The sequence below is a fragment of the Eubalaena glacialis genome, chromosome 11, assembly GCF_028564815.1.
Source record: "Eubalaena glacialis isolate mEubGla1 chromosome 11, mEubGla1.1.hap2.+ XY, whole genome shotgun sequence".
In the NCBI taxonomy this organism is placed as follows: Eukaryota; Metazoa; Chordata; class Mammalia; order Artiodactyla; family Balaenidae; genus Eubalaena; species Eubalaena glacialis.
In genome coordinates, this window is record NC_083726.1 from 43,181,230 (window position 1) to 43,469,587 (window position 288,358).

The window sequence follows — 288,358 nt, forward strand, 5'->3', positions numbered from 1 at the left end:
CACTCATAACCTTCAGATAAGTGGAAGTTACATTTTATAGATGAAGATTCTGAAGCTCAGAGAAGTTAAATGATTCTAAAAGCTACATAGTAAGAGTGACAGCGAGCCCAAGTTTGAATCCATGTCTGACTTCAATGTCCATTATCTTTCCACTGTACACTTAAATAGAACTCTGACTTTACTTCTAAATGTTTGTAATAATCCACTGCTCGAATCGAGTAGCCCTTTGTGATGGGTAAGAACAAAATAACCTTGGGAATTCCCTGGCGTCCAGTGGTTAGGACTCGGTGCTTTCACTGCTGGGGCCCGGGTTCAATCCCTGGTCGGGGAACTAAGATCCCACAAGCCGCGTGGTGCTGCCTAAAAAAAGAAAAAGAAACTTGCCATTACACAAGCATACATACAAAACCCACATGAAAAAGTTTTTCCCCCCGCAAATCACCTGTTAGTCCATACTGAGTCAACATCACATTCTGTTCCAAGAAATCATTCCTCTTTAGTCTTCCTCTTTTCCTCCATCATCCTCCCCTCCCATATTTGCACCCCTCAGGATCCAGTTCCTTCTGGTTAATAGTGAGTTGGTTCTGTCTTACTGGGCGGAAGGGGAGGGCTGACAGGCTTCTCCTGTCCTATGCATAGGAATAAGGGGTAGGGAAAACAGGCCCTCACTGTTCAACCTCAATGAAACATCTACAAGGTAAATAATTTTCTTACTAATGTTGACCACACTCTAATAGGTGTCCTGTATTGTGTTATAACTCTTTTGCACCTTACAAAATATCCCTTTCTTGTGGAGATAGTGGGCCCCTATAGTGGTGACACGTCACAGTAATTTGTTGAGTTATGTTGTACTTGTTGAGTGCTTAGTACCTACGAGGCACCATGCCAAAACAAAAAAAAGCCTTGTAAACATTCTCGCCCTCCTTAAAACCTTGATTTTTTTTTTTTTACATATCTATTATCACCATTTTTTTTTAAGATGAGAAAAGTGGAGACAAAAGAATGTCACAGATAAGTACATGGCACAGCAAAGCCAGGTCTAAATATTAAGCCTATGCTCTTAACCATTTCATCCTTAAGAGAGAGGGTATGTGTGTGTCAATATACGAAACAGTATGTTGTTTCTGCTTAACAGTATGTTTTTTTCTGCCGTCGGATTGTGTCCAATAATCTTGGGTCACTGTGTTTTTAAAGCATCCTATTGATTACCAATGTGGCTAAGTGTTCACATCTATCACCTCTGCTAAAGAAAAATTAAACTGTGGTGGGTTTCATAGTGATACCTAAGCCCAGGAAATGTGGCAAAGCCCCCAGCAGAAAGCACGAAGCCTGCAGCTCGTGACCGTGGCCAGGGCCTCCTCATCTGTCCTACATCCCGAAAGAGAACCGCTGATGCAGAGTGTGGACAGGACATGCACGAGTCCAAGGCAGAGGTTTTTGTTACCAGTGAACTTTTGACGGCGGTCGGGAACAAACCGAGCTCTAGCCGCGGTGCCCAGTCCCTCCGCTCTCGTGCCGAGTTCCTGGGAGACGGAGGGATCTGGTGGCAGCTGAAGCCTCCAAGAGAGAGGAATGAATTCACCTAGGAGGGGGAGAAGGGCTTTCGGTTTCCTGTCCGGGGACAGCTCCCGAGAAGCCCCGACCTCTTTCCCATCTCCGCGGGCTTTTGGACCGCTAGCTCCTACTGGCAGAACAGCGCGGCTCTCCCGCTGAGCGGGCGGGAAGGCGGACCCTCGCCCAACCAAGAAACCGAGCAGCAGCGGCTTCCGGCCTCCTCCCCGCCTCTTCCGCTTCCGCCTGCGCCCCGCTCCTGCTCGTCCTGGGATTCTACAGGCGGCGACCCGAAGCCGTCGGAAGCTAAAGGGCTATGGCCGCTGCGGGATCTGTGAGGGCGGCGTTGCAGGTGGCGGAAGTGCTAGAAACCGTCGTGAGCTGCTGCTTGGGGCCCGAAGGGCGGCAGGTTCTGTGTACCAAGCCCACTGGCGAGGTGCTGCTCAGCCGGGATGGAGGCCGCCTCCTGAAGTCGCTACACTTAGAGCATCCCATAGCCAGGTACTTGCGTGTCACGCTCCAGACCGTTAGAGCATCCTATAACCAGGTACTCAGGTCCCGCACTCCAGCCCTCAGGCCATCTCCCTGAACTTCTTGACCCTGAGGTTACGCTCCTGGAAGAACTGACCTTGGACGAGACCCGTGTACGCTCAGAGTTAGAGCGCTGCCCGCTGCCCGAGGGAACATTCCCAGACATCGAATCATTAACTGCCGAGAGCATTTCTCACTCCTTTCCTTCCTGCTCGACCCAACCCCTAGAATCTTGAAGTAGAACAAAGTAACTTAAAAAAGGAAAAAAACTAAAACTAAGGATATCACAGAGACAGTATTCTCGTTTTATGCCTGTAGCTGTAAAAACATGGTTTCAACTTGATTTAGGCAGCCCTCTGAGAATCTGAGTTGCTTTATTTCTTTCTTGTACAGGATGATGGTGGCATGTGTTTCCAGTCATCTAAGAAAAACAGGAGATGGTGCTAAAACATTTATTATCTTTCTTTGCCATTTACTCAGAGAACTTTATGCAATCACAGACAAGGAAAAGGATTCTTTCTTTTCTGAAAATATTCAAACCCATGGAAGGCACTGGAAAAATTGTTGTCAGTGGAAATTTATTTCCCAAGCTCTTCTAACATTTCAGACACAAATATTAGACTACGTTATGGACCATTACTTAAGTAGACACTTTTTGTCCATCTTTTCTTCATCCACCAAAGAGAGACCATTGTGTAGGAGCTCTTTAGAGATGCTCTTAGGAGCATACTTTTGTGGAAGAGTGGGAAGAAATAATCACAACTTTGTATCACAGTTGATGTGTGACTACTTTTTCAAGTGTACAGCTTGTCAAAGTGGGTTTGAAGAAGTACTTGAGTTAGTGGATGACTGTTTTGTCGAGTTGAAAGTTGGTGTCACCGGCCTTCCTGTTTCCGATTCCAGGATCATAGCTGGGCTTGTGCTTCCCAGAGACTTTTCTGTGTACTGTCCAGCAGACGGTGACATAAGAATAGTGATAGTAATAGAAACCATTCAGCCTCTTTTTTCAACTTTTGGATCAGAGTTTATTCTAAATTCAGAAGCACAGTTTCGGACATCTCAATTTTGGATTACAGAAAGGACAAAAGCAATAATGAAATATTTACAGAAGCAGAATGTAAAATTGCTCCTATCTACTGTGAAACAACCAGACTTAGTAATTTATTGTGCAGGACTGAATGGCATATCCGTGGTGGAGTGTTTATCATCTGAAGAACTTTCTCTTATCCAGAGAGTCATTGGTCTCGCTCCCTTTGTACTACCACAGGCCTCTTCTCAGTATGAACTCTCTAACACTGCTGTGGTGAAATTTTGTAAGCCCTTTATTCTTAGATCCAAAAGGTATGTTCATCTTGGCTTGATTAGCACATGTTCGTTTACACCACACTGTATAGTTCTTTGTGGTCCAGTGCAGGGTCTTGTTGAACAACACCAGGATGCTTTACATGGAGCATTTAAAATGCTTCGGCAGTTATTTAAAGACCTTGATCTAAATTATGTGACACAAGCCAGTGACCAAAATTGTACTTCAAGTCCTCTTATTTATAAGAATAGTAGAGAAAGTAATGACTTACCAGAAATTGTTAATGGCTCAATACAAAGGCCATATCAGGACACAGTTGTAAAGAACAAAGATGAACTGGCAAAAACTCAAACATATTTAAAAGCATATTCAAATTTGGTAGTTCCAAGTGTAGAATTAGAAACAAATATATTGTGTTCAACACCAACAGTGACACTAACAGATACATACCAGACAGATGCAACACTGAGATGTTTCTCTCCAAACAAAGCCAGGATAACGGATGACCATGAACCATTTATTGAGAGTAATTCTGCTAACTCAACAACAGAAAATAGTAGAAGAGAAATTTCTTATGAAAATTTACAGGTCACAAAAAATGCTAGAAAGGGGAGTATATTAGCAGTGAGATATAAGTCACTAGAGATGTGTACTTCCCAGAGTTACTGTTTCTCATCTGTACCAGCTGGTTGTGTTTTGCCAGTGGGTGGTAATTTTGAGATCTTGTTGCATTACTATCTTCTCAACTATGCCAAAAAATGCCGGCAGTCAGAAGAAACCATGGTTAGTATGATAATAGCTAATGCACTTTTAGGCATTCCCAAAATCTTGTATAAGTCTAAGAAAGGAAATTACAGCTTTCCACAAATATATATAAGAGCTCTCCATGCACTGCAAACCAATCAACCCATGATAAGCGACCAGACAGGTTTGGAATCAGTTGCTGGTAAATACCAGTTACTAACTTCAGTTCTTCAGTGTTTGACAAACATTTTAACCATTGACTTGGTAATCAATATTAAGAGACAACCTCAGGAAATTTATGATCAAGATTCAGAAGAGGAACTATAAAATTGGAAGCTTTTTATTAACCAAAATTTTAATCCAGCTCAAGCCGTAAAGCAAGGCAGGCATGTGACCACTGATTTTCAAGTTAAGTCAGTCTAGTTAGGAAAACAGCATAACTTGAAAAGTCTTTAGAAGTACACATGCCAGCACACATTCAGACACAAATATTAGAGACTACATTATGGCACAATTCTGAGGAGGAATCCTTCTGGATGGGTGAAGCCAAGATCTGAGTAAGTGTATCTTTTTTCCCCCTCAGTATCCCTGTGTCTCTGCTGTGTGTTAGTCTGTGCGTTTGGGGGAAGATATTTCCTTATAGCTCCTTTTTACTTTTCTGTATCTGTTTTCACTCTTCATCCCTTCTCCCTTGCCTTTCTGTATCTAGTTAATAGAGTAATTTAATCTCAGATTTGGATGTGGTCTTCAAATGCCATCCTACTTTAATTGTTTATAATATAAAACATTATTTGCTTTATTTAAAATGATTTATTTTCCCTACTCATAATTTCTATAGCAATGAGTAAAAGGCTCATTTTCTTTTTCTCAAACAGTGTGTGAGTAAAATTAGTTTTTATTTTTTTGTGGCCCCTTGTTTAGAGCGTGGATAGATTTTTTTCCCCATTCATACACCAATGAGTATGTCACCATAAATACGGCTTTGTGCATTGTAAACTTATTTTCATTTCTTTAGTTGAAACTTAATTCCAGAAAGGATATGAAATTCATACTATCATTTTCTCCTGTCCTCTAAGAGCTTGCAAAAGTAATTCATGTATTTGCTGAGTATTCTTGTATTTGGTGCATAGCCAGAGTTCAGTAGTAATGCAAGAGGGAGGGGATATGGGGATATACATATGCATATAGCTGATTCACTTTGTTATACAGCAGAAACTAACACAACACTGTAAAGCAGTTATACTCCAATAAAGATGTTAAAAATAATAATAATAATAATAATAATAATTTGAGAATTACAGTTGGCTCTCCAATCCTTGGGTTCTCCATCTGTGGATTCAACCAACTGTGGATTGAATATATTCAGGAAAAAAAATTCCAGAAAGTTCCAAAAAGCAAAACTTTAATTTGCCAGGTGCACTGGCAACTATTTATATAGCATTTACATTGTATTAGGTATTATAAGTAATCTAGAGATGATTTAAAGTACACAAGACAATGTGCACAGGTTACATGCAAACACTGTGCCATTTTATATAAGGGACTTGAGCACCCACAGATTTTGGTATCCTCGGGAAGGGGGGAATGTTCTGGAACCAATCCCCCTTGGATCCCGAGAGACGACTGTATTTATTTCTAATATGAATTTTTTAATGTTTATATTTTATCTTAAAGGTTTATAAATGCAAATAATACTGTGCATCTAGCTGTGAATAAGGACAGTGTCTTCTACTTTTAGTAGTTCTCTATAACACCCCAGGCAGTGCTATGTTCATACCAAGTATTCGGAAGTGCTTGTTGAATAAAACTGTTATCTTTAATCTGATCTAATTATGTGTTTCCAGTTTACTAATTCAGCAGATTCTTATTGAGTGCCTACTATGTGCCAGATGCTGAATATACCATGGTAAACAAATAGATATGGTTCCTACCTTCATGCACCTTTCCTCAAAGGTTAATGAGTAGTAGATAGTGACACCACTTGGATCGAGATTAAATTTAGGAAAACTGATTAAAATTTCATTACAGTTAAACTTGAAAAAGCGATGACTAATAATGTATTTAAGAACTGTAATATTCCATCATGCAGATCTCATGATCTTTTATATTAAATATAATTTCATTTTTGTAAGGTTTATGTCATATGTGATAACATTATTTCACTTCTGTGACTATGGAGAGAATGCATTAGCTCTATTTCTTATGCGGAATTCATAGATACATAAACGTACTGTAAAATTGTTGTATAATTTTTTCCATTCACTTTTTTAAATTGCCTGTCAGGTCACTTGATAGCTTTGCTTTATTTTGTTGTTGTTGTTTTAAATACTTCATCATTGAAGGCATTCAAAGACTTTTCCATGTATGCCTGTGCCTTGCATATAGTAGACATTTTATAACTATAAATAATCACTAGCCCAGGAGCCACTTTGTAATCTGGGAGTGGGTCTTTTTGTGTTTGGCACCTCATCTAATATCTGGCACACGGTAGTAGCCAGTAAATGTCTGTTGAGAAACTCTGGTCCTCATGGATGAGGTCCTAATTATTTCTATCAAACTTTCATGGGAAAGGATCTGTTTGCGGGGGAAAGAATCAAAAAATGTAGAACAAATCTGCACAAAGCAATCGTTTTTCTTTTAATTAAAAAAATCCTCAAAAATGGTGATAAAGCTTTCATGGGTCATCCTTGTCATTTACAGAATAACACTAGGGAGTTTATATTACTGGGTTAGATAAAAGAGCACTTCAAAAATGTAATTACGTTATACTTAAACCCACTTACACAAAGGGTTTGAGGTGACCTGCAACAAAAAATAGATGAAATTAAAGTAAAATATAAATAAAAATTAAAGAATCAAGACCAAAGAAAATGTAAAAATGATTAAAAGTCAAGACCATTTTCCTGTTTTTATTCTGCATAATGAATAACCTCAAAATTTACTTGATTGGAATCACTGTATTATTACCTCTCATGGTTCTGAGAGTTGCCTGGATTTAGCTGGACAACCTTCCCTGTATTCTGTTGGGTGAGGCAGTCATGCAGGTCAGCTGAAGTTCAAGGGGAGGGAACATAGGCCCCACCACTCAATGGAAAGTGTCAATGACACATTATAAGAAGAGCATGTGGGATGAGATATATTGAGGCAGCTATCTTTGGAAAACAATCTGCAACACCATGGGAGAGAAAAGAGGACAACTTCTCAGCTGAGGTTTTTATTATTGTTTTCTGAAGTTACATGTCAGTCCACCTCCCACAAACACATTTTCCCCAATAACTTTTATGAACTCCTTATTTTTTTCTCACTGGGCCAGCACAAGCCATTTTTATTCCCAAAACAATAGGCATTGAATAGTTGAAAATCTCTGAACTGCTTTAGCCAGGGAGCTGTTTGACCATGTTACACTGGAAATGTTAGGGTATGCACGTTTTAGACTAAAAGGGACGGGGAAGAGGAATGCAATTTGAGCCTGAACTTTTTTTTAAAATAAATTTACTTATTTATTTATTTATTTTTGGCTGCATTGGGTCTTCGTTGCTGTGCGCGGGCTTTCTCTAGTTGCGGTGAGCAGGAACTACTCTTTGTTGCGGTGCGCTGGCTTCTCATTGCGGTGGCTTCTCTTGTTGCGGAGCACGGGCTCTAGGCACACGGGCTTCAGTAGTTGTGGCACGCAGGCTCAGTAGTTGTGGCTCGCGGGCTCTAGAGCGCAGGCTCAGTAGTTGTGGCGCACGGGCTTAGTTGCTCTGCCCGTGGGATGCATGTGGGATCTTCCCGGACCAGGGCTCGAACCCATGTCTCCTGAATTGGCAGGTGATTCTTAACCACTGTGTCATCAGGGAAGTCCCGAGCCTGAACTTTTATCAGAAATTACTCATCTCCTCCCAAAAGGAATAGAATATGTTTTTCTTATCATCACAGCACAGCAGAGAAAACAAAAACTACAGTTGGAGGGGGATATATATATATATATATATATATATATATATATATATATATATATACTTTGCAGTTTTGTAAACAGCAAGAGATTGGTAACAACCTAAACTCTAGATGGATCCACAAACTAAATGGGATAGGGGCAGTGACTGGGGGGGAAACATGCATAGGGAAGAGGTGAAAAGGTGATTTCTCAGTGTATACCTTATGGCATTTTGATTTTTGAACCATTTGAATACTACTTATTCAAATGAGATAAAATTTTAAAAAATAGATTTAGAGCAAACACATAGAATGCACCCCCAAATAGTAATAAAGTAATAAGGATCCTGGCCTAAGGAAACACAAGATCAGAATGGAAGAAAAATGATGTGAGATACACAGTGATGGATCAGTACTTTTACAATGGAAGGATACAGTCAAAAGAGGGAATATTCTCTTAACTATAATTGGCTAGGGGTTTTCTCAACAATTCTGGAAACATTCTCCCTTAGCAGGCTACTATGAGCCAAGGAAGTGCCAGCAAGCAGTGTGGCATTCATTTCCTCATGGAATTTTCAGTCCTGGGTCTGGCTTCCTCTTATGCAGACTCACCATCAGATTTTGTCAGCACGTTGAGAATGGCTCTGTCTCAGGGTCTGAGTCAAACCAAACTTGTGAGTGTGATCAATTTATTTACAATAAGAACTGTCCCAGGAACTAGAATATTCCAAGTCCATCTGACCAGTCTTTCCTCTATGTATGGACCTGTATTATTACTTCCTGTGGGAAGTAGTAATCAGGTGGTTGCTCAGTAAGCATGGAATCAGAACAAGAGAAATCAAATTAACTCCTTCCAGCCAGTTACGCTCCAGTTCCCCAGTGCTCGGTCCTGGCCTTCTACACCTACACTTGCTTCCTGTGGGATTCTATCCACGTCTGTAACTTGGGTGCCACTACCTGCTGATGATTCCAAATTTTGTATTTCCAGCCGACCTCTTCTCTCAACTCCCAACTCATTTATCCAACTCCCAACCCAGTCTCCATGTGGATGCTTACCCTTAACATGTCCAAAACAGGATCTCTATTTCCTATCCCCTAAACCTGGCCTTTCCCTTGCTGTCCCATCTTAGTTAATGGTATCACCAATCTCCCACTCATTCAAGACAAAAACCTGAGAGACATCTTGTCTCCAGTCTTTCCTTCACATCCCACAGCCAATCAGCAAATCCTGCTGGCCCCACAAATAAAGTGGATTTCAAATCCACCCACTTCTCACAATTGCCTTTCCAGCCCAAGTCACTTCATCTCTTACCTGCAGCAGCCTCCTAATGGTCCTCTTCGCCTCTGTCTCACCTTGTACTTTATCCTAGAGTGATTTCCCCCCAACTTCGTATTTCAAATGTTTTAACTCCACAAAAAAGTTGAAAAAAAAGCACAACAAACGCCCACAAATCCTTCATCTAGACTCATCAATTACCATTTTACCCTTTGTGCATGCGTGTATGTGCGCACGTGCGCGCGCACACGCGCGCACACACACACACACACACACACACTTTACTGAACCATTTGAAAGCAAGTTGTATCCCTAAATACCTCAGTAAGTATTTACCATGAACAAGGACTTCCCCTACATGATTGAATGATTCTTTTAAAAATGCAAATCCTGTCATGTCATTCCTCTGCTCAAAGTCTTCCAAAGGTTTTTCCTTCACACAATGAAATCCAAATTTATCATAGTCTACAGGGCTGTACATGATCTGTTCCCCTGCTTATCCCTAAAATCTCATCTGATACTCTCCCTCTAGCTTTCTCCCCACCAGTTACACTATCAGTCAGGACAAGTTATGCCATACTGAGGTAACAAATAACTCCAGATCTCAAGAGCCTTGACACAGTACAAATTGATTTCTTGCTAACATTCATGCCTATTAAGTGTCAGGCTTTTCGGGCTTCTGATCCCACACTGTTTTCTTCCTCACTCCTAATTCAAGGCTGGTGGAGCAGTCACTGTCTTGAGTGTTACCAATCATCAAGCCAGAGAGAGAGAAAAAAGAGATCTAGAGGGTCTTGCATTGGCTCTGTTCAGAACTGGCACGTGTCATTTCTGCTCATGACTCACTGTCCAGAATTTGTCACATGGTCCTACCCATCCACAGAAGAACCAGGTAGTGCAATTCTACCTTGTGCCTGGAATGAGAGAGAACCAGAACATTTGGCAAACAGCACTAATGAGTACCCAAACTGGCCTTCTTTCTGTCCCTTGAACGCACAAGTTCATTCCAGCCTCTGAGTTTTCCATTTGCTGTCCTGTCTGCATAAAAGTCTTCCCCTCTGATCTTCATATGGCTCACTTCCTCACTTTATTCAGGTATTTCTGCTTTAATGTCACCTCCTTAGAGATAACTTCCTTGACCTTTCAATCTAAAATAATACCATATTCCTTCCCCATGACCTCCCTTGTTCTCTATCTTCCTACCTTGTTAAGCTCTTTTTGAATCACATATCTGATGTTATTAGTATGTGTGTTTATTTTTTGTATTGACTGCTTTCCCCGCAAGAATGTAAACTCCATGAGGACTTTGACTTTTTCACTTCCATATTTCCAGCATGTGGGATAGTGCCTGGCCAAGTAGGCACTTGGTGAATGAATGAATGAGTGAATGAATGAATAGGAATGGACCAATGGAAAGACTGACTAAGGCTCCCTTCTCCTGAGCGGTGATCACATAGATCCAACCAACATTTGCCTCAGTGACTCCATTTTTGTTTGTTTCCAACACCACCTAAGCGCCAATGAACCCAGTTTTTTCTTAAAATACTAAATCACTGCAGAGTCCTACCAGCCTGGAAGCCATTCTGTTTCCTTCAGGTGACTTAGCATGTCCCTGTTCTAAACAATCATTTGTTCATTTTAAAGAGTAGCTCTCAGTAGAAATTTCATTCCCAAGTCTGTGCCAAAAGCCTCCCTGTAGCCTTATGTAGACATGCTGTATTATGGTTGAATCGCATTTATGCTTAGGTTAACAATATGGTAAATATGCATAGTTCTTGCAGTCTCTGTCATTTACAACAACTCCTTTGGATGTTTGTATTGATATTTAGCCCCAAGTAAAATCACCAGTCACCAATGCCAGGTCTTATTATAAATAAGATCTGGGTGAAAACCTCCCTGATTATAGCAACCAAGGTTCTTGTGCCCAGATTAAACACACCTAGTTAGTAATTGGCTGTGCTCCTTGAACTACTCAGGGAGGTTTCCATTATCTGTCCCCCACTATGGGGAAATCCCTGCTGTGGCAACAGAAATGTCCATCTTCTTTAAAAAAGGGACCCCATGGTATATTTAGCCTTAATACATATTTCAAAAGTACATTTGTGCAAAACTTCCTGGGGCTTCACTTGTGTTTCTGTCACAATTTACACATCATTTTGTACTTAATAAACTCCCATAATGAACTCTTCTAATTTGTACTGTATGTCTTAAAATTTACATTAACTCGCAATATAATTAGTCTTAATAATTAGTTAGGGTTTTGTATACAATCCCCCAGATGGTAATGCCTACAAGATTATTATCAAGTGATAAACTTGGGCATAACTTGATAAGGAAGTTATCTAATGTGCTCTTTGAGAAGACTTTGTTGGTTATTTAGGGGGGAAAAAAGTCCATTTATATATTTCTCTTATTTGCAATATTTTACTCTAACCCTTTTGAGAAGTGAAAAAGGAGATCTCTTATATATGTATCAGAAGAAACGAAATTAACTATGTAGTGAAGACAAAATTGGGACAGTTTGAAGATTGTATTTCTGTTCTAAACTGAGGCACAGTATAGTAGAAAGAACGTAGTATTTGAAGTCAAGCAGACCAGTATTGCCATCCTGGCTGTACCAGTTACTATTTGTGTAACTTTGGACAAGTTGCTAAATACCTGTTCTACCTTAATGTCCTCATCTATGAAGTAGTAATAACAGAACCTACCTCATATAACTGTGGTGAAGATGAGTAAAGATATCTGATGAGAAGTGCCTCGCACAATGTCTGCCACATTATTAAGTAGGAGCTTAATAAATAAGCTTTATTTCTTCCTTTGGTTGCCATAAATTTTTTAAAAATATTTATTTATTTATTTGGCTGCACTGGGTCTTAGTTACGGCACACAGGATCTTCGTTGACACGTGCAGGATCTTTAGTTGCGGTATGCAGGATCTTTTAATTGCAGCAGGCGGAAATCTTTTATTTGCGGCGTGCAGCCTCTTAGTTGCAGCAAGTGGGATCTAGTTCCCTGACCAGGGATCGAACCCAGGCCCCCTGCATTGGGAGCGTGGAGCCTTAACCACTGGACTACCAGGGACGTCCCACCCATAAATTTTAAACTTTTCCCTCCTTCCTCCAGTTCTTCAGTTATACTTGATAACCTGTTCCCTACATGGAAAAACAGCAGAAACCTTTGGGACTCATGCCAGCATGGACCACAGATATCACAGATATAGTAGAAATTCACTGTGGCAGATTGTATTTTCTCCCATATGTCCCTTGCCATATTCTCTAAGTATGACCTTGACACTCCTCTGATGGAATGGTGGAATCTAAGTCTCCTCTTCTTAAACCTGGATGAGGCCTTGTGACTGCCCTGCTCAGGAGACTATAATGAGTGACACTGTGTATGACTTCTTAGATTATAAAAGGCAACTTCCTGGTTCTCTTGAAACTCTTGCTCTTAGAACCCAACCACCAATGCTGTAAGGAAGCTCAAGCAGCCTGAGAAGAGCCAAGGCCCTAATCCACAGCTTTGGTGAAGTTTCCAGCCAACAGCCAAGCATCAGCTTTCATCATTTGAGTGAGCCTTTTTTTTTTTTTTAATATTTATTATTTTGGCTGCTCCAGGTCTTAGTTGCAGCACATGGGATCTTCATTACAGCATTCAGGATCTTTAGTTGTGGCATGTGGACTTCTTAGTTGTGGCATGCAGACTCCTTAGTTGCGGCATGCAGACTCTTAGTTGCGGCATGCATGCAGAATCTAGTTCCCTGACCAGGGATCAAACCCAGGCCCCCTGCATTGGGAGCGCGGAGTCTTAACCACTGGACCACCAGGGTAGTCCCCTGAGTGAGCCTTTGAAGTGGATCCTTCAGTACCCAGGGTTTGTTTACAGGTTTGCTTCATGTGAATTGTGCCTATTGCCAGCTGAATTAGATAACATACCACAGGAAGAAAACTTTCCTGTTATATTTTAAGAATTTGATCTTAACTTACAAGTAAGTATATTATCAACTGGAAAGCACTGATAGAGCTACACATGTTGTCAAAACTGACATTCTTCTGAATTGGTTTGGTAAATAGCTACTGTCTTCAGCCTCCCAAGTCTACTACCCTCTCCCCCGAATCCCATCCTACCACCCTGGTCTCCTAATCCCTATCCTAGGCGCCCTTGGATTCAGGTTAATATCTGGTTCAGCAGGGGAGTTTGGTGGGATCTTGCCCCAGTTCTATGGTGTCCACTTTAATTGGTGAAGTATTAACCATGCCACAGAGGTTGAAGTATTTTGAATATCACTCCTTAATGTAATAATATATATTAATGTGATCACACCGTACATACTATTTTTTTATTGGAGTATAGTTGATTTACAATGTTATGTTAATTTCTGCTGTACAGCCAAGTGATTCAGTTATACATATATATACATTCTTTTTTTATATTCTTTTCCATTATGGTTTATCACAGGATATTGAATATAGTTCCCTGTGCTATACAGTATGACCTTGTTGTTTATCCATTCTATTTATAATAGTCTGCTAACCCCGAACTCCCACTCTGTCCCTCCCCCACCTGCCTCCCCCTTGGCAACCATGGGTCTGGTCTTTATGTCTGTGAGTCTGTTTCTATTTTATAGATAAGTTCATTTGTGTCATATTTTAGATTCCACATATAAGTGATATCATATGGTGTTTGTCTTTCTCTTTCTGACTGACTTCACTCAGTATGATAGTCTCTAGTTGCATTCCATATTTCTGCAAGTAGAATTATTTCATTCTTTTTCATGGCTGCATAGTATTCCATTGTATACATGTACCACATCTTCTTTATCCATTCATCTGTCGATGGACATTTGGGTTGTTTCCATGTCTTGGCTATTGTGAATTGTGCTGCTATGAACACAAGGGTCTATATCTTTTTGAATTATAGTTTTGTCCAGATATATGCTGAGTTGTGGGATTGCTGGATCATATGGCAGCTCTATTTTTAGTTTTCTGAGGACCCTCCATACTGTTTTCCATAGTGGCTGTACCAACTTACATTCCCACCAACAGTGTAGGAGGGTTCCCTTTTCTCCACACCCTCTCTAGCATTTCTTATTTGTAGACTTTTTAATGATGGCCATTCTGACCAGTGTGAGGCAGTAGTTTTGATTTTCATTTCTCTAATAATTAGCCATGTTGAGCATCTTTTCATGTGCTTGTTGACCATCTACATACATACTATATTTAGTGATTAGTTTTCTTTTCCTGTTTTGCTTATCTCCCTACTCTCTTCCCCACTTCTTTCACATTGTCCCCCAGATGCTTCCCCCCAAACCAGGTAATCCTCATAATCTATGAGGTGACTCATAATCCTATGAGTCACCTACCAGATATCCTTCCATATTTTTCATTATGCTGCTTATAAAATCAAATAAAAATATATTCCTATTCATATCTGTACATTTGGATTGTTTTTGACCTTGGTTGAGATTTCTCTTGGCTTCTTGTCTCACTCACTACCCCTCCAGGGAGGCAAAGGGACTTACCTGATTGGTGAGTTTGGGTGGAGGAACTGCGTGTGCCTGGCTCAGCACTCCCTTTCTTTCTCTTGGTTAAGAGAAAGGAAGCAGGGTCAGCATCTCCCCACAGGCCCGGAACAGGAATCAGCACTGTTAACCATGCTTGGGTCCATCTGTCTGATTCAAAGGTGGAGCATTCACCTGCCTGTTCCATTTAGCACTCTAGGCCCTAGGGTCCAGTATAGGCATCCTAGGGAGTTACTGTGGTGTTTCTGCCTCCTTCAGCCTGACTCCCATATATGCCTCCCAATGAGAGGGGAGTTATTTATTGGATCTCCTAAAACTTGTTCCCTACTACAGACATTGCCAGCTTTTTATTGCCAGTGTCAGGTAAAGTAACAACAAAGACCAATTGAAGCTGCCTGGTATCCTTATCGTTACCACCAGTGTGCCAGTGCTTGCATGCTCACATGGCTGAACTCTCTCCCCAGGATCCACTCATCCCATGAACAAAGAAGCAGGCCCACAAAGAGAAATGGAAAGGCCAATGGCTCCACATCACAAACAGCTAAACTGTCCTTGGAAAGAAGGTATGTGAACTGGACAGGAGATTGAGATTTTAGTAATCAGCTCTAAAAGCAGTCACTGGAATGGGTTAATTTATCCAGAGAGACCCAAGTGCTCTTACTTGACATTATTAGATTTTTTCTACTTCCGGGGTAAACTGAGACTCTAAAAAAGCAAAGTTATTTGGAGAACCAAAGTGTTCCATGTTCTTTGCCACTGAATAGAGATTCTTGCATTAAACCTACTCCACAGACATGAAGTTGGAATCATAGCCAAGAGATGGAGAGGGAGCTCTCCAGTTAGAGCTTGCCAAGGCCCAGCAATATTCCTGCTTTTGGGTGCCAGGATACTCCCCTACTTAAATTAGCTCAAGGAGTCTAATATTCCTGAGGAGGGAACTAATGATAATGCTTAGTTGAGTGACTAGATGAAAGGACTGTTTTATTAATTTGATTAGGAAAATGGAAGGAACAGAAGGAGAAAGGGAATTGAGTCATTCCAGGGTGATGGGATGAAGATATTAGGTCTTATCAGCATAGACTGGAAGACTTCTGGGCACCAGGCATGTAAATAGCTTACAATAGCTAATTAAGGTTGTGTTTTTAAGATTGGTTCATTTTGTGTCCTGTTGAAGAAATCTTTGCCTACTCCAAGATTTTGGCCTTTGGAATAGTAACTAAGAAATCTCAGAGAAATAATGTTTCAGTAATTCCTTCATAAATATTAAATATAAATATTTGAATATATACATATATTAAAGATGTATAATACATAATATTGAACACAAAAATATACTGAATATATTTTAAATTGCAATCTAGTATAATCTATTCACACTCTGAAAACTCTTTTATAATACTATAATAATGAGCTAAAGAAAAAAGTTTTTTATCTCTAAAAAGTTACTTTTTTATCTCTTTTCTGCTTTATAACAAACTTGCTTCAATCTACTCTTCCAACAAAATGTCTTCACAGAAATTCTTTAAATAGTACAGTACACTTCTTCATTAGAATTGCCTTTTTACCCAGCATTCTCTCAGAAATTCTTCCAGTCAGCAGCTTCTTTGGAAATCCAGAAAGCAACCTCCTGAAACTGTAACATGAACCAATCTGCAAAGATTTTATAACAGCACAGTCAAACGATTTTGCATTTGCCACACTAAGCATCTTTAGGAGGCAGCATGGTGTTGTACAGACATCAGGGGCTTTAGAGCCCCACCACCTGTGTTTGGATCCTGGATCTGCCACTTAATAGTTACATCACCTTAAACAAATTACTTAAAGTTGCTGTACTTTACTTCCCTCTTTGGTTCTTTCAGTTATCTATTGTTGTGTGACAACAATATTATCCTCAAACTTAGTAACTTGAAACAGCAAACATTTACTCTCTCATATAGTTTCTGTGGGTCAGGAAGCTGGGAGTAGGTTAGGTGGGTGGCTGTGGCTCAGGGTCTTTCATACGGTTGTAGTGAAGATGTTGGCCAGGGCTGCAGTCATCTGAAGACTCACTGACTGGGGCTGAAGGATCCATTTCACTCACTGACGTGGCTGTTGGCAGGAGGCCTCAGTTCCTCACTATGTGGGCCTCTCCATAGCGCTGCTCATGTGTCTGAATGACATGGCAGCTGGCTTCCCCCAGAGGGAGTGACTCCAGAGAGAGCATGGAGAAAGTGCAATGCCTTTTATGACACTGTCACTTTTGCGGTATTCTATTCATTAGAAGTGAGTCACTGAGTCAGCTTATGTTTAGTGGGAGGGGAATTAGGCTCCACCCTTTCGAGGGAAGAAAGTCAAAGAATTTTTGATTTAAGGTCATCACATCAGTAAAACAAATAATAATATTGATCTTATTGTACCTTTGAAAGAATCAAAAGTGAACATCTAGAACAGTGCTGGCTTCAAAGTGTATACTCATTTACTTAGTCTTTATTGAGTATTTACTAAGGTGCTGTATGCTCAGCATACGGTCATGAGCAAAACTCAGTCCCTGCCCTCATGAACTCACAGTTCAATGGGAAGATAGACATTAATCAAATAATACATAAACAAATGTAAAATCACTGCTTCACATGTGCACAATGCAATGCAGAGGGATTGAAACTAGATAGGAAAGACTTCTCCGAAGAAATGATGTTGAAGCTGAGATCTCAAGGATGAGTAGGAGTTGACTAGGTGCAGAAGAAAGAGAAGAGGGTTCTAGGTAAAAGGAACGACGGGGTAAGATGAGTGGGTGTAAGCATGGAGAGGACAAGGCACTGGATGAGGCGGTGTGGCTGGGGCAGGGGAAGGGCTGTGTGCCAAGACGGGGGAGGTGACAGGGAGCCAGCCTCTACTCTGCTTATCTGTGTCTGACAAAAGAGGGGAAGATAAGCGTTTTATATATTTTTATGAGATCAGTGAGTGCCAGGGAGTAGAGCTAGGTGTAGGAGTTGAGTACAAAGGGGCATGAAAGAACTTTTGGGGATGATGGGCTGCTCTGTATCTTGATTGTGGTGCTGGTTGGAACTTATACAGCTGTAGACTAATGTAAATTATACCTCAGTATCCCTGAGTTTTTAAAAATGTACTTTTTATGCATGCACTGTTATGAAGGGGTACCGTAACATCGTGAATTTTCCTATAATATGGGTTTTGGATTTCTTCCAAAAGTATTAATTCCTGCAGTATCAACAGAAGACTGCCACAATGAAGTTTAACCTACCTAGTGGTGCTGTAGCTAAAACCCTGCAGTCAGTGAGAGTGAGGGGTGTGTGTGTTTTGGTGGAGGGGGACTGAACACATATCAAAGTAAACTAAATGTAGTACACTTTTTGGCATTAAAAGTAACATGTTATCACAGCTGTGTAAAGCATGAAGAGAAGAAAAATTTCAGAGGTAATAAATCAAGTTACTTTAATGTAAATGCTGACGTTTTTGTTTGCTCTGTTTTTATTTTGAAAAAATGTTGCCATATGAATACAGTTCTAAGATCAGCAATGATGCTTAACAATGGAATTTAAGAGACTATTATTTTGTCACAAAGCTAATAACAGATAGGAAGCAAAGCAAGTTTTCCTGGCTCAGAAGCTGATCTAGTGCCTATAATATTATCCTTATGCAAGACACTGAGGCCATTAAGCTTTTGTGAATTTTAAGATTCAAGAGTCTTGACACACACAATAACACTGTGTTCATTGCAGCTCTGGACTTCACTTTCAACAGCTGAGCTCTTGAGATTTCCAGTGTAAAATATTGTTAATGATAATGAAATGGGTAGAATTCCATTGTATAAATATACCCCAATTGATTTATTCATTGCAAAGCAACGGGAAGGAACAGCCTACCACATGCACACAACACTATGGATGAATCACAGACAAAAGAAGCCAGCTACCAAAGTGCATCCAGTATGATTCCATTTATATAAAGTACAAAACCTGGCAAAAGCAGTCAAGGCTGTTACAAGTCAGTACAGCAGTCCCCTTGCAGAGGAGTTGGGGGAACAACTGAAAGAGAGCATGCTGTAGATTTCTTGGGAAGGATCATGTTCTTTTTTTTTCTTTCTTTCTTTTTTTGAAGTGTAGTTGATTACAATGCTGTGTTAATTTCTGCTCTACAGCAAAGTGATTCAGTTATACATACATATATATATATATACACACACATTCTTTTTTTAATATTCTTTTCCATTATGGTTTATCATAGGAAACTGAATATAGTTCTCTGTGCTCTACAGTGTAACCTTGTGTATCCATTCCATATATAAAAGCTCACATCTGCTGACCCCAACCGCCCACTCCATCCCTCCCCTAACCTCCCCACCCTTGGCAACCACCAGTCTGTTCTCTGTGTCTGTGATTCTGTTTCTATTTTGTAGATAGGTTCATTTGTGTCATATTTTAGATTCCACATATAAGTGATATCGTATGGTATTTGTCTTTCTCTGACTTCACTCAGTATGATAATCTCTAGTTGCATCCATGTTTCTGCAAGTAGAATTATTTCATTCTTTTTTATGGCTGAGTAGTATTCCATTGTATATATGTACCACATCTTTTGTATCCATTCATCTCTCGATGGACATTTAGGTTGTTTCCATGTTTTGGCTATTGTAAATAGTGCTGCTATGAACATAGCGGTGCATGTATCTTTTTGAATTATAGTTTTGTCCAGATATATGCTGAGGTGTGGGATTGCTGGATCATATGGCAACTCTATTTTTAATTTTCTGAGGAACCTCCATACTGTTTTCCACCGTGGCTGCACCAACTTACATTTCCACCAACAGTGTAGGAGGGTTTGCTTTTCTCCACACCCTCTCCAGCATTTATTTGTAGACTTTTAAATGATAGCCATTCTGACTGGTGTGAAGTGGTACCTCATTGTAGTTTTGATTTGCATTTCTCTAATAATTAGGGATGTTGAGCATCTTTTCATGTGCCTGTTGGCCATCTGTATGCCTTCTGTGGAGAAATGTCTGTTTTAGGTCTTCTGCCCATTTCTTGATTGGGTTGTTTGTTTTTTTGTTGTTGAGTTGTATGGGCTGTTTGTATATTTTGGAAATTAAGCCCTTGTCGGTCGCATTGTTTGCAAATATTTTCTCCCATTCTGTAGGTTGTCTTTTTGTTCTGTTTATGATTTCCTTTGCTGTGCAAAAGCTTGTAAGTTTGATTAGGTCCCATCTGTTTATTTTCATTTTTATTTCTATTGCCTTGGGAGACCTAAGAAAACTTCGGTACGATTTATATCAGAGAATGTTTTGCCTCTTCTCTTCTAGGAGATTTATGGTGTCCTGCCTTATGTTTAAGTCTTTAAGCCATTTTGAGTTTATTTTTGTGTATGCTGAGAGGGTGTGTTCTAACTTCATTGATTCACATGCAGCTGTCCAACTTTCCCAACACCACTTGCTGAAGAGACTGTCTTTTTGGGATGGATAATGTTCTATTTCTTGATCTGGGAGCTGGTTACACAGGGTGTTCAGTGTGATAGTCACTGAGCTGTACATTTATGATATGTGCATTTTTATACATTATGTTTTACTTCAATAAGAAAGGTTTTTAAATTTAAAAAATATATGGAACAACTATAGGAGATGTGTGCCCTAACACAGAAAATTAGAACATTAGACCACACTCACCATGATAATAGATTGTTGTAATAGAAGGCTGCTACACATGTGACCATGGAACCGTCCTCCTGTCTGAGAAAACCCCCCTCGTTGAGCAGGTGGCTTCAGGAGGCGATGCTTAGGTAGGGGTTAAGAAGCAAAGGAACACCAGATCAAGCCTAGGAATCAGTGAGGTGACGCTCGTAGCCCAGTCACCCTCACATTCTCTTTACAAGGTTTGGGATTTTACATAATAAATCCAGTTAAAACTTTTAAAATGACCCAGACATTAATGTGTGAAAATATTTGCGCACAGCATTTCTGTAGGACTTGGAAGTTGGAAAATCTGTTTTCTGGTATTTCTCATGATTTCACTATTTATAAGCAAATTTATCAAACAACTTTATTCAAGTCCCTTTTCCAGAAGTTGTGAGGGATAGAATGATATATGAGACACAGTCCTTGACTTCAATAAGCTATTGATTTAATATGGAGATAGCCCAACCATGAAAAGATTAACCAAAAATACACAGACGTATACTGTAAGGGTTGAATTGGGGGGAGCATTAACCAAAGGCAGCTATTGGCATGTGAGGTAAATTTACTGTGTTCAGTGAAGGACAGAGAAAGCTTATCAAAGGAGACAGAACTTGAGTTGGAATTTGAAGGAAGGAATTTAAAGGAATAAAGAAGACCTGGAAATGTGGGGAGAAATTTCAGGAGAGAGGTTAACAGTGTAAACAAAGATTCCAAGTAATCAGTACACAAAGGGGATTTAATTGGGATTGTCTTGTGGCTCAGTCTCTGAGAAGACATTCAAAGAGAAAATCCAGTGTTAAAAGTCATTCAAATTTTTACTGGAATCTTTTAAAGACTGTCCACAGAGATTCATCCAATTGGTAATCCTTAGCATCACTTCTTAAAATATCCCTTTCTACATTCCTTGAGGTCTAAAACCTCTCACATATTGCAGCTGTAACTAGACTAGGGGTTGGCAAACTTTTTCTATAAAAGGCCAGATAGTCTTTGTCACAACTACTCAACTCTGCAGTTGTTGCACAAAAGCAGCCATAGACAATGTGTAAATGATGGATGTGGCTGTGTTCTAATAAAATTTTATTATAATAACAGGTGGCAGGCTGGATTTGGCCCACAGGTCATACCTCACTTACCCCTGAACAAGACATCCAATACCCCACAAAGATGATTTCTCCTCACCTGTGTCCTTTTCATTTTTTTCCCTCCATCCTTTTGCTTCTTCTCTCTACAATTAAATTTTATTCCTTATGACACCAATTCCTGTTCCTGTGATGAGTATCCCAGAACAATGGGTAGAGAAAACAGGAATCTCAGACATCCTGGGGAACTATGGATGGTTTCTAACCAGTGAGAGTGAGTCAATCCAAGTGATATTTTAAGAAAATTAATCTGGCAGCACTGTGTAGGATGGATTGTCGTGGGTATAACAGAAAGCGTAGAGACCAATTAGGAGGTTATTGCAAAGAATGTGTGCAGTAGATGTGGAGTCTAAACTAGAACGTCAGCTAGGAATGGGAAAAAAATGGATGGGTGTGGGACAAAGTGTGATTCAAAGGTTAACTGGAATTGGGACTTCCCTGGCCATCCAGTGGTTAAGACTCTGTGCTTCCACTGCAGGGGGCACGGGTTTGATCCCTGGTCGGGGAACTAAGATCCCACATGCCACACAGCACGGCCAGAAAAAAAAAAAAAAAAAAAAAAACTAACTGAAATTGACAACGGAGTAGATGCAGAAGAATGCAGAGGAAGGAGTCAAAGATAAGTAAACATTTACTAAGATACAGAGGCTGAGTAAGTAGGAAGATATTTGCATCATTTTTGTCTACTTTTTAAATTTTCCTTCTCCTTGTCCCATAAACGTCAGTGTTCTTCAGGTTTCTTTCCTTTCCTTCTGTTCTCATCCCTTCACCTCTTACCTCATACAATTTTCCTGGGTGGCATGATTCAAATTTATAGCTTTGGCCAAGACTTCTCAGCTAATGATTTCCAAATCTGTTATCTGTAGCGCAAGTGTCTTTGGTGAGATGCAGACCCCAATTGATGTTTCCAGGAAGACTCACAGACCCTCAACTCGGGCTCCGGTTGAGGTTGGTTTTACCCTACTTTCAAGCCAGTAAATTAGTCTATTACTGTTTCATGGATGCAGGCAAAAGAAGTAAGGCTCTTGGTTCAGAGACAGAAGTTCTTATTCCTCACAGCACAGCAAGCAGCATAATCATCAGCAAGTTGACGTCAGTTGCCCCGGGCGCCCCAAGTCCCACAGGGTGAAACGGAGGGCCAGATGGAGGCTTGCACACACAGCGGATTGCGCTACAGGAAGGGGACACTGAGCTTGAGGAACCTGCTGTTTTATTGCAAGCGGTGAGCAAGCCTGCTCCTTGTCCTGGAAAAGAGTCCCTCAAGGTTACTCAGGGCAAAAACAAGCCTGAAAAATGACTCAGGTAAAGACCAGTCAGGGCCTTGCATTCTTAGAATACTCTGCAAAACGTGTAGGAGTGGAAGAGACCCTATTGAAGATTGTTCTAGCAGTCTGAATGTCCAAAACTGAATTCACCAACTTCCTTAAGACCTGCTTTTCTGTTTCCAGTCTAGGTGAAGGATACCATCTTCTACCCCAGTCACCCAAAGCAAAACCTGACAGCTATCTCAGGCTTTACCCTATTATTTGCTCCCCTCATCTGAATTAACCACTGAATCAGTTTCCTGTAGCTGCTGTAACAAATTACCATAAACTGGGTGGCTTAGAACAACAGAAATGTGTCCTCTCACAGCTTTGGAGATCAGAAAGAAGTCTGAAATCCAGGTATTGGCAGGGCTGTGCTCCCTCTGAAAACTCTAGGGGAGAATCTGTCCTTTGCCTCTTCCGGCTGCTGGTGGCTCCAGGAGTTCCCTGGTTTGTGGCCACATTACTCCAGTCTCTGCCTCCAGGCTCACATTGCTGCCTCCTTCTCTTCTATCTGCCAGATATCCATCTGCCTCACTCATAGGGCACTTGTCAATGGATGTAGAACCCATCTGGATAACCCAGGATAAATGCCTCCTTGCAAAATCTTTAACTTAATTACAGTGTTTGCCATGATAAGATAATACTCACAGGTTCCAGGGATTAGAATATGGACATATTTTTCTGGCTCAGTCCCTACAGTCACCATGTTCTCGAAAGGTTCTAGCTTAGTCATTTTTACATAATAATACAAGTTGGATTTAGGAGTTATTTGCTTAGAAGTAATGGCTGAGCCATGAACATGCAGCTAGTGAATAGTTATTCCAGGTTCAAAGCCAGGCTGTATGACTCCGAAGTTCATGCTTTTAATCAGTAACAGGCGCTGTCACCTTCTTGCCCTTTTTAAATGTTAATTTTGTCAAGTTACAGAAGTCAACAGCTATGAAAGGAAGCATGGGCTCAAGTCGTACCATTATCCCCTCCGTCCTTGGGTTGGCAAGGGTTCTATGGACATAAGAAGCCTTTTGCACCACCACTGGCCCCCAAAGATTCCCCTACTGAAAAATCAATGTGGCACATGGATGCCCTGCAACTGAGTAACCAAGAAGCCGAGTTCCCTTTCTTGCCAGTTCCCTTTGATTTGCACTTCAGTGCTCAGAGTTTCAGTCTGCGAAGTAAAAATGACCCTGACAGTCATCTGCCTACCCGATGAGTTCTCTGATGGGGGTTGGTGCAATTTAGTGAGAATCAGCCCTGATGAGGGGCATTCATAATCAGCTTCTCATTTTGCAGAGACTTTCTGCCCTACAGGCCTAATGAGAACATGGGAGCATAAATCCTTAAGACTTATGAAGCACTTTATATTTCATAAGCACTTCGCTAAAATTAATTATCTAGTTAATCTCCAAGGATGATAACCAAATGATTTCTTTTAAAAATTATCGTTACTTATTAACAGATTAGAAAGCTGGAAGCTGATGGAGATATTTTGCCTAAATTTCCACAGGGGAAATTGGAGTCACTGAGGGACCAAATTCCAGTCCCTTCAAGGTCTTTCAATAAAGCAACAGAATCCAAATGTACGGAGGTGGGACACTGGAATCTGCCCCGTCCCACTGTATGGAAATCACGAAGTCACTAAATCCCTGGAGGCTTCTATTTCTGTGTCAACCACAACACTAGAATTCTGCCCTTGCTTCTCTTGCTGAACTGAGAAAATGTTGACGTCTTCATGGAAATTAAAACATTTTATTCTGGGAATGTTGATTGACTTGCATATTAAGCGAATTTAAAATAAATTTTAATTAAACAAGAATGCTTTTAAGTCAGGGATCCCTTAACTATGATTTATTATGTAACTGGCTTTGCTGGTGTTATGTTGTGGTTGAGAACAAAGGATCTGGAGCCAGATGGCAGGATTTGAGTCTCACTCACTACCTGGGTGACTCTGGGCAAGTTACATGCCTCAGCTTCCTTTTCCATAATATGGCATCACGATGGTGTCATTTTGAGGACTGAATGAGTCAATACAGGTAAAAGCTCTTAGCCAGGTTCCAGTTACATGGTAGGTGCCCAGTTAATGATTATATCTGCACAGCTCATTAAGGACTTGAGAATTTTATCACAACAAAGAGAGGACATGAGTGTGTCCCCTATGTTTCTCTGTCTCCACAGCCTTTGACCAGATGAGCACTGACCAACTGTCCAACAGACTTACAACCCCTCACATCCCTCTTCCCCTTCTCCCACTCCTCTATGTCTGTCTTTCCCCATCTCTCTGTTACTTTATCTCCCTCTCTTCTCTCTGCATCCCCTTTTCTTTTCATCCCCCTCTTCCTGCATCTTCACCATCCAGGGCAATGAAGGGTCCCACAATTGGCTGGGTCTGCTTGTGGGAACTATTTTTTTCTCATGAAGTATCAGAGAAAAACAACCTGCCCTGTGAAGGTCTCTGAATCGACTCTCCTCACTGAACACACTGTGTTTGTACCTCTGCCCCACTTTTTATATCTGCCTCTCTCTGACTCTCTTCTTGTCTTGGTCTGCATGTCTTTGTTTCTCTCTGTATCCGTCGTCTCTTGCCGTGTGTGTGCGCGTGTGTGTGTGTGTGTCTCCGTCAGTTGTGTGGGTCCCCTCAGCTGTGAGAGGTGAGCTCCCTGGGCCCTCTGAAGACCTGCTGGTGGGGAAGAAGAGGGGAAAAGATCTCGTGCCTCCTCCTGCACTGGGACATGATTGGGAGAACTGTTTTCTCCAACGAGAGTAACCATCAGTATGACCTGGCAGGAGGTTCTGGAGCTCCAGGGAGTCGGGTCGCTCTAGATAGCCCCTGAAGTAGCAAGACTTTGAACAGTGTATCTCCGAACAGATGTCTAAGTAGAGCAGAGATGATGATTCTAATCAAGACAACTTACATGAAAGTTAACTGGGCACATATTTAATGATGCACATAATTATGATTGTGTTGCATGATAATTCGCATAAATGGTAAGGGGCTCATGTAAATGACTGTAATTAGCATTACTTTTTCCCAGCTAAGCCAAATTTTATTTCCCCTTTCTACATTGCTAATTCGCCAGCATCTCTAATCAGTGTCAATGTTGATAATTTCTTGATGTCACATACTGTTTACTCATCACATCCCATGAACATACTTAGATCCAGACACACAGATGCACATGGAAACACACACACACACGCACACACAGAGACAAAGAGCGAGCCTGGACCCAACTCTCTAAAATGAGGATTCCCTTATCCCTAGTTCACTTACCCTCCTCTGCAGGGCAGAGGTTCGCTCTGTTCCACCCATGAATCCCCACCCCATTCCCCTCCTTCTGGGATCCTTGCGATCTCTTTGGAGAGGCTTGACCACTGGCTGAGGTGACCTGTGAGTTCCCTTCTAATCCTAAAATTCTATTTTAAAAATAGTAATGTGGGGGGGGGGGGGCGTTTAAAACATATGAGTAGGTTTTGGTACCTTCATAATATCACCATCATCTTCATCACAAAAAATTATAATTATTGAACATATTATGGATACAATGATGTGCTCTTCATATGCACACTCCGTTTAAATTTTGAAGTAGATATTCTTCATTTCCTAAATGAGAAAACTGGGGCTTATTGAGGTTAAGTATTCTCCCAAGGTCATGGAGCAAGTCAGTGGGAAGTCAGGGTTCAAATTCTGGGGATTTTGACTTTAAAGCTCATGGTGTGTAACCAACTTGTTCTTCTAGCAAAATATAAATGATAAGGACAGATATTTCCTTCCCCTAAATCTTTATTTTTTTCATCAGTAACTTTGTTCATAGGACAGATCTGTCTTATTTTTATAGGAAAAAAGGAGCTCTGAAGAACTGAAAAGTTCCCTCCGTGGCCCTCAATGTCCTTGTCAACTGTAGCTTGTACCCCTGCTTGCACATGACCTCAGCCCCTCACTGTTCTCCCACTCCTCTTGGTAAAATCCAAATTGTCCAAACAATGGCTGCTAATTAGTCAGAATAATTCCTCCCTTTCCTGAGAACCATCTTTGAACAAATATTCTTGAAAATAGCTGAACTTCAGCTGACCCTGCCTGCTGAAGCCCTGTAAAAAATTCCACCCTCCTTCCCAAGTTAGAATGCTCCTTCTCCTGCCGACAGTTTTGAAAAAAGACTTATGCTAATGGCAGTCTTGTTTTTTTCCACAAAGGGTATGAATAAGAGGTGCTGAGATGCTAGCAGGCGGTCCACAACTTGTGGAGAAGCCAGCCTAAGAGTGAAATTAACATAGGAACAGGTAAAGACATAAGTTCTGGGAGAAGAGAGAAAGAGAGTGGTGGAGGCAGAGACAGATATCCAGTGGTGTTCAGTTTTCCATCCTATTTCTCTGAGGCCAGCACAACATCTGTTATTACCATTGTTTTTCTTATATAAGTGAATTAAACATGTAGGGTCAAAAAACAAAACCAAAAAAAAAAAAAAAAAGGATAATCACAGCAGTCCTCAAATTTAGCTGTGCAAACATGATTTTTATAACTCTATACTGAAATAAACTCAAATCTCGAGCCTCTATGTCCAGGAATGAGGGTAAACATTATTTTTCCCTTTTTATTAGCTCATTCACCTAGTCTCTTCTGGGTAAATGCTCAGTCAGAAACTCAGGGTTCTCCCCTCACCCCTTGCCAGCCCCACTTTTGGAGATGAACTCAGTTGCTAGAGAATCAGGGTGCTAAAAGATAATTTTCAAAAATTATGACTCTCATACAAATATAAAATATGTGTCAAAGATTTTATTTCACTCATTATTTTAATGAGGAAACCAGTGAGAAGCAAAAACTGGTTCAAAGGAAAATCCAAAGGAAAAGCATGTATATAGGCAATCAGGAATACTGAATTGAATTTGCTGATAGATACAAAACTGACATCTTCCATAGAGTGGAAATTGATGCACCTTCATTGGATAAAGTTCACTGGTATTTCTAAAAATTGAATTATTTGCATCACCATCAGCCTTTCACAATTTAACTTCAATTTCTACAGACTTGCAAAATAGGGTCAATAAAAGACACAGATCCCTGTAGAATCAGATAATCCTGAAACGGTCCTTTCTGCAGAGGTTTTTACCGAGAATTCTGTGTGTATAGTCTGATCTGCCACACAGGATCTACAGACTGGTTTAAATAGAAGTGAGATTTGAATAACTGAACTTGAGAAACTTCCTGCCAAATATGACCTATAAATTGCTGCCAAACTAAAAATATTCTATTTTCATACAGTCCCCCAACCCAATTCATGGACATTGTGACAACACAATATCCATCTAAATTTTTAGTTTTTACCATTAATTTTAATTAGGGCAGTTTATCTCACACATTAGGAAACCCTATCACAAGCCTTTGGCATCCCCACCTTGAGATGCATATGCAGATGGAGTGCTATCTCAGAAACTAGGGTTTCTGTAAGAGGAGGAAATAGGTTTAAGATTTCAAAATCAGATAAAACAGACCATCTGAGTATGGACTTGTAGCCCCAATTAGGAAAGCTTGAAAATCATGATGAAAAAACTTAAAAACCAGCACCTTTGTTATCTGGTCTCCACTTGCCTTTTAGACACATTGTACTTCATTTGGATATTTCATCCTGGCTTTTTGCATCAGGAAACAAGATGCACACTTTTGGTTTGGTAAGTGATCAAGAAATAAAAACATTCATGGTCTGGTGGGACTGCTTCTCAGAGCTAATAGTAGATTTATTTACTCCTCATTGGGAAAAAAATATGGTCAAATAAGGCAAATTGAACACCTCACAAGCAAGTGGAATATCAGCCTCCTGGATATCTTCCCCCCTTTTTAATTGTGAGAGGGGCGGAGACAAGAGCTGAGAGTCAGTGATTGCAAAGGCAAAGACAAAGGAAGGTTCATTTCAGGCCCAGATAATGGAGCACCAGATAAAATTCTGATCAAGGGTCTGAAGACTGAGAGAAGTCATACAGATCTGCCCCATGTTTTTCTTTCATCTTGGTCTGAAATGGCCCTCTACAGTTTAAATACCAAAGTTGGTATTGTACCCACTAGTACACTCTCTAGTTCATATGCTAGGTTCATTCTCTCATTCATCTCTTCATTCATGTATATACTAAGCATATGCCAGTTGTCATCTTGGTGTCCCTAAGTCCTCTAGTCTATGTATTTAGTTGCTTTCGTATTTACTGTTTAAACAAAAATGGCTTGAGTACCTATCCAACATACTATGGAGAGTTCAGTGCCTTTCCCAAGATTTCTGCAAACCCCAAGGGGCTTGACTGCTGTGCTTGCTCCTTGCTCAGATTTCCTAGTCCTGCTAAACTCTCAATCCACCTCACATTCCACTTCCTATGGTTCTTGACCTTTCTCCATCCATTGGCACCTTACAAGGGAAAAAGTCACACATTTTTCTTTGATTTCCTCACTGATACAACAAGTTCTTGTGTAGCAAACATTTACAAAAGTTTGAAATAACTTTTGAAATAGTTTTACAATGCTGGACAGTACAGCAAAAGATTTAAAACGAACCATGACTCTTCTTAAAACCCTTTGGACAAAAATAGATGAAGTAAATGTGGCAAAAAGTTGATAAAGTCTAAAACTAGATGGATCCATAGGGTTAATTTTTCCATTTTTGCTATTTTTTATCTGTTATAAAGGTTTCATAACAAGAGTTTAAAAAAATACACTGGTCGTGGGGCCATGGAAGATATTTTGCTGTCTGTGTCGCTTAGGGTAAAGGCAGAGCTGCCATATCAGTCTCCAAAGTGCAGAGGCTAACGATGTAGACGTTTATTTCACTCTCATATAGCAGATGACTCCTCACAGTCACACAGGGTTCCAAGCTCTTGTTTCATCTTGTTTCCCTGCCTTCCCCTAGGGCCTTGTCCTTGACTGCACAGTCAAAGCTGGGCTGTAGACAAGTCTGTGTTACCATTCACAGATAAGACAGAGTAGAAATGCAGGGCAGTCACATTCTTTCTAAACAAGTGAACAAAAGCTGCATATGTCACTACTCTCATTCCATAGTCAGAGGACCACACCTAGCCACAAGGGTGACTAGGAAACACAGCTTCTAGCCAAGCAGTCATGTGCACAACTGAACTCTGTTCCTCCGGAAGAAGGGAAGATGGCTTTTGGCAGACACCTAGCAGACTCCCCAACACCATCTGCCTCCTTCTGCAGGATCCCTGGCCTCCCTCCATGGGATGCGGCTTCTGTGTTCCCTCATCCCTCTCTCATTCCCAGCTTTCCAACCTCTATGTTCTACCTGTTTGTTGTGGCTGAATTGTGTCCCCCACCAAAATTAATATGTTGAAGTCCTAACCCTGAGTAATCAATATATATTTTAAAAATCTGCACATATTTAATGTGTATAATTCGATGGGTTTGAACATAAGCAAATATGCATGAAAGCATCACCACAATCCAGGTAATAAACATATCCATCACCTCCCAAAGTTTCCTCCTGTCTCTTTCCTTTTGTATGTGTGTGTGGAACACTTAATCTGAGATCTACCCTCTCAACAAATTTTTCAGTGTGCATTACAGTATTGTTAACTACAGGCACTGTGTTGTACAGCAGATCTCTAGAATTTATTCATCTTGCATGACTGAAACTTTATACCCATTGAGCAACAACTCCCCATTTCCTCCTCCCCCCAACCCCTGGTACCATTCTACTCTCTGCTTCTATGAGCTTGGGATCATAATGAGATATCACTTCACACCTATTGGATGGATATTATCAGAAACACAAAAGACAAGTGTTGATGAGGATGTGGAGAAGTTGAAACCCTTGTATATTGTTGGTGGGAATGTAAAATGGTGCAGCTGTTATGGAAAACAGTATGGAGCCTCCTCAAAAAAATTAAAAATAGAACTACCATATGATCCAGCAATCTCACTTCTGAGTATATATCCAAAAGAATTGGCATCTGAATCTCAAAGAGGTATCTGCACTCCCATGTTTATTGCAACATTATTCACAATATCCGAAATATAGAAACAATCTAAATGTCTATTGATGGATGAATAGATAAAGAAAATGTAGTGTATACGTACAATGGAATATTATTCAGCCTTTAAAAAGAAGAAAATTCTGGGAATTCCCTGGTGATCCAATGGTTAGGACTCTGTGCTTTCACTGCCGAGGGCCTGGGTTCAATCCCTGGTCGGGGAACTAAGATCCCACAAGCCGTGAGGTGCAGCCAAAAAATTTTTTTAAATAAATAAATAAGTAAATAAAAAGAAGGAAATTCTACCACATGCAACAACCAAATCCAGGTTCATATGGATGAAACTGGAGGACCTCATGCAATTGAAATAAGCCAGTCACAGAAGGAGATAGGGTCTTTAAAGAGGTAATTAAGTTAAAATGAGGTCATTAAAGTGGGCCCTAACCCAATATGACTAGTGTCCTTATAAGAAGAGGAGATTAGGACACAAACACAAAGGAAAGACCACGTGATGACAGAGGGAGAAAATGGCCATCTACAAGCCAAAGAGAGGCTTCAGAAGAAATCAACGCTGCTAACATCTTGATCTTGAACTCCTAGCCTTCAGAACTCTGAGAAATTTAATTTCTGTTGTTTAAGGCACCAGGTCTCTTTTACTTTGTTATGACAGCCCTAGGAAACTAATACTCTGCTCCTTTTAACATAAACAGTTTTATTCTCCACTTCACTGCTCTGAACCCAGGCAAGCCTCCCTTGGTAAATCCTTAACCTCATTAAGGCTCTCTGCTAAACAAAAGGCCATTCTCTCAGGATATCTGCCCGTTAGTAGCACAGAATACCCATAGAAGCTGCGGAATTAGCCTTTCCTTGAACAAGATCAAACTCTTTGGCATATCAGTCTCCTTAAGTTGGAAGGGAGCAATATACAAGTCTATTCTTCCCTCATAAGAAATATGCTACCTCATAAGAAGCTGGAGGCATCTACAGCCAGATTTTCTTTTGTTTGCTTGAAGCAGCCGGTCTCCCCTTCCCACTTCATTCACATGCATTCATTCACCTAGTCTTAAGAGCCTCTGGGGTGCAGGCCACTCTGTGCAGACCAGCTCCAGCCCTCGTGGGGCTTATTTCCTAGCGGAGAGACAGACATTAAAAGAGTAAACAGACCAACAAAATATAAATTGCTCAGAGATGCATGTTGGATGTGAGAGGGAAAGAGGGATTCATGATGATTTCAAGGTTTGACCTGAGCAACTAAAAGGATGGAGTTGCCATTTATGGAGCTGAATAGGGGTGTGGGTCTCCATGCATTCTTTTGTGTGGAATTCAGTGCTCCCTATGGGGAGGTCCTCATCTCTATTAGGAATTACTACTGACAGGTGCAGGGCAGAAGAGACGGGAACTAACATTTGTTGAGGCTTTAATATTTACCAGTCACTCTATCTGGTGCTTTATTATACATTATCTCATTTCTTCTCTACCAAAAAACCTACTAATTTGTATTTTTCCATTAAAAAAAATTGGGGGTGGGAGGTAAAGCAAATTGAGACCAAGTGGGATGGGGAAATGCTCCCCAGGTCCACCAAGTTGAAAGTAGCAGAGCCTCTCCAAACTTAGGAAGTCTGTTTGGCTCTCAGGTATATGTATATTTATCCTATTTTTGAGAAAAGTCCATGGGACAGAAAGCTTGAAAGGTGCTGGGAAAGACAAAGGGGCCCAGGGGTAAAAAGATCATTGGGGAAAATGGGAGAAAGTCTCAAGTAAACCAAAAAATTCTTTAAAACCAGTTCTTCTCAGTATCTGGACTGAGCCACATTCTTTGCCCAGCTCTGCATTTCAGTTCTCTGTGCCTTCATTGCCACAGCCCACCCCCTCCCCCTCCCCCTCCCTCCCGCAAATCATTCTGAGACATCCACGAAGGGAAGTCCCAGCTATGGAGATAGGCAACTTTGCTACGAAGGCACCATTAACTCTTCATCTCTAAACCCGTCTACACTCCTAACATCTCTACCTAATTGTAAATTCAGTTTTCAGGTTAAACTCAAGTTCAGAACTTGTCAATTGTAAATTACCTCTCTTCTACTATTTCCCAGTTCTACCATGGCATTATGATTTTTCCTATCAGCTGGGCTTGACGCTTAGAAGTCTTTTGTCTCACACCCATGCAGGTCTAAGATCTACCTCCTCAATATCTTACACAGCCCTTCCTATAATTGAAGGTTACTACCATCTGCTGTGCCACGGGCCTTCATGACCTCCTGCTTGGATTTCAGCAATAACCTCCTGTTTCCCATCCCATCTCGATCACTTTCTCCTTCTATCCACCCCATATCTCTCTGCCAGATTGATTTTTTTCTAAAGCTCAGCTCTGAAACTGTCAGTGTTTCCCTGTTGCTGCCAAAATAAATATAAATCCTCAGATTCCCATTCAAGCCCCACCCAATTCCATTTCTCATCCCTGATCTCCCTATGTAGCATCTTCTATGGATAACTGCAGTAAAGTGCTTCTATACATTATTTCCCTCTGACTTCTCCATCTTCATCCCTTTGCCTCTACTGTCATTTGAATCCTACATATCATCCAAGGCTTATTTCAAATCTTATCTGCTCCATAAAGTAACTTGCTGGTGACCCCTTCCTTGAGGGATCTTTTCTCAGCCTCTTATCATATACCTCTCTTGTGGCATTTATCTAGATACTTACAGGTTGGTTATTTTTTTTTTCTCATGTAGTGGATATGAATTTACAACTCCAAATACTGATGATCAATAAATGGCAATTCAAAGATCATATTATATCTGACTCCAAGTCCCAATACCTCCAGATTAGCAGAGAATTCAGTTTTCCCTAGGTATGAATGAGAATTTATGAAGCTCACAGATATCCCACTGAGCTCATCATTTGGTTTCATTATCCAAGTCTTCACTATTCCTTGAATGGAACCTGCTGGCTGGAACATACCCTCTCTCCATGGTCTACTCTTCCCCTCTAAGCTCTGTCCTCCCATTTATGGTGCTGTTGGAAGGAGCGGCAGTCTCCTGCTACCTATGGATCCAGCTGAATTCTATTTCCTTTCCACTTGAGGGATATTTTTCCCCTCTCTTGACCCTCAAAGACACTCCTTTTGTTCTGCCTCTCCTTAATGGATACCGAATATTTTCACAAGTCATACCACCTTTCACAAAAGACAGAAGGACAGATTGCCTTCCTGTATTTCTGCTTTCTGCCCTGAAACATAAACCTCCCTGAGGCAAAGGAGCACTCCTCTTAGCCTGGGGGAGGCTGCAAAGTCACGGAGAGCAAACACGAGTTCTTAATCAGGAATCCAGCCGCACTTGTCCAAGTTTTCTGGTGACAGCAGTGGTCTTACTCATGTTTCTATCCTTTATAGCCTGTGCACATTGCAAAAGTATCTGGCTTAATAAATAGGCAGGACTCAAGAAAATTCAATCAGGAGATGTCCATTTTTTGTTTGTCTTGTTTTTTCTCTCTTAGTACCATCAAACATCCTATTGGTTCTCCTTTCTCTGCCTTTGGACAATATCTCAGGCAGATCCCTTAGCTTTACCTGTCACTTCCAAGTATTAGGACACTATTATTTCAGTAATTAGGAAATCCAGATCAGTCTAATGTCAAACTTCTGCTCTCTGGGACTTCCCTGGTGGCGCAGTGGTTAAGAATCCCCCTGCCAATGCAGGGGACACGGGTTCGAGCCCTGGTCCGGGAGGATCCCACATGCCACGGAGCAACTAAGCCCGTGCACCACAATTACTGAGCCTGTGCTCTAGAGCCCGTGCTCTGCAATGAGAGGCCACCGCAATGAGAAGTCTGTGCACCGCGATGAAGAGTAGCCCCTTCTCGCAGCAACTAGAGAAAGCCCATGCACAACAATGAAGACCCAACACAGCCAAAAATAAATAAATAATTTTTTTAAAAAACACAAACTTCTGCTCTCTTCATCTAGTTCAAAGCTTCTTCCCTTTCCCCTGCCCGTGCCCAGCCTATGCTCACAACCCTGGATTTAGGGAGGGGACTGTGGTCTGTCCTTGCTTCATGTCCTCCCCAGGATGCTATTGACTCATCCACATTTGGAGCAAAGGGTGGAGGGGAAGAAGGATGATAGGAAAAGGGGCAAAATATTATTTCTCCAGTGCTGTTTGAGTATCTCTCTTGGCCGTTGAATGCCTTTTCTCTCGTGGAAAAAAGCCCAATGCTGGCTCAGTTTTCTTGTGAGGAACGTTCGTCAGTTCTTTGAAGGACACTCCATGCCCACTTCCATAATTCCACTCTGCTCTATTCCCTGCTGCGTGTAATGCACTCTTTGGGTAGTTCCTACTCAGCTCTTCCGCTCAGCTGCTTTTCCTAGTATCCACTTGGCCCTCTAGAAAACATCATTCAGTCTTTCCTCACTTGTCCCCCGCCCCCTTGCTCCCGCTGAAACCTAGAAGATCAGGCCACTCTCCTTGCCCTGCCATCAGAGGCCAACAGGGGCCACCTCTGTCTTCATCAGGCACACACCCAAATTCCTATAGTCACATATAGGTTCTCGGCTCTGGTAGGAGAACTGGGGCACCTCATTGAGCATCTAGCTGGGGACTAGGTGAGCTGTCCCTTTCCCTTTGTGGCAGACGCCACACTCTTGGCTCTGAGAGGTTCTCTGACTGCTTCCTTCACCTGACTGGAGGTAGAGGAATATTCCAGAGCCCATTCTCCTGACAAATCTATTCAAAGAAAGCCTCTTTCCTCCAACAAATCCCTAGCCTTCTCTTAGACAAGCCGGAGGTGAGTGTTAGGCTAAGGGCCACAAAATCACATTTGGTCACTCTTAACAAATCCTGAATAGCTGTGTCCAGCGTCGCTCTTTTTAGAACTTGTAGTACTCCTGAGCTATCAGTCTCAGCTTTGGATTTCAGCTGCAATTCTGAGGCAACAGAAATACCTGTTGAATTAAATAACCTTCAGACCCATTCATTTCTTTGGGTATTTAAATGCAAAATAGTAAGTAAAGAAAATGACTTGACAAAACAAGGAAATGGCTTCATCCTTGTAAACACATTCTGAGCACCAGTTGGAATAGGCAGGTTGTCTGTCTCCCATCCCCTTAGTGTTGGAAAGGGGCCAGTTGGGTGTCCTGCAGCCTCTTGAATAGCCTTTCTTTATCAATTATGGTAGACCTTTTCTCGATCATTTTAATTTACTACATGGAAAATGTTGGTATAAGTAATTACATTTCAACTGCTTGGGGAACTTTTTCTTTTAATGTTTTTTAAAAGTTGCAGTTCTTGCCCCAAAATTAAGCTGCTGCTTATATTCAAGTACTGGTCCACTGGTTTCTGCCTTTCTGAGCCTAGAAAAATGACCATCACATTCACTGATTTCCTACCCCTCCATGGAAAAAAATAGTAACACACTATTCTAGAAAAACTGTTTGCATGACAGAAAATAGTCTTCAGATTCAGGCAGAGCCTTCCTTACCATCCAAGCAGCTTGTAGGCTTGGGGAGCCCATAAAAGGAGAGGTCACAGGGATGGGTGGACAGCTGGGGTAGGACCCAGAGACAGGCCCTGAAGGGGCCTGGAATTTCACCTTGTGACCTGGAGGAAGTGCTTGTGTTTGCATTTGTAACTTGTTTTTCTTTTAATCATTAAAAAAGAATCTTAACTTTGTCTGTGTTTCCTGGAACGTGACCTATGGACCATCTATATCAGAATCAGCTTGGAGAGCATGTGTAAATGCAGATGCCTGGATCCCACATAAGACTACAAATCAGGACCACAGCCTTGGGACCCTAGAATTTACACTTTCAATAAAAGCCACCTACCTCTCAAGTTTGAGACTCCCTGTAGGCTCTGCTGTCCTCGTTGGCACAGACACTCTGAAGAGGTGTCAGGCTCAGGGCTATTCATCGTCTTGAAGCAGAACCACCAAAGCCCCCAGTTTCAACTCCCTCTCCTTCCTGACAACCTGTCTTCCCAAAATACAGGTGTGCTTTGTCCCCTACTAGTCCCTGATTCTTTTTCTCTTTTTTCTTCATTTTCTTTTGTCTTCTACTTTGCCATTCTTATTCATTGAGATCATAGTTTTATTCAGTTAACCAGAGCCTTTAAGTTTCCATTTTTAGGGAAATTTTGCAGTTTGTCTCTCATGTCTCTCATGTCTCTCTCTGAATGAGTTACACTCTGACCAAGGTTAACCTAAGATGTACTACACATCTGCAAAATTTAAGAATACTTTTGGCCCCAAACTTGAGATACAATTTCCAAGTCCTACAACATCTTCTGGGAAATATGATCCCTTTATTTCAATGATTCCTTCCCCACTAGTTAGATAGACTTTGCTCTGCCTGCCTTCTCTCTTGGGAATAACATGATCATGGAAGAGCAGAACTAATGGGTAAGCTACCCCAAGTGTGTGTGTGTGTGGGGGGCCCTGTCCATATAAAAAATTGGAGCCTTGCCAAATCAGCTTGTTGGCATCATTCTGATGGACCAATCTCTTGTGATCCCGTGAAAGAAGCATTTGCTCAGCAAGCTGCCCTTCTGGCATTGAAGACTAGTGAGAGCATTCCAGGACGTCCCCACAGACCTGAGTCCAGGCTTACTGCCCAGATGGCATTGTACTTCAGCCTCCACCAGCTGAAACCCTGCAGGGCAAAGGAACCCAGAGCCCCAAGACTGGGTGTGGTCCTCACTCTAATGTTATGGCCTGCTGCTTCTATTCTAATGCTAGATACTATAGAAATTATGTCTCTCCCCTTCCCTTCTTCCTTCTTTCCTTTCTTTCTGTTCTGTCTTCATCTCTCACACACAGTCAGTTTCTGTTGTTCTCATGCAAGGTGCCTCACGCATTTGCAAGCTCACTCACTCTTCTCTTTCTCACACACCCTCACATTTGCTTTTATTCTAGGTTTCATGAAGACAGGAGAGTGGTGGAAAAATGTGACAGAATAAAAAAGGTATGAGCTAATAAATGTAGTAAACTTGGGGAAACAGCAAGGCCTGTTCATTCAGATTCCACTTAGTCTTAGAGAAGGATGTTCCTTTCCTCTGGGTTTAGGGAGAGCACCTCTCATGTAGAGTTTTATGTCCTGCTTCAAGGGAAGGTCAAAAATCTTTCTTGCACATGCCATATCTCAAATTCCTTCAGCTTAAAAATAGATGATATGTCAAGGTGTTATACGTTGAACCCTGTCGCAAGGGAGGAGGGAGTTTGTCTAGGGTCCTTACTTAGGCTGTGAAAGGTAATTAGAGCTTCCTGGATATGGAACTATATAGAATTTATTTGGAGGCAATTATATAAGAAACAGGGCACCTAAATGGAGGCAGTTGTTCCATCAGGAAATGTAGATGCTGATGCAGGAATGCTGCCGGCAGCAGTGCATGGGAGTCGCGGCAGTGGGGACATTGCCAAACGTACTGAGTGTGCTGGAGGACAAGATCATTCCAGTTTTCTATAGAAGCCCCCAGATTGGGGTATGCAAATTACAAAGCTATGGAAAGAAGGATTTGAGTTCTCTTTTTCCCGGCTGAAAATTTCTTGTTTCAATGCTGATGACATAGTTCATCAGCTAGATCATTCCATAGAATAGCTAAAACCATCTGGACACAATCAGGGTATTCCCAAACCTGCACTCTTGGAGCACGGACAGTATTCATGAGTCTTCTAATTGGCCGACCCTGCCTAAGGTGCAAATGCATATGAAATTATTAACAATGGAAAAGCATAGGTTACAGAAAATGTTTCCTTCTGAAGGGAATCGCTGATGGCACATCAATTTCTGATACCAGAGGCATGGAAATATGTCTGCCATAGAGTCGCAGAATTTTTGAGTTAGTAGATTGAGGTCATTAGTTTACACCTCTCAGTCAGTGAAGTATTTTCTAGAGCATGTCAATAATAATAATAACCACTAAATAATAAGGAGGTAATGGTACCTCATCTTTATGGAGCCCTTACTCTTAATTTACACTCTCTTATTTAATCCTCATATCATATCAGCAAGCTAGGTGGTATTTTCATCCCTCATTTCACCGGGAAGGAAACTGAAGCTGTTAAGTAAAGCAGCTTATCTCCAAGTCAATACCGTGAGTGAGCGGGAGAGCCAGGGTTGATATTAAAATATTTAACCACAGGTGTGGCCAAGGCATGAGCCAATGAGAACAGACAGTGGTCCCTGGAGGTCCCCTACTAGGCCAGGAATTAACTCTTTAAGTAATTGGACCTGGGGGAGTGGGGCTGGGGGAAGGTTTCTGGGACACCCAGGTTTGCTGGGAGTGAGGATGGAGCGCACTTGGGTACTCAGGGAAAGAGTTATTCACCAGCCTTTTCACTTACTCTAAATGTCTTGGGAGATTACCTAGGATGGAGGAACAATGCTGGCAAGAAATCTCATTCCATTCTTCGTTTATATCTGCTAGAGTAATGATTCTTTTTTTTTTTTTAACATCTTTATTGGAGTATAATTGCTTTACAATGGTGTGTTAATTTCTGCTTGATAACAAAGTGAATCAATTATGCATATACATATGTTCCCATATGTCTTCCCTCTTGCATCTCCCTCCCTCCCACCCTCCCTATCCCACCCCTCTAGGTGGTCCCAAAGCACCGAGCTGATCTCCCTGTGCTATGCGGCTGCTTCCCACTAGCTATCTATTTTACATTTGGTAGTGTATATATGTCCATGCCACTCTCTCACTTTGTCACAGCTTACCCTTCCCCCCCTCCCCATATCCTCAAGTCCATTCTCTAGTAGGTCTGTGTCTTTATTCCCGTCTTACCACTAGGTTCTTCATGACCTTTTTTTTTTTTTTTCCTTAGATTCCATATATATGTGTTAGCATACTGTATTTGTTTTTCTCTTTCTGACTTACTTCACTCTGTATGACAGATTGTGACTCCATCCACCTCACTACAAATAACTCAATTTTGTTTCTTTTTATGGCTGAGTAATATTCCATTGTATAAATGTGCCACGTCTTCTTTATCCATTCATCTGATAATGGGCACTTAGGTTGCTTCCATGTCCTGGCTATTGTAAATAGATCTGCAAAGAACATTTTGGTACATGACTCTTTTTGAATTATGGTTTTCTAAGGGTATATGACCAGTAGTAGGATTGCTGGGTCGTATGGTAGTTCTATTTTTAGTTTTTTAAGGAACCTCCATACTGTTCTCCATAGTGGCTGTATCAATTTACATTCCCACCAACAGTGCAAGAGGGTTCCCTTTTCTCCACACCCTCTCCAGCATTTATTGTTTCTAGATTTTTTGATGATGGCCATTCTGACCGGTGTGAGGTGATACCTCATTGTAGTTTTGATTTGCATTTCTCTAATGATTAATGATGTTGAGCATTCTTTCATGTGTTTGTTGGCAATCTGTATATCTTCTTTGGAGAAATGTCTATTTAGGTCTTCTGCCCATTTTTGGATTGGGTTGTTTGTTTGTTTGTTATTGAGCTGCATGAGCTGCTTGTAAACTTTGGAGATTAATCCTTTGTCAGTTGCTTCATTTGCTAATATTTTCTCCCATTCTGAGGGTTGTCTTTTGGTCTTGTTTATGGTTTCCTTTGCTGTGCAAAAGCTTTTAAGTTTCATTAGGTCCCATTTGTTTATTTTTGTTTTTATTTCCATTTCTCTAGGACCTGGGTCAAAAAGGATCTTGCTGTGATTTATGTCATAGAGTGTTCTGCCTATGTTTTCCTCTAAGAGTTTGATAGTGTCTGGCCTTACATTTAGGTCTTTAATCCATTTTGAGTTTATTTTTGTGTATGGTGTTAGGGAGTGTTCTAATTTCATTCTATTACATGTAGCTGTCCAGTTTTCCCAGCACCACTTATTGAAGAGGCTGTCTTTTCTCCACTGTATATGCTTGCCTCCTTTATCAAAGATAAGGTGACCATATGTGTGTGGTTTTATCTCTGGGCTTTCTATCCTGTTCCATTGATCTGTATTTCTGTTTTTGTGCCAGTACCATACTGTCTTGATTACTGTAGCTTTGCAGTATAGTCTGAAGTCAGGGAGCCTGATTCCTCCAGCTCCATTTTTCGTTCTCAAGATTGCTTTGGCTATTCAGGGTCTTTTGTGTTTCCATACAAATTGTGAAATTTTTTGTTCTAGTTCTGTGAAAAATGCCAGTGGTAGTTTGATAGGGATTGCATTGAATCTGTAGATTGCTTTGGGTAGTAGAGTCATTTTCACAATGTTGATTCTTCCAATTCAAGAATATGGTATATCTCTCCATCTATTTGTATCATCTTTAATTTCTTTCATCAGTGTCTTATAATTTTCTGCATACAGGTCTTTTGTCTCCTTAGGTAGGTTTATTCCTAGATATTTTATTCTTTTTGTTGCAATGGTAAATGGGAGTGTTTTCTTAATTTCACTTTCAGATTTTTCATCATCTGTATATAGGAATGCATATATGTATATAGGAATATAGTGTATAGGAATGCAAGAGATTTCTGTGCATTAATTTTGTATCCTGCTACTTTACCAAATTCATTGATTAGCTCTAGTAGTTTTCTGGTAGCATCTTTAGGATTCTCTATGTATAGTATCATGTCATCTGCAAACAATGACAGCTTTGCTTCTTCTTTTCCGACTTGGATTCCTTTTATTTCTTTTTCTTCTCTGATTGCTGTGGCTATAACTTCCAAAACTAGGTTGAATAACAGTGATGAGAGTGGGCAAGAGTAGTGATTCTTAATTTTTTTTTTTTTTTGAGTCTGATGGTCTGATATCCTTCTAAGAATCTAACAAAAGGAACAGACTATCTTTCTAGAAAACACACATTGGTACGTGCACACATGCATGAAACACACATGAAACATAATTTTGAGTTCAAAGAGCCCTAGAATTAAGAATCAGTCCTCCACATGGGTGCACCCATATATACTGACCCTCTTTTTGCCATTTTGCCACTCTTCCCAGCCCCAGCCTGGGTGGAACAGCCTCAGGTCTATGTGACATAACAGCTAAGGAAGGCAGGAACAAAGGAGGAATGACAGGAAATCTGTTCTTCCTATCCCAGGTTGAATAACTGAACACAGTTTTCCATAGAAATATGTTTCTATCTGTTTATCACTTTCTAGATTATCGTTAGGTCCATATTGCTGGTATCTTGAGTTAACAGGTTGTGAGCTTGCATGGGGACAGAACCACTCATCTTCTTTCTCTGGGAAAATGTGTTTAATCTGTTCCAACCAAACAACCTCTGAATGAAGCTTTGGAACTTCTAAGTTGGGTTCTTAGTAAGTTGGGGACAGACTGTGCTCCATTTGTGAAAGAGGAGAAAATATCGTATTAGCCGTGTAATTGGGCTGCAAGCCCAAAGACTTAAAAGGATGCACGTTATGGAAAGTACTATTTTTAATTTAAAAAATTGAAATATATACCGCATGACGTTAGGACTCTGTGCTTTTAAACCCCCTCATGTCCTCTGTGACCTAATGCATCACCATGGTGTTGGTAAGTGTAGGGAAGGCTGTGCTTTTTCCAGCTGGTAAGAATTTTTACGTAGACATAGATTTTTTCTTAAAAAATCTTTTTGCAAGGCTGAATAACCAGCTATTTTAATGATCTAAACCACCTAAAATTTCAGTACTTTGGATTCGATTTTGATGCATAGTGTTCTATAGAAAGCACAAGCAAAAATGTATAATTCATGAATGATGTGGTACATTCATGATTTATTTACAGCCCAGAACTCCTGGTAACTCAGAGAACATCAAACACCCTACACCCTGGCCTGCCATTTAAAGCAGCATCTAGGAAAAAAAAGGACAAGACAGAACACAGGAGATGTACTGTTAACTTTATATAAGGCAATGAGTAAAACACCTAAATATTTGCCAAGAAATAAATTGAACAATGATAGAAATAAAACATGGCTTTGAGAAAACTAGAAGTATCAGGAGATTGACTATTGGTGCCATGAGAGAAGTTGTATATGCTATTATTTGTCACGGCCTTCTCTGTCTGCTTTTTCCTAATTAATTCTTCATCATATCTTGTGATTTTTTTCAGTCTTCCTGAGTATTCCTATTTCCTAATAAAATTTTAACTACGAAAAAACCCTAAAATCCCTAGGACGGTTAGGAGAGGGACATAATTCTGTCAGTTTTCCAACACAGTTACTAGTTCGTTGTTTCACAAAACATTCTGTTACATATCACAGGTCCCTGTCACTCCTTACCAGCACTGGCATCATCCTTAGCCCGCACATTCTCAGCTGGGAGGCTATTTCAGGCGTGACTCCTCACTGGGTGGTGCGTTACATTAATCTGGAGTCACTCCGTTGATGATCGAACAAAGAGTTGTGGGGGTGGCTAGGTGGGAGTAAGGATAACAAAGTGTCCTCTTTTGGTAAAATTATATTTTCCTCTCCACAAAAAAGCGACTGTCTCTATTAAACTGGTAAAATGGTTAATAAAAAATAAAAAATTATTTTTAAATCCTCCATGAGTTTTCATAAAATGCAACTCCATGTGCATTGGAGACCTCAAGGCTGAAGGACACTCTCCACCTGGCCCCAGGCCCAGGGGACAGTGTATGTCCCCTGAGCTGGGGCAGGGATCAGATGGGAGGCCTAGCTACCCAGGCCTGGACTGACCCTTTTGTCACAGTTGAGGCGAATTATCAGTGGTGGACAAGCTTTTGGTGAAACGTGAGTGGTTCATTTTCCTAGGGGTCATCAAGTTCTGCCTTCTCCAGAAACCCCCACCCCACCCTGTTACAGCGCCTTTGTCTTTATTAACGATAAAACCCCAACTTTGACAAATCCCTGTTCCAGGGGGCGTTGTGGGGTTGGAATCCTCACCATGGATCGCCTCCTTCCACCTTTTGTACAGGTGGGATAGATGGAAATAATCACGGTCCCTGGGAGAGATACTTTGGCAGGTGGTCCTTAGCATGGATTTTACCTCTTTTCCTTCTCTTCAAATATAACTAATTCTTGTGGGAGTTTGTCTTAGTCAGCTCAGGCTGCTATAAAAGTTGCCATAGATTGAGTGGCTTATAAACAACAGACATTTATTTCTCACAGTTCTGAAGGCTGGGAGGTCCAAGATGAAGGTGCCTGCAGATTCAGTGTCTCATGAGGGCAACTCCTCCTGCCTTGCAGTTGGTTGTCTTCGTACTGTGTCCTCACATGGCAGAAAGAGGGATCATCTCTCTCGTGTCTCTTCTTGTAAGGGCACTAATCCCATTCCTGAGGGCTCCACCCACATGACCTAATACCTCCCAAAGGCCCCACCTCCAATTACTACCGCATTGAGGATCAGGGCATCAACATATGGACAGGGAAGGGGGCGGGGGGATGCAAACATTCAATCCATATCGGAGTTTATTCCTAAGTAAAAAACAAACAAAAGAAAAGAATAAAACAAGAACTTTGAAGAGCAAAAGACACTCAGTGGGTTAAAGCCATGAGGAGAATGGGGGTCCTGGCTCCCTTTTGCAATTTGACCACCCTACACATTCACCCTCAAACCTGCTGCATTGTTAGCTGTGGTTGCCCCAGGGACCTAATAATTTTAAGGCTTTGCAGGAGGCATATTAGCCCATATGGGCAAGCAGAGTAGCATTTAGGGTGACATGTGAGGCAGGACTCCTTTTTCATGTCCAATTTTGCTATTTCCAAGCCTGTCGTTAGAGCACAATATGTGTGATGTCCACTACAGCAGGTACCAGGCTGAAGGCCTCTCAAGAGGATCATAAATGAAGACAGACTAGCTCCATTAAGTATGTTGTAAAATAAATTATTCTTCTACTACTTTTCCTCCCTTGGGTTTTTGAGTTAGTCTGTGTGATATTATTAGCATCTGTCTTACTTTCTCCTTTAGGACAAAGAATAAAGTCAGTTGCTTTAGAAGAAAGTATAAACATCTTGTCAAACAAAGAGGAAAATTGGGCTCTTTGGAATGTGCAGGCCCCGATTAAATAGGAAAAGGGGAAGCAGACCCCAAGTCATAGAAGCAAGGGTTACAGAATAGAATAAACTTTTCAGTGGGGAAATCTTGGACTCTGTATGGACGCTGTCCCATAAATATCTCCCACAAGCCACACATACCACTGATCTAAGTCCACCAGGCAGCCTAGATTATGATGCTTCTAGGGAGACTGAATCTATAGACACAACATTAACAAATGACCTATGAACAGACCAAATCCTGTGAACCAGCTTTGCTGTGAGTAAGACCATCTGAAACAGCAGTATCAGCAGGGATGGGGTCTCTGAGATCAACGGCCACTGCAAGGCTAGAAGTGGGGCATGGGGATGGGAGACTTTCTAAGAAATCTGCTTTTGCTAAAATGGGGTCCTCATCTAAAACTCTCTCTAGAGCAGACTACCAGGATCAGAACCGGTCTCCTGCCATGACCTGTAGTGACCAGTGGGCAGCTCACCTAAAATGGGATTGAGCCTAGAGCATGTCAGCCTCTGAGGTAACCCAGAGTGTGGGCCAGAGAAAAACAGCTAAACAGGCTGTTTATTTCAAAATTCTCAAATTCTCTAGTCTGCATGATAAGTACGGTACAGTGAACAAGGGGATTCAGCCGGAGCTGGAATTGATCAGACATGAGTTGCACACAATGGCATATAGGTTTTAACTGGCACACTAAGCCCTCCTGGCTCATAGTTGCTCTCTGGAGTGTTGTGTTAAGGAGGATCCTGAGCCTGAATCTGAGCCCAACAGGAAAGAGGACCATGATCAGTGGCAATATCTACCATGGGCCAGGATTGGAAGAATAGCGGCCATGTGACATATACGTACCATCTCTGAACACACACTGACAGTAATGCTCTGGGCCTGGAAAAGTAGGCTGGAATCTAGTCATGGAAAGCTTCAAATATCAGACTCAAGAGTCTGCCCTTCACTTTGTGGAATTTTGTGGTTCGTTTGGTCAGAGCAGTACTAAAAATATGGAATGTAAATGTCTTTAGCAGGATCCATTCTCTCCACCTGGCAGCAAGCCTCCACAGCTCCCTGTCATCCTAAACATTCAGTCACATCTTACACCTAAATCACCTGAAGGTATTTGAGTTTGCAGCCCTGTTGCAGGAATTAGAGAATCATTGATGGATTGCGAGCTGGATTGTGAGCTGAAAAATGACATGCTCAGAACAGATTTTAGGAAGATTATTCTTGCAAAGATATAAAAGATGGATTGGAGGGAAGGAAAAAGTAGAAGTTGCAATACCAGTTAAGAAGTTCTTGGAACCCTTCACTTAAGTTACATAGACCTAAACTAGGACTATGGGAATAAAAAGAGTGAGCTAAGAGTAGTGCAGAAGTGATACCAAGGTGTAGATTGGGTGTAGTAGGTGGAAAGAAGAGAGACTTCAAAATAATGTCAAAGTTTAAACCTGAGGGCCTGGGTGAAGACTGGTGATACCATTAATAGATATAGGGAATTCAGATAGAGGAACAGCTTTAGGCTGGGATGTAGGAAGGAAGGAGATGAGTGGATGAATTGTAGAACCCAGTTATTTTTCTGATGATGCTACTGTTATATGGACTCACAACACAGCATTTTCCTGAGAAAACCTGTGAGTTAAACATGGTGTCTTGGGCTCCCCTGGTGGCGCAGTGGTTGAGAATCCACCTGCCAATGCAGGGGACACGGGTTCGAGCCCTGGTCCAGGAAGATCCCACATGCCGTGGAGCCACTAAGCCCGTGCGCCACAACTACTGAGCCTGCGCTCTAGAGCCCGCGAGCCACAACTACTGAGCCCGCGTGCCACAACTACTGAAGCCCACGTGCCTAGAGCCCGAGCTCTGCAACAAGAGAAGCCACCACAATGAGAAGCCCGCGCACCGCAACGAAGAGTAGCCCCCGCTCGCCTCAACTAGAGAAAGCTGCGCGCAGCAACGAAGACCCAGTGCAGCCAAAAATAAATAAATAAATTTATAAAAAACAAAACAAAAAAATATGGTGTCTTGTCCTATCTTTTCCAAGACTAATGGAGGGAGTCCAATTTGGACAGCTGGCTGGGATTAAAGGTTTAGCCAGTGGCCATGGAATAGAGCCAAATTAGCTGGGATAGAATCTGTGCCCTTGACCAGAAGAGCAAAGGACTAACTGGTAATCAGCTTCAGCCATTTAATCAGGTATTGGTTTCCTGTCCTCAGCTTCTTGCCAGCTGGATGGTCGCCTTGCCTTACCGCCTGGCACAGCTTTGGGTAGATGTCACGCTGAACTTGTTTGATGCCTCACCTCTCTCGGTCAAGTGTGGGATTGATGGGGTGAGCACGATAGGGAATGGGAAAGTATGGCTAGGCCAACAACAAGTGTGGGTACAGTCTTGCTGGATGCCTAGGATTGCACCTTGCCTGCCCATTGGGTCCAGGAGTCCTGCTTCATGATGCCAGATGTGGGGCTTGCTAGTGACCCTTGCCACACACCCCCCACCCAACATCTTGTCATCAATACTTCATGCCAAGACCCGTTCTCACCTGTTGAGTCCCAGTTCAGTTATCAATTAATTTAGTGGCTTGGTATAACCTTTTTGTTGTTTTTTCATGCTTGTATAGATTGACTGGGGCTCAAGTGAATGTCTCACGGGACCTTCACACGTCTGTGGATGGGGCTAGAATATCCAAGATGCTTCATTCACATGTCTGGTTCCTTGGCAGGGACAGCTGGAAGCTAGACTCAGCTGGGCTACTGATGGCTGGGTCTCTTCCTCTCACCATACAGTCTCCGGCCTCTCCATTTTTCATATGGCCTGCTCACATGGTCTCTCCAGCAGGTAGCTGAACGTCTTATACGGTGCCCAGGGATTTCCAAAGCACAAAAGCAAAAGCTTCCATGCTTTCTGGTGACTTAAGCTCAGAACTGGCACAGTGTCACTTCTGCCTTGTTGTGTTAAACTGAATCATACAGCCAGCTTACGTTCAGAATGGGAAGGGACTTCTTAAGGATGTGAATATTGGGAGGTGCAATTCACTGGGGGGGCGGGCATCTGATGGCTTCACATCTGTCTCTGAATAAAATCCTCTAAGGAGCTCTGGGAACTGTACCCCACACCCTCTGACCTCAACTCATCCTCTCTCCCTCCCTCCCCCAATTCTCTCTAGCTACACTGGCCCCTTGCTTTCCTTCAGCCTGGGAGAGGTGGGGGGAAAGGAGACATCAGGGAGGTGGTGGTGAGAGCCTGAGTGGGTCTTGCCAGACATGTAGGAATCATTTAGGAAGACAGTTAATGGTAAGGGAATCCCAAGAAAGGGTAGAACATTTAAGAGCACTGAGGATTTTGAAAATTGCCAATTGTGTGATTAGAACATAGAGTAGCTCTTGGGGTATTACAGAAGATGAGGCTAAGAGACAAATTATGAAGGAAATTATGTGCCAAGCCAAAAAATTTCATTTTGGTTCCCTAGATATTGAAGGGTTGTAAGCAGGAAAAACTTGATTAGATTTGCATTTTAGAAAGAGCACTCTTTGGCAGTTTGGAAGATGCAAAGTTCGTGGGCCCATGAAAGATGAGGTGGAGTAGAGATGATCATAATTGTCTTCTATCCAATCAGTGAATGAAAGATTCTTTGTAATATCCAGTCCCCATCTGTTCCTGTTGAGGCCCAGGAACTATCTCTTCATGCTCTTTCTCGTTAAATATGCTGTTCCCAGCTAATTTATATCTTCCACTGCAAGAAAAAGGTAGCAACACAGTTATTACTCAAATGTCGTGGCTTTCGCAAGCTATTTCTGTAGAAACAATATAGATCTTTTTGCTCCTGCAGTTCCCTAAAATCAGTTATTTCGCACTGGTTGTATCATTACTCCTGATGTGGCAACATCCATCATGCTGCCTGTCACACTGGCTTCCAGTGATCCTCTCGGAGATTGTTATTCTCTCAGAGATCATTATCATTGATCATGATCACCATGCAAGTCTTGTCCAGGGGATGCAGGAAAATGTGAACCATAATTCATTTTCTGCTCATGTTAAATTTATTGTTCAGGATTTTATACCTTAAATGTAAAATAGCTCATATTCCAACCATGACTTCTTTTGAACTCTTTAGACCATAATCGCTGCATTCCTAGAATGTTATCTCTTTTAACATTGAACACACTCTGAACTTCCACACCACCACCTTCAGTGAGGATGGGAGAGGAGCCTGTGGATCTAATGGGAAGAGCACAGATCCATTTACTCAAGGAATGTCCATCCCTCATCTGGCAGGCCTTAAGACCTACCTGGGAGAACACGATGTCACCATATCAATCAGAGGAAAGAAAGGACATTGATCAGAAGGCCTGCTGCTGCTGCACAGCAATGATCTCAAAGGCCTTGGAGGAGACAGGTGTGGTCACTCCTGAGGACTCCCTGATATGTGGTACGTCGCCTGCAAAAGGAGTGGGGTGACTGCCCTGGGTGCCAGCAACAAAGATTAGAGGTAAAGGATTCCTGCTACCACTGTCAATACCCTTGGGTGCGCGAGACCAGAGATGGCACTGTAGTTGGAGCATGGACACTCAAGAGCCAATGCACAGGCCCGCAGATGCAGCTCAAGTCCGAAGATGGGCAGTGGACTATCAGTTGTCCAAAGCCCTGATTTTTTTCTTACGTCTTTTGTGAGTGTCAGTAACCCCAAATCAGAATGTCAGCACTACTCTGGCAACCCAGTCTTAAACTATCTTGTGAAATAAATACTGCATTGGCCAGTAGGAACAATCTGCTTGTCAGTCTGCACTCCTGGAACTGGGGCTTGGCCATGTGATCCCAGAAAAACCCCATAGGGGCAAGCTCCAGAGTTCCTTGGGACAACTGGTTGACCATCCATACCAGGTAGAGTTTCAGAGAGCACTCTGAAGAGGAGAAACAGGGACAGGAACCATGCGGGCTACGAAGTAACTTGCCTGGATGGCACTGCTGTACCCAGCCAGTCCCAGGCACTGAAGGGAACTTAGAAATGTTTTTTAAAATTTTATTTATTTTATTTATTTATTTTTTGCTGTGTTGGGTCTTCATTGCTGCGCGTGGGCTCTCTCCAGCTGCGGGGAGCAGGGGCCACTCTTTGCTGCAGCGCGCAGGCCTCTCATTGCGGCGGCCTCTCTTGTTGCGGAGCATGGGTTCTAGGCGTGTGGGCTTCAGTAGTTGTGGCACGCGGGCTCTAGAGCACAGGCTCAGTAGTTGTGGCGCACGGACTTAGTTGCTCCACAGCATGTGGGATCCTCCCAGACCAGGGCTCGAACCCGTGTCCCCTGCATTGGCAGGCGGACTCTCAACCACTGCGCCACCAGGGAAGCCCTGGGACTTAGAAATTTTTGAGGAAAGCCCTCTAAAACATGAAGCCCACTTTGTGGCAAGGTGCCCTGCTTGCCCATGTCTAAGTGTGGTGCTCACAGTTTAAGGGGCACTGGATTGAATTGCTAGTGATTCATTTGAGAGACTCTTAGAAGAAGCTAAGGGAAATGATCCATAATAATGATTTCCAAACTCTTCTCCCCCCTCCCCTTCTCTTGAACATATATACACACACACACACATATATATATTTATTTATTTATTTTTTTTTTTTTTTTTTTCAAACGGCTCTTACAAGGAACACCAGTATGTAAACAGATACAAGCCCACATCATGGTGGTTGAAGTGGGTCATAAGGGCTAGAATCAGGGGTACTGAACTCAGGGCTGATGGCTGAGTTCAGTACCCCTACCCCGAGACACCTCTGTCTCTATGGAACACTAGGAAAACGATAGGCCTCCATGGAACACAGTTTGAAAACCACACATCTAAAGACTGTGCACACAGCCTGGTGGTTGAAGTCTGAATTGCTGCTCACTCTACTGTTAGTATTGTAGCCATCCACTAATATTTCCCACGTGGTGTTTTCTAATTGGCTTTGGAAGTTTGTTGAACTTAAAGCCACTTTAACTTTTTCAGTTTTCCTTTTTCCTCAGGAATCCAGTTCAAATCTTTGTTAAGTCTTATCGTTCTCCCCTGCTTCCAACTGCCCTACATAAGACTATAAGGAAATTTTAGATAAGGGAGTTGTTGTTATTTATAGACAATTTATAATAACTCCCCCCAAAAGGAAATACCAAAAGAGTAAAATAATCTACCCAAATCCTTACAACCAAATGAATTGGAGTGAAACATGTCAGTGAGTATCCATACTTGTGCTTGGTTCTGTGTGAAGGACGGTGTCCCTGCAATTTCATTTAAGGCCCACTTGGAAATGATTTATTTTCACTGGAAAGTCATCCAATTTTTTCTTCCAAAATCCCTTTATCAAATGGCTCCAGGAGGGTTTCACTGTTTTCTCGAGAAGAACAGTAAAGCTATTGTGCCTTAAACTGGAATGACTGACAGCAAAGGAGGCCGAACTTAGTGCCTTTGCACCACAGATAAAAGGGCTGCTTTGAAATTCTTGCCGACCAGTTGACAGTATTTTCATTATTTCTGGAAGCCTAACACTGGAAACCTTTTAAAGGAGCAGGACTTTGTGTCCCACACCCAGGGTAAATTAGCTGAAATAGTGCACATTCTACCTCTCCTGAAGCTTCCAGAGGCTAAAGGCTGACGACCTACAAAAGTGACTTCACTAAAGATGTAGAAATGAAACCCAAACGGGTTGTAGGGATATCAGATCAAACCTGACCACTGAAGAAAATGTGGAACAACCGAGAGGAATCTCTATTTCAGTGGCCTGCAAGCTGAAGCCTGGCTAGAAACTGGGCAGAGGGTTGCAGAGAGTAGGAGCCAGAACAGGGGCAGGGTCTCTTCCACTGGTGGATGGAGTAAGTTAATGAAAGAGGAACTGCCTTTTCAACACTTTTCTCTTTGAGTGCTTGCAAAGTGAGCTCTGTTGTTTTAGCCCCACGTCTTACCGATCCTTGAAATGGTGCCGCTGTGGGAGAATTGCTCAGACTTGCTCCTACTGTCCTCCTTCTCCCTCTACTGTCAACAGTGCCACCTGCAAGGTGCCTTCAAGTGGGGAAGGACACTTTATCAACCCACACATTTGAGCATCAATCAGGGCACAGTTCAGTGTCACCTCCTCTGAAGCCTCCTTGTTCCTTTTATTCAGAATTAAGCTATGCTACCACCATGAGCTTTAAATCTTAGCTTTACGCAGGATGCCTTGCACTTTATTATGTTGTGTATTTTAATGAGGTGATCCCTGTAGACACGAATCCTGTCTTATTTACACTCTGTTCTCTGTCAGCATCCACACCACACTTGTCTTTTCTGGATTTTCAGATCCTTGGATGTTAATTGAGAATGCCACATGCTTGGTAGATTTAAAAACAAATAAACATCGGTTTATTGGCCATTGTGATGACACTTTTTGTGGAGTACCTCTCTATGTCTATTCCTCACTTTTCTATTGAGTCAGTCACCTGGCTTTTTCATATTGGTTTGTAGGGTTACATATTCTGGATAACAATCCTTTGTCAGTTGTGAGTATTGCAAATATCTTCTCCCACTCTGTGGCTTCTCTTTTCATTCTCTCAATGGTGTCTTTTGGTGAAAAGAAATTCCTAGTTTTATATAGTCCAATTCATCATTTTATTTACAGCTAGTGTGTCTCAAGAAATCTTTGCCTAGTCCCAAATCATAAGGGTAGTCTCCTAAATTTTCTTCTAGAAGCATTATTTTCCTTTTCATGTTAACTAGTCAATCAATCGTGATCAACTTTTTCTAGACAGGTGTGTAAATATCTACAGCTCTCAAGGTCACCATCACTCAGCCTAGTTCTGTCAATACTTACAAACGCATAGTAATGCCCTGTGTAAGTTCTCAAACATTTACCTCTAATACCTTAAAAGAGAATGTTAGTCAAGTTCATAAAGTTTTCTACACTTCACTTACTTCACTGGGGCCCTTCGAACACAGAGCTAGACTAAGAGAGGCAGAAAAGATGGTTTGTCAAAAAAAAGAATCTTTGCTGTTAAACAGAGCCAGGTTTAAATCCCAGTGCAACTTCTTAGCTGTTTGTGACCTTGGGCAAATTACTTAATTGCTTTCAGCCTTGGTTTCCTGATCTGGAAGATGGGGATAGTAATAGCTAAGATGTTGGAATGTTTGCTACGTGCCAGAATCTATGCCAAGTGCTTCATCTGCGTGATCTCACGTAAGCCTCAAGGCAACCCTAATAGTTATGTACAGTTAATATTGTATTATGTCCTCTTACTGATGATAAAAAAGCCAAACAGCAAGTCAGTGGTGGATCCATGATTTAAATCTGGGTAGGCTGACCCCAGAGCTCACATATGTAAACACTGTGCATACTTCAATACTAAAAATCAAAAGCCCTGTTGTGACAATAAAATGAAATAAGCCATGTAGAGTGCTTAATTCAGTGTCTGGACCCTATTAAGTGCTTAATAAATATTAGAGTTTGTGAATACAATGATAATCAAGGAACTAATTTAATTTGTATTATCCCCATTGCCAGGCACTTTGAAAGTTAGAGCTAGAATCCTCATTTGCTTTGGGAAATGACACGAAGAAATCTTTTGAGTTACAGGTGAGAATATCATGAACATCATATGTTGGTATGATTGAGGTTAGAAATACTTACTGATTACACAACCAGCATCATAATCAATGAATTGCTTAGTTTTCCTCCGTTCTGTCTTTCCTTCCTTTATTCTTTCACTCAGCAAATATTTATTGAGCATTTAGTATGTGCCAGGCCCATTCTAGGAGCCAGTAACACAGCAGTGAACACAACAATCAAATTCTCTGCCCCGTGAGCTTACATTCTGACTGGGGAAGATAGACAATAAATAAACAGGTAACTATGTAATATTTAGTAAGTGCTCTGAAGGTACGTAATGCAGATTAACATAATAGAAGGTGAAGAGGCAGGGGGCAAAGGGGATTCATTTATGAAAAGGGAGTCCAGGGAAGGCTGCTTTGTTGAGGTAACATTTGAATCGACACCAAATGAAGTGAGGAGGAGAGCCACGAGGCTACTTGGGGACAGAGGATTGCAAGTGGAGGAAAGCAGTAGTTTCAAAGGCCCTGAGGTGGGAGTGTATTAGAAATATTCAAGGAACTGCAAGGAGGCCAGTGTGACTGGAGTAGAGTGAGCATGGGAGTAAATGAGACCAGAGAGGTATATTAGGCCAGATCATGGAAGGCCTTAGGGCCTTGGTAAGGGAGGGTATTAGTGAGAGGTAGTTTTACATAATAGTTGAGAACGTAGTTTCTGTCAGCAAATTCTCTAAGTTCAAATGCTAGCTTTACTGTTTATGTGACCTTGAGCATTTTATGGTACCTCTTTGTGTCTCATCTGTACAGTTTCCTCATCTGTAAAACGGGTTTAACAATATTGAATTAAGCTTAAGCAAATTCTGGCAATTTTTTTTTTGCATCTAGGTAAAGAGCTGAAATTAAAGCATTTCTTTTTTGAACTTGTAATTTGTGGAAGGTGTTAAGCCTTTGCTTGCATAAATACCAAAAATGGATTTTGTATTAACTATATAGAGGGTGGTGTTTCAGACTATTACCATGAGATAATTGACAAAAGAGTATCAGTGGTAGTATTTCACTAATTGGTGATAGTACTAATCATTAATTACAGTGGCTAATCAGTGATAGTATTTCAATCAACAAATGACTTTGCATGTTACCAGTGAGTTTCCAATGAGACTTGAGAATAGGTCTGAGTCTGAACGCCTGTGAGACTACATATCAGAATGAACTTTCTCCCAGACTTATTCAGAGCCTTTCATTAAGATGGCTCAAGTAATGGATATGAAGATGAATCTAGGCCATAAGGATATAGCCTATAAAGGAAGATAGGTTTTGTTAGTGTTCTAATATGCAATATAATTAGATTTCCAGTCTAGACTCTTCTGAAAACAACACAAGCAGCCAAGTACATCAGGTCAAGATTTTAATTCAGAAAGGAGGATGAGAATAAGTATTTTGTAGGGTTGTTCTTCCTTATTAAAGGGTGACCTCTATTACAGAGTACATGTTGAGATCTGATATATATTTGGCAGTGCCGATGTCATCAGTGTCTTTGATTCACTTCCCAAAGTGAAGAGAGAAACACAAGTGGAGAGGAAGTTGGGATTTATTTGGATTCCTTGCTTCCAAATGCAATATCTACTGCATTTACATCTCTTACTGCCTCAGTTAGCCATTAGCCCAAGATTATTTTTTCCCTCCAGGGTGGTAAGTAAGCAAATGGCTTGAGCAGCAACCTCTATGCTAATTCTGAGGTAGAGGCTGACTGTGATTATGAGAAATCTTGTTCCATTTTCATTCATTCAACCATCACTTTGTAAAACATCCACCATGCTGTCCCTGAGAATCTCAGAGTTCCACCATCACTGCTACCTTTGCTCTTTCCTCAAGAACAGGATCAAGGGCAAGAAGAGTGACTGAGACAGGTTTCTAGAAAGTATAGTCTTTTTGAAAGGGTTTAAATTGGTCTGTTTTGGGGAAAATGTTCTGCTGACACTGATTCTTTGGATAATTTTCATCCCATAAGGCCGGATAAGATGGATCTAGAAGTTATGTCTACGGGATAACAGGTCAAAGAATAAAAATCAGGGATGCTGTTGACCAGGAGATATTCACAGCTCCTCTCACTCCCCCCACATTCTCTTATTTCACCCCTAATAGTAAAGAGTCTGTCCATGCTGTTGGCTCTGGATATCTTTTCCTTGATAGGGCCAGAGGCTAAGACAAAAGGCCTAAGGACTCAGACTAGTCTGGGCAAAAATACATTCAACCAAGTTATATGTGGTCTATGCTAGGTCACAAGTCTGTGCACTTGGGCTTGGGCTTCATTGACCAGCATCATTTTCTGTGCATATATTTCACTCTAGAGCAGAATGCAGGTATGCAGATTTCCTTGGCCATCAATTCCTCCATCTCCCGGTGTTCCCAACAAGTGGCATAGATTTGATGAACCAAGAAAGCATATTCCCTGGGGACCAGCAGCTGGGGAGTAGAAGCCCACAGAGAGTGAGGGAAGCTTTTGTAGGATTTGATATTAGCAGAAAAAAGGATTCCTTTGGGGTGCCAGCTTGACCAGGATTTAGAATGCTGGGCCAGCAAAGAACTGTGAGAGCCAAGGCCAAGTCATCAGTCAGCTCTGCCTGATGGATCTGAAGGCTCTCACTTCCACTGCTCTGGAAGCTCAGCCAAGGAAGTCAAGCCAGGAGGATGAGATCACCGTCGCCTTATTACTGTCCCTTATGTAACAAAATGGGGTGGCAGGGAGAGTTCTCTTTCCAGAGAATACTCTGTCTTGTCGCTTAGTCAAACAAGGACAAGAACGTTTCAAAACGTGTGACATTTCAGCAGGAGGCAGGTACAGGTCCACCGTCCTTCCTCTGCAATTACAAAATCCAAAAAGCTCTGAAAAACAGAACCCTTTTTTATAAGGGCAGAGGCAAAACTCATTTGGTGGCAAAGACAGTTCTGATCATTATATGTGTCTCAGAGCTCCCACTCATCACTACCATATCTGCTGTGTGCATTTTTGTTATTTTGAAATTTGGTTTTAATTTCACTCTTTGAAAAGAGTAGAAGCTGTCCCTGTAAGTAACAGGGAAAAGAAGAAAAGGAAGTACCCGTTGTAATCAATAACGTAGTAAGAAAAGTTATTACAGAAGAAAACGTGGTGTCTGTCTTAATGAAAAATAGAATATTGGAATCAAAACAATGTATGACTGAAAACTGAATGGCAAGTTGTGGAAGATTTCCTATGCAGTGGTGATCAAGAACTAATTGCAAAGGGCAAATGATGTAGATCATGACTGTGTGTTTATCAAATGGATTTGACAATGCAGAAGTGAACATATACTTCTAGTTTGTTGGTCATGAAGCAAGCTACTTTAATATACTATAAAAATTGAGCATGATATCAGTGTGAATACTCAGAAGGCTGCTGTATTAGTCAGGGTTCTCCAGAGAAACAGAAACAATAGGGTATTATTTTTTGTATATTTTTAAACATATGTAAAAAAGATTTATTTTAAGGATTTGGCTCACATGATTATGGGGTCTGGCAATTCCAAAATCTCAGATTTTGCACTGAGGCCTTCAACTGCATGAATGAGGCCCACTGACATTACTGAGGGTAATCTTCTTAAAGTCAACTAGTTGTAGTTGTTAATCACATCTACATAATACCTTCACAACAGCATCTAGACTGGTGTTTGACCAAATAACTGGCCTCCATAGTCAAGCCAAGTTGACACATAAAATTTGACCATCATAGTTGCCTAGAGAATTTAAGAACATCATAATGTAAAATATCTAAAACATCTGTAATGAAAACACTCCTACTGATGTTGAAGAAACTAAAATCTTGATAAATTTGTTAAAATAATGTCTGATGTAAACTTTAGCCTTGAAAATATTTATAATTTTGATAATAAAGCTTTTTACCGGTACTAAAGTTCCCCCCTCACACCACCTATAAAAGAAAAATCATTAACAATGGCTGAGGAGAGAGTACCTATAGATTCTGACAACACTAAACACAGGTGGACTGTTCTTGCATGTTCAGAGCTGCAGGAACACATGAGATACACTTGGTAGTACCTGGAAAAAGCCTACATCCAAGAAATTTGACAGGTGCCTGCAACTTATCTGTACAATAGTATGCAAACAAGAAAGTATGTGTAATACTTTACTGGAGAAAAATATTTCTAGAGAAGAGAAATATTTTATGATGATTTAATAGCTACCTTGTACCATGAACGTAGGCTCCTTTCAGGCAAGCTGGACTGGAAGAAAGCCGTAAAGTTGTGTTGCTCCTGGACCGTGGCTTTGCACACTTTCCTCCTAAACTTTCCGCCTAATGGAAAAGGTTTTCTTTTCCTCTGAAGATGACATCAGTACTACAACCTTGGGACCAAAGAATTTTGTACACTACGAAGAGCAAGTATAAACACTCTTTCCAAGCTGTATGCTTACTTCAGTGAACAGAAGCCCAGGAATATAAGACTTCCTGAAAGAGTTTAGTCTTAAGGATAACATTTATGGTGCTGCCAACGCTCAGAATGATATAGTTAAGTCAGCATTGACAAAAGATGAGCACAGAATTTTGGCTACTCTGATAGTGGAAAATAAAGTTGCCAACAAAGACTTAGAAAAATTTGGGGTCGTAAATGAAAAAGTAATGATATCAACCTCTGTTATTTATAACAAATATTTATTGCCTGAATATGTTAGAAGAAGCTGATAGCAAACAAATATTGGTCATTGACAGCAATGTAATTGTGTTTCTTAAGTGAAGGGAAAATTGCTAAAATGTTGCAAAATATGGCTAAACATGAGGATAATAGGGATGATAATGATGGTGACATCATGAATATAGGTGAAAAAAACATAAATGGTCTGGTGATGGTTAGTTAATGTGAGGTTAATTAATCGCTAGCCTTGAATATCATGCTTTCATCAATGATGAAGGGATCCTTGGCATTCACTCAATTAAAGGGAAATTGCTTAGACAGAAGTCCATATTAATGAAATAAATCAAATTGGAGGAATTTTTAGCTTTGCTTAACTTTATTAAAATTTTTAAAAAATTTACATCATTTCTTATGATTCTGTGGTTGCCTGGGAAGTTCTGATGATCTTACTTGGGCTCACTTATGTCATTGCAGTCAGAAGAGAGCTTAAGTGGGACAGAAATGTCCAAGATGGTATCATTCACATGTCAGGGCAGTTGGGCTGCCTCTAAGCTGGAGTGTCTCAGTTTTCAACCATGTAGCCTCTCATTCTCTTGTAGGCAAGGTTGAGCTTCCCACATGATGGTGGTCTCAGGATTCCAAGATGCTGAAGGTGAAAGACCTGTTAAGACATAGCCTCAGAATACATCATCCATTCTACCACATTCTATTGGTCAAAGCAAGTCATAAGACCAGCCAAAATTCAAGGGGGTGGAGAAAGAGATTCTACCATGTGATAGGAGGAGAAGCAATGTTACATTGTAAAGGGCCATGAGAGGAATTATGAGAGGATTGCCTTTATTTGCAGGCAATCTACCACAATGTCCTTATTTCCAGGATTCCTCATTCCTTTATGTAGATTCAAGTTTATTTCTGGTACCATTTTTCTTCTTTCTGAAGAACTTTAAATTTTTTGTGGTTCAGCTCCTCTGGTGATAAATTCTCTCAGCCTTTCTTTAAAAGGGTCTTTATTTTGTCTTCTTTTTTAAAAATAATTTATTTATTTATTTATTTATTTATTTGGCTTCACGGGGTCTTAGTTGCGGCATGCGGGATCTTCGTTGTGGCAACGGGATCCTCGTCGTGGCATGTGGGATCTTAGTTCCCCAACCAGGGATCAAACCTGTGTCCCCTGCATTGGAAGGTGGATTCTTAACCACTGGACCACCAGGGAAGTGCCCTTGCCTTCTTTATTTGAAGGATATTTTTACTGCATATGAAATTCTAGGATGACATTTGTTTTTCTTTAAAAATATCATTTCATTATCTTTTGCCTAGCACAGTTTCTGACAGGAAGTCTATAGTAATTCTTATCTTGTTCCTCTGTTTTTGATGTGTACTTTTTTTTTTTTGACTCACTTTAAGATTTTCCCTTTATTACTTGTTTTCAGCAATTTGATTATGACATGTTTTGGTGAGGCGTGTGTATGTATTCTGCCTGGGATTCATTGAGCTTCTTGGATTCTCATAGTATGGTAGAAAGAATTCTCAGATGGCTCCCATGATTCCTACCCCCTGGTGTAGACATCCTGTATAATCTCCTCCCCTTGAGGTATGAATTGTGAATATGATGGGATAGTCACTCCCATGATTAGATTATGTTCAGTGGCACAGTTGTCTTTAAGAAGCGAAGATCCTCCTTAGTGGGCCTAACCTAATCAGATAAGCCCTTAAAGGGCGAGGCTCTTTCTGATGAGAGAGATTTGAAGCGTGAGAGGGATTTAATGCAAGGGAGATTTTCTGTTCCTGGCTTTGAAGATGGAGGGGGCTACGTGGCGAGGACCTTTGAGCAGTCTCTAGAAGCTGAAAGCAGTCCCTAGCCAACAGAAAGAAAATGGTGACTTCAGTCCTATAATCTCAATGAACTGAATCCTTCTAACCTAAATGAGCTCAGAAGATCATTCCCCAAGAGCCCCCAGCTAAGAATATACCCCAGTCAGCATCTTGAATGAGAGATGCTAATCCATGCCTGGATTTCTGGCCTACAGAAGTTGTGAGATAATAAATGGGTACTGTTTTAAGCTTCTAAGTTTGTGGAAAATTATAACATTGTGATAGAAAATTAATACACATAGATTTACAGGGTTTTTTGGTTTGTTCTTTTTTTTTTTTTTAAACGTCTTTATTGGAGTATAATTGCTTTACAATGTTGTGTTAGTTGCTGCTGTATAACAAAGACAGGTTTTTTGTAGTTTGGAAATTTTTCAAGTATTAATTTCTCAAATATTTTTCTGTTCTTCCCCTCTTCCTTCTGGAAATCAGCTACACGTATAATGGCTTGATTTTGTCCCACAGGCACTGAGGCTCTGTTCATTTCTTTTTTCAGTCTTTTTTCTCTCTGCTTCACGTTGGTTGGTTTTTATTACTATGTCTTTAAGCTCAATGATTTTCTCTTCTGTAGTGTCTGATCTTCTATCAAACCCATCCAGTGAATTTTTCATATCTTTCATTGCTCTCCTCATTATGCAGATGATTTCTTTTAAATTCTTGAACATATTGAAAATAACTACTTTAAAATGCCATATGCCAATTCCCTCATCTCTGTCATTTCTAGATCTGTTTCTATTGATCAATTTTTTTTTTTAGGCGTGAATCACATTTCCCTGCTTCTTCAAATGTCTAGTAACTTTTAGTGGCTCTTGGAATGTAAAATTGCATATTTTATTTTGTTGGACTTATTCTTTGGAGAGGGGGGTGAAGTAGAAAAGAATAGCTTTATTGCTTTGCCAGGGAAAGGGAGCCACAGCGGGCTAATGCCCTCAAAACTGTGTGTCCCCTGTTGGACTTATTCGTAAAAGAGTGTTGGATGTCATTGCTGTAGGCTTGATCATTTCAAGGCTTGAATGTTTCAAGGCCTCTTTTTTTAAGCCTTGTTAGTGTGGGTTTAAGAGTAACCTTTACTTCAGGGCTAGTTTAGTGTTTCTGCTAATGTGTGGTCCTTTTAGGGTATCTACTGAATGCCCTAGATGTTCAACAAGGACTCTTCACTCTGAATGATCAGAACTTGAAAGTCTCCCAGTTCTGTGTGCGCTCTGGGAATTGTTTAGCTTACAGCTTGCTGGTCATTCAACATATGAGTTTTAGGGGGACACATTTGGTCCATAGTATCTGCAGACAACTCTGGGATATTATGTAAAATATAGTATATGAATGCATAACCTTTCTAAAAATCTTTAAAATCCTAAATTATGTAATACCCAGCCACAAAGGTTTCTGACAAGAGATTGTTGACCTATACGAAAATATCCTATAACTTCTTTTTTCTTTAAATTAATTAATTAATTTATTTATTTTTGGCTGCGCTGGGTCTTCATTGCTGCACACGGGCTTTCTCTAGTTGCAGCAAGCAGGGGCTACTCTTCATTGTGGTGCGTGGGCTTCTCATTGCAGTGGCTTCTCTTGTTGCAGAGCACGGGCTCTAGGGCGTGTGGGCTTCAGTAGTTGTGGTGCACGGGTCAGTAGTTGTGGCTCGTGGGCTCTAGAGCGCAGGCTCAGTAGCTGTGGCGCACGGGCTTAGTTGCTCCACAGCATGTGGGATCTTCCCAGACCAGGGCTCGAACCCATGTCCCCTGCATTAGCAGGTGGATTCTTTTTTTTTTTTTTTACATCTTTATTGGGGTATAAATGCTTTACAGTGCTGTGTTAGTTTCTGCTGTACAACAAAGTGAATCAGCTGTATGTATACATATATCCCCATATCTCCTCCCTCTTGAGCCTCCCTCCCACCCTCTCTATCCCATCCCTCTAAATTGTCACAAAGCACTGAGCTGATCTCCCTGTGCTATGCAGCAGCTTCTGACTAGCCATCCATTTTACATTTGGTAGTGAATATACGTCAATCCTACTCTATCACTTCATCCCAGCTTTCCCTTCCCACCCCGTGCCCTCAAGTCCTTTCTGTACGTCTGCATCTTTATTTCTGCCCTGCCACTAGGTTTATCAGTACCGCTTTTTAAAATTACATATATATGCATTAGCATACGGTATTTGTTTTTCTCCTTCTGACTTACTTCACTTTGTATGACAGATTCTAGGTCCATCCACCTCACTACAAATAACTCAGTTTCGTTCTGCTTTATGGCTGAGTAATATTCCATTGTATATATGTGCCACATCTTCTTTATCCATTCATCTGTTGATGGACATTTAGGTTGCTTCCATGTCCTGGCTATTGTAAATAGTGCTGCAATGAACATTGTGGTACATGTATCTTTTTGAATTATGGTTTTCTCAGGGTATATGGGCAGGCGGATTCTTAACCACTGCGCCACCAGGGAAGGCCTATCCTATAACTTCTTTCCTTAAAAGAGTTGGGATTATAGAACTATTAATCCAGAAAATAATATTACAGAAATAAAAGGATATTACAGGGTTTGTTTCTCCCTCTGAGCTTCCTTCTTTCTAAAGAGGATTGGGGCTATTAGGAACCCGATGAACAGGGTCTAGAAATCTCAGCTATGTTTATATTTCAGCCTCAGTCTACTCTGACTTTCGTGTAAAGCGATGCAGGTCCTCAGAGTCTCTGCTTACTAGTCAGGAACAAGGCAGGATCATGGGCTCCTATCACGAGCACGCACTCTCCCGGGTACAGCACTCCTCTACTCTAGCTCTGCCACTTCCTGGCGAGTGTCCTTGGGTGAGCCTCATCTCCAAAATGACAGTGATGACCGTGCTTACCTCACAGGCTGTTGTGAGGATTTGATGTAATGATCCTCAGAAAGTGCTTAGCTTAGCGCCTGCCGTGGAGTGGGCTCTCAGTGGATGTCTAGCTTTTGCTACCACTGCTTTTTTTATTCCTGTTAAAGGTGGAAAAGAGGAGAAATTACTTTGGTGGTTTCCATTAAGGTGTAGGTGGCTCTGAGAAGAAGGAAACTCTCTCAACAAAAGTCCCCCTCCCTGTCCCCCCTTCACAGCTACTTCGCTTGGTCTATGGACCTCTGCTTGTGCCTCTCAGAGGGGAATGGGCCCTTTCTCCTTCCAGCTTCTGCTGCATCTGTAGAGCTTAAGGGACTTCACATTCACCAGCTCCAGGAAGGAAAGCCGGGGAATAAAGAGCAATGCTTCTCAGAGACAACTTTTTAAAACATTGCTCTTCTGATGATGACGATCCTTCTCTCTTTTCCGAGAGATGATGCCTAGAGAACCTTCAGAATATTCACCATCTACCCCATCACTTTGCCCAGCACCACACTGCTTCCCTGTGCCTCTTCATTGTTTTCCTAAAGCTAAACAAATCATGTAGGCCCCTGAAGTTAGTGTTTACCTAATGGGATTTTAAGCTGGATTAAATAGAAGGAACTGTACTATGGAAATACAATATTAAAATTAATTTCACTGGTTTCTTTTTACTTGTTTTAATGTGATTACTAGAAGAACTTATTTTTGTTGTTGTTTTGTTTTTTTTTCTTTTTTTTGTTTTGTTTGTTTTATTTTTTTAGGTAAGCAACAAGGATTTACTGTATAGCACGGGGAACAATATTCAATATCTTGTAATAGCCTATAACGGAAAAGAATCTGAAAAAAAAAATATATATATATATATCTGAGTGATTACTAGAACTTTAAAATTATACATGTGGTTCGTATTATATTTCTATTGGACAGAGCTGCCTTAGAGAATTCTAGTTTTGTTTTGTTTTTTTTTCCAATGAAACTTACATGCACAATTAAAAAATACTTAATTTGGGACAGGGTGTGGGGAGGTTACTAACAACCTACTTGCTTTCCCCTAAGCATCAAGTTCTCTTTGCAAGCAGCTTAAATCACCTCTGCATTTACTGAAGACCAAAATTCAAATGTTTTGAGGATTAAAGAGAAGAAAAGAGGGCCAGAGAAAGGGAGATGGTCCCTGCTGGCAGTGTCCTTGTCATATTCTGGGAAGTGAGTTGGCCAAATGGTACTTACAGTTTGACATGTGAAAGGGAAGAAAAGAAGCCACTTCTCAACCCTAAAGTTCTAAGATCTCTCTTCAGATCTCTCTCCAACTTCTAGAAGAGCAGGTGACTTTGGGCTGGGAAGTTAAGTGGCCTTCAGGAGGAACTGCGATGGGATCTGGGGAAGCTGACTCCTCAGAATAAACAGGTAAAGATAAAAACAGGTAGATGGAGAGTAAGCATTTGCTTATATTCGGTGGCCTGCAGTAGTAGGAGCCAGTGATCTTAGTCTGAGTCAGTAAGATCCAGAGAATGTCAAGGTAGCGACAAGGAACCTCCAGATATAGAGATTAAAGAGCACCCAGATGACCACAGCAGTCTTCTGATGGATGACGTATAGGCTATGCACTAAGACTTGTCCCCGGTGGCAAAGTTATTGTATCAAAGTTATTTTCCTTGAAGCAGTGAGTCTTCAGTTTTCTCTCTTGCTGTTCACATGTTGTCATTTTGCCATTAAGAAGTAAATGATGTGCAAAGTACAGGGAGATCAGCTCGGTACTTTGTGACCACCTAGAAGGGTGAGATAGGGAGGGTGGGAGGGAGACGCAAGAGGGAGGGGATATGGGGATAAATGTATACGTATAGCTGATTCACTTTGTTATACAGCAGCAACTAACACAACAATGTAAAGCAATTATATTCCAATAAAGATGTTGAAAAAAAAATGATGTGCAAAGTAGAGAGTACAGAGACTCTCCTTGTCCTCCCACAGATAATATGCAGATAGCAACATCTAAGAATGTGTCACTCATTCATTTCTGCAGGAGCAATATTCTTAGTATTGTACTAGTAACATCTCTTGAGAGTTATTATTACTAATTGTTTGTATTAATAATTCTTCCTAGTTAAACTATAGATTCTGAGTTAATAAACATCTTATATAATATCTTGGAACATTTTGGGGGTGGTGGAAAGTTTTTAAATATCTTGCTTTGAGTATAGATTCTGTACTTTACAATTGATTAATCTAAGCACGATATAAATGTGGAATCAGAAATCAAGAGAAAATTTCTGGAATATTTTAACTTCATAGATTATTGAAAAGTTATCGTATTAAGATTTTAAGACTATATTATTTTCCTGGCATACGATTTACTCTCTCTTTCTGTGGTTTCTATTACTTTAGGGTAAGAAAATTGTGGGTTTTTTTCTGACACCAAATACATCATTCCAACACCAACCAATTCTCCAATTCTCTAATTCTCTGACACCAACTGGTTGTCCAACAATTCAGTTCAATTCTGACACTACCCAGAGTTGGCACAAACCCGACAAGTTAAGGGCTCAGTCCCATAAACTGCCCCACCTTCAGACACAGCTGCAAATGGGGTCCCCAGGCCAGCCACACTTCTGCCTGGCAGGGTAGTAGCAATTTAGAAGTTCCCATGAAGTCTGCCCTCAGATTCAATAATTCACTAGTGTGACTTACAGAACTCAGGAAAGTGCTTTGCTTAGTATTACTGGTTTATAATAAAGGATATAACTCAGGAACAGCGAAATGGAAGAGATGCATAGGGCAAGATATGGGGAGGGGCTGTATGGTGGTTCCATGCCCTCTCCTGGCATACCACCCTCCCAGCACCTTGATGTGTTCACCAACCAGGAAGCTCTCCAAACCTCATCATTTAGGGGTTTTATGGAGGTTTCATTATGGAGCCATAGTTGATTAAATCAATAGTCAATCATGATTAACCTCAATTTCCATCTCCTTTCCCCTCCCGGAGGTAGGGGTGGAGGTGGGGCTAAATATTCTAACCCTCTAATTGCACAGATGTTTTCTTTGTGGCAACCAGCCCCCATCCTGAAGCTACCTAGGGTCCCTCCATGAGTCATCTCATTAACATACAAAAGACAGCAGATTCCAAGAGTTTTAGGAGCTCTGTGCCAGGAATCAGGGATGAAGACCTGATTTATTATACCCCCAAATGATCATGACAAATAATATCAATCATTCACACGCATTGGATGTTAGTGTTCTGAGAGCTACGTAGCTGTTTGCTCGTTGCTGTGTGGTGGGGGAGGACAGGGGTGAAGGCGGGGACATAATGCTCAGAGATTCTGGCTAGCAGACAAGAGGGGGCACAGGAAACAGCATTTTTAATAGGAGCTCTAGATGATTCTAGTTCAGGTGGCCCACAGATTACTACGTCAAGAGACAAAACATACCCTTTAATCAAGCAGTTTTGACATTGTTCTACCTTGTTTAGTCCAAAATGAAGGCCAAAATGAATTGTTTTTATTCAGATTCAGAAACATCTAGTTTATATTCTCTGGTATATCTAACGTTTGCCAAAGATTTTATTCTAATTCAATTTGGTGTCATAAACTCAATAGATACTCAGGCCAATTTGGTTTCTGAAACGGAGAGGAGAGCAAAGAAGTACGACATACAGATGGCTAAGAGGCACATGAAAAGCTGCTCAGCATCACTAATCATTAGAGAAATGCAAATCAAAACTACAATGAGGTATCACCTCACACCGGTCAGAATGGCCATCATCAAAAAATCTACAAACAATAAATGCTGGAGAGGATGCGGAGAAAAGGGAGCCCTCTTGCACTGTTGGTGGGAATGTAAATTGATACAGCCACTAAGGAAAACAGTATGGAGGTTCCTTAAAAAACTAAAAATAGAACTACCATATGACCCAGCAATCTCACTACTGGCCATATACCCTGAGAAAACTATACTTCAAAAAGAGTCATGTACCACAATGTTCATTGCAGCTCTATTTACAATAGCCAGGACATGGAAACAACCTAAGTGTCCATCAACAGATGAATGGATAAAGAAGATGTGGCACGTATATACAATGAACTATTACTCAGCCATAAAAAGGAACGAAATTGAGTTATTTGTAGTGAGGTGGATGGACCTAGAATCTGTCATACAGAGTGAAGTATGTCAGAAAGATAAAAACAAATACCGTATGCTAACACATATATATGGAATCTAAAAAAAAAAAAAAGGTTCTGAAGAACCTAGGGGCAGGACAGGAATAAAGACGCAGACATAGAGAATGGACTTGAGGACACGGTGAAGGGTAAGCTGGGACGAACTGAGAGAGTAGCATTGACATATATACACTACCAAATGTAAAATAGATAGCTAGTGGGAAGCAGCCACATAGCACAGGGAGATCAGCTCCATGCTTTGTGACCACCTAGAGGGGTGGGATAGAGAGGGTGGGAGGGAGTCGCAAGAGGGAGGAGATATGGGGATATATGTATACGTATAGCTGACTCACTTTGTTATACAGCAGAAACTAACACAACATTGTAAAGCAATTATACTCCAATAAAGATGTTAAAAAAAAAAAAAGGAACAAAAATGGGTCATTTGTAGAGATGTGGATGGATCAAGAGTCTGTCATACAGAGTGAAGTAAGCCAGAAAGAGAAAAACAAATATCGTATATTAACGCATATATGTGGAATCTAGAAAAATGGTACAGATGAACCTATTTGCAGGGCAGGAATAGAGACGTAGACATAGACGTAGGGAATGGACATGTGGACACAGGGGGAAGGGGAGGGTGGGACGAATTGGGAGATTAGGTTTAACATAAATACACTACCATGTATAAAATAGATAGCTAGTGGGAACGTGCTGTATATTACGGAGCTCAGCTCGGTGCTCCGCGACGACCTAGATGGGTGGGATGGGGGCAGGGGTGGGAAGGAAATCCAAGAGGGAGGGGATATATGTGTACATATAGCTGATTCACTTCATTGTACAGCAGAAACTAACACAACATTGTAAAGCACTTATACTCCAAAAAAAAAAAAGAAAAAGAAAAGTTCCCCCATAGACTTCATCAAGAGTTACACACTAGCAATAGATCAAGTACTGAAAGCAGTGCTTCTCAGCTTCATTACTATTGACGTTTGGGATTGGACAATTCTTAGTAGGGAGTTATCTGTGCATTGCAGGGTGTGAAGCAGAATCTCTGGCCTCTACTCACTAGATGCCAGTAGCATTCACCCCTTCCCCACCTCCAGTTGTGACAACCAAAAATGTCTCCAGACGTTGCCAGATATTCTCTAGGGGGGGGCAAAATCCACTCTAGTTGAGAATCACTGCTCTAGAGGAAACCAGTTAAGTGTCCTGAGGTAACCTCTCTTTTTGTTCCTCTCCCTTTAATTAAATGGTTTTATATTGTGGGGAGATGTGCAAAGCAGCGGAGAGCTAGTTAAAGGCAACTTTGAGCTCAAAGTAAATGAGAACAAACACTGGACCCTCCTCTGGCCCGCCAGGCACCTTTTGGACCTCAAGTGAGAGTCCCAGTGGAATGGGTGGGGTGAGAGAGCTTTGCTGGCTGCACTGTTCTCCCAGCATTTAAAGAGATCGTGAAATGTAGACTGACTCATTCTCACCCACTTTCACCACAACTAAAATCCCCCAAATTGGACCGTTGAAAACATCATCTTGTCAACAGGAACACTTCCAGGAGGAGTTCTTAGGTGTTGTGAATGCACATGTGCTTCTACACACGCCTGGAACCCTTGTTACCATCAGAAGCAGGACCCGGGATTTCAGGGGCCTCAGGGGGCCCCACCGTGAGAGGAATGACAGCCTCGGAGACCCTGCCAATGTTATTAATAGTTTGCCTCAGGTTATTGAGATTGGTCTGAGCAATTCTGTCCTTGCAGGAAAAATCCAGGTGGCCAGTCCGCTTGGAGAAAAATAAATAACGGATCATCGATTTCTCTGTAGATTCAGGAACTTTATGTGTAGCAAGAAGGAAGAAAACAGAAATAAAATCCTCTCCTCACCTCTGCTGTCCAGAAAATGAAATATGTCTTCTTAGAATCTGTTTGGATGATTCAGTTTCCACAGGATGCTGTAACTGTGGAAACTTTTTTCAGTTTTTCAGTATAAAAGGACAAGGGCCTTCCTGAAACTGTAATCTTAAGGAGCTGCACAAGGATGCTGTCCCCTAACTGAGCCTGGGCACATATAGTTGGAATAAGTGGTCTGTGGTGAGTCCAGAAGTGAGGGCCACCAGAAAGACTTCTTTGCCAAAAGCCCGCAGTCATCCCACTCTTGTCTGAAACTGAGAGGAATAAAAGCACCGAGAGGAATGAAGTTACAGCTTACAGCCCATCCACAGCCCTTTAAAAAATTCAAACATCCCTGGGAAGAGTAACAGTTAAGATGACAATCATTCACACTTTAGTGTGAATTAGGTTATTATCTGGCACAAAAATGAGGAATTAGCATAGACACTGAGACTTTGAGGGACATTTCTGAGGGAGATGGGAAAGGGGGGATTGTTTGGGAGATAGCAGATCATCAAAAAAAAGAGTCTAAAACAAATATCAAGTGCTAACAATTTCTTTTTTGTTGTTGTTCGTTTTAGTGCTTTATTATTGTTGCTGTCTTAAACTCTAAAAGTAACATGCTAAATCAAACAATACAGAACCATATAAAATAAAAATATATAGTCTCTTCCTCCCCCACCCATCTGGTTCCACTACCATGTAAATCAGTCAGTGTTAACATTTTGTTTATTGGGTATCTTTTCATTGGGTTTATAGGGTATGTTTTTCCATGTTTATATAAACTCACATATGCATATATAGTATACATATAGAGTTTTTTAAGTTTTTTAAACAAAAACAAGATTATTCTTTATGCTTGGTAATTTATCATGGACATCTTTCCAAATTAATGCCTTTTTCTCATTCTTTATAATGGCTGCGTATATTCTATGATACAGGTATATCATTATTTATTCAACGATTTTCGTTTGCAGATGTACATTTTATTTCTAGCTTTTTATTATTAAAGATAATGCTCTGTAATATGGGAATCAATAAATAAACTGATGTAGTTATATCATAGAATATCATAGTTAAAATAAATGGACTAGATGTATATGTAACAACATGTTTAGATTTTAAAAACAATCTTGAGTGGAAAAAAATATGCGGAACTATATACTGATTATGGATATGTATAGATGTAATAAAAAAATTTAATAGAAGAAAAAATAATGCTTCAAAAAATATTCTGGTACATATATCTGCAAGTGCTGATGCATTTGTTTCTCTAAGAAAGATTTATAGGATATCTCACCTAGGACAAAGTCAGAAATTTTCTGTTCCCTTTTCACATGACATGGCTTGGAGTGAATTCACTATTCTGTTTACCAGCTTTTAAATATGTTTACTAAGTCCTATTTGGAAAAAAGAGAAATATAAGAAAAATAATAATTTAAAATTCTTCTTCAACTGGACACAAAATTCCTGGGGAGTTTGAACAGAACATACCTAACCTGACTATTCACTTTCCTTGTTCTAGAGCCTGTCCTTTTATTTAGGGGTGGCAAAAAATTGTGTTCACTTTGAGGGCATCAATCTTATTAATAATTTGATCCTGACTCTTAAAATAATAAATATTCCAAAAAGGATCTGAGAGAAATGTTTTTTAATGGTCCAAATATCAATACAAAGCTTTATCCACCCCAGTTTATCCACCCCAAAGGGATACAGAATAAAAACAATCAAGACTAGCAAGTCTCTGACCTTGAATTTTAAGTTGAAGGGCTGACCCAATTTTTATATGGTATAAATATCAAGGATGGAAATGTGGCATGCAAGAGACATGAGTGAGTATGCAGACACACGATACAGCCCTGCTCCCATGTCTGACACTGTCCCTTTGAAGGTGTTCTACCTGTTCATGAATGGGCTTCAACAGCCTAGCAGGTCCAGGACTGGTGGCCTTGCAGGTGGCCACTCTAGGAAACTGCCTTGGGTGCAGTTAATTCCTTCCCTCCTCCCTTCTTTCCTTCCTTCCTTTCTGTTGAAATATAGTTGACACATAACATTGTGTAAGTTTAAGGTGTACAACTGCATTGATTTACTACATTCATATATTTCAAATTGATTACCCCCTTAGCTTAGCTAACACCTCCATAGTCACATGATTAACATAGTGAGAACATTTAAGATCTAGTCTCTTAGCAACTTTGAAGTATGTAATGTAGTACTGCTGACTGTAATTACAATACTGTGCATTAAATCTCCAGAACTTATTCATCTTCTAGTTGCAAGTTTGTCCCCTTAAACAACATCTCGCCATTTCCCCCACCCTCAGCCCCTGGTAACATCCCTTCTACTCTCTGTTTGTATGATTTTGGCTTCTTTGGATTCCACATATTAGTGATATACAGTATTTATCTTTCTCTGTCTGACTTAGCTCACTTAGCATAATGCCCCCAAGGTCCATCCATGTTGCTGAAAAATGACAGAATTTCCTTCTTTCTCATAGCTGGATAATATTTCATTGTACGTATACCACATTTTTGTTTGTTTGTTTTGGCTGCGCACATGGCTTATGGGATTTTGTTCCCTGACCAGGGATTGAACCCAGGCCCTCGGCAGTGAGAGCACGGAGTCCTAACCACTGGACCAGGGAATTCCCCACATCTTCTTTATCCATTCATCCATTGACAGACTCTTAGTTTGTTTCCATATCTTGCCTATTGTGAATAATGCTGCAATAAACATGGGAGTGCAGATATCTTTTCAATATCCTGTTTTCATTTCCTTTGAATATGTACCCAAAAGGGGGGCTGCTGGTCCATATGGTGGTTCTGTTTAATTTTTTGAGGAACCTCCATACTGCTTTCTGTAGTGGCTAAACCAGTTTACATTTCCACCAACAGTGCCCATTTTCTCCATATCCTTCTTATCTCTTGTCTTGTTGACAGTAGCCGTTCTAACAGACGTGAGATGATATCTCATTGTAGTTTTCATCGGCATTTCTATGATGATCAGTAATGTTGAGCATTTTTCTATGTACTTGTTGGCCATTTGGATGTTCTTTGGAAGAAATGTCTATTAAATTTCTCTGCCCATTTTTTCATCAAATTGTTTACTTGTTATAAGTTGTGTGAGTTCTTTCTATATTTTGGATATTAATCCCTTATAAGAAATATGGTTTGCAAATCTTTTCCCTTATTACTTAGGTTGCCTTTCCATTTTGTTGATTTTTTTTTTCATTTGCTGTGCAGAAACATTTTAGTTTAATGTAGTCCCACTTGTTGATTTTTGCTTTTGTTGCTTGTGCTTTTGGTGTCAGAGTTTCTTCAATATATATTTAGAAAACTTCTAATCCCATCTACTTGTCAGAATTCCCCCCTTAAGGCATGTTATCTTAAACATTATCTAGTTGCAGAATTCACAAATTGAAGCCACTCTCTAGACACCTACTGAGAGGAAGTAGGGTTTGGGTGGGGGGCACAAGGGGACAATGAGGAGACCACTAACCTGAGTATTACCTACAGACCCCAAGTTCTGGGGAGGATGTCTTCACATCTCCCTGCCCTATTGCCTCAACACCCTTAAAATTTTCTACGATGTTATTTGTAAATAACCAAAAATGGGTCAGATGTCCACTCTCTTTGATCCTATAGCTCACTGTGCTTACTATCTCAGATTTATCATATTCTAAGATTTTTAAATGAAAGTATTAGTGAAGGCATGTTCCAACTGATACTAAGACTCCTTAGGTCTTTAATCCTCCTATACAAAGCCAAATTTACTATATATTGTCACTGAGGCAGGGGCAATGTGATTTTGCTCCCAAAGTACATGCCAGCCTTTAGGTACTAGACAAATAATTTTCAAACTACACACCTGGACAACCCTACTTCCCCACAAAAATCAAGTAGAATGTCCTACTCTAATTTGGGAGTCCTTTACATACTTCTAACCCAGCTTTGTAAAAGAATGCACACAGATCAATCTCAGCCTACTAGGTTGTTAGTTTCTAGGATTCAGGGACTGTGTTTTATTGATCTTTTTTTTTTTTTTTTTAAGATTTATTGATTGATTGATTGCTATGTTGGGTCTTCGTTTCTGTGCTAGGGCTTTCTCTAGTTGCGGTAAGCGGGGGCCACTCTTCATCGTGGTGCGCGGGCCTCTCACTATCGTGGCCTCTCTTGTTGTGGAGCACAGGCTCCAGACGCGCAGGCTCAGTAGTTGTGGCTCACGGGCCTAGTTGCTCCGCAGCATGTACGATCTTCCCAGACCAGGGCTCGAACCCGTGTCCCCTGCATTAGCAGGCAGATTCTCAACCACTGCGCCACCAGGGAAGCCCTATTCATCTTTTTATTGTTGGCTCCCAGTAGAGTGCCTGACACATAGTAGGCACTCAACAAATGTTTGTCAAATAGTTGTTAAATTTAAAAATGGAGCAGAGAGGGACTTCCCTAGTGGTCCAGTGGTTAAGAATACACCTTCCAATGCAGGGGACTTGGGTTCAATCCCTGGTTGGGGAACTAAGATCCCACATGCCGGAGGGTGGGGCTGTGGGCAACTAAGCCCACGCGCCGCAACTACTGAGCCCATGCACCACAACTAGAGAGAAGCCCTGCGCCACAACAAAGAGCCTGCGTGCTGCAACTGAGACCCGACGCAGCCAAAAAATGAAATAAAATAAATAAATATTATTAAAAAATTAAATAAAAAATAAAAATGGAGCAGAGAAGGAAACCAACACTTACTGAGCACCTACTACATGCCAGGCTCTGGGCTAAGTGCTTTGCAAAATTCATTGCATTATTTGGTATTTGTTAGTGTTCTGCATGGTGTGTGGCTCCAGGAATTGCACTAGGACTAGTGAAGACTATAGGAAGATACATTTCTGTTCAATATTAAGAGCTTTCTGATGTTCAGAGCTGACTAAAGATGGAGCTGGCTGCCTCAGGGAGGGTGAATTCCCTATGACTATACGTAGATTGAAGAGGTTATGTGAGGACCCAAGCATCAAGTAGGGAGGAGGCTGTCAGCCAGATCAGGCTCCCACATTCAGATGCCTGCAGAGGCTAGGCCAAAAGAAGAGGCCAAGTGGAAGAAGTACTTCACTTCTCCCTTACCTCCAGGTGAAATAGTTACAGCATTGTGATAAACAGTAGCAGGCTTCTGGCCCGTAAGTCGGAGATATAATAGGGAGTAATGGGGTCTGTGAATATTCTGTCTGAAGAGCACGATCAGTTGTTGTTCAGCACCAAGAGTTTCCATGCAGGAATTTGGGTCCTGTGTTGAGAAATTTTCCTGTTTTTCAAGAGAAGCTGGGAATTCTCATTTGTATGACCTCCTGATTTTTAAATGTGCTATCCTGTTCCATGGGGACAGGGGGGGAAACACTGTGGGACACACAACATGTCTGCACGTTTGGCCCATGGTCAGTTTATTATCTCTGCAACTAATGACGTTTAAGATAACTTTAAACCTGAGATTCTTGAAATATTTGCCTTATAGAATGGCTATAATCCAGTGTTTGGGTATAAATGATAAATCCTGATATTTAATGACAATGTCCTAAGTTTACAATTTCTCTAGCTTTAACTTTTACACAGGGGGATTAATTTGTTCTGGCCCTATTTTATTTCACTGCTTTTTTGTCATCATCATCATTGCATCAGAGGCTTATGTGATTATTTTATGTAACTTCATCAACCACAGGATTGATTGATAACACAGGGATTGAGAAAGGCAGGTAATCTTATTATGACTTCGAGCACAAAGCTCAGCTCCCAGGGGCACAGGCCGACTACAGTGAATTAAAACCCTGTCCAAAATGATGCACACTTTGGCAGTGATATTTTGACAGTCTCAGTTTTGAATTATCTTTCCAGATGTTCTCTCAGAAAAATTAGAGAAACCCCATTTCCAGTGAAAGTCCTTTGAGCATAAGGTGAAAAATGACTTAGAATAGAAACTTATACCCTTCTACAAAGTGCATTTCTTCCCTTCTTGATTTGGTCTGATGGAAGCTATTATTTGGAATTCAGGAAAAGTAGTGCAGAAACCACAAATGTCTTCTCCTGGGATGATAGATTACTGATGGCCATGTCCTAGAAGAATGTAGTTGTTGATTTCTAGGGAATGACCTCGAGTGGCTTAGATCAGCTCTGCTCTGGGCTATAGAAAAAAGTCCAAGTCCATTCCTTTCCTTTCTTTTCTTTCTTGATGTGTTAGTCCATTCAGGCAGCTATAAGAAAATACCATAAATCGGGTGGCTTATAAACAACAAACATTTATTTCTCACAGTTCTGGAGGCTGTGAAGTCTTAAGATCAAGGCACCAGCAGATTCAGTGTCTGCTGAGGGCGCATGGTAACCTCACATGAAAGGGACAGTATTGCTTCCAGTTGCAAAGTGGTGTCTACTGAGTGTCCATGTATAGGCTAGAGTGGAAGTTTCTGCATAGTAAATGTGAGGTAAAGGTTCTCCCCTGGGGAGAACTAGCCCAGGGTTAGGACCTTGGGGGTCCACAAGGAACTGAGGGTTGGAGTGGGTAAGACAAAAAATTTTCAAGATCTACAAAAAGGTGGCTAGAAAGAGAAAGTAGATCCAAGATTCAAGTCCAAGAGTATTAGGCACAGAGTAAATCTGGACTCCTGAATAAATTTCTGGCAACAGAAGACATATGAAGAAGGTAAAGCCAGCAGTATTCAGAGGTGAAGCTATATGCCAGGGTGGTGCTGAAAAAAAAGTGGGAATGGAGGTAGTTATTAAGGGCACCAGGACTTTTCAGGGTATGAGAGTAAATAGATTGGTTCAGTCACAATATTTCTCTAAAAAGTAGAACTATAAAAAATGGAAGAAACCTGTACATGGAGGTTCATAGCAGCTTTATTTGTAATAGCTAAAAACTGTAGTCAGTCCAGATGTCCTTCAAAAGGTGAGTAAACAAACTGGTATATACATACCATAACGTACTACTCAGCAATAAAAAAGGGAACAAATTATTAATATACTCAAAAACTTGTATGAATCGCCAGGGAATTACCCTGAGGGAAAAAAATTAAAACCCCAAAAGGTTACATACTATATGATTCTATTTATATAACATTTTTGAAAGATAAAATTTTATAAATGGAGGACAGATTGGTGGTTGCTAGGGGTTAAGGACCCAGGATGAGGAGAATAGATTGGTGGATTGCATTCAACTCAGTGTCCTTCCTGGCTGTGATTTACACTATAGTTTTGCAAAATGTTACCATTGGGAAAAACTAGGAAGAGTGCACTCTCTGTATTATTGCTCACACCTGCATGTGAATCTATAATTATTGCAATAAAAATTTCAATTAAAAAGGTAGAGAGTCACATAATAAAATGACTTGTCAAACCTGAAAGCAATTCAATCTAGTTTGATCTAACATACATAATATTGGATGCCTGTTAAGTGATGGTTGCTGAGGTGATGATGAGGGAATGCAAAGGGCTTACCCAAAGGTTTTCCTAGCCAGAGAGGACGCTCTGAAATCCACCTGATTTCACTAAGGCTTTCCTTAGGAAGACGATAATGGACTCCTCCATCATGTTTTGGAATTAATGAAGAATTGAGTGAATAGGTGACAGTCCTGGAGACATATACAGTGATTCCCACCAAACTGGCTAAAACACTAGGTCTAACAGAACTGATGTCATGAAGTACATTTGGAAGGGTTGGGTAGCAGTACAGACTCCTCAGAAGAGCTTTCCATCTCTTAGGAATGTATGGAGGTTGGAGGCTGAAGGAGACGTCTAAGAGATCCATGGCCACACTGAGCCAAGTTGAGGTTCATGGAGTTCTCCAGGACACAGAGACCCCTAGAGGCCTCATGCTTTCATCCACTGTCAAGCTGAAACCATAAATTACTTGTACAACTTCCAGGTATCTACTCTATTAGTATATGGAAGAGTTTGGATAGGTTGAGTCACATTATTTCCGTCTTTTCCTGGGCAAACTGTCAGACTGCATTTCTGAGCTCTCTTAGAAGTCAGATGTAACCACATGCCTGAGTTTTGTCAGTTGGAAATTGACACTGACACTGACACTGAGTTCAGGACATGCCACCTCAAAATATACCACTTTGGTATATTGATTATTTTGAGCTGTAGACACTGGAAAAACAGTAAATATAAGGAGGGGCTTTCTCTGAACTCCCCTTATCTGCCTGAAGATGGAACCTCCAAAGGTAACTCAACTGTCATAGATCCCCTCCCCAGGAGTTTCATCAACCAGGGAAAATTGACTGTTATCACCGAAAATACTAGAAGTCAACACCACCCCCAAACTCTGTCACCAACTATCCTACCTCCCATCTATTCTTCTAAGAATTTATCTTTTCTAAAAATCATTTATTCTCCCATAAGAGGCCTACATTCCTCCTCCCCTTTCCCCATTAGAATGGTAATTAAGCCTGAATTCTAAGCTACCTTGGAGAGTTACTCATTTTCTCCTGGGTATCTCCCATGTATACATGAGGTATACATATTAATAAACTTCTTTGGTTTTTCTCTTGTTAATCTCTCTTTTATTCCAGGGGTCTTGGCTAAAAAGTTCTCCCCTATAATTGTTAGAATGATATGTAAAAAGAACAGGATACAAAATTGTTTTTCCTGAATCATCTCAAATGTGTTCTTAGAAAAGTGGGGGAACATTTGCCACAATGTTAAAAACTGAGAGAATAAGTTCACTGAAAATACATATCCCTTCACCTAGATCCAATTCTGCCCACACTTTGGAGGCCTCTTTATTCCTCCAGCCTCACTCCTCACCAAGAGATGAGGAGTGTTCTAGGTCAAAAGGCACCCCATCTGGAGTTTATCTCCCACCCCCAGCCCCTCACTTTTATTCCATATGCTTCAGGTATCCTAGACCCTGGAATTCCTGCTACTTTCATTTATTTTGGGATCTGCTTTGCTGACGTTAGGTCACATCCACTATGCACACCCCTTGGGCCAAGAAACAGTTGTCTGTGGGAGTGGGGAGCTGTGATGTGGATATAGAGGGGAGGAAAAAATAGTTTCCCTCTACCCTTCTAAGTCCTTGGCTATGACCCCCACAACAAAAGACAGATTAATAAGAGAAAATAAAACAAATTTATTAATAAGTATACTTCATGTATACATGGGAGGTACCCAGGGAAAAATGAATAATCCAAAGATTTAGTTAGAACTTGTGTTTATATAGTATCTTAGCAAAGGAACGATAAATTTTTATAGAAGTGATGAGATAAAGGAAAAGGACCTTGAGTCTCTAGGGACAGCAAATAATGGGAAGGCAAATATATAGGAAACTAATGGCACATAAAAGCTGGTTAGTAAAGTTTGTTATGTAGATTCCTGTGGTGCCATCTCCAGGTATATAGGATCTAAAGTTATCTCTGGTGATTAACTTTTGTTCTTCCTGGTAGAGAGGAGAAGAGGGACACCTTTGAAAATTTATGTCCTGCTTTTAGGCAAATAGAGGAAGGGTAGGGAGCTTATTTTCTATCTGCTTCTTCTCAGTTGCCTTCAGCTCAAAATAATCCTTATGCCAACGTGGCATATTTTGTGGGTGGCATATTCTGCCACCTCACAGATGGTGCTTGAATGCATGAACTGAGGTGTCACACATGCATATGCATAAGGTCCCTTATGGTGCAAGATGGACCTGGGGCGTGGGGGGAAAGGAAGGGGACTGGCTGCAGGCCAGGAGCCTAGGGGTTGGCTCTCCTTACAGTGCCATGTTCTAACTTGTAGGAGTTTGTGAATTCTAAATCTGAACTTGGCTTCTAGGTCATTATGGAGACATACTGGTAAAGTAAAAGATAGAACATATTTTATTACTTGTGAGTTTGCCTTATAACTTTAAATATCTGGGCACATGGTATAGGAGTCTCCATTTGCACCCAGGCCGTGCAGGGATAGGAAGAGGTCTGCTTAAATATGTGCATTATCAACATTTTGCCACATTGGCTTGCCTGCCCTCCTCCCCCCTTCCTTCCTTCCTTCCTTCCTTCCTTCCTTCCTTCCTTCCTCTCTTTCTTTACTTTCTATCATCTATCTATTTTTCTATCTGTATCAATGCACTTTTTTTGTTTTTAATGCTGAACCGTGCCCCATAGTGTTAACAGAAGCTGGTGACTAACTGGAATTTTTTTTTTTTTTTAATATTTTTTTCCCATGCTGAGGGTTGTCTTTTTTTTTTTTAATTAATTTATTTGTTTTTGGCTGCGTTGGGTCTTCGTTGCTGCGCATGGGCTTTCTCTAGTTGCAGCAAGCGGGGACTACTCTTCGTTGTGGTGCACGGGCTTCTCATTGCGATGGCTTCTCTTGTTGTGGAGCGCAGGCTCTAGGCGCGTGGGCTTCAGTAGTTGCAGCACGTGGGCTCAGTAGTTGTGGCACGCGGGCTTAGTTGCTCCGTGGCATGTGACATCTTCCTGGACCAGGGATTGAACCTGTGTCCCCTGCATTGGCAGGCGGATTCTTAACCACTGCACCACCAGGAAGTCCCTATTGAGGCATTTTGCATGCTGTTTTTTGTTTCTTTGGTTTTTTTTGGCCACACCGTGTGGCATGAGGGATTTTAGTTCCCCGACCAGGGTTGGAACCTGTGCCCCCTGAAGTGGAAGCGTGGAGTCTTAACCACTGGACTGCCAGGGAAGTCCCATTATGCATGTCTTTTTTTCCATTGTCTAGTTATTCTGTTTTGTTGTAGTTTATAAAATGTGAGTTCATGATGGATTGAGAAAAGAAAAACTAGTTCTTCACCTCAGATAGTTTGAGAAGCACTGTCCTTAAAACAATGTTTGGCAGGAGTATGTGTATGTGTGCATTTGTAGGGTGAAGGTGTCGGGGAGGAAGACATTTTCCTTCTTCCCTTCTACGTTCTTCTGGCTGGTCTAAGAATTAAATTGACATGAGACAGATTAACAGGAGAAAATCGAACAAAGTTTAACAACATGTGTACATGGGAGAGACCCAGGAAAACTGAGTAACTCCCCCAAATGGCTGAAGGCCTCACCTTAAATACCACCTTCAGCTAAGGACAAAAGATGTTGAGGGTGGGGAGAGTCAGTTACCAGGAAGTTACCAGGAAAAGCACAGTGAACAAGAATGATTATGATGCAGCTTTAAGTCCTGCCTTTTCCCCTTTTCCACTAATAAGAGTTTCTAGAGCTTTCCTCTTCCAGGTACAAAGAGGGAGACACACTTACAAATAGAGACTTCCCTTACAAATGTAAATATTTCTTACAGAAGGGCAACTCCTACTTTGTTTTCAGAACCCTTCCCACGCCTACTATTTCTCAGAAAATAACCACCTTAAAACAATTAATATGCCAAAGAGATATATTTTAAGTGGCAAATTCTGCTCCCCTACAAAGGGAGGGATAAAGTCATTAGTTTTTTGGTTTGGGGCTTTTTTCCAATCTAAGAGTCAATCAAGAATCACCCTGTCAAAACAAACTTATGGTTACCAGGCGATGGTGGGGGAGGGATAAATTGGGAGATTGGGATTGACATATACACACTACTATATATTAAATAGATAACTAATAAGAACCTGCTGTACAGCACATGGAAATCTACTCAGTACTCTGTAATGGCCTATATGGGAAAAGAATCTAAAAAAAAAAGAGTGGATATATGTATATGTATAACTGATTCAGTTTGCTGTACACCTGAAACTAACACAACATTGTAAACCAACTATACTTCAATAAAAATTAAAAAGAATCACCCTGTCGACTGAAAGCAAACGTAGAACCTAGAAGTTGAGAATTATGTTTTATTTGGCAAAATTTCTAAGGACTGAAGCCTGGAAGGCAGCCTCTCAGGTAGTTCTGAGGGACAGCTCTGAAGAGGTGAGGGCGGAGCCAGGATATATAGGAGTTTCTGTTACAGAAACCAGGTAATCAGAACATCAAAAGATTACTGTTAGTTAAAGAAAACCAGACATCTCAAGTTAATGAATTTGGCACTTTTCTGTGTATGGGAAGATGCAAGAGTCTGGGCTCACTGAAATCATTCCTTTGATATGCACTTTAGGTATCTAGGGCCAGTATCCTGTTTTTCTCCATCCTGAATCCCCATCAGGGTGCATAGTTGGGGCAGCTGCAGTGCTGATGGCTTGGTGGCCACAACATCCTTTGTTTACTGATATGACAGGCAACATTCCACAACCCATAACATTTTTTTTCGTGTTGTATAGTAATAAAGTTATGAAAACACCAAGAAAGGATTCCTGTTACATAGAGGTCAAATTAGATTGCTTGGTGTAATTGGTGGAAATGTTAAAACACTAAACACATTTTATGGAAATAGAATGCACAGTCTCCAAAATTCTAAGGGAGTGAGGAGAATAAATGCCTACAGCCTTCGAGCTTTAATTTCACATATTTTTCCAAGACTGTTATTCCTTAATGATATGCACCTGCTTTTCCTTCTGTAGGCTTCTGCTGTGATTTTATATTTATCCTAAAATTTAGGTAGAATAAAAGCAATGTCAGATGAGGGAATTTTTAAAACAAGTAAAAGTTTGCTCGTTGTGCTCACATGTTTTTAATAAATGAATTTGCACTTTGCACATTTGCAAATCCTTGCACTCTTAAACACTGATTTCTTCACCTCTCTCGGGCATACTTTTTCCATGTCCTCACATGCAGCAGTGAAACATAGGTGTTTGTGAAATGCAGTCGTTTCCTGATAGCTCATTCTTTTTTCATTTAAGAATAAAAATGTTCTTAACAAGAAATGTAAGCAGATAGGGTTGGGGGGGTCCCTGTGTTACCGATCTCAGGTTCAGCTGCTTGCCACTCAAAAGCCAATATTTGAGAGACAAGGGTTGGTTGGAAAGGAAAGGTTGCTTTATTCAGGAGGCCAGTAACCTGGGGAGAAGGTGGACTCGCATCTAAGAACCAACTCTGAAGATTCTACTTGACCATGAGAGTTTATAAAGGGAGACAGGGGAAGCTAATCACAGTTAATCATATGGGGAGGGGGTCAGAGTCTTTGTTATCTTCCACTGAGTGCAGACTTTCTTCTGATTGGTTGGTGGTGAGGTAATGGGGCGGTGCTCCAGGACTCCTGTGCTCTGCCTGAAGTTACCATCCTCCGCCTGGGTGGGGCTTTATTTCCTGCAGAAGAACTCAAAGGTATTGTTATGTACATGCCTTGAGGAGGAGCCAGGACCCAGCTTTATCGCTGCACTATTGTTTCTTGACTGCTCCTCCTTTGTTTCTGCATCCCCTCACTTTTCTGAGAGCAACCGTTTGAATCTGCCCTTTGGGACTCAGGGAGGGACTAGGAGGCTGAAGCCTCTTTCTTACAAATAAGAAATGGGGGACATGCAAAGGATTGGTACCTGGGAGGGCCCCACAGGGTCCTGCTTGGTTTCACCCAGAGAAGGAGAACCAGGCGTTGCTTTCTTGACAGAAGAGAAGCCTTTTTTGGCCTAAGCTATTCTGTGATCTAAGCCTGGCCACAGTGCTTGCCCTTGAATCTGTCTCAGTAATTAATGACCTTAAGGGCAGTAAGGGAATGCAGGAACAAAGGAAAAGTAGTCAGCTAACAATACTTCAGCTTTAAAACAGAGTCCTAGTTCTTCCTTAAGGGATATATAATCTGATACATATCTTTTAAGTTCTGCAGGAACTAAGGTCCCCACCCAGGTGGAGGATGGTAACTACATGCTAAGACCCCAGACTGGTCAGAACCTAAGGAATGATGATGTTGACCTTTTCTGACCCTCGTGAATTCAATCAACTGAGGCTTGGACTCTGGCAACCTTTGCCCCAATTCTATACTGAATTATCTTCTGCTCAAGCCCCTTCATGAATATGCATACACCTCCCAACCCCCTTCATGAATATGCATGTGCCCTTAGTTTAAAACTTCCCCAGTTTTGCTGTTCAACGAGACACTGCTTTGGGAAAGACCCCCAGTGTTCTCTTTACTCGCTGTAAGTGATAAATCCTTCCTTTCCTGCTCTTCCGTTTGGTTGTGTCTTTTGGCTCAACACCCACCAAGAGGCGAATCGAGTTTTCAGGTAACAGAAACACATTGAAAACAGACAAACATTGAGTATTAGAGATCAGTACTCCTAGGTATTTATTTGGGGTCGCCAATATATTTTTATTTGGACCCAAGAGTCCATTGGAAGACTGGCATTTTTTTGAATATTTATGAGTGGAAAAAAATAAGCAAAAAGACCTTTTCAAACAAAAATCTTGACTCCTTAAAGATTATTAAAAATGATTTGCTTTATGTTATTTTATTTTATTTTTGGCCACACCACGCAGCATGTGGGATCTCAGTTCCCCAACGAGGGATCGAACCCGTGCCCCCTGCATTGGAAGTGGGGAGTCTTAACCACTGGACCGCCAGGGAAATCCTTGATTTGCTTTATTTTAAAGATACAAGTAATTGAGGATCAGAAGGATAATGTTGTCTGTGTAGTGTGATGTGTATATATAGAAATAATAAATAATAAATCTCTGTATATATGCAACACACTACATAGATGAATCTCTATGCATCTAAGTCAATGCTATTCGAAGTGTGGGCCATGGCCCGTTACCAAATAGCAAAGTATTTGTTACCAGTTGTTGAAATAAATTTCTAGACACAAGATGGAGCCGCCTCTGCCCTTGGTGTCACGTCAGCAAACCAAAACTTAGATAACTTTCATGTCCCTGTAAATGCTCTGCTTCATCAGAAATGCAGGATATCCAGTCAGCCAACCCCAAACGCTAAGCCAAATCTGGGTTCCATACTTATTTCCTTGCTCCTTCTTACCCCAAACAAGGTTGACTCTGTGACTTCAGCCAATCAGATATTTTCTATTTTTCTTTTTCTTGTTCTTTATTTCCTATCTGATAAAAACATCCTGCCTTCCACCCTGTTTTGCAGTTCTCCAAGTGGAGACTGTCTGCTTCATGAAGTGTTAAACAAGGGATGTTTGTAACACCTAAATTGTCTTCTTTAATCATTTTTAAACACAGTCCATAAGGAAGTAAGTATTGCATTGAGAGTGAGCATTTAGAAACTTTTAAAGCAATATGTCAGAGTAATTTTATATATTTTGAAACTAAGAATAGAAAACTTGGCTTGTATTTTGTGTGTCTTTTTATTCCATTTTACTAGTTATTCTTTTTTGTTGTGGTTTGTAAAAGTGTGAGTTCACGATGGATTGGCAAAAGAAAAACTGGTTCTTCACTCAGATGATTTGAGAAGCACTGTCCTGAAAATGGTGTTTGGCAGGAGTGTGGAGTGTGTGTGTGTGTGTGTGTGTGTGTGTGTGTGTGTGTGTGTGTATAAGATTAAAGGAAAGAGAGGTGAAGCAGAAAGTCATTCGATCAAATAAAATATCATTTGTGAAAGAGTTGGGGGTTATTTTTTTCCTCTGTATTTTACCATAGAGTTTGCAGACTCCGTCTTAACAGGGGAGCTGAATACACAGGAAACGCTTTCAGGAGCGTTAACTTGTACGTCCAGACAAGAGGTTTGAGCCCTGCAACTGGCTGAGTTTGTGGACAGAATCCTTCCTCATCTGGTGAGCAGCATTCCTGGGTTCTGAGTCCCATCTCTAATTAGGAAACTAGCCATCCCAAGCAGAGAGGCCTTGGACTCCAGGGCTGCATCCCTAGGGACTCCCGATTCATGGCTGCCCTCCAGCACTACGTTGGACTGTCAGGTGCATTTTCTTTATTCATTTTTCTTTTAAATTGAATGCAGGGATCACAGAATAACAGCTTCTGGAGGATAGACAAAATGGTTTTGCTCAACAGAATGTAAAGAGTATTTACAGGAAAATGTTGCTCTTCCATGTACAAGTGAATAAAAACATAATGAATGTTTTTATTAGTATAACTGTAAGCAGCACAGAAAGATTCTCAGAGTTGAAAGAGCATGAAAAATCATTTAACCCAAAGGTGAGGAAATGCCTGATGAGAAGTAGTCCCCAGTCTCTGCTTAGGACATACACGTACATCAGTGAGTGTCCTAGCAGGAAAGAGATGGCAGACTCCAACTGGGTCACTAGAAAGTGGTGATTTGCAAAATTGTGGGCAGGCTTCATGGAAACCATAAGGAATAGTGCAGCACTTCCAAACCAGCAATATCAGGGGGCCCCGACCTTCCCTGTGCCTGAGGCGTCCACAGAGGCCATGGTCCTTGGAACTCTGAGACGATAGCTGTCTTAGTCTGCTGGGACTGCTATAACAAAATACCACAGACTGGGTGGCTTAAACAACAGACATTTGTTTCCTACTGTTCTGGAGGCTGGGAAGTCCAAGATCAAGGTGCTGGCAGATTGGGTTGCTGGTGAGGGCTTGATTCCTGGCTTGCATACAGCTGCCTTCTCACTGTGTCCTCACATGGCAGAGAGAGAGAGCAAGCTCTGGTCTCTCTTCCTTTTCTTATAAGGAAAATAATTCCACTAAGCGCACTCCACCTTCATGACCTCATCTAAACATAATTACTCCCTCCAGGCACCACTTCCAAATACCATCACTTTGGGGGTTAGGGCTTCGATAAACGAATTTGGGGGGAACACAGATATTTAGTCCAAAACAGCAGCAAATGGGAAGGACTGCCTAATAGGGGCCTATCACCTTCAAGAGAGGGATTAAGACAATCCATGGCAATATGACATAAAGGGAACCAGGGGAATAAGGACCCCGATCTCACTTTCCACAGCTCTCCTATTGGCCAAACCCACCAAGAAGCAGGAGGATAAGGTGTCTAGTTGATCTGGTTCATGTCAGTCAGCCTCTCTTACCACAGAGCAAGGGGGGTAAGGATCTGGAGAGGCAAACAGAAAATATACAGCCATCCTCTCAGACTACTCATTTCCCTGGAATGACTAAATGCAATAATGTGTATAAGGCTCTTTGTGTACTGACGACAATGCTATAGAAACTTAATAAATGCTAATGTGCGGGGTGTAAATTTGATAGTCCCAGACTTATTACTCAGCTGTGTACATAGTCAGGTTTTCAAAAATGCTTAAAAACTGAGTTTGGATCTCAAGTCCCCAATTTCTGTTTAGCAGATTGCAAAAACAGAGTCTTACTAAATCATTATAACTCAGTCATTTTTGAAAAATTGATTTTCTTTAGATAAATTGCCACATTCAGGGTTTTCCTTTCCACTTTCTTCTCCATTTCTCTCCTTCTCCCCAGGCCTGATCTAAATTTCTGGAAGGGTCTTATGAATGATCTAGAAGTTGGTAGTGTATGGCTCGCTGTCATCCTATGTCCTCCGAGATATTATCATCTATTCTTCCCAGTTCTGTGGTTTCCGCCATGCACTTATGCTCTGAGTCTTCCGGGCTTTATCCTTAATACAGGCCTACCTCAAAGATATTGCAGGTTTGGGTCCAGACCACCACAATAAAGCTAATATTACAATAAAGTGAGTTACACAAATTTTTTGGTTTCCCACTGCATATAAAAGTTATGTTTACACTATACTGTAGCCTCTTAAGTGTGCAATAACATTAAGTCTAAATAATGTGCATACCTTAATCTTAAAATACTTTATTGCTAAAGAAAGCTAATCATCATCTGAGTCTTCAGAGAGTCATAATCTTTTTGCAATAGTAACATCAAAGATCACTGATCACAGATCACTATAATAAATATAACAATAATGAAAAAGTTTGAAATATTGTGAGAATTACCCAAATGTGACACAGAGACACGAAATGAGCAAATGCTGTTGGAAAAATTGTACCAATAAACTTGCTCATCTCGGGGTTGTCACAAGCTTTCAATCTGTAAAAATCACAATATCTGCGAAGTGCAATAAAATGAGGTATGCCTGTACTTACAATCAAGCTTTAGAATTAAAAATAAAACCAAATATCTTTCAGCCTCACTTGCCCCCTTAGCTAGATAACCACGTGCAATGAATTATCTGTGCAATCACACACAGCAGTCTTCACAACCCGGTGTTAAAGTGTGTTATTAAGAGTCAAATGTCATAGAGTTCAGTCTGAAGTAATGGAATTAAATATCAGAGGTAATATTTAAGAAAGACAGACAGAAAACTATGATCCTATTTATTACAAAACTTATTTTTTGGCTGCTTCATATTTATTAGGGAGTGAATAAGACTGACCACCCAATAGCCACACATCAGTGATGTTTGACCTACCTTGTCAGGAGAGACTTTAATTTTCATGGATGTGTAAGTTTGAGGTTTGGCTCTACATTGAGTTTCTGCTTCCAGATAATAACTCTTTTCAGCCTCACTGACAAGAAAATGGAGTAATGGAGTAAGTTTGCTGCTGGAAACTCTGGGGTTTAGTTTGGTAAGATGCCGCAAGGGAATAAAGGAATAAAACCAATTATAATTTTATTTTCTAATGTATTATGGAAGGACATTTGCACAGCTCCAGATGCTCTGAATACTGGAATTCTGACATTTTGAAACAAGATTAATATGGTCTGCAGACTGTGCCAGCATCCAAACTGGGAAAGTATGGTGCCAGTTCTAGGCTTGAAGGTCGTCACCTAAATCCGACTAATGACCAAAGAATGTGGAACCACAGCAGTCAAGAGGATTGAGTTAATCTGTGTCAGCTGTTTGTGGTTTGGTCCTTTGTGGTTAGTTCTGAACAGATGAGAGCCTAAAGTTTAATTCCTCTGTCTCTGTTACCATTTATGCATCCAAAAGAAACATAAGAATAATGAACATTCTGTCCTCCATATAAACACCTAGAGAGTCCAGTAGTAACTAATGCAAGATCCTAACTTGCTGAGGGCTCTGTTAAATTATATAAAAGACCAAGTATTTACATACATCTTCATTGGTAGGACACAATGTATCTCAATGTATTACTGTTGTCACGTCCTTTTTTTTTTTTTTAATTTTATTTATTAATTTTTATTTTTTTCTGGAACTAATTTATTTACATGTTTTATAACATCTTTATTGGAGTACAGTTGCTTTACAATGGTGTGTTAGTTTTTGCTTTATAACAAAGTGAATCAGCTATACATATACACATATCCCCATATCTCTTCCCTCTTGTGCCTCCCTCCCTCCCTCCCACCCTCCCTATCCCACCCCTCTAGGTGGTCACAAAGCACAGAGCTGATCTCCCTGTGCTATGTGGCAGCTTCCCACTAGCTATCTATTTTACGTTTGGTAGTATATATAAGTCCATGCCACTCTCTCACTTCGTCCCAGCTTACCTTTCCCCCTCCCTGTGTCCTCAAGTCCATTCTCTACGTCTGCCTCTTTATTCCTGTCCTTCCCCTACGTTCTTCAGAACCTTTCTTTTTTTTTTAAGATTCCGTATATATGTGTTAGCATACAGTATTTGTTTTTCTCTTTCTGACTTACTTCACTCTGTATGACAGTCTCTAGGTCCATCGACCTCACTACAAATAACTCAATTTCATTTCTTTTTATGGCTGAGTAATATTCCATTGTATATATGTGCCACATCTTCTTTATCCATTCATCTGTTGATGGACATTTAGGTTGCTTCCATGTCCTGGCTATTGTAAATAGAGCTGCAATGAACATTGTGGTACATGACTCTTTTTGAATTATGGTTTTCTCAGGGTATATGCCCAGTAGTGGGATTGCTGGGTCATATGGTAGTTCTATTTTTAGTTTTTTAAGGAACCTCCATACTGTTCTCCATAGTGGCTGTATCAATTTACATTCCCACCAACAGTGCAAGAGGGTTCCCTTTTCTCCACACCCTCTCCAGCATTTATTGTTTCTAGATTTTTTGAGGATGGCCATTCTGACTGGTATGAGGTGATACCTCATTGTAGTTTTGATTTGCATTTCTCTAATGATTAGTGATGTTGAGCATCCTTTCATGTGTTTGTTGGCAATCTGTATATCTTCTTTGGAGAAATGTCTATTTAGGTCTTCTACCCATTGTTGGATTGGGTTGTTTGTTTTTTTGATATTGAGCTGCTTGTAAATTTTGGAGATTAATCCTTTGGCAGTTGCTTCATTTGCAAATATTTTTTACCATTCTGAGGGCTGTCTTTTCGTCTTGTTTATGGTTTCCTTTGCTGTGCAAAAGCTTTTAAGCTTCATTAGGTCCCATTTGTTTATTTTTGTTTTTATGTCCATTTCTCTAGGAGCTGGGTCAAAAAGGATCTTGCTGTGATTTATGTCATAGAGTGTTCTGCCTATATTTTCCTCTAAGAGTTTTATAGTGTCTGGCCTTACATTTAGGTCTTTAATCCATTTTGAGTGTATTTTTGTGTATGGTGTTAGGGAGTGTTCTAATTTCATTCTTTACGTGTGGCTGTCCAGTTTTCCCAGCAACACTTATTGAAGAGGCTGTCTTTTCTCCATTGTATATTCTTGCCTCCTTTATCAAAGATAAGGTGACCATATGTGCGTGGGTTTATCTCTGGGCTTTCTATCCTGTTCCATTGATCTATATTTCTGTTTTTGTGCCAGTACCATACTGTCTTGATTACTGTAGCTTTGCAGTATAGTCTGAAGTGAGGGAGCCTGATTCCTCCAGCTCCATTTTTCTTTCTCAAGATTGCTTTGGCTATTCGGGGTCTTTTGTGTTTCATACAAATTGTGAAATTTTTTGTTCTAGTTCTGTGAAAAATGCCAGTGGTAGTTTGATAGGGATTGCACTGAATCTGTAGATTGCTTTGGGTAGTAGAGTCATTTTCACAATGTTGATTCTTCCAATCCAAGAACAAGGTATATCTCTCCATCTCTTTGTATCATCTTTAATTTCTTTCATCAGTGTCTTATAGTTTCTGCATACAGGTCTTTTGTCTCCTTAGGTAGGTTTATTTCTATGTATTTTATTCTTTTTGTTGCAATGGTGAATGGGAGTGTTTCCTTAATTTCTCTTTCAGATTTTTCATCATTAGTGTATAGGAATGCAAGAGACTTCTGTGCATTAATTTTGTATCCTGCTACTTTACCAAATTCATTGATTAGCTCTAGTAGTTTTCTGGTAGCATCTTTAGGATCTTCTATGTATAGTATCATGTCATCTGCAAACAATGACAGCTTTACTTCTTCTTTTCCTATCTGGATTCCTTTTATTTCTTTTTCTTCTCTGATTGCTGTGGCTAAAACTTCCAAAACTATGTTGAGTAATAGTGGTGAGAGTGGAAAACCTTGTTTTGTTCCTGATCTTAGAGGAAACGGTTTCAGTTTTTCACCATTGAGGATGATGCTGGCTGTGGGTTTGTCATATATGGCCTTTATTATGTTGAGATAAGTTCCCTCTATGCCTACTTTCTGGAGGGTTTTTATCATAAATGGGTGTTGAATTTTGTCGAAAGCTTTTTCTGCATCTATTGAGATGATCATATGGTTTTTCTCCTTCGATTTGTTAATATGGTGTATCACATTGATTGGTTTGCGTATATTGAAGAATCCTTGCATTCCTGGGATAAACCCCACTTGATCATGGTGTATAATCCTTTTAATGTGCTGTTGGATTCTTTTTGCTACTATTTGGTTGAGGATTTTTGCATCTATGTTCATCAGTGATATTGGCCTGTAGTTTTCTTTCTTTGTGACATCTTTGTCTGGTTTTGGTATCAGGGTGATGGTGGCCTCATAGAATGAGTTTAGAGTGTTCCTCCCTCTGCTATATTTTGGAAGAGTTTGAGAAGGATAGGTGTTAGCTGTTCTCTAAATGTTTGATAGAATTCGCCTGTGAAGCCATCTGGTCCTGGACTTTTGTTTGTTGGAAGATTTTTAATCACAGTCCCAATTTCAGTGTTTGTGATTGGTCTGTTTATATTTTCTATTTCTTCCCGGTTCAGTCTAGGAAGGTTGTGCTTTTCTAAGAATTTGTCCATTTCTTCCAGTTTGTCCATTTTATTGGCATATAGTTGTTTGTAGTAATCTCTCATGATCCTTTGTATTTCTGCAGCGTCAGTTGTTACTTCTCCTTTTTCATTTCTAATTCTATTGATTTGAGTCTTCTCCCTTTTTTTCTTGATGAGTCTGGCTAATGGTTTATCAATTTTGTTTATCTTCTCAAAGAACCAGCTTTTAGTTTTATTGATCTTTGCTCTTGTTTCCTTCATTTCGTTTTCATTTATTTCTGATCTGATCTTCATTATTTCTTTCCTTCTGCTGACTTTGGGGTTTTTTTGTTCTTCTTTCTCTAATTGCTTTAGGTGTAAGGTTAGGTTGTTTATTTGAGATGTTTCTTGTTTCTTAAGGTAAGATTGTATTGCTATAAACTTCCCTCTTAGAACTGCTTTTGCTGCATCCCATAGGTTTTGGGACGTCATGTTTTCATTGTTATTTGTTTCTAGGTATTTTTTGATTTCCTCTTCGGTTTCTTCAATGATCTCTTGGTTATTAAGTAGTGTATTGTTTAGCCTCCATGTGTTTGTATTTTTTACAGCTTTTTCCTGTAATTGATATCTAGTCTCACAGAGCTGTGGTCGGAAAAGATAGTTGATACGATTTTAATTTTCTTAAATCTACCAAGGCTTGATTTGTGACCCAAGATATGATCTGTCCTGGAGAATTTTCCATGAGCACTTGAGAAGAAAGTGTATTCTGTTGTTTTTGCATGGAATGTCCTATAAATATCAATTAACTCCATCTTGTTAAATGGATCATTTAAAGCTTGTGTTTCCTTATTTATTTTCATTTTGGATGATCTGTCCACTGGTGAAAGTGAGTTGTTAAAGCCCCCTACTATGATTGTGTTACTGTCGATTTCCCCTTTTATGGCTGTTAGCATTTACCTTATGTATTGAGGTGCTCCTATGTTGCGTGCGTAAATATTTACAGTTGTTATATCTTCTTCTTGGATTGATCCCTTGATCATTATGTAGTGTCCTTCTTTGTCTTTTGTAATAGTCTTTATTTTAAAGTCTATTTTGTCTGATATGAGAATTGCTACTCCAGCTTTCTTTTGATTTCCATTTGCATGGAATATCTTTTTCCATCCCCTGACTTTCAGTCTGTATGTGTCCCTAGGTCTGAAGTGGGTCTCTTGTAGACAGCATATATATGGGTCTTGGTTTTGAATCCATTCATCCAGTCTATGTCTTTTGGTTGTAGCATTTAATCCATTTACATTTAAGGTAATTATCGATATGTATGTTCCTATTACCATTTTCTTTATTGTTTTGGGTTTGTAATTGTAGGTCTTTTCCTTCTCTTGTGTTTCCTGCCTAAAGAAGTTCCTTTAACATTTGTTGTAAAGCTGGTTTGGTGGTGCTGAATTCTCTTAGCTTTTGCTTGTCTGTAAAGGTTTAAATTTCTCTGTTGAATCTAAATGAGATTCTTGCTGGGTAGTGTAATCTTGGTTGTAGGTTTTTCCCTTTCATCACTTTAAATATGTCCTGCCACTCCCTCCTGGCTTGTAGAGTTTCTGCTGAAAGACCAGCTGTTAACCTTATGGGGATTCCCTTGTATGTTATTTGTTGTTTTTCCCTTGCTGCTTTTAAGATTTTTTCTTTGTATTTAATTTTTGGTAGTTTGATTAATATGTGTCTTGGCAAGTTTCTCCTTGGATTTATCCTGTATGGTACTCTCTGTGCTTCCTGGACTTGATTGACTATTTCCTTTCCCGTATTAGAGAAGTTTTCAACTATAATCTCTTCATATATTTTCTCAGTCCCTTTCTTTTTCTCTTCTACTTCTGGGACCCCTATAATTCGAATGTTGGTGAGTTTAATGTTGTCCCAGAGGTCTGTAAGACTGTCCTCAATTCTTTTCATTCTTTTTTCTTTATTCTGCTCTGCAGTAGTTATTTCCACTATTTTATCTTCCAGGTTACTTATCCGTTCTTCTGCCTCAGTTATTCTGCTATTGATTCCTTCCAGAGAATTTTTAATTTCATTTATTGTGTTGTTCATCATTGTTTGTTTGCTCTTTAATTCTTCTAGGTCCTTGTTAAATGTTTCTTGTATTTTCTCCATTCTATTTCCAAGATTTTGGATTAACTTTACTATCATTACTCTGAATTCTTTTTCAGGTAGACTGCCTATTTCCTCTTCATTTGTTTTGTCTGCTGAGTTTTTACCTTGCTCCTTCATCTGCTGTGTCTTTCTCTGTCTTCTCATTTTGCTTAACTTACTGTGTTTGTGGTCTCCTTTTCGCAGGCTACAAGTTCGTAATTCCCATTGTTTTTGGTTCATTGGGTTGTGTAGACTTCCTGGTGGAGGGGACTGGTGCCCGTGTTCTGGTGGATGAGGCTGGATATTGTCTTTCTGGTGGGCAGGACCACATCCGGTGGTGTGTTCTGGGATGCCTGTGACCTTATGATTTTAGGCAGCCTCTCTACTAATGGGTGAGGTTGTGTTCTTGTCTTGCTAGTTGATTGGCATAGCGTGTCCTGCACTGTAGCTTGCTGGTCGTTGAGTGGATGCTGGGTCTTAGCGTTGAGAAGGATATCTCTGGGAGATTTTTTGCCATTTGATATTACATGGAGCCGGGAGGTTTCTGGTGGACAAATGTCCTGAACTCAGCTCTCCCACCTCAGAGGCACAGGGCTGACACGCGGCCGGAGCACCAAGACCCTCCTGTAGACATGGGAGATATCCAGGAAAACTGAGAAACTCCCTTGTTGTTACGTCTTGAGTGATAGTGTTTGGTTGCTCATTGAATAACAAAAGAAGAACCAGTATAAACTGTAGAGAGATTATAAGAGCAAACATGTATTTAGTGCTTTCTCTGTGCCAGGCTCTGGGATAAGCACTTTTCATATATTAAGTTATTTAATTCTCCTAATAACCCTATGATGTAGTTACTATTCCCATCATTTCCATTTTACTGATAAAGAAACTAAGGCAGAGTCATTTATTCAACTAATATTTATTGAGTCTCTACTATGATCTGATAGTGGCTTAAGAATTAGGAATACATCAAAGCATCCCTGACTTCATAGAATTTACCATCTAGTGGTAAGAGGAAAAAAAAAAAACTATAAATGTATAAATTATATAGTAAGTTAGAAAGTGGTAAGTGATACCAAAAAAAGTAAAGCATTAAGGAAGGAAAGGGTTCTGTGTATGTTTGTGTGCATGTGTGGATGTGCAGCTTAAAGTAAAGGATGATGGACAGTGAAAGCCTCACTGAGAAGGTGACTTTTGAGCAAAAGATTGAGGGAGATACAGAGAGACCCGGTAAACCCCTGGGAGAAGATCATGCCTCAAAGAGTGAACTGCCAAGTGCAAAAGCCTCAAGGAGGTACCTGCAGTGTAGCAGACAAAGCAGGGAGGCCCTCTTGGGTGGAGGGAAGCAAGTATTTTGGGGAGGAATAAAAGAGGTCAGAAAAATAGCCAGATTCCGTGGGCTTTGCAGACATTAAATTTTATGGAGCTGAGAAGCCTTTGGAAGGTTTTGAGCAGAGAAATTATATGATCTGACTTGTGCTGTAAAAATATCATCTGGATGTTATATTAAGAATAGACTGTGTGTGGGCAGGCAGTAGATGGGGTGCTGGTAGGTTAGGGCAGGAACCAGAGAGATGAGATAGGAGGCAATTATAATAAGCTGGGGGTTCTGGAGACTATTAACAATAACATGGAGAGTAATGAGAGGGGGTTGAACCAGTGTAGCTGCGCTGGAGGTGGTGAGAATCATCAGATTCTGAGAATATTTTGAAAGTGGAATCCCTAGGATTTGCTAATAGATTGGATATGAGATAGAAAGAAGAGTAAGAATGACTCCAAACTTTTTGGCCTGACTTACTGGAAGGGTGAGGTTGGCATTGACTGACATTGGGGGAGACTTAGAGAAGAGCAGGATTGCTACGATCAGGAGTTCAGTTTCTATATGTTAGGCTTGACATGATAACAAGACATCTGTGGCAGGCAGGACAATGGCTCCCCAAAGGGGTCATCCAGATCCTAATTCCTGGAACCCGTGACTATCTATGTTTGGTTACATGGCAAAGAGGAGTTAAGGTAGCAGATGGAATTAAAGTTGCTAATTAGCTGACCTTAAGCTAGCATTATCCAGGTGGGCTCAATGTAATCACAAGTCTTTAAATGTGGAAGAGGGAGACAGAGGAGTCAGTGTCAGAGTGGTGCAATGTGAGAAAGATTTGACTGGCTGTTGTTGGCTTTGAAGACAGAAATCGCCACGGGCAAAGGAATGCGAGCAGTCTCTAAAAGTTGGAAAAGGCAAGATAATGGATTCTCTCCTTAGAGCCTCTAGAAAGAAATGCTACCCTGCTGACACCTTGACTGTAGACCAGTGAGACCCATGTTGGACTTCTGACCTCCAGAAACGTAAGGTAATGAATTCGTGTTGTTTCAAGCCACTGGGTTTGTGATAATTTGTTGCAACAACAAAAGGATTATATAACATCCAAGTGGAGCTATCTGGTAGGCAGCTGGCTATAAATGTCTGAATTTGGGGTAGAGGTCCAGGATGGGGATATAAATTTGGAGTTATTGATGATACTTAAAACTAGGAGACCTGTTGGGATCAAGGAAGTCAGTACAGACAGAGAAGAGAAGAGGGGAGGGAAGATGAAGGGGAGGGGAAAAGGCAAGGACTGAGCTTGGAGGAGCTCTGACATTAAGAGATCAGGAAGATGAGAAGGAGCCAGCAAAGGAGACCTGGAAGGAGAAGCTAGTGAGGTAGGAGGACAACCAGGTGTGTATGCTGCCTGGAAGCCAGGTAAAGGAAGTGTTTCAAGGAGAAGGGGGTGATGATACATGTCAAATGCTGCCGATGGGTCAGGTAAGATGGGGATGGGGAATGAATGGATCGTTGGATTGAGCAATGTAAAGGTTATTGGTGACCTTGACAAGAGCAGTTTGAGCAGAGTGGCGTGGGCTAAAACTTTTTGGAGTAGATTTTAGCAAGAACAGGAAGACTGGAATTGAAGACAGTGAGTATACACTCCTTTTTGAAAGAGTTTTGTTATAAAAATGAGCTGAGAGTGGGATAGCTGGAAATGAAAGTACACTGTTTGGGAGTGAGAGAAATAACAACATATTTGTGTTTTAATGAGAATGATCCAGCAGAGAGGATCAGAGAGATTAGGTCACTAGCTCAAGGTCACGTGACTGTGTAGAGCAGAGATGAATTGTCCCAGCTGAGGGACAAGCCCATCCCCAGAAGCGGAGCCACTTACCTAACCCAGCAGCTGACCACACACTCACGAGTGAGCCCAGCCAAGACCAGCTTAATAATGTTTGCAGTTTTAATCTACTAAGTTTATGGGTGGCTGTTATGGTAAAAAAAGAAAAAAAGATAACTGGTATTGGGTCAAATTAGTTACATGTGTTTGGGGTGCACGTGACCACCTAAGTTCAAGATCATAGCTGATTAATGTATGCCAGGGGCATTATTAGTTTCATTATAATGAGATTGTAAGAGATCTTTTGTTCTCAAAGGTCTGCCCAGGTACAATAATGTATATTTTATGCTAAATTTCTTTTTTTTTTTTAATCTATTTAATTAATTTATTTACTTATGGCTGCATTGGGTCTTCGTTGCTGCGTGTGGGCTTTCTCTAGTTGCGGTGAGCGGGGGCTACTCTTCGTTGTGGTGCGCGGGCTTCTCACTGCGGTGGTTTCTCTTGTTGTGGAGCACAGGCTCTAGGTGTGTGGGCTTCAGTAGTTGCGGCATGCAGACTCAGTAGTTGTGGCTCGTGGGCTCTAGAGTACAGGCTCAGTAGCTGTGGCGCACGGGCTTAGTTGCTCCGAGGCATGTGGGATCTTCCCGGACCAGGGCTCAAACCAGTGTCCCCTGCATTGGCAGGTGGATTCTTAACCACTGTGCCACCAGGGGAGTCCTATGCTAAATTTCTAATTTCCTTTCTCACTTGAAAAAAAAATAGGAACGTAATCACCTTCAGCAACTTATTTACAACATGAAAATTGATATATCTTTCTCTCAATAGGTGGCAAAATAAGAATAAATAACACTATCACTGTTCTCTGAATGCTTGTCTAGACAACATCAAGTAAATGCTTTTTCTTGTCCTAATATGCCATAATTTAAATTTTTTACACTTTGCTTTCATTTCTTTTATAAAATCATGGGGGAATAGTTTGTAACTCAAATGTATTTTATTTGAAAAGATCATTTTCCTATGTTAGCTTGATTGTGATGATTATTTCACAATGTATACATATGTTGAAACATCAAGTTGTATGTCTTAAATATATACAATTTTTATTTGTCAGTTATACCTCAATAAAGACAGGGGAAAAAAAGAAAATAAATTTTGGTTCTTCAAAATGAATTCACCAGGAAAAAAAAGAAGGAAGAAAGAAAACGAAAGCATCATTTTCCAAAGCCTTAATTGACCTTAGCACTGACCCACAAGTAATTGTCTGCACAATTACTTTTAGGGTATTATGACTTTGGTGCAAGAAAAATTGCGATGGCTATAAACTCATCAGCTTTTAGCTTTAGCTCTTAAGATCTAGAAATAGAAGCTAGGAATAAATTTCTTCTTGATGAATCCATTCCTTTTCTAAAAAAGTCTAGATCGAGGAGACCAGAAGTATAAGTGAGTTAGGAACAAAACCTTCTTTTGCAGCACTTATGCCTTTTAGTGAGTCTCTAAGCACAGAACATCTTGCCTTGTATTCATTCCTCTTTTCCCTCTTTCCTGTGGAGTAAGGATATTGTGGTTCTCCTTAGGGTCATGATCCCCATGGCCTCCCTTCTCTATCCTCCCCCATTGCCCTCACAATCCCATATCAGAGGAATAGGAAGCGCTATGCCTTTGCTGGTGCTTTCTTTGTGTAAGTCTAGTAATTCCTAGTTTTACCAGAATTCATATTCTTCACCAGACTGCATCGCCAGTCTGTGTGTATCTTTGATGTAAGATACTATTTGAGGCCTATACTTTGCAGATTAGGTAAGATGTATACCTGGTTTCCTACAGACATGGGACAGAAATTTGCAAGTTTAAAATCTAAGAAATGCGTTTGCCCAAAGGCATAGTGATGTGTTAATAACTGTTCCTGTCCACAGAGGTTTTTGAGTCGCTTTGGCTCTATCATTATACAACGACTTTTCTCTGGCATATCAGGAAGCATTTAAGAGAGAGCAACTTTGTTCATGACTCTATATGGCAGATGATGGAGGAATCATTGCTGTGGAGGGGTCTTGATTAGAATTAAGGGAGCTATTCTGAACTTGACATCCACTGTAGAGCCTAACTGGATATCTCTTCCACATTTGGTCTCCAGGTATTAAGCACTTTCTTACATTAAGCATTTCCTTGTCTATATCATAGGGTGTCAACCAGCACTTCTATATAAATAATAGTTGTATTGAACACATATGCCAGGAAATATTCGAAGACCTTTGTATACATTACCTCCTAAGATGGGAATTTGAATGCACAAAGCAGTTGAATTTCACACATATTAATTTTTAAAATTTCTTAGACATAAAAACAGTCTTCAAAGTTCTTAAAGGTCATTTTGTCATAGAATAAAAAGCAAATATATGACTTGGAGAAGTACTGAAAGAGAAACAAGCACTCTGAAATGTGTTTCTGTTAAAGCAATCAGTTGGGTCATAGGAAGACCAAACAAGAAAGCATGACAGGGAGTAATGCAGCAATTGGACAGCCATGAAAGAAGGGAATTTTTGGCAAAGGCAAGGTGTGATCTTGAAACAGAAGAGACGGAAATCATAATGAAACCACAGCTACATGCAGTAATGTAGCTTTTTTTCTTTTTCTTTTTAAGTTGTGGCTTGAGTGTAGCTGAGTTTTAAAACCAGGTGGCTAAGAAAATGCTGGCGCTAACTTATATCTTTCTTATGAAGTGTATGACGCCAAACAAATGGCATAGTTTCCAGGAATGGTGGAATTAGCATAGTCATGTGCCCCAGGACAGGGGGAGAAGTTTGGGATGAAAAAGTGTATTAAATACCTATCGCTGCATAACAGATTACCCCAAAATTTAGCAACTTAAGACAACAGAAATATTTACATTATCTCATATAATTTCTAAGGGTTCAGAACCCAAGAACAGCTTAGCCAAATGGTTCTGGCTCTTGAAGTTGCAGTCAAGCTGCCATCTTCTGAAAGCTTGACTGAGGCTTTGAGGAGAATCCACTTCCAGATGCATTCACATTGCTGTTGGCACAAGGCTTCAATTTCTCACCCTTTATTTTTATAACCTAATCTAGAAAACGACAGTTACTTCTGCTGTATGCTAATGATCAAACAGACCAACTGTAGTAAGATCTGACTGGTGACTACACAGCGTGTGAATATCAGGAGATGGACTGTGGGAGGCCATCTTGGAGGGGATTTGTTTATGGTTTATTTTCATAAAAAGTCATTTGGCCTTTCCAGTTAATGAGCCAGCATCTGCTTATACACCTACATCCTTTTGGGTTATACAAGTCGTAATCACAGGAATTTGGAGCTGGAAGAGACTGTAGAGATGATCTTCTAACCCAATCTTTGTTTTCTTCTAAGATTTATCAGGATGGAGTAGGGAAAATAAAGCTCAGGGGACTTCTCTGGTGGTGCAGTGGTTAAGACTCCACGCTCCCACTGCAGGGGGCCCGGGTTCAATCCCTGGTCAGGGAACTAGATCCCACATGCATGCCACAACTAAGAGTTTGCATGCCGCAACTAAGAGTTCTCATGCCACAACTAAGGAGCCCACGTGCTGCAACTAAGGAGCCAGGCGAGCCACAACTAAGGAGCCCGCCTGCCACAACTAAGACCCAGTGCAACCAAATAAATAAAATAAATATTTTAAAAATAAATAAATGAAGCTTGGAATACATAAATGACTTGCCCCAAACCACCCTCCCCTCCAAGAGCTGATTCAAAATTTTATCTGTAGACCTGTCAGTACCTTTTTATAAAGTATCTGAATCCACAATTTTTTGTTTATGATTTATTTTACTGATAAATTACAAGAACCCAAATGTTTAATTTTTACGAGTCCAGATTCATTCAAGTCAATGTTCTTTTCTTTTCTTTTCTTTTAATTTCTAAAAAAAATGTATTGAATGTTATTTTTTGACCAATACATGTTAGAAACTGGGTACACTGTTTAAAATAAGAGAAAAAAAAATCCCTTTTCTAATGAAGCCTACAGTCTATTGGAGGGAGAAGATATATTTAACAAGTATTGAAATAGGTGCTATATAGGACACGAAAATGAGAAAAATATTATCCTTGTTCTAAGAGGCTTAAAATCCAGTACAATTAATATTAGAATTATGTATATAAGATGTTAATTGGCATAATTTAACTTTTCATATGACTGATCTCATGGCACTAGTGTTAAGCTAAAAGGCTTTGTGGCTCTGGTGGTGTTAGCTGGATTTGCTGGCAGTCAAGCTGGGTCTATGTTACTTTAATGTGTTTACATTTGTTTAGTGAAGTACAATGGATTTACAAGATTATACTAGCTTTGTTACCGACCAGGGTTCTTGGCTTTCTTTTTTTTTTTTTTGGCTTTCTTAATCAATAGAAATTGATGAGGCCAGACAAATACAGGCAAGGCTTTATTGTGACTGGTGCTATAGCAGGAGGGAGTGAAAACAAGTAACAGGTTCCCTTGTTCCTCTCTTGCTGAGGGGGCGGTATGGGGTGAGGGTAGGGGTGGGTCCAGGGGTCGGGTTGGAAGGGTGACTTAGGTGGTCTGCCCACCCCCTTGGTGGTGCTGTATGCAGGGTGCGTGTGCAGCACCCTGCTTTTGCTCCCGATGCCCTGCTTTTGCTGGGTTTTTGGTCTTTTTGTATCTTGTTCGTAATTTGCCCCAACTGTGCATGCAGGTAGTTGTTTTTAGTCCCTTATAGTTTCTCTGTATTTTGTTGCTGGAAGAGACGTTTGTCCAGGTGCAAGCACTGTAGCAAAGGGTCCCAGGTCCCAGCCTGTCTCAGTTTCAGGTGTATAGCATAGTGATTCAGTACTTTTACAGATTATACTTCATTAAAAGTTATTACAAGATAATGGCTGTAATTCCCTGTGCTATACAATATATCCTTGTTGCTTATCTGTTTTATACATGATAATTTGTATCTCTTAATCCCATACCCCTAATTTTCCCTCCTCCCTTCTCTCTCCCCTATGGTAATCACTAGTTTGTTTTCTATATCTGTGAATCTGTTCCTGTTTTGCATAAACACTCATTTGTAACATTTTTAAGATTCCATATATAAGTGATATTGTACAGTATTTATCTTTCTCTGTCTGACTTAGTTCACTAAGCGTAATATTCTGTAGGTGCATCTATGTTGCTGCAAATGGTATAATTTCAGTATATCACATCTTCTTTATCTTCTTTATCCATTTGTCTGTGATGGGCATTTAGGTTGCTTCCATATCTTAGCTATTGTAAATAGTGCTGCTATGATCATTGGAGTACATGTATCTTTTCAAATTAGTGTTTTCATTTTTTCCCCTGATATATACTTAGGAGTGGAATTGCTGGCTCATATGGTAATTCTATTTTTAGTTTTTTAAGGAACCTCCATACTGTTTTCCATGGTGGCTGTACCAATTTACATTCCCACCAACAGTGTAGGAGGATTCCTTTTTCTCCACATCCTCACCAACATTTGTTATTTGCAAACTTTTTGATGATAACCATTCTGACAGGTGTGAGGTGATATTTCATTGTTGTTTTGATTCGCAATTCTTGAATAATTAGTGCTATGGAACATCTTTTCATGTGCCTGTTAGCCATCTGTATGTCTTCTTTGGAAAAATGTCTATCAGATCTTCTGCCCATTTTTTGACTGGGTTGTTGGTTTGTTTTTGTTTTTTTTTAATGTTGAGTTATATGAGCTGTTTATATTTTTGAATATTAGCCCCTTATCAGTCATATCATTTGCAAATATTTTCTCCCATTCTGTAGGTTGTCTTTTTGTTTTTGTTGATGCTTTCCTTTGCTATGCAAAGGTTTTAAGTTTAATTAGATCCCATTTGTTTATTTTAAAATTTTATTTCGGGACTTCCCTGGTTGTGCAATGGTTAAGAATCCGCCTGCCAATGCAGGACACAGGTTCGAGCTCTGGTCCGGAAAGATCCCACATGCCACAGAGCAACTAAGCCCGCGTGCCACAACTACTGAAGCCCGCACGCCTAGAGCCCGTGCTCTGCAACAAGAGAAGCCACCGCAGTGAGAAGCCCGCGCACCGCAAGGAAGAGTAGCCCCTGCTCGCCACAACTAGAGAAAACCCGTGTGCAGCAACGAAGACCTAACGCAGCCAAAAATAAATAAATAAATTTATAAAATAAACAAATAAATAAAATAAAATTTTATTTCTTTTGCCTTAGGAGACAGATCCAAAAAAATATTGCTATGGATTATGTCAAAGAGTATTCTGCCTGTGTTCTTTTCTAGGAGTTTTATGGTTTCAGGTCTTACATTTAGGTCTTCAATCCATTTGAGTTTATTTTTGTATATGGTGTGTGGTAATGTTCTAATTTCATTGTTTTACATGTAGCTGTCCAGTTTTCCCAGCACCACTCGTTGAAGAGACTGTCTTTTTTCTCCACTGTATATTCTTGCCTCCGTTGTCATAGATTAATTGACCATAGGTACATGGATTTATTCCTGGGCTCTCTGTTCTGTTCCATTGATCTATGTGTCTGTTTTGTGCCAGTACCATACTGTTTTGATTACTGTTGTTTACATTTTTCATGTTTGTATAACATAGTCTTGTTATATACAGACTTGGAATATATGCATGGAAGAGAAAAGTAATAAACAGAGTAGATGCAGTTAAAAATCTCTAATTTCATGCTTCCTTGGGGTGCTTAAATAATGCTAAATGATGGCTATTTTCCCAATTACCAGCATCACGTCATTAGGAAATGAGTTTTAAAATAGAGTTGGCATCAGGCTCGAGATCTGCATGGCATCATAAAAACTGGGTTCTTCTCAAAGACGGGGGGTGACAAAAGTTCTTCTTCCAGCTTTATGGTCATTGTACTTCATCCGTCAAATGTTTGTGTCCAGGAACCAAATCATAAATTTTTAGAGGAAGCTGTGTATAAAATAAACAGTTTCTCGGTGATATGCCCTTGAGAAAGATTTTTGGATGGAAAAGTTCTCTTTGGATGATTTCTGCAAACCCCATTCTGTCTACTAATGAAACTCCTGTGGCTTTTCTTCTGACTGTCCTGCAAATACTGGCTGCTAACTACTTGTGATTCAGGTCTGTATTGTATGTGCAGCATGTCCTCCATTTGTTCCCCTGCACCAGGGCTGGCTCTCCCGGTAAGCAGCCAATTGAAGGGAGAGATGAAGCCAGATATAAACATTGAGGTTTAATTTTTTCTTCCTAGTACATAGCAGAGCATCAAACACAGGAAGATACATAATAAATGTTCTTGGATAAAAGCAAGGGCTGCTATTAGCACAGTTTCCTGGCTCAGGATAGAATGGGCTTGTTTTTGCTTTTCCTAGATGATACTGAATTTAGGCATTTCTTTTAAAAAATTCTTTAGCATTATAAAGTATCCCAGAGGCAAAAAGAAGCTATGATGGATGCAAAGGATCTGAGTACATTGTGGTGAAAGGGAATGAGATTTGGAATTAGACAGAGATTTATTCATCCATCCATTCACTCAACACATTTATCTAGACAGCGCATGTACTAGTGAATAAAACTGACAGTCCTGCCATCTTGGAACTTGCATTTTGTTAATGAAAATATGTGGTATGTTGGAAAGTGTAAGTGCTATGGAGAAAAACCAAGTGAGGAAGGGGTGAGAGACAACAGTGAGTGGGGTGTACTTATAATAGGAGGGTTAGAAGGCCTCACTGAGAAAGTGACATTTCAACATGTGAAATACATGGAGGAGGTGAGGGCGCCACATGGATAAGGGGGAAGAGTGTTCACACAGAGGGAACAGCTAGGACAGAAGTCCTGAAGTGGGTGCAGCAAGCAGGCCAGTATCACTCCAGAGGAGACTTGGGTATAAATCTAGTCCTGCTTCGTTGAGTGCCTAACCTCCCGAAGCTTCAGGTTCCTCCTCTGAAAAAGTAGAGACGAAAATGCTTAGATAACTTGCAGGACTGTAGGGAAGACCAAACGAAAGAGTAAAGGTAAAGAACCAGGGTAATGCCAGGTATCCAGATAAGAGTTTTAATTACAATATAAAGGATGTTTCATAACACTGATTACTGCTTCTGTTTCTTCTTCCTGGAAAATGAAGGAAATAAAAACACACTGTAGGTTTCTCATGAGAAGTAAAGGGTGGCAGAATATGCCACCCCAAAATATGCCTCTTTGGCATAAGGATTATCTTGAGAAACAGCAGACATAAGAGAAGCTCTGAAAACACAGAAGTTACCCTTTTGTAAGGGAAATTTACATCTGTAAGGAAATCCCCCTTTGTAAGGTTATCTCCTTCTCTGTACCAGAAGAGAAAGATGACTAAATCACAAGAAACTCATCCATGGAGAAGGCACCAATTTAAATCTGCATAGCAAACCTTACTTTTGTTTACTATACTTTTCCTGGTCACCTCCCTATAACTGGCCTCTCCCATACCCTTCTCTCATTTGTCTTTAGCTGAAGATGATATTTAAGCCTGAATTCTAAACCACCTCTGAGAGTTACTCATTTTTTCTTGGGCATCTCTCATGTATACATGAAGTATACATGTTTAAATAAACTTCTGTTTGTTTTTCTTTTGTTAATCTGTCTCTTGTTACAGGGTTCCAAGGAGAGAACTTAGAAGAGTAGAGAGAAAATTATTCTTCCTCCCCTACAGGAGTAAATGCAATAATCCATGTAAAGTACTTAGCCCAGAGGCTGACACATAGTAGATACATAATTTATGGCAATTCTCATTATCAGATGTTTCAATAAAGCATTCATTAGTATAGACATAGATAAAATTGGGAGAGCAACAGCAAGCCACCAACCAACAGGGCTGGGAGGAAAACAGGAACTAGGTCCAGGGCCCAAAGAACTAGGAAATAATAAGGGCAATGGATCTGGCAATCAGCGCAGTGAGGATGAATTCCATCAAGGTTTTACTCAAAGCCATGGCAGACTTGGTGGGTAATCTGCTTTATTTGAAGGGGCTGGAGTGGGAGAGACAGCAGAGCAGAGGCAAAAACTAGGTGAATCTGAGGCTTCAGTGTAGGAAAGGAAATATACCCAATAGGTATCATAAAGTTGAGTAGAATCATCATAAGCAGACTTGGCCATAAATGGGCATAATTTGTCAAAGGAAACAGGCTAGGATGGAGGGGAGAGAGATTAATGCAGTATGTCAAGATGATATCCACATATGTGGAAGCCCATAACTGTTAGGTGGGAGTACAGTGGAGAACATTTGGATAAGGATAAAAGTAGAGAGAAAGCAAAAATGATATAGTTGTGGGAGGATACTAAAGACAGTTCCATAAGGAGTAGGAAATAGAAGTTGTATTCTGGAATCAGACAGCAAATGCTGGCCAAGCTATCCAGAAGAATTGCTAGATCCCAGGTTCAATTAAGAACAATGCGTCAAATCCTTGAAAGTCAGAGTATCATGGTAGTTAACTTAATGGACCATAAAGGTGAACAGATTTAATTTCAGATGTATTGTGTGACATTTGATAAATTAACCTCTATTAACCTTGATTTTCTAGCAAGTAAAATAAACATGATGAAATTCTTTTGAGGGTACTATATGAGAAGTCTTTTGAAAATGGTTAAACATTTTCCTAGAATTTCATCTTCCCATTAATGTAGAAATGGCAAAGGGAGTTGCTATTTTGGATTTAATTTTGACCAACAGTGAAGAAGCCATGAGCTGAGTTAGGAACTTCAGAAGAAAGGGGAGAAAACACAAAGCAACCTACATTAGAGCCCTGGATAAAGAGAGGGGCACTCAAGGCAGGAGCCTGAGATCGCATCATTTCTTTCCGTTTCTCCAAGAGCTTCCCAAAGCACAACTTGACAAGAACTTTGGTTTTCCTCTTTCAACTGGACCACCCAGATGGCCACACATTTCCCACCTCTTTGAAATGTTCCCTTTCCCTTTGTCTTTCTGTGACATTTTTGTACAAACATTAATTATTTTTTTTTCCCCTAAGTGGTTCTGAAAGTGCAGAAGTCAGAGTCAGGAGCACTCAAGCTCTCTTTTATTTCCTTTGTCCTGTCACTTCTCTACAAAATTTATTGTTCCTTTACTAAGATACCATATAAGCCCAGGTTTTAACCACTCCTTTGAGTTACTCACCTCTGAGAGCTCTCATGTGTACGCATGATACACATGTTAATAAACTTCTGTTTGTTTTTCTCCTGTTAATCTGTCTTTTATCAGACAGGGTGTTTCCTGCTGAGGTAAAGAGAATGTAAGAGGGTAGAAGGAAAGAGATTCTTTCCCCCCTCTACAATAGGTATGTGATGACACAGAATCTAAAAAGCATAAGCTGCAGGCTTTTTAAGACTTAGGTCCGGATGGGCACAGCATCACTACCACCACATTCTCTTGGTTAAAGCAGTCACAGGGCCAGACCAAATTTGAGATTGTGGGAAATAAATGCCATTTTTCAATGTGGGGAGTGACAAAGAGTAGGTAGCCATTTTTTTTTTTTTTTTTTTTGATCACTTAAAATCTTTTTTTAAGCCAATCATCTTTTTGCACAGTTTGAAAGAAACTTTTCTTTATTTATTTAAAATTTATTTATTTATTTATTTTGGGCTGTGTTGGGTCTTCATTGCTGCACACGGGGTTTCTCTAGTTGCGGCGAGCGGGGGCCACTCATCGTTGCGGTGCGCGGGCTTCTCATTGCAGTGGCTTCTCTTGTTGTGGAGCACCGGCTCTAGGCGCGCGGGCTTCAGTAGTTGTGGCACGCGGGCTCAGTAGTGGTTCGTGGGCTCTAGAGCGCAGACTCAGTAGTTGTGGCACACGGGCTTAGCTGCTCCGCGGCATGTGGGATCTTACCGGACCAGGGCTCGAACCCGTGTCCCCTGCATTGGCAGGCGGATTCTTAACCACTGTGCCACCAGGGAAGCCCTAGGTGGCCATTTTTAATCTACCACACTCATATTTAACCTAAAAAACCTGAAGCCCTTCATATAGACTTGGAAGTACCCAGATTGGGGTTGGAAGTAGGGAAGATATCTGTCCTAGTTGTAGCCTATCGGCTCTCACCCCAAACTCCCAGATTCTTCTCAATTGCTTCTGGTCACTTTATTACCAACTCTCCATTCCTTTTGGGTCTACTTCATCCCCAAACAGGCCCATAGCTGTACCTTCTCTAAGGTAATACTATCACAAGGGTGGTAATGGGGAGCAAAAGGATGGGAAGTCAGACATCAGACACCCCTATTCCTCCAGTCTTGAGCCTCCACTCCCACAGGGAGTGCCCAGCGGGCAGCCATCCCTCTCCCCCAGGCCAGTCCTCCTGCCAACTTATTGAGGATTGTCCTAACTCTCTAGTTTCCTTTCATTTCCTCTCTTACACACGTTTTACTTTTTATCTCCCTCCAAATGAGTCCAGAAGTCATCTTCCATTAGAACAATCTCCTCACCCCAGAGAGAAGCGTGTTGACTTTATTGTGCTGAACCTTATCTCATCTTCCCCACGCCACAGTACTGACCCTGGACCTTGTCTTTCACACCTAAAGGCCCATTCATGTGTGACATGGAAATGACAAGAATTGATTTTATGCTTTTTCTTATGAATATAATAACTTCCACTTTTCTCTCTTACGATTTTTATACATGGCCTCGCCTCTGTTCTGCCAGAGCTGTCTGCTTGCCTTGGGGAGGATGAGGATTGTAGCGGTAGGAAGGCAAAGAGGAAGGGGGAATGATATTCAGCTTTTGATTTCCAGAGCTGTCAGAAATGCAGCGATAGTCTTAAAAACCAGTCTTTGTCAAGAGAGGAAATGATTTCTAAATTCCATAAGCTATCATTAACATATCAAGAGCAGAATCCAGGGGGCTAAAATGAAAGTATTATTCCAGGGAGAGAGAACTGAGGGTAAGAAAAGCACCTGCTACAAAGGGGTAGGAAGACTGGGAAGTGATGTTGTGGGAAGCCCACCTCCTGACCCTAAAGGATTATGGGAAGAGGAAAGGAGATAAAGTTTGTGGGACAGGTGGTAAAAGGAAGTTGTGAGACACTTGTGTTCTTTCCAGGCTAAAGTCCTAGAGGAGGGAGGTCATCAAATCAGTACGAGAGAGCAGATAGCAAAACGGGTTTTGTCCTTTTCTTAATTGGAACCCTTGAGGGAGACTTCCAAGCAGGGCGGTATCCAGTTCCCTGGGGGTGGATGGAATGGGATGCACAGGTGTTTTGCAGAACAGGGAGATGTGCAGAGACAGCTGAGGTAGAGATCTTGACTCCTTGGGGTCTGTGTATGGCTTGTGAGGAATCTAGAGGTTCTCAAATGCCCTCAGGGAGCTGCTGAAAGTAGATGAGGTTCAGGCTGGGGAACTTGCTACAAGATGTCACTGTGTGGAGTTGAGGCAAAGAAACCCTGAGGCTGGGAACTCAAGGTGGGATGGGGAACAACTGAGATTCGTGGCTAGACTTCCAGTGGCTCTGTAGCAACCAGCAAAGGTGTGAGGTAGGCCGAGTGCCAAGGGTGACCTTAACCAAGCTAAGCGAAAAGACAGAGATGAGTTTCTCAGTTGCAGATGTTAGCAGCCACCACCTGTAGGACGCTCAGAAGGACCCTGACTCACACCCACCTTAGTGGGTACCAACCAGCACACACCCAAGGACAGCGCCGGGTGGCCTGCAGTGGAGACAGCAGAAAGACAGACACCACTCCAGCCCCAGCCCCATCTCCCCAGTGCTGACAAGATGTGAGTTTGGTCTACACCTTAGAGCCATAATGGGGAAAGGGAAAGGAACAATCCAGCTCCGATAGGGAGTTAAACTTTAATTGATAGAATGTTTAGTCCTCACAGAATATTTTCAGTCAAATGTACCATTAATTAAAAAAAAAAAGTACCATTAATTAGAAAAGTTGATGTGCTCACCGCACCCCCAAATTGGCTGCTACCCAGCAGGATGGGAACTCGTGAGGATTACGTCTATGACAGAAAATTTTAAAGTTACATGGTCTTTGTACATTTGAGTTTTAGTTTGTGTTCATTTTGCAACTTCATTCCTCGTATATTTCTCAATAAATTGACCAAGTTTCCTACAGAGATGAATTCTTCAGTTCCCCAGTTCCCCCAGGATGCAGAAGTAGCTGTAATTAATTTTTTTTTTTTTTTTTCTTTTTTTTGGCTGCGTTGGGTCTTCGTTGCTGAGCGCGGGCTTTTCTCTAGTTGCTGAGAGCAGGGGCTACTCTTCATTGCGGTGCGCGGGCTTCTCATTGTGGTGGCTTCTCTTGTTGCAGAGCATGGGCTCTAGGCACACGGGCTTCAGTAGTTGTGGCACATGGGCTCAGTAGTTGTGGCTTGCAGGCTCTAGAGCACAGCAGACTCAGTAGTTGTGGCACGTGGGCTCAGTAGTTGTGGCTCGCGGGCTCTAGAGCGCAGGCTCAGTAATTGTGGCGCATGGGCTTAGTTGCTCCGCGGCATGTGGGATCTTCCTGGACCAGGGCTCGAACCCGTGTCCCCTGCATTGGCAAGCGGATTCTTAACTGCTGCGCCACCAGGGAAGCCCCTGTAATTAATTTTTAAAGCAAAAATATTTCTTCCCTTTTCATCAGAAACCGTTATTCCTTCTAAACTCCCCATTTCTCATGTTTTATTTAGAAAGACCCAGAACTGGGAAAACACAAAACTCAGATCATGAAGCAATTTCTGGCACCTCCCCTCTGAAAAACTTGACCCTCAGTAGCTCCTGCCACCTTTCCATGTGCTTTGCTGCTTGTCTGGAGGGAGCTGTCAGAAGCTCTGTGGGTGGAGTGGCCCAGGTGTATTGGGAGCCACATCCCAGCTGACCCAGTTCTGTGATCTTTTCTAGGTTCCCGTCTGTCTCAGCCTCAGGTAACTGTCCAGCTGAATTACAAAAATAAAATAAAATAAAATTCCTCTTTTTCTTAGTTTGAGATAAAGTTGGAATTTTTCAAAAGGTATTTTCAGTAAGAAACTGAGAGGTAATAAAAGAGAAACACAGTAAAATATAAAAACCAAGGGTTTTTTGGATTACAGATTTATTACAGTAAATGGAGGAGGGTTGGGGGGATGCCCAGGCCAATATCGTCTCAGATGCACAGCTTTTAGGGCGTTCAGCCATGGCCTCCTTTTCCTCCTCTTTATCCTGCCAGAGGACTCTTGTCCCGGATTCAGAACTACAGCTCGTGATTTTCTTCTTCCTTGAAGCAGTGGTTTTCACCTGGGGCGGGGCTGGGGGCGGTTTTAGCCCTAGGGGACATGTGGCAATGTCTGGAAACACTTTTGGTGCTCACAACTTAGGGAGGGCGGTGCTACTGGCTTCCAGTAGGGAGAGGCCAGTGAGGCTGCCAAACATCACACAGTGCACAGGACAGCCCTCACAGCAAAGAATCATCCTGCCCCAAATGTTGGTTTTGCTGAGGTTGAGAGAACCGATTTTGAGAGTCATATCCTGTATGACAATTAACTGCTATGGTCAAAGGATTGTTCTCATTGGAAAAAAGACAAAACCACACTTCTATATTAATTAACTAACTAATCAATCCATTCGTGTATCAAATATCTTTTTGGTATCGACTGTGTGCATGACCTTGCTAAGCAATGAACAAGACAGACAGCCTTTTCCCTTGCAGAGCTTATGGGCAAATGCAAAAGAGGGTCATTAAACATAAAAGTATACAAATGTTATATTTAATTGTAATTGTGATAACGCCACAAAAAATATGGGCAGATAGGAGTGTACATATTTGAAGGGAAAACTAGCTTTTTTTAAAAAAAATCAATAGAGTATTGTTATATTTTCTTTTTTAATATTTTTTTTGGTAAACTTATTTTATTTATTTTATTTTTGGCCGCATTGGGTCTTCATTGCTGTGCACAGGCTTTCTCTAGTTGCAGCGAGCGTGGGCTACTCTTCATTGCGGTGCCCGGGCTTCTCATCGTGGAGGCTTCTCTTTTTTTTGGAGCACGGGCTCTAGGCGTGCGGGCTTCAGTAGTTGTGGCACACGGGCTCAGTAGTTGTGGCACACGGGCTCAGTAGTTGTGGCACACGGGCTTAGTTGCTCAGCGGCATGTGCAATCTTCCCGGACCAGGGCTCAAACCTGTGTCCCCTGCATTGGCAGGTGGCTCCTTAACCACTGCGCCACCAGGGAAGCCCCTGTTATATTTTCTAAAAATTAAAAAATTCATTGAAAAAAATTTTAATGTTTTATTCCCTTAAACTTTCATCATAACCGTTTTCATCATAACCAAGAACATAGTCTCCTTTGTCATCCTTGGTTTTCCAAAGGAGAACTGTGACTCTCCTTGTTTTTAAAACGTTCATTTAAATCCCTTTTCCAAAATGTAATAGCCTATTGAAGATTGTTTGCTGCTGAGCACAAGCCCTACCCTCCCTGTGGATACCAAAGCAATTCTGGGAAGGGCCGGGGTTGGAGGGCAACGTTGGGTTAATCCAAGAATTAAGACCGAAGTGACAGCCACCAGTTTCCAGCTGGTGGTCAATTCCCTTTCCTGCATAAAGATACTCAGTAAGCAACAAGATCCATATTTCACAATGTGAGTCTATGGTCTTTTCCCAGGGGTGTTAATCACGGAAGCCTTCTTTGGGGAAAGGAACAGTTAAATTGAGACCTGAAGGATGAATTAGGCAAAGTTGGGAAAGATGAAAGCAAGCATTCCAAGAATGTGAAGGTCTAGTAGGTGCAGGCTGGCATATCAAAATAACCCTTAGACACAGAAAAAGTACTCACTGTGGTCTCTTCCTTACTTGTTGTTCAAAGAGGTCAAAACTTTACTTTTACACAGGATCCTGAATGTGTAGCCCTATTTAGGGGGAAGCGAGTGGTGGCAGAATTTGTTTTACAGTGACTCACTGAACAATAAGCCCCAACCAGCTCTCCTGCAAATCTGTGACAACAAAATTATGACAGATGCGTACAAAAACCAAGCGGCGGGTATTCTCTACTGAGAATGCGTAAGGCTATGCAGCAAATGTTTATGTAGACCTGGCTGAGGGTCACACCAGGGCAGACTTTCATTTCCCTTTTGAGATCAAATATTTCGTGGAGAAGGTGATGAAGACTAGGGAATCCTCTCCCAAAAAAGGCACAGATGCATATATATCCAAACATTTGCATACAGTTCATGGTGTTTCCAGTTCTGAAGCTCATCCATCTCAGGTAAACACAGCTGCTCTCAAACTATAACAATGGAACCAACACAAGATTGGAAGTCAACTATACTTCAATTAAAAAACAAAACAAAACTATGACAATGGATAAGGAAGATCATGCTGGGGGTGGGAGGCATCGTGCCCTGTCTTGGACGTAATGAGTTTGAGGTGCCTGTGACAGGATATTCAGGTGGAAATGTCCCAGGACTGGTTTTGTATGATTTTATAAGTGTGTTTAAATCGAGAGGAAGTGGGTGGGTATGTATCAGTACAATGGGCCCCATCCCAAGAGTCCAGATTCTCCTGTGTCCATATTTAGAAATATTTTTTTTCTTGGGAAAATGTTAATTGTAGAAAAATTTCCTGGGTTTCTGTCTATTTAAAATATGACCCACCCTTTGCATTTTTAAGGTCATTTTCATAATCACTGTCTCCTGCAGAGCCTGATTAAAAAAAGGTCAGCCCTGTGGATGTCTGGGGAGCCAATCTATGAGGAGAGGCTGAAATAGTAAATGTGGTTGAAAGAAATACTGCATAAATCTTCTGCTCCCCACCCCATCACCCTGCTCAAGGAGCTGCCCAAACTGCCCTCTGAGGAAGCTGAGTCTATGAGCTGCACTGCTTTTCTTTGTTGTTGGGTATAAAGTTGGGGGCTGTAGACTGCTGATATATGGCCCCCCAAAAGACATCCACATCCTAATCCCAGGAGCCTGTGAATGTTACCTTATATGGCCTTTGGCCTTGTAGGGCCAAAAAGTCTCTGCAAATGTGATTAAGGATTTTGAGATGGGGAGATTATCCTGGATTATTTGCATAGGTCCTTGTAAAATGGAGGCAGAGGGAGATTTGACACAGATAGAAGAGGGGAAGGCAGATGGAAGAGGAGGCAGTGTGACTGCAAAGGCAGAGGTTGCAGTGATGTGACCACAAGTCAAGGAACACCATTAGCCACCAGAACGGAAAGAGGCAAGGAAGAGACTCTCCCCTAGAGCCTCTGAAGGGAGGACAGCCCTGCTGACACCTTGATTTCAGCCCAGTGATATTCATTTCAGACTTCTGGCCTTCAGAGCTGGGAGAGAATAAATTCCTGTTTTAAATCACCAAGTTTGTGGTAGTTTGTTACAGCAGCCGTGGAAAACTAACTATGGGGCTAAACTAGTCAGTAGAAGAGGGGGCAAATGGTCCAGATCAGAGCCTATTTGTCTCAGGTTTTTCATGAAGTTTTCCGGTTTCCTTTCCATTTTCAACCCCAATATTTCTTTCTGAATCCAAGTAAATCTTCTCTCACCTTGACACTTGTAGCGTAAAGCTCCACTGTCCTATACAGACTAACTGATTTTGATTTACTAGTACAAAATTCTATTCTGTTTGTTTTGCCTCCTTCCCCCCTCAGCTTATGTTTCCTGCCCCCTATAAATAATCATTTATTGTTTGGGAAGAATCAGTCTGTCTTTGTCTCTCTCCCCTTCCCTATCCCCTCCTATTGTGCTTGATCTTAAAATACAAGTTACATACAGTAAACAGCCTCTTCTTTCTTTTCCTGTGATTTCCTTCATTCGGCAGTGTAGAACTGTGAGGCTGCTTGCCCCCAAGTGTTTGAAGCCACCCACAGACTTCGAAGCACTCTCTCTAGCAGCTGACAACACGCAACACAATCAAATGACAGTCACGAAGGCCGCCATCATTAGTTTCACAAATCCACTATGAAAATGGGTCTGTAGGAAGTAAGAAAAAAGGTAAAATGGTATTCCATGCCTGGAATTTTTAAAACTGAGAAATGGGAAATAAATTGGGCCAGATGATTATTTTAAACTAACCAGTGGTGAGAGTGGGAACTAAAAGCAAATCTACATCAGAGAATTTGGGGAATCAAAACAATCCACGTGAAGTCTTTTTGCCTGAAGACCTGCTAGTGCTTCTGGGAGAAATGGCATAGAGAGGACTCTAGGAGGACGGCCAAGAGATGAGGCACCAGGATCTCAGGTGAGAACATCATATAACGCAGGGGTCAGCAAACGATGGTATGGACCAAGTCTGGCCCACCATCTGCTTTTGTAAACAAAGTTTTATTGGAACACAGTCATGTCCATTCATTTACATATTGTCTATGGCTAGTTTTGAACTGCAACGGCAGAGCTGAGTAGCTGTGATAGAGACTGTATGTCACATAAAGCCTAAAATATTTACTATTTTGTTCTTTACAGAAAAATATGCCAACTCCTGTTATAATGAAATTGTAGCAGCAGTTCTGGGTGTAGAAAGTAAGCTCAAACAATGAGAAATACCAAGAATTACCGAGTGTATTAGTTTCTTAGGGCTGCCGTAACAAATTATTGCAAACTGGACAACTTAAACAACAGAAATTTGTTCTCTCATAGTTTAGGAGGCCAGAAGTCCAAAATCAAGGTGTGGGCAGGGCTGTTTCTTCTGGAGATTTGAAGGAGAGTGGATTCCATATCTCTCTCTCTCTGGCAGCTTCTGGTGGCTGCCAGTGATGTTTGGCTTGTAGGCACATGATTTCAGTCTCTGCCTCTGTCTTCACATGGTCTTCTCCCCATGCCTCTTTGTGTCTTCCCCATTTCTGTCTCTTATAAGGACACGTCATTGAATTTAGGGCCCATCCTCAATCCAGGATGATCTCATCTCGAGATCCATAACCTAATTAATTGTATCTGCAAAGACCCTTTTTCCAGATAAAGTCATATTCACAGGTACCGTGGGTCAGGACTTGTTTGGAGGGGACACAGTTCAATTCCCTGCACCACCAAGAATATGTTAGTCACATTGGGGATAAAGGAGGCAGCCTGAGGGCCTTGAAAATTGCCACGCACATCGTGCACCCACTCTTGAATGTAGCCTTAGGAGACAGTGATTACATAAATATTTTATCGATTTTGACAAAAAGTTAAAAGTTTTTACATATTCAGGAATATATTGAATCCACAGACAACCCTGAACTTTCATCTGATAATCTGGTTTTTACTTTCTTTCCTTATTCAGTTTTGTGTCACTGAACTTTATGGTCTACATGTAGAAAATCTGGGGAATTTAAGCGATTGTGGCCCTAAAAACAGCAAAGTAAACAAAAGACAGACAGTAAGAAGAGGAGAAGAGGCTCAGGACCAGGAAAATTGGCTCCTGCAACCTCCGTTGTTGAGAAGCATCAGGTTGGGAAGCCCTTGGATAGCAGCAGGGAGGGAATCCAGTGAGTCCTTTTAAGTCTGCAGGAATCTCTTTTGTCAGAGAGGTTTTTTTGTTTATCTTTCTTTTAAATCTGTGACTTGAAAACAAAGAAGTGCAGCTGCGCTCTGCGTGTCTCATCTTGTTCTTTGTTTTATTCTCTTTACCAGATTTCAGACTAACTGTTTAGCAGACAAAACTTGGGGGGAGAAGGAATGCAGCCTGTATTTCTGCTAGGATCCCTTCTTTTTACCCCCATCAAAATATGTACCATTCTGACCAGAATTCACAAGCAGGGGTGGAAAGAGGGTGGGGAGAACCCGCAGTCAGGTTGGCACTCTTTTGAGACTGTCTGAGTAGACGTGACAGTTTTCTCATAGGGATTGTCCTTGACTGGCACTAAAACCAAGCTGGAGAGAAAGAATCAGGGAAATCAGGACTCCTCTCCCAGGAATGGGAAACGACAGCACCTTGAGGATGTGTCAGGGGAGCCCCAGGGCAGGAGAAAGGAGACAGTCACAGTAGGTACCAAACTGAGAACACCCTGTGCTAATGTCTTTCTGCTTGAAATACCTCCTCCTTTCTCCTGTGTGAACCTCCAGGAGATGGGACAAATCAAGGCTCCACGACCTCTTGTAATTTTTAGATATTTTCTAAGAATTCACACCCATGGCACACTGGTTTCTTTATTCTTCACTCATTTGTGGCAAAGTTTCCTGCCTTCATTAAATGTGACTTGCATTTTCTAAGCTGCACAAGCCTAGTGAAAAGGACGTCTATAACAGTGATTAAAAACAAACAAACACTTTTCTAAATGCTGTGGAGGGGAGATACAGTTTTTCCTTTACCATCTTAGAGTTAGACAGAATTAACAGGAGAAAAGCATACAAACTTTATTAACATGTACATGGGAGCCCTCCCAAGAAAAACGAAGACCCAAAGAAGTGACTAGGCCTAGGTGTTTACATATTGGGTTGAACAAAGAGTAACACTTGTAGAAAGGTAACTAAAATATGCGAGGTTTACTATATTAGGCATTAAAACTGAGAAGTTTAAAAATCTTTATTAAATCACTTTAAAACAACGAGAAAGCTGTTACGTGTTAACAAATACATTTTTATGCAAGGTATATATTTCAAAATATTTTTTTAAAAAGAAGAGAAGAAAATCCAGCCAATAAACCATAAAAGCAGAGATATGTGCTTCTAACAAATCAACCTCAGTGCCCCCGCCAGCCAGCCCTACTCTCTTCCCCGTAAAGAGAACTAAAAGATAAATGAATATGCTAATTAATTCCATTTGTGGCCTTCCCACTCGTCAGAAACACAGGCATCTCTTCCCTAAAGCTAAAGGAATCTTCATCATGCTATATCAATTTCCAAATGAACAAATAAATAAAAATATTTGAGGAGATTAAAGGGTTATTTTAACAAGGTCTGTTTGTACAGCTTTCTCTCAGCCTCGACACCATCTCTGGTGATAAGGATGTTTCTTCCTCCTGGCACAGAGAGGGTACCTTTCACGTGGAAATTTTATCTCTTGCTTTTTAGGGGAAAAAAAGGAAGGTCAGATTCTGGCATCTGCTGTTTTTCAAGTGCCTTTAGCTCAAAATAATTAATATGTCAAAGCAGCATAATTTGGGGTGACATGGTCTGCATTCCTTCAGTACCACTTATTCCGCTGGAACTATTGCTCCTCTCAAATTTCTTTTATCAAATTCCAGGGTATTGTAATTCACAAGCTAATGTACAGGCTTGGGAATCAAAGAGACCTGGGTTTAGATTCCAATTCTACCACTTGCAAGCTAAGTAATCACAGTTGAGGTTAGGGGTGCCAACTCCCATGAAGTTGAAAATTCGAGTATACCTTTACAGACGGGTCTTCATATCCATGGTTCCGCATCCTTGGATTCAACCAACCCCTTTTCGTTTGGCCCTGTAGTACCTATTTATTGGAAAAAAAAAAAAAATCCATATGTAAGTGGACCTGTCAACTGTAGTTGACTTCTCTAAGCCTCCTTTCCCTCATATGTAAAGTGGGGATAAAAACATACCTACTGTATAGAAAGGAGTTATATAGAAAGCCTGGGGCTGCTATCATCAGAAAGCCTTGATCGCAAGGTTGGCCCTTGGCTGGTGTCTGAGAATTTGGATTTAGGGAGGGTTCCCACCATTTCCTAAATGATAAGAATGGTTCACTGAGCCTAAACTGGTTGTAAAACAATGTGGTTTGTGCTGAACACCGGCTTTCCTTTTGGGAGTCTGATTTTGGCACATGCTCGGCAGAGAGTGCCTATGTTACCAGCCCCCAATAAAAACCCTGGGCCCTGAGACTCTAATGAGCTGTTCCCCAGTGGACAGCACTTCTCCTGTGTTGTCACAACAAGTAGCTGGAAGAATTAAGCACATTCTGTGTGATTTAGGACTCTTGGAAGCTTGTGCTTGGTTTCCTCTAGACTTTGCCCCATGTGCCTTTTCTCTTTGCTGATTTTGTTTTGTATCCTTTTACAGTAATCTCAGCCTTGAGTAGGACGGTGTCCTGAGTCCTGTGTGTCCTCCTAGTGAATCATTGAAACAGGGTTGGTGTGGAGAGAGGTTGTTTTGAGAACTCTTGTCTTGGTTTGTTCCGGCTGCCATACAAAATACTACAGATTAGGTAGCTTATAAACAACAGAAATTTATTTCTCACAGCTCTGGAGTTGGGAAGTCAAAGATCAAGCTGCTAACGTATAGTGACTCTCTGAAGGCCCTCTTCCTGGTTCAAAGCTGGTACCTTCTTGGGACTTCCCCGGTGGTCTAGTGGTTAAGACTCTGTCTTCCAAGGCAGGAGGTATGGGTTCGATCCCTGGTTGGGGAACTAAGATCCCACATTCTGTGGGGTGTGGCCAAAAATCTTTAAAAAAGCTGCTACCTTCTCACTATGTCCTCACATGATGGAAGGGGCAAGGGATCTCTGTGGGTCTTTTAGGGGGCACTAATCCCATTCATGAGGGTTCCTGCATGATGGATGGAAGCACCTCCCGAAGGCCCCACCTAATCTATCACCTTTGGGGGTTAGGATTTCATTTTAGCAAACTCTCAGGAAAACTCCTCCCTGGGTTCCTATTTCTCTTCTCCTTTCTCCCCTTATCTCCCTGTTCTTCATCAGAAAGGTCCAGGACCCACCTGACAGGAGGGGCAGGCAGCCATATTGATCAAGTCAGAATTCTCTTTGGCACATGGGGAAAATGAAATGACAGGGAACCTCCACACAGGAATTTTTTTTTTTTTTTTTTTTGGCTGCGTTGGGTCTTTGTTGCTGCACAAGAGCTTTCTCTAGTTGCAGCGAGCGGGGGCTGCTCTTCGTTGCGGTGCGCGGGCTTCTCAATGCGGAGGCTTCTCTTGTTGCAGAGCACGGGCTCTAGGCATGCTGGCTTCAGTAGTTGTGGTGCATGGGCTCAGTAGTTGTGGCTCGCGGGCTCTAGAGTGCAGGCTCAGTAGTTGTGGCACACGGGCTTAGTTGCTCTGCGGCATGTAGGATCTTCCCGGACCAGGGATCGAACCGTGGCCCCTGCATTAGCAGGAGGATTCTTAACCACTGTGCCGCCAGGGAAGTCCCAGGAATTATTTTTGTTCTGACAAACATCTGAATTAGTGTTGTCTATTTCAAAGTAGTCGCCTTGAGAGGCTCCACCCTTTATTACCAATGATCCAAACATTTGGGGATATTTATTCTTGTAACTGGCTTACAAACCACTGTAAAAAAAGTCCACTGCATCCCTTTGTAGTCACACTCCGTAGAATGTAGCTCCCACCAGGCACCCCTGTGACTTTCAGGATTTACCTCTTTAATTGTCACAGCCCTCCATTGTTCTGAGCTGAGAGAGGACTAGCTTAGAGCCTCTCAGAGGGCACTGGGGCCATCTGTAGGGCTACTGGTGATGATCAACAATGCCTAGGGACCCGTGGCCTTGACATAGGTAGGTACAGGAGAAGGTGAAAGAGGAAGGAAGAAAAGTAAACATATATATAGAAGAGCCAAACAACAAGAGTAAAAAGAAGGCAAAATAGAAGAGAGGAAGGAATTAAAAAAAAAAAAAATGAAGTACTTTTGAAAGCAGAGGAACAGTTTATGACTCAGATTCTCCAACCTCTGAATGAGTGAAGTCTGATACTCTGGTTTATAGCTGGTTCCCAGCCACCAGGTGAAAGGGGGTGCAGTGGGCGTGGGAGGAGGAGGTGGGAGGGTGTGAAGAGGGGCTGCCCAGAGACACTAGTTCTGGGTTTTGTTATCTGTTAAGAAGTTTCTCTCTTGGTGATTAAACTTTGCTCAAAGAAAGTTGGGCTATGAAGCAAGCTACCCAATCTATCAATAAAAAAATCGTGTCCTTTCTTTTCAAAGTTCTGAAGCCATTATCTGTGGTGTGACAGCTGACTACAATAGAATTAATTATCATATCACAAATGGTGGATTAAGGGATGAATGAGTGAAGGAAGTAGGTGGACAGGCCTATTATAACTGAGAATACAGTTTGATTAATAGAAGGAAAAGCTGGGGAACAAAAAAGAAAAATCAAAGGGAAAAGACTACTTTAAAAAAAGAGATAGGTATATAACTGGTTCACTTTGCTGTACAGCAGAAACTAACACAACATTGTAAAGCAACTATACGTCAATAAAAATTAATTTAAATAAAGGGAGAGGGAGAAAAATTGATGTAGAGAACTTAAAACAATAGGTTATAGGTTGTAAACAGTATATCAATACATAATGATATAAAAAGGAAAAAAAATCTGCGCTCCTTTCCTACCCCACCCCACTTCTAAATTTCACTGATGACATAGGCAAAAATCACTCCTATATGTGGCTGCACTCATGTGTGTGTGTGTGTGTGTGTGTGTGTGTGTATAAAAACAATTTATTTAAATTACCTGAGTTATGTACCTGGTACTATTTTACACTGTATATTTGCCTCCAGAGTATAAAATAAGTTAGATGACTAATGATAGACCCAGAAATTACTACTGAATAATTTTAACCTTTAGCTTTAATAAAAGTCCTTAAAACAAAAACATATAGAGAACCTGTATAAAATCTTGTTGGAATTTTTTTCATCTTTTTTTCCCATAACTGACATCCAGAAGCAAGCTGCCTGAGGAATTAATCTGAATGTTTTGTCATCTTGCACATTATTTGATATTTTTAAAGACAGCTTTTGCTATTGAATCAGGGATAGTGCAGTCCCTAAGAAATTACTAATTACTAAGAGATTACTTATTCTTTATTAACAGATGTGTTTTATTATTCTACTCAACATTTTAATATAGGAAATTTGTTTTAGTAGACTAGTTTGAAACCAGGGTCACTTGACAAAAATAGATTTTATAGAAAAGTGAAAAGCAGTAGTGTACTCTAATGATAATTGAAAAAAATTTATTCTCAGGTAGACAACATATGCCAGTGTTTCTTTTATTAATCAATTGGATATCTTAGGAACACAAAAGATTGCAAAAGGCTCATGCATACATTAAAATGTTTATCATTGGCTTTCATTTCATAAAATGAAATTCTTACTAAAACTATTCATACGAATATAAAATATAAAATTTTAATACATTTGTTATCACTTTGGTGCCTTGGTACTTAGTTTTGTTATGATGCTCTAAAGTAGTTCACAACCTTGACTGCACATTAGAATTATCTTGGGAATTTAAAAAAGAATCCTGCTGCCCCAGGCAGCAGCTCAGACCAATAAATCAGAATCTCTTGGTGGAACATGGTATTTTTTTTAAAAACATCCCAGGTGATTCCAATGTTCTGTCAAAATTTTGAGCCACCAATTTAAGTAGTCCTTGATCAAGCCTAACTTTAATCATCACCTCTGTTAGAATCATTCCCTCCTCTGCACTAAAAGGAGAGCACATAGCAAATCGTATCTTTGCAAGTCAGGTCTGTGTTTCCTTGTTTTTTAATCTTCAGTACCTGATAGGTGCTCAATAATGCAATGACTGAATGAACACACATATCTCCAGCCATGTTGGGTCATGGAGGAAGGTTGCCACAATTTTCAAGATAGCAGATTCTGCCAGAGCATATAGAGAGATGACGTGACTCATTTAGTTACATTACACAGCTCTGAGTCACCTGGCACTTAACCAGTCAAAAGTTTCAGAACCTGATATTTCAGATCCTTATCCAGTGGGCATTTTTATCCTGGGAGCCGGGACTGAGGATGCAGCTGACTGAATCAGCCCAGGGCTTGTCTTCGGGAAGCATTGGGAAGCCGAAGCTGCTCCCCACTTATGTAACCATAAGCACAAGCATGACCCATGGGATGTGATCCGAACATTATTTTCATCTCCCTCCGTCACGTTAAACTCAGTTCAGTGGGGAAAATCTTAATCTTGTCCGTCGATAGTCTTGCATCACTCTGAGTGGTATTTTCTTGGAGTTATAAAAGTCTCATTTTAGAAACAATATATTCAGTCTCACATAATAATCAAAAATCAACCTGAAGTTGGGGTTAAACCATCACCCTGTCTCCACGCCCGGGCTGCTTCTCAAGCCTGTGGTGGGGAGGAGTTTGTGGTCCTTCTGTTCTCTCCTTTCTCTCAGCTCCCCTGTGCTACCTGTGATGTCTCTCTTGTTGGAGTCAACGTAGGGAGAGTGAGGAAAAAGAAGGGGAAATGATGTTACCACTTGGCTGAACGTGGAATTGGTTAAAGCTGGAAATTCCTGGATGGGGCTGGCAGGTGGTTGCAATAAATTCTCTTCTTGTGGGGGCTTTTTGGGTTCTTCAGAGCTTTCTTGTTGGGTTCCTTGCTCTTGCAGTTCCCTGGACCTGTAGTGATTGATCTCTGCTCTTGGTGGCCATCTGTGATGCCTTCTTCACCCAGAGGTTCACCTCTGAAAGAAGAGCCTCTTTTAGCTGAGGTCTCTGTGCCCCTTCAGGCAGCCCTTTTAGGCTGAGAGGACCCCACACTGCCCCTATCCTTGGCCCGCGCTGGTCCATCCTGCACTCAGGCATTCCTTCCCTCCCCTTCACCTGGGGTCAGGCTGTCTCTACGCAGCATCGCCCAGCTGGCTCCAGCGTGGGGGTAGCTGCCTTTGGAATTCCAAGGTGGGAGTCAGCCACCATACACAGGCCACTTTATCTTTCTCAGGCCTGAGGGAGGGACCCATCCTCTTTGTCCCTTAATTGTAGGGAGCACTCGAGAGGCACTCAATGCAATTGCCTTCAGGTCTCCATCTTCAAGATCAAAGAGGTGCACCTCCACTGTCTTCAGTCAGCCTCCCTGGAAGCAGAGCCCGAAATGGGGATTCTTGTTCAAGTGATTTTTTGAGGAACTGTTCTCATTAGAAGAGGAGCGAGGAGAACAGGATAAAGCTGGGGGAGAGAGGGAAGCCAAACGAGAAAGTGATCCCAGCTAGAGACTAGCTTCAATCTGATCCCAGAGGGAAAACCCTGCAGACAAAGTGCATGACGAAGGCAGTCCCACCTGGAGGCCAGGAGTTCAGTTTATATCCTCCTGCTGGTTGGGCTGAGGTTTGCTGGGCTGATCTGGGTGGAGGTGTGTAGCCTACAGGTCCTGGCTGGCCGAGGACAATTCTCCAGAGAAGCGGGCAGCTGAATGTGGTTATGGGTGGGGAAGGGGGTTGTCCAATTTTTCAACGTGATCTGGAGGGGCATTAACAATATCCACTATACCCACCCACTCCCTCCCTCCAAAGATACTTTTTCTCCTCGGTCTCATCTTGATCTCTTGGAGCAGTTCAAGGACTATGGAACAAATTCTTGGAGACGTTTCCTTTTAATTGTACTAATTGGGAGGGGGAATGTCATCTCACTTTGGTATCTGACATCTTTCATCTCGCCCCCTCAGCTGAAACAGAGGCAGGAAATGTTCCATTCTAACATCCTCTTGCTTTGGGGAGTGTTCAGGTGTTTCTTTTACACCAGTGACCACCGAGCCTAATGGCTAAACCCACAGGACAGGGTCCAGAAAGGCAAGTGAACTCAAAACCATGTCTAGTGGCTTCCCTGGCAGCTCTGATGGACCTGTACTCTTCATACTCTTTCCTCAACAGACCCCACTTGAGATACTGTCCATGAAATTGAACACGGTCAACTGGAACAAACCCATGACTTTCTCATAAAAAAGCAAGCGCATTAAGTAAACCTAATTAACAAGCCACAGAGAATGACTTTTCGAGTATCCGTGACCAAGCTGGGGCTAGAACAGCTTTTTAGAAATCTTACATTCAGGATTCAGCATTCAGGAGCTGCAGGAGAGCAGAGAGGAGAGGCAGTGACCTGGTATGGCAGTGCATCACTGATGTCCCGAAGAAGCCCGGGGGTAGGGAGCCCCCACTGCAGAGAAGCCGCAGAAGGGCTAGAGTTAATCAGGGGTGAAGAGGAACCCAGAGAGCTGACAGTCAGCTGGTTTCCCATGCCCTTTTCCTCCTTTTCCTCCCCTGTTATATAATTTCCTGATTCCTACTGAAAAGATAGGAAATAGTCCGTGACCCATTCCTGTCCAGAGTTCTCTCTTCACTGCTTCAGCAGGATGTAGGAGCTGGAAGGCACCCTAGGCTTTATCTAGAAAAGCTTCCGTCTCTCACAAATGAGGAACTGTGGCACAGAGAGGTTATTATGAAGTGTTTGTGGGCTGGTGACTCACAGGAAAAACCTGACCTCCACAGCCTTAGAATATGAATTCGTTGTAAAGATTGAAAAACCAGGAGATTTCTTTCTCTCTTTCTCTCTCTCTCTCTCTCTCTCTCTCTCTCTCTCACACACACACACACACACACACACACACACACACACACGCACGCACATCTTTTGGAAAACTGGAGACCTGGCCACAAGAGGCTTTTAGTCTAGCACGGCAGTAACCCCCCATTGGTTATTATAGTTTTCATACAATCTAGTGTGCTGTGTCCCATACCCAGCCAGTTTGATCTATCTTGCCCACCTGGTCCCTATAGGTAACTGAGTTTGTGGCTTCTCAGTGATGGTGTTTATCCAGAGTCACATAGCTAGCGACAGACTTGGGTAGGGGATCATGTCAAAACTGAAACTTAGTAGGCACTGGCAAGAAAAGCATAGAGGGGCCAGGACCTACAACCCCACCCCCTGCCGCCCCTATCCCCCACCCCTGGTCCAGAAGTGGTGTTGGATGTTGAGCCAAATTGGAAGGAGAGTTCAGCCAGGATGGCAAAACCAGCTCCGGTGAGTGTGAGGAAAGCATAGGTGGTGGTGCTCGTCCACGCCCCTCAGCAAGACCTGGGGGTTCAGGAAATTGAAGCGAGCACAATGACACAGTCTTGTGGCAAACCACTGGTTGGCATTGGGAACAATCTGGCAGTGGATTAGCAAGGCCCCAGCCACAGGGCTGGCAGTCAGGAGTAGGATCCCGGTCCCAGTTTGGAGGAATGGTCAGAACAAGGCAGAACTCAATCTTTAAAGAAGAGCTATAATATCAGGAGAGATCTAAGGGTGAGAGCATAATCCTGGGACTCAGTTATGCGGCTAGAGCTGGGATGGGAAGTCAGAGCCGACCTTGGAGGTGGCTGACTTTTTGCAGAGCCACGTGGACTCTGTGAGTTGCTCCTTGCTGTGGTCCTAGAGCCTGGGGTGGGGGCTGAAGGGGTCCGTTAGCTGAGAGCTCAGCGTGGAGACAAGAGTGTCTTAGGATCGGGCAACCAAGCCAGGGACACATTCCTGATCAGACTCCTTGACCTGGCCCCTGACCCACTATTTCTCATTCACCTGCAAACCCAACCTTCACATAATTAAAAGACTGACTTTGCCCTCAGTCTTCACCACATCTCTTCTCATATTTATAAATACCAACTGGAACAAAACAAAGAGAGAATTCTGAGAATTCTTCAGCTTGGCAGCAGGTGGAAAAATGAACCCACGATGCTGTCAGGTATCATGTGAAGCAACAATGGTGCTTGTCAGCTGTTACTTTCAGTGACCATTAAGTTTGATGAAATAACCCAGTTGTACAAAAAGGGGAAAAAATAAGTGACAGCTATGGAGACAGATGGTGAAAGGCTTTTTTCTGCACCTACAGATAAAAAGTCTACTGAAATACCTCTAAAGGTGACCTTCTTAGACAATTGTGCCTCACCGTGAAGTGACTCTAGTTTCTAGGGCATGTTTCTTTTTGTTAAATTGTGGAAAAGATAAATCATTTAATCTGGGCAAAAAATAAACACCAATAAGGTCAGCCAGGCTGAACACGTAATCATTACCAATATTTTCTGGGTCCCTGCTCAGGGCCAGGTGCCATGCTAGCTACTTTATGTCTCATCTAATTCTCACAACAATCCTAAGAGCTAAGCATCTATTATTATCTCTGTTTGCATATGCGGCTTAGAAAAGTGAAGTATTTAAGTTACTCAAGTGCACACCACAGGTGAGAAGTAGAGTCTGATTCAGGGCAGCTCAGCCTGTCCCCAGAGGCAAAGCATGGAAGTCCTCTCCAGTGGCACCAGCCCTGATGTGGCAGTGTGCTAGTTGACTGCCCAGTATCCATTCCCCTGTCCTCCTTAGCAAGAGAATCCCACATGTATTCAGGGTGGCAATACTAAAGAACTCCCATCTACCAGTATAGTTGATACCTTGCCTTGATGGCCCCAATTAATGACTTCCCATGTGCCCATGCCCTTTGCAGTGGGACTTGTAATAATAACCTTGAGGTTCCCTAACCTCTCCTCCTCTCTTGGCCCAGCCTGGTCCCCACTCCCCTCTGTTCCCTCTAGGAAGGTCCTGGCCACCCCTAACCTTTCCCCACTGGCTTCACAGCCCTCTCTCTGGGACTGTTGCAGGACCAGAAGCACAGAGTACAGTTCCTCCAGGAGCCTTAATTATCTGTCTCAGCCCCCAGGGCTTATCTGTACTTGGAGAATCTCACAAGGAAGCCCAGGAGCACCCGCTGCCTGGGCTAAGGAGGTCTTATCTCTGAGGGGTTTAAGTGCTGTTTGCAATAATTTTATATCTTATTTATTTAGTGATGTAAATATTTTATACTGTATGTGAGCAATCAGAGTACAGTGTTAATTCTATTAGCATAGCATAGCTAACATTTAGTCAGGGCTTACTCTGTGTTAGGTACTGTTCTAAACCCTTTACATGGATTCTGGCATTTATTTGGTTATTCAGTTATTTGCTTATTAGTAAATTGGTTATATAGATTTAGAATATATTGTAAACCACATTTCATATATATGCACATATATAAAAGTATATATTATATAAAGCTGAAGTTCCCAGCTTATCCATTAAAGTACTATTTAATCTATAAATGAAACCAATGTGCTAGTTTCAGTTTGAGTTCCTGCGAGCAGAGAATCATTTGATAATGCAAGAGTAAGGGCCAGAGGATACTTTCACTCCAGGCACTTTTGAGATAGATGAACTGGGGGTCTTTGCCAGCCTCGCTGTCCCTCTCTGTGTCTCAACGTTCTCCTCTGGTACCCGCCTCCCTACCACGCCCAGTGTCTTCCTGTGGCCCTCGCTGGGCACTCCTCCCGTGTGCCTCACGATTCAAACCCCACCTTCAATCAAAATTTGCCTTGCTCGCTGTAGAAAGTTCAGATATCTCTTCAGAGGAGTCTGACCTCAAATTAGGAACTTGTCAAGAGAAGCTGAAAAGTCTAAGCAGTTGGGAGTGAGGGGGCACGTGATTCTGAGATGGGCATAGCATCCTACAGAGAGAGCCACCACAGGAGTCAGCTTCTCCCGCCTCCCCCTCAGTCTCCCTGAGACCACAGCTCTTCCCTGTCTACTTCTGAGTCCAGGGAGTCTCTAAATCCCACACTTTTTGAAGGAACGTTGCCTATGGTAGCATCAGTGGAAACTTTGGAGGTAGGAAGCTGTGATGCTTCTTCATATTTACTCGTCTGATATGTAGTGAAGCAGCATGAAAAGCCTTACACATTTGTAAGGTTTGACCCAGCAGTTCGACATTTAGGAGTTTGTCTTTAAGCAATAAGTGAATAAGCACATAAGAATTTTTGCCAAAGCGCTTTTTAAAATATGGAAAATAGGCAACAACCTAATTTAAACAAGTAGATTTGAAATAAACAATCATAACATAGTGACTTTAAAAACAAAGAAACCGAATTTGCCTGCTTCAATTCTGACATTCTCTGTGACCACTCTGAGGTTTTTATTTGTATTTAAATTTTAAATAGTGGTAAAGAGTGCAAAATGCAATATGTGATATTTTTGTTTAGCAAGTGCAAATTTTAATTCATGTGTGAAATAGTTCACTGATTTTTTTTTTTAGCACTCTCCTTAATTTTTTTTCAAAGCAAACTTTTTATTGAAGTATAGTTGATTTACAATGTTGTGTAATAGTTTACTGATTTTGAAGTAGTATTTTTAAAACTGGTATTTATTCTTTAAAAAAAAAACTATTGTTTATTTTAAACCTAAAAAAAGAAAATAAGAACTCACATTCCTGATTATTACATGACTATTACTAAAACTAATGTTGTCTTCTACACCAGGAGGGTGTTAAAAACTGATCTGCTCCAGGTATCAAGTACCCTCGGTGTGTCATTGCCTGGGGGGAAAACTTACTAAGAAGCTAAGTGTTGCTAAGATTTCTCTGAGACTTGTGAAAATTGTTGGTGGGAAAGCAATTTGTCATTGCATGTTTTAGTTCTTCGAGAAAAGAATGCCAGGGCACATGGACATGCAGTGATAATCTCCTTCCCCCACTTGGACAGTTTGTCACCAGTAGCCAGCCATGGCAACCATCTACCATCATGGAAGGTAGCAGAATTCAATAGCAATTCTCAAAACTTTCAGAAGTAACCAGTACTTCAGAAGCTGAGCTGTTAATTTAAGGATAGCAAAAGCATTGAGGGAGACATCTAACATCTACCTTATTGATGAGCAGATAGGACTCCAAGCAAACTATTGAGGTGACAATATGACTTCCTGGAAGAAGCACAGATTTTGCAGAAGACCTGGACTTTAGTTGTGGCCCTACCAAAATGATTCCTATTAATTCATTCAAAATATTTATTGATTGTCCACTGCATAGGTGCTGGGAATATAATGATACACAAGACAGGTATAGTCCCTGCCCCAAAGGAAGGGAACTCCTACCCACCAAAAAAAACAGTAAACAGACAAATGGATGAAACACTTTTTTGTTGTTTTAAGGAAACAAACAAATGGCTTCCCATTGCTCCTAGATAAACACCAAAATTCTTAATAAGGTCCCCACCATTCTCTCCTACCGCATCTAACACTTCTCCCTTGCTAGATCTATCTGTTCCAGCCACAGCTTTCTTTTAGTTCCTCGGATGAATTAAAGCCTTCTTGTTTTAGGTCCTTGACGTATATTGGCCACCTCCACCCCTGCTTTGCTTCAGTTAATTCCTAATATATCCTTTGGATCTCAGGACAAATATGTTGGCAGAAAAGACTTTCCCGATGTCCATCTACCCCCATCTCCACTCCACATCCCCCATTCCCATTATACATACAATCAGTGGCCAGTTCATATATCCCCAGAGCACCCTGGGCTTTTTCTTCATAACTCCGTGATTATCAATTGGCCTGTGTAGTCATTTGTTTAATATATGTGTTTTCTCCCACCACCATCTCCTGTCATAGACTGTGAGCATCATGGAGGCAAAATTCTTCTCTGTTTGGCTCACACCACTGAATTTCCAGTTTGGCACAATAAATATTTGGGGAATGAATGAATGGAGGTAGGCATGGATGAATATGTAACCAAACTACAAAAACCTGCCACCAGGGATGGACCTCAAGAGAGGAAAAGCCTGGCTGTCCAAAGAACTTCCTCATTCCTACTTTCCCTTGAGTGGCCCGGCTGGTCAGGTGGTTGTTGTTTTGAGTTGTGTTGTTATGAGTTCCCTTTTTTCTTACTTTCTTCTACTTCTTAAATTACACTTACCTTAATTATTTTTTCTTTTTATCATTTGGATTTAGCTCCAGCTTAATCTTATAGCTTTTCTATTTCAAAGCTTTCATCTCTTATTTCACTAGCCCTCTGTCTTTTCAAAAATTATAAATATCTATTTTATTCTATTTTTATTAATTCCTAATCTTAATTTAGAATATTTTGCTCTATTCTTAACTCCTTTTTGTCTTTCTGCTTTCAGTTTTTCCTATATCCCATTTTAAAATAGGTGTCATTCTCTCATACTTTATCATTAATTTGTTAATTTGCTTATTTTTAATTTAATTGACAGACCATCTAATCTATCTCTTATATGGAGTTTTACTGCATTTGCCCTCAACTCTCTCCTCCTCTCCTTCCATCTTCTTTACCCCACTGCTCCCCTCATGCCCACTTTCCCACTCCTACTTTCCACTTGCTGTGACCAGAAAGCTGGAAGTCAGAGGAATATAAAGAGTGGAGAGAGTTGCTTTTTTCCACGTGAAAGGATGGAAGCTATCTTTTCCCCTCCAGTTTTCCCTGCATCAGCCTCTTAAGGCTCCTTCATCAAATTATTCCTCAGACCTGTTAAGGATGGTTCTTCAGAGAACCTCACTGCAGAAGATTTGGTGAATTCAGTCAGTTCTTCTCAGGGGAGCAAGCCCATTCTGTAATTATATTTGATTTGCTTGTTAATATCCCTTACCATCTAGTCCTGAGATGAGGAACTGGGGGAAACTGTGCCAGCTTCTTGCCCAGGAGGAGATCCTTGAAGGGATTCTCCGGTCCTGATCCCAGTAACGTGCTGACAAACCTCTCAATAAATACTTAAGGATGTTCCAGATGAATCTGTGGCCAGTGTCTTGGCACCACTTTAAACCAGCTGTGGTCTTCCAAGGATGTTTCCCTTCCCTTCTTGGCAGTTTGGAGAGGAAGATTCTTCTGGCTGTGACCAGCCTCAACCATATTCCTTGTCCTGAGGCCTAGTAGAAACTGAAGGGTGTGGGCTGATGGCAGTTTCACATGGTCTTAAAAAGAGGAACACTCATGCCCTTGCCTCAGGGTTAGTTTACATTTTAAATCCTGTACTTGATAATTGAGGCCGGTTCAGAGGAGCGGATTTCTAGGAGCTAACAGAGAACTCCCTCACTATCTGCTCACAGGACACAGGCCTCTGCAGGATTTTAAGAAAGTTCTGATGCCAGGGATTTAGACTGTGTTAGTAGGACCTTTTGCCCAAGTTTCCAGAGGATAGTTGGATGGCACGCTGGGAGACCAGGACCCCTGAAGGATGCCCAGACCAGACCATCAAATCCCACCTTCCCTCCTCTTGCGCTGAGTTCCTTTGTAGGCTTCTGTGGACGTGGGCTCTTCTTCTCAAGGAGATCTGCTCCACTCCATATTAGCTGGATAAATTTAAACCGTTCCCATCCAGTTTCAGGGAAAGAACCACTCTTACGGTGTAGACCCTCAGGCTCTCACTGTCTTGTCATTCTTAAGAACCTTCCTTTGAGCACACTCCTTTGACCAGCTCACCTGCTGGCCCCATGCCAGCACCGGTGATCAGAACTGCAGATTCACCTTAGCTTCCTCAACTGTGAAATGAGGATAATAAGATCTACCTCTTAGGGTTCTCCTGAGGACTACACGATACATTTATATAAAGCAGTGGATGTGTATATATAGCGGTGTCTGGCAGATATGAGAGGTGGTTAATAAAAGTTAGCTATTTTTATTGGATTTATCTTCATTTTTCCTGTTAGAAATAGATCTGATTCATTGGATCCATAGAACTATAATTTCTGGCACAGTAAGATGTATTCAACACACACAGATCTAGAATCTTCCCAGGAGGCCAAAGCCCTCTCTCACGCTTAAAATAATTGGGGGGGGGGGTAATCCTGAATTTTTTTTTTTTTTTTAATAATTGAATTTTATTCTCAGTTTGAACAAATGGGAATTATCCTTTACTTCCCACTGCTTAAGCCTAGGCTGGTATGGTAGTATCCTCTGGCTCTGAGACAGTCCCAAATGTTATGGTAGGACTTGGGTTATGAACATAAGGGCCCTAGAGCACTTTCCATGAGATAAATGAGTTATTCCCTGTATCTTGAGCACATTTATGTATGCAGAATAGCCCACTATCTGATTCACCCCGGTGGATACCCTCAGTTTCTTCCTCAGCCTAAAATCAGATTGATCATTACATACACACACAAAAAAGTACATATTGGGTTGTTACGTTTATGTTAATTTCCCAAACAGGCAAAAGTACGATCTAATGTTAGAAGTGTGCATAATGATTACCTTTGGGGGTAGGGTAATAACTAGAAGGGGACCCAAGAGGGGCTTCTAGGGCATTGGTAAAATACTGGTTTTTGATCCAGGTGCTGCTTACATGGGTGCCTTCATTTTATAAAAACTCATCAAGCTGTACACTTGATTTGTGTATGAACTTTTCTGTACAAATGGTATACTGTAATACTTTACTAAGAAAAGGCTATGTCCAATTAGCGTGGTCCTGGTGAGTGGTTATCCTGTGTTCTGAGGAATGGAGAGAATCAAAATACATGTAGACGTACACATTGGAAGCAAAACAAAACACAAAGATATTCACTAAATATCAACAGAGGTTCTCACTGGATAATTGGATCAAGAGTCGTTTTTTTCCCTGTTTTTTTTTTTTTTTAATTTTTATTTATTTATTTATTTTTGGCTGTGTTGGGTCTTTGTTTCTGTGCGAGGGCTTTCTCTAGTTGTGGCAAGCGGGGGCCACTCTTCATCGCAGTGCGCGGGCCTCTCACTATCGCGGCCTCTCTTGTTGTGGAGCACAGGCTCCAGACACGCAGGCTCAGTAGTTGTGGCTCACGGGCCCAGTTGCTCCGCGGCATGTGGGATCTTCCCAGACCAGGGCTCGAACCCGTGTCCCCTGCATTGGCAGGCAGATTCTCAACCACTGCGCCACCAGGGAAGCCCTTCCCTGTTTTTTTTAGCACTTTCCAAATCCTCTGCAAGGAATCTGTATTAGTCTTGCCATCTGGTCCAGTGGGATAAGCAGAATCCTAGAAGACATAGTTTTATCCTTAAGTACTGGATCAAAATGTCTAGAGTCATCTATTACTTCCTTGTTGCAAGAAGTATGGATTTCTTTCTAGGTCTCTACATGCCTTCCAGGATCCTTAGGTAGATAGTTTAGAGTTAACTATTGATAGATTTGGAGTTATATCCCTTTGGACAATTGTAGGAAATAAATAGATATTAAGCTCCGAAGACGTAGTATAGGAAAGTCAGGAAAGGCTTCCTGAGAGAAATGAAATTTGATCTGGGTGTCCAGGGAGGAGAGGAATTTGGGAGGTGCAGTGGGAGGAGGGGGATGAAGGGCAGGAGGGTCACTGTGGACCGAGGAGATAGCACGTGCAAGGCATGGAAAAGAAGGACGTGTTCAAGAGCCAGGAAGGAGCTTGGCATCACTGGGGAAGAATGGAGGGACAGGATGCTGGAAAGGAATTGACGCCCCAATGTTTGTGACTTCTGACCCGTGCCGTACATTGTGTTTGTAGATATAGTTGTAACAAATGCCAAGCATTCTTCCCATCAGACTATAAAAATGTATAATTCAAGTCCTAAAGTTTTAAATTGTCTTTTAAAAAATATGTTTTATAGCAATAGCTTAATAACAAAAATAATGGTGCCTACATTAGCATTTATATTGGAAGCCATGAAGTAATCAGCTGGAATAAAAGCAATCTTTGTAAAATATTCTGGAACTTAAGTTATTTAAGCTGATCAAAATCCAAGCATGGATATAGCAGTTGTTATGTCAACTACAGAGGACTCTCAAAACCTCTTCCCCTAGAATTATAGCATAACTTGGTACCGACATCAGCATCCTTGCATGAAATGAATTTTCAAAGAGATAATGTTACATTCAGGGATATCGATATCGTAAGGATACCTATTATGATGATAAATAGCTGCAGACACAGTGTCTGTAGCCTGTCATAGAACAGCTCTCTGGTTTGCCAAAAAACCACTTAAAAATGCAGAAATGCACTCTTCGTGCTAATGGAACAGATCTCTTTAGTGTTTTCCAAAAAGAGGAGAGAAGGGGCACAGGGAGGGCAGCTCTTGTGCCACTTCCCATGGCTTCCCCGTCAACATAACCAAATGAGAGAAGGCAGCGTGCTCCCTGGGCAGCACCAAGCTAGGAAGGGAAATTCAGACCACCGTGTACTTTTCATTCTTACTTCGAAATTACACGATGAAAGTGGAGGCGATGAGGTGTGCATCCAAACACACCAGCTTGTGATTAACTCTGGGAGTGAATTCAGCAATATAGACAGTGGTTGTGTGCAGTGGGTTACACAGTCCCCAACCTGACCATCGGCATATGTGAAAACCAACGCCACTCCCGACCCTGTGGTGGAACAGGCAGTCTGCTTTCAGATTCAGTTCCTGGCAAGAAAGTTGCAGAATGAATCACCTTGGGGCAGATTCCTGACTGCTTAAGAGCTATAAATTGAATGGTACAAGACTTTGTTGCTTTCACTGGCTCTGACCTTTGCAGAAACAGCTGAGTAATGAGACAAAAGGCAGTGAAAGGGGAAAGTGGAAGGGAATTAATATTGCACATCTGCTGTGTGCCAGGCATAGGCTAAGCGTCTTCACGTGTGTCGTGGAGACAGCATGGTGCTGGTCATGATGCTGGTCAGCATCTACCACGTGCTGGCTGTGTGAACTTGGACAAGCTTCTTAGCCTCTGTGTACCTCAGTTTCACCTTCTAAGGCTGTGTGGGAGGGAAAAGAGGATCCATGTTCATGGCACATAGTAAGTGCTCTGACAAAGTCCGTATTTTTTGTTGTCATTACTATCGTTATTATTTTTATCCCCAAATCAGCATCATTACCCATTTTACAGGTGTAGACACTAAGGTTCAAAGAGGTAAGAGGCTTATCCAGGGAATATAACCTTGGTACCGTGATACCAACCCAATCTCACACCATAATTCATACCCTCTACCCCTTTAGACCTAACAGCCTTTATCAGTCTGTTTTGAATAAACGGATTACAGAAATGAGAAGCAGTACAATGGGCTTGTTTACAAATATCCATGAGCCAAAAGTTGGTGTGGTGTATTAGTCAGGGTTCTCCAGAGAAAAAGAACCAACATGTGTCTGTCTGTCTGTCTGTCCGTCTATCTATTAAGGTTTTAAGAAATTGGTTCATGCAATTGTGGCGGCTGGCAAGCCTGAGATCTTCAGAGTAGGCTGGCAGGCTAGGGACCCCGGGCAGGGTTGATGTTGGAGTCATGAGTCTGAAGACAGTCTGGAGGCAGAATTCCTTCTTCCTCTGGAAACCACAGTCTTTATCTCTTAAGGCCTTCAACTGATTGGCTAAGGCCCACCCACGCTATGGAGGGTGATCTGTTTTACTCAGCATTTACTGATTTAAATGGTAGTCTCATGTGAAAAATGCCTTCACGTCGAAATCTAAACTGCTGTTTCAGGAATTCCCTGGTGGTCCAGTGGTTAAAACTCCACACTTCTACTGCAGGGGGCGTGGGTTCAATCCCCGGTCGGGGAACTAAGATCCTGTAAACCGCGTGGCGCAGCCAATTAAAACAATAAATAAATAAAAAATAAACTGGTGTTTAACCAAATATCTGAGTACTGTGGCCTAGCCATGTTGACACATAAAATTAACTGTCACAGATGGGGAACAGGGATCTGTGGCAAATATGAACCCAGAACCAGAATGTTTGAACTGAAGCACTGTCCCAAATTGACTTCAGCCATCAGTCTGCTTAGGTTTTGATTTCTTAAAACCCACATACCTCTTTGGCTTTTTTTTTTTTTTTTTTTTTGGTTGCACTGGGTCTTAGTTGCGGCACGCAGGCTCCTTAGTTGTGGCATGCGAACTCTTAGTTGCAGCATGCATGTGGGATCTAGTTCCCTGATTAGGGATCGAACCTGGGCCCCCTGCATTGGGAGTGCAGAGTCTTATCCACTGCACCACCAGGGAAGTCCCCCTCTTAGGCATTTTTGACTAGTCAGATGAACTAAGATTATAAAAAAACAAAACAATACCATAGTGCAAAATGTAGCCTGTGAGTTTTTAGCAGCAAAGATAAAAACAGAGCTTCAGGAAGTGAGGTCCTTTTGCCCAGGAGACTATTTTACCTAATCCAAGCTTGAGGGTGAGTTATTATTTAAAAAAAAAAAAGAAAGAAAAGAAAAAAAAGAAAAAGAAAAAGCTTTGTATGTCTCCCTTCTGTTCTCTGTTGCTAAGCTGTGGAACTTATTCATAGCAAGAACAGAGTTATTTTAAACAATTGTTGGGATATTTTTTAGGAAGGTAGAGATCAGCTTATTTCCTAGGCAAAATTGGAAAATACTTTTATTATAATAATTCAAAAATAGCAAGTTCTTCAAGTGCCACCTATACTAGAATAAATTTGCTGCCTTTCACCTGTGAAAATGATTCTTTAGATCCTCAGTCGACAAGATAGTGCCTTCCCTCTCAGGCTCCTCTCGTGGCTTCACGGTGTTGGAAAACAGAGGGCTTTGTCCAGATTGGCCCTTGTGTTTGGGAGAAAGCTGTGCAGGACTGAGGAAATGGCCAAGGAATCCAGCTGAGATAACTGGCTATGACAAAGCCTGCTGGATGGTCCTATTTCTTCTCAGTAACAGGACCCCAGTTTTATTTGGGGTAGTAACATGCCCAGATAATGAACAGCATTTCCTAGTCAAAGGATGCCCCCCCTTTTGTCAATTTCCCCTTGCTCCTGGAATGTAGATGAAAGGGTTGGCATCCTAGCAGTTATGTTGTGTTAGGAGGTACCCTTGAGGTTAGTAGCCACATGCAGTGGAATGTCTTTATCAAGCCACAATACTTGCTGTGGATTTCCTACCTCCAAATTCTTTTATGTCAGAGAAGAAAACCTTGTGTTTTTAAACTATGGGAGTCAGATCTTTGCTTCTTGCAGCACAATTTAGTCCTTACTAAATCACTAGCCCAGGCAGTGATCAAAGCACTCAGCTTCCTTAACATGCTCCATCGGAGGATAATAGACCACAGACTCAATATAATTTTTAAATCCATTGTGATTTGATATATGGGACAATTTAAATAACCTAAAGACAGAAAGTTAGTTCTTGGTCCTTACTGCCTTTAGCCATAAAATAAGAAGCTGTTAGACTGGAAAAGTACTTTAAAAATTCTTAATCTAACTTTCTGCCCCACCATCTATTTCACAGATGAGGAAACAGAGGCCCAAAGTTTAATTCAGCAAAGATACTCAATAACTGGGCCAGAATCTGAACACAAATCTCCCAACACCAGTCCTTTACCCCATGATTATTTCCAATTCTTGATCTATAAATGGAGAAGTAATCTGACATAATCTGGATGTTTTACACAGTCATGAAAGAAACTAGAAACCATTGCACATACTAGAGTCATGTTCATCTGAACATCAGTTTGCCTACCTTGTAGCATAGCTATGCCAGATCTACTGATAGAATCACCTGAGCTCATACCACAGCGCTCATTCCACATCTGAGCATCACCGAACAGTTCTTACCCAGTGATCAAAGCCTTCTGATGCTCCACTTTTGGCTTTTAGTGCCAATTCCTGTTAGCTGGAGGCAAATGATCTACAGGCCAGGAAAGAAAGGGGCCCATTTGGCAACTATTCATCCTTGTCAGATTTGAAGCTGTTCTGCTAAGGCATTTTAATTAGGCAGTGGGGGAGCTGCCACATTTAGAAGCAGCTTCTAAATGGGAAGCAGTGAATTTCAGGACCAGCTGAAGTTCTTGGTGCTTGTGTTGTTTACCACTTAAAAGACAGCCCCAGCGAATTCTTCTCCAGTACTCCTTTCGTATGTACTCCAGGCTTTATAAGATTCAGAACAGTCACATGATTTCTCAAGGCTCATTCCTTAGTTCTTATTGCACTTCTGACTGCACGGTTTGCAGACAGAATGCAGGTCCTTTGATCATGGTTTAATTAACTCAAGCTATGCACCATACAAATAGTGACTGTTTTGATTATTACCTTCACTTTTTCCAAAAGTGTTAAGAGACAATTCAGTTTAGTGGAGCCTTTACAATCCATGAATAGTAAATTTTTTTCTACAGTCAAAGCAATAAACCAGTAATCATAGCAATGTTCTATACTAGTTATCTGCTTACTTACAAAAAGCTGAGCAGTTGTTGAGCATCATTGTCTCTATTTTACAATGACGAGACTGCAACCGAGATTCAGTCACCCAGGTCGTGAAAAAAAGGATAAGAACTTGAAGCCAGAATCCAAATCACATCATAGCAATTGTTCAAATGAGAAATAACACTTTTCATCTTCTGATCTGTATCAACCATTTTGGCAACATTTGTAGTGCCGCGTGAGTGAGCATCTATTGAAAAGAAGTTGCCCAGCTTAGGTGGAGAAGTGGAAGATGGCATGTGGTAGAACAAAGAACACTGGACGAGAAATTGAGACTGGAATTCTGCCCTCAGCTCTGCACCTGACAACCACTGTGACCCTGAGCAGGTTACCCCACATCCCTGGGCCTCCAGTTCCTCACCTAAAAATGAAGTCTTAGCTTCAGAAATCTTTCATCAGAAGAAATATGTTGCAAAATCCCAATGTACAAAACAGATAACAGCAGAATGCTCTGATGGAAGAGGGGCTGAGGGGCCAGGTGCCTAAGGCCTCGGCCATGCTCCTCCCACGGGGATCAATAGCTCCCAAGGATCCCTTTCTAAGCCTACGGCATTGGTCCATGGAACAGTAAATTCCCTTCCAAGGCTCTGTTTTTACATTTTAAATTTTTTTATTTATTTATTTAATTGAAGTATAGTTGATTTACAATGTCATGTTAGTTTCAGGTATGTAGCATAGTGATTCAGTTACACATACATACATATATGTGTGTATATATATCCACACACACATATATATTCTTTTTCAGATTCTTTTCCCTTATAGGTTATTACAAAATATTCAATATAGTTCCCTGTGCTATACAGTAGGTCCTTGTTGGTTATCTATTTTATATACATGTAATAGTAGTGTGTATATGTTGATCCCAACCACCTAATTTGAAGGCTCTGATTTTACATTTATTCCCTCTCTCCCAGGCTTTTCCAAAACTGAGGTATATGGAAAATTCAGGCAACACTCTGTTATTCGCCCATCACTTAAACCTTGCTTTGCCTTAGAAGACACCAAGCAAAGCTGAACCTTATTGCATTTCAGAAAGGGAAATATTTCTTCTGTGCCCATAGGGGGCCTTTACGAAGCAGGCCATTTGAGAAAGTTGGGGATATTTTCTAGAAACCACAATCCGCGAAACTTGTTCATGGGTGAGCAGAAGGGGATGGGGAGGGAGAAAAGGTCTTAGTACGACCTGATTCTCCCCCATTATAAACAAGGAAACTAAAAAACAGGGCCAAGTTGCACTGATGTCCAGACTAATTAGAATTGCCACGCCGCTCAGACTGAAGGATTCTCAGACATTGTCACATGGAGCATAAGCTTGCTTTGTGACAGTTACCTAGAGATTTCTTCTCTTATCCAAGTATTGGGTCTCAGCTAAATGCCCTTTCAGTCACCAAGTATGCCTATTCACAAAATCATGCACATATACATGTATTTGTTTTATTGAGGTAACTGATTCATAACATTGTATCAGTTTCACGTGTACAATGTTATGTTACACTCCTGTATACCCTACAGTGTGCTTGCCACCAAAAATGTAGGTTCCATTCCTCAGCATACAGGTAATCCCTTTACTCTTTTCAGGCTCCCTTCCAGTCCTCCCTCTCTGGTAGCCACTACTCTATTCTCTGTATCTGCTTGTTTTTGTTTGATTTGGTTTGGGCACTGAGAGTATTATGCCAAGGGAAATAAGCCAGACAGAGAGACAAACACTGTATGATCTCACTCATATATGGAATTAAAAAACGGATAAACAAAAACAAAACAAAATAAATGAGCGATTTTTTTTTTTTTTTTGCCCGGGGATGCCACATCTATTTGCTCTCATGAGAAAACAGAACGTCTTTCTGTGTCTGTCGCCTTTTAGCCCACGGTGGCATCATGGAAGGTCAGAGGCTCACTTTTGACTACCTTGAGAAGCCTATGCTGACAGAGCACGGGTGGCCTTTCCTGACCGCCCACCCATTCATACTCACCACACTTCTGTCCGCCTGCAGCTGCTCTGCGTAGCAGCTAGTTCTGTGGGTAATCTAAAAACTAAAATGGTAAAAGAAAAGTAGGGATTTGTGTTGCTGAATGAGGTTTTGGGGATTTGCCTGACTCGCAGTTGTGTCATAATTGGACATGAGGACAAAAGCTAAAATAAAATATAAACTCCAGCTATTAAACCATGGCAGATGCCTTATCTATTTTTTAAATGTTAGGCTTTTCACAAACTAAGCCCTTGTGGTAGATTGCAAAAATGGCCATCATTTTTCCCCATCCCTCTAGGCATACCCTTTCGATGTGAATTTGCAGTTCCTCTCATCAAGCGGTGGTGTCTGTTTTACCACACCCTGAGTCTGGGCTGAGACATATGACTTGGACAATGAGATTGGCAAATACGAAGCAGGCAGAGACTTGCACGTTAGGCCTTGTTATCTTTTACTGTGGTTGGAACCCTGAGGTCACCATGTCAATGAGTCCAAGCTGGCCTGCTAAAAGATGAGAGGGGTACAAGGAACGGATTCGAGGTACCCTAGCAGCCAGGCCCCAGTCACTACTTGCCAATAGCCAGACATATGAGTGAGGCCGTCCTAGACCAGCCAGCCTCCAATCCCACCAGCAGCTGATCACAGACAATATAAGCCCAGCAAAGAAAAGCAAAGGCAGCCTAGAGAAGAACTGCCTGTTCAGTCCACAGAATTATGAGCTAAATAAGTGCTTGTTTTTTCAAGCAGGTAGGTTATGGGTATTTTGTTATTCAGCAAGAGCTAAGTGATATAGCATTTAAGAAATAATTGCTAATTCAGATGTCTAATAACAGTATGAGAATGCAAAGATAATGTATGTTTAGAACAAGGCAAAGAGAAAATTGCTAAGTAGAATAGGAACTGGCAGACGTAAGACATGGATAGGCTGATTTTTCTCCCTGAATTTTTTAAAAAAAAATGTTTTTTAAATAAAAAAGCAGCAGAAACAAATTTGTATTCCCAACTTTTGATTCCCCTTCCACTCTTATCTACTCTGCGAATCTGCTGAGTTCATGCTGAGCCTCTTTCAAAAAAATACTGACCCATCACTCCCACCTCCCCTTCCCGCCCTGCCCCACGCCAGTGTGGAGAAGACTAACACATTCTTGTTCAGAAAGAATCCAGGGCTCCTTGGATGACACAGGAAGGACAGAGCATTATTGCTGACACAGAAAATAGCGGCAGTGGCCTCTGCATTGATGTGTAGCTGGAGAGAAGCCTCTTTAAGAAAGGGAGGTGGTGGTTCTACAGCCACCGATAGAAGCTGGAGAAAGCTGTGTGCGACTGCAGGAAGTACTCAGAGCGGTAGGAGTGTGCGCATTTCAGACACGCTCCTAATGTTGGCTAAGCGATATCTATATTTTAGTCTGTTCAAATAGTACACCTCAGGAAATGGTGATGATATAAACATAGGTATAGCATTTGCCTCCCAAACTGCAAGCTTCCTAAAGATTTAACTTTTCCAGCAGCCTGTCTGCTGATACATTATAGTCCTTAAGCAGGCAAACTATGATATGAGTTATGCTGAGATTAAAATATTTTACTTATTTGAAAAGATTTCCAAAATAAAGCTTATAAAATAGATGGATATTTTTATACATCTTAGTAACTCAGAACTATGGTTTTTTTAAGAAAAAAAATTTGTCTTTCTCCCCAAATTAGACTTCAGTGTTCAATGTCCCTCTAGTTATACCAGTGGGTCCCGAAATCTTTGATCATCAGAGTTCCTAAAGTCTTTTCAAAAATCGAAAGACCTTGGGGAATTTCCTGGCAGTCCAGTGGTTAGGACTCAGTGCTTTCACTGCCAGGACCCGGGCTCAATCCCTGGTGGGGGAACTTAAGATCCTGCAAGCTATGCAGTGCGGCCAAAAAAAGTAATAAAGAAAGACCTTGAAGACCTTGGCCTTACTCATGGATGTTCTGATCCAGTGGAACCTAAGATTCTGTAGTTTCAAAAAGGTGACTCCATAGATGAGCCAGGTTTGGAAATCACTATGAGAAAATGCAACTAATGGATTCAATCATTTGACTTTCTATAGTCATAATAAAGAGATTCATCTCAAAATAACATTTTTTTTTTTACAACCCTACATTTGTGCCTACTCACTGTTAGCAAGTGGACTATTTCTGAAGCAAAAATACCACTGTCTCAGCTGAAAAATAAAAATCAATATCTGTTGCAGAATGAGTTTTTTGGAGCAAATGCTTTTTTGTATCTACTTGTACCAGACACAAACATTTGAGCTTACACATGTAGATCAATTCTTAATTGTAAATCTGACTTCTTTTTTTTAAATTGATTTACAATGTCATGTTAGTTTTAGGTGTACAACACAGTGATTCAGTTATATATATATATATATATATATATATATATATATACAGATTCTTTTCCCTTATAGGTTATTATAAAATATTGAATATAGTTCCCTGTGCTATATAGTAGGTCCTTGTTGGTTATCTATTTTATATGTAGTAATGTGTATATGTTAATCCCAAACTCCTAATTTATCCCTCACCTCCCTTGCCCCTTTGGTAACCATAAGTTTGTTTTCTATGTCTATGAGTCTCTTCCTGTTTTGTAAATAAGTTCATTTGTGTCATACTTTAGATTCCACATGTAAGTGATATCGTATGATATTTGTCTTTCTCAGTCTGACTTACTTCACTTAGTATGATAATCTCTGGGTCCATCCACGTTGCTGCAAATGGCATTATTTCATGTAACTCTAACATCTAATGTTGTCCAATCGCCATTAGTATGCTCTTGGCCTCACCCCTCCTGGCTGTTCTCTTCACGGAAGAGGGAACAACTTCAACTGATTGGTGAGATTTTTGATGGGGAAACTGGGCATGCAGAGCCCCACCCCTTTCTTGCTCCTTCTCCTTGAAAGAATGTTTCCTGTTTGATGTGTGTGTTGTTCCTCTGTGCTCCCAGGCTTTACCTGGCCAGTGTGTCCTGTCGTGTATATCTGTTTTATCCTAGAAGTCAATATTATATACCACTTGGCTGCAGATAAAAGTCACACGTTTCTTTATCTGCTTTAGCAGTCCTAACAGAAATATTTTGGCCTCTACCAGACCCAGGCAAGAGAAAAGAGTGTTAGGTATGGGACCCTCTTCAAATATGCCAACATGTCCGTGTGAAATCATTATTTTTATTATTTCTGTTTTAGAGATGAGTAAAATAAGATTCAACAGCTAAATTCCTTGCCCAAGACCACTTGAGCCATAAGAGATAACGTTGAGTTTTGCACAGTCGAATATACAAATAATATACTTGAAAAAAGGTTACATATGGACTTAATAATGTGTCAGTATTGGTTCATTAATTATAACAAATTATCATACTAATATGAGATAGTAATAATAGGGGAAACTGGGTGCAGGATATATGGGAATTCTCTCTACTATTGTCACAATTTTTTTGAGAATCTAAAACTGTTCGAAAAATAAAGTGTATTTTAAAAAAGATTACATATGAAATGAATACATCATAAGATAGGATACTGTTCCTGAATTTTTTTCGGGCTGCTAAATAAAAATAATAAAACTTCTAGTTTGAGTGTATCTGGATTGCCTCACTTCCAGGTCTGGCAGAATTAAGAAGGCTCTAGAAGCAGACTTTGATTTGAATCACAGCTCTGTGACCTGCTGCCAGTTACTTAACCTCTCTGAGTCTCAGCTTCCTCACCTATAAAAGGGACCAATACCTGATTAATGAGATGGCTGAAGGAGTTAAATAATATATTAGTGTCTATTAGAATAATAGTGCCTAAAATAATGAGCACCTAGAACAGTGCTTGGCATAGACTAAGTGCCCCATCCTCTACCCACCCACCCCATTCTGATTCAGTGTGCCTGGTGTGGAGCCAAGAGTCTGCTTTCTCAGTGCTCCCCAGGTGATTCTGATGGTTTGGGAACCATTAGTGAAGGCCGACCTCAGTAAGCCTGAGGTCTGTACCGACCTCAGGAGTGGTACAGTAAGTCCACTACATATGAACAAGTTCCGTGCCTAGAGCACATTCAGAAGTCCAACAAAGTTACCCTAGGTACCCAACTAACACAATCAACTATACAGTACTGCACTGTAATAAGTTTATAATACTTTTCACACAAACAATACGTACGTAAAAAACAAACAAACACAAAAAATAAAACATTTTAAATCTTACAGTACAGTACCTTGAAAAGTAGAGTAGTACAGTACAACAGCTGGCATATAGGGGCTGGCATGCACGTTCGCATCTTTGAAAGTTCACAACTTGAAGGTTCATGTGTACGGGACTTACTGTACTTCACCTGACGTCCTGAACTATCAGAAATAGCCTCACTGGGAATTCTCTGGCGGTCCAGTGGTTAGGACTCTGCACGTTCACTCTTAGGGCCCAGGTTCAATCCCTGGTCGGGGAACTAAGATCCTCCTGCAAGCTGCGCAGCGTGGCCAAAAAAAAAAAAAAAAGCCTCACTGCCTGGATTTCAAAGCTCACTCTCCTCTTGAGGCTTTTCTCCCAAGTTCCTTTGTGTGCTCCTTGTCTGGCACTGTTCCCTTTACAAAACAGGGATGCTGGGCCGTCCTGAGCTCAAGGAAAGATCCCATCAACTCTGCTTACTTCCTTATTTACCTCTTTTTGTTCTCTTTCAACTGTGATTCCTGAAGAATTCCAAAGAGTGAGGAATTCTTTCCAATGTGCTAGAATTACATTCTAGCCGCATATAATAATTTCACTATTATAATTATACAACCAGTAATTCCTAGCAAATGCATGGAGAGTTATGCCACCGCAGAAGAAAATAATAGATGTTCTAAACACACCAATATTCTCCTGCCTTGAATTCTACCAACAACCTGTGGCTTCTCCTGGCTCTAAGGTGCTTAAGAGTCTATCATTTCATTGAACCTTCCTCCACGATGACTGGGTACAGGTTATCTTTTCTCTGTGATTGCTTTCTTACCAAACGTTGAATATATCAGTCTTGGGAGAATAGATGGAGATATGAGGGGAGAAGCAAGAAGGGGTTAAAACAGGAAGAAATGTATGCTTCAAGGAAAGAAGATTCTTTTAGCTGCCTCTAAAAATATTTAAGCTTCATTTGGAGAGACACTTTAAAAAAATCTTCCTCCTAGAATAGCATGGGTAAAAGTAAATACAAAAGTAAGACACAAAACAGGAAATGCTAAGAAACCTCACAAAATTTCAGTAGGCGATGGATGTAATTTGCTATGTATTGATGGCATATTGATGCATTTTCTCTTTAAAATAAGACTGATTATCACAAAATAGATAGCTAGGTAATACCATTATAAAGTGCCTTCTGTGACGTTGTGGGTCAAACCCTATTCTTTATGTACTTGTGACAGTACATAAAGCCTTTTACATCATTGCTATCCTTGTCCTCCAACACCAGTGTCATTTGGGGTTTTTGTGGATGTCTATACAGCGTCCATTTCCCATTTTTCTTGTGGCAGAGTTCTAATTCTTTTAGGGAGTCACTCCCTCCCACACTCACATGTGATGGATAAGTCACCTCACCTGCTCTAGGCGTGGCAGGTGTCCCAGGCTTAGCTGATCAGAGCATTCCACTATTCTAGCCTATGGATTGGTTCAGTGATGGGTACTGATTCATTCAGAGCCAGTGAGACTCAAATCTGGGACTTTTGCGAGAACCATTGGGAGAAAGTCTCTGTCTCCTCAATATCAATCTAAGCCTGACAGTGACAACGACCACTACACAGAGAGAGTCAGCCTGATGCCAAATTCAGCAGAGGATAGCAGAGCTGACAGATGATGAGAGAGAGATTCTTGATAGTTCTAAGGTCACAGATCCAATCAGATGAAGGCCCTGGTCTTTTTACTTATTAGGAAAAATAAATTCCCTTTCTACTTAATCCCGTTTAAGTTGGGGGTTTTGTCCCTTGCAAACTGAAGAGTACTGACTAATATAGTGCAGCACCCCCTCTCCTGCTCCACTCTTTGGCTGTTCTCTTCTCAGTGGTGCTCACCCCACATGTGGACACACCCCCCCACCAGGCACTGAGCACCCTCGTTTGGGCCTGTTGTATAGCAGGATTTTATAGCACATGGTTTTAGCTGCCACAATTCTTTAATTTCTTCAGCTATCCCTACCCCCTGAAAATGTCTCACGGACCGTCTTGCCTCATGCTGGTCCACACCAGTACTCGGGGACCTTTCTCTTATCTCTTCTTCAAGTCCCTGGACTCCCAAGCCTCCTGTCCCTTGGGCTGTCCTGAGAAAACAAACCATTCTCGATATTTGAATAAGCGGTGCAATTTAGACCTCCCAAATCAGTCTTTTCCATTCAGATGAACTCAGGGCTCTACCAAAAAAATCCATATATTCTTTAAAAGAAAATCCTACTACAAGGTTTCTACCCTTATACAGAGATCAAGAAGAAATTTGAAATGATCTTTTTTTTTTTTTACTATCTTATTTTATAATTGCAGTTGTGTAAAGGTAAGTAATAGTCTGAGTTTCCCTCCATTTTTCATAGAACATGTTGCTATCTAGAACATGCAATAAGAAATGAATAAATGGCTGTTCATGCAGTGTCCACTGAAAAACCAACCTCATTTTTTCTCTGATGCTGTTACATAGACCTAACTTCTTTGGAAATTGATCTCTGGAGTGTATTACTTGGAGGATAGCTACACTGAGTTCAACATGATAACATATTTGAAGTTCCAAGAACTTTAAACTTCATGTTCCAGGGAATACTGAGAACTTGAGCCAACCCAAACATGAAAACCCCACAAAGACCAAAGGATAAGTTCAACCTCATCTTCACTAAACAAGTGCAGGCCCCGCATCTTCATCTCCACCATGTCTGAAGACGTGGTTGGATGATGGGTGATGCCTGGGCATCCATATTTTGTAAAGTTTCCTTTGAAAATATTCTGATTATCACTGAATTTTCAAACAGCATTTTAGGGGTTCAAATGTTGATAAAGAAAGAGAGATGTACAAGGGCCTTGATGCTCTATGTTGGAAATGGACACACTTCAGTGTCTTCTCTCTAGCTGTTGAGTCAGGCATTCTAAGAAGGAACTGGAATTTGCTTAGTGCTTTGGGTTCTTGAGAGGAAAAACATTTTTTTTTTTTTTTATTAAAAAAATTTTTTTTTAATTTTTTGGCCCCGTGACCAGGGATCTTAGTTCATGTGGGATCTTAGTTCCCTGACCAGGGCTTGAACCCACGCCCCCTGCAGTGGAAGCATGGAGTCTTAACCACTGGACCACCAGCGAAGTCCCGGAAAACCATTTTTAGAGATCATCATTAATAATTCATAAATAAAAGAACCTTACCAGGTCAAAGACATTCAATATTTTTGTTTGTAATTTACCTTTAAATTTTGTCAGTGCCTTTAAAATGTTTGCCTACCATGAATCACTTTGAATGATTATTTTAAATGACTAATGGCAGCCCAGTGCTCTGTGATACAAAGACTGATGGTTGTACCCCAGCTGCATTCCTCAGCAGACCTCATTTAGAGGATTATGATCAGTATAGAACAACTCTTTTAATAAGTTATATTAGATTGTTGGCTTGGGGATATGTACACTTGCATTTAACATCTTTTTGTCTTTAATTTAGATTATTTTATCTGAGGCTGGGGGAAAAAAGGAATGATTTTAGCCTATAGCTTCTCTGTGGTGGTGATGGAAATTCAGCAAGAATAAGGTTATTTTCTCTGCTGTTGTTGGCAAGGTCCTTTGCCTCAGAATCTGAAGGAATGACAAATGAAAGGATCATCTCCCTCCCTGTGAGCTTTGCAAATCAGAAATGACATTCCTTTCCTGGAGTGTGATCTTTTGTAAATGTGAGTTTACGCTTCCTGAAAGCTATGGTTTCTTGATCCAATAGTGTAGTTTGGGAGGTCAGAATTATCTGGGGGAACTTTTTCCAATACGTGTATACACACACACAGGCGCGCACACACACACCACACCCTACACGCACTTTTTAATTTGTGAATTTGAGTTAGAGGATAAATTTGATTTAAAAATTGACCAAGTAGACAAAATTACTTTGGAAAGTTCATGAAAGGTAGGTAGTGATTACCAGTTTCTCTGCCTCTGTTTTTTTGTGAGCATGAATCTTAGAAAAGGCAAAGAAGGTATGAGGTTAGATGCTGTGGGCAAGAATTTAAGTGAAAAGAGCAGAGTCAAGATGGCGTACTAGGAGGATGTGGAATTCGCGTCTCCTCACAACTAGGGCACCTACCAGGCATCGGTGGGGGACCACAGACCCCTAAGGGGATGGGAGGAACCCCCAGCAACCGGCGGTTTCAATTATAGTTTTATTTTTCCTGATATATTTTTTATCTTCTAATTTTATTTTGTTTTTCATTCTTTGATATTGTACTGCTCCTTTCTTTCTTTCTTTCTTTTTTTTTTTTAACCACATCATGAAACTTGCAGGATCTTGGTTTCCAGGCCAGAGGTCGGGCCCGACTCCTGTGGTGGGAGCTCCAAGTCCAAACCACTGGACTAACAGAGAACATCAGACCCCAGGGAATATCAGTCGGAGTGAGGCCTCCCAGAGGTCCTCATCTCAGCGCCAACACCCGGCTCTAGCCAACTGCCTGCAAACTCCAGTCCTGGACGTCTCAGGCCAAACAACCAGTAAGACAGGAATACAGCACCACCCATCAAAAAAAAAAAAAAAATGAAATGACAAAAAATATATGTTACAGATGAAGAAGCAAGGTAAAAACCTACAAGACCAAATAAATGAAGACGAAATAGGCAATCTACCTGAAAAAGAATTCAGAGTAATGCTAGTAAAGAGGATCCAAAATCTTGGAAACAGAATGGAGAAAATACAAGAAACATTTAACAAGGATCTAGAAGAACTAAAGAGCAAACAAACAGTGATGAGCAACACAATTACTGAAACTAAAAATACTCTGGATGAGATCAGTAACAGAATAATTGAGGCAGAAGAACAGATAAGTGAGCTGGAAGATAAAATGGTGGAAATAACTGCCAGGGAGCAGAATAAAGAGAAAAGAATGAAAAGAATTGAGGACAGTCTCAGAGACCTCTGGGAAAACATTAAATGCACCAACATTCGAATTATAGGGGTCCCAGAAGAAGAAGAGAAAAAGAAAGGGTCTGAGAAAATATTTGAGGAGATAATAGTCGAAAACTTCCCTAACATGGGAAAGGAAATAGTCAATCAAGTCCAGGAAGCACAGAGAGTGCATACAGGATAAACCCAAAGAGAAACAGGCCAAGACACATATTAATCAAACTGTCAAAACTTAAGTACAAAGAAAAAATATTAAAAGCAGCAAGGGAAAACAACAAATAACATACAAGGGGATCCCCATAAGGTTAACAGCTGATCTTTCAGCAGAAACTCTGCAAGCCAGAAGGGAGTGGCAGGACATATTTAAAGTGATGAAAGGGGAAAACCTACAACCAAGATTCCTCTACCCAGCAAGGATCTCATTCAGATTCGATGGAGAAATCAAAACCTTTATAGACAAACAAAAGCTAAGAGAATTCAGCACCACCAAACCAGCTTTACAGCAAATGCTAAAGGAACTTCTCTAGGCAGGAAACACAAGACAAGGAAAAGACCTACAAAAACAAACCCAAAACAATTAAGAAAATGGTAATAGTAATATATATATTGATAATTACCTTAAATGTAAATGGATTAAATGCTCCAACCAAAAGAGATAGATTGGCTGAATGGATACAAAAACAAGACCTGCATATATGCTGTCTACAAGACACCCAATTCAGACCTAGAGGCACATACAGACTGAAAGTGAGGGGATGGAAAAGGATATTCCATGCAAATGGAAATCAAAAGGAAGCTGGAGTAACAATTCTTGTATCAGACAAAATAGACTTTAAAACAAAGACTATTACAAGAGACAAAGAAGGACACTACATAATGATCAAGGGATCAATCCAAGAAGAAGATATAACAATTGTAAATATTTATGCATGCAACATAGGAGCACCTCAATACATAAGGCAAATGCTAACAGCCATAAAAGGGGAAATTGACAGTAACACAATAATAGTAGGGGACTTTAACATCCCACTATCACCAATGGACAGATCATCCAAAATGAAAATAAATAAGGAAACACAAGCTTTAAATGACACATTAAAGAAGATCGACTTAACTGATATTTATAGGACATTCCATCCCAAAACAGTAGAATACACTTTCTTCTCGAGTGCTCATGGAACATCCTCCAGGATAGATCATATCTTGGGTCACAAATCAAGCCTTGGTAAATTTAAGAAAATTGAAATCGTATCAAGTACCTTTTCCGACCACAAGGCTATGAGACTAGATATCAATTACAGGAAAAAAACTGTAAAAAATACAAACACATGGAGGCTAAACAATGCACTACTAAATAACCAAGAGATCACTGAAGAAATCAAAGAGGAAATCAAAAAATACCTAGAAACAAATGACAGTGAAAACACGATGTCCCAAAACCTATGGGATGCAGCAAAAGCAGTTCTAAGAGGGAAGTTTATAGCAATACAATCCTACCTCAAGAAACAAGAAACATCTCAAACAACCTACCCTTACACCTAAAGCAATTAGAGAAAGAAGCACAAAAAAACCCCAAAGTTATCAGAAGGAAAGAAATCATAAAGATCAGATCAGAAATAAATGAAAAAGAAATGAAGGAAACAAGAGCAAAGATCAGTAAAACTAAAATCTGGTTCTTTGAGAAGATAAACAAAATTGATAAACCATTAGCCAGACTCATCAAGAAAAAAAGAGAGAAGACTCAAATCAATAGAATTAGAAATGAAAAAGGAGAAGTAACAACTGACACTGCAGAAATACAAAGGATCATGAGAGATTACTACAAGCAACAATATGCCAGTAAAATGGACAACCTAGAAGAAATGGACAAATTCTTAGAAAAGCACAGCCTTCCTAGACTGAACCAGGAAGAAATAGAAAATATAAACAGATGAATCACAAGCACTGAAATTGAAACTATGATTAAAAACCTTCCAACAAACAAAATCCCAGGACCAGATGGCTTCACAGGCGAATTCTATCAAACATTTAGAGAAGAGCTAACACCTATCCTTATCAAACTCTTCCAAAATATAGCAGAGTGAGGAACACTCCCGAACTCATTCTACAAGGCCAGCATCACCCTGATGCCAAAATCAGACAAAGATGTCATAAAAAAAGAAAACTACAGACCAATATCTCTGATGAACATAGATGCAAAAATCCTCAACTAAATACTAGCAAAAGGGGCTTCCCTGGTGGTGCAGTGGTTGAGAATCTGCCTGCCAATGCAGGGGACATGGGTTTGAGCCCTGGTCTGGGAAGATCCCACATGCCGCGGAGCAACTAGGCCCGTGAGCCACAATTACTGAGCCTGCGCGTCTGGAGCCTGTGCTCCGCAACAAGAGAGGCCGCGACAGTGAGAGTCCCACGCACCGCGATGAAGAGTGGCCCCCACTTGCCAGAACTAGAGAAAGCCCTCGCACAGAAACGAAGACCCACCCAACACAGCCATAAATAAATAAATAAATACTTAAAAAAAAAAAAATACTAGCAAAAGGATTATACACCATGATCAAGTGGAGTTTATCCCAGGAATGCAAGGATTCTTCAATATACGCAAATCAATCAATGTGATACACCATATTTACAAATTGAACGATAAAAACCATCTGATCATCTCAATAGATGCAGAAAAAGCTTTCGACAAAATTCAACACCCATTTATGATAAAAAGTCTCCAGAAAGTAGGCATAGAGGGAACCTACCTCAACATAATAAAGGCCATATATGACAAACCCACAGCCAACATCATTCTCAATGGTGAAAAACTGAAGCCATTCCCTCTAAGATCAGGAACAAGACAAGGTTGCCCACTCTCACCACTATTATTCAACATAGTTTTGGAAGTTTTACCCACAGCAGTCAGAGAAGAAAAAGAAATAAAAGGAGTCCAAACAGGAAAAGAAGAAGTAAAACTGTCACTGTTTGCAGATGACATACTATACATAGAGAATCCTGAAGATGCTACCAGAAAACTACTAGAGCTAATCAATGAATTTGGTAGAGTAGCAGGATACAAAATTAATGCATAGAAATCTCTTGCATTCCTATACACTAATGATGAAAAATCTGAAAGAAATTAAGGAAACACTCCCATTTACCATTGCAACAAAAAGAATAAACTACCTAGGAATAAACCTACCTAAGGAGACAAAAGACCTGTATGTAGAAAACTATTAGACACTGATGAAAGAAATTAAAGATGATACCAACAGATGGAGAGATATACCATGTTCTTGGATTGGAAGAATCAACATTGTGAAAATGACTATACTACCCAAAGTAATCTACAGATTCAAGGCAATCCCTATCAAACTGCCAATGGCATTTTTCACAGAACTAGAACAAAAAATTTCACAATTTGTATGGAAACACAAAAGACCCCGAATAGCCAAAGCAATCTTGAGAAAGAAAAATGGAGCTGGAGGAATAAGGCTCCTTGACTTCAGACTATACTACAAAGCTACAGTAATCAAGACAGTATGGGGCTTCCCTGGTGGTGCAGTGGTTAAGAATCCACCTGCCAATGCAGGGGATACGGGTTCGAGCCCTGGTCTGGGAAGATCCCACATGCCACGGAGCAACTAAGCCCGCGTGCCACAACTACTGAGCCCGCATGCCACAACTACTGAAGCCCATGTGCCTAGAGCCCGTGCTCTGCAACAAGAGAAGCTGCCGCAATGAGAAGCCCACGCACTGCAATGAAGAGTAGCCCCCACTCGCCACAGCTAGAGAAAGCCTGCGCTGCAACGAAGACCCAACGCAGCCAAAAATAAATAAATAAAATAAATAAATTTATTAAAAAAAAAAAAAAGACAGTATGGTACTGGCACAAGAACAGAAATATAGATCAATGGAACAGGATAGAAAGCCCAGAGATAAACCCATGCACATATGGTCACCTTATCTTTGATAAAGGAGGCAAGAGTATACAATGGAGAAAAGACAGCCTCTTCAATAAGTGGTGCTGGGAAAACTGGACAGCTACGTGTAAAAGAATGAAATTAGAACACTCCCTAATACCATACAGAAAAATAAACTCAAAATGGATTAAAGACCTAAGTGTAAGGCCAGACACTATCAAACTCTTAGAGGAAAACATAGGCAGAACACTATGACATAAATCACAGCAATATCCTTTTTGATCCACCTCCTAAAGAAATGGAAATAAAAACACAAATAAACAAATGGGACCTAATGAAACTTAAAAGCTTTTGCACAGCAAAGGAAACCATAAACAAGACCAAAAGACAACCCTCAGAATGGAAGAAAATATTTGCAAATGAAGCAACTGACAAAGGATTAATCTCCAAAATTTGCAAGCAGCTCATGCAGCTCAATATCAAAAAAACAAACAACCCAATCCAAAAATGGGCAGAAGACCTAAATAGACATTTCTCCAAATAAGATATACAGATTGCCAACAAACACATGAAAGAATGCTCAACATCATTAATCATTAGAGAAATGCAAATCAAAACTACTATGAAGTATCATCTCACACTGGTCAGAATGGCCATCATCAAAAAATCTACAAACAATAAATGCTGGAGAGGGTGTGGAGGAGAGGGAACCCTCTTGCACTGTTGGTGGGAATGTAAATTGATACAACCACTATGGAGAACAGTATGGAGGTTCCTTAAAAAACTAAAAATAGAATTATCATATGACCCAGCAATCCTACTACTGGGCATATACCCTGAGAAAACCATACTTCAAAATGAGTCATGTACCACAGTGTTCATTGCCGCTCTATTTACAATAGCCAGGACATGGTAGCAACTTAAGTGTCCATCAACAGAAGAATGGATAAAGAAGATGTGGCACATATGTACAATGGACTATTACTCAGCCATAAAAAGAAATGCAATTGAGTTATTTGTAGTGAGTTGGATGGACCTAGAGTCTGTCATACAGAGTGAAGTAAGTCAGAAAGAGAAAAGTAAATACCATATGCTAACACATATATATGGAATGTAAAAAAAAAAAGAAAAAAAAGGTCATGAAGAACCTAGGGGCAGGACGGGAATAAAGACACAGACCTACTAGAGAATGGACTTGAGGACACGGGGAGGGGTAGGGTAATCTGTGACAAAGTGAGAGAGTGGCATAGACATATATACACTACCAAATGTAAAACCGATAGCTAGTGGGAAGCAGCCGCATAGCACAGGGATATCAGCTCGGTGCTTTGTGACCACCTAGAGGGTTGGGATAGGGAGGGTGGGAGGGAGGGAGAGAGGCGCAAGAGGGGAGAGATATGGGGATATATGTATATGTATAGCTGATTCACTTTGTTATAAAGCAGAAACTAACCATTGTAAAGCAATTATACTCCAATAAAGATGTTAAAAAATAATACTTAAGTGACTAATTCCTTGCTAAAGGAGAACTAACTCAGAATTAAGCATAATGTTGTACTGATTTATTTTCAAAAAGCAAAAAACCTACAGAGGTATAATTTTTAGCAAAATTACATTATAAGTATATATTCAGCACAAAATATTGTTTCAGGATCTAATGGGTTGAATTTATAAAATACAATTTATTTCATCTTAAATTTCAAATTAATGCTATGAAAGTAGAAACCTAAGGAACTTTTGCATAACAGCTGTATGAAACTGATTTTAAATATTGATACTAAGTAAGAAACCAGACAAGTCTATTTGAGGTGGAGGAATTAGGTGTGTGGGTACAAAGAGTACCAGTATTAAATAATACTACTGTTTGCTCAATTTGAAAATTAGAAATTTTTGTAAAACTGCTTGTCACTGACATCCCTGCTTATAAGAATTAGTCATTTATGCTTCAGCTCCTTCCTGATGCAACTTTGCACTCCATCTAAGGGATATCATGTCTCAGCAACTTTTAGTCCAAGACAGTGAGTCCAAAAATGCCGACTAAACTAAAAGCATATTTGCATATTAAGTTTCCCTGTATTCATGGAGCCAAGTAAAGTTAGCTAGAGTGTACTTTCTCAGACACAAATATGATGGTGACACACTGCTTAAAAATCTTTCAGGAAAGTCCATCATCTGGCCCCAGCCCACACTTTATTCTTACTCCTGATATCCTCCTATGTGTATCTTATTTAGCTTCTCCTTTTATCTCAGCATACCATGTTTAATCATGCCGCTTTGCCATAATTCTACTACTCTTTTTGCCCTGAATACTTTTCCCTTTCTCAACATGATAAGCTATTTTTCATTCTTCAATACATGGCTCAAATGTTAATGCCTATAAGAAGTCTTCTTGACCCCCCAGTTAATCAACTTCATCTTTTTCTTCCCATAGCACAGTGTTTACATATGTCTCTCCCACTGGACCATGGGTCTTTCCCAGCAGACTGTGAGCTTCCTGAAAGCAATGGCAATGTCTTATTCATGTTTATATTCCTGTCCCTTTCACTGTTCACACATACTACTGCCTAGCACAAGATCTGGCATGATACATTGCTAATGGATGAGTGAATGCTAAATCAATATGGTCTCTGTTGCTCCAAAGTGCAACTAAAGAAGACGATGTTTGTGTAATTAGTCAAGAAGCAAAAAAAAAAAAAAAACAAAACCTGTACAATTTAAACAAAAAAACTATACATAATTTATACAATTTAAACCAAAAATTTTACTCAGAGAATGAAAATTGGAAAACTAAGTATTTATGGTAAATACAGAAATGAAATGTAAATCTTTGGGAATTTGTATAGGACACAGTGCTTAGAGGTGGATGCAACATCCAAGTCCTGTTTTATATATGCTGAGTCTATGAAGAGAGTGAACTAAATGACCAAAATAGCTCATTTTGACATTCATATGGCTTTGTTTCACCAGTGGTTTTTCTGTGTGTATGGGTTGTTTCAGTGGCCCAATTTTTTACATATATAATCACAATACTTTGTTTAAAAAAATCTTTTTCTTTTTTTTTTGCCGCACTGCACTGCTTGTGGGATCTTAGTTCCCTTGAACTCAGGCCCACAGCAGTGAAAGCGCCAAGTCCTAACCACTGGACCGCCAGGGAATTCCCTGTTTAAAGAAAATCTTCATCCCAACAGGGGTTGATCCAGATTTTGGGGGTCCTGAAGCTTATACAATATGGTGGAGAAATCCTCTTTAAGAAAAATACAAAATCACAAATCTAAAATTATATATGAAAGCAAATATTTGTTTAAAACAAGATAAGAAATCATAACAAATTGCAATTTTTAAAAGCTGACAAATACCACAAATATCACAAAACTCAGAAAAACGGCAACATTATTTTTATTAATTACCTCTATAACTTTTCCCCTACATTTTTGGCTGTATGCCCATTGATTGTTTCTTTATCTGACAATAGTTTTGTTCTATCACTTTCTGTAGAAAAAGTAGAAAAATAATTCAGTCTTATTTTGGCATGTTTTTCCTAATTTACCCACATTCTTCCAGTGCTGGTCACTTAGGGACATGTTCTTATTGTGAGAGACCTCTGGCTTTGTGCCTTTTTATGGTGCTGATAAGTCAGGATAATGGGCAATTAGAGTACTTCTGGAAGCCATTTCTACACCAGAAATGCTAGCCATGGTTTCCCTACACACGGAAGTGATGAGACTTACAAAAACATGTCCCAACACCATGTATTACCAACTGTACTTTCCTTACTCAAGTCCTCAAAATACCTGCAGTTACTATGATAAACCGATTAGACATAAGGGAAAGTGACAAGAGGAGAAGTTGGAACGGAAAGAGAAAATGGTCTTAGCCAATTATGGTGAAAATATCTTGTACAAATTTTGTAAAGTCCATTTGACCATGTGAATACATCAGAAGGATCCCTCCCAGTGCCTTGGAAGGGGATATTCAGGAGATGGGCCCCAAGACTAAAACCTGCCTCTTACCTAATGCAAGTGAAAGAGAAAAATCACTTATTCTCCAATCCTCCAATGGAAATGAGAATAACAAAGGCTGCTGGTAAAGAATGTAGTTAAAACTCAAAGGTCTATTTTGTATTATTAAGAAAATAGCCCTGTCTAATTCCCAGTAGATGTGAAGAGGAAGGGAGTGAGTAATGGAAAGAACATTGCTTTGCACAAAAATATGACTTCCAAGACTTACGGATTCTGGAGAAAAAGGTGACTTGTAAATTAGGAAACGGTTGGAAAAATATTTTCTCCTTCCTACAGGTTTATATGACTTTGGTCTAGGAGTCATAAACTGGTAAAATATAGGTCATATTTAACCTGAAAGCAGGTTTTATTTGCTCCACAAAGTGTCTTTAATTTTTTAAAAAATGAGCCAACACAAACAAATCTGACTTCAAAATACAGCATTCTGGCCACACTGACCTTCATCTCTCTGTGGCAACATTCAGCCAGGCTGGACAAGGATTGCGCCTTTTAGCTCTAATGCCTGATGCCCAGCTTGCACAGTTCTCGCTACTTACACAAGCACACAAAGGCTTTTATTTCAGCCCACTTTAGTTCTTGCTTAGGCCTGACTGTTCTGTCTTTATCCTTCAGGGTGTTTGTGTTTGATCCAACCAGCATGCCTACACTTCACACTTGTGAGGAAACCAGGAAGGGCCCAATTTTATTTGGAGTGACTGGGCATGTCAGAGATAGCATCACAAGACTAGGAGAGACCCTTCCGTGGGAGGGGGACCCCAGTAGACCACACTGTGCTGGTAATGGGCTACCTCCCAGGACATTGTCCCAGACTGCATGAGTCAGACTCAGGAAAACTGATGGCTGACAAGAGAGTGGGGAGATCCTGTTGGGGACGGGGACATGCAGTGCCAATAACTGGGGTATGGAGTTTTTAAAGGCGGGGGGAGATTCATACAGGGAAACCTAGAAAGAGGAAAAGCTTTGGGAGAAAGATGAAAATTTGAAGACAAAAAAAGCAATTTAAAACAGTGGGGAAATCCAAACAGGATCAGGGGAACTTCTTTTTTTTTATTTTGATTTTGTTTTTTATTTTTTAAATTAATTTTTATTGGCATATAGTTGCATTACAATGTTGTGTTAGTTTCTACTGTACAGTAAAATGAATCAGCTATACATACGTATATCCTCTCTTTTTTTGGATTTCCTTCCCATTTAGGTCACCAAAGAGCACTGAGTAGAGTTCCCTGTGATATACAGTATGTTCTCATTAGTTATATACAGGTGAACATTTTAAATGATCAGATCAGAATGATAAAATTTCACATGATTTTAATTCTTAATTTATCTATATTTTCTAATTTTTTGAAATGCACATGTATCATTTAATTTTTATAAATACAGGAAAATTTTAAAAGATGAAGATTTTTTAATTGAGAAGATAACTATTTAAAAAAATAAATGAAGAGGATTCCCTGGTGGTCCAGTGGCTAAGACTCCACGCTCCCAATGCAGGGGTCCCAGGTTCGATCCCTGGTCAGGGAACTAGATCCCACATGCTGCAACTAGGAGTTCGCATGCCGCAACTAAAAATCCCCGCACACCGCAACTAAAGATCCTGCGTGCTGCAACTAAGACCCAGCACAGGTAAATAAATAAATAAATAAATAAACAAATACACTAATATTTTTTAAAATAAATAAATAAAAATAATAAATAAATAAATGAAGATTCAAATTGGCTATCACCAGGGTACTGGAAAAATGTACGGGAGTAAAAAGTTTTCTTACTCTTGGAAAAACAAATTAAAGAATAAAAGACCTCAGACTAAAAAAATTGATAAAGAAAAAAATATTACAAAGAAAAGGACAATTAGATACAGTTTAATAATATCATCAAGTGAAAAGGCATTTAAAGAATCTATGATAATAATCACATTGTTTAAAATTATTTACACTTATAAAAATTTCTTTTTAAATTTTTACAACTTACAAGGAAATAGTCACAGATGATAAATTAATGAATAAACACACACAAATTCATAAATTAAAAATAGAAGTTATTATGGACTCTGGATCCGTATATTTTGTAAAGAAATTTATCCCGACTTTTCAACATCAGCCTGTCTTTCAATCATTGTAGTTTCATTAAAGAGAGAAAAAGGAAATTATTACTCAGAGACGAATAATTGTTCAGGGAAATGAATCTCTCTGAAGGAATGTTTAGAAGGTATTTGCTTAGTATCAGAATTTTAAGTTGCTAAAAGTCCACCATGCTGGGAGGAAAAGGAGGCCACTGGCCAGGCATTGTTTCATCTCTTCATGCAGTCACCTTAAATCCATGATACAACAAATCTTATAATAAGCATCCACTCTAAGATGCAGAGTGCAGCATTAATAAACAAATGAGTAGAATTGAAATCACCTTATTATGTCTTCAAACAAGTTTTGAGCATCTGCTGCACTATGCTGATCACTAAGAAGGAAAAAAAAAAAGTGAGGCCTAAGAGAAGCTCTCAGATCCAGGGGGAGATGGGGCAGGCAGGTGAAAAAAATAGTTAACAATATCTGTGGTATCATCTGAGGGACAAAGGAATGGGCCAGGTAGTTAAGACTCAGGACAGAAGGATCTGGAAGCTGGTTTTATGGTGATATGGACTTACTTGGGCCTTGAAGGAAGAGTTGTCAACAGAGTCACAGACTAAGAGAGAAAAATTGTTGAAGCCATACCCAGCATGAGTAAAATTGAGTGTAGACAGCACTGGGAAGGCTCAGGTGTAAGTGCAAGAACACTTTGTAATAGCAAATCCAGTCACACAAGTTAAGTAACTTTATGATCACATTTATGTCCACCCAAAAATATTAGACTGTAATTCAAAAGACTGTAATCTGATCTAGCCTGGGATTTTGGATAAATTTCTTTTTCCTTTCTATATTTTGTAAAAACTCTTTGCACTATTTTTGGTTATACAACCAATATATGCTCAACATAAAAAACAAAAAAAATTAGCAAAAATAAGAAAATAAGAATTAGAGAAAATTTCAACTCTGAAGTTATCACTATTAATATTTTCATAGATGATATTGCTAGATTGCTCTCCAAAAAAGTTATATCAATGTATACTCTCACCATGGATATTATTTTTATGGAAAAATATATACAATTAAAATTTTTTATTTTAATTAAAAAAAAAAATAAAATGATTTGTCATAGTCATTTGGTTAATTCCAAATTAGGTGTGGTTAAAATTATAGTCTTCTGAATTGCCATCTAGTATTATTATGCAAATATAGTAGAAGCAGTGATCCCTAGACTAGATAGAGGAGGAAATATAACTTGTGGTGATATATTCTTATTCCTTCCCAGAGTCATGATTGGGAGAAATGCCCTTTATAAACAAAATGCTGATGGATATGGATACTACAAAAGTTAACTTTGCCAAAATTTTTACTTTAAAATTATGACCAGGGACGGGAGTAGAAAACAGAAAAATAATTTAACTGATTCAAACAATTTTATATTTTGGAATCAGTGTTAAATGTATATTACTCCATGATGCATAGACCTTGAAGCATCTTCAGGAGATGTTTGAGGGGCTGGGATTTCCAGGAACTTAACAAAAAAATTTTTTTTATCTTAAAAAAAAGAAAATTTGGGGATGAGAAAGAAGGAAAGGCTGTCGATGAAAGAAGAACTGCATCTGGATAGGTTAGGTTTCTTTTGGAGAAAAAGGGGCATCTATTTGTCTGTTCATTTTTAACTGAGGGACCAGGAGGACAATGAAAAGAGATGGCATAACAATTGTCCTTGTTTGTGTTTGAGCCTCTGGGTTGAAAGAAAAGAAAACCAAAAACTGATGAAAGTGATCCCTTGATACTCAGAGAGATTATGGGCAAGATCTGAGGGCCTAGAACTGGTGGAACTATGCTTCTTGACACTCTGAGGCTCTGGCCTAAAAGGAATTGCTTTCATTCCTGGTGGCAGTGTAGCATGAAGTTAGAGAGGAGGCCACTCAAACTGATGGAAACCAGAGAGTTTCGTTGGAATTTCCGGATAGAAATCAGCACTCCTCAATGCCTGGATGACCAGTGGAGACCACACCAGACCCTGAGCTTGGTGTTCTCACCACTAACACTGTCAGGAGGGCCAGTGGTGAGGCTTCTCTGAGTGGTATTGGGGGGAGGTGGAGAAGAAGAAGAAAGGGCGGGTGATGTGCTGTGACCACAACTGACAGATCCCTTTGGGGATTCCCAGAAATATCTGGGGGATACTTTGAGAGGGAGCTGATTTCCTTGTGGGTAAGGTAGACAGGGGTATAGGTAGGGAGGGCAGGTGGTTGAATAAGGGCTCAGGCTGCTGAATCAGCAATAAAGGCAAGTGTGACCAAGTTTTGTAGTCATGCCAGTGAGGTCTGCTTGTCTGAGCTGCATGTAAATATGCCTGAATTCCATTGCTTTGTCCTCAATGACTTTGGGGGAGTTTCTTCCTATAAAACACTGTTTTCCCTCGCGTTTAAAACCACTAATCTTGTTTCCTTCAACACAATCATTTTCAATGACTGTGTACTTTTGTAACAGATGGGTCTAACACATTTGATTCTATGATCTGTGTTATTGTTGGACACTTAAGCCATTTTGTTTTCTGCTGTAATAATTTATGATACAATCAGCACTCTTCTTGATACAGTTTTGAGTACAGCTCTTATTATTTCCTTAGAATAAAGTCTCAGAAGGGAGATTTCTGGGTCACAGAATACACAGATTTTTAGGTTTTTAATAGCACTACAAATTATCCTCCAGAGAGTTGTGCCCATTTATGCCCTCACTGGGAGGGCATAGGTGTTTGCCCACATCCATTTTAACAACTGGGTACGAACATGTTAAAAACTTTTTACACATTGAAAGAATATTGATGAATGAATATTTCATATTGGTGAATATTGATGTCTTGATTTTTAGCATATGTTTGATTATTATTAGTGAGGTTAGATATGCTTTGCCTTATTGGCCATTTGTATTGCTTTCTAAAAAACACTTTTTAAAAATTTCATAGACTTTTAATGTGTGAAGGACAAAAAGAGGTAATAAGCCTTAAATTAGAAGAGAATATTCAACATAAATTTTGGTGTGCCTTTTTTATGTAGAAAAAAAGAAAGGAAGGGAGGAAGTAAAGGAGGAAGGGAGGAAGGAAGGAAAACTGATGGCCCAAGAATTGTCCTTCCATTGCAAAAATTACATTTCTTTTTTTTTTTTTTAATTTTATTTATTTATTTATTTATTTATTTATTTATTTATTTATTTATGGCTGTGTTGGGTCTTCGTTTCTGCGCGAGGGCTTCCTCTAGTTGCGGCAAGCAGGGGCCACTCTTCATCGCGGTGCGCGGGCCTCTCACTATCGCAGCCTCTCTTGTTGCGGAGCACAGGCTCCAGACGCGCAGGCTCAGCAATTGTGGCTCACGGGCCTAGTCGCTCCGCGGCATGTGGGATCTTCTCAAGACCAGGGCTCGAACCCGTGTCCCCTGCATTGGCAGGCAGATTCTCAACCACTGCGCCACCAGGGAAGCCCAAAAATTACATTTCTTTAAGGATTTCTGCTTCCTCCTGAAACCATACCCTGGCGTGTGTGTGTGTGTGTACACATGTGTACACACACACACACACATATATATATCCTTTTGCCCTGGATTTTGGTCAGTAATGCCCAGAACTGGCCTTCAGACCAGTCACCCTGTGACACAGTGCCCCAGAATATACTCTTTGGTGACAAGAAAGCGCTGTGTTGATACTTAAATTCTCTGCGTGTCATGTTTGCAAATGTAATATGTTGGGCTACAAATATAGCCTCTGTTGGTGTGTATACAAAAGTATCTAGGGATTTGAATAATCCCTGCCTACAGTTTGTTGTCTTGAGACTAGGCAGGGGGGTTGCCTGAGGAGAGAGCGTTTGTCTGCCTTTCTCAGATATCAGTAAGGGAAGGAAAGGGACTAACCATTAACTGAGCACCTATTATTTATTCCTTACAATTGCCTTGAGAGGTTTGTGTTTCTCATCCAAGCGTTTTGTAGTTGAGGATCATGAGGTCCAGAGAAAGTAAGTAAAAATCACTGAAGGTTCCCTGGGGCAGTACTGGAGTGCTGGAGTGGCTCTAAAACCAGTGCTCTTTTCTAAGCCAACAGCTCCTAAATGTCAGCCATTCAGGCATCAATTTCAGAAACTACTATAGCTGAACACCGTAGTAATAAGCATTTTAACTTAAATCAATTCACTTTTAAAAGTTTAATGTTTATTTAAAAAGAAAATAATATTACTACTGTAAATGGAATCTAGTATCAATGGTCATAAACAGAAGGTATAAAAATCTCCATGGGCAAGAACGCTTGGTTTTCAGCTCATCCTGAACCTATTTCCACCTCATTGTGATTTTAAAATTTCTTTCTGTCTTGTGGCCCTGTGAGGTCTTGGTCAACCCCTATGTACCACCCTGCCCCAGTCCTTCTCTCCGAGAACTGAAGGCTGCATATCAAATAAATGTGAAGGCCATCTGTCTCCGAGCTTGGCCTCAGAGGCCCTCCCCGTCCCACCTCCAGGACTATAATGCTCATCCTCTTATGTACAGTCGATAAGCATACATACTTTGGGAAACTCTGAAACAAACAGCTTCCTATCCTTTCCTTCTAAGAAAAAATACTAAATGCAAATACTGCTGAGGGATCAAAATACAAATAAAGACTGCAGTTCTGGCCATATGAATTGCCCTAGTCATTCAGTAATGACTTTGGAAAAACACAAAGGGCTAATGTATCCTTTTTAGTAGATAACATTTCTCTTCTAAAGCTCTCCTTGGTGATATTTATTTATTTTGAGTCTTGTGGGTAGCAAACTAGACTGGGGCATGACTGATCTATTCACTTATGCTGTCTTTAATGTTGAAGGCAATTGTTACCATTGAATCAATTCTGTCATGAACCAAGCAAGTAGTTATGGCCACCAACACAAATGGCCTAGTGGTGACTTGGGCTTTTATTTGGTAGGCAGTCATCATCTCTCTCTGATTCATTCAGAATTTGAAAGGAAACATTCTTTGTAGCTGCAATGAATTTTCTTTGGAACATAAATGGCTAAATGTTGATTTCCTGAAAGCTTCTTCAGGTGATGACATTTTGGTTGCTAGGTATAGCCTATTCTGTTTGGATATGCAGGTCCCTAATTCCTGTTCTATGTGCACACATGTGCCCTTATTAAGGAGTTACTAGATTGTATCCCAGTGGAATCTACCCTTCAGGACAGCCAAGATTCCAAGTTTCTTGTGTTTTGCATAGCATCTTTTCTCTGTTTTCCTTATGTGGAATCTTGTTAGGTTAAATAAAAAGATCCTTTGCAATTAAAAACAAAAAACAGGAAGCAACGAGAACAAGACTCTAAGTAAGAAAAGCCCCCTATGTATAAGGAGCTCCCAACCTACATATGTAATCCATTCCCAAAGTATAGACATTGATAGTTTGGAAAACTGTAGGGGAGGGAAAAAAAAATCTCTTTCCCTCTACCCTCCTAGGTTCTCTGGTTAGAGCCCTGTAAATTAGACTGACAAAAAAACAGATTAACAAGAGGAAACCTGGGACTTCCCTTGTGGTCCAGTGGTTAAGAATCTATCTTGCAATACAGGGGACGAGGGTTTGACCCCTGGTCAGGGAACTAAGATCTCACATGCCTCAGGGCACCTGCACGCCACAACTAGAGAGAACAACGTGCCACAACAAAAGATCCCACGTGCTGCAACTAAGACCCAACACAGCCAATAAATAAATGAATAAATTAATTGATTAATTAAATATTTTTTAAAAAGAGGAAAGCTTACAAATGTATTTAATATAAGTTTTGCATGACATAGTAGCCTTCATAAGGAAATGAAGACCTGGGAAACAGTTAAGTCTGAGTGTTTTTAAACTAGGTTTGATGAAGAGTGGAAAGTCATGGAAAAATGTGATAGAACAAAAGGGTATGAGCTAAGGGTAGTAACCTGGGGAAACTTAGCAAGACCTGTTCACCAGATTCCTCTGTCCATCTTAGAGACAGGGATACTCCTTTCTTCTGGGTGTAGGAAGGCACCTCTCACAGGAGGGTCTTATGACCTGCTTCAGAGGAAGGTCAGAGAGTCCTTCCTGTACCTGACCTTTCTCAAATTCCTTTAGCGTACAATATTCACAATGCCAAGCTGCCATATTGTGGGGTAGTGTGTTCTGAAGCTTATCACTACTATACACTTTTTTGCTTAAACAAAGGTTCATTGAGAGCCTACTGTCCTCTAAACACCTTTTCCATTGAAACAATAGAATCAATACTGCTTGGGTTCCAGGGCTGGCTCACTAAAGCCTTTTTACCTAACTTGGAATGAAACTGTACCATGAGCTGTGCAGGTCATATCTCTGAGCCCTGGGAACAGCAGGCCATGTGATAAGACGGGAGGAAGGGAGGAGGAGAGGGAATGGCACTTTCTGTTGTGGGAACTGACTAGCCCTAGGACCAATGATTAGTAAATACTTATTATTTTCATATCATTTGGGGCTAGCACTATCCTAAATGCTTTATGTAAAATAACTCATTTAAGCAGATATGTTTTGGTTTGTGCTGTCACCCACTTTCCTTCTGTACCCCTTCTCCACTCCGAGAGCACGTCTCTCCACGTGACCAGGGCACACGTTGCTGTCCTGTGCTCTGTGCTCTGGCTCTTGCCCTGGCCAGATGGACACTCCACGGTGCTCCATGCTCTAAAATTCTCTCTTCTCCAACACCTACTCATCAAAATTACCATTATTTCAGTGCAACTGATCTTAGGTGCTAAGAAGAATCTTTCCAGAGATGCTTTTATTTGCAAAGAGGATACGTCAGAAGTCAAAGGCATTTCTGGTGGTGTTTCAGGCAGGTGGGTCTGGCAGTGAGGAGCAGACACGTATGGGTTCCAGGTTACTGAGTGGAAGGGTTTGCCCTTCTGAAGAGACAGTTGGTGGAGACCACACCTCAGAGCTGTTTCTGTTTTTACAGTATCTTCCTTTCTCCACTTCTGAACACGAGAAGAGCACAGGGGAAAAGTACCAGCAGAGATAAACTGGCACACTCAGCTTCTCTTAAATTCTACAGAACATACCAAGGCAGGGGAAGCGAAGGCAATGCTGTGAAAAAAAAAATAGGAGTCTTCTTTGGCTTTAGCTTTTCTATCATTGCTGTTAATGTGCTAACACCTGTTATCTGGGGATCATTGGCTGACCTACGTGAAAATTAATTCACACTTACCCCTTTTCAGGCAAGCTCTGAGTAGAAAAGAAAGCCTTAAAATTAACTTCTAGAACTCTTAGCCCATGATGCTATTTTGTTTGTTTGTTAGTTTTTAAATATTTATTTATTTATTTATTTGGTTGTGCAGGGTCCTAGTTGCGGCACGCGAGATCTTCGTTGCTGCATGCAGGATCTTTAGTTGTGGCATGCGAACTCTTAGTTGCGGCATGCGGGATCTAGTTCCCTGACCAGGGATCGAACCTGGGCCCCCTGCATTGGGAATACAGAGTCTTAGCCCCTGGACCACCAGGGAAGTCCCCCGTGATGGTGTTTTTTTATCTCCATTCTTAATGATGATGGTGGACTAAAGTCTTCAAAGGCAGGAGATGCTGGTTTTCCTTAGTCACCTTTTGGGTATAACTTTCTGAAGTAAGAATTAATTATTTCACAAAGGCATGATCTTTGCTTCTAAACAGAAGGTTAGGACTCTATTAGTCTCTGTCTTCTCCAAATTAATAATGCAGAGGTTAAAAGCAACGACATCATTTCAACTCAATTTCCATTTTTATTATAGTAAAATTGTTTTATATACTTTCCAAAAGAATTTTAAAAACTGGAGTTCTACTGAAAGAAAAATAAATGTGAGAATAATTATAAGGTACTTCCTGATAAGTAAAAGGGACATTTATGCCTCTTATTTATTTTTGTTTTTTCTAATGAATTGATTATCAAATTATGTACAATGAAATATCAGCATATAATAGAATTGCTGACTAATGATCACAAAGTTTACTGGCAGGAACTTTTCTTATTAACTGGCCCATGAAGCCAGGACTATTGCCTGGCCAGATTATGCCATCATTTATTTACCTTTTGTGGCTCTAGTCACAATTATTAATTAATTATTTGTGTTATTCTTTATATAATCTCTTTTTTCCCTATTCAACTGTGGGCTGCCTGAGGAAATTTCTGTCATGTTCACCACCATATTTTGCATCCCAGCTGTGAATATAGCCCCCAGTACATAACAGGCCTCATAAATACTTTATATTTACATAAATATAAATAATCATATGTTGAGTAAACAAATAATAACACTAAGCACGTGAGGTTGGGTCATTGTGACAGTTCAGCAGTGAATTTGGCCAAGTTTCTTGGCAGTTAAGACCCAAGTCAAAACATATTGGGCTTTTGTTCTAACAGAAAATAACATGTACATGAAGAGACACTTTTCTTTGAACTGAACTCAGAGGCACCAAGTAACAGAAATGACCACATCTGTGGTTTTGCAGAATAAGCAAATGCTATTCTAATGTATTATCTTACGGATGCTCCCTAAACATTTACATTTTACTAATAATATTTTTGTAGATAACAGATTACATGGCCCAGGTACATTGATACCAGTTAATCAAGGCAGAATATAGTTTGGTGTTTAATTGCTCAAACTTTGGAGTCAGAAGGATCTGGGTATGCACACTGGCTGTATCCCCTACAAGCTGTGTGATCTGGGCAATATACTCCCTCTGAGCCTTGGTTTCCATATTGTATTCAAATGTAACACTAATCCCTACTCATAAATTTGTTGTGTGAATTAAATGAGATAACTTATGTAATCCTTCTGACAAAGAGTAAATGCTCAATAAACGAGAGCAAGTATTATTATTAGCTAACAATACTGAAGCAAAACTAGGGGAATCTAAAAAAATTAATAGCAATCATAACGATAAAAGTTTCTTCCAATCTCAGGGGCTTAAGTAAGTATTATGAAGTGCATATCACAATCAATTATTGAGTGAATTTTTCTAGTAAGTGTGGAAAATGAAGCTATTTTATGTGGACGGTTAAAGGGAGTCATCTTTTAGATACCAGGTAGTAGAGAGCAAATTTGTTCTGCTGAGAATGAAAAGATCCCAAGCCTGGTATTCTGACCCAGACAGAATTTCCACTCAGTTGATCAGAAGTACAGATGGGAAGGGTGCTTGTAAATATAATCAAACTCTTTTATCAAAAATTTAATTAAGTACTTGATTGAGGTTCCCAAGTTCTATACCACATAAAAAGAAAGGTCAGCAGAACACTATGTCGTCCTGGACTGCAGGATGAGTCACGTAAAAGTGGCACCTCCCGTGCTGCTGAATGAATTGAGGTACCTCTGATGTCTGCCTACGGGTTCTGTTAAAATGTTGCAAACTGCCACATTTTTATAGGTATAACTCTTTGAGTTTGGGGGTAAAGGCCACCAAGACCTTTAACATCAACTAGCCAATCAGTCTGATCTATTCTTAGCACAACTTTTTCTGCATGAAACATAGGAATGTGAACAACACAGAGGAGTCCTCACCCTCCTGTCTTCTGTAGCAGGAAAGCATTTATTCCAATCACCTATTAATCATCAGAATGAAATGGGTCTATGACATAGCTTTTATTCCTAGCTGTATTCCCAATATGGTAGAGTAAAGCATTACAGTGATAATACAAGAATAAATGTTTCTGAAATTTGTAAACAGATTATGCAAGAAAGCTGACATAGTTCAAAACACTAACTGATCCACGATTTAGGGATGAGAACAGATTGCACCGTCATTCCATCTAGGCTATTCCTGTATGGCTCATTAGAGTAAATAGTTAAGCAATTTTATTTCCTATCCGGCATTTAGGACAGGAAATTTAAAAATTATAATGCCTAGAGATTTTTATGGGGTGTTTTCTTCAGATGTAAGTAATTGATTAGATCATCTAGAGCAGCGGTCCCCAACCTTTTTGGCACCAGGGACCGGTTTCATGGAAGACACTTTTTCCACGGCAAGGGCGCGCGTGGCTGGGTGTGCGGGAGAAGGGCTCAGGCAATAATGCGATTGATGGCGAGCAGTAGATGAAGCTTCACTCGCTCACCCGCCGCTCACCTCCTGCTGTGCGGCCCGGTTCCTAACAGGCCAAGGACCGGTGGGGGACCCCAGAGCTCTAGAGCTCTGCTGTCTAATTCGGTAGTCACCAGCCACATGTGGCTATCTAAATTAAAATTAATTAAAATTAAATAAAATATCAGTTCCTCAATCACAGCAGCCACATTTCAGGTGCTCAAGAGCCATAATGTGGCTAGTGGCTACCATATTAAACAGTGCAGATACTGAATGCTTCAATCATTGCGGAAAGTTTTTTCGGACAGTTCTGTTCTAGAATGACTAAAATCACTGGCTGCCAATTTGGGATGGTTCCTAGGACCTTACAAAATACCAAGATCATTCTAAGCTGAACTGAGGGAAGTAATTTGTCCAACTATCAATGGAAATCTATACTTTTGTAATTCCTCTTGTAAATGTCATGCCCTAAGTAATTCTGTCCTGACAGCTGAGAACAGTTTCTCATTCCAACAATAATGCTATGTTACCAGGTCTCTACTAAGCACAGGTTTTCTCATTAAATCTACACAGTATTTCTATGAGGATGGTATTGTTATTTTCAAAATGCAGATGAGGAAAGTAAAGCTCAGAGTGATACATTTACTTGTCCCAAATCATTCAGCTGGTAAAGGGACAATAGGAATTTAAACCCTATACTGTCTTAAGTCCAGAGCCCTATGTACTATTCACCACACTCTCCAGTCTCTCTATCAGAGAAAATTGTAATAGAGCTTCCTGTATATGAGCCCCTTTAGATCTTTAGATTCTTGAGTCAGATTCTCACACTTAATAGTTGTGTTACCTTGAGCAAACGATTTAACTACTCTGTGCCTCAGTTTCCTCATCTGGAAAATGGGAATGATAACAGTAGCTACTTCAGAGGGTTGTGAAAGTTAGGTAGGCATATGTGAAGCATTTGGAACAGTGCCTGGCACTGGGAAGAGCTCAATAAGTGCTATTATTATCTCATTCAGTGTTTTCTTTTTAAAAGGAGATTGAGAAAGAGCTTTTGGTACTTTCAAGTGCTAATTATTTATAGGTCTGAAAAACTCTTTTCAAACAGTATGTTTTTCAAGATATCAAACAAAGAGATTGGAAGACATACCTTTCCTCATCTCCACTCCCAAAAGTTGGCTGATTTCGGCCAATCTACTAAGGTATCAAGAAAAAGAGAAGCTTCTCCAAAAAGCCTGAGCACTACAGCAGAAAATCCTCAGAGTGCAGAAGGTTTAACCAAAGCCTAAACAGAGTCTATTTTCACTCAACTTTTTTTTTTTTTTTTTTTTTGAGAATGTAAGAAAGGGACACAGGATTCGGAACTTTGGGTGGAAAGAATATTATCAGAAAGGGGCCATGTAAGGATTGCCATCAAATGCAGACCTTACTTAGGATCTTTCATTTTGCAGTTCTGCATCTAGAAGACTCTAGGAGAGCCTTTCTTACTGGCACCTGGGAGGTAGGATTCAGAGTTCATAAACATAGAAAACCTGATGGGTTTCTGGGGCAATATTTTTCATGAACTGGGGCAGAAAAACAGAATGTCAAAGCTGAGCAGCCCTTTACTATCCGGGACAGAAGTCTCTGTGTTTTATGCCCAGAAAGAAGGTTGGAATAAACTACGCCTGCTAGCGTAAGGTTATAACAGCGATGGCCATCCACTCCACATACACAGGCAATAACAATAGCCCCAGCCTCAGGGAAGAGGGTTCTGAAGCATTTAACTAGAAATAGGAAAAAATCAAGTTCCAATAGCAGGAAAACAAACACCAAAAAACCCCAAAACACACACAACAAAATAAATATCCAGGCCTCCTTCTCCTTAGAAGTTGTGTGGTCGTAACCTTCTGGAGTCAATTACATTGTCCAACTCTTAGGATAATTCTAGGGAAAGGGGGTGGTGGTGGATTTCAGGCCCCTGTAGAAATGGAGTAGCCCCTCACAGTAGGCCAGAGAAGGAGAAGGAGAATTTCAGAAAGTGGGACTCTTTTGGCAAATCTAAAGCAGCATTTCATTTTCAAGTAGGGTTAGTTCTCATCATGTCATCCCTTCTGCAGACTTAGGCATTGCAGGCGGGAGGACAGGAAGACGAGTCAAAAACACCAGCCAAAGGAACCAAAACCACAGCCTCATTTAATGGATTGTCAGACACAATTTAGAAACAAAAACAAATTAGAATATATTTCCTCCTTATTGCTTTTCCAGCTTTCTCCAAAACGCCCATTATTTTTAAAAATTAAGGTCATTTCTACTTCTTTCTCCCTAAAACAGTATTTTATAAAAGAAAACAATAATAAGCTTCTAAATGCCTGATATGTGCCAGGCACTGTGCAAGCCACTGAAGCATGATTTCATCTCATCATCACAAACCTTGAGCAGGATTGCTAGAAAGTGGCAGAACCAGGATCACGAACCCACACCTCTGCACCCTTTAACCAGGACACTGTTCTGTCCTATGTAGAATGTAGGACACTTCACAAATACATTAGCGAAGAGTGCATCTGCCACCCTGCCTTCCCCACCCCGTTACCAGCCACATGAGGCCCTCGATTCTAAAGAATAGAAAGTTTGCTTTTGAAAGTTTTCCCTTTGAACTGTTTGTCAGTGTGGGGTCCCTCCCTATCATTTTCAGTTCAAAGGGGACTCACACCACTGTCTCACACACACACACTTTGATGTTGGTCTCCACCTAAAATTCCTTGAAAGGGTACAGCTGCTCCTACATAAATGCCAGCAGAAGGACGAATGGGGGTGTGGGTGGGGCTGGTCTCACATTCTCTATTTTCCTCACTTTATTTTCCCCTTCATCCCACTGAAGCCTATAGAGTTGTTTCAGGCTTTCCCTAAAGCTGGGGTTACTAAAAGAAATGATAGGGTTCACAGGAAAATAATTTTAAACTGAATGCTAAATATCACTTCTCCCATAGTCTAGACCAGAGGTTAGCACAATTTTCCTGTAAATGGTCATACAGTAAATAGTTCAGGCTCTGAATAGTTTGTCTCTTTTGCAACAGTTCAACTCTGCCATTATAGGGAAAACAGCCATAGACAATATGCAAACAAATATACTTGGCCATGTTCCAATAAAATTTTATTTACAAAAATAGGCATTGGGCTGGGTATGGCCCGTGGGTTAAAGTTTTCTGACCCCTGGTCTAGTCCAGTGATGTCAAAAGATATGTAATGCAAGCCACAAATGTGATTTAAAAATTTTTTATAGCCACATTTTAAAGAAGTAAAAAGGAATGGGTGAAATTGATTTTAGTGATGTATTTTATTTAACCCAATATATCCAAAATATTATCATTTCAACATGTAATTAATATTAAAAATCATTAATGGGACTTCCCTGGTGGTCCAGTGGTTGGTTAAGAATCCGCCTTCCAATGCAAGGGACACGGGTTTGATCCCTGGTCGGGGAACTAAGATCCCACATGCTGCGGGGCAACTAAGACCGCGCGCTGCAACTAAAGAACCTGCGCGCGGCAATGAAGATCCTACATGCTGCAACTAAGACCAGACATAGCCAAATAAATAAATAAATAAATATTTTAAAAAAATCATTAATGAAATATCTTAAATTCTTTCTTTGTTCTGTCTTTGGAATCTGATGTGTATTTTACGCTCAGAGCACATCTTAATTCAGACCAGCCACATTTCAGCACTCAATAGCTACACATGGGTAGTGACTACTGCATTGGGTGGGACCACTCTAGACTGTTTGCAGGTATCACTAGTTCCTCATCTGGTTCCCCTCTTCTTAGGTTTACCTGTCTGCTTACTCATTCTCTACACACAGAACCTGTACCAGGATCCTCATTCTTTCCCCTGAGTTTGAGTTGTTCAGCATAGAATAGCATTCTGGGATGCTGCCAATGGTCACTCCAAGTCCCATAGAACAGTGTGTATGTCTGTGGAGTGGGGTTGGTGATGTCTTAGTTCATTCAGGCTGGTATAACAAAAATACTATATACTGTGTGGATTAAACAGCAAACATTTATTTCTGACAGTTCTGGAGACTAAAGAGCCCAAGATAAGGGGTCAGAAGATTCAGTGTCTGGTGAGAACCGGCTTCCTGATTTATGGATGGCCATCTTCTTGCTGTGTCCTCACGTGGCACAAGAGTTGAAGGAGCTCTCCAGGGTCTCCTTCATAAGGGCACTAATCCCATTCATGAGGGATCCACACTCATGACCTAATCACCTCACAAAGGCCCCCCTCCAAATACCATCACACTGAGGTTAGGTTTCAGCATATGAATTTTGGGGGGACATAAACATTCAGTCTATGGTGGTGTCCCAGGAGAATCACCCAGCAATCCAAGTTCTGAAGGGCAGCCAAAATATGTGTGCATACCCCTGTGTGATACCTTTTGAGGTTTCTCCACCAGAATGAGTTTTAGACCCTCCTCTTTATTTTTTTGTCCCATTATCCAGAGAGTAACTATTGGATCTGGAATCTCTCTGACTCTCCTGTCCCTCTCTCTGTCTCTCTCTATTTCTCTCTGTCTATCCTGGTCTCACAGTATCTCTGCCTCTGTGTCTCTCTCTCTCTCTGTCTCACACACACACATAAATACTGCTAGCTTCCACCTCACCCTACACACACACACGTGAAGGGAAAATATTAGTTCTTGAAGAATATACCATGTAGTAAATTTGCAAGGCAGAAGAGAAGCACATTTTTTTCCCCTACGTGTCCCGTAATTAGCAATGCTGCCTCACTTACTTTGGACTCAATGCTTCACCATAGCTTAAAAGAGTAGTATTCATTCCTTTCCTTCATCTTTTTACCTCCAGGTTTCCAGTTTTATCTGTTTAGGGCTGCCAGAAATAAGAAGCCAACTCATCACTGAGCCACTTACTTCTTATGGCCATACTCCTAGTTATACTAAGACACATCTGAAAGATTTAAGCCCAGCTGAATCCTTCGACCACAGCTGTATTGGCTTGGATGAGACCAAACCACTATAACAGAGACACAACACTACAGAAGCTTAAAGAGTATAGAGTCTATTTCTCTGTCATGTAATTATTATGAAGAGGGTGATCCAGGGCTTCCCTGGTGGCGCAGTGGTTGAGAATCTGCCTGCCAATGCAGGGGACACGGGTTCGAGCCCTGGTCTGGGAAGATCCCACATGCCGCGGAGCAACTAGGCCCGTGAGCCACAACTACTGAGCCTGCGCATCTGGAGCCTGTGCTCCGCAACAAGAGAGGCCGCGATAGTGAGAGGCCCGCGCATCGCGATGAAGAGTGGCCCCCGCTTGCCGCAACTAGAGAAAGCCCTCGCACAGAAACGAAGACCCAACACAGCCAAAAATAAATAATAAATAAATTTAAAAAAAAAGAGGGTGATCCAGATCAGAGGTAGGTGTTAGGCTTCTCCATCGCCTCCTGGGGCATGTCCTCATCTGCATTGCTGAAGACCCTTAGCCACCAAGCCAGTCTCTATAGCTAGAAAGTCAATGAGAATATGGAGAAGGCAAATCAAATGTCTTAAAATCCAAGCCTAGAAGCAGCACATGCCATTTCTGCTCATGTTCTATTGGCAAGAACTTGGTAACACAGTCATAACTCAATGTGCAGGGGGCTGAGGAACTTAGTCTAGGACAGTAGCCATGTACCCTGGAAGGAAACGAGACTGGATTTTCGTGGGTAAGGAAAAGTCTCCACTAGGGGTATTCTCCTCCCCAGGCTGACTGGGCTGTGAGTGTGGAAATCATTCTTCTAATTTCAACTTCATTATTTTATATAATGATTATAACAGTCCTATGGGATCAAAATTATCTCCATTTTACAGATAAGGAAATTGAGACATTGGGTTATGTAACTTTCATAGAATTTTATTCCTTATTATAGTACATTTTCCTTTTATTATGTTTATTTGGGATATGTCCGCAACTAGATCATAAAGTCGTATACCCAGTGTTACAAAATTCAACATCTAAATATAGCAATTGCTTAGTAGAACTTTGTTAATTGAATGACTGAATTAGTGATTAACGTATATTTATGTGCTGATGCTTGAAACTAAGAGAAGCAGACTTCTTGCTACATAAGTAAATTATTTTGACATTTAAAAAATTTTTTTTATTTTTTTGGTGGAGCCACGCAGCATGCCGGATCTTAGTTCCCTGACCAGGAATCAAACCCTCACCCCAATCCCTAGTCGGGGAACTAAGGTCGCACAAGCTGTGCGGCACAGCCCAAAGAAAAAACAGACAAACAAAAAAACAAATGACAGATTAACAAGAAAAAAAAGGACAGAATTTTTATTATATTTACATGCACAGGAGTTTACAGAAAATAAGTGAAACTCAAAGAAGCAATTATACTCTGGACCTTTTATACTCTTCTTAACTAAGGAAAGAGAACTTGAGATTAAAGGGATGATAAATTGTGGGGAAGTGACTAAGTAATATATGGGGGAAACTAATAGAAGATAAGGGCTATTTTAGTAAATTCTGTTTATGCAAACTCATCTTGGTGCTGACTCTCCATCTTTGATGATAGGAGTCACTCTTCTCTCCCTGGATGCATAGGGGAGGCACCTTCCTCAAAGGGAATTTTATATCCTGCTTTCAGGCAATGAGGGGAGGGCAGAGAGCTCTCCCTGCATCTGCTGACTTTCAGTTGCCTCAGCTCAAAATAATCCTTTTGCCAAAGTGGCATATTTTGGGTGGCATAGTGTTCTGATCCTCTTCAATGTTCAGAGAAATTAAATTACTTGTCCAGGTTTACTCGGGTAGTGAGTGGAGGATTCTGGGATTTAAATCCACCTCTGTCAGCCTATATAGCATCTGCTTTTATAATGTAAACATTCAGAAAAAGTCTGCTTTTCCAATTTTATTTAAGATTATTTAAATAATAGTTTTGTTGCAAATAATTTGTCTTTTTTACTGTAGCATGATGCTGGTTCAAAGTGCTTTTATGAAATATCTCATTTGATGGTCTAGACAGTAGGATGGCAGGACTTGCTAAACTAGTTTCACAGATCAAAAAACTAAGTAACAAAGAGTTTAGTGACTTGACCATGGCCAAGCAACCATTTGGGAACATTGTTGCAATCATGATCTAGGTCTTCTGAGTCTCATTACAGTGCCTTTTTTGGGCTATATCATTACTGCCTCTTCCCTAACTGCCCACGCAATGAATTTAAATGGGATTATTCCATTTAACCACAGACCTCTGGGGCATAGCCTTCAGGGTAGCATGAAGGTCAGTGTTCTAAAATACCACAACCTGGGACTGAGTCCAGGTTTAGTCATTTACTGTTGTGTGGGGATAATGGAACCCGCCTTGTGGGATGAGCTTGGAAGGAGATAAGCCAGTAGGGAGTATTACAAAGGGGCCTCCATTTCCCTGGCCTCAGGTTTCCTTGTAGAAGAAACTCCACCAGAGAAACCTGCTTTATTCTTTCTGACTGGATCATTTATCCCCGGGGCAGAAGGCATGATGTACCTGATTGGGGAGTTTGGGAGAAGGAACTGGGCAAACAAAGCCCAGTCCCTTCTTGGGTTCCCTTTAATTAAGAATTAATTGTCCAGGTCTGTCTTCTGCCTTGCTGTGGGTACAGGAGGGCTTGTGCTTGCAGGGAGGTGGGGGGCCTGTGTTAGAGGTGAGGTCTGAGGAAATCCACTGCAAGTACAAAGCCATGTTCTCCAATTTACCCTATCCGTGCTATCTTGATCTCCCTTTGCTTGCCTCCTGCATCTGTCTTTCAGTTGGTTCTAAACTCAGGCAGGGAAAATGGGTTTTATTTACTGGCTTCCTGGAACTCAACTTGCTTTTCTTGTTATATGAGCAGTTGTCCTAAATTCATTGGGAAAAAATGTGTCTGAGCAAAGTTATACATAATTTTTGATGTGTGAACCAAGTTTTAACTTGTAGGTGTGAAATGTTTTTACGTAATTATAAATCTAAATGGGTATTGCTTTTCCACCAAAATCACAGTTTTTATTATTGGTGGTTCTGGTGCTAAGTATTTCAGAACTTTCAATGTGTCATAAGAGCAAACTGGTTACTAGAAAAGAACACCTGAAGAAATGAAATAATAATTATAATACTAATAAAATATCACTAAAGTTGGAAAAATGGAAGTGAAATCCTTCTACCTTTTAAGTTAGAGCCATCAAAGTGATTAGCAGTAGGAATGTTCTGGGATCCTCTTCTGGTGCTAATTTTGATACCAGAAAGTCATAGCCCACTTGGGCTTTAAATAATAATTCTTTGAACTTGTCATATTTCTTACTGAGGTCTGGGATCTCTTTCACCGAAGGGAGTCAGTACATCAACTCTGAACAAGATTAGGCTGGTAGATACTGCCTGATTCACCTTCCTCCTTTGGCATCTCAGGTTCTGCTCTCCTCTCCCTTTCCTCCTGCTCTAGGTCTTCCTTGCTGGCTCTTCCTCTTCTGCCAGCTGTTCAAATGCTGGGGTTCCTGGTCCTCTTATTTTCTTCTTACCTTGTCTATGGGAATCCTCATCTACACCCCTTGCGTTGAGGATTTCTAAATCTGTACTTCCCACTCAGGAGTTATTCTCCTAAACTGCGTGCACATTTTCAGATTTCTAACTGCTGGAGGCATCACAGCTGTCTGAAACACGGCATGTCCAGAACTGAACTCATTTTGTGCACTCCTTCTTCTAATATTGGATGATTTCATATAAAAGTCAGCTTCTCTTGAAAAATTGGAAAATCTTATAATACCGAGTCCATGTGACTACAGCTGGCTGGAGCTGAGGGGTTGTTCACAATCCCTCCCTCTCCCTTTGTCCGATACCTGGCTGACTTCACACAATATGTTCTTGGCCTGGCAAATGTAGATGTTGGAATTTGTGACCATGGTCTAGGCCATACTATACCATATGCTGAATTAAGAAATAAATCAAAGAACCAAATAGCATCACTCTTTTCTATTCAGGCTGGAATTACCTGATTTTATTAAATCCTGGTTCCCCCAGGTACTAAACTAATTGCATCTTTGCATAAGTTACTCAACTTCTCTGTACCTTGGTGACCTCATCTATAAAATAGTGATATTTATAGTAGCTACCTCACAGGGTTGTTGTGAGGGTTAAATGAGATAAAATATGTAGGTAACTTAGAACAATGCTCAACACATAGTAAGCCACAGTGTTTGCTTCTCAGCCCCTGTTCTTTGTTATCTTTTCTGGGTTTCTGTGACATATTTTTCAAAACTATTTGTAAAATTGATGGTTTCATACGATTTCAGAAAATAGATTTAATTTGGTTCATGACCTGTAAAGACTCCAACCTTAACTGTGTGGAAATATGTAAATGCATTTTCTATTACTAAGAAATCACATTTCTGGAGTTAAGTAGAGATTCAGTTTGACAACTGAAAGTTGGCCCAAATGGAACTGACAAATACCTGAAATGAACATGTTTCATGACTATGTGAGAGTTTTTCTGTTTGCGAAATCCATGCCCGGCCAAAGGCAGAAGTTCTTGTTTGAGCAGTTTTGTATCCACACTGTATTTCCTGTATGACCTTGAACAACTAGACCCAAACTTCTTCCATATGGCTGTTCTCTTGCCAGGAGTGATGTCCTGCTTTCATCACACAGCAATTACTTCCCCTTCAAGATTGTTTTCAGTGTCACTTCTGAAACTCTTTTCTCTTTTCTCTTACACTGAGTCGCAACTACTTGTTTACATGTCTGTTTCTCTTAGAGTGAATTGCTTGAATTCTGAGACATCTTAACACGCTTCACTAGAAAGGACATGATGACTGGCTCAGGCTTTGGTGCCAGGCTGCCTGGATTCAAATCCTGGCTCTGCCACTTATGGGCTTTGTAGCCCAGGGACAGGTCCTGGATCCCTATGAACCTCAATTTCCTCATCTACAGTAACTCACAGGGTTGTTGTGAGGATTAAATGAGCTAATATTTGTAAAACTCTATAGAACAGTATCTGGCACATGGAAGACATTTAATAAATGTTAGTGATTATTATTGTTGTTGCTGTCGACTTGATTTTTCTTTACTTCCATATTTTGTCTCTAGTTTCCTCCAATTGCTCAAATTTACTCTGCTACAACTGATACAAATCTAATTTTACTGCTCTTTGCTTCTTCTAGTTTAAGAAATAAGCTTTCAAAATATGAATCACAATTTGATCCTGCAGAGACAGAATATTGAGAAATGAAAAATATTGAATGTCTAGTTTTGGCAAAAGGTGCATAGCCACATTCCACTCCTTTAAAAAACAAAAAAGAAAAAACAAAAAAACTTATCCTGTAACTCCTCCCTGCTCCCTGGTAAGACCTTTCTAGATTAATAAATTGATTCCTTTTTACTTCTGTACTACACTCTCCTTCCCTTCTACCCCCATTGTAATGTGTTTAATATATATCTGTTTGCATTTAATTAGTACAGTGTACTAATTAAATGGATGTACTAATTCCTGCCCCACCACATCAGGGAGTACTTGACAGTAACATGACTTATAACTGATGGTGTTAACCTTGATCTGAAACCTGGTGCTGTTTGCCAGTTTTCTCCACTATAAAGTTAACTTTTTTCCCTTTCCATACTCTTCTTTGGAAGTGAGTCATTAAGTCCAGTCCACAACCAAGGGAGGGGGTGTGGAGAGAATTAATCTTTACCTCCTGGAAGGAGGAGTATCTACATCTATTCTTTGGAATTCTTCTATAAAGAAAAGTTGTCACTTCTCCAATATTTATTTATTTATTAAATAATTTTTGTATCATTATGGACTCATGGATATTTATTTTATTCTTTGGGTTATAATCCAATACCATAATTATTTTCTTGCTGAAATTTTTTCAGCTTTGGACATCGGGAGCTCTTTCAGATTGGCTCCTGTGTCCTTTTGACATGCTTCCATTACTTTTATTTTATCTTTTTTCAGACTTCCTTCCTTTTTGGCATTATAAGATATTCCAGACTCATATTTTCCCTCCCCAGTCCTAGAGTCAGCCATTTCTCCTTTTCTAGGAAAATGGTATTTAGAAATCAAAATCAGGTTGCTGGGCATGCTTATTGCTGCTGGAATGTCACTGCTTCTAGGCCCTCTCAATGGACAGAGCTAGGAAGTATATGTATGTATAGTAACCTATGAATACACACATCTATCTATTATCTATCTATCTCTCGATCTATCTTCTATTTATCTATCTATCTATAAACATGAATTTCTACTGATGTCTCTGGCCGTAATCCAGCACCCCAGGGCTCATTTTAGCCTTCTCTTCTTGCTTATTTATGACATTTTCTCTAATAATGAGAGACCTGGCTCCCATTATCTACAATTATTTACTTATTTGTTTGAGCCTACTATTATGAGTTAAACTGTGTTCTCCCAAAGTTTATATGTTGAAGTCCTAGCCCCCAGTACCTCATAATGTGACCTTATTTGGAGAGAGTCTTTACAGAGGTAAGAGGTAAGCAAGTTAAAATGAGATCATTAGGGTGGCCTCTAATCCAATATGACTAGTGTCCTTAAAAATAGGGGAAATTTGGACACAGACTCATGCATAGAGGGAGGAAGATGTGAAGACAGGGAGAAGATGAACATCTACAAGCCAAAGAGAAAGGCCTGGACCAGATCCTTTCCTCACAGCCCTCAGCAGGGACCAACTCTGTCAACACCTAGATTTCGAACTGTGAGTAACCAGAACTGTTGGACAATACATTTCTGTTGCTTAAGCCACCCAATTTGGTACTTTGTTATGGTGGCCTTAGCAAACTAATATAGATTTTCTGGTGTACAGGTAAATTAGTTTTGAAATTCCTAATACTTAGCCCTATGAGAAACAGATTTACCAAACAGAGTACAAAGTTTATGTGTAGCTCTTTTTGCCTTTAGCCTTATAATATCTAGTCAAAACACTGTTTTCCAAAGTCAGTTCCTTTTCTACCTACCCCTTCAATGAGGTTATATATTTATAATATAGTTAGATTAATTTGTCACAGCCTGCATTCCATCCCAGGATTCCTCATCATCTTGGTTGATTTTTTTTAATTTGAATACAGCAAATGGATTTTGACAAATGCATCAAGTCTATAGGTATCCACTACCTGTAGAGTATAGAAGAGTTCCTACCCTAAAACATCCCCTCCCTCTGCAGTGCCTTTGGAGTCAACCCTTCACTCCTCCTGAATCCCTGGCAACCACTGGTATGTTTTCCATACCTATAATTTTGCCTTTTCCGTATGTCATATAAATGGAATTACATAATATATAGCCTTTTGAATCTGGCTCTTTTCACTTTAGCAAAAATGCATTTGAGATTCATACATGTTGTTGAGTAAATTAGTAACTGCTTCCTTTTTATTTCTGAGTAGTATTCGATTGTACCACTATTTATCTGTTCACTTGTGGAAAAAATATCTTTGTTGCTTCTGGTTTTTGTCAATTACAAATAAAATTGCTATAAATATTCCCCTCTAGGTTTGTGTGTGTTTCAATTCACTTGGGTAAATACCCAGATATGAGATAGCTGGTTCATTATGGTAAGTGTATATTTAACTTTATAAGAAACTGCTAAACTGACTTAGTGACTGACCATCCTGCATTCATACCAGCAATGAATGAAGGTTCCTATTGTTCCACATATACACCAGCATTTTGTACCATCAGTTTTTTTTTTTTTAATTTGAGCAGTTGTAATAGGTGTGTAATGATATCTAATTGTGGTTTTATTTATTTAATCTTATTTTATTTTATTTTTGGCCACGACATGCGGCTTGTGGGATTTTAGTTCCCCAACCAGGGATTGAACCCAGGCCCTCGGCAGTGAGGGTGTGGAGTCCTAACCACTGGACCGCCAGGGAATTCCCTGATTGTGGTTTTATTTTGCAAGCACTACATTTTACAGATTCATCCCTGTTGCCATATTACAGCCCACGTTCTGCTGCATAATTCTGTATGATGTGCATCTACCACATTTCACTATCAATTCTCCCAATAACAGACACTCCCACTGTCTCCAAATAATACCATGAAATTTATTTTCTTTATTCATTATGATCTCAGAGATTTCAGTATTTCTTTAGTTTCTTTTCATCATCAAGTTATTTCATACATGAGGGAAAATAATATCCAAACAGTCAAACTATATCCAAACCATATCTAAAAATCTTCTTGCATAGACTAGATTCTCAAATTTTCTCACATAGACTCTATGATAAATATAGAATTGATACAATTATCTTCAAAAAAGGATTATTTAATAAAGCATTATGACTTCTGGTTTGTTTTCAATAACATTTCTTTCCTTTCTCCCTCCCTCTCTTGCTTTCCTCCTTGCTTCTTTCCTTTCATTTCATCCCTCAAAAAAATATTATTGAAGGTCTTTGCCTGTAGTAGTCATTGTTCAAGCCAGGGATATACACAAACAAGAGCCCGACCCTGTAGTAGCTGACAATCTGGTGTAGTGTGTGTTGGGGGAGAAGGAAACATGGGAACATACATACAGACATACAGGAAAGAGTCGTTTAAAAACAGGCAAGAGAGTGCAGCCAGCTCTGCCCTGGTGGGATAGGGAAGGTTCCCCAGAGGAGATAAAGATTTGAACTAGTTGTTGAAGGATTAATAGAAGGGGAGAGGGACTTCCCTGGTGGCGCAGTGGTTAAGAATCTGCCTGCCAATGCAGGAGACACCGGTTCGAGCCCTGGTCCAGGAAGATCCCACATGCCATGGAGCAACTAAGCCCGAGCACCACAACTACTGAGCCTGAGCTCTAGAGCCCACGAGCCACAACTGCTGAAGCCCGCGTGCTGCAACTACTGAAGCCTGCATGCCTAGAGCCCGTGCTCCACAATGAAGAGTAGCCCCTGCTCGCCGCAACTAGAGGAAGCCCGCGCGCAGCAACGAAGACCCAACGCAGTCAAAAAAAAGAAAAAGAAAAAAAAAAAAAAGAAGGGGAGAGCAGAGGGCATAAAAACACTTGTCATGTTGAGGGTCTGGTGAGTAGTTCAAAAATTATAAAATATGGGGTCCATGAAAGTGGGTAGTGGGAAGTATGGCTAGAAAAATAGAATGGATTCTGATTGGGATGGGCTTTGCAAGTCTTATTTTGTCATGTAGACATCAAAGAGCCATTGAACGTTTTATAACAAAGTAGAGTTTATTAGACTTGTATTTTAGAACCATAACTTTGGCATATAGGCCTGAGAGGAATGAGATTGGTAATAGGGAGACCAATTGCAAGTCTATTACAAATAGTTCAGATAAGAAATATTGAACATAGGAATGGCTTGTTTTCTCCCTAAGTCGTCTATTTGTGAGAAACAAGGAAAAAAAGTAAAATCTGGGGAAGTAGAACTTTATTTGGCATGTAAGTTAGAAAAGAAAAAAAAAAACAACCAACCATCAAAGAGCAACATAAGGGATCCTTGCAGTGAAGGAACTGTTCTGTATCCTGCCTGACATGATACAGAAACTTACACATGATAACATTGTAGAGAATTAAACACACAAACACACACAAGAGGATTGAAGTAAAGGGGAAATCTGAATAAGATTGTGGATTGTCGTTATCATTGTGGTAAACTGGGTAAAGTTTACGCAGATCTCTGCGTTATTTTATACAATCGTGTGTGAATCTACAATCATTTTAATAAAAATTTCAACTCAAAATGATAGCAAAATTAAGATATTTTCAAACCAAATATATATATATATATAAAAATCTCCTTTTGGATGTAGAGGAAGAGATTTAAGGCAACTTTTCCACAATTCCTCACTGGAATTTTGATTGATTTTATGTTGCAATTATATAATAATTTGGGAAAAAAATGGAAAAAAAAAGAAGAGGAGAGCAGAGGGCATAAAAACACTTGTCATGTTGAGGGCATAAAAACACTTGTCATGAGGGCATAAAAACACTTGTCATGTTTGCCAGATTCAAAACTAAGATAAGGTATTTAAATGTGTAGTTTTTTAGATGATAATTATGATTGGTGCCATATTTTACATATTGATTAATTGTGAGGGGAGAAAATAAACATTTATTGGGTACTTAAATGCAGTCACTGCTCTGGGGGCTTACGTATGTTTTTCTATTTCATGCTGCTGAAGAGGCAAATTTTATTAGAATTATTAATGCACTTTTCAGATGGGGAAGCCTAAGTGTCAGAATGTGTAAGTACTTTTGCAAGGTCACAGTGTTAGGACTAAGCTAAGCCTGTCTGACTTTCAAGCCTATGTACTTTCCTACCACTTAGGGACAGTTAGAGACACAAGCATATTTAAGACAGCATCTCTGTCCCTGACTTCTCTGGTTGAGCTCTACAGTGTCTGTACCCAATATTGAGAAATGTGGAATATAGTCCTTTTGTGGTTATCAGTGTGGATTACTTCAGCTCAGGAAAATATGTTTTCAAATTTGTGACAAGATAGCTTTGATAAAATATTTCGCAAAAAATAGAGTCAGATGTGATTAGACTTCAGGGCAGTCCCTTCAACCTTTAAACAAAACAAAAACAAAAACAAAACCTCGGTAAGAGGGTTATAATGTTTAACTATTATGGAGTGTTTACTATCTGTCAGGTGCCAGGTTAAGCAACTTACGTGCTCTTTAACATCGCACAATGAAATAGGGATGAAACTTGGGCTATTTGACTTCAAAGCCACACTGCTAAACCACTGGGCTATAATGCTGTAAGCACCTACCAAATGAAATTAATGGGGAATGAAGAAAAAAGGAACTCTAACGAAAAGTTTAGCATGATCCACGATCAGTGACCAGAGCCACCATTTACTGTAAATTAATTACATGAGTTAACTACATTGTGTGATTTGGGGGCCTAAGGGGGTCTAAGCCATGAGAAAATCTCAAGGGTATGCTCAGATCGGTCACCTTCTACCCCTTTATGTGATTTTATTTTCTCCACAGCTCTTTCACTTACTAATACCTAAGGTTATTTCATTACTTGTCTATCACTTGCCCCACATCACCAGAACACAAGTTCAATAAAATTAAGAACCATGTCTTTCTTGTTCAATGCTGTATTTCCAGTGTGTCAAGTTGTTCCTGACATATAAATATTTGTTGAATTAATGCATAAATGATTGCCCTTCCTGGGTCTTAAATGGTAGAGGTTTAGATTTACAAACTGTGGTTCAAAAGATCACATTAAAAGGCATGACTTATTAGCAATTTATTCGTGTTTCATTCCTTAGATTGGCTAGGATAATTGAAAGAAAGGGAGGAGGAAGCTGGAGGAAGGAGCTGGAGTAAAGGGGAAAGAGAGAATATAAACTGGTAATGATGAAGCCTTTAAATATGGCAGTGAGGGTTGAAGAAATTAGGAGCCTTGAATCAGTGCCTGAAATTGGTGGGGCTCCCTGGAGTGGGATGGAAACCATCATGAAGGCTAACTTCTCAATTTGGTCTCAGACGTTCAAACCACCAAAGTGTATGGAAAGGAGGTGGAAGTTATTTACCTTTGATTAGACTGCGGTGCTCTTGAGGACTCCATTGAAATTAGTGCCAAGTGTACTGACATTTTGGGCACTGGTCTACCTAGTTTGTGTATTGTAGATTCTTCATGAGGAGTCATTATTGATGTGATTATAATCCTTATTAGCCTTACATCATTGTCAAGTAGGATGTATATGAAGACAGAAGGTTGAGAAAAACAAAATAATCACATAAGAAAAACCAAAATGAATGGATAAACTCAGTCATCTGTAGCATAGAGTGGGAAAGGCAACTAATTTCAATGAGGTTGGGGAGTGCCGAGAAAAAAACCATATACTCTAAAATGGAATAGGGGTTGTTGCTAAACATGAGAATTACAATAGATAACTCTAAGCAGTTAGAAGTTTCAAGGAATACAAGAGAGAATAGTTCTCAAACTTTTTAATCTCAGGACCCCTTTACATTCTTAAAAATTGAGGACTCCAAGAACTTTTATGTGTATTATAGATACCTATGTTATCATATTTGAAATTAAAATTAAGAAATTTTAAGAGTAGTTATTCGTTATTTCATTTTTTTTTTTTAAAGCTTGATGGTATTCACATTGCTTAATTTGTGTCATGCTTTATTTATTTATTTTATTTCTTTATTTATGGCTGCGTTGGGTGTTCGTTTCTGTGCGAGGGCTTTCTCTAGTTGTGGCAAGCGGGGACCACTCTTCATCGCGGTGCGCGGGCCTCTCACTATCGCGGCCTCTCTTGTTGCGGAGCACAGGCTCCAGACGCGCAGGCTCAGTAATTGTGGCTCACGGGCCCAGCTGCTCCGCGGCATGTGGGATCTTCCCAGATCAGGGCTCAAACCCGTGTCCCCTGCATTGGCAGGCAGATTCTCAACCACTGCGCCACCAGGGAAGCCCCGTTATTTCATTTTAAACATTCGTTATTTCATTTCATTTTAACAGAAAATAATCTTTATATGAAAAGTACTTTTCAAAACAAAAAAAAAATTGAGTAGAGTGGCATCGTTTCATGTTTTTGCAAATCTCTTTAACGTCTGGTTGATCAGCAGATGACTGGATTCTAATATTTGCTTCTGTTTTCAGTGTTTCCATATCACATGTCATGTAGCCTCTGTAAAACTCCACTCTACACTTATGAGAGAATGAGAGTGCCAAGGCAAATAACATTTTAGTATTATTATGGAAATACTTTTGACTGCCCCCTTGAAAGAGTCTGGGGACCCTCGGACCACACTTCGAGAACCACAGTTTTAAGAGTTAACATTAGTCAATCCAGCTTCAACTGAAAAATAGCCATGAGGTTTCACAGGCCCTGAGGCTTTACATGGGATTTACTTTTTCAAAAAGATGAAACAACACTGTCCTCACTATAAAGCATCCAGACAATACACAAACATGCTATTTTCATCCATCGAAAGTCCTAAAGGATCGCAAGTCTAGTAAAAGGATGGAGAGGTAGCAATGAAGAGCATCCCCGGAAGCCTCGGAGACCCACTGAGTTAGGAGAAGCAAAACCAGCAGAAGACGCCGCCGAGGTGGTCAGAAGGAAAGAACTGTTGTTCTGAGGGGGAAAAATGGGCGGGGAGAGAAAATGGTTACCGGGGACAGGAGACTTGCAGGAATTAGGCCGTGACAGCGTCGGGAACGAAGGAGCGCTCGCCGTCAGGATGCGGCAATCCGGGACCCGGTGGCTGGCCCCCTGCCCTCACCCTTCCCAGTACCATGCAAGGGGGACGAGGTGAGCGGGGGGCGAGGCTGGCGGGTCTGGGCCTTTCCCGGGAACAGAAAGGGTTGCGAGTTCCTTTCCAGCGAAGCGGGTAGAAAAGAGACGGCTGGAGGCTTAGTAAGGGGCGGAGGCGGGAACCCGAGGAACCCAAGCTTGGCGCGGGAGGTTTGGAGGTCGCCGGGAGAAGAAGGACGGTTCTGTTGCTAGGCAACCCGTCCTGGACCCGCCTCCCTCTCGCGTTGCTAGGAGACGGCGAGGCCAGGGGGAGGGCGGTGGAGGGGGCCCTACGTGCTGACGCTAATTGTATATGAGCGCGAGCGGCGGGCTCTCGGGTCTTTTTTAGCGCCATCTGCTCGCCGCGCCGCCTTCTGCTCCTCCCGCCGCCGCCCTGAGTCACTGCCTGCGCAGCTCCGGCCGCCTGGCTCCCCGTGCTAGCCACCGGTAACGGACGGGAACTCGAAGGGGAAGGGGGGACGTAGAGGCGGCCTGCGCGGAGGGAAGGGGTGAAGGGACGGGGAACCGCGAGCGGGGGCCTCTGGCCGCCCGGGCCTCCGGGGCCGTCCTGTGAGGCCAGAGCCCGAGCCGTTTGCGGAGTCTCGACCCCGCAGCCGGAGAGGGCCCGCGGGATCGGCCGGCGCTTCTCTGGGGAACCGATCAGGACACGCGCGGGGGTCGGTGCGGCCCGCGTGCTGGTCTGCGCCGAGGTTCTGAGCTCCACCAGCTTCTCAGCGCGGACGGGAGCGAGGCCGCGGCGACGCCCGGGCGCCCGGCGGAGGCGGCGGCCGCGCCGCTAGGGACCGGCAGGCGCCTGGGGTGCGGCCCGGGCCCAGGTCTGTAGCCCACCGCCGCCTCGACGCCCCCGCTCACTCAAAAATAATACTCGGAGGGAGGCCGCTGGGGGATGGAAAGAACCGCGGAGGCTGCGAATTCCGATGGGAGGGAGGGGCTGTGAGGGGACGAGGCCCCTGGGCGGGGAGGGGGCGGGGAGGCAGCGAGGCTCCTGGGCTCCCCGCCCACTGTAGGCGGCGATGGGTCTGGGAGGGGAAACCCCCGGCGGCTTCCCTCCGCACGTGGCCGCCGGCGGGGCCTGATTGGAGACCCCTGTCTGGTTGTCCCTACTTTACTGAAAGTTGTGGAGATGGTGGGACGTGAAAATGAATAGTGAGCCCATAAGTCCAGCCCTTGGGTTTCCAACTCTTCCCTGCTTCTCTTTGGTCTTAATCTTTTTATTGGTACCGGAGGAAAGTGTGAACGTTAGGTGCTGAATGATGAAGCAGGGCCTCCACTGCTAGGATTTTAAAGAATTAACACGTGTAAAGCGCTTACGTTAGCTGTTATTAACAAGAGATTCTTTTGTGTATCTCAAGTACAAATTAGAATTAGGATGGATATCTTGACCAGGGTTTTTTATTTGGGGAGAATTGATCCTAACCAGTCTAAGTCTGAACAGTTCTAAGGTGGAAGTAAAGGATTTGGCCTGCAGTGTCTTTAATTTTTCTAGGACTTCTATTGCTTTCTTACAAATTAGTTCCTTTGTTCACGTTCCCACTCTGAGATAGTTAACCAGTTGATTTGTTTTTAGGGTGAGTGGGGTTATGGTGGAGGAGGTATTATGGGGTGGAATGCGGCGTAAATGCAAACGTACTGAGCGAAGTGTGTAGTCTGCTGCCTTGTCAGTGCGCCCGCTTTGCCCTCAAAAAAAGAGGCAGGGCAGGGAGACGGGTAATGAGGTCCTATAGGGGAGGGCTGGGTTTTCCGAGTACAAGAAGAGCCAGGCATATGATGTCCTCAAGGAGCCCCAATTTTATTCTCTCACTGTCTGATGATTCTGTAAGGACTGCGCTTTAAAAGCTCACAACTTAAAACTGCTTGCCTGATTTCAGGAGAGCTGAGCTGGAAAACGAAATGTGCCATTTTTGAAAATAACGTAGCATCAAAATACCTTTGCAAATTAGTATTTAGTTCCTATTTTCTTGTCGGCTTTAATTAATACTACTTCTATACGTACTTCACTTAGGAAGTAATACACCTTTGGATAAGGGAAAAACCTTATATTTAGAATGACTTATTTAAAGCTGACGGGAGGTAAATGAGGTTTACAGTGATCTTCTGGGGCTGAAGTCTCACGCTTCTTTCGAAGTTTTCTGAGTTCAAATTAATGGCACAAATCTAAAATGTACCATTTACTTTTTAAGAAGACTGGTCCTTCCATACCAGTCTGAAAACTTTCATAAAATGTATATGTTGCAAAGTACCTATTTTTGATACAGGACCTATTGACAGGGAAAATTACTAAGCTAATACTAAATGTGACACCCTTGTCCTCTAGAGATTAAAAAAAAAACCCAACACTTGTACCAGAACTAATTTAATCCAGGTGCTATTTTTTTTTTTTTTTATTACTTACTCAACTTGCCCATATTGCCTCGAGATGACTGATTCTAAACTCCCCAAAATGTATTCAGTACAGCGTCCTTTTGTAGGAAAAGGGGCTAAAAAAGGTAGAATCTGATTGACTTTAAGGTATGAAGATGTCAACATACTGCTTTGCTTACTTTATTTTCTGCTTGATTGTAAATTTGAAATATTAATGAAAGGGGATGAATCCTGATCAATTTAGAAAACTAATGATAATCTATTCGTATCCTCAAGTCTAATCAATGCTGTAATTACTTGTGTTCTTAGTTGATTCCTTGAGTAAATATTTTAGCTCCTATTTGGACATACACCTTATTTCATGAGCCAAACAGGCAAATTGCTTGTCTAGATATAAAGTGTTGAGTTGTGATTAGTGCCCTGAAGAAAAAGAAAGTGGGGGAAGTGGGAGGTAGTGTAGTATCTGTAACCTTCTTTACATTAAGGAATTTGTTAAAACGGTAACATTAAGACCCATTTCATACTAATTTCATCTGAGTAAGTTCTCTCCCTGTTGGGCAGAGTAGGGGTTAGCAGGTGAGCACGGTTGCTTTCACTCATCCTTGTAAGTTGCTTAGTACTCTGATTGCTTAGTACTCTGATTGCTTAGTACTCTGACTGCAGACCACTAGATCACATTACTGGGCTTGCCATGGAAAGTGGCCTCTACACTTCTGGTTAACGACTCTGCCTTTTACTGCTACGTAGTTTGATGTATTTTTACTTGCTCAGAAGTTTTGTACATTGTGATTTTTATTGGGAGAGGAGGCTATAATTTTGAAGAGTTTATTAATTTGAATTATTTTCTCTGGTAAAGAGGGTACATAAGAAGAGCACAACAGGCAGAAAATATTCTTGAATGATTATTCAGGCAATGTTTTACTCTGCATGTATATTAGCACATTTAATACTCCTGGAGATAGCTAGTATCAACATTTTGATGAGGAAACTGAGGTACAGAGCAGTTAAAGAACTTATCCAAGGTTACATAACTGAGCAGTGATGATTTATAATAAGGATTTTATATTGGTTTAAAGGGAGTTCCCTTGACTTAAACTGTTGCACTGTATACACATCTGCTTGGAATTTAAAAGCACTCTGCTTGGGTTCCACTGGGCTTCAAGGGAGAGTTCAAGCACTTACAATCCTGCAGATTTCTTCCAACATATGTCTGATGTGTGAATAAGTTGTTTTAGTTTGTTAATGCTGAGTGAATTTTCACGAAATATCAGTATGTTTCTCTGCTGTTGAGTCAGATGATACCTTGATCCCTTGAACAGAAGATAGTGTTCTCAAATAGGAGTTCATTTGGCTTGGGAGTGTAATACAAAAGTCAGTTCTAGGTTGACTTTTGATATCCCTGAAGTGAAAAAAGTGAACATAAAGAATGAGATGTTCTAACTGTGAGGTTGTGCTGGAATCAAGTAAAGTACTGAGCGCCTGGACCACCGAAATTGTTAATAGAACAGCAATGTCCAAAATACAGATTTGTTTAAAATGCATTTGGAGTGAGATATGAGTTCTGAGGTAAAGGGAAATTTTTTCCTTGGGATGTTACTGGTTCCCTTGAACTCTTTTGCTTTAAAACATTTGTAGTTCTTTTTTTTTAATTCTTTAAAAATTTTTATTTTTTAATTCTTAGTTTCTTACTTTTTTATTTTTGGCTGTGCCGCATGTCTTGTGGGATCTTAGTTCCCCAACCAGGGATTGAACCCACACCTTCGGCAGTAAAAGTGCGGAGTCGTAACCAACCACTGGACCGCCAGGGAATTCCTAAAACATTTGTAGTTTTTAATGATTGGCTGTTTCACCATGAAGTAGTCATTTTCTGTAAAGGAATGTAACTATAGGTTACTATATAATCTATGTAGCAGTAGGCTGATAGGGGAGGCCCCTTGGCTTTTGGAATAGTGGAATTGGCATGGGTATTGGAAGTCAGATTTTAATTCCTAGTTTTTTCACTTGTGTGTTGCTGAGCAAGTTGCTTACTAATCTGCAAATAAGAGGAAAGCATGTAATAATCTTTTACAGAGTCAGCTCCATGAATATTAGCTTTTTTTCCTTCTCATTGAAAGTAAGGAGAACAGAATCAGGTATACTGGAATGGTAGGTCATTTGATGTCTGGACATCTAGCTATTATAAGACCACAGAATAATCAAATGATGGTCTGATTGAATCACTTGTTTCCCCCTCTTTTTCCAATGGAAGATTTTCTTCGTGTTCAAGTTCTTGGGTTAAGATTTGCCTTCAGTCATGTTATGAACTGTGTCTTTCCATTGACATCTTCTATAACATATATTGATTGGGTAGTGGGTAGAACCTTTTATCGTAAACTTTAATCTCTTTAAACTTTAAAACAGTGATAACCACCTTTTGGTTAAGGATTGTATTCTACTTTGAAGCTTTTTGTATTCTTACATTGTAGATGTGTTTTTGTTTTTTTTTTTAATTCTTTATTTTATTTATTTATTTTTGGCTGTGTTGGGTCTTCGTTTCTGTGCGAGGGCTTTCTCCAGTTGTGGCCAGCAGGGGCCACTCTTCATCGCGGTGCGCGGGCCTCTTACTATCGCGGCCTCTCTTGTTGCGGAGCACAGGCTCCAGACGCGCAGGCTCAGTAGTTGTGGCTCACGGGCCTAGTTGCTCCGCGGCATGTGGGATCTTCCCAGACCAGGGCTCGAACCCGTGTCCCCTGCATTGGCAGGCAGATTCTCAACCACTGCGCCACCAGGGAAGCCCCAGATGTGTTTCTTATAAGTGGGATGTAGTTGGATTTTTTAAAATCTAGTCTGACAGTTTTAAAAGGGAGCCTTTAATTGACTTATGTAATCACTGTGATTAGGTTTAAATCTGATTTTTGTGTGTGTGTACTTTTTATTTGTCCAAAACCTGTTTTTCTTTTAGGTTGATGTAAAAATAGGTATAATTTACTTGGTGTTCCTTGTACTTTGGAAGCTACGTGTTCTCTTTCTGAAATTTTGGAGTCACCCTAGAAATTATAACATGCTTACTTAAGAACATTGGAATAATCCATTTCCTCCCCCCTTATTCTCATCACTGACAATGTTATGGTAGTTTAAATTTAACACTACACAGTGGTGATATTATGTCTTTTAAAATATTTGTTTAGGTATACGCTGATATCCTTATTTCCTCTCATTTCTTCTTGTATCTTTAGATCTTCTGTTTGGGATCACTTGCCTTTGGAGAATATACTTAATAGCATTTATTAATGAGAGTGCTGGAGATATTTTTGCCTGAAAGTACCTGTTTCACTTGCATTCTTTTTTTTTTTTTTAATTTAAGGAAACTTTTATTTTATTCTTCTTTTAAAATTTATTTATTTTTGGCTGCGTTGGGTCTTCGTTGCTGAGCGCAGGCTTTCTCTAGTTGCGGCCAGCGGGGGCAGTAGCTACTCTTCATTGTGGTGCATGGGCTTCTCATTGCAGTGGCTTCTCTTGTTGCAGAGTACGGGCTCTAGGCAAGTGGGCTTCAGTAGTTGTGGCACACGGGCTCAGTAGTTGTGGCTTGTGGGCTCTAGAGCGCAGGTTCAGTAATTTTGGCACGCGGTCTTAGTTGCTTCTCAGCATGTGGGATCTTCCCAGATCAGGGCTTGAACCCGTGTCTCCTGAAATGGCAGGCGGATTCTGAACCACTCTGCCACCAGGGAAGTCCCTCACCTTCATTCTTAAAGGATGTTTTGGTTGGGTGTAATATTCTAAGATCCTTAGTTATTTTCAGCACATTGAGCACACAGTACGGTCTGTTGTCTTTTGGTGTCTGTTGAAGAGAAAGCAGTCGCCAGTCTTTTGTGCCTTTGAAGTTAATCTAAGTCTTTTCTCTGTGTGCTTTTTGAGGTGACTTCTGTCTCTATTGTCTTACATTTTCACTCATATATCTAAGTGTGGGTTTTTTATTTATCCTGATTGGAATTTGTAGCGCTTGTCTTTCATTAGTTCTGGAAAATTCTTAGCTATTTATTCTTCAAATATTCTGCCCATTCTGTCCTCTACTCCTAGAACTTCTATTAAATCTTTTTTAGACATTATTGTGTCCTAAAATGCTTTTTCAGTATTTTTTATCCTCTAGTCTCTGCCATACTGTGGAAGATTTCTTCTAAGCTCGCTTCCAGCTCACTTAATTCTCTCTCCAGCTGTGTTTGGTTTACTGTTAAACCTGCCCATTTAGTTCGATTTCTGTTATTTTTATTTCTAGAAGTTCTGTTTAGTTCTTTGTCAGATTTGCTCTATCACCTTTAGTAAATGACTGTTTCTTGTAGGTACTGCTACAGACACTGTATTTTCAAACTTAATAAGCATGATTGTTTTTTCTCTGTGATCTTTTTGACAGTATTTAAGTCCATTCATAGGACGGGCCCCTATTGTTCTCGAAAATTACTTTATGAATTATTTGAGGTCTAGGATGAAGGCACCTTTCATTTACATTTGGATATACAGGTGCCTAGGAATGCTGAGATGGCTTTAAGCTCATAGCTTAAGGTTTTGGGTGCAACGCAGATGAGGTGAATTTGGGCTTTTGAACAGGAGGACTTGTTTATTATCTCTGAGAATATAGCACTTTGAGGTTCCTGCTTAATTTGGGAGGTTTGCTATAAAGATTTCCTACCTTGAATAAGTCCAGGGCTTTTGGTTTCACCAGACAGTAGTTCAAATTTGAGATTGGCAGTTGCCCTCAGGGCAAAAGTGGCTTCCTTCTACTTATCCTTTTGCTTCCTGTTTTGCCTTCAGTTTTGGGTTAGTAATTTCTTACTATCTTATTAACATTTTTCCATGCTTTTAAGATTTTAACAAATTTCTTATTCTGTACTTTTAATTAGTTTTCATTGGTAGAGTTGGTCTGCATAACCTAGCTTGTCACTACCAGGAGTGGAAATTCTTCAGAACTCTTAGAAAGCAATTTCATGTCTGATAAATAAAATTCTCATTGATTTTACTTAATGTTGTGGACTACAATAAAAAAAAAAAAATCAATGTAGGTGTTAACCTAAACTTGTGTTTCTCAATGTGATCTGAATGTCTGAGACCACCTGCCTCAGAAGCTGGGTTTCTTATTTCGAATGCAGATTTTTGCGTCCACTCCTTGGTTTTGAATCTGGGTATGGGAATAGCTCCTTTATTTTTAGTTTTTTGATTTATTTGTAATTCTAGATTTACGGAAAAGTTGTAGTTCGGAGATCCCATATGCCCGTTACCCATTTTCCCCTAATGTTAACATCTTATACTACCATGGTGCATTTACTGGTCAGTCTGTGCATTTGTCAAAACTGAAAGAAGCTGTTTTTAACCATCATCCTAGGTAATTATTTTGCAGAAACACTGACCCCATGTAAAGAATAATTCAAAATGGACAGAATGAAAAACATTGTGTGTGTTTATTGAGTGTTAACTAGGTGTCAAACACGAATCTTTTACATGAATTTGCTTCTTAATAAGAGAAATCCAATGAGGGAAAAATTTTCTCCTGCTTTTTGAAGATGATGAAATAAGGCCAGAAGTTGTTCGCCTGAGCTAGATTGCTACAAAGCTGGTGTCAACCCAAATGATCTGACTGCAAAATTAGGCATACTTTTCTTTAAAAAACAAAAGTGTATACAACCAAGAAACCTAATTTAGCCAGAATGCGCAGATTGGAGAAGGCTTCTCTGAAGAAGTGAATGCCATCCTGTTCTATCTTGAATCCTCTGTAATAAAGAATCAAAAGAATTTCATTATAAGAGTTTGAATTCTAAATGTAATGCCACAAGGTGGACACTGAGGGTAGAAGTGTAGCCATTTTTCTGTGAACATGTTAAAATGTTATAAAAATTTGAATTTAGAAGTTTTGGGTGTTTTTTGTTTCATACTTTTGATAATTGCTGAATTTACTACACTGTATATTCAACCCAGCAAATTCTAAAATGTTATTAAATAAGTATCTGTATAGGAAAACCAAATAATGTAGAATGAAACGTAAGTTCTCATTTACTTCCAGTATTTTCTCTCTTATAGGTAGCTCCTGTTAGGTTTCTGGTGTATCTTTCCAGAAATGTCTTATTCATAAGAAAGTATGTACATGTATGAGTATGCACATTCATATATATCCAGATTGGATTTTGCCATACATCCTTTACCCCTGCTTTGGTGCTCTTTCCATATCAACTCAGATCTGCTTCATTTTTTTTATTGCAAAGCATTCCATTGTATGCACATTAATACTAAGTTTTTTTTTGTATACTACTTTGTATACTACTCTGAAGGATATGATGCAGTGATTGGAAAAAGCAGATATAATCCCTGTAATCATGAATTTTATGGCCTGGTCAGTTGGGGGAGACAGACATTAGTCAAATAATCATGATAATTTATAATTACAAACTTGAGACATCCTATGATGGAAAGAAATGGAGCTTTATAGGAGTGTGTACAACCAAGAAATCTTACTTAGCCAGGATGTACAAGTTGGAGAAGGCATCTCTGAAGAGTAAATGCCAGCCTGTTCTGTCTTGAAGAAGTAAATCTTTGAGCTGAGAGCCAAAGAATGTATAGGACTGGGAAGAACCTATTAGGTGAGCATGAAACATTTACAGACCCTTAGATCCTTTAATTTTTTTCATGGTAGGTTCTCATAAGTGAATAACCAAGGCTGGAGATGGACATATTTAAGGCTTTTGTTATTCCCATGGCCAAAGTGCTCTCCAGAAAGGTAATGGTTTATAGGAACACTAGCCATATTTAAGAATGCATATTCACCATAATTTTCCCTGCATTAAAAGAAAATCCTTACTCTGATTTCATAGGCAAATCTGAATCCCGCTTGTGTTTCTTTGACTGATTGAATATTTTTCTTATTTTTGAATTAGTATCTTCATAATTTTTTGCTAAATGTTTTGTTAATGCTGGCTAATTATCCAGCATCACTAGAGAAATTTATCAATGCTGTTAGAAATTATTTACAGCAAACAGAAAGTGTATAAAATAGAGTAGGATACATTAGGAAGAAATATTCCTAAATTGTCTAAAGGGTGGGTATTGGATCAGCAATACTATTCCAAATGATAGCACTTCACTGCTAAAATCAGTAACTTAATTCTTTAAGTGAAAAGCATATTAAGCATGTTCGTATGAGGAATCACATCTTGTAGCATCTTGTGAGTTAAAGACTAAGGTTTTAATTTTTAAAAGATTAAAAATTGATTTTAATGTGGAATTCTAACCTTAACTTTTAAAAATCTGTGCATTGCCTATGGCATTCAGCCATTTTTCTGGCTCAATGTAACACATTTTGTCTTAAGTTTTGGTTTTCCTTTTTTTAAAAATTTAACTTAATTTATTTTTTGTACAGCAGGTTCTTATTAGTTATCTATTTTATAAGGTTTTGGTTTTCTAAAAGCAGTATTCTCTAAGTTAATACTAATTTTATAGTGCGAAAGAACTGAGGATATGCTCTGATCAGTCCTAACAGTATTCACGTCTGATAACCAAGAACATTATGGACAATGTGCCAGCATATCCGGGGTAGGCTGGGGGTATGGTAGTATTCAGTGATGTGACATGAGGTGCATTCGCGGAGATGAGGAAGGTTTACTTGACATAGATTGGGACCAGAGCTTTTTATAACTGCCATTAAATAGTTTAAAGGACTGACATTTGATAACAAGAATTATTAAACTAAACAAAAAAAAAGATCTCCAAGGGGAGCATAATGAGTACAGTACAGCATGTGGCAGATTTTGACTTTCTAACATGAATTTGATAAAAATTAATACTGTTAAAAATCAAGTGGGTTTGAGAGAGGTAAAGCAGTTGTCCACACAAAGACTTATACACAAATGCTCATAGCAGCTCTATTTATAATAGCCCCCTGCCAAAAGAAAACCCAAATGTCCATCAACAGCTGAATATTTAAACGTACAATAGAATGTATGTTTTCAATGGAATACCACTATACAGTAAAAAGTAATGAACTATTTGATAAGTACTACAACATAGATGAATCTCAGAATAATTTTTCTGAATGAAAGAAGCCGGACCGGGGGAAAAAAAGTACATACTGTATGATGGCATTTCTATAAAATTCTAGAAAGTATGAACTAGAGTGACAGCAGAGCAACAGTTGCCTGGGGTGGGAAGCAGGAAGGGGAGAAGGGAGGTGTTCTAACAGGGCAGGGGAAAAACTTTGAGAGTGATGGATATGTTCATTATCTTGACTTTGATGATGGTTTCATGGGTGTATATATATGTGAAAACTTGTCACAGTAAAAAAAAAAAAAAAAAAAAATCAAGTGGGTTTGATCTGTGAGGTACTAAGCAGCCCAGAAATTTAAGCAAAAATTGACCATTCATGGTTGTTAAAGGAATTTGAATAAAGACTCTTTGTATTGTTCCTTTCCTGTGATTCTAGCATACATTAGATTTTCATCAACAGTGGTATTGTAGAAATCCTTGCCCGATAGATTCTGAATGCCAAGTAGTAACTTGTAAGCAGCATCCTCTGAAAAATTACTTCAGTGACTAGTGTCTATGTTTCATGTTTTTTCTTGGAATAGTTTTAACGTGGTATTCATTTAAAGGGTTTTGGTTTCATATGTTTTTATTGGTTATAAATAAGTCGTATGCTCTTTTTTTTTTTAACATTGATGTTTTTCTCCATAGATATTTGGCGCTCATACAACATGGCAGACATCGACAAGTAAGTGGCAGATAGTTGGTTCCTTTTTCAGATTTGGCATCACTTTGTACCGTGTGATGTAGTTAACAGCGGTACAAATTATGTACTATGAAAATGTATGGTAATGAAATGCTTTAGTGCCTGCTATTTTAAAAGTTGGGTACAATGTATTCAAGACAAAATATAGTATACATAATCACTGTCATAATTATAGTAAACCGTTTGTCAGTATTTATTCTTGGGGAAGTGCTGAGTACAATAATGAGTCATAAATATTTGGAGAATTCATTTTTACCATTTCTCAAAGATTTTACTACTTGCATTGTAAAGTATCATACATACAAGATAAAAAGTGTATGAAACGTATGTGTAGAGTTTAAAGAATAACAGTACACTTGTGTACAAGTTTTTAAAAATGGATCATTACTTTTAGAAGCCCTGTGTGCCCCTTTTCAATTGCATCCTTCTTTTCTCTCCAGAGGTGTCAGTACTATCTTGGCTTTTGTCTAATTCACTTCTTTGTTTTTCTTTAGAGTTTTACCACCTACAAATTCTTAATCAGTGTTTACTTTTGAAAATCTAAATAGCAGTTACAAACTTAGCTGTGTAAAGAAAAAAGCAGTGTTAGTTGAAGGGTCCAAGGTAGGAAAATAAAAAGTAAAAGAGACTATCTGGGTCATGGACTGGCTTCAGCTTTCCTGAGTCTTTACAAGGGCTTATTTTGGAGAAGTCATTGGGCAAGGTCATACATCCTGGAAACCTAGGTTTATTGAAGTAGGCATCTGTCAGGGTTCTAGTGTGGATGGATGTCTTGCAGAAGTATGGTGAAGGAGAATGAGGTGACCTGCACTGTTTGTTGCTATTTGTAATTTCACAGTAGTCTGCCAACTCAGGAATAGGTAAAACAGAACATTTCAGGATGAAGGGGTTGTAATATGATTATCCACAGCTGTTGTAGGCAGCAGAACATGGAGGTGGGAGGGCAGGAAACTTTTATCATAAGGGCAACACATTCAAGTATTGATAAGAATCTGGCCAATCCTCCCATGTATACTGTCTTCAGCATAAAAAGAAGAGTGGCAGCAGACATTTTACTGATAATGGCTGTCAAAGTGATTGTCTCCTGAATCACACTGCTCCAGTGTGGATTGCTTGACCTTGGTTGCACAATTGTCGTTGTGGATTTATTTTATCGTCCTGGGGTTTCCTTTTGTCTCTCCTCTCTTGGGTTTGCTGTTTGCTATATCCCATGTTTTCTTTTTTTGGTTCTTTGGTTTAGTGCCTTCTTGGAAGAGTACAAGGGAAGTAAATTATTTTGAGATGGCATGACTGAAGATGACTATTTTACCCTTCTGCTTGATATTTGGGGTGTAGAATTGTAATTTGGGAATCACTTTTCTTTAGAATTTTGAAGGCATTGCTCCCTTGTCACCTTACTTCTAGTGTTGCTGTGTTGAAGTTCAAAGTCGTCATAATTCTTCATCATTTGTATGTAACACTTTTTTAAAAACGTAGACATATATATCTATTTCTAGAAGCTACTCTGGCTTTGGAGTTCAGAAATTTTTACATTGTTAGGTCTTTTTTTTTGTTTGTTTTAAATCTCTTGTTAGGCATTCAGTGGTGGACCCTCTCAGTCTGGCAACTTGATAGCTGTCAGTTCTAGGGAATATTCTTGACTTATTTTGTTGATTGTCTTGTTCCCATTTTCTATTTCTGGAGCTTCTGTTATATGTTGGACTGGTTCTTGTGATTACCTTTTGTCCTAGTTTCCATCTTTGTCTCTTTGCTCTTCTTTCTGGGCAAAGCTGAAGAAACTTTATCTTTTAACTCTTGTATTGAGTTTCTAAATTTCTGTTGTTTTAGTTTTCAAGTGTTCCTTTGCTCTCTGTTCCTATTTTTGTAGCATCTTGTTTTTATTTCACTGATTGTAATATCTTTTCTCTGGATGTTCTTTCCCCTGTATAGTCTGTTTGGTCTTAAATTTTTCTTTCCTGTTTTGGTCTCCATGTAGGAGGCTTTCCTCAAATAGGAGGTAATACTTGTTTGCTCCTTAAGACGGGGTGGGGAAAATGCATAGTTGAAGGATGTTTTTTAAAAGTTAATTGGAGAATTTGAGTGTTGGGAGCGGGGGAGTGTTTTCAATTTAGGATTTTAATGTGGGCTCACCAGGGCAGACATTTGTTGTGAGACTCCCCACTGTCAGAATGGCATTTTTTTCTGGGCTGGTCACATACCCCAGTAAAGAGTGTTTGGGTAAAGATCTGGCTTCCATACATTTGGGAACTAACTTGGGAGAAGGCAGCTGGGGAGGGGTCTCTGCATTCAGCATTCTGTCACTAGTATGTATGTATCTGCGATCCTCTAGTCTGAGCTTCCAGTTCCCTTTCCAGAGAAGAAACTGTTCTGCTAGAGGGAGAAAGAGGATTGAAGGATTTAACTGTTTATTAGTTTTTGCTTAGTTCTCCCTATTTTATCCACCCTCACACCCAAGCCCTAGTTCTAGAAGTGGCCTTTTTAAGATTCTGCATTTAGGCTGGTTCTCAGCTCTACCACTGCTGACTTAGATTTCAGTTCTCGGTGAATTTGCTGCTTTTTGTCTCGTCCTTCAGTATTTGTTTAAAAACCCCTTTGTCATAATTTTAGTGGAGATTTTGGAAGGATTAAGATCAGATGAGTATGTGCAGTCTGCCATCTAACCTTCATTTTGTCTTAAACTTTGAAAAAAGAGTAAATTGGTTGTGATAGCTTGATTCTGCCCTACCCTTCCCACCCCATTATTTACTGTTGGATGCCTGTGAGCTCTTAGGAGGGTAGGAGGAAGAGGAAGATCCTTGTTCTTTAAAGCAGGAGTCCGCAGACTTTTTCTTTAAAAGACCTGATTGTAAGTATTTTAGGCATTTTGGCCATGAGGTCTCTGTTGCAGCTATTCAGCTCTGCCGTTGTAGTGTGAAAGAAGCCAGAGACAATACATAAATTAATGTGGCTGTGTTCCAATAAAACTTTATTTATAAAAATAGCACTGGGCTGGATTTGGCCATATGACACAGTTTGTGGACTTCTGTTTTAAAGCTTTAAGTTTTAGATGTTCAATAAATGATTGAATGAGATGGTACTGGAGGAAGAGCTGTTCCATGTTATCTTTATGCTTAACTTTATAGTGAGTAAAAGATATTCCCAAAATAATCTGTATTGTTTCTGATGGGAAGGCTGTTTTTTTTCCCCTTCGTTGACAGAAACAGATTTTTCTAGCAGAATACAGTTGAACTTTTCTATAGTTCCTATATGAAAATTAATTTTTCAAATGCTATTTCTAGACATGAAAGCAACTAATTTTCTAAACCAAATACCGTACTAAAATGTAAAATAACACAAGGAATTGTATGATGATCTGTATGTTGAGTTAGATATCCTAATTCCCCATTTTAATGCTGATTGTAATCTCATGTTCAAAAACTAGATTTTTAAGATGAAATGGAAAGAATGTTATTACTTTTTACCTTCTCTTTCAATGGTCCATCCTCCTGGCTTTACTCTAAGCATGAAGTAGACTCAGGTCTTCTTAACTTTTACTGTTCTTCCCCATCTCCCCTATGAAGTGAAGAAAAAGGAAAGTCCAAAGATAGTAAGTACAGGCTGATGCGGTTGTTCCACAGCCACCAGGGATCCAGGATCCTTCTGTTTTTCCAGACTCCTTAATTTATTCTTAGCTGGTGAGTTCCATTCTCTAGGATGCTTCATGGTCCAACATGGCTGCTGGAGCTCTAGCCATCATATCCCTGTTCTAGGGAGGGAGCAATATCGAAAAGGCTTCCAACTGTTTACCATTCTATTAAGGAGGCTTTATATATATATAAAATTCTACAGTCCTTCTCTTTTTTTACCTTACTGCCAAAATCTGGTTATATAGCCACATCTAGCTGAAAGGTAGGCTGGGATATGTAGACTTTTTAGCTTGGTGTATTACCATCTCATATAAAATCAGAGTGCTGTTACTAGGAAGAATGAAACCAATAGATTTGGGTAGAAAGCACATACTTTCTGACATTACATCCTCTGAATCACAACCTATCAAACCACATTTTTAAAGCTTAAAGTATAAACTTTATATTAGACCATATGCTTTTAAATGAAATTTTAAGTATTTCCAATTTGTCCTTGTTTACATATGAAGTTAGAAAACTGAATCACCCTTTGGATTTCCTACTTCATATTTTTGAAAGAGGAATATTAACCTAGAAAATGAACTGAAGTTTTCTATAATTTTTTTTTTTTTTTTTTTTTTTTTTTTGGGTAATTGGTACATTTGAACCTTGGTGTGATACTATAATATTATAGCAAAGAACAGTCTGAACTTGATCAAGATTTGGATGATGTTGAAGAAGTAGAAGAAGAAGAAACTGGTGAAGAAACAAAAATCAAAGGTATTATTTTAAATTCCTTCAGGAGCCAGTGATTGCTGGCGCATGTCTTCTAGAGGGTAGTAGTAAATACCATTCTCTTTTTGGATACTTGTCCATTTTACTGACTAGCCAAACCTGCAGTAACAGTTTTGTGTGTAAATGTATGTTTGGGGTGGGGTGGGGTGAGGGAGGAAGGGAGGGGCAGAGGGAGCTGGAGATGGAGAGGAGTGGTAGTAAGGGAGGAGGGAATGGATGTAGTGACCCAGCAGAAGTCACTGTGTGTACCCTCTACTGCTGGAGTGATGTCATAGCTTGTCAAACAGTTGCCTGTGAGATTTGTCTCAATTTAGGTATGTTATAGGTGGTGGTAGGAGTTGTTTCTAGTGGTGCTTCTAAATAACACTAGCTTAGACTTATTTGAAAATGTTTAGTATTTAATATGTAGAAAATATGTAGTGTGTATGTCTTGTGTTTTTTAATCCATTCCAACCAATCAAAAAGAGACATTTATTAAATGTAGACAAAATCATTCAAAATTTTCTTTAGCAAATTATTTTTAAAGGGGGTAATAATGGTAGTGGGGAATTATACTGCTTTAGGATATGCCCTGTAGCTTAGGAGCCAAGAATATCAACGTACCAGATGACTCAACTTCTCATTTCTCATTCTCATTTATCAACATACCAGATGACTCACTTCAAACCAGAGTGAGGTTTATTCTGAAAAGACTGCTGAACTTCTAGCTTCAGCTTTCATTGTGCAGCGTTTTTTTAAAAGATACAGGACTGTATCTTTAGTGGCCAATATTGGTATTTCTGAAAGCATGTTGGTTATCACAACTGTACATCATCCAATAATAAAATCAGTATTAGAAGTAAATTGATGTTTAAAAACATAAATTGGGAAAATTAATGGTAATTTTTTGGTAAAGTCTGTACTGATGAAGAAAATAAGATAGCAAAATAATTTGTTTTGCATAAATCTAGGTTATTTTTGGATTTAATATAATTTTTAGATGCCATTAATAACCAAATTTTGTTCGGCTTTAGTTACAACTTTTGACTATCTCAGTTGTTAACTTTCTCTGTTCAGATACCCACAAGCACATTATACAAGCATCAATGAAACGTTCAGATTTATTTGACCATCTTTGTCCCAGGCTTGAAACTGTCACTATATTTGCAGTTTTCTTGTATGTGTTGTTTGACTTCAAAGGGTTATCAGGGATCATAGATAGGCATCTGGATGAATCTTTGAGCTTCCCAAAACACAAGGTGGGTAAAACACAAGATAGTAGGAAAAGAAAGGATAATGTTCATAGTAGTTGTGGCAGTGGCCTTGAGAAATGGTGTACGTTAGACATCATTAGAATCTGAACTTTTCCTGTACACTGGGTTTTCCTAGAGTGAATTTTCTTTAGCTTGCTGCTCGTCTCTACTCATACCAGCGATTTATGCGCTAGTCAGGAAAGCTTCATGATTGGATTGTCCTATTCAAATAGCATGATACATTTTCATAAAATCCTTCTTTCAATGCCCTTTTTTTTTTAAAGCGCGTCAGCTGACTGTTCAGATGATGCAAAATCCTCAGATTCTTGCAGCCCTTCAAGAAAGACTTGATGGTCTGGTAGAAACACCAACAGGATACATTGAAAGGTACAAGTTCTTCTTTTTCATAGTCCTTATTTATCTTTCTATAATCAACGTTGCAAGTGTATATTTTTAAGGCCATCTGGGACTTATGTATGTCACAGTGGAAAGCTAATGTTCATTAGTATCTAGTTTAGGATTATTGGGAGTTTAAAGTTTTGCTGAATACAGATTTAGAGTTGGTCTTTTAAAGTTTATTTTGGTTCATCTCTGTAGGAAGTATACTGATCTTAAATCATTTCTGAGATTTGTTAGAAATGCACAGAATTAGAAGAAATACAGATTTCTTATTTATTTCATTGGCGATATAAATCACTAATAATAGCCCAAATATCTTATTCTGCTTATAATTTTTTACATAACTTTATAATTCTAAGATCTATCCACATTGCTGTCTATATGTATCTCTCGTCATTAGTTTCTAGCTTCTAAATGTTTCCTGGTTCTCTGTGATGTGTGTCCACCATGCTTTATTATATGCTTTTTCCTTGAGGGTCATCCAGTTTGTCTCCAAGCTTCATCAACACGAATTCAGTTGTGATGTTGTTCACCCTTGTGTATGTCCTCTTAAGGAGCTGTGTAGGAATTTCTTTGGGATATGTACTTATCAGTGGAATTGTTAATTACGGGATATGCAGACCTTCAGTACTTCCAGGTGCTTTCTGCAATGCCTATATCCAGTATGTGAAGGTTGCTTTACCCTTGTGTCCTTGCCAACAGTTGACATCATTCAGCTTTATAGTTTTTCTGTTTTTACCAATCTAAGAGGTGCAGGCTCATTTTGTTTTACTTGTATTTTCTGATTTCTAATGAGCTTCCTTTCATAATGATTGCGAGTGAGCCTTTTAGGTTGCTCATTTTGTACCCTTTTGCCCATTCACATTTTGGGGTTTACTATCTTTTTTTTTTAATTAATTAATTTATTTTTGGCTGCGTTGGGTCTTTGTTGCTGCACATGGGATTACTTTAGTTGCGGTGAGTGGGGGCTGCTCTTCGTTGCAGTGCGCGAGCTTCTCATTGTGGTGGCTTCTCTTGTTGCAGAGCACAGGCTCTAGGCACGTGGGCTTCAGTAGTTGTGGCTCGTGGGCTCTAGAGTGCAGGCTCAGTAGTTGTGGCGCACAGGCTTAGTTGCTCCGCGGCATGTGGGATCTTCCTGGACCAGGGTTCGAACCTGTGTCCCCTGCATTGGCAGGTGGATTCTTAACCACTGTGCCACCAGGGAAGCCCTGGTTTACTGTCTTTTTCTTGTTTTGTATGAGTTCTTATGTATTCTAGGTTTTAATCCCTTATCAGTTTTAGACTTTGTAAATAATCTATTGTGTCATTTCTATTAATTTTGTCCATGGTGTCCTCTATTAAACAAATCCTTAATTTTTATGTTTGTTAAATATTTTGACCTACGGCTTGTTCTTTTGAAGATAAGTCTTTCCTTACTCCTTCTACATTTCCTATTGACTAGTTTTACCTTTTACCTTTAGGTCTTTAATCCCTTTAGAGATCACCTTTGTATTTCATATTAAATAGGCATCTTTCTTTCCTTTCTTTTTTGGTGAGCTAGTTTTTATAATGCTTCACTAAACAGTTCATTCTTCCCCCATTTATTTGTGTTACCACCTTTATTATATATCAAATTCTTATAAACACCTTTGTTTGTCTCTGAGCAGCACTCTTCTTCATTGGTTTTTTTGCCTGTTCTTTTGTCATTGTCCCACTTAATTACTCTGGCTTTATAGTATGTCTTAATATCTGGCAGGGTGAGTTGCTTTCTTCTACCACCCCTCACCCACCATGGAACACACTTTTAAGGTTGACCTTACCATCTGTAGCCCTTTATCCCATGTATGGTTGAGAGTAAGTTTATCAGGGTTCTCTTAAAAAAACAAAAACCCTCAAAATAACAAACAAAAAACTAGAATTTTCATAAGAATTCCAATATCTTTTTAGTATTAAATTGTCTCATCCATATCCTTGTATTTATTCAGATCATATTCTGTATCTTTTATTACAAAGTTTTCTTCTTGGTTAATTCCTCTATATTTGTGTTGCTGTTATGAATAGTATTTTTTATTGTATTTTCTGGTTGGCTGTTCTTGATAAAGGAGTACTACTGATTATTATTTTTTTAAAGTTGATCTTGTGTCCAGAAACCTTGCTACTCTTACTGTATAGTAATTTGTTCTGTTATTTCTCCCATAGCCCAAAGGATCTTATCTGCAAGTGGCAGTTTTAACTCTAATCTTCCACATTACACCACACTGCATGTTTCTTTTTCTTTCTTTGTAACATTGGCCAGGACTTACAATACTATGTTAAACATTAGCATTAAAAATGGGCATCCTTGTCTTATTTCTTATCTTAACCAGGAATGAGTATGTAATCTCTTCATTAATGTGTCTATTTGTGATTTATTATGACCTTTTTTCCTTTATCAATTCAGATGGTCTTTTGACTTTTTCTTTGAATCTACTAATTGTATATTAAATATGTTTTTGGAAATCTGAGTTGGATAGTAATATTTTATTTGGGGTCCTTATTTATTAGTGAAAAGAGCTTGTGTGTGCCTGTACACACACACACACACACACACACACACACACACACTATCCCTGGTTTTAGAGTCAAGATTTCAAGTGCCTAGAAATGAACAAGATTGCTTTTACTTTTTTATTTGTTTTCTGGAACAACTTGTATAAGATAGGAATTCCTTGAACAGTTGGTAGAACTCTTCTAAAAATTGACTTGGGCCTTTGGGATTTGGGAACTAGAGGTCCTGGGGAATTTATCCTTTTTTTTTTTTTTCTTTTTTCTTTTTTTATAACATACTAACTGACCTCTTCAATTTCTCTTGTGCCAATTGTGGAGTTTTATGTTCTTCTAAAGCTGTATGCGTTTTATCTAGGTTTCAAATTGATTAGTGTATAATTCATATTTTTAAAAATCTGATTTTTCCCTTTCATATTCTGTATTTTGTATCTGCATTAGTTTTGCCAGTTGTCTCAATCTTAATATTTTGATTTTCCATTTGCATATTTTTTTGTTATTGCTTTTTTTTTCTGGCTTTAATGTTATTTCCTTATGTGGGTTTGCTCTATTCCCTTCCCAGTTTCTTAATTGCCTGCTTAGTTCATTTAATTAAAAAAAATTAATGTGTCTCTTTTATGGCCATAAAACTGTTTTTATAAATGTTATGTGAATAAGTATGAAAATTTATATGCCAAAATCAATAGCTTAGGCATATTAGTTGTATTGTTCAGATTCTCTTTATTTTTGCGTATTGATTGCTTGATCTAACAGTTTTTGGGATGAATGTATAAAAACTCTTCTTAGTTTATCTTTCTTGTCCTATAATTCTGTCAGTTGTGGATTGTGTCATAGATTTTGTTTTGTCTGATACTAAGATAGCTGCTCCAGGTTTGTTTTGGTTTTTATTTAGCTGCTCCAGCTTTGTTTTGATTTTTATTTATCTGGCATGTTTTTTTCCATCCTTGTATCTTACTCTAGTATGATCGTTTTCTTCTTTATTAGTAATTTCAAACTCTTTACATTTCTTAGAAGTGGTATTGTTTTTGGAGTAAATTGCTCTTATTATCTAATTTATGGTACTTTTTTCTCCTTTTCTGTTTTCCATTGAAAAGATCAAGTTGTCTTCTGCTGGTTTCAAAGTTAATGCATTCTGTTTTTTGTTATTATGGTAAAATGGATCATAACCTAATACCTCAGTTTATTTGCCCCTATTGATCTGTTAAATTTACCAATATTATACTTCCTCTAGGCCTTTTTTTTTTCTTTCAAGGCAACAGTGAAATTTATCAAGATATTTTTGATTCACCCATACGTTATATAGCATCTCCTGGGTTTTTTTTTTTTACTTCCTCAAAATATTTTTCATGAATATAATATCTGTGGCATACTTCCTAAAGCCTCATATACCTTATACAGTTTTTATTTTGCCTTCATATCTGAAAATTTTAAGTTCAAAGTTCTTAAATATCTTAAAAATTCACTTCATTTTTTCTTGTCTACAGTGTTCTCTTTGAAACCCAATATCCCTCTGATTCCTTTTCCTTTGTAGGTTGTTTGCTTTTTTCATTGGATATCTTTAGAATTTTCTTTTTTCTTTGATAGTCATCAATCTCATTAACGTGTCTAGTGGTTCGAATAAGGGCTTTCACGTTTCTGTAACTGAGAAATTCATTACCCTCATTTCCTCAGATGTCCACCTCCCTTCTCTTTTTCAGCTATTGTTTCATTTGGCACCAGTGCCTCCATGTCTCATAGCTTTTCTGTCTGTCTTTCCTGCTGCCTTTCTGAAGAGGTTTTAAACCTCATGGATTTTTTTCTTCAGTTGAACATATCTTGTTTGTCCTATTTGTTGGTTATTTTAGTTAACTGTATTTTTCATACTTAATATTCCCACCTTGTTTTAGCTTTCTTGGTCTTGTTTCAGAGTTAAGATCTATCTTTCTTCAACTCTTTAAATATATTTACATTCTTGTTTAAATCCTTTGTTTAATAATGCTTCAGATGCTAAATATTTCATTCTTTCATAGTACTCTTCAAGTGTCTAGTTATTTTGGCCTTATAGCTCCAGCACACTGGGCGATATCAGTTACTCTAGTAATGAGTATTGAGGGAGGAATGAAGATTAGACTTCAGTTTGTGACAGTCTTTTGGAGAAAGAAAGAGAAGGGGGACTGGGTGAGCCTAAGGAGAGCTCCAGTCACCTCAGACTCAGAGTTGGCTGACAATTACAGGCAGTTTTCTTGGCTGCTTTGGGAGGAGCCAGTCTCCTTTGGTTGTAATCCGTTGTTCCTGGATTGGAGGGGGTGGAAGAGTGAGTGCTTACGGGCTCTGAGCCAGTCCAGCTTTCATCAACTCTTCATGTTATCCTAGGAGCAATGGCACTGGGCTCTGTGAAGGGTGAAGGGGACAGGCAGTGAGTGTTGAAGGCAAGTGTAGAACTTTAAAGCTTTTCTGCAAAAAGCTTTCTTCCACCTTGTCCTCACTGCTACCCACTCTGGTCACCACCACCCACCCACCCCCATCCCTGCCTTCCAAGTTGCAGCTCACCCTGTCTGTACCAGTTAAAGACAACCTTCAGTCTTACTCAGAAATTGCTCATGGTGTGATGGTGTGTGTGTGTGTGTGTGTGTGTGAGTGTGTGAGTGTGTGAGAAATAGTTGTTTGCTTCATGGTTCTAAAGTTTCCAGGGTTGATTTTTTTTGAGATGTGGAGTTGCAGGGAGGCTAGCTGACCAAGCTATTTCACCACCTTGACAGAACATTTTAATTTTAATTGTAAGAAATAAAAGTTGGTATTTTAGGTTTTTGTTTTTGTTGTTTGTTTATCTTTACTTCTGATTACCTTAACTAAAGTGGTTAAGTAGAGAATTAATTTGCTTTACACCAATCTGTGTATGGCAGGAAATTCTAACCTGGATCTTGGATCTGTTGTACAGATTCCATGAACTTATGGAACTTTTGAGTGTGAACATTTTTTGGGTGGTAGAGGGATTCATAATTTTAATCATTTTTCGAGGGGCTCATAAACTAGGTGTGTATAACCTTTAAAAAAATCTATGCCCTATAGTGAATTGTATATGAATTATATCTTAGAAAAGCTGTTATTTTAAAAATCTGCCTCCCCTCTTCATAAAATGTTACATACTTATTTAATGTAATTTCAAATTCCAAATTAAATACTAAGACTAAAAAGAATATAATGGTGTAGGATACCATTCTTTTTCCAAAAACACATATGCTCCCCTTCTTTCCCCTAATAATTGATACAGGTGAGATATGCAGTTGACCCTTGAATAACACAGGAGTTAATCAGTAGTCAGCCCCCTGTGTCTGCGATTCCTCCATCCATGGATTCAGCCAAGCACAGACTGTGTAGTACTCTAGTATTTACTATTGAAAAATACCTGCATATAAGTGGACCCATGCAGTTCAAACTTGTGTTAAAGTGTCAGCTGTACATATTTTATTTAATTAATTTATTTATTTAGTTTGGCCGTGCTGCGCTACTTGTGGGATTTTAGTTCTCTGACCAGGGATTGAAGCTGTGCCCCCTGTAGTGGGAGCTCGGAGTCCTAACAGCTGGCCCTCCAGGGAATTCCCTCAATTGTACATATTTTAAAAAAATAATTCAGGTTATCATTGTTAGGATGGTCATTCCGTGACTTTTTAACTTGTAGACTGCATTTTACACCTGAGATGCCAGCACTGACAAGCCCAGTGCTGAACTTGATTACAATGAAAGATTTAGGGTTGGTGATACGATTTACATTTTCTTATCAATTTACTGTACCTGGTTAAATTTCCTCTTTTGAAATGTTTTATGGTCAAGAGGTCTGTGTATTTATATCTCTTGAATTTTAATTACTTTGAATGTACCTTTTGCTTCAAATAGGAAACCTGTTATTCACTAACTTTCATGCTTCAATTTCAGTATGCTAAAAGAAGTGTTACTTGGGTTTTACTGTGATGCTATATAACTGGTGCTTTCTAACCTTTCAGCTTGCCTAGGGTAGTTAAAAGACGCGTGAATGCTCTCAAAAACCTTCAAGTTAAATGTGCACAGATAGAAGCCAAGTTCTATGAGGAAGTTCATGATCTTGAAAGAAAGTATGCTGTTCTCTATCAACCTCTGTTTGATAAGGTAATGCTTTCTAATACTTTGGTTTTTTAATGTAAAATTCAAGAAGATAATAAAGCTCTGGAAATATAAACAAACTTCTGTTAGAACTGTCAGCAAAATGGTTATTAGAGGAATTTGGGAGAACTATCAATAATAGCAATTCAAGTTGTATGAATTAATTAAATCTTTAAGCATTCTTAATGCGGGACATCTAGTTTTTAGCTTCGATGCCAGTGTTTTTATGCAAGTTTTTTTTTTTTTTAATCATTTTAGCGATTTGAGATCATTAATGCCATTTATGAACCTACAGAAGAAGAATGTGAATGGAAACCAGATGAGGAAGATGAAATTTCGGTTGGTATTAACTTTAATTTAGTGTTTTTTTTGTTTTTTATTTATTTATTTATTTATTTATTTATTTATTTATTTATTTATTTATTTATGGCTGTGTTGAGTCTTCGTTTCTGTGCGTGGGCTTTCTCTAGTTGCGGCAAGCGGGGGCCACTCTTCATCGCGGTGCGCGGGCCTCTCACTATCGCGGCCTCTCTTGTTGCGGAGCACAGGCTCCAGACGCGCAGGCTCAGTAGTTGTGGCTCACGGGCCTAATTGCTCTGCGGCATCTGGGATCTTCCCAGACCAGGGCTCGAACCCGTGTCCCCTGCATTGGCAGGCAGATTCTCAACCAGTGCGCCACCAGGGAAGCCCTAATTTAGTGTGTTTTTATACCTTGGAAATAATTATCTTTATTGTGAGATGGGTAGTGAGTGCAGATGAGCTACTGTTAGCCCAGCTCCATCTGTACCCAAATTCACCTTTTCCTTGCATTTTTATAGAATTTAAAGTTTATAGATTCATATAAACTTTTTGTTTGAACTTAATGATGACATACAAAAGGATTGTTCCCATTTTTAAAGTGCAAATGGAGGTCTCTAAATGTCCTGCCCACAACTTATAGACGGCAGAGCTGTGATACAAATCCAGTGCTCTGTTACATGACCCTGTTTCTCCAGCATTGATGTTTTAATGTTGGTGATGAAGAGAATATATTTTGATTAAGAACACCAATGGGTGAGGCAATGGACAAGGTTTGTATTTCTTTTGCTTTTCCTCTTTACTGTGCTTAAGTCTTACTTTTTTTCTCTTCTCTCCCATGAAGCTGAAATTTTTTTCCTACAGCTCATGGTCCTAGTGGCTTTCTTTTTGGAAGGGGTATGGTAGTAGAAATATTATGGAAGTAAGGTCTGGTATGGGTGACAGCAGTGTTTACACAGTTAGACTAGAACTTCTTTGGCTAAATGTTAAAATTAGTCATTGAGGGTTTGTTGGGTTCTCTGCCACTGCATGTAAGTTAAGAGGATGTAAAAAATTTTATCAAGATGTCTAATCTAGGTATCCAGTAATGATGAATGCTGTCTTTTATTAAGGAGGAGCTAAAAGAAAAGGCCAAGATTGAAGATGAGAAAAAAGATGAAGAAAAAGAAGACCCCAAAGGAATTCCTGAATTTTGGTTGACCGTTTTTAAGAATGTTGACTTGCTCAGTGATATGGTTCAGGTAATTTTATTCATAAAAACACCAGTTTACCTCAGAGGGTAAACCTTTGAAGTTTAAATGGCTCTGATGACTAGTCTCTTTATTATTGATTTTTATAGAACGATTGCTTTCTTTTTTTTTTTTTGGAGGGGGCCTACACCGTGCCATGCGGCTTGTGGGATCTTAGTTCCCTGATCAGGGATCAAACCCGGGCCCTTGGTAGTGAAAGCGAGGAGTCCTAACCACTGGACCACAAGGGAATTCCCATGATTGCTTTGTTTTGAAAGAACTGTTACTGGTGGAAGGAAAATTGCAGCTTTGATTAATGTAATCAAGTAAATTATAATTTGTTTTCAAAAATTAGATAATGAAATAGTCCCTTTGGTAATTGCTCATCTCACTGTATGATGCTTTCTCATATATCCCTGTGCCTTCTGTTTTTAGATGTGGAGTGTGGTGGTAGGATGGGGGAGTTTCAGTTGTCTTACCCCAGCGACCTTTTCAGTTTGAAACAACTATTCCAAGGGACATTTGCATTTTAAAAGAATACTGTAAAAATATTTACCTATTTTTTTAAAAAATTAATTAATTAATTTATTTTTGGCTGTGTTGGGTCTTTGTTTCTGTGCGAGGGCTTTCTCTAGTTGTGGCGAGCGGGGGCCACTCTTCATCGCGGTGCGCTGGCCTCTCACTATCGCGGCCTCTCTTGTTGCGGAGCACAGGCTCCAGACGCACAGACTCAGTAGTTGTGGCTCACGGGCCCAGTTGCTCCGCGGCATGTGGGATCCTCCCAGACCAGGGCTCGAACCCGTGTCCCCTGCATTGGCAGGCGGATTCTCAACCACTGCGCCACCAGGGAAGCCCAATATTTACCTATTTTAACAATTGTCATTTTCCCTGGGAAACTGACACAGATGTCACCTTCTCTGGGAAACTTTGCCTCTCCTAATCTGAATCATTTCTTGATCCCCTATCATCTGCATTGTAGTACTTGTTACCTTGTATTGTGATTGTTGTATGTTAATGTCAAGAAAAAGAAACTGTCTCAAAACAGTGACTGCTTACTGCATTTCTACTTTTTAGCAAAGTAGAAAAGGAACAAGCATCTGGAAAAGGCAGCAATTATGATCGGGGAAACTTTTTTTTTTTTAATATTTTTGGCTGCACCGCATGACATGCGTGGTGTATGCATGTTTAGTTCCTTGACCACGGATCGAACCCTTGCCCCCTCCAGTGGAAGCACAGAGTCTTAGCCACTGGACCGCCAGGGAAGTCCAGATCTGGAAACATTCTTAAAGCAACCATGAATTATTTAGACTTGGTTTTGAACTTTTCAGCCCATTCAGTCTGTATAATGATGTAGTTCTCTATTTAGTCACCTTTTTTCAGCCAGTGGTGATAGAAGGTAGAACTAAGTAAACTAGCTTCAGTATAAGGCATAACCTGGATAATTAAGTCTTTATGGTTCATAATCGTACATAAAACTGAACAATAAAATGTCTGTCAGTTAAGTGCTTATTGTCCAATAACAGAACACTAGTCTTAATGCCATTCAGATACTCATTTTAATTTTTTTTTTTAATTTGAAGGAACATGATGAACCTATTCTGAAGCACTTGAAAGATATTAAAGTGAAATTCTCAGATGCTGGTCAGCCTATGGTAAAAGAATTTTGAAATATTTTCAATTTTGTAACATTAGCTGTTTACAAGTAGATAAATGGAACTTTCTAAAGAAAGGTGACATTCAAGGGTTAGACATGGGAGTGGGAAGAAATTAAAACTGATACTTAATTGATGGTAGGAAATAAATGTTTGGACGTTGACAGTTGTGATGCAGTATTTATTCCTTTTCCTCCCTCTGAATGTAAACTATTTTTGAAATATAGTCAATTTTTGATCCTAGATTAAGAATGTATATAAAAATAATAGCAAAGGAACATGAATAAGAAAATGCTTATTCTGTATTAAAAGACGTGTCTGGGAATTAAATAAAACAGAAGATGTTAGAGGGCTCCCACTTCCCCATTATGAAAGATCAGCCAGCGGCTTCTCTCCAAAACCATCAGTATTATGTAAAGCATGGGCAAAGGCTCTGTAGGCTATTAGTTCTTCTATTACATGTGATAAGGTTGGGCTTTTTCTCTGTCAAGCTAGGTTCTAGTCTAAGGTTTAAACCCCTCTCTGTGGAGATGAGGGGGTGGGGGGTTGGTCAGTTTATTCAGCTGTACCTAACCTATGTCATAAACATGTTACTAAATAGTAGTGTTAGCTGAACTAAGTTTTATTCAGTTTATTTTGTGCCACATTTTGCTTTTAAGATACTTTGGGATTTATCTGACCCTTTCTTTCCCAGAGTAGGACTTTGTCACTTAAGATTTTATATGTTTATAAAAATCATAGATTAAGCTTTATTTACTGAAGCATTGAAATTTATCATGTAGGAATTTAATTACTTTTTATGCTTTTTCTTTTTTTTTAAGAGTTTTGTCTTAGAATTTCACTTTGAACCCAATGAATATTTCACAAATGAAGTGTTGACAAAGACATATAGGATGAGGTCAGAACCAGATGATTCTGATCCTTTTTCTTTTGATGGACCAGAAATTATGGGTTGTACAGGGTAAGTTTAATTTTATTACTTTAACAGAATGTTATATCTGTTTTTGCTTTACTTATGATTTGTGATATTTGGTATTTTCTAGTGTGTCTGCTTAGTACATACATACATATTTATCTCCAAACATTTCAGTAAAATGTTTTCTGAGAAGGGCTTATTCATTTTCCTAGAATTCTCCATAGACTATTACAGATATTTTTCCAAAGGAGTGTACATTTAAATTTATTATATTGTGAGTTTGTGGTAATTGTAAATATATTTATTGAAAAAGTTTGTTTAGAAATAAAAATTTTCTCTTTGTACTGCTACAAAAAGCAGCACAAATTCCCCCTCTAAATTTGAAATTAAATAGAACATTTAATTAGAAAAATCTCAGCTTTCCTAGCAATTGAAAGTAATGTGTTAATTGTGATAGACCATCTCTCCCCTTTGTTTTGGAAGGTGCCAGATAGATTGGAAAAAAGGGAAGAATGTCACTTTGAAAACCATTAAGAAGAAGCAGAAACACAAGGGACGTGGGACAGTTCGTACTGTGACCAAAACAGTTTCTAATGACTCTTTCTTTAATTTTTTTGCCCCTCCTGAAGGTAAATAGTGTTTTACTTTGGGTATTTATGGTGGTTTTATTGTAAGCTTTGTTTACTTTTTATTCATTTGAATTTATTTTCTCAATTTTGCAGTTCCTGAGAGTGGAGATCTGGTAAGCTGAATTGTTATTTATTTGTTGAATTGTTTACTAAATATGAAATTAAAGGACTGGTTCTTAAATGTAGGGAGTAGAATAGTTGCTACTAGTATGTTGTTCTGAGGCTTGCAATGCATAGAGGAAGACCTTTACGCATGTGAAAAATTACTCCATTTAAAATGCTTTTGGTGCCTCTACTGAGAAATGGTGAAAGGCTAAATAAAGATAGTCCTTTCTTCTGAGACTTGCAAATACTGCTGTGAGGGATTCAAGTTTTCAAAACTAGTTTTCTTCCTTATTGAAAATAGAATGTATTAAATCATTTATACTATTTACTAAACACCACATTCTGCTTAGAGTTCTTTGTGTGGTTTTTATTCCGATGGAAATTTGGTTTTATATATGTGGTCATATAGCCGAAAACTGTGAAATATGCCTGGCACACAGCCAGGAATGAGGAACTGCCTTAAAGAAATCTACACAGGCAAGGTAGGCTAGGTCTGTTTTGAATTTGGCTTAAGTCTGTTACGAAATATTGATAGTAGCAAAACAATCTTGAGTTACGGATAGAACACCTCTGCCTGTGATTAGAATTCTTTCCTTCAAAGTCTTCCCCCACGACCCTTTGGTGTTTTATTGTTGTTGTTGTTAGAGTGGATTATGTTGATGAGTCAAAATAAACATTCAGGAATTCACAGAATAGTTACTCAGTGTTTAGTATCACAGAACTAGAACTTTAGTATCATGGAATAATTTTAATTTTGAATAATATCAACAGCATTTCTGTGCTGTACTTTGCCATTAAGTAGAAATCTTAGATTGACTTAGTCTTTATCAAGTAGGACAACATCTCATTTGGCATTACACAGATGCTTGGATACTGTCTTTTAGGAAGTGTGAAATGATCTTCTCTGGTCTTATGTGCCATATGCATAATGTTATTTAGAAAAGCCTGAGATTCTTTCTTACTGTTATTCCAGTTGGTGTTTTCAGTAATTAATATTTTAAAAAGAAAGTTGTCATATAACAAAGTTGCTTTTGTAACTTTTAAGCTAGAGAAAGCTTAAGCAATAACCAGTATGTATACTGGCCTGCTAACTTATTTTCTTTTTATTAAAAACCTGTAAACCTAGGGCATATGTAGAGACTATTTGATCATGCACATGTAAGATAATTTTAAAAGTTTAAAGTTAAAAGTGAAGTTGAGAGTTTCTGCATATGATTTAAATGCAAGTCTCACATATGCCAAATTAAATGTTATTAAATTTTGTGCTTTTATTTTTCTTTAACAGGATGATGATGCTGAAGCTATCCTTGCTGCGGACTTTGAAATTGGTCACTTTTTACGTGAGCGCATAATCCCAAGATCAGTGTTATACTTTACTGGAGAAGCTATTGAAGATGATGATGATGATGTGAGTGAATTTGAATCCAGCAGTGAAATCGTTTGGTGAGGGTGTGATAGTCAGAATCGGTGAGAGGTTTAATGAATAGATGCAATTGTTAAAAAGCAAGACAGAATAATTCAAATTAGGCTGATTACTTAGGTCCTTTTAGATAACTTCCTTGAATTAAGTAGGTCCTTTTAGGATCTTTGGGTTCATTTATTGTAGTTTTTATTTTCCTGCTATTAGGAAGGCTACTTTCTCTGAAGTAGTAAAACTTTACTATGTTGGGTTAGTGTTGTAAATCCATTACACGTCTTTGACCAAACAAAACGTAATCCTGTACATTTTCTACTACTGATAAAAATCTTTATTAGGAAGCATGGAATTTTTATCCATAGGAATATTAAGTAACGATTAAGGTAAAATTAGGCTGCTCTCAAATATTTTGGATATCTTTCTTGTTAAATGGCAATCATTCACATAGCCTTTAGGTCCTTTTTGTACAGGCAAGTAATATTTACAGTCATAGTTATCTGATCATACTTCATCCATGATTGTACTGTGTTCTTTATTTTAATTTTTTAAAGTGTCAGGTTTAGATAATGGCACTGAGCTGGGTGATTCCTGAAGCTATTGTCCTTGTTTTAATTTATAATCCGTCACTGTAGGGAATGTATTTTTTCCTCTCTTTAGATATTAGGGGATACAATGGTGGATATTAACTAAACGCTACTTTCAGATGTTTGTTAGCTTCATTCAAATGTCATCCTTTTTTCCCTTTTTTAGTATGATGAAGAAGGTGAAGAAGCGGATGAGGTAATGTTTACCAAATGAGCAAATAATTCTGTTTAACACATTGAGAAGCAAATTGAGTGACTTATGTATTCCTTTGCTATAAATCATTACTCTGTGATATGGGATAAAAATGTTTTTGGAAAAAAATATGGTTTTAGAATTCTACAGCCAAACAATGTATGTATGAGGTTTCAATAAATAAATTGCAAAACTCAGAACATTTTTTTTATTTCAAATAATTCTGTTCTGCTGCAGGGTTATCAGCTCTTTGAAGAAGTCAAAAGCTGCAGTAAACTTTTTCAACGTTGGCTGCAGTAAATCTTTTCAATAAAACCTGTCTGGATGTCTCAAGTTGTGTTGGGAAATTTTTCATATTAGAAGCTTTCAAATTAAATTGCATTGTCACCAAACTCTGTAATCATGAAAATCTGTTGACTTATAGAGTAACTTGTATTAAATTCTCCCTACATTATGAGCCGTTTCTTCCTATTATGTACCTACTTCATGGATGCATTTTGAACTTTAATATAGGAAGGGGAAGAAGAAGGAGATGAGGAAAATGATCCAGACTATGACCCAAAGGTGAGCAAAATTAGTGCTGCTTTCTGTTAAATTTAAGGCAGGTTAAATATGAGTTAGTGTTTCTGAATGTAAAGTTTATTTTAGTCTATTAAAGTCTTTAATAAATCTCTCCTCACTGACATTTCAATAGTACATGTAATTTCAATGCACCTTTCCTAAGAAAAGTTTATTTTTGGTTCTGACCTTTATTTTTCCTAGTTTGAGGCTAAATAACCGTAGGTTCTATTTTAATGGCACATTATCTTGGGCATTTCTTTTTAAATTTTTTTTTAGAAGCACTTGAAATTACTTATTGCTTGTGTTCTTTAGTTTGTTTTCTCCCCAAAGGAAAGCTTATAAACATAGGTCAGTTTTTAAATCATCTGAATGCAGGAGTACACAGGAATAGGGGAGCAGTACTCTTAGGTTCTCCCAGTCATCTCTTTGCTCCATATCTGAGAGTCCCAGTTTCTTATTCCTGGGAAGTTGTCATATCACGGTTAGTAAAGGACTTTATCTCCCACAGAATGCTTAGTATGTTATCAGAATTCATTTGGAACTTCTGGTTTCTCTTTAATGTATTTATTCATTTGCTTATGCTATAAAAATATCCAGAAGATACTTTAACTTAGTGAGCAGGTAAGAGAGGGTAGTTAAAAAAATCAAATATTCTAATAGGTATGAATTGGTGTTAACAGCTAAATATGAATGGAGTTAGTATTTTAGAATAACTGATCTATTAAAAGGCAAAAATAATTGGTAATATGACTTAACAAATTGCTTGGCTATTTTCAGATTATAGCTTAATGTGTTTCACTTTATGGAGTTCATTCTACAATGTAAAATTGGGGCTTTTATTTTTTAGCATTTTTGTGACTTGGTAATATTTGAATAAATAATTTGCCATCATTTATTTTTTAAAATTTGGCAGAAATTTTGACAGAACAGTGAGATAATGTGATAATTAAGATAGTTAACTACTATTGAAAAATAAACTGAAGCAGGTAGAAAAAGATAGATTGACTTGTTGTTTTCCTTTAACAGAAGGATCAAAACCCAGCAGAGTGCAAGCAGCAGTGAAGCAGGATGTATGTGGCCTTGAGGATAACCTGCACTGTAATAGCCTAAACACAACTATTATTTACTTACAGCCTTATGTTTTTGTATTTTCTTGGTAGACTCAAGTTTTTTTTTAAAGGAAAGGAACTGATATTTTAAAGACCAAATTTGTTCTACTTAGCATTTTAACTAGTTTTTCTGCTAGATACATTGAATGCACAAATTCTCTCACGCATGTTTGTTCATTGCTACATATTTGGTTCTTCCTGGAGTATTTTTATCTTGTAACTATTAGATTACAGTTATGAAAATGAACAGAACTGTGAAATGAACCAGATTTTTTGTCTTGCTAATTTTTTTCCTGAAGAACCAAAGTATTTTTTCAGCGGGTAGTTGAATGGGTTTAAGTTCGCTTGCACTAGCTGTGCCTTTCATTACTTTGTTACAGAAATACAGTGACTTATACTAAGACAATTCATCGTTTAAAAAACAACACTTGTCAAGACAACTATATGGTTAAGAATTTCCAGTAAGACCACACCTGATAACTTAGATTGTTAATGGATTTTTGTATTTCAGGTGACAGTTACTATAAAGAAATCTTATTAACTAATAGTATGGTTATTGGTTACCACAGGGAGGTGAATAAAACCTAGTATTTTCAGAAGTTAAGTCTCATTATTTTTATTTTAACTGTACTTTTTAAATTTAACCTCCATTAACTAAGCATCTTTTCTTTGTGGTAGGGTCTACCTTCTGCTTCCCTGGAAAGGATGAAATTTACATCATTTGACAAGCGTATTTCAAGTTTTTTGTTGTTTGTTTGCTCGTTTTTGTTTTTGCAGCCTAAAATAAAAATGTCAAATATAATTTTAGTTCTCCAGAGATAATGTCTTAATTTTGTACTAATTCAGGTAGAAGCAGAGGCCTAGCTTAAATTATGTACCCAGTTTACCTCATTATTGAAGAAAAGGGTGCCAACTTTGGAAGAGGTACTACATCTACTAATGAGAGAGGATTAAAAAAAGGAAACAAAATCTTAAATGATTTAATGTTTTTAATAGAAAGATTAAAAGGGTAAATTTTATTTCCTTTGGTCAGAACTAGACAAAAGGCCCCAAGCCTCTACAGTTAATTCCAATTCTTATTCCTTAAAGTATGAGTGTGTCATTTACCCACGCCTTTTGTTTTACTATGTATTAAAATGGGTAGTACTGTTTACTTAACTACCTCACAGATGTGTTAAGGCATATTAAGTTAAATTTTATGAAATGTTTCTCAGTCTCATCAAAAACTCAAAAGTTTGGACCTATTTGTACCACAAGTATGTGATATTCAGCATTTTATTTATACCAAGGTCTGATAGTTAAACTGGAAAACAAAGATTAAGGACCTTTATTCTGGATCCGGTCAGGCAACCCTTGCAGATCTTTGTGTGCCTCCTATTTTAATAGAAGTGGATGGACGAGCAACTGTTTGAAAAGGTCCAAGAATTTTTTTTCCAGCTCTTTTAATTATGACCATATTGTAGTAAATACTGCAGATATCATGGGACTAAAGTAGAAATAAGACCATTTTTAGAGGGGGGAAATGCCATTAAATTAGAGACCGTAGAGCCACGTTTAAAATACCTCAGGCTAATTACTGTTACTTTTGGGGATGAACTTTAAAGCTTTGACAGTGAGGATGGACTAATTGGGTTGTAATTATAGGAAGGCCTTAGAGTTCCTGCTATATTAATAAAATTACACTGCGTTCCTTTTTAGAGGTGATAGAGCTTCTGTTTTAAAAATTTAGTATTAAGGTCTTGGAATGTAAACACATTGTGTTCTTTGTATAGTACTATCCATTCCTCTCCTGAGATTTTAATTAACTACTGGAAATCCTTAACCAATTGCAGTAGCTTATAGGGGGGAAAAATGCCATGAGAACACCTGTTTTTCCTCTTTATTTTCAAAATGATTTTGGTTGTTTTGATTAGACATTCTGTGACTTTTTTTTTTTCTTTTGTACCCATAGTTCATCTGAACACAGCTTTTTCTGAACTTAAAATTTTTAATCTAAAGATAGAATCCCATTTTTAATGAACTTAAAGAAGTAGCAAAATCACTACTTTTTTTTTTTTTCATTTCTTTAGGAAATAGCTGTTGCCAAAGTGAAGAGGTAGATGCTATTTCGTCTTGTTATATAAGGGGGAATATGGTTTGCAGAGGAATTGTTTTTTTAAATAAAGTTGGAGTTTCAAGGGATATCAGTGTTCATCTATGCCATCTCTCCAGTTTCAAAATGGTTCTATTCCATTCTAGAAATTTGACATGTAATTTGAAATCCTTAATAAAATTGCATTTAATTTTATAAAATGTACTGGTGATATTTTGGGTGGTTTTTAAAAAAGAATGAGTATATACTTTTTTTTTTTTGGAAGAGTGGAGAGTAGAGATGTTTTGAGTAGGCTATTCAATGCTTAGGCCATGATGGCCTGTAAAATGTGTCATTTTAAGAGCAACCTCCCAAGCCCCACTAAATCGTGTTTGTTATTGGAAGACTAGACAGAAAGGAATTCCCTAGTTCTACAGATTATACTCTGAGTTAACTATAGATGTTTTTGAGGCCCTTCGAATTTTGTCTTTACATTTTCAGTTTATAGTATTCTCTAGCCCAGGCAGTGACTACCAAGAAGTTCTCTGTTTCTCTCTAGAAATGGTAAAATCTCGTATGATCACCTGTAAAGTAATACTTAAATTTTTTTCTATCTTTTTATTCAAATATGGTTATAAGCAGAGAACAACAGTTCCATAAATTGATTGGTTTTTAGTTTAACATGGATCTCTGAACGTTATTTTATCTAGTTCACTGAAGCTGTATTAGTATTTATGTGACATAAAAATGTCTTAATTGTGTGGAATTGGCTTACAGAGTAGTGCTTTAAAACGTCGGATTCTACCTCTGTTTCCTTTTTAACACATTTAATAACAACACATAAACCTTAAAAGGACACATTAGCTTTGATAGAAACATTTTAATTATTCTGTGAACGGGTTAATGGTATTGATTGGTGTATGATAAGGCCCTTAAGATAACTGAATTAACTGTATATTACTGCTGCTTGTAAGACAGTATGAATTTGTGGGTTATCTGAGTTGTAGGCCATTCCCATCATTGAAAATAAAAATAAAACTGAATCATTGTGAAAACCTCATTGTACCATGCAGAAATATTAAACTATTTAATATTCAAATATTCTTTTCTTGGTTTTAGGGCTTGGTTTAGAATTTGAGTCCTTTTTTATGAGTTAGTCTTATAAAAATTATAGCCTTTATATTTTTGACTATTTAAATCAAGCCAAATGTTATTTAAATGTACAGAATTAATGGATAGTTTAGAAGAAACATACATTCTTTATAGGAACCTTAGAAAAGAGAAATCATATGCTAACGTAGATTTTAATCTTCTGCACTGTATATATACTTGGTAATTGTGAACTGGATTTTGTTTTGAAAATCCGTGCTTATAATTTAGGTAGTTTGCTACTTAAAGCACTAAGTCTCTAATAGCTGAAAAGTAAATGTAAATGATAATGGTGAAATTAACTGAGATTAACTTACATAGTGGTGATTTTTGTATACTGGTTTAAAAATCCAGATGCTAAAAATATAACTTGGAGAAAAAGCCAAGTTTTTGGATTAATTAAGGATTACTTCAGAGAAATGGGAACATCTTTGTTGGAGTGTGGAATTACTTTATTTAAGGATAAATGTTTATTAGAAAACTTGTATTCAGTTAATTATATTTTCAAAAAATACAATATACGCTGTATCTTGTGTTTCTTCCATTTGACGTTATATACCATACTTTGTTTTTCAGTTTTTTAAAAAATTGAGGTATTGACTAATTTTCTTAAGTGTGAAGTAAATGAGAAACGGAGCATAACAATTTAGAAATAATAAATTGCCAGCAGGAAATAAGTTGTTAATCAAATTGCTTAATTTTCATATTGAGAAATGAGAGTTTGTAGCTTTTGTAGATCTCTTGAGTTTTATTATTTTGAAACTCGGGGATGTGTTAGTTAAAAGCAGTACTTTTTAGTTCTTCATCTGTGTGGGTGTTTTTTGTTTTTAAAGATAAGTGTGTCTTCATTGGCCGGCAGGCTATTTGAGGCGGATGGAGCGGGAGGGGTGGGTGGCCCCGTGCTGTGCCGGCCGTGCTTCACGGGCTGGCTATTAGGTGACTGAGAACTCGCCTCGGTAGTGCCCGATCATCGCAGGTTTGATTTACACCTGGTTGAAGGTCTTGCCGTTGTAGACGCCCACCATGCTGCCCCTGTCGGGATGATCATGTTGCGCAGGTGCGTTGACCACCTCGGGCTTCTCCTTGGGCGGTGCCGCCTACCTGACCTTGCGCAGGCGCTTCGGCAGCCAGTGCGGCTTCCTTCGCAGGCGGTGGTGCGGCCGCTGCCACTGCCTCGCGCGCCGTGAAGCTGCCTTAGCTGCTCCTGGGATATGTCCAGCGGTGGGTCGAGGTCCAGGCCACAGTAGGTGAGCTCGTGGAAGGTCTGCTGCTGCTGCTTTCCACTTCTGCTATTTTGTCGGTTCTTCAGAAAGGCTAGGTCTTCATGTATTTTGCGTTTGAAAATAAGAAGGAACTGGGGATGTGTTGAAAAATGAAAGTGCCAGAAGTGGACAGATTTCATATAAAGAGTTAGTAGTATTAATACTCATCATTTTTTCATTCATAATGAAGTTAAGCAGTTGTTGCTCAGAAACTTTAATGGAGTGGTAAAAGTTTCTGCCAGAATACTCAAATCTCATATAAGAGCTTTTAGCTGGGAATTCACGGAAGAGTAGGAATTTGTGTAGTGAGGGATGCAGCCTCCGAGCAGAGAGCAGTTCAGGTGAAGGTATCACAGGAAACACACCATGAGGGTCCTGAAGAAGGACAATCCATGGCACTTTCAAGGCAGTGAAAGAATGGAAGACATAAGGGGCGAAGCCATGGAAGGCTTAGCTGTAGAAGTCCTTTTAAAGGGGTTTTCAAGTGACGATGACCTTTCCATGAAGATAACTTTAAAGTAAGTCATGATTAAGACTAAGTCAACCATTCGTAGGTAAGAACATTGCGGCTGGTTAGAGGCTGGGTCTAAAAGTAGGGTAGAGTGTCAAAGTAATGGATGAAGGTTTTTGGGTTTTTTTGTTTTTTAAATAATAGATTCAAGGTTATCTGCAATGAATCCTCTTTAATTCCAGGTTGCTTTTTGCAAGGAAGCCCTTATGGATATTGCAACTTTTCTCTAACTCTAAAATTACAATAGTTGGAAGAATTCTTGTACATTCTTTGCTCAAAATCACCATTTATTGTTTTTGCTACATAATTCTATATTCACGCATATATCTTTTTTCTAAACTACTTGACAGAGTTGGAGACATTGTGCCCTTTTAACCTCTAAATGCTGTATTTTTTCAGTAGGAAGACGTTCTTATAGAATCGCAGTATGATTAATCAAAATCAGGAAGTTTTACTGTGTAATCATAGTTCATTTTGATGCTTCAGTCATCTCAGATTTGATCAATGGTATCCTTTTAAAATTGGTTCCTGTGTGCTTTTGGTGTGTCCTGCATCATTTGAGCTCTTGCATACTTTATAGCTCAGAAAGATTTTCTGGGATCATCTTAGGCTTTTTTGTACCAGCTCTGAAACTGACTTATTTCCCCAAGGATCCGTGGTTCCCTTTAATGGGGAGTGGTACTTAGAAATCAAGTCTAGGTGATGGGTTTGCTTGTTCCTGGGATGTTATTATTTCTAGGTCTTTTCAGGTGACTTATTATTTCTAGGTCTTTTCAGGTGACAGACTTAGGAAATATATTAAAAACTGAGTACACACTGAATATTTCAAAGTTAATCCAACACAATAGGATTTTTTTTCTAGCCTAACCCCAGTACATATTTGTAACTACCTTCAAACAGGTGGGGTTAGTAGTAGCTGATCCAACTGGGAATTGTAGGTGAGGTTGCTCTATAGGAATAAGAAACCATGAATAAAAGTGGAAAAGATTTTAGACTGAAACTTTGGCAGCCCTAAACAAACGACCCTTACCATCTGTTTTTAATGAATATGGGAATAAAATAGTTGATACATTGGATAGTAGAATGGTTAAATATAAGCTTTGGAGTTCATCTACCACTTGTTCTTTTAGCTTCATTATTTTGATGTTTTGTGAAAGATGGTAGTGGGCACTGATGAGAGAACACATTAGTTCTTGAAGTAGTTCAGGAGTACTTAGAACCTGATATATATAATGAGCAATTAGTAAACATGCTTCCTAAACATAAGAAAACCTAGAATTTGTGGTTGGGATCACCTTTTGTAATAGATTCTGGCAGTTAATTTCAGAATTAGTTGGGGTTTTTTTGTTCTGTTTTTGTTGTTGATTCTAAAGGCAAAATGGCTCCTGGCTAAGAGGTGTCCATACTTGGTATACAAAAGAACCCTGAGACTAAAACTGGATAATAAATATAAACCTATGCCCCCATTTTGAAGGTTTTTGATGTTTTTTATAAAGAGATAAGAAAAATAGAAGAAAAGAATAATTTATCCCCCTTACCTAAAATCAGTCTTTAAAATCTGATTTCATTTAAAAAAAAATGCTGATTTATTTTCTTTTGTGAAGTCCAGAAATCATCTAGGGTAAAACTAAATGAAGTTTGACTGTATTTAGATACCTCATGCTCCAAAACTTCCAAGTTGTCATTACTTAGCCCATCCCTTTCCATCCCAAACATTTATTAACCTGGATCCCTGGACATTGTGGGTGGACCGTCTAGGGGCGGACAGTGAGACGTGTCAGTCTTCAGGCCAGATGTGGTTTTAGACCTGGATTAGGCTGGTTGTCTTTTTGCTGTTGAGTTGGCTTGGTGAGTGGACCTAGAACCTTTAGAGCAACTTGCACATCAGCAACCTGCCCTGTTTAACCTACATTTGTACTGTTTCAGTTATGCTTGGCTGTCTTTTCTTTCACTTCCTTATCCTGGGTCTTTTGTGCACATACCTTACTAGCTCAACACAATCTCTTTTTCTTTGAACTAACACGTACTTTTTTTTGGTTCTTTAGTTCTGAACTGGTTTTGCCAGTTCAAGAAGGACTCTCGGAATGCTTGTTCACTGCTGGATTCTCTAGTTTCCAGTGTGGGGACAGGAAGATGGTAGCTGTACAGGAAATTTTATACAGCCAATGCGTAGATGGAATAGGGTTTATCTGGACTCCTTCCAATTTACCAGCCATGATACTGTATGGGGCCATGTAACAAGTGACTGATTCTCATTAGTTCAATCTCCTGAGTCAACCAAGATGCTCCAAGTTCCTTTGTAGTTGTCATATTTCTGCATACTGAGTTGCTTATTTTGAGAAAACCAGTAAAACCACAAAACTGGACTGTGTATATTGTTCTGTAAACTCAGTGGGGCTATGAGAATGTGGAGAGTTGAATCAATTGTTGTTGCAGTTACCTAGTATTGCATAAAAAAGCTACTCCCCAAACTTAAAGCATCAACAAGATTTATTTTTGCTGACTGTGCTTGGGTAGTTCATTTCTGCTTTACTGAGCATCGTTAGGGGCAGCTTTGAAGGATGGGGACGAGACTCACCTGAAGGCTCTTCATACACAGGTGGTCAGTGCTGGATGAGACTTCAGCTGGGTTGGGGCTAGAACACTACCTAGACTTTGCTTCACAGCACGGTGGCTGGGTTCCAAGAATTAGGCAAAGGTTTATCCTACCCTGGGAAGTCATCACTTCTGTACTCTATTGGTTATAGTCAAACCCGCCAAGGTTTAATGGGAGAGGACTCTATATCCTGCTGGAGGAATTACAAAGTTTGGGGAAGGGGAGAGGAACTGGAATCTTGTAGTGGCCACAGTTTGTCTTTGGAAAATACAGTTGGCTATAACAGTATTGATAAAACAAAAGCTACAGTAGTTTCCCAAAATGAAACATCAGGAAAGGTTAAATTATATATTGTATGCCTGTTTATGGAGGAAGAATGTTTTACTTTATCGTACTGGAATCTTATCATTTGAATTTACCTGGACAGTTGAGATTACCAAATGTACACATAATTCGCTCACTCTGAGTCATTAAAATGTCAAGCTTGATTAGTAAAAGAACCTTAAATGGTAAGTATACGATGGCCATTAAGTACATATTTGTTTTCAAAGTTTGGGTATATTACATAGTTTGGGGTTCAGAAGAAAGCTTCATTGCTTTACTATTTGTATTTCAGACTAGGTGGGACTTTGCATTATAAATCTAAATCGGCATTAAAAAAAAAACCCAAATGTGTATTCAGCCATTTAAGGTAATGAAATAATGTTTTATTTAATCTTAATACTTGTTTGAAAATGGTAATTATTCCCTCTCGACATGTAAGGGTAAAAGGTAAATAACAGGGCCGCCCAGCTGATCTTTGTTGGAGTCAGTGTTTGATGGCAGCTGTTCTGCCCTCTGCTGGTGCTCCCACCTGCTCTGAGAGCTTCATCCTCTGCTTTGTTTTCCTTGACGTATGGCTTCCACCTTTAAAGTTGCTTTATCATCTGAAATGGCTGCTGCCACTCTGACCCATTATTTGCAGGTTTTAGGCAGCAGGTGGGGCTGAAGGAGGCAAAAGACTCCTGGCATCCAACCGTCTTCAGAGATGAGCTTATGATTTGTGCTTTCAGCACAAAAGGGGGGCTGCTTAATATAGTAGACCCTGGGTAGAGCAAAGGCTGGATCACAGCCACATCAGCCATGCATGCTGAAGAGCTTCAGGGTTAGAAAAGGATTGAGGATATCCTGGAAAACAGGAGGCAAACAGCTGCATTTCAGAAATACGTAAACCAGTTCCAGAAAGGTGATTTAGGAATACAACCTGAAGATGAGTTCTGACTGGAGTCTTATCCATCTTCCGGTTTTTCGCTTTGTCTTACATGATAATCTTTCCCAGAACCCCTGCATACACAAGTGAAGTTGAGACAATGACTTAAGCAAAAGTGTAAATAGAATCTCATTAGAAACAAGAACTGCTAAATGTTCCAGTTTCTGATCTGTTAAAGGATGCTGATTGTTAAATAGTTTGTAGTCATGAGTTGTGTGGCGATTTTGTTGTTGCCTCTAACCTGGGGCCTTGCTTTTCCTGATAGGTTTAGTGGCAGTGTGGAAGCTTGCCATAAAAAGGTTTCCTGGGTTCTATCTTTGGTAAAAAGTGTTCCTCCATCTTTCTGGGCCTGGCCACCCCACAGAATTCTTTTATTCCATCTCTCTTGCTCCTTGGTTCTCTGTCAGCTGTCATCTGTGATGCACCCTCCACCCTCCAATCCTTGGTCTTCGAAACCTGAGTTCCTCTTCTAAAGTAACCTTGCCATTTACAGCAGCACCCAAGCAAGTTTATCATACCACCTGTTCTCCTTTATCCTTGAATTTTTGGAAGGAATTCTCTATACTCACTGCTTTTACTTTTCCTCCTCTACCACCTAAAAAAGGCCTTTGCTCATTTACTGATTTATTCATTTTTTTGCAGGTATCAATAATGATCAAACTGAAGTCTGTTCTCAGACTGTGTGCTATGTTGTAAAAGAAGACTGCAAAAGAGGGAGTTTCCCCATGTATTCTAGTCCCTTAAAAGGAGAGATTTGCCCACTGGCTATCCGTCAGATATTTGAGTTGCAAGCAACAGGAGCTTTTACCTAGTCTGAGTAGAAGTAGATTTAGGATATTAGGTGTTTATGGGCTCTTACTGGAAGGCAAGAGGCTTGAATGCTAATCTGTCAGGGCAATGCTCAAAGTAAACCTGCAAACAAGTTTACCAGTGCTTCTACTGTCAAGTCACTGAAGTACCTGGTGCTTCTCTACTGCCATCCCTGAAGACCCAGAAGTCAGAGTATCAGTACAGTGTTGCCTGCTCAAATGTTACTGAGGATTAGGAAAAGCAAAAACACAAAGTAGATAAGTGACGAGCTCACTTAGGGTTGAGTGGAAGGAGAGTCTAAATTGTAAGGGCAGGTAGGGCTTTACAATTCTGTGGAGGGCTTTTCATGCTAGAGTAAGGAGTTGGGATGTTCTCTTATATGAATAGGAGGAGACTGAAAATTTTCTATCATAATTTAGGAATGGAAGTGGTAGCAGTGCAGTGTATTAGTGTGGATTCAAGTGGTTGGGCTATTACAAGAGCATGAATGAGAGAAATGAGAACCTAAAATTAGGCTGTTGGCACAATAGAAAGGACAGAGACAGCTGATTGACAGAGCTTGATCTGTAAATGGGTTGTAACAGCCATTTTTTGAACACTTCACTATTCTCAATTGCTCTAAGCTGTGTTATACAAATTGGTCACTAGGAGGCATAGTTCATCAACTTTAGGCGAAAAGGAAGGCAGCTAGAGGGATGCATCTGTGAAGAAAAATAGTTCTGTATTCAATTGAAGAGTTGTTAACCTTTTCAACTCAGCGTTTTGGAAATAAGAATCTTTATAAAATATTTTTACTGAATAGAATTTTTAAAAATGAAGAGATGAATGGCTAAGAAGTCTAAATTGCAGTCTGAACGCAGGCCTTTATGCACTAATGAAGGTGACTTGTATTTTCATGATTACTTGGCCTTTAACTATTTCTTAAAAGACATTTGAACTTTATCCAAATCTTTAATAATGATATTTTTCATGAGTTTCTACTTTATATTGCAAATTAGGAAGTTTATAGATTAAAAGTTTTATAATCTTGTAATCAACTTGTAAATGAAAGTAAACACTTTATAACTTTCTAACTTCTGTTAAATGTCTTTAAGCCAGTATTAATGAACTTCTAAGCAGGTATCTGCCAACTAAGAGAAAATGCTATCAATTCAGTTCCATTACTGTGTTGTTTCTTATTTTTTTTGATTACTCTTACTAGCAAGCAATAGGATGATGTATAAATACCTCTCAATATTAAGCTGCATGCTGCTCAGGAAAAGAAAGGTTTGTAGGACGTATTTTAGATAGCATTTATAGACTATAGTAGCATTTAAAGTTCAGAGAGGCCTAGCATGTATAGTAGTTAATTCAATTTTTTAAAACTATCACCAGGGCTTCCCTGGTGGCGCAGTGGTTGGGAATCCGCCTGCCAATGCAGGGGACGCGGGTTGGAGCCCTGGTCTGGGAAGATCCCACGTGCCTCGGAGCAGCTGGGCCCATGTGCCACAGCTGCTGAGCTTGCACTCTAGAGCCTGCAAGCCACAACTACTGAGCCCTAGTGCCACGGCTGCTGAAACCCGTGCGCCTAGAGTCCATGCTCGCAACGGGAGAAGCCACCTCAGTGGGAGGCCCGCGCACCGTGGCAACAAGGACCCAACGCAGCCAAAAATAAAGTAAATAAACTTATTAAAAAAAAAAACTATTACCAAATACATGTATTGGTATGGCAAGTTTTAGAAGTCTTTTCATAAATTCTTGTTACAGTTTGAAAATTTTAACAAGTAGGATGCATTATGAAAAATCTGTCAAGCATTTGAAGACATTGATTATCTTTTTATGACAGATGTGGGCTTTTGAGTCAACTTAAAATTTCTACATATGTTGAGCTTCTGTGTGCCAAGAAATGTATTAGGTGATTGGGACACATCAAAACAATGATCTTTGACCTCTTGGAAGAACTGACATTCTCTAGGAATGGGAACAGAAATAAACAATAGGCATTATAAATTACTCAGTTGTGTTAGGAGGTAATACATGCTATGGGAAAAATTAAGGGAAATTGGGTGGTTGCAGTTTTAGAGTGATTATGAAAGGCCTCATTGAGATGACATTTGAGCAAAGACTTGAAGAAAGTGATTGGGATGTCTTAAATAGATTATAATATAGATGGTAAGACAACAAGGGTAGAATCAGGGAGGCAAAGTTAGGCGGCCATGGCAGTATTTCAGGGGAGAGATGATCAAGGTGGTGATGAAGTGGAGAGAAATGGACAGAATATAGATGTGGTTTGAAGGCATAACCGATGGGATTTCTTGACTCAATTTGTGGATTGGGTACTGGAAAGCAAGTAAAGGATTTTTGCAATGCAGGCATGCTTCTAAACATTTGCCGTCCTGGGGTAAGAGTGCAATGGAGACGCCAGTGATTAAATATTTTAAAGTTTTGTTCTATGAAAATATGTCCCACACTACTATCCTGCCAAATACACCTTCACAAGTACCTGGAGGTCCAGGTTTGAAATTCAGATCCTTAAAACTCCTGTGCCAGAAACTTCCTTGTGAGGAAGCTGATCCTCTGCCTGTGTCCCACTTTCCTTCTCTTCCCATCCCTGCTTCTGAATTGTATGGCAAGGGGCCTCCTGAACGTTTGTGTGGACATCCTAGCCTGCATGTTCAAAATCTGTCCACCTACCTTACACACCAGTGCACACAATGGTCATGTAATACTCTGAAATAGCTGAGGTCATTTAGGCAGGGTATTTGGAATGAGTACCTGGAGTATAGTCTAGAACAAGTATGAGTTCCAGATAGACGTAGTACTGGCTCTTCGAAGCACAGGGCTCCTTTTGGCTTGTTTTAAGGGCAGTACTACTCCAAGGGTTTTGGCCTGAGCAACTGTACAGATAGAATTGCCATCAACTGAGAGGGGGACTGCAGGTAAGTAGAACAGGTCAGGGTGAGGAGATAAGTTTGGGAGCACATATATTCTAGTTCTCTATTAGATACCCAAATAGTACTGTAGAGAAAGGGAAAAGGAAAAAATTCAATTTACAGTAACAGTGGCCTGGAATATATAAAAACTGAAGGCTGTTTTTCATTACAGCCATTCTAACCAGCTAAGGCTCTTTAAAAAACGATGAACTTTGACTTCAGACCCTTACTGAACCAGTTCTACCAAGGAATTTGTTTTAACCAGTCATATATAAGCCTATGGACTCCATCCTATCCAGCATGCTATTTTTCATTCGCAAAAGCTCTATGAATCCTGCTTTCTATGATCGAAAATCCCCTCAGACTTTTCCCTCTAGTGAACTACTCAGTGCATGTCTTCACCAGTATGTGTTCCCTTGCCTGGGGGGTGTTATTATTTTTTAACTTTGGTAGTCTTTGTTTTATTCTTTGGCAACAAGCAGCTGGATATAAGTTTGGGAGTCTTGGGCATATAGATCTTATTGAAAATGATAAGACTGGATGAGATCAAGGGAGTGAGTGTAGATAAAAGAACCAAGGGCTGAGCTTTGGGGCACTCAAAAGACTGGAAAGAGGAGGAACCTGTAGAGGAGACAGACAATGACCAGGGAGGTGGAAGGAAAGCTAAGCGATGTCCTCGAAGCCAGTGAAGAACTATCCTAGAGCAGAAGATGATCAACTCTCAGATGCTGCTGATAGACAACTTGATGCAGCCGGCCATAATATCCACTTTGACCTAAGCCTTTTCAGACTTGTTTACCAAAGCAATGACTTGTTAGCTAGCTTTCTAAACTTTAGTAATTTTTAAGTGACATTTGTAGGTTTTCATTATCTACAACTGAAGTTGTGGGGTTTTTTTGGAGGGGGCAGTTATTTCCTGTAATTCATTTTCTGCGAATTTATTTAATTGTCTTAAAAATGGTAATATGGCCATTTTGTGAGTTGGTGGTGACTGGTGAAATTAAGAGTAAAGTTGTCACCTATCTACAAGATTCCTATATTATACTACTGAGATTTCCAATAATCAGTTGCACTATGGTTGGAGAAGGCAAACTGTATACTTACTTCTGAGCTGTTCACAAAGTCACTAAGTCGTGAAATACCCAACTGGAAATTCTGAGTTTTAAAGTCTCTAATTATAACAAGTGCTTTTGAAAATCATGCTGCTGGTTGTTCAGACATTGTGAAGTAGCTTAGATAGAATGCATTTGTTGCATCCTGATAAACTGCAGAAGGATAGAAACACCAAATGTTGTGTTTCTCAAGAAAATGGCTTGGGCTTCCAGAATACATCTTAATGTTTTACCCACTTCAGTTTGTATAGTATCAATTTTCCATATGAAATGTCTTTCCCAACTACACCTGCCCTCAGAGACTCTGAATTACACATTTAAAGGAAGTATCCTTTCTAAATGAGCTCAAGAATGGCATTCTGTTAAAAAGATGAACAGCTGGTCATGTGGAAATTCTCTGGAATGCTCACTTGTCCTGCAAAGGCAGGGGAAAAACTTGAGATGTTAGGTGCAGTGTTTGTCATTCATTGGTATACAGAATTTTTAAAAATGTAACCTTTTTAAAATGTAATCATGTAAAGAAATCTTTACATGACTTTGTCTTTCTCCTTAAAAGACGAATCCATCAACAATGTGAAGGCCCCGAGAGCCCACTAAGTGCGATTCAGTGGGTCTCAGGATTGTGCTGGAATTGTCCCATTTGCTGAAACATTGTTCCTTAGATTAAGATTCAGGACCCTCCCGTGTTTAAAAGTTATCCTTTGTTCTCGATTACCTTGGGATAAACCTGGAATTTCTTAAGCCTGACGCACAAAGAATTTGAATCTTGCTCTGCTCTCCAAGCTCATCTCTCACTTCTTCCCCTTTGAATTCTTTGTTCCAGCCTGATGAAACTACAGATGAGCTAAGCTCTCCCTTCTTCCTTCTTGAGTTCAAATAGCAGCCTTTCCTCTTACCTTGGCCAACTCTGACTTATCCACACCTGATTTATTTCTTCTTTGTGTAATTCTTCGTATTTTCAGGGTCGGTACATAGTTGGGGTTCTCTGTTTACTTAATACATTTCCCCCAAGAGATTTGGTCTCGGCTTAGGCTCTTTATTCTGCCTTGTTTCCCAGAATTTCTATAGAAATTGTTTAAATGGAGTAGGAGGGAGCTAGGGGCGAATACCGCATTACTTTCCCCAGGTTACAGATAAATGAGATTACAAGAGATCTGACCCGTTAGGCGTTTGCAAAGAGAGGGACCCGCGGAGGCTAGCCTGCCGTTTGGAAGGCTAAACTGCCTAAAAGTGTTGGGACCGGGCATTACCTGAATTTGTCGTTAGAGTTGAATTACTGTTGTGAGATATTGCGGGCTGTACGGATGGGTCAAGAAGGAAGCTAGAGCGCTTGTGTCACGGGTAAAGATAGGCAGTGCCTGCGCTCCTGGCTCGAGAAGAGGAAGGCGAGATGCCATCCGAAGTGGTCCCCTTCCTCTACCCCTTCCAAACGGGACAGACGGTAGCGCTGTTGCTTTAACAATCGCCCCTTCGGCTCCAAGAAGAGCTAGTTAGTGACCGTAAGCGAATGTGCGTGTAAAGACACCGTGTCCTCTCGGCCTTTGTGCACTAAGATGTTCACGTAGGGTCCGGGGAAGGCACGCTTCCACGGGACTCCGCGGCTCGCGAGCCTCACCCCCAGGCTCCTTGCTCGCCCAGGCAGCGCGAATCCCCAGGGCTGGGTTCCCGAGGGCAGAGGGTCAGCTTGGCGTACCAGGCACTGTCTGGTAGCTGTACCCGTCCTCGCAGCCCCATCCTCATTTTCTGAGGCTGTTAGCAGAGAGCCCCACCGGGAGGAGAGGCGGGACGGCTGGGGATGGCCTCTCAGCGCCCTCTGCGCCTCGGCATCCTTCGCTGGCCAGCTCGGGCGCCCTCGGCTGTGGCCCCGGGCGGAGGAGAGGAGTTTCCGGGGCTCGGGTCCCTGCAGCCATCCCGGGGAAGGAGCGCGGAAGCGAGTGGGCGGCGAGAGGCGGAGCAAGGGACGCGGGGGGCGTGGACGCGGCCGGCTTTGGAAAGGCCCCAAGTTAATGAGGCGTGCGCCGGCGGCGGAGTGCCTTTCGGAGCTGGGCTTTCCCCCGCGGCGCGGGCGCCAGGAGCCGCCTTTTCCGCTGGGTGTCACTCGGGGGTGGGGGGGATGGCCCATTCAAAAGCGCCGCGAGGGGGCCCGGCCAGAGCCCTTCCGTGAGCGCTCGCAAGAGGACGGCAGAGGCCCGGCGGCTCGCAGCTCCCGGACCTTGTGGCGCATCAGGACGCGGCTGCCCTGCTGCCCGGACCCCGAGGAGCCGCCGCCGCCGCCGCCCCTCTGCTTCCTGCGCGTTAGCCTCTTCTGCGCGCTCCGGGCGGGCGGCCGCGGGAGCCGTTGGGGCGAGGACGGCGCGCGGCTGCTGCTGCCGCCCCCGGCCCGGGCGGCTGGAAGAGGAGAGGCCGAGCCGAGCGGCGGCCCCCCCTATGCCGGGAGGATGTTGGAGAGCAGCGGCTGCAAAGCGCTGAAGGAGGGTGTGTTGGAGAAGCGCAGTGACGGGTTGCTGCAGCTCTGGAAGAAAAAGTGCTGTATCCTCACTGAGGAGGGGCTGCTGCTCATCCCGCCCAAACAGCTGCAACACCAGCAGCAGCAGCCCGGGCAGGGGCCGGTCGAGCCATCCCAGCCCGGAGGCCCCGCTGTGGGCAGCCTCGAGCCGCCCGTCAAGCTGAAGGAATTGCACTTTTCCAACATGAAGACCGTGGACTGCGTGGAGCGCAAAGGCAAGTATATGTACTTCACTGTGGTGATGGCCGAGGGCAAGGAAATCGACTTTCGGTGCCCGCAGGACCAGGGCTGGAACGCGGAGATCACGCTGCAGATGGTGCAGTACAAGAATCGTCAGGCCATCCTGGCGGTCAAGTCCACGCGGCAGAAGCAGCAGCACCTGGTCCAGCAGCAGCCGCCGCAGCCGCAGCTTCAGCCCCAGTCCCACCCGCAAGCCCCGCCGCAGCCACAGCCGCAGCCGCAGCCGCAGCCCCAACCCAAGCCCCAGCCGCAGCCGCAGCCGCTCCATCCGTATCCGCATCCGCACTTGCGTTCGCGCCCACATCCGCACCCGCACCCGCACCCACTACCGCTCTCGCAGCCGCACGGCCAGCGGCTTCTCCGTAGCACCTCCAACTCTGCCTGAAGAGGGCAGCACCCGGGGCAGACGAGGTAAGGTCCCGGCAGCTCGGCTCCCGAGGGAGGTTCCGAGGAGTGGGGCTGGGGGTGGTAGGAGTAGGAAGCCTTTTCCCCGGTTCGGATCTTGGGTGGAAAGATGAGAAATTAATGCAGGTTTCTGGGAGGCGGAAAGAAGGGAACAGGCTGGAGCCGGGAGAGGCCGGGCAGAGAGGGGAGGGTGCGGGGTTCGGGCCGGGCAGGAAGGTCTCCTGATCGCCCGCCCGCCCACGCTGACCCACGCGTGTTCACTGATGCGCACCCCAGCGACGCCGCAGCTTCTCTCCTTGTCACCAGCGCCACTTGAGTGTGTCTGGGGACTCGAGGGAGCGACCCCGGTGTCTTTCTGAGCTCGCTTTGTCCACGGGACAGGCCCGAAGAGAACTGGGTCTTGTAGGAGTCCGAGCCACTTCAATCCGTGTCGTTTCTTTCCAGGTTGTGAGGACTTGAGGAAGTGGGACGAGCACCTTTCTATTGTCTTCACTTGGATCGAAAACAAAACAGTCGCCCCGCCCGCACCAGACCAAGTAGTTTGGACAGAATCCGACCGATAACTTGCGATTCCTCTTAGTTTTTCTGCATACTCTTCATCACAATGCAGGAAATGATTTCGAGTCCAGAAGGCTTTATTTATGAACCTTTGAGAGGATCTTCCAGTATGGTGGACCTTTTAGGAGCGATGATGTACTGTAATGTTATTTTAATGTATTTTGATTTATGATTATTTATTAGTATTTTTAAAAATGCTTGTTCTGAGACATTTCTGAATGTAGGCCATTTTCCAAAAAAGAAATTTTATTTTCAAACACCTATTCCCTAGTAAGTTCTAATCTTGGGAAAGAAGAAAGTAAAAGGGCGGTGAAGGGGAATACATCAAGAATTCATTTTCGGAAGGTCTGACACTTAAATGTTATACCAGGTGGTTGAAATTAAACTCTGTGATACTACGTGGAGTTTTCTTTCTTTTTTTTTTCTTTTGAGTTTTTTTTTTCCTTCAACATATATTTTGTGTAGAATGGAAGTTTAAAGAAGCTAAATGTTCAGAATTGTGTAATTATAAAAATCGAATTGCTTTTTCTAAAAGGAAATCAGTAGTAATGATAGCTGATTGAAAATATTTCAAACATAACCCAACTGATGGCAAGATGATCATATCCTGAATATACAAGGAGGGCTGGGTCTGCTGTAGGAAAAGCCTTTCTTAGATTATCTATGTGTGAAGGGTTTAATAAGGAGTTTTCTATGATTTCTGAGTATGAATGCATTAGGTGTTTCATTTCAAAAAACATAGTGGGGGAAAAGAACTATTCCACTTGTTTGAGAGAACATTTGTGCTCTTATCCACAATAGAGATTACCCTTCTCCAAGAGCTTTGCACACTTGATGTGAACCACATTTTCTGGCCCTTTTACTTTGTTCTAGAAGCATATTCTAGAATCTCATAGTTTAAAATACAGTTTGTAAATATTGCAAAGGACTACGAGTCATAGCTTTTTGTTTTCATTCTGAGTATAATGTTGATCAGAGACACCAGCTGTTTTGCTTTTTATTGCTCTGTGAGAAATCCAAGGGTTATATGTTTTGTTGTTAGGTTAGCTAAACTCAGAAATTGAAAAAGGAAGGACTGGATAAACACTGGATTTGCAGTAAGAAACAACCCCAGTCTTGTTTTAGCAGCGACTTGTTCAGGAGTCTGGGGGGTTGTGGGGGGGGGGGTGGGGTGGGGGGGAGGTGGGGGAAGAGCATGTGCTTTTAAAGGTAGAACAAACCCTCTTCTGTGTTAAATCAAAAGGATGGTCAAAATCCACAAGGGCAGATGCTACTTAAGTTTAAAAAGAGCCCATAGATGCTACCAAATCCTCTTGCGGCTGAAAATCACTTCCTATCTGCCTAGCTTTACTAACGGGTCTCTGTTTTCCATCATCTTTTCTGCAAAGTCTTGATCAGTATTTTTCCAGCTTCCAAATTGGAATGGTCAGTATTGGGCCACTGGTAAGTTCTGTAGTCAAGAAATGAAAATAGAATTTCATGCTAGAGATATCTTTATTCTCTCTCCATCTAAAAAGGAGTTTCAAGGTCAAATTACTTCTCAGTGCAATATTTAAATGACGAAAATTTGAGATCATAACTCAAATCCAAAAAGTGGTAGGGGAAATAAAAGTCAACCAAATGGCAAGCAGAATTTAAGTGGACTCCCACTTGCAGGGGCTAAGTTGCAGTTGTGAAAAAATGTATATATGATGGGCAGCTCAGAGAGCAGATCTCAAGAGTTCTTAAGTCAAGTTCGGTTTGATTTCTTTGGAACCACTGCTGTGCTTTTTAATAATGCCTCATTGTACTGTCATTTTAATACATGCAGATCATGTAACCCCAGTTAAACCACAGCTTTTTTTTCCAGACGGAAGGATTTTTCTTTCAGATTCTCATGCTATAAAAAAATTAAAATCCATACCAAATACTTTTAAAATTAAGATTCTTGTAGGCTTTTAAAGGCACTCGTATGTTGTTAGCTTACATACCGGCTAGGTAGTGTTGTCAAAAAAAAGTATGCCCAGGCTCCCTTGTGGCTGCTAGAATTTTTTTTCTTTCTCACAATGGCTCTGGTTTGTAATGTGGCCACCGGAATCATGGTTCCTTGTATTATCTTTCCACAGCCCTTAGTCCTTGCTCTGCTGTGATATTTATATTGAGTTGACCCTCTTAGTGACTCTCTAGTCTGAACCCCTCTTAGCATTTAACTGTGAAACCTCAGAAATTAGAAAGGAGAGGAGTAGGATGGGTTTTTTTTTATTTAACACTTATTATGGCTTAATTTTTCCAGAACAACAACAACAAAAAATGAGCATACTTAACGATACTCGGCAAAACAAAATACAAATGCAAATCATTTAATGTGTTGGTGGCTCTATTTTACCTGTAAGAAAATGATACAAACCACCTAGGGTATTCTGAGGCCTGACAAATCACCTTCATGGAGAAAGGTGATTCTTCTTTCAACCCAAGAAAAGGAAGGAGAGGACAGGTCCAGTAGAAAACCCACCCCTTAAATAAACATAAAATGTAAAAAGTTGGAAAATTAAAAGGAATGTCCCATCTGGAAACTGAACTTTTTGTCTTTGAACTTGTGTTGGCACCAAGCCTCTTACACAGTGAGTTCAATGACTATCTGTTGGGACAAATGAAAGAAGGAAAAAATGTCTAACTCCCCAGCACCCAGGAGGGTGATTTCTCTGGCCTCACACAGTGCTTCCTTTACTTGCTCTCATGCCATTCCCTGAGGACAGCTAACACTGGGACAGGCTATGCATCATGACGGAACTCCTCAGACATACTTTCTTAGTGGAGATCCACATGGATCTGCGTATGCCCTACGGGGAGTGCTGAGGTCAGAGAGCAAATGGCTATAAAGGGCCCTTTCAAAATGAACATTTCCCTCATAGAGGAAGGGGGATTCTCTCATCATGTAGAAATCAAACCAACTTTATAACTTCATTTCACGTATTTTTTTCAATGGAGGTTAAAAAAAAAAAAAATGAAGCCCAGTTGTTTCTTAAGAGTTCCTCTTAACACGTTAGCACCGTTAGGAAGTCTGGCTTAAGCTGAGAGGCCCGTTTTAACGCTGTATTGCTCTCATATTCCGAACACTATTTCTCTTAAAGACTCTTCATTTAAGTCTGACACTATATGAGTTGTTGCCAGTGTGTGGGTTCAAACACATCGCTTGTTTTCTGTCCCCAGGGAGAGTGACTTGGTTTTAGCTTGGCTCCAAGTGTTTACAGTGTCATGTTCAGTGGCAGGTTTACAAGAGGGATCTAAGACTTGAATGAAACTGGAGCAATCTCATAGAAAATAGAGCTTTGTAGGATGACGCTGGGCCTGTGAACATTCGTTTTCCTCTTTTTTGTGTAAATGTCAAACTAATTCATTTTTGCTTTACCAGTAGAATGCCCTCAGTAGAATAAAATTTAAATTTGGGAATTATAGAGCTCGATGAATCCATCAGTGATTCTTTGAAGAGAAATACACCTATTTACCTAAAACAACCTAAGTTGTATTAATTGTGGAATTGGGTTGGATGGGTTTTTAAGAACTATTTTCTAAATTCTTGACACAGTTTAAAGGGTGAGTTTTGATCTGCGGTGCAGAACAGCCAATCTAGATTTACATAAGATTGGAAGACAAAGTGATCTGTGACTTTGTTGGCAGGACGCCATCTGCCAAATGGAGTAAAGGATCCAACAGGGTTTCCTAGAAAGGGCATTATTGTCCAATGAAGGAAGCAGAAGGGCCCTGGACCATTAGAAGCAGCTGCATAAAAACTACCTGTTCTGAAGCTGGCCTGCTGGTGATCAGCTGGCTGGTGGGGAAGCAGATTTTAACAACAGGTGGTCCTTCTAGACCATTGTATTTATTTTGAGAAGAAAGATAAAACAATTGTCTGTTACATTCCCCTGTCAACCTTCTGCTTAAAATTTCAGAATATGCAAATACGAGCTTTGAAAAGCAAGCATCACCATGTACCAAATGCTTTACAAACTATCACATTTGTGAACTTAATGAAGTGGTCGCCATTTGTGTAAATATGTCTCTTAAATGATTTTGGAGAGATGTGATTTATTTTTCATATTTTCAAAATGCATTCCATTTCAAATAAAGTATCTATCAAGATGACTGACCTGTGGACCTTTTGAAGGCCTTGTTCACCAGTCACGTGCGCTGCGTGTACCTGTGGGAGCAATGTTCTAAAGGGCTTGGCCATTGTAAAGACCATGACCACTCTGGGAAGAAAAAGACCATCTTTTGAGGTTGGAAATTTATTTTAAAAATTACCTGGTCATTTTGAATATAGGGTATAGAATTTCACTCAGGTTATTTGGTGAAATAATTATTGCTTTTTGAATGCTAATGAATTTGAGTTGAATTTTTCCATAGTGCCCAGGGGACAAGAAATGGTCCCTAGTGAATTAGCTTGGAGGCAATTCCTTCTTGAGTTCCAGAGAGATTTGAGTCCTCCTAGGTCCCTTGAGAGGGTGAAGCCTTGACTCTAGGAGAATCATCTTTCAAGCTGGTATCTATAAAGCTTCCTGTTTTGTGTTGAAAGCAGAAGAGAGACTCGATTCTTTTTAAAAAATATTTATTTACTTATTTAGTTAGTTATTTAGGTATTTATTTTGGATGCACCATGTCTTAGTTGCGGCACGTGGGACCTTTAGTTGCGGCATGCAGACTCTTAGTTGCTGCATGCATGCGGGATCTAGTTCCCCCATCAAAGGACTGAACCCGGGCCCCCTGCATTGGGAGCGTGAGCACAGAGTCTCACCTGCTGGACCACCGGGGAAGTCCCGAGACTCGATTCTTTAAAAGAATATGGCATATCTTTACTTAAAATCTCCATTGGCATCTAAAAGTGTTTAAATCTTCAAAGACTTTAAAATAGGAAATTTGAAGACATTTTTTATCTCTTAGCATAGTCTTACATTGAGAGCTTTATTACTTTACTGTTTTTGTTTGGTTTTGTTTTCTTTTTTCATTTGTCTACTTGATTATGTGGAGGTTTTCTTGCCCTTTCGGAAGTCTGAGGTCTTCTGCCAGTGTTCAGCAGATGTTCTGTGTGGATCATTCCACTTGTAGGTGTATTTTTTATGTATTTGTGGGAGGAGGTGAGCTTCATGTCCTACTCCTCCGCCATCTTGATTCCTCCCCTGTTTGGTTTTGTTTTTAAAGAAGAAATGAAATCTGAGAAGACAAATTACTGCCATTGTGAGGGAATTTCAGGGGTACAATGTGAAATAAATGTGTGAAGCAGGCGGTAAAGCAGGGTTGGTAAGAGTCAGGATTTGTGAGTACATGGGTTCAAGTCCCAGTTCTACCACTTACAGGCCATGTAGAGCTTGAGTTACTTAACCTCTTGGAAACTCAATTTCCTTCTCTGTAAAATGGAGTTAATAAAGGTTCCCACCTTCTGGTTATTGAAAAGATTTAATAAGTTAGTAAAAGTGCTTAGAACAGTGCCTGGTGTGGCTATGAAAGGAAGCTCCCTGCGTTTTAGGGCACATAAGCAGGTTTGGGGATCATTATAACCATGTGAATATATAATATATGGTGTTTTAAAGCTATGAATTGTATTTTCTGATACCTCAGCACTTCTTTTAAATGGTAAGAACAGTATGATGGCAACATTCTTGTTTTCAACTTTGAAAAAAGACAAAAAAGGCATTATTTATAGTACTACTATTTTCATTTGCTTATCGCTTTCCAGTCTCCGTTCACATGCTTATGTATTTTAAGTGAGTTACAATGAAACAATCAGAATACTCATATATGTGTCTGGAGAGGATGCTGCGGTGCTCCACCCAGATTGCCACCTGAGGACAGAGAGGGTACTCAGTCCCCAGATATGAGACTGTTGGTGGCTATCATGATGTCAGTTAGCCCTTTCCCTGGAATTGTCCTCAGCCTTGTCTCAGGGAGAGCTACCTTGCCCTAGGACATACCCCCTCCTTGGGTGTGATTGGTCTATGGGGAGTGGATAAAGACCAGGCCCTGTTGTCTCAAGCCGGACAACTGTAAAGGGCCATCCCAGCTCCAGTACTCCTTGGAGAAGTGGCTGAGGCCTGTCTCAACAAGGAGGTGGCCTTGTAGTTCAACTCTCCCTCTGCCCAATCCTCTTTCCCTTGCTCCTTCACAGGGGAGGTTCCCAAGAACACCCCCCAAAACCTCCTGCAGTCAAACATCAGAGTGTCAAGAACCTGTTTCTCAGGGGATCTTGTCTATTACTCTGTGTGTGTGTGTATTTCCACCACCATGGTTCTGTAGGAAGGCTGGTGGTGTTGGAAGGGGGTCTACAGCATAATGATTAGCCTTATGCTTTAGAGTAGTTGCTCTCAACCTGGAGCGATTTTCTCCCCCAGGAGACTTTGACAATGTTTGGAGACATTATTGGTTTTCATAACTGGTGGTGGAGGTCAAGGATGCTGTCAAATATCCAACAATGCACAGGACAGTCCTCCATAACAAAGAATTATGCAGCCCAAAATGTTAGTAGTGCCAAGGTTGAGAAACCCTGCTTTAAAGTCAAAAAGTCTTGATTTTATTAGCTGAATTCCCTTGGGCAAGTGATTTAATTTACTTTAGCCTCAGTTTTCATGAGTAAAATGAAGACAATGATTGTACCTGTCTCATGGAGTTGTGAACCCAAAATTAGTTAGTTCGCATAATGAGCTGTCACTATTCCTGTCACAAAGTAAGCATTCAATACATGGTAGCTCTCACCCTCATTATTATTTAAAGTGGTAATTTTAATGACAGCATAATATCCCATTGAGTCGATGTATTATTTCATTCATTTGCCTATTGTCATCTAGTGAGCTTCTGTTTTCATGCTGTTTTCAACACTCCTGCAATAAATATCTTCATGCATACATCATATTGAGAAGAACATGGACTTGGATTCTAGTTCTGACTTTGTTTAGTCTTGTGACGTTAATCTCTGAGCCTAGTCCATTCATTTTTAAGTGAGAAAAACAGCCTTGCCCTTGGGGAGCTATTATGGACATACAGCGAAGTGGCAGTGAAATCTACATGAGTTCAAGTCCTAGAGCCACCATTTAACCGCCTTACTCACAGTGAAGCATTATGTAAGTGAAAATATTATTATCTGGATACCATTTTAAGAGGGATTAGATCTTATATCTATATATTTATTATACTTACATATCTAGATATAGATATAGATATTGTATGTGTGTATAAAACACATATGTGTATTCCAATCCAAATAATTTGGATTTAAGAAATAGGATGTTATCACAACTAGAAAAATAGCATCCAGTACTCCCTAGTTTTTTGTAGAACTTGAGCCAAATTTATATTTGTATTCAAGTGGAAGGAATCATATGAATACAACATTACAACTGTCTAGAATTATTGACACAGAAAAACTTGAGTAATGAACTCACTGGCCACATGAATCTATTTAGCAAGGTGTTCTTCCTTGCTTTGTTTCTTTCTCAAAGACCTTGTTGGAAACCTTCACCACATAGAAAGGCAATAAATGCCATGGCATGGGTGCTCTTGACCCCTGACCTTACCTGCCTACAGAGTGAGTCAGGTTATCAAAGATGGCACAGGGTGGGGCAAGAGGGCTTTGAAGATTTAGATGCTCTAGGGTGGGCTGTAGATGTAGGCGGGTCTCCTTGGTCTGAAGGTTGTTCTAAATCTGATTTTATTTTGAAGGGCTTGTTAGGACCTGAGGACAGAAAGGACCGCTTTGTCACCCCTTGATACAGAGTCACAACTGACTGCTCTGAGATAGGGTCCATGTGGGAGTGACTTGCTCCCTGCCCCGGGCATTCACCTGAAGTATTGGATGGTTAGTTAAATGCCCAAAATGAAAACTTGAAAAAATAGCCGACGTGGTTATTTGCATCCTCTCAAACCCTGCCACATTCATTTCTAACAGAGTGGGCAAACATACTCCATAGTCCTTTAAGACCTGACAGCCTGTGCTTCTGAAGTAACTGATAAATGAGTATTCAACTCCTGTACAGAAAGCAACAGGAAATGACTCTTGAGGAGTTTGAAAGTTTTGATTAAGTCGCTGTCCTCCTTTGGCTTTCTCCTGAAGCTGATAGTTCATCCGGTTGAGTTCCTATTGAAGCTGACAGCTCAGTTATTTTGCAAGTATTTTGAACTTTGCTGTAACAAATTCTACCCAGTGGTGTGGCTTACTCTGTCAGGGCTGACTCATCACCTCAAAAGAGCAGACCGGCTTTGTGAGTCATCACTGTCAAAGAGGCCAAACTTGTAATAGTTTTAGGCATATTCTCTTTCTAGTTTTTAGCTGCTGGAGACATGTTCATTTTTACAAAGCTTGGTTCCAGTTTTGAAACACATACCTGTCTTTAATGATCCTTCCAAGTAACTTCCAGTATATATACATTTGTGGGTATGTACATCTATGTATGTCTATATGTGTGTGTGTGTGTGTGTGTGTGTATTTGTACATACACATACACTTTTCTTGCTAGTAACGTTCATGGCCCGTGAAGGTGGGATGGTCAGTTTTTTTGTTGTGGAACTTGACATCTGAAGGATTTGAAACTGCACTGAGCAGAGCTGGCTTCCTCAGAGCTTTAAGCATCCTGCTTTGAGGGTTAGCCCCACCCTGCCTAAACCGCTATGACAAAGCAGTGGTCTGTGGTGGTGCCAGATCCCCTGTGTAATTTCCTGTTGCCATGTTTCGACACCACCACTGAAGGGAATGACTGGTCTCTGTGGGAGACGATTCAGTGACTTAGTTTCTTACAGCAAAGGAGATCCTTAAGGTAGACAACAGTGTGAGTCGTGTTTGCAGGAGTGAGAGTGAATCTTATCCTTGCCACAATGCACTGGCTCACTATAGAATAGTTGTAATTATTGCCTAGGGTTCTAGTTAAAATCCCTGATGCCTGTAAAAAGTGCTGCATAGCTACCACGAGACCTGAGCTACATGGCTGTCTCGACAGCCTGTGGACCCTGGTTTGTATTTGCTTTCTATGCAGTGGTGAGCAATAATACCTCTTCTCTACCTGTATAAATGGTAAGCTGAGATCAGAGCTGAAAACAGAATTTTAGGAGTTTCGATAAAGTCTCATTCATCTCTCCCCTTTCTGCAGAGGAAAAAAATGAAGCTAAGAGGGCCAGTGACCTGCCCTTGGTCACACAGCCAATTAAACTCAAAGACAGGATTAGAACGCAAATCCAGCTCCCTTGATCCTTAATTAACGCTCTTTCCACTGTGGTACTACTTTGCAAGGCTTGGAAGATAGTTTATGTAAATTCAAGATGTTATTCTTGCAAATAATCACTCGAAGTATTCAGACATCACATCTCTTCCCCCCCAAAGTATAAATTTTTACTTAAATTATATAAACTGTCTTGAGGGGTTTATAGATATTGAAAATAAACTGTTTAATTCTACTATTTTATTTTTTTAATAAATTATTTTATTTTATTTATTTATTTTTGGCTGTGTTGGGTCTTCGTTGCTACGCATGGGCTTTCTCTAGTTGCGGCGAGCTGGGGTTGCTCTTCATTGTGGTGCGTGGGCTTCTCATTGTGGTGGCTTCTTTTGTTGCGGAGCACGGGCTCTAGGCGCGGGGGCTTCAGTAGTTGTGGCACGTGGGCTCTGGAGTGCAGGCAGTAGTTGTGGCGCACGGGCTTAGTTGTTCCATGGCATGTGGGATCTTCCCAGACCGGGGCTCGAACCCGTGTCCCCTGCATTGGCAGACGGATTCTTAACCATTGCGCCACCAGGGAAGCCCAATTCTACCGTTTTAAAAAGTGCTTTGTGACTTAGTCTTTCCAAATATAATCCATGTGGGTTAAAAGAAACCTTAAGCAGGAAGAAAATTCACAAAAGAAAGCAATATTTTGAAATGGGCATATTTTAAAATACAGTTGTTAGAATATATTCTTTTTCAAAAATTTTTTGAAAATCATTTATTTAGAACCTGGGCTAAAAAACTGCTTGCAGTTTATTTTATCACCTGGCTCCTAAAATATTCATGGAATGTTTCTGGTGGTACTAGTCACCTCCACATACCCCCCAGGTCTTGAAATTATCTCTGGAGCTGAAAAGTTGAAATGATTTGAATGTTTATACGGTTACTTGAGGAAATAGCTCACTGGCTTTTCTAGCTTCTCTGTGTAGGTGTCAGGGGAAATATTCCCTGAAAAATGTTTATGGAGGGTAATAGATCCATAGGTATCCATGAAATGCTAATAGGTCGGGTGGTAAAACTTGTTGCTGCCCTTCCAGGGAATTAGGTGAATGTAATTCACATAGCCCAGAATTCAATCATAAATAACAGTTTATGACCTACCTAGGACACGAAATACCCCAAACTAGACAACTTGGACAAAATTTCAGAATTTGTAACCTTTAATGAGATGACAGGGGAGAAAAAAAGGAGAGGGATCCCTAATAAGTGTATGTACTCCAGAATCCACTAAACAGGTTTTTAATTCAAAATTATGTATGCGCCCCGGGTGACGCCATTATTTCCTCTTACGTAAAATGACCTTTTACAGGACTTCATTCATAGCACTTGGCTCCGGAGTCACAGCATTTGTCACAAGGCAGCGGGTTGCCTGCTTGTTCTTATGCAAGTGATGACTGGGAGGGCTTGATAGGGGGTGATGCTGACAGCCTCTCTCTGACAGCAGATTGTCAGCATTCCTGACCCGGGCACTCCAAGAGCCTGGGAAAACACGTTGATTTCAACGTGGCTTTAAAAAACAATATCCAGTTGAACCAAATGACTGCATAAAATAGGTACACAGAGCAGCTTTTGTGGGATTAGCTGGTTCTTGGTGCCCCTAAACAAATTCATGACGATGTTGGTATCATAATCAGGGTACCCTCTTATTTATATGCACTTAACTTGACATATAAAATCAAAACTCTTACTTCAAACTTATTGCACAGAAATTGACCAACAGAACAGGGATGAGAGACAAAGAGTGTTTGTGAATTCGAAATATGGAAAGAATCAGATCTGAAATGGGAGGGTGTGAGTTATAACGGTTGGCAAGAGGATTCCACCCTCCTGATGGGCAAGGCAGGGGGATCCAGGCAGGCCTGGGAAGTGAAGAGATCTTGCAGGAAAATGGAGGGGAAAGGAAGACATTTTTCTAAAAAACTTCTTCAATTCTTGCTTTCCCCAAGTAGCAATGAAAGTTTCTGTTTTTCTCAGGATGTAAAGTTCCTATGGACCTTTAAGGCCTTCTTGGTTTGTTTCTCACAAGTGATTAAGAACACTATGTTTTAAAAAATGAAAATATTTAAGAGGAAAAGGGGAGTGAAGAATTAAGCTTTCTTCTTTCTTTTGAAGACTTTGTTTCTTCTGTAAGTGGGTCTCTGAAAAAGGAAATTAACACAGAATAAAGTGAAACTTCTGCGAGTTTTCTATAGGCTCAACGCTCTTAAGAAGCATTTTCTGTAATTTGATTTGAGTTTGAAAATCTAACAGTCATTAGACTATTTCCTTCTAGATCCTAACCTTACAATAAGGAGTGTAGGGTACGGCGGTAATCATACCTCTCCCACAGGATTGATATAAGCAATTAATTCAGGCAAGGTACCTAAGTGCTTATCCTAGTGCCAAGTTCATAGCAAGTGCTCCATAGAGAATGGCTACAATAACGACAATGAGACAGTGCGAGGTGTGTGATGGGGCGTGTAAGACAGTTTTGGGGGCCAGAGGCCAGACTTTCCATGGTTTTTTTGCACTTTTTTTTTGTTAAAAAGGATAATGTTTTATTAATAACACACTTTAACAAAACTGGTTGCTAATTCAGATATAAATAAAACAATATGTACTTTAAAATAAGAATTAGGAAATACAGACACCTATATAAAAATTGGAACTATTTCATCAGCTTTTATCATATTAATAAGCCTGATTCTACTCAGCAGATTTAACTGAAAAATAAACTTAAAACTACTTTTTCTCTAAGTAGAAGGTGCTTTAAAAAAAAATTATGTGCAGGGCACAGTGGCAGGCCTACAGGGATACAAATAAGAGTAAGTGGTAAGGTTTGCTCTCCAGGAACTTACATCTGAAGCGAAGGGAAGATGAGACATAATCCTATCGGTGGTGTAGTACTAATCATAGTACTTCATAGAGTATTAGTAATAGAAGTAGCAGCAACTAACATTTATTGGGTACTTACTAAATGCCAGGTCCTATACCACATGTTTCATATAGATTATTTTATTTATTTATTATAAAGATCAGCATTGGATTTGATTGTGTATAACAGGTGATTCCAAATAAGTGTATTAAGATAAAGATTTACTTCTCTTTTATCTGAAAGACGTCCGGAGGTGGGTTGTCCAGAGCTGGTATGGTGACTTTTTGGACCCAGGCTCCTTTTGTCTTTCTCATCCACCATCCTTGGTGTACAGGGCTGGTATCCTCACAGTCCAAGATGGCTGCTGGAGTTCCAGACACTGTATCTGAGTGCTAGACAGGAAAAAAGAGGAACTGGGAGTAGAGCAGAAGGGAACACCTTGGAGATAAATAATTCTTTTTAGAGAAATTTTGGAGCCCCCATATGATGACTTCCAATTACAGCTTATTTTCTATCCAAAGTTGCAAGGAAGGCTGGAAATGTATTCCTCCAGCTGGGCACATTGCCATCCCAGACAAAGTCAGGGTTCTGTGAGCAAAGAAGAAGAGGAGAATGGTTATTGGGAAGGAAACTAGCAGTCTCTGCCATAGTTCTTATCACCTTCCAGTTAGTAGATAAGAAATTGAGGATTAAGAGTTGGAGAAATTTACCAGCAAATGGTGGGACCAGGATTGTCATCCAGGAGTCTAACTCCACTGCCTTTGTGTTTGACCCCGATGCAAACTGTGCCCATGTGCTGGCATGAAAATGCAAATAGACCTCTCACAGAGATGGGAAGATGCTTAGAAATATTAGCTAAAAGTCTTTTACGTACTTTCACCATTCTTACTAAGATCTTAACATTTTCCTTTCAAATACGGTACTGTTGTAATGATGTTCAATTGGTTCTTTTTTTTTTTTTTTCCACTTGGTTCTTTTGAACCAATTTAAATAGAACACAACTGATTTTTAAAACAGAAATATGTAGTTGCTTTGAACAATTTAAATAGAACACAACTGATTTTTAAAACAGAAATATGTAGTTGCTTTCTGTGTCTTCATGTCGGAGTCATGTTGACATTGGAGAGAGAGAAGAAAGATCTAAGGTTCTCAGGAATCTGGAGCTCTAAAGCTAGTCTCCATCAGTGGTGCTTTTCCAGCAGCCAGCCCTATCTATCACCGTTCATAGATTCCATGACAAGATCCAAATCAGGGAAATAGAAGAAGAAATGAATGCTTTTTATTCATGCTAAACAGGAGGAGTACCTTAGTGTTTATTCTACCCTGAGAGTTTCTTATTCTTCAGGGAGTTCCTTCAAGGGTCAGCAAAGAGTAGTAGAAAGAATCCTGGATTCTAGGCTTGGCTTGGCTGCTAACGAGTTGTGAGAGCCTAATTAGATGATTTTTGCCTCTCTGGATGTCAGTGTTTTGTTTTGTTTTGTTTTAAATTGAAGTATAGTGGATTTACAATGTTGAAAGAACGTATATATTCTTTTTCATATTCTTTTCCATTATGGTTTATTACAGGATATTGAATATAATTCCCTGTGCTATATAGTAGGACCTTGTTGTTTATTTTATATATAGTAAGGACTTTAGTTTCCTCATCTTTCAAGTAAAGATGTCTCAGTTGCTCCCTTTCAACTATAATATTTGTAATCCTTAGATATTTTGAGCCCCAATTGCCTTTGGAAAAGAGTACAGACTTTGCATTTGGAGGACATGAGTTTGACTCTTAGCTTAGCCCCTCATAAACGGTGTGACTTTGCACAAGTCACCTAGCGTTTTTGAACTTCAGCTTCCTCACCTGTCATATGGGAATAATGAAACCTGTCCCATAGAGCTATTGTGAGGATTGAAATAAATAATATACGTGAAAGCACTTTGCACAGTAGCAGATGATCACTAAATGTGATCAATAAATATGTCATTAACCCATACTAGCTCTTCCTTTTTACTGCTTAATGCTTAATATCTACTTTATACCAAAATAAAGAAGAGAGAGAGAGAGAGTTTTTATGTCCTCTCTGCATTGGGAGAGACAAGAAAGGAAGGGGTTTACAGTTTATACCCATAGATCAAAAAATGTTTCTTTTCAGTTCATCTAGTGAGTTTAGATACAACACCAAAGACCTCTTTCCCCACTGGGAAGCCTGTGTCTATTCAGGCTAAACATCTAGGAAGAGTTTGTCTCCAGTGTCTGCTAAAGAGCATCCCTGTCTCATGACCTCTTCATTTCAATCCCTGGAACCACGGACAGCAAAATGTCTAACAACTTACAAAGCCATCTGTCTTTATTCTGTGCTTTACCCCGCTCCTTCCTTTGGGAAAAAGAAAACTACAACAAGGCATGCTACTCTGGGGGGTTTTGGTTTTGGTTTTGTTGTTTTGACAGCCCAATGTGCCTTCAACTCAACCTCCTCCTCCGACTCCTATCCAATGAAAACCCAATGGTACAGTGAGATCTACTGATCGGAGTGATGACAGATACTAAATGATCCAACTACCTGATTACGCTCTAAGGTTGGAATGTATTCTCACACGATCTAGAATTATTTTCTACTCCATGGCCTGAAATGAAAATGGGTGCTTCTGAATGACTTGATGTAGGCAGAAAATGTGTTTAAGCTGAATCTTCTATTACTTTGAACACACTAATGAGCTGCGTTTTACTTCAGTAATGTAACCAGCGAGGATAACGATTGAGGGAGTAACACAAATTGAACAATAATAGTTGCTATTTTCCGAGCATTTATTTTATGACAGGTTCTTTATCATAATAGTGCTATGAGGTGTAGGTATTATCTCCCTTTTACTGAGAAGAAAACAGAAGCTGACGGAAGTTAAGTAAGTCCCCAAGATCAGAAGACAATGATACGGGACTTCCCTGGTGGCGCAGTGGTTGGGAGTCCGCCTGCCAGTGAGGGGGATAAGGGTTCAAGCCCTGGTCCGGGAAGATCCCACATGCCGCGGGGCAGCTGGGCCCGTGCGCCACAGCTACTGAGCCTGTGCTCTAGAGCCCGCTAGCCACAACTACGGAGTCTGTGTGCCACAACTGCTGAAGCCCGTGTGCCTAGAGCCCGTGCTCTGCAACAAGAGAAGCCACCGCAATGAGAAGCCCGCGCACTGCAATGAAGAGTAGCCCCTGCTCGCTGCAACTAAAGAAAGACTGCGCACAGCAGCAGGGATGCAATGCAGCCAAAAATAATAAATAAGTAAATAAATAAATAAATTTAGAAAAAATATATATTTTTGCAAAAATAAATAAATCAATAAAAAGAAGACTGATGCAGATCTGGGAGACTCCAGAGGCCCTTAAGCCTTCCACAGCTTCCAGCCCTTCAGAGTGAGAGCAATGGGGGAGTCCAAGCCCAGCAGGGCTCACCTTGGGGAGAACGGGGCCTGGCAGAGGACAGCTTCATGGCCACTGTGACTTTCTGGAGAAGAGTGCCTTGTCATAGGCCATCCCACAGTTTGCAGATTCTCTCCCCAGACCACCCTGCAAAGCAGTCTGTGTGCTCTGAAGGCATCATTTTATTTATGGAATGACGAGGTTGTGGATCAAGGGGAAAAGACATAAAGACTAGTTTCACTTAGCATTTATTCAAGAAAAACACATGCCTTTATAAGGAATGGAATGGATGACTTGTCTTCCAACTACAACGACAGGGATTACTTCCTTGTCATCCCAGAGACCCCCGCCTTGCCAAGGCTCAACCTTGGGCCACAACCGAGGAAAACACATGAATCACGGTGAACAGAAAGGCTGGTGGACGACTGTCCAGCCAATGGAGTGAGGATACCGGCACAGAATCCAAGCAGAAAGGAGCTCAAATCGAGGCAGGGGGATGGGGACTCAAGAGCTGGTCTACTCACCACTCAGCCTTCACCTGGTTCTCACCATCCCTTCATTTCATTAGATTTTTTTTTTTTTTGGTAATTTATCAAAGTCTCCTCTGGCCCTCTTGCTTCTCCCTTTCTAAGAAGATAAGCACTTTGAGGGTCTTTGTGCATCGCAGATGTGATGCTGTCCTGTAGCCCCTCCTTCTCTGGCTCTCATCTCACTGCATCCTACCCACAGGCAGGTGCTCCGGCCACAGTGATGTCACTGGGAGACCCCTGAGGTCGCTTTCCTCCAGCTCCTTCATCGTTCCTGGGCATTACTGGGTTCAGGCCTAACCCTCAGGGCCCGGGAGGTGAAGGCAGTGCTGCCACCCATACAGAAGGGGTGCTGAGGCTCAGTGTGGGAGCACAGACCCATCTCCTTCCAGCTTTGTGTCTCATTTGCCTTTAGAGACTGCGCGGAGCCTTGGGTCAGAGCTGCCCCTCAGTCTGCAGGCTGAAGGCGTAGGAAAGGCTTTGGAATACATGTTGCTCCTCAGGTCTGAGAGCCACCTGCTTGCCCTAAAGGACCCCTTCCATCTCCCTTTGGGAGGAGGTGGGGGGGGGTGTGGAAGACGTTTTCCTAGGAGGATGAGTTTTCTAAGGAATGTAGAAGTTATAGAAAGGGCAGAGATGTGAAAAGCAGGACAGACTTTGCCGGGAAGCAGAAAGGGGAGAGATTTTGAGTGGAGATGCAAACCCCAGCTCTCACCAAGAGAAGATTAAGGGCGAAGAGCCGAGAAGGGTAGTGAGGAAGCATTCACATTTTTACCTGCTTCTATCCTTGCCTTCTAGAGCAGCTGATGGTGTTGCCCAAAAGAGAGCATCTTCCTAGGAGTTGTGTTTCTGTACTCCCCACTCCGCCACACCTCGGTCTGCCTGCAGCCTCACCTCTCCAAGGCCCTCGCCCCTGATGTCTGGACAGTCCACCTACTATGTGGACGGGGACCGCATCTCTGACTCCTGCCCACAGTCTGAGCCTCTCCCGGCCCACTCCGCGCCATCAGCCCTGGCGCACGTCTGACCACTTAACATGAGGGTGCTCAGGGCTGTTCCCAGAAGGAGGCTTCTCTCGTGGAACGCCTGGGACTTGAGAGGGCCAGGATTCCAGGAACAGAGCAGCTCCGTTTTCCTCGGTAGCAAGCGTGTACAGCTAGCGTGTGTGATAGCGCGTCACCAACAGAGAAAGGGGCTGCGTGTGGAGATGAGGTTCCGTGGAGAATCAGAGTCACAAATGGCTGAGAAAAGACTGAGGCCCAGTGGGGAACTGCAGGTGGGAGTCAGCACAGGTGGCAGGAAGGGGAGAGGGGCTGACCTTGTCCTCGTGGGTGTCATGGTACCGTTAAGAAATCCGAATGTCCCCAGATCCCCCTGACGGCAGAGATAACTTCGGTCGGGCAGCAGTGGTGTTTGGTTTGGCTCCCTACCCACTTACCTTTGCCTTCTCGCCTCCTTTCCTTTGAAGGTCTAGACAGCTTGTTGGATGCTTGGTGTTGACCCTTCAGTCAAAGCCATTATCAGCATGACTCTGTCATAGCCGTCTCAGTTTGTCCCTCCCATGGCCACCAGGACCTTTTGAGATTCCTGGAGTTGAGTCATCCACTGAGGACCTTAGAAAGACTTCCCTGGGCCGGGGCCAGATGTCATCTGACAGCAAACGTGATATTCAGGTGTCTCAACATAGGTCCTCACGCAGGACCTGCCCTGAGCTGCCTTCCCTCCCGGGGTGATCCCTGATAATCAGTTCATCTCCTTTCCTACCTCCTACTCTGCTCTTCCGGGAAATCAGGAGAGCATCTGCTGACCCTCTTTGCTCAGGAGGGTTAGCCCCGATCTCCTGGGTGTCTGACTGTCAAGACCAAAGTCCTTTGCTGCTTCTCCTGGGAGGCTTAGGGGTTCTTCACACAGATAGAGGAATCCTGGTAGCCTGTCCCATTTCTCAGAGTTTCCAAAACAAGCATACAGATTAATACCCTATAGTGACGTGTAATTTAAAAAGTAAGTAGCAAAAGACTTCTTTATGTGTGACTTGTAGATACCAGGCCAGACTTGTTTTTAAGCAAAAATCATTTCCGTGAGGTCTCCTTAGGCCCTGAGCTATTTTTGAGGTTGAGTGCTGGGATCCTTTTGAGCAACACAAGGCCGAGTCCCTCTGGGCACACTGGACCACCCCCAGAGTTACAAAGTGGATTGCAGAGGCATTCCAAAGAGAGGCTGGGAAAAACCTGACAGGAAGTATTCCCAGAACACTCTACGCCCAAAGTCCCTGTTGGCTAATGATTAGGGCATAACTGTAAACAAAGCAGAAGAGCTTCAAAGAGTAGCATTCTATAGACAGCAAAGAGAAAAATGCCTTCCTGGCTTCTGTCAACTCAGCATCCCTTATGCCAGGGCATTCCAACTTGAACCAAGCCAATGCATGTGTTCTGTTGCCCAGGGCCATGTTTAAACCCCAACTGCAGCCTCCAAAACACCCCTCCCTAGCGTGTTCCATCTCTCTGCCAGATTTCCCTGAGGTTGGAAAGAAGCGAGACGGCAGGGACATGAGAAAAGGGGATGGAAGCCAAGGTGGCTGGGTTCCTGGATCCCCTCTGATGTCCACCCAGGGCAGATTTCTGGTGGTCATAATCTAGTCTCACAGAGCAAGGCATGCGTGGGCTTTGGAATTAGACAATCCTAGAGTTGATACTCAGCTCTACCACTCAGTAGACTTGATACTTTATTGCAGTTGTTTTCTCATCTGTAAAACTGGAATGATAATTCCTGTTTCATGGATAGGCCTTATTCTGAAATTATAAATGTACATAAACAAATATATTTTGGCACCTGACACATAGGAAATAGATACTACTATTATTATTACTACTTCTAGTACTTCTTGCAAGTATTGTAAAATAGCAACTGGTTAGTGAGTGCTTACCATATGCTGGGTATTGGGTTAATAAATACTGTGAATACATACATTTTGTGATCACCACTTCTATCATAAAACTTAAAAAACCCCTGATAATTCTTAATACAGTGGAGTGCTGCTACATATCAATTTAGTTAAATAAGAATATCGCCAGGGAAGGGAGGTTTGAGTACCTTGACATTTCTGTTTGCATTTGCTTACCTGAAATTAACTCATATTTCACAAGCTATCTGTAGTTGAGCCAAGAAACAATATGGTGTTTTGGCAGGTGTTAATCCTATTTCTAAACTTCTGTATGGATATTCAGAATTGAGACAGTCGGCTCTTTGGACTAGGTTAAAAACCTAGGGGTTAAAAGATGAAAAACAAAGCAAAACAGAACAAACCCTACTTTTATGTAAACCTCAAGTGATTGAAACTCAAGTATTAGGTATCAGCTGTTTAAATTATTTTACTATCTGCCGTAATCTTTCTTGACTCTGCTTCTATGGCACCTTCCGTTAACCAAAATTCCTGGGCTCTTTAATAAGCAGAAAGGAAACATTTCCTGTTCTAGACCATATTTGTAAGGAGGCTAAAAGCATTAGCTTTTTTTTTTTTTTTTTTTTTTTTTTTTAACATTAGCTTTTGCTACATCGCGCACCAATGCATTTTGTTGGGGGAATCCGTAGCTTTGATGATTCTCACACAGAACGCCTCGGTCTAATTGAGAAGGGGGAGAGAGCCCAGCTGAACAAGAATTTCTAAATGGGGTGTCTCTAGCCAGCCGGGAGGGGGACGTCTGTGCTCTCTGCCTGCTTTCCTGTAGGGTGTCTGGTAAAGACTACCTGCTCTGTGCTTCACCTGCGATATAAAAATTTGTTTTTCTATCTGGCTAGCAGGTTGAGGTGATCTGCTTTTCTTGGGATACAGACAGAGGATTTAACATGTTTTAGTTTGACATCTAGTCATTGGATGAGGGCTACAAACTGGGGTGGAAAACATGGAGATATTTATTGATCCATTCCTGGTGCCAGATACTATGGTAAGAGGCTTCATGTGTTTTCCCTCTTTTAATTCCCACAATCAATCTGTAAATTGTAAAGTTCTTTTTTTTTAGTTGAATTTTATTTTATTTTTTATTTTATTTTTAAATTTTTGGCTGCATTGGGTCTTCGTTGCGGTGTGCGGGCTTCTCACTGAGGTGGCTTCCATTGTTGCGGAGCCCGGGCACTAGAGCCCGTGGGCTTCAGTAGTTGCAGCACATGGGCTCAGTAGTTGTGGCACACAGGCTCAGTAGTTGTGGCGCACGGGCTTAGTTGCTCCGCGGCATGTGGGATCTTCCCAGACCAAGGATCGAGCCCGTGTCCCCTGCATTCACAGGTGGATTCTTAACCACTGCGCCACCAGGGAAGCCCCTATAAATTAGTTCTTATCTGAACTTTACAGATAAAGAAACAGAGAAGTCAAGGAACTTGCCCAAAGTACGCAGTGGCATAATCAGGATTCAAACCAGGGTTTTTCTAATATTCACTCTGCTATCCCAGATGATTGACATATTAAGAATAACTGGTATATTGGTAGTAATAACATTTACTTTGTTGTCAGATTTCATGGATTTTAGTCCCAGCTTCCCTGTTGTGTGACTGTGGGCAATTCGGTGCCTCTAAGATTCAGTTTCCTCATCTATAAAAAGGGATAACAATAAATAAAAATAATATAATAATACCTCAAAGAGTTGTTGGGAGGATTAAACAAGGAGGTGCACATAAAGCCTAGCATCTGGTAATGGCTCAATACATACTGCCTGTCGCTCTTGCTATTGTTATTTATGTGGGACATGGTTAGTTTGATTGCGAAGGCCACCACAATACCTCTGTTAATTACACAGTGGCTTTTCACAACCCCTTGTTAGAGACTCCATTACCAGAGGTGAGAATAAGAGACAAGGTAGCAGTATTTAATTTAGGATGACAGAAGTAAGGGCCAGCAAGACTTTCAGTATTAACTGAAGGGGATTTAAGTGCGGTAAAATCATGAAATCTATGCCTGGATGTCTTGAGCGACAGGAGAATTGGAGGTGACTTGAGGCTCAGGGAGACACAGGAAGAAGCCCTCCCCTGCCCCGGTCAGGGAGGGGAGAAGATGGGAGGATTCCTAATCTGTCTGCTACTGAAAGAGTTTAGTCACAGGGACTAGTGGCTCTTGTCACCACTCACCCCAAGCAGTGCTCTCTTGTAGCTATTCCTGAGCCGAGCCTTAGGAAACTGTGTCTGTGGGTGGTGGTGGGGGTGTGTGTGTGTGTATGTGTGCGTGTGTGTGTTTGAGGGTACTTGAGGGTCAGAACACCACTGTTGCGTGTTTCCCGTCCATCACCTTGCTCCCCTTTCATTTATTCATTTTACATATTCATTCAATACACATTGAATACATATTAATCAATATTTCGTTGTTTTGTCTATTCAACAAACATTTATTGAATATTTCCTACTGGCCAGGAACTTTGATAAGGGCTGTGCTGAAAACTTGAGTGAATAAAAACTGAATGAACTCACTGACAAATAAATAAGCAAATAAATGTCACTTGAAGGGTCTCATAGAGGCTTTTCAGAGAGTTAGCTCTATACCTGTCAGAAGGCTATATGGAATTCAGTTTATAGCAAACCATGGATTTTGCCCCCGAATTAGAAATAGATAAACATCTTATAAAATACAGATGTTGAAGTGATGGGTTGAAATGCACTCAGGTTACTATGTACTCAATCGGTGTGACTGAAATTGAAATATAGGATACAGGATGGGGCTATAGGTGGGCAGTGATGGCTGCAGGAGAGGAGGTGAAGGTATAGAAAAAGAGGCCGAGTAGAAGACAGACCTCCCACTGGTGCCTTGTAGTGTCTCTGGCCACCTTCAGAAGGGCAGCTGTTGCGGGACATTTTTATCCTGCCTGGCTGCAATATCCTTTTGTGTTGCTGGCACCGATTTTTCTTTCAAAAAAAACAACGTGCAGTTTATTATAAAGTAGCTTCTAAAGGATTTGTTAATCAACCTATCTCTCTATTAATCCATTGCCTGAGGAGGCCCCCAGTCTTGATCACAGCCATTCTCATAGGAGGAAGCTAAAAGGAGCCTTGGATACCCCTCAGGAAATGTAACGCGTATGTGATTTGCACAGATTGGAGAAATTCAAGCTTGTTATTTATCTTACGGAAAAGCAGTACTGAGTCTAATGAGAGATGGAGAGGTAGATCAACCCACTGAATAATTAGCTCTGACAATAAAGTGTAAATAAAGTCTTTCCTCCAGCCTCTTCAGTTCTCAAGAAGACAGCAAGCTGATTTCCTGAGTTCCAGACTCTGGGGAGAGAGGCAGGGTGAAAGGACACGGGCTCTGGAAGTTCCTGGGTGCCAAGCCCAGCATCTCCAACTTGCTGGCAGTGTGTCCTCGAATATACTTTGGTCTTCTCAGTCTCAGTCTTCTCACCTGCAAAATGGGGATGATAATACCTACCTCAGAGGGTTCATTGATGGAAGAACAAAATGAGATCCTATGTACAGCTATATGATCTTGGGCGAGTTATTTAAATACTTTATGCCTCAGTTTATCCATCTGTGAAAAATGGATAATGTGGATAATAGTAGTGTCCAGCTAAGAGAGTTCAGAGAACTAAAATTAGTTAATATATGTAATATAAATAAAGTGCTTAGAACAGTTACTGGCACATATTAAACATTGTATAAATTATTATTATTATCATATAAAGCATTCAATAGTTACTCCATAAATGCTGGTTCTTATTTTATTATTCTCTCATTGATCCCAGGTATGCCATTTTGTTAAAGCACTGCTCTTACCATGCAGCTCTCTAGCTAGATTAGCTAGGATTGTTACTTTAAACTATGGTAACAAAAAGACCTAAATGTATCAGCACAATGAAAAAGAATTGTCAGTAACAGTCCAGGATGCTTCCAGATTGGAGGTGGGGTTCTGCTTCACAAAGTCCCTGAGGGTTCTGGCATCTCTGACACGTAACTTTAAAAGCTCTCCTGGGGTTGCGTCCAAGTCAGCTGGAAGAGGAAAAGTGCAAGGAAGAATATGTATAAAAGCTTTTTATGGGTTAGGTCTTGAGGTGGGACACATTATTTCCACCCACGTTTTGTTGGCTGGTTCTCAGTTGCATGGCCACACCTGGCTGCAGGGGAATCTGGGAAGGTGGTCTACCTGTGCCCAGGGAGATGAGGAGACCATAAAGATGGGAGAAGAGCTGGTAGTCTCTGTCACACCACCTCACACACCACCAGTGAGTTCTGCCTTCATGATCAACTACAGACCCCACTACCTGGCTCCACAACCACTGCTGCCCTTGAACCTCAGGGTACACATAGCCCAACACAAATCCTTTGCTGTTTTTTGGCCCAGTTTTCCTTGCTGCCAAATACAAATGTCATGTTCACAGACTCAGGTTCTTTCCTACCAGACCCTCCATACATTTCCTTCAGATTCAGATGTAGCTGATGCTCGTGGGTCTACTGTGTGCCAGGCACTTTTACAATTACACTTACAACTCTATGCAGCGAGCATTATTATATTCATTTTACAGATGAGGAATCTGAACACAGAGAGGTGAAGTCATAACTTGCCCACTACTCTCCTCTTTCTTCCAATCCTGTAGCATTTAGATTCTTTACCAAATCAGTTAGTACTCAGTCCTCCCTGATTTCATAAGAACATATCTTGCTTCTCCAATAAAAATGGAGTTAAAGCTTCCCGGTCAAACGTGGGGACTCTATATATTTTTCAGATCCCTTGAAGGTTCTTACATAGGGTGGGGAACGTCAGGATTACTTGAACTTAACAAAGCTAATTATTGATGAATTTGCTGACTGATCTTTATAACTTAGGTGTTAGCCTTTATCCAGGCCAAACCCAAGATTGTTCAGACCCTAAGTTACCTACAGACTTCCTTCTTTTCCTTTCCCTTGTTGCATGTTAAGAGAAATACTGTGTCTTAAGGAAGCATCTGTGCACTTTGTCCAAAGCTTCCCCAGCCCCTCTCCCCCCGTCCTCCCATTACATGGTACATTAGTTTTGCTCTTGAAAAATGAACCTTATGCAGAAATTCCCAGCTGTGATTTTTCTTCTCCAGCTTCCCGTGTTTGACGTGAGGTGTATAGGCTGGAAATGCTAGCTCCTTGACCGCTGAAAGGTGCTTGCAGTCTCCCCTTTGTGATCCCTTGAGCTGCTGAAAGATTCCACATCCTCAGAGCCAGAGGCTCAAGAAAGAAAACCAGCTGGGACTCAGATGACCATTAACCCCAAGCGGCCGGTCAAGAGCAAAGAACTGGCTGTGGTGAGTTTGATTGCTTTTGTTGTGCTTCCTTACCTCCAGGGATTGGATTTTTATTATGATTATTTAAAGACATTTATGATAAAATAAACAGTTACAAATATGAACGGGATTGTATTGCACTGGGGTTCTCGTTGGCTCTCTCTCACAGCTGCAAGTGTTGCGTCCTACATGTTATTAATTTAGAGGTAATCAGGTTTGCATCTGCAGCTGTGCAGCATATGTTTTGCTAAAATGGTCATGGCCACAGGCACCAGAACAATTAAGACTGGAAAAGATGCCAGCATTTTTCCCCCTCTTCTGATGAACTGATAATGTTTTTCATTTATTTCTTGGTTTTGTATGGTTTTATCATTAGAAAAGAGCAAAGATTTTTTGAGCACCTACTATATATCTGAGCTAGTTGCTTTTCATAAATATTATCCCATGTAGATATACCATCTTGGTTTTTAAGAGTGATTCTAATTTTATTGGTGGAGAGAGAGGCTAAGGTCTGAAATGTTGCGTGGTAGGAGACAGTAACATGAAGTCAGACAAGCAGGACACATCTAATGCTGTAGTTGGATTGTTACATCCAGGAAAAAGCTGATTAGATGTTGCCAGTTGGAAGTTGCTATTTCTTTTTCCAATTTCAATTGAGTTCTAAATCATTCTTAGTTTACTTTGATAGAAAAGCCCATAGTGCTGTGATCTTATTTCTGACACAAACACAAAAACTGTCCTTACTTTCTGGATAATCTTCTAGAATTGAACAGATTATAGATTTCTTTGAAGTAGATTTTAGCTGAATTATGGTGTAGAGATGATAGATAAACCAGGAACAAGGCTTGCATCTGAGAAGTCCTGAACTGCAGGACGTTCTTTTGGTGTCTAAGCACCCCTGTTTTCTTAATTCAGTCAATGCAACCTGTTCATTCTCTTGCATTAAGTAAGAATATTAAATAAGATTTACCTAGCTAAATTAACCCCTGGATGGAATCGTGCTTATTCAGTAAATATGCAATTTCATTTCGTTTTATTTTTTTTCTATTTTTTATTAGCTATTCATTAGCTTTCTGAACATTAGTAAGCATGCCGAGATGCTAAAAGATGATCAAGCTCAGGGGTCAGCAGACTGTAGCCCTGTGAACAGATCCTGCTGCCACCTGCCCATTCATTGACCTGTTGCCTATGGCTGCTTCTGTGTTATGGTGGCAGAGACAGAACAGTCATCCCATCCCTTAGCACCTGCAGGGATTGGTTCCAGGACCCATTGTGGATACCAAAATCCGTGGATGCTCAAGTGTCATAGTTGGCCTTCCATGTCTTGGGTACCACATCCTCAGATTCGATGGACCGCAGATCATGTAGAAAAAAAAAAAGTGGACCATGCATTTCAAACCCATGTTGTTCAAGAGTCAACTGTATTTGCAGAGTTGACTAGTTCTGACAGACAGGGCAGCATCATAGGCGTGTAACTTGAGCAGTTGTAGAGAGACCCAGGTAGAAGTGTTCGGTTCTTGTTTTGTTTTGTTTTTTCCTGGCATAATTTTAGCATTTATTAAATGTCTGTTGAATGAATGATGATGGAATGAATGAAAGAAATCGTGACAGACCTTGTTACATGTCCTTCTGACCCCAGGTTTTATTGTATTCCACATTTCCCTAAGTTACCAATTGGTTCGTGGTTTAATATTCTGCTGTAGCCGTCTTGAAGCTTTTAATAATTTTTGAACAAGGGACTCTGCATTTTCATTTTTCACTGGCCCCACAAATCATGTAGCTGGTTCAGGCGACAGAGACTGTGTGGCCTGAAAAGGCTTCTTTACAGAAAACCTTTGCTGATCCCTGATTTAGCTGATCTCTCTTCCTTATATTTGTAATTATTTAAATCATTTAATGTGTATAAGAACTACCTGGAGAGCATGTTTAAAATGTAAATAGTTGGGCCCACACTCAGAGATTCTGGTTCGACAGAGGTTTCCATGTGGCCCAGGTATCTGCACTTAAAAAAAGCCTGATATGGGAATTCCCTGGTGGTCCAGTGGTTAGGACTCGTCGCTTTCACTGCCAGAGTTCGGGTTCAGTCACTGGTTGGGGAACTAAGATCCCGCAAGCCGTGTGGCCAAAAAAAAAAAAAAAAAGCCTGATACTGGTTCTGCTGTGGCTGCTCCTTGGGCTACACCTGGAGAAAACCTGGTGGGACTTCATCACCTTGTGTGTGGATTTCTCGTTAGATAAAGGCTTACTAATTCACCTGCCACTAAGCCTTCCCTTTTCCAATCTTCTTTATACTGTGGTCAAGTTAATCTCCCCCAGATGCTGCTTTTGACATCTTACCGTCTTGCTCAGGATCTTTAATAGCTACCTGATCTCTGTAGAATAGCACCCTAACTCACCTGTTTGGCATTCAAAAGCCTCCCACACTGGCTTCCACAAAGTCTCTTTCCAAATGTTTCTCACCCCAGTCCTGTACGGAGGCAGCGAGTGACAGAGTCAAAAGCAAATTCCTGTTTTCACATCTGAGTTTTACCACTTACCAACTGTGTACCCTTCTAGGATCCTCAGAATCTTCACCTTGAAAATTGAGACAATAACTTGATATGATGCACTGAGGACACAACAGCAAATGCAACAGCATTTTTCTAGCATGCTGGCCCTAATTAGAGCAAATGGAACTGCTGGTGGAAACACAGAAAAGGACAACTACTTTGAAAAACTAGTTGACAGTTTCTTATAAATTAGCCTACACTTACCAGTATAATCCAGCATTCCCACTCCTGGATATTTACACAAGAAAAATGATGACATACGTCCACACAATAACCTATATGTGAATGTTTACTAAACAGCTTTATTCAAAATCACCCCAGAACTGGAGACAACCCGAATGTCTATCCAGTGATGAATAGATGAACAAACTGGAGTACATTCATACGATGGAAACTACTTAAAAAAGAATGGACTACCGGTCCATGCAACACCACGGATGAATCTCAGATGTGTTATGCTAACTGACCGAAGGCAGGCTCGAAAGCTATCTTAATGGATTTCTTTAATATAACTCTTGGGGAAAGCAAAACTATAGGGACAGACTGGGATCAGAGAGAAGATTAACTATAAATTTGGCCGTGTAATATTCTATATCTTGATTGTGATGGTGGTTATGCAACTCATGATGGTTCAAATTCATAGAACTGTATACCTAATAGTCAATTTTTGCTGTATGTACATTATAGTTCAGTTGACCTAGCTTTAAAAATACTTTAGCTATTTCATACTTCAAATAGTTGGTCACTTAATTTACAGCGTTGCTATCAGAAACAGCTGGATTAGGTAGGAGCACCTAGTATGTCGGTAGATCTTAGTTTGCCTTGGACGGTCCAAGTTAATGCTTTTTTTCCTGGTGACCCAATTGGTTAAGCATTTGTCCCAGACAATAGAGACCTGGTCTGGATGACAAATTATATAGTCATGTTAGGGTTAGGTGATGTTCTCATGGTACTTTAGACAAACTCTTGATATACCAGGCCATAAAGCAGAGTGTTCGAGGGGATTAGGCCAGTGCTAACCTCTCTTCCAAGGAAAAGTATAAGTTAGAGCACATTCTCAGGGCCCCTCTGGCTTAGTCTGACTGATAAGATATGTGGCACAGACTTTGGAGTCCAGTAGCTTTAGGACTAAATACCAGGACAGCTCCTAAGTAAATGGGGTTGGTATTTAATCTAAATAACCTCACCTGTAGTGTAGGTATTTAAAAACCTGACTTGCAGGCGTGTTATAAAAAAAAAAGTGACTTGGAAAATTGCCTGGTACCGATTCAGTGCTCAGCAGTTGCTATGATCACTGTTGCCACTTGTTGTCATGGTTGTCATCATCCTTCCCTGTGAGTAAAGAGAACTTGTCCATTTATGATGGGCTGCCTCATCACATGAGGGCAAATAGATTATGCCATGGAAATGTACACAGTTTCCGTTCCCTTCAGTCCTATGTGCTTTGGCATTCGCGGACTCTTTTCTTGCTCATGAAGTGGACTTGTTGAAGACTTGTTCCTCACTTAAAATTGGGTTCCTCCCTGCAGAATTACTGGTATTTCCAGTGTCTCTCTCTCCCTGGCTGTCCATTTGCTGGTTGCTTGTTGTTTGGTGATTTCAAGATGGTGAAATCTATTTAAATCATTTCAGGAATGCAGCACACCCAAGGTGTAAGATAGCAAGAAGCATGCTTCACCTGTGCCCTTGCTTGGTCACTCTGAGTATGGTCAGATCACCAGTTAGATATTTGGGTTAGTGAGTCAGGATATTGAAAGAAAGTGTGAAATTCAAGTATGATTCCTTTGAACCTATAGAGAAAGAGATTGTTGATTAATATTTTACTGGGCACCCACAATGTGAGCTGACGTAATCCTCAGGCAATTAAATAGTCAGACAAGTATTTTCTTTGGAGAAATGAATGTCATGTTAAGGTATAGTTAGGGAGTAAAAAGAAATAGAAGATCCAGAACCAGCTTTGAAGGAGTTTACATTGTAGCTCGGAGGACAAAATGAAAACACAGAAATCAAGGGAATAGTAATATGGAATAGGATTAAGTGCTACATGTCATGCAAAGCCCTAAAATAATAGTAATAATAAACGTCAGTTAAAGGAGAGAGACAATATAATTTGGAAGTGGTCAGGGCCTGTATCTAAAAGCTCCCCTTTATATGACTTTAGTGTTTTTTTACTTGTGATTTAAGAAATTAGTTTCTGGGCTTCCCTGGTGGTGCAGTGGTTAAGAATCCTCCTGCCAATGCAGGGGACACGTGTTCGAGCCCTGGTCCGGGAAGATCCCACATGCTGCGGAGCAACTAAGGCCGTGCGCCACAACTACTGAGCCTGTGCTCTGGAGCCTGTGAGCCACAACTACTGAAGCCCACGCGCCTAGAGCCCGCGCTGCGCAGCAAGAGAAGCCACGGCAATGAGAAGCCTGCGCACCGCAACGAAGAGTAGCCCTCACTTACCGCAACTAGAGAAAGCCCCCGCGCAGCAATGAAGACCCAACGCAGCCAAAAATAAATAAATAAAATCAATAAATTTATTAAAAAAAGAAAAGAAGAAATTAGTTTCTGTCACCAGCTGGAATTTCAGTAACATCCTAGTCCTGTCCCAAAGGTGAGCTGGAGCAGTGAGTGTGTCTAGGATTTAAAGCAGAATTCAATTCATTGTTAGCAGATGCAAGATTGAGCAGAGTGGGAGATAGCTGAGGTAGGGAAATATTATAGAACACTTTCCAAATTTTTAAAAGACCTACGTGTGAACTTTTAATAGCACGCTACTATGAAAACTTCTGATTTTTTTTTTTAAATAAATTATGGGAATTCTACTTTGCCATGAGGGAGATGGGAACCAGAGATTAAGAAGAAGAAGCTTCAGAGGGCAAATGAAGCCTTTCCTTTGATAGTTTGTCTCAGATAAAGTTGCTTTCTGCTAAAAAAAAGAAAAGAAAAAAAAAAAACCCAAAGACCAAAGAAAACTGCCTGCAAGGGTGTTTGATACAAGTGTTTGATGCTAACACACCCTGAACCTCTTCCAGACCAAAGTTGTATGTGTAATATGAAAGAGCCAAAGTTCTCAAAAGGCTCAGGATTCGTGGCAAAGTTTTGTTTTTACCATCTCTTGGTAATATTAGAGTGAAATTAAATAGTGATTGAAAACAGTATAGTGTCTTCGAGTGAAGTCCTATACTTTATTTCTTTGTATTTTGCTATAATTTAAAAATATATGCATATGCTGGTGGGAAGGTAAAATGATGCAGCCACGGTGGGAAACAGTATGGCGGTTCCTTAAAAAATTAAACACAGGATTACCATACAAGCCAGCAGTTCTGCTTCTGTGTTTATAGACAAAAGAACTGAAAGTAGGGACTTGATATTTGTACACCCATGTTCATAGCAACATTATTCACAAGAGCAAAAGGTGGAAACAACCCAAATGTCCATCAATGGATAATGAATAAACAAAGTGTGGTATATACATATGATGGAATGTCGGTCAGCCTTAAGAAGGGAGGAAATTCTGATATATGCTACAACGTGGAAGAAACTTGAGGACATTATGCTAAGTGAAAAAAGCCAGACAGAAGGACAAATATTGTATGATTCCACTTATATGAGGTACCTAGAGTAGTCAAATTCATAGAGACAGAAAATAGAATGGGAGGAATGGGGAGTTATTGATTAATGGGTAGTTTCAGTTTAGGAAGATGAAGTTCTGGAGATGGATGGTGGTAATGGTTGTACAACAATGTGATTGTACATAATGCCACTGAACTGTACTCTCAGAAATGGTTACAGTGATAAATTTTATGACATGTATATCTTAGCAGAATAAAAAACCCCAGACATTTCACATAAAAAAATACATGCATATGCAATGAGTTTTTCCCTTGAATAAACAGTTCCTTTCCTTATAACGCATAGTTGAGAATAAAAAGCGTTTTGTCGGACTCTGTCAAGCATTCCTGTGGGAATCCTAGTTAATTAGATTGCAGAGTCAAGCCAGGCAATGGTTACTATGATGGGGGGGATAAAGGAGCCTTGGGAATTTTAGCCTTGCAAACCCAAACCTAGAAGTGGTAAGGTATAAAGTGCAGTACTTTTATCGATATTTGTTTGTGGGTTCACTTGTGCATTGAGGATATTCTGGGTGTATGGAAAACAATGGGTAAAGACATATGGGCAGGAATACGTAGTGGTGTTGGGGGGTGAAGGGAGTTAAGGGGTTGGTGGAAGGGGCAGTAAAAAAACCATCCCGATAAGAGGGAGGATTATATAAAAGCAACTAGTGAGACAAAAGGATGGGTTGTGTGAGGTCAGGCTACGGAGGGAGTTCAGATTTGCTGTATAAGTAATAGGCATTCGTGGCAGATTCTTATTCTGGTTGTTTGGGCACTGCATACATCAAAATAGAAATCCTTTCCAATGGTGAGATTGTATTCTTCAGCAGAGAGGAAAAGATACGCCTTTCAGCCTTCAGAATTCTCCATTCCTTTTTATAAGGGCTCTGCTATGTGCAAAGATTCTTTAAAATGCACAACCTTCATGCATGGCAAAATGAAGCCATTACAAAGAAGGCAAATTATATTTGCACAGAGCACAAGGACTGCACTCCAGTGATCCTAGTAAATGACAAAACTGATAACTGGGTTCTTAAAATCCATTCCTGTGACAAACTCATTGCCATTTCTCCTTATCTGATTTGCTTTTTTTAAAGGCTGAGGTGAAGGTCACGATGCATTGACTTGTGGCATAAATATAAATGTTTCCTTCACTTTTTTCTTCTGACATCATCTACTAGCTGGAGAACATGGAGACTTTTTGTTTGATTTGGAGAAGGCAGAGTATTTACCAATGGCTGAAGAGTGATTAAGAAATAATGTAACTTCAAAGAGTGTAAGGAGAGAGGCCTAGATAAAGATTGCCTGGATCTCTTCTGGATATTATGGGAAGTTGACTTAGGTTAAATTTGAACAAGTCCTGTTGGATAGGTCATTGAAAGTTAAGAATAAGCTTAAGTGTCTTGGGTGTTGTAAAAACATTGTCTACAATGGTAGTCCCTTGCACGGTGTGAGAGGCTGACTTTGCTATCAGGATCTTTTTTATTTTTATTTTTTAAATTTATTTTATTGAAGTATAGTTGATTTACAATGTTGTGTTAATTTCTGCTGTACAGCAAAGTGATTCAGTTATACATATATATACATTCTTTTTCATATTCTTTTCCATTATGGTTTATCACAGGATATTGAATATAGTTCCCTGTGCTATACAGTAGGACCTTGTTGTTTATCCATTCTGTATATAATGGCTTGCACCTGCTAATCCCAAACTCCCAATCCATCCCTCCCCCACCCACCTTCCCTCTTGGCAACCACAAGTCTGTTCTGCTGTCAGGATCTTATAATAAAATTTCGAATCCCAGTATTTGAAAAATGCTTGCTCCTACTTCCTAGGTGTTGGTGAAACAGTTTTCAAATACTGCAGTTAGTAAAGGTAGCGTGAGCCATTTGAGTGCAATCAATAAATATTACTAACAAAGGGAAAGAAGGTCTTAAAACAAGTGTCTACCGGGATAGGCCATATGTTGGTGAAAATTGCTATTAATTTTTAGGGATTTTTGAGAGCCAGGCTCAAGCAGATTTCTTCTTTTTGGCTAATGGAAAGCTAACATGAATTATGATAGTGCAGAAAAGGACCAAACTATAGTTTTCACTTTCAGCAAAGCCACAAAAAATATTTAAAGGGTAGAAAGTGCTCAGCGTGTGTCATTTGTCATGAAGCCTAGATTCTGTTTAGCACAGCTGAAGGTGCTTTGCCTAAAAGTAAAAACCAGAAGAGAAAATCTTCACTTCAATTTTCAGGCTATTGGGTTAATGCAGACCTGTACTCTCCAATATATGGTAGCCACATGGACCCACATGGGTCCATTGAGCAATTGAGCAATTGGCTAGTCTGCACTGAAATGTGCTGTGCATATAAAACACACACTGGAGTCTACATTTTTTTAGTACAAAAAATGTAGACTATCTTGATGATTTTTTTAATATTGATTTCATTGAAATGATAATATTTTGGTTATATTGGATGAATGCTAAATAAATCATTAACATTAATGTCACCTGTTCCTGTTTACTTTTTAATACATTTACTAGGAAATTCAAATTACAGAAGTGGCTTGCATTATATTTCTATTGGATAGCACTGGTGTAGATGGTACTACATTGACTATAAACACTAATATTTTTCACTGATGCATTTCATTCTGCTAGTATAGATGTAATAGGTTGAAACTCAGTTACGACATAGGAATCAGGCTTTTTAACCCCTAAATTTTTGTATTAGAAAATGAACTGTTTTATCTTACAGAGGTTTTAAAAAATAGCCAATGTGGTTATGCTTCAACCAATTTATTTTGCATTTGTTTAATGAATTTTTTTTTCAATGTGCTGTCATAATGATAACTTTCTATTCTTTGGAAGAATTAGATCAGATGATTAAATCCCCTTCGAGCATTTAGGAGGGGGCAGCCAAAGAAAGCTGATTTGAATACAGGAAATAAACAGTAATTAAACTATAAATGTTGATTTTCTTTTGAAGTCCACTGGCGTGTTTGGTGTGAATAAAGAGCACATTGTCAGTTCTTCTTTCTGCCGCCACAGTTATGGCACGTGAGAATCTGAGACTCGTTGAAAGGCTACGTTAAATTGGGGAGTTTCCCAGGGCTGCTGAACTGAAACTTCCTTTGTTTATATTAAAGCCTGGATAATTTTTTTTTTTTCCTCAAACAGTACACATTGATTTTAGATAAAATCTGAGAGGTTTTGTTTTTTTTTTTTTTCCCCTTTCAACTTCCGATCTGGAGAGGAGCTTTGAAAACCTGGAAACATGGTTTCTCACCCCAAACCAAAAAAGGTTTATTTCACTGTGCATTTTCAGGATACTTTAAAACAGTAGTTCTCAACGTTGGCTGTCTTTCATTTCTTTCTTCTTTTTTTTCTTTTTGACCGCACTGCGTGGCTTGTGGGATCTTAATTCCCTGACTAGGGATCGAACCCTGGGCCCCCAGCAGTGGAAGCACGGAGTCCTAACCACTGGACCGCCAGGGAATTCCCTTGGCTGGTTTGTAGGCTCACCTGGAAAGTTTTTTAAAACTCCCGGGGTCCAGGCTACACCCCAGATCAATTATATTAGATACTCTGGGATAGGATCTGGGCATCGGTGAGTAATTGTTAACTTCCCCAAGTGATTCCAATGTTTAGCTGAGGCTGCAAACCACTGCTGCACTAACAGCCTAAGGTACACACCTGTGTTCACCAGCTTTCTCCAGGACTCGAGGAACCTGGCTTACAGTATGTGAATGAGTTAAGTTTCTAAGTGGCTTTTTTCCCTCCAATTGAAAATTAGAGGGGCTATATACTGGCTCACCCTGAAGCACATAGCAGTGCATACTTTTCTCATGCTCTAACATAAACACTGAAGAGACTTTGATGATTATAAAACCGTCACATGTTCCATAATTAATTGAGCTCACCTTATTCAGGGTAGGTGATGCAGGCTGTTTGTCTCTTAAAACCACACACACACATACAAAGGCTGTTATCCACTGCAAATGTATTTTCACAAGTTATTAATCACAATGGTAACAGTTTCAGCCGGATTCTAAAGAAGACATTTTCAGCAGGGTGAGTAAGACAGAGATTGTACTGAGTTATTTTGGGTTGGGTTGGGTATTACTCTCTTTGCAAACGTAATTATTATGATGGAAACCACATTTTTCCATTGTGAAACTATTTGGTTCTCTTGAATTTGGTTCTGTTGCATTTAAGGTCTTCAAAAAGGAGTTCATGTGGTGAAGGTATTTTGTAAACTGTAAAGTGCTAAGCAGGGTAAGCTAATGCATTGTATACATTCTGTGAAGTTTGGCATTTTCCTATTTAAAATCGATATCAAACGAGACATTCCCTGTTGTGCGGAGCCAAGAAAGGTGATTTATTCCAGGGTGGCTCTACTGGGAGTGGGGCGAGCTTCTTTTAGTCATCTCAAAGTGGATGGAGGGTAGTAGATTCTAAAAATCTTTGAATCAGTGGCAATTTGGTGTTGGCCGTTTCATTCTCGACAGCTTAGAGAGGTTTGTTCATTTGTTCATTCATTCATTCATTCATTCATCTAAAAAATATTCATTGACGGTCTACTAGGTGTCAGGTAATGCAGGTGCTAGGGATGCAGCAGTGAACAAAGCAGAACAACAACAAAAAAACCAACCCTTCCTTCATGGGGTTTCTGTTTTAGTTGGGGGAGACCAACAATGCAGAAGTATATTTTAGAGAAAATGAAAGAGAAGAAAGGGGTAGGAAGAACCAGATTGTAATTTTTCATGCGACTAGTGCCAGCCTCCACCAGGTGATATTTGAACAAAAGGTGAGGAAGTGAGTCGCACAAATATCAGAGGAAGGGTATCCAGGCATTGGGGACAAGCAGTACAAAGGGCTTGAGGTGGAGGCACACCTGGGCTTGCAGAGAAAATACAGGAAATATGAATGTCAGATAAATGGTATGTAATTTAGAAATATAAATACGTGCCATGCAGTTTGGGGGGCATACTTATACTAAAAAAATGTCCTTTTATTTCTTAAATCTGGCGACTCAACACTACCTCACATATTTGAAGGAGTAAAAGGAGGCCAGTGTTTGGAGTGGAGAGAGAAAAAGGGAAAGTAGAAATAGACCAAGTAAGAGAGGCTTTTTATGGCTGAGTAGTGTTTCATTGTATACATGTGCCACATCTTCTTTATCCATTCCTCTGTCGATGGACACTTAGGTTGCTGCCATGTCCTGGCATATTACTCAGCCATAAAAAGAAACGAAATTGAGTTATTTGTAGTGAGGTGGATGGCCCTACAGAGTGAAGTAAGTCAGAAAGAGAAAAACAGAGTGAAGTAAGTCAGAAAGAGAAAAACAAATACCGTATGCTAACACATATATATGGAATCTAAAAAAAAAAATGGTTCTGAAGAACCTAGGGGCAAGACAGGAATAAAGACGCAGACGTAGAGAATGGACTTGAGGACACGGGGAGGGGGAAGGGGAAGCTGGGACGAAGTGAGAGAGTGGCATGGACATATATACACTTCCAAATGTAAAATAGATAGCTAGCGGGAAGCAGCCGCATAGCACAGGGAGATCAGCTGGGTGCTTTACGACAACCTAGAGAGGTGGGATAAGGAGGGTGGGAGGGAGACGCAAGAGGGAGGGGATATGGGGATATAAGTATACGTATAGCTGATTCACTTTGTTATACAGCAGGAACTAACACACCATTGTAAAGCAATTATACTCCAATAAAGATGTTAAAAAAAAAAAAGAAAGAGGCTCTGGGGGCCGTAGTGCACAGGGCCTTTTTGGCCACCGGGAGAACTTTACCTTCTACTCCAGCTGAGACTGGGCATCCTTGGAGGGTCTGAGCACAGAGGTGCTGTGATCTTTCTTAAAGTTTAGAAGAACCAGTTGGCCTGCTGTGTTACACGGAGGAGGACAGGGGCAGAAGCACAGAGGCCAGTTTGGAGGCTGTTGCGAAAATCCAGGGGAGAGGTCGTGGAGGTGGTGAGAGGTGGTGAGAGTCTGGGTCTATTCGCATAGGGAACCAGCAGCGCCTGCTGAGGGACTGGAGGTGGGGTGCAAGCCAGAGAGAAGGGACTGCGCTGAATGAAAGGGGGGAACTTAGGGTGGAGCAGGAGTTTTTTTGGAGCGGGGGAGGGGAGGATCATGAGTTCAGCCTGAGATGGCTATTAGTTATCCAAGGGGAAATGTCAGGTCAGCAGTCAGATGCACCTTTTCAAACAGCAAAGTCTGGAATTGTACCCTTTCACCCGAGTGCAAAAGAGAAATGAAAGCAAGGGTGAGGAATGGACGAGGAATGGCTGTTTAGAAGAAATTGATGTTCTTCGTCCTGCTTTGGGGGACTTTCTTTTTTTTAAAATAAATTTATTTATTTATTTATTTAGTTTTGGCTGTGTTGGGCCTTCGTTTCTGTGCGAGGGCTTTCTCTAGTTGCGGCGAGTGGGGGCCACTCTTCATCGCGGTGCGCGGGCCTCTCACTATCGTGGCCTCTCTTGTTGTGGAGCACAGGCTCCAGACGCGCAGGCTCAGTAGTTGTGGCTCACGGGCCCAGTTGCTCTGTGGCACGTGGGATCTTCCCAGACCAGGGCTCGAACCCGTGTCCCCTGCATTGGCAGGCAGACTCTCAACCACTGTGCCACCAGGGAAGCCCTGGGGGACTTTCTTGAGGATTGCGATCATCCTTGGTAGCTGACCACTAGGAGCAGCTGCCAGTGTGTGGCAGTCTCTTGAATCCCAGGCGAAGCCAGGCCATACGAGCCCTCAGACGGCAGATGGACGAGCTGAGCTGGATGTCATGTCTCTCAGGCTTCCAGCTGCCAAGGTCCAGCTGGGTCACTGAATGCTGCCACCACCTCAGTCTCCTGCAGCCCGGCGGGATCAACCCTTCCTGCCACTTTCTCTCAGCACAGAGTAGTTGTGAGAAAAAGATAGGGGAGTTACTCTCCCTACAGATGACCTTAGAAGAAAAAAAAATCTCTCTGGAGGGATTGAACAAATCTTATTATTATGTTCACTGTTGTCACGATTGTTATTCATAACCATAGTCCTCAGCCCGTGGCTATGAGGTGACTGAGGCTCTTCCCATCTACAGCCACATGGCTGGCTCCAGAGGCCCTCTCCTTCCTTCATGGTCTTAAGGAGGCTTCTGATTCTTTCTGTCAGAGCTGAGGCAGCCAGCAGATGTTATCATTTCATCTCTCCCACCCACTAAAACTTGGCTCCTCCTCAAGGCACTTTCGCATTTTCCCACAGTTTCCTTCTTGAATCTTTCTCTCAGCCGCTATGTTTTCTCCTCCCATTCTCTGTAGATTCTGTGAGAACTTGGCAATTTTCTCCTTGGCTCATTTTGTTACTTTCCCCCCCCACCCTTTCCCCTCCCCAATTTCATTACTTATGGCTTGTTATATACTGAGATTTGGCTTGCATTTTTGTTCTGACTCTAATCAACAAGGCTCAGAATGGAGTTTTTTTGTTGTTGTTGTGTTTTGTTTTTTAACCTTCATTATGTCACTTGTGGGTTTCTCAGTTTCATTCAGAAATCAATTGTGCATCCCTAATGATGAAACTTCATTTGGGCAAGTTTTGGTGATTCTCCCCTTGCCAAGTCCGAGATGAGACTGCCAGCTGGGATAAAATATGTAACAATTGCCATTAATATTTTGCTTCAAGATTATCAAACTCCACTCGAAAGCTTCCCGGCTTTCTTTTGGGCAGAAGTTATTTGATCCAGATTTCTGGATGTAGAAGACCTACGTGGTTCAAGTCACCTGCTTTAAGTTGTTTAATGGTTCTGGCTTAACTGGAACTCAGACTCTAGTTCCAAATAGTTCTTGGGCTTCCTTTGTTTGATCCTCTCTTTCTGCCAATTAGCGGGGTTTGAATTCAAAAGCCTTTTTCTTTGATGCCAGTTATTGTTGGTTATCTTAGTAAATTCTCCCTCTAGAGCTCAGTGAAGGGGCGAGTTCTCAGTCTTTAGCCACTGGTGTCCCCTGTCGGGTCTGTTGGAATGTGATATGGGTGAATTTTTCTTGGAAAGAAGTGCCTCAGTAATCACTAAGGCCCCTGTGAACAGATCCTAAAGGGACTTTTCTTACAGCAAAATCTGCTCTGTAGCCAGTATTTTTGTGATGAATCTTCATTGTGTTGCTACACCTTACCTTGCTGCATAGGTCATCCTGTCATTGGCATCTACAGTTTTCAAACTGGTTGACTGGAAAAATAACATAGACTTCTTTCTTCCTCCCTCCCTCCCTCCCTCCCTTCCTTTCTTTCTTTCGTAAGCTGCCACGTATTAAGTTCTTATTCTGTGCCAGGCACTGTGCTAGTCTTTTTCATAGAAGATGCATTTAGTTCTCACAACCCATTTTATAGGTGGAGACTGATTCATACAGAGAGAAATAACTTGCCTAAGTTAGAGGTGTTAAGTGTGGGAAGCCAGGGTTTGAACCAGATCTGTCTGATTCTAAAACCTGTGTTCTTAAGGGCAAAACTTCTGATACAATATGGGGTTTAAACCAAATCAGAAGGGAATCAAGACAATTCCTTTTTTTCTCTTCCAAAGATTTTAGTTTCTCTAGAATATTTCCAACTATTGTGATACTCATTTGAAATCTAAAAGTTGGATTGTCGTGGCAATATTCTTTCTCTGCTCCCAAAGTCAGAACCCTGATTAGCCAAAACAAATCCTAAATCTCTAAGCTGCTAATTAAAAGAAAATACTGTTTTGAACATAGTGAGGTCCTAAATCAGAAAACAACTGTACTATACATCAGCAATAGACTGAATAGCTATTAAATGCCAAGCTATGGGGAACAGGTACTCATTAAAGACAGACTACCTAATTCTTCGTGATTACTACATAGTGATTGTTGTAATCCAAATGCATATGCCAGGTGCACAGCACACTGTTGATAGGTTAGCTCAGGTTAAGCGTGGAGGTAGAAGATGCGAGAGTCATTTGTCTTCTCTTTACTGTTGCTCCCAGCAGAAGGTCGGAACATGAATTCCACATGAGAAGCTGAACTCGATTGGCCCCTTTCAACGTGTGCTTGATGAGGTGTTTCTGATGGGGCTTTTATTGGTCAAGCTTGAAAGATCATCTTTTCAGAAAGGTCAAATTTCCCATTATCAAGGAATAGGGAAATCAGGCTAGAAACTGCTAGGACTTCTGTTGCTAGGTTTCTTTCTTTCTCATTTCTTACACCTAAGAAAGAAACATAAAAAAACCTTACAGATGACAGGTGGGATGTTTACATGGAAATAAGACTTTATTATGTTTCCCCTCTACTGCCTGCTGTAATTATGTACCTGAATGTAAGGAAAAGGTGAGCAAAATTCATGAGGCAACAAATACAATTCACTTTTTTCTTCTTCTACCCCAGCCTCCTAGGACCCATCATGTGATGGTGAAGAGCTCAGATTCTGAAGTTGAACAGCTCTGGGCTTAAACCCTGGCAACTTCCCTTACTGGCTTGATTTTGGGCAAGTGACACAATCGCTCTAATTTGTGGTTTCCCATCTATAAAGTAGGGATGAAAATAGAACCTATTATAATAAGGTTACTCTGAAGATTAAAAGGATTAATGTCTGTAAAGCCTTTAGCATGTGGTGAGTATTGTATAGATGGTAGCTGTTTTAAAAAAATTTATTATTATCACAGAAAAGATACTAGTTTGTTAGTTGTAAATACTGAAGAAATGGGGATAGAAGTTCATAAAGGGAGTGGGAAGATGCTACTGGGACGCCCTGTTACCAATTTTATGTAAATCATTTAACAGTGTGCAAAGGATCATATTCCAAGTCTGTGCTCTGAGAGAGGACTGAATCACTTCCATTTCTACCAATAAATGCTAAGGGCAGTAACAGGGTGCAGACCAAGAAATCCTGACTGTCTACCTAGTAGGGACTAATCTCCGTTCTCTAATTTAATAAAGTGGGATAATGTTGCAGTGGGTGTGAAGAGAGAATATGAAAGTGGCCAGAGTGGGAAGTGGAGGTGGTAGGGAGAGGAAAGGCTCTAAGGTCAACCCCAATCTGTGTTCCTGACCTGTGACTGGAACATCATTTGGTATCCAATGTCCTCTATCAACTTGAGTCCCCAAGCAGAGGTCAGAGCTTTGATTTAAGCTGTGTGACATACGAGTGCCTAATTTCCATTCTCTTAATCAGCCAGGGCAAGGTTTCTTAGCCAAGTTCATCCTGAGGGCAAAAACTTGGGTGATGTTTTTAGAGGGATGGTGTATTCTTTTAATACAGTGAGGTAATAGGAAGCTGTACTACCATTTCTAGACCCATAGGAGGAGAGAAATTGCATTAGAAAGCACCCTGGAGTGTAGGGAAATGCTTTTGAACTCTACAGCTCAGCAGGTAGTCACCTATTCCTTTGATGGGCAAGCAGGGAGGCTGAGAGCAATCTCGCCTCCATGGACAGCCCTTGAATGTACTTGTGTTCAGTAATGTAGGCCATTAGAGACCTTTCTTCTTGTCTCTGGGTGTTTCCTTTCTACTCTGTGCATGTTTTTGGATGAACTCTATTCAGCTTCTAGATTAGCATTTTGAAGGCATCCTGCTTTTCTTTAAAAATGAAATCACCACCTGAAGTATCGGGCTACTGCTGTAGATAATTCTTCAGATTGTGTTAGGACTCCTCTGCCAGTTCTTATAAACTCTCTGCCTTTCCGAATGCATTCATTGGGCTCCCATCTTCTTTAATACAAAGGATTCTGTCAAATTCATTCCAACTTTCATACTTGTGTGAGTTTGGTGTACATCTAAGCAAGCCAAACAAATTCTCCAAATGCCAAACTTAATATGGAGATTCCGGGACTTCCCTGGTGGCGCAGTGGTTAAGAATCTGCCTGCCAATGCAGGGGACACGGGCCCTGGTTCGAGCCCTGGTTTGGGAAGATCCCTCATGCCATGGAGCAACTAAGCCTGTGCACCACAGCTACTGAGGCTGCGCTCTAGACCCTGGGGGCCACAACTACTGAGCCTGCGCTCTAGACCCTGGGGGCCACAACTACTGAGCCTGCGCTCTAGACCCTGGGGGCCACAACTACTGAGCCCGCGTGCCTAGAGCCCGTGCTCTGCAACAAGAGAAGCCACCGCAATGAGAAGCCTGCGCACCGTGAAGAGTAGCCTCCGCTCGCCGCAGCTAGAGAAAGCCCGTGCGCAGCAACGAAGACCCAACACAGCTAAAAATAAATAAATAAATAAATAAATAAATTTATTTAAAAAAAAAAAAAAAGATGGAGATTCCAAGGGGCATCGAGGTCATTGCTCTCCTCCATTCTGTCCCTTCCACCCCCATCCTAGCTACAAATGGAAGGCGTTCTAATAACTGCTGAAAACAGGCCAGTGGACCCTGCCGAATTGTCCTCAATGCCAGTTCAACTGCTAGGTTTTTTTTGTATCAGAAAATCAGTCCTTATCCTGTATTCTCAACCTCTGAGCTGCATTATCCAGACCTGGTTGTCTTGTTCTCCTCTGCCAATAGATTTGCATAATTTTTGTGTGCCTTGTTTGATTTCCCTGTCTCCAGCTCTGTTGAGACTGTCTGTGGGTGGTTTCCCTGTACCGGGATGACAAGGGCAAAGGTCAGAAGCTTTCATGATTCATTTCCTTTTTGCTGCACGCAGTGGATGGGTTGCGGGGTGAGTCACTCAGATGCCAAACGCAGGAGGGATTTTCTTCACATAGAGGCCCCCAGGCTCCGCTATGCCCTAAACTACAAGAACTGAGTTCTTAATATCTTCTTAAAATTTTTGTATTTATTCCGATGATTTCATAACCCCATTTGTATCCCCTATCTTTGTGTCTGATGACTCTGATTTGTGAACACTGCCTACCCCGTGGAGAACTTTCTGGTATCTTGTGGAGCCCCCACTGAATTCTGACTCTAGAATAATTAGACTCTTAAAAATATACCCCAAACATACTCCAGTATTTAAAAAATCTCTGGTATGTCATCTGTACTGGAGCATGAACAGCAGTCTCCCCATGGCTCCTCAAAAATCCACCCTCCTCTTTTTCTCCCAGAATAACAATTTATGGAGGGAATATAGACATCAACAGGGAAAGATGTTGAAATACCTAGAGCTAAGCTCTGCAGTAAAGTGTTTTTCCCTCAATGAAGGGAGCATTATTATTTTCTTTCTTTTTTTAACCTCTTAAAAATTATGAAATAGAATATACAAACAGAAAACATAAATGTATAGTATAATGAATAATTACAAAGCAAACACCCCTCAGTCAAAAAAGGAAACATAACCAGCCCAGAAGCCCCTCCTTTGCTTACCTTCCAGACCACACCCCCTCCTTCCTTTCTAGAAGTAACCACTATCCAGACTTTTGTGATAATCACTTCCTGGCTTTTCTGACCATCTATGTTTGCGAGGTTATTATTTTCTAAAGCAATATCACTTCTATCTTCTGCCGGTGGCACTATGTCATGCATTTGTATTAAGTAATGACCGCAGGATGACATTGGGCTGGAGTTGTGTATATGCAATGTTCTTTTCCTCACCCCCAAACCCCAAAGAACTCCTTATCTGTGTTTTCTGTGTCATGAACTAACAACATTCCTGGTAAGACACATGTTTAAAATAATGACAGTGAAGAGGTAAAATAAGCATGAAACTTTCCGTGGCCGTTCTCCCACATTCTGGGTTTTCTGAACTGCAAGTAGAGTTAAATAATTTTGTGATGGGAAATAGGAACCCTTCTCTCCTTCCCATAACATCCTCCCTCTTTAATTTCCCTGGGAAGTAGCCCAGAAAGTTCTAAAATATGCAGAACTTGGGCATGAAAAGTACCGATTTACTTGGACCTGGACTAGCCCCTGCCCTTTGCTTCCTGCTATGAGAACATTCGTGCCATTTCAAATATTTCATCACACCCTTCATTGCAACTCACCCCAAGGATTCTTTCACCTTCTTTGGTCTGACACATTCTTTGTTGAGCTAGAAAAAAAGATAAGTGGCAATGGGACTTAAAACCTCATTCTTAACATTTTTGTTACCTTGTCTTCCTCCACTTCCTTGATTGGCTCAGGCAGGTTTGAGGACCAGGGGAAAGAAAACTAACCTATATTGTATCCCTAATTTGTGCTATGCACTGTTTTTTTGGGTTTTTTTTTTAACATCTTTATTGGAGTATAATTGCTTTACAACGTTGTGTTAGTTTCTGCTGTTTAACAAAGTGAATCAGCTATACATATACATATCCCCCATATCCCCTCCCTCTTGCGTCTCCCTCCCACCCTCCTTATCCCAACCCTCTAGGTGGTCACAAAGCACCGAGCTGATCTCCCTATGCTGCGTCCCACTAGCTATCTGTTTTACATCTGGTAGTGTATATGTGTCCATGCCACTCTCTCACTTCGTCCCAGCTTCCCCTTCCCCCTCCCCGTGTCCTCAAGTCCACTCTCTACGTCTGCGTCTTTATGCCTGTCCTGCTCCTAGGTTCATCAGAACAATTTTTTTTTTTTTTTTTTTTTACGATTCCATATATATGTGTTAGCATACGGTATTTGTTGTTCTCTTTCTGACTTACTTCACTCTGTATGGCAGACTCTAGGTCCATCCACCTCACTAAAAATAACTCAGTTTTGTTTCTTTTTATGGCTGAGTAATATTCCATTGTATATATGTGCCACACCTTTAAGCATTCATCTGTCAATGGACACTTAGGTTGCTTCCATGTCCTGGCTATTGTAAATAGTTCTGCAATGAACATTGTGGTACATGACTCTTTTTGAATTATGGTTTTCTCAGGGTATATGCCCAGTAGTGGGATTGCTGGGTCATATGGTAGTTCTATTTTTAGTTTTTTAAAGAACCTCCATACTGTTCTCCATAATGGCTATATCAATTTACATTCCCACCAACAGTGCAAGAGGATTCCCTTTTCTCCACACCCTCTCCAGCATTTATTGTTTGTAGATTTTTTGATGATGGCCATTCTGACTGGTGTGAGGTGATACTTCATAGTAGTTTTGATTTGCATTTCTCTAATGATTAGTGATGTTGAGCATTCTTTCATGTGTTTGTTGGCAATCTGTATATCTTCTTTGGAGAAATGTCTATTTAGATCTTCTGCCCATTTTTGGATTGGGTTGTTTGTTTTTCTGATATTGAGCTGCATGAGCTGTTTGTATATTTTGGAGATTAATCCTTTGTCAGTTGCTTCATTTGCAAATATGTTCTCCCATTCTGAGGGTTGTCTTTTCGTCTTGTTTATGGTTTCCTTTGCCATGCAAAAGCTTTTAAGTTTCATTAGGTCCCATTTGTTTATTTTTGTTTTTATTTCCATTTCTCTAGGAGGTGGGTCAAAAAGGATCTTGCTGTGATTTATGTCAGAGTGTTCTTCCTATGTTTTCCTCTAAGAGTTTTATAGTGTCTGGCCTTACATTTAGGTCTTTAATCCATTTTGAGTTTATTTTTGTGTATGGTGTCAGGGAGTGTTCTAATTTCATTCTTTTACATGTAGCTGTCCAGTTTTCCTAGCACCACTTATTGAAGAGGCTGTCTTTTCTCCATTGTATATTCTTGCCTCCTTTATCAAAGATAAGGTGACCATATGTGCGTTGGTTTATCTCTGGGCTTTCTATCCTGTTCCATTGATCTGTATATCTGTTTTTGTGCCAGTACCATACTGTCTTGATTACTGTAGCTTTGTAGTATAGTCTGAAGTCCGGGAGCCTGATTCCTCCAGCTCCGTTTTTCTTTCTCAGGATTGCTTTGTCTGTTTGGGGTCTTTTGTGTTTCCATACAAATTGTGAAATTATTTGTTCTAGTTCTGTGAAAAATGCCATTGGTAGTTTGATAGGGTTGCACTGAATCTGTAGATTGCTTTGGGTAGTATAGTCATTTTCACAATGTTGATTCTTCCAATCCAAGAACATGATACGTCTTTCCATCTGTTGGTATCATCTTTAATTTCTTTCATCAGTGTCTTATAGTTTTCTGCATACAGGTCTTTTGTCTCCTTAGGTAGGTTTATTCCAAGGTATTTTATTCTTTTCGTTGCCATGGTAAGTGGGAGTGTTTCCTTAATTTCTCTTTCAGATTTTTCATCATTAGTATATAGGAATGCAAGAGATTTCTGTGCATTAATTTTGTATCCTGCTACTTTACCAAATTCATTGATTAGCTCTAGTAGTTTTCTGGTAGCATCTTTAGGATTCTCTATGCATAGTATCATGTCATCTGAAAACAGTGACAGCTTTACTTCTTTTCCAATTTGGATTCCTTTTATTTCTTTTTCTTCTCTGATTGCTGTGGCTAAAACTTCCAAAACCATGTTGAATAATAATGGTGAGAGTGGACAACCTTGCCTTGTTCCTAATCTCAGTGGAAATGGTTTCAGTTTTTCACCATTGAGAACGATGTTGGCTGTGGGTTTGTCACATATGGGCTTTATTATGTTGAGGTAAGTTCCCTCTATGCCTACTTTCTGGAGAGTTTTTTTATCATAAATGGGTGTTGAGTTTTGTCGAAAGCTTTTTCTGCATCTGTTGAGATTATCATATGGTTTTTATCCTTCAGTTTGTTAATATGGTGTATCACATTGATTGATTTGCGTATATTGAAGAATACTTGCATTCCTGGGATAAACCCCACTTGATCATGGTGTATGATCCTTTTAATGTGTTGTTGGATTCTGTTTGCTAGTATTTTGTTGAGGATTTTTGCATCTATGTTCATCAGTGATATTGGCCTGTAGTTTTCTTTCTTTGTGACATCTTTGTCTAGTTTTGGTATCAGGGTGATGGTGGCCTCGTAGAATGAGTTTGAGAGTGTTCCTCCCTCTGCTATATTTTTGAAGAGTTTGAGAAGGATAGGTGTTAGGTCTTCTCTAAATGTTTGATAGAATTCGCCTGTGAAGCCATCTGGTCCTGGGTTTTAGTTTGTTGGAAGATTTTTAATCATAGTTTCAATTTCAGTGCTTGTGATTGGTCTGTTTATATTTTCTATTCCTTTCTGGTTCAGTCTTGGAAGGTTTTGCTTTTCTAAGAATTTGTCCATTTCTTCCAGGTTGTCCATTTTATTGGCATGTAGTTGCTTGTAGTAATCCATCATGATTCTTTCTATTTCTGCAGGGTCAGTTGTTACTTCTCCTTTTTCATTACTAATTCTATTGACTTGAGTCTTCTCCCTTTTTCTCTTGATGAGTCTGGCTAGTGGTTTATCAATTTTGTTTATCTTCTCAAAGAACCAGCTTTTAGTTTTATTGATCTTTGCTCTTGTTTTCTTCATTTCTTTTTCATTTATTTCTGATCTGATCTTTATGATTTCTTTCCTTCTGATAACTTTGGGTTTTCTTTGTTCTTCTTTCTCTAATTGCTTTAGGTGTAAGGTTAGGTTGTTTATTTGAGATGTTTCTTGTTTCTTGAGGTAGGATTGTATTGCTATAAACTTCCCTCTTAGAACTGCTTTCACTGCATCCCATAGGTTTTGGGTCGTTGTGTTTTCCTTTTCATTTGTTTCTAGGTATTTTTTCATTTTCTCTTTGATTTCTTCAATGATCTCTTGGTTATTTAGTAGTGTATTGTTTAGCCTCTGTGTGTTTGTATTTTTTACAGTATTTTTCCTGTAACTGATATCTAGTCTCATAGCATTGTAGTGGGAGAAGATACTTGATACAATTTCAATTTTCTTAAATTTACCAAGGCTTGATTTGTGACCCAAGATATGATCTATCCTGGAGAATGTTCCATGAGCACTTGAGAAGAAAGTGTATTCTATTGTTTTTGGGTGGAATGTCCTATAAATATCAATTAAGTCCCTCTTCTTTAATGTGTCATTTAAAGCTTGTATTTATTTATTTTCATTTTGGATGATCTGTCCATTAGTGAAAGTGGGGTGTTAAAGTCCCCTACTATGATTGTGTAACTGTCGATTTCCCCTTTTATGGCTGTTAGCATTTGCCTTATGTATTGAGGTGCTCCTATGTTGGGTGCATAAATATTTACAATTGTTATATCTTCTTGGATTGATCCCTTGATCATTATGTAGTGTCCTTCTTTGTCTCTCATAGTAGTCTTTGTTTTAAAGTCTATTTTGTCTGATACGAGAATTGCTACTCCAGCTTTCTTTTGATTTCCATTTGCATGGAATATCCTTTTCCATCCCCTCACTTTCAGTCTGTATGTGTCTCTAGGTCTGAAGTGGGTCTCTTGTAGACAGCATTTATGCGGGTCTTGTTTTTGTATCCATTCAGCCAGTCTATGTCTTTTGGTTGGAGCATTTAATCCATTTACATTTAAGGTAATTATCAATGTGTATGTTCGTATTACCATTTTCTTAATTGTTTTGGGTTTGTTTTTGTAGGTCTTTTCCTTCTCTTGTGTTTCCTGCCTAGAGAAGTTCCTTTAGCATTTGTTGTAAAGCTGGTTTGGCGGTGCTGAATTCTCTTAACTTTTGCCTGTCTGTAAAATTTCTAATTTCTCCATCGAATCTGAATGAGATCCTTGCTGGGTAGAGTAATCTTGGTTGTAGGTTTTTCCCTTTCATCACTTTAAATATGTCCTGCCACTCCCTTCTGGCTTTCAGAGTTTTTGCTGAAAGTTCAGCTGTTAACCTTATGGGGATTCCCTTGTGTGTTATTTGTTGCTTTTCCCTTGCTGCTTTTAGTATTTTTTCTTTGTACTTAAGTTTTGACAGTTCGATTAATATGTGTCTTGGTGTGTTTCTCCTTGCATGTATCCTGTATGGGACTCTCTGCGCTTTCTGGACTTGATTGACTATTTCCTTTCTCATGTGAGGGAAGTTTTCAACTATAATCTCTTCAAATATTTTCTGAGACCCTTTCTTTTTCTCTTCTTCTTCTGGGACCCCTGTAATTAGAATGTTGGTGAGTTTAATGTTGTCCCAGAGGTCTGTAAGACTGTCCTCAATTCTTTTCATTCTTTTTTCTTTATTCTGCTCTGCGGTAGTTATTTCCACTATTTTATCTTCCAGGTCACTTATCCATTTTTCTACCTCAGTTATTCTGCTATTGATCCCTTCTAGAGAATTTTTAATTTCATTTATTGTGTTGTTCATCATTGTTTGTTTGCTCTTTAATTCTTCTAGGTCCTTGTTAAACATTTCTTGTATTTTCTCCATTCTATTTCCAAGATTTTGGATCATCTTTACTATCATTACTCAGAATTCTTTTTCAGGCAGAGTACCTATTTCCTCTTCATTTGTTTTGTCTGCTGGGTTTCTACCTTGCTCCTTCATCTGCTGTGTGTTTCTCTGTCTTCTCATTTTGCTTAACTTACTGTGTTTGGGGTCTCCTTATCGCAGGCTGCAGGTTCGTAGTTCCCGTTGTTTTTGGTGTCTGCCCCCAGTGGGTAAGGTTCGTTCCGTGGGCTGTGTAGGCTTCCTGGTGGAGGGGACTGGTGCCTGTGTTCTGGTGGGTAGGGCTGGGTCTTGTCTTTCTGGTGGACAGGGCTGCCTCCGGTGGTGTGTTTTGGTGTGTCTGTGAACTTAGTATGATTTTAGTCAACCTTTCTGCTAATGGGTGGGGTTGTGTTCCTGTCTTGCTCGTTGTTTGGCATGGGGCATCCAGCACTTGAGCTTGCTGCCCATTGGGTGGAGCTGGGTCTTTGCAGTGAGACGGAGATCTCTGGGAGAGCTCTCGCCGATTGATATTACATGGGGCCAGGAGGTCTCTGGTGGTCCAATATCCTGAACTTGCCTCTCCCACCTCAGAGGCTCAGGCCTGACACCAGGCCAGAGCACCAAGACCCTGTCAGGCACACGGCAGGTGAGTGGTTTTTTACCAAGGATATTAAAGCAGAGGAACCAACAGCCAGATGAAGAGATCCATAGGGTGAGGTTGAGAACAAAGAAACTTCAGTCCTCTTGGAGTTTGGAGCCCAGCACGGTGGCACATGGAGGCATTCTGTTCCACCAACATGGAAGTTCTCTGAAATCCCTCCTTTTGGATTTTAATGGTGGCTTCACTACACAGGCATGGTTGATTAAATCCATAGGCATTGATGATTAATTCAACCTCCAGAACCTTTCACCTCCTCCTGGGTAATCAGGGGCTGTGCTATGCACTTTTGAGTCCATTATCTTATTAAATACTAACAACGCTATGGGATAATTATTTATTGTCTCCATTTTGTGATGGAGACCACTGAGTTGCAGAGATTAAGTAACTATTCAGGATCACATAGTTAGAACCAGGCACAACCAGGAATTCAAAGATCTGACTCCAAACCCAGGTTCTATCTTCTTCATCACGCTGCCTCTCACTTCATTTGCCTGATGACCTTTGAGTGTCCTTAGCAATCACTTCTTTTGTTTTTTTTTTTTTTAACACACCAACTTTTTTAACTTTGGGATTATTTATTTATTTATTTATTTTTGGCTGTGTTGGGTCTTCGTTTCTGTGCGAGGGCTTCCTCTAGTTGCGGCAAGTGGGGGCCACTCTTCATCGCGGTGCGCGGGCCTCTCATTATCGCGGCCTCTCTTGTTGCGGAGCACAGACTCCAGACGCGCAGGCTCAGTACTTGTGGCTCACGGGCCTAGTTGCTCTGCGGCATGTGGGATCTTCCCAGATCAGGGCTCGAACCCATGTCCCCTGCATTAGCAGGCAGATTCTCAACCACTGCGCCACCAGGGAAGCCCGGCAATCACTTTTTAAAGTGCTTCCATTTCTATTAGAATGAAAAGTTCTTGGGTTTATTAGTAGTAATGGGTTCAAGGTCCCAAACAGTTTTCTTCTCAAGAGCACTGGCTTAGGTTTGGGAACCTACAGGATAATGGGCTTCAGGTTATGGTAGCGCCATTAGGGCTGGAGGAAGGATGGTCAGTCTTTGAAGCTCTCTTTTGATTCAAGGCCACTTTCTTTGCTTCCTGCCATCACAGGTCTGGCTATCTCTGTGACCTGGTGCTTGTAGCCTGTAGATGGCTTTATAAGCTTAATGTGAGAAAAGCCAATCAGAAGACATCAAAGACATGGACTGGGATTGCCCTGGAAACATGCGCTGTGCTATAATGCTACTCACAATTTGGTGTAATGCCTCTCCATCTTGGATCTTATCCAAGATGTGGTCACTGAAGCCCCACAAGGATGCTGTGTCTTAGCTATGAGGCAGTTCCCCAGTGTGGTCCCTGTAGCCAGTGTTTCCCCACAAGAGTCAAGCAGGTTAAATACTTGGTTGAAACAGTTTGGTCAGTTGAGGAGCAGGTGTTGGGAAAATAAACAAGGCAGGGATTTAATTTTGTAGTCATGTCTGGAGGTGGTATTAACGGAGCATGTTAAAGTTATTTTCAGAGGTGCTTATGAATTGTCCAAATCCATGTCCTTAACTTTGGGAGGGAGAAGCATCTGAATCACACTGAATATGGAACCTGAACAGGGCTCCGAGCCTGTCACAGGGGCAGGACCTTGGGCCTGTGGCTTTCATTTACCAGATGAGTTTTGGAGCCCAGTGTTAAAGGGCCTTTTTTTCAGAGAAGGAAGTTGGAGAGAAAGCAGTGGTGGCAGCTCCCACGTCAGCACATCTCTGGGACCTTTTAACCTGTGTGAGATGAGGAACAATTTTTCTTCTTCTCCCTGACCCAGACTCTACTCTCCAACTCCTCTGAAGTGGTACACTGTTGTTATCCTCTTAAGAAATGCTTTCCCCCTTTTCTAATATGTATGTTGAATGATTTGTTCATTCTTGATTTGCTCATTTCATCAATACACAGTTTTTGAGCTTACACGATGTGCCAGGCACTGTCTTAGACCCTGGTGATACACAAATGAACAAGACAGATGAACAGCACCATTTATTTCCTTTTTAAAAGTTTTCATTTTTTTCAATGAACTTTCAGCACACAACGATATAATTTTAAGTGCTATGAAAAAAAAGCTACTTATGTCTGTCATCATAGGAATGAAAGAAAACCATGCCATATGTAGCACTCAGACCAGTGTTACACATCAGGGAAATGATGAGGATTTTACTAAGAGATGAAGTCTGAGCCTGCCAAGGAAATAGCCACATGTGTCATTTTCCTCGCTCTCCTCCTTGCTCTTTTTATACTGGCAGCAAAGTCTTGGATTTTGATTTTGTGATTTTTGAATTTGTAAAGTCATAGGAGTACTGTTGATTTGCTTCCTGACTTTGTGCGAGTTACCAAATCTTTCCATACATCTGAGATAGTTTAGTATCACATGTTAGAATTGAATAGGACCTCCGGTGTTTATCCATGAAGAATTGAGTTCCAGATGGGCAAGTGATTCGCCCAACATCACCGGCTGGTTAGTAGCAGCTGGTCTTGCTCTTCTGACTCCAGAGTGGAATTCCTGCTTGATTTGTCTTCTTCACATCTGCTCCACAACTGACCATACTTCACTGTGCCACTGGCTCTTCTCTGTATCTGACACATGTATTTATGTAATGGCTATAGTGATGATACAGCTAATATATATTGAGAGTCTATTGTATGCTAAGAAATGAGCTGAGGGGTTTAGATGTATGATGTTTTAAATCCTCACAATGTTGTAAGAGCAGCATTATTATCATTTTCATTTTGCAGATGAGAATACAGATTAGAGAGGCCAAGTCAATGGTTCCCTTACCAGCCTTAAAAAAACTAGAATATCT

The 288,358-nt window shown here is 40.4% G+C and overlaps 3 protein-coding genes and 1 pseudogene across 31 annotated transcripts; 3 read left to right on the forward strand and 1 right to left on the reverse strand.

Annotated features, from left to right (window-relative positions):
• Nucleotides 1-1,818: 1,818 nt before the first annotated feature.
• On the forward strand, nucleotides 1,819-182,086 carry BBS10 (Bardet-Biedl syndrome 10). 22 transcript variants are annotated; one of them, XR_009702508.1, is made up of 5 exons: nucleotides 1,819-2,052; nucleotides 2,476-4,686; nucleotides 15,306-15,404; nucleotides 179,875-180,028; nucleotides 182,021-182,086. XR_009702508.1 is itself a non-coding variant. In XM_061204941.1 (3 exons), the coding sequence occupies exons 1-3, from the start codon at nucleotides 1,868-1,870 to the stop codon at nucleotides 180,113-180,115; spliced, it is 525 nt and encodes a 174-aa protein (XP_061060924.1). In that variant the 5' UTR covers nucleotides 1,819-1,867; the 3' UTR covers nucleotides 180,116-180,334. The 22 variants fall into 22 exon arrangements, 9 of the variants coding, with proteins under 9 accessions (XP_061060924.1, XP_061060928.1, XP_061060926.1 ...); XR_009702516.1 differs by lacking the exon at nucleotides 179,875-180,028 and having other exon boundaries at nucleotides 182,021-182,083; XR_009702506.1 differs by lacking the exon at nucleotides 182,021-182,086 and having other exon boundaries at nucleotides 179,875-180,334.
• Nucleotides 182,087-186,833: 4,747 nt separating this feature from the next.
• On the forward strand, nucleotides 186,834-219,825 carry NAP1L1 (nucleosome assembly protein 1 like 1). 8 transcript variants are annotated; one of them, XM_061204601.1, is made up of 17 exons: nucleotides 186,834-186,978; nucleotides 197,602-197,638; nucleotides 201,956-202,041; nucleotides 203,573-203,675; nucleotides 210,191-210,332; nucleotides 210,585-210,665; nucleotides 211,736-211,864; nucleotides 213,433-213,504; nucleotides 214,326-214,465; nucleotides 214,904-215,049; nucleotides 215,143-215,162; nucleotides 216,440-216,562; nucleotides 217,322-217,351; nucleotides 217,586-217,644; nucleotides 217,862-217,912; nucleotides 218,936-219,007; nucleotides 219,697-219,825. In XM_061204601.1, exons 2-16 carry the CDS (start codon nucleotides 197,622-197,624, stop codon nucleotides 218,991-218,993), a joined length of 1,257 nt encoding a protein of 418 aa, XP_061060584.1. In that variant the 5' UTR covers nucleotides 186,834-186,978; nucleotides 197,602-197,621; the 3' UTR covers nucleotides 218,994-219,007; nucleotides 219,697-219,825. The 8 variants fall into 8 exon arrangements, with proteins under 8 accessions (XP_061060584.1, XP_061060582.1, XP_061060583.1 ...); XM_061204599.1 differs by having other exon boundaries at nucleotides 218,936-218,979; XM_061204600.1 differs by having other exon boundaries at nucleotides 211,739-211,864; nucleotides 218,936-218,979.
• A 3,345-nt stretch (nucleotides 219,826-223,170) lies between these two features.
• LOC133101646 (uncharacterized) lies at nucleotides 223,171-234,600 on the reverse strand (annotated as a pseudogene).
• Nucleotides 234,601-234,696: 96 nt separating this feature from the next.
• PHLDA1 (pleckstrin homology like domain family A member 1) lies at nucleotides 234,697-236,871 on the forward strand. The gene is made up of 2 exons (XM_061205181.1): nucleotides 234,697-235,847; nucleotides 236,286-236,871. The coding sequence occupies exon 1, from the start codon at nucleotides 234,697-234,699 to the stop codon at nucleotides 235,819-235,821; it is 1,125 nt and encodes a 374-aa protein (XP_061061164.1). The 3' UTR covers nucleotides 235,822-235,847; nucleotides 236,286-236,871.
• Nucleotides 236,872-288,358: the final 51,487 nt, after the last annotated feature.

What these genes read in the sequence shown, in the direction of transcription:
- NAP1L1 (XM_061204599.1), top strand. An exon ending in ATGAGGAAGATGAAATTTCG is followed by an intron (nt 210,666 to 211,735) that starts GTTGGTATTAAC and finishes TCTTTTATTAAG; the next exon opens with GAGGAGCTAAAAGAAAAGGC. An exon ending in AAGCAGCAGTGAAGCAGGAT is followed by an intron (nt 218,980 to 219,696) that starts GTATGTGGCCTT and finishes TCTTTGTGGTAG; the next exon opens with GGTCTACCTTCTGCTTCCCT.
- PHLDA1 (XM_061205181.1), top strand. Translation starts at nt 234,697, where the DNA reads ATGAGGCGTGCGCCGGCGGCGGAGTGCCTTTCGGAGCTGGGCTTTCCC.
- BBS10 (XM_061204940.1), top strand. Translation starts at nt 1,868, where the DNA reads ATGGCCGCTGCGGGATCTGTGAGGGCGGCGTTGCAGGTGGCGGAAGTG. An exon ending in TTAGAGCATCCCATAGCCAG is followed by an intron (nt 2,053 to 2,475) that starts GTACTTGCGTGT and finishes TTTCTTGTACAG; the next exon opens with GATGATGGTGGCATGTGTTT.